The following is a 231,733-nucleotide window of genomic DNA, read 5'->3' on the forward strand; positions in this document are numbered from 1 at the left end:
CCCCGAATTCGTTCCAGGCACCGACATCCCCCTGGTGCATCCCCTGCGAGGGGTGGGGGTCCGGGGGGTGGGGGGGTCGGGACACGGGCGGTGCTGGGGGCGGGGGGCTCTGCTCGTGGTGAGGGCGCCCGGCAGTCAGCAGAAGGGGGCTCGGGGGCGCCGTAACCCGTGAGCTCGGCCCTATCGGTGGAGGGCTGCGCGGATCAGGGGGTGTCTGGGGAGGTTGCTGCTGCCCTCCGCCCCGGGCCGGGTACCCCAACCCACGGGAGACGCTCGGGGCACGGGCGGAAGCGACATCTAGCGGGAACGCGTCCCGTCGCCCGGAAGATCGATATCCATGGCTACCCCTGGGCATCGCCCCAGCCCGGCCCGGGGGCACCGGCAGCGCCAGGGACCCCCCCCGTTGGGGTGAACTGGTGCCCATAGCGAGGTCAGAGGGGTCAGCGTGAAGTGCTCTCGAGCACCGTGCTGGGCCCGTGTCACCCCGGAGTGCCAGGAGCAACGCACGATGCTGTTTGCAACGCGCGCAGCGATGCACGGTACGGTTTGCAGCACACAGAGCGATGCACGCTGCACAGACCCTTCCCCTGCCGTCAGACAGCGCTGCCCTGGCATTGCCCACTTTGTCCCCTCCGGTGTCACAGGGCAGCAAGGGGGTCAAATGCATCAAATGCATCAAACGGGAAACTCGTGCAGAAGGAGCCGCAGCTTTCAGAGCTGTGCGCACCTCTGCACTCCGAGCACAACAACCGCGGGGCTGCGCGGGCATTGCAAAGCCTCCCTTCGTGCACACGTACAGCACACAGGGCACACGCACGATGCACACACACGCACACGCTCCGCAGGGCTGCACGCACGGAACGCAAACAAGGCACGGAACCACAGCTCCCAGCAGGCAGCGCCCGCGGAACAGACCGCCAGCAGAGGGCCCGCCCCCCCCCCCCCGCGACGCTGCCTTTCCATTGGTCAAAGAGCTGCCAATCGTCACGAGGACGGCGTCGGATTGGCCAGCTGGGAGAAGGGGTGGAGGGTGGGCTTCCTGTGGCCGCCTTTGCGCTGACCCCAGCATGGTGAGAGCGGGGTGGGGGGTGCAAGGCCTGGGGGGGGGGGGAGTTGCATGGCTGTCCGGGGGAGGTGCATGAAGGGGAGGGTATGTTCAAAGGTGTGTGAACGGGCTGTCCCGAGGGGGTTACGTTTAGGAGGTTGCATGCTCAGGGTGCTCCGGTGTGGGTGAGTGCCTAGGGGTGTTGCTGGGTTCGTGCTCCGGGGTGCATAGCAGAGCCTGTGCCGGGAGGGTGCACGGCCGGAGGTGTTGCATGGTGGGTGCATGCTCAGGGTGCGTGGCCAAGGCTGTCCCGGGGAGTGCACAAGCAGGGGTTGCACATCCAAGCTGGGTCGAGGGGAGTCCGTGCTCGAGGGGTGCACGGCCAGAGGTGGGCTGCCCTGGGGGGCTGCATCTGGGGGATTGCATGCCCAGTGTGCTCTAAAGTGACTGGTGCATGCCCAGGGCTGTACGCATGCCTGGGTTGTCCCACAGCCCCTTTCCTGCTGGGGGCTCCCCTGGCACAGAGGGGCTCCAGGCAGGGTTGTGGCAATGCAAACCCTGAACCATCCCCGTGCAGGCGGTGATGGGGGTGCAGGTGGTGGTGAGCCTGCTGGCAGCGAGCATCATGCAGAAGTTGGCTCCACACTGCTCTTTCGCTCGCTGGCTGCTCTGCAATGGCAGGTATGCCCCCCCCGGCCCTTCATCCACAGGGTTTGGGGTAAACCCGGCCCTGCTGACTCCTGCTGCTGTGCAGCCTGCACCGCTACAAGCACCCATCAGAAGAGGAGCTCCGTGCCTTGGCAGGGAAGCAGCGCCCCAAGACCAAGCGGGACAGGTCAGGACTGCAGACACCCAGTGGGGGTGGTGGGAGTGATCCCCAGTGTTGGGTTCCCCTTGAGCTGTCTGAGGGTACCAGGGGTCCCTGCTGTCAACGGGCTGAAGTTCAAGAAGGCTGAGTGCCAGTTCTGCACTTGGGTCACAACAACCCCGTGCATCCCTACAAGGCAGAGCGATGGGAGGGAGCGATGCGGATGGGTCAGGTGGGACTTGGCGATCGTAGAGACCTTTTCCAACCTTCCTGATTTTATGATGAGGAGCTCCCAGACAGGGATGCGCAACGCTGGGGGACGCGAGGCGCACTCCAGCTCCGTGCCCAGTTCCCCAAGCCCATCCCTTGCAGGAGGATGAATGGTGTGACAGATGACAAGCCGCTCTCAGTGCCCCGTGACATCGACCTGCACCTGGACACCTCCCCCATCACCACCGTGGATGCTCTCGGTACCTCCCAGCGCCCTTCTCCCCCTGCACCCAGCCCCATTTGGTGACCCACAGTGGTGACATCTCCTCACGGCCCGCAGTGCTGCGCTATTTCCTGGAGTACCAATGGTTCATGGACTTTGCCGTCTACGCCACTGCTGTGTACGTCTTCACCGAGGGCTACAGCTGCGTGGTGGAGCCACAGAGGGAGATGAACCTCGGGGTGCTCTGGTGCCTGCTCACCGTCTTCTTCTCCGTGTATCCTTGTGCCTGCTGCTGCTTTTTTTGCTCCTTTTCCTTTATTATTATTATTTTTTTTTCAATGAAACGCCATTTGGGGTAGAAGATGAAAACTGATGGACTTACAAAGCTTTGCTGCTGAGCTGTGCCCAGCAAGAGCCTTCCCTATGGGCCTAACGGCGTGGATGGTGTGGGGGTCCCACTGGTGTGGGGGTTGTCCCTGCAGCCCCCCATTTCCTTGACAGCCCCCCCTGCCTTCAGAAAGGTCTTCTTCATGGTGATGCGCCATTACTTCCGCTCAGAGGAGGGCGGCGAGCGCTCCGTCTGCCTCACCTTCGCCTTCTTCTTCGTCCTCCTGGCCATGGTGGTCCTGGTGGTCCGCGAGGACTATCTGGAGTTCGGCCTGGAGCCCGGTGGGTGCGGGGAGCCGGGGTGAGGTGGGCGGCTCTGGGCATCCACTGATGGCTGTGTGCTGCCCACAGGGCTGGACAGTGTCAGCAGCAACCTGGAGAGCATCCTGAAGCCGCGGGGGTGGGATTGGACGTGAGTTGATTTCAGGATGGGAAATGGCGGTTTATTTTTGGAGATTGCTTTGAAAACGGTGCTTTGTCCCTCTGTGACCCAAAGGACAGAGGGTCCCCCACAGCTCTGTGGGATTGGGGTCAAGCCGTTTCCCCGCCTTCCCTTGTTTTTCTGCAGGCTGCCCCTCGCCAAGCTGGCCTTCAAGCTGGGGCTGGTGGCCCTCTGCTCCTTCCTCGGTGCCTGCCTGACCTTCCCGGGGCTGCGCCTGGCCCAGACGCATCTCGACGCCCTCCGGATGGCAGCCGACAGACCTCTGGCCCAGTTGGGTGACACTGCGGTGTGGGGAGGGGGCATAGGAGCCGGGACACCCCCGGTTCTGCTGTGGTGGCAGAGAGTGAGGGGGGCCGGGAGAGGGAGGAGGCGGGGACGCGGCTGTGCCTGATGTCTGCGCCGCAGGGTTCTGCTCCATGTGAGTTTCCTGGCTCCGGTACTGGTGGTGGTGATGTGGATCAGGCCCATCTCACGGGACTTCCTGCTGCACGCGCCCATGGGCAAACAGACGGTGCAGATGTGAGTGGAGCACGGGGGGCAACGGCCTTCCTCTGAGGGGAAACTGAGGCACAGGCGCACCTCGTCCCCATTCCTTCCCTGGGAGATTCCGGAGCGTGGGACCCCCCCGGCAACCCCGTCCTCTCCCCCCCACGCAGCCTGTCGGACTCAGCCTACAACACGGCGCGGCTCTGGGCCGTGGTGGGGCTGTGTGGGCTGCGCCTGGCGGCCACCCGTCCCCACCTGCAGGCTTACCTGTGCCTGGCCGAGCGCTGGGTGCAGCAGATGCGGAAGGAAGCGGGACGCATCGCCGCCATGGAAATCCAGCGCAAGGTGCGTGCGGGGGGCCGGGCTGAGGGTTGGCTGTCAGCCACACCGCTGATGGCCGTCTGTGCGCAGATCACGAGGATTTACTGCTACGTGCCCGTGGTCAGCCTGCAGTACCTGGGGCCCATCATCCTCACCCTGCACTGCGCGCTGCTGCTCAAGACGTTGGGTGAGTCACCGCCGGGCTCAGCTGCAGGGCTCAGGGCTGGGGACATGGGGACTGACCCCCCCCCCCCCCCGCCTCTGGCTACCAGCCCCTCTGCCCCACAGGGCACCACTCGTGGGGGCTGTACCCGGAGTCCCCTTCCGTCCCCATGGCGGTGGCCGTGACAGCTTCGCATCCTGGTGGTGAGGATGGAGAGGACGTGCGTGCGGCAGTGGAGCAGATCACGGGCGTGCTGGGCGGCATCCTCACCCCGCTCTTCTTCCGTGGACTCTTTGCCTTCCTCACCTGGTGGGTGGCCGCGTGCCAGGTCGTCACCAGCCTCTTCGGCCTCTACTTCCACCAGCACCTGGCCGTGTCCTGACTGGGGGAGCTGGGAGCCGTGCTGTGTCCCATGCCTGTGGGGTGTTTGTCTTCGTCACCTCACTCCCACCTCGGTTGGTTTCCCTGCTTCCATGTGCCTTTGGGACATGGGGACGCTCCTGCAGCCGGCTCTTGGCAGGATGGGTTTTATGCATGGGGGTGCAGCAGTGCATTGCCTCTTCCCCTTCTGCCACCCATCACCGCTGTGCCTGTCCCCATTGCTCCGGCCCCATGCAGTGACATTAGAGCCAGGTTCCCACAGTGGGGTTTGCTGCTGCCGGCTCCAAACCGTTGCCCAAAGCTCTGCTGCCAGCAGGGATCCCAGCAGGGACTGTCACAGTGCGGTGGGTTTGGGGCAGCGGCCTCATTTCCTGGAACAGACTTTGGGGTTTGCTGTGTGTAGTTTGCCTCCCCTGGCTGAGTGTGTGTGTCTTTATAGGGTCTCTGCTCCTCCCAGCGAGGTCAGAGCTCTTGGGGTGGTCCCCTCTGCTTGGTGTGAAATCCTTTGGCCCAGCAGCTTTGGCTGTTGGCTGTTTTAGAAATAAATAACCCAGAGCTCGTTTGATCATCCCAGTGCTGCTGCTTTGTGTTTTGCTGCCCCGAAGCCCCTCTTGGAAGTGCTCTGGCAGCAAGGGGTCAAGGCTTGTCCTGGGAACACAACCAGGCCAACATGGCTCTGCTCATCCCAGCGGGGTTAGGGGCTGTGGGGTACACAGCCCTCCTGCAGCTCCAATGGGCTCCTGGAGGCAGCAGCACGGTGGGTGCTGGTCCAGCTGCATGTAAAAGGATTAGCAGGTCTGGGCTGCTCAGAGAAAGGAGAGGGGCTCTGATCCTATTTGATAGCCTTGTAATGGTCTTAATTCCCTCTTGCTAAGGGCCGAGATGAGAAAGCAGCTCTCTGCCCTGTGTTTACAGGGCTAATCCAGACAGCCTTCCTCCAGCAGTATCCAAACAGCAGAAAAATAAAGGGGAAATTCCCCTCTTGCAAAGGGATGGGAAAACCTGAGCCCAGAACAACACCCTGGATGAGCAGAAGGCAAAGAGAAATTGAGCTCCAGCAGCACTGTCACCAAGGAGCAGGGAAAGGTGCAAGGAGGGAGATTCCCCTAGGGCCAGGATGCAAAGAGGCTTGTCCCATTAAGAGCCAGCCCAACTGCCTTGATGGCTCATTTATCTAATTTTCCTGAAGCATGTGCAGGAAGCAGCCGGAGGCTGAGCTCAGGGAAGGCTGGCAGCAGGAGGAGGGTTGCTAAGGCCTGGGGTTGTGCTGCAGTCAGACATGCAGACAGTTCCTCCCCAGAGATCTGCCCAGACGTGACCCTCTCAGGCAGGGACAATGACTGATAGACTCGCCAAGAGCAGGAGACAGATCCACCAGCAATGAAACTGGGCCACATCAAATAAAATGAGAGAGCCCCCCATCTTTCTCTCCCTAGAATTATTTCCCTCCTTGTATCTTTGCTTTATTTGGGTGACGGTACAGACTGGGCTCTGCTCCACAAAGGGCTCTCAGCAGAGAGGAGCAGCTGGGACCGAGCAGCTTTGTGCTGCAGAGGCTCTGCTGGCACCAGGATGCCCTGCTGTGACCTGGCGTTGGCCTTACATCGCCCCTATTGCCATGGTGCACACCTACCTCCAGCTGCCAACGAGTTCCTGGAGGTCCTCCTTTGTGCCCCAGGGCAGGGAGGAAAGCAGCAAACCCTGCTCCCATCTCACCTGGGATCCCCTCGCTCCCACCCCAAGTGGGATCCCGTTGCCACCCTTACTGAGCATTGCTGACCCCCAGTTCGTTCTGTGCTCAGCAGCACAAACATGGATGGGGAAGCAAACCCCAAACCCCGATTAAGCAGAGGAGGAGATGCCAACCTTCACTTGCAGGATTGAAGCAGCGGCTGCAGGGAAGGTGGATGTGAGGGCTGTTGTTCAGCTCTGCCTCGGGCTTCCTGCAAGGATTGGTGCACATTTTGCAGCCCGTGGTGCCCAGTTTCCCTGGGGATGAAGCAGGGAGTGCAGAGGACTGCTATACAGGGCTGGATCCACCCCCACTGCCCAGAAAGGAGCAGAGACAGCAAAGCACCACCACCCTACAGCCACACGAGGCCTGAAAGGCAACTGAAAGCACCGAAAACCCCAAGAGCTGAGCAGGACTGAGCAGAGCGGGGGGACCCCAACTTGGGGGAAGCCACCGGGCCATGGCTAAGCCGACAGTGCCACCTGCTGCCACTGCACACCCATCCCCATCCCACTCTGCAGCGCTGGGGATGGGCACCGCTGGGAGAAGAGCCACGATGCTTTGAAGCAGTTGCTGAGCTGCTCTTCCCCATCTTCTGTGGCGTTCAGGTGGGAGCTGCGGGCACAGAGATGTGGCAGAAGCACGAGGAGGACGTGCAGCCCCAGCCCTGACATCACCACATTCAGTCCATCAGTAAATCCACCCAACGTGCCACGCTTCTCTCTTGTGACAATGCGCAAAGTGCAACAGAAAGGGCCCTTCACAGCCTGCAAAGTCAATTACATTTTTTATTAAATATACATCCTCTCTTGGCACAAATCTTAAAATATATAAACATTATATACCAAAGTGTCTTCACTGCAATAAAATAGAATTCCAGATCCAAGAAAAGCAGTCAGAAGTTGACGCACGCACACACACTGATGGTGAGGACACGTCTGGACAAAAGGCAGTTAACAGTGTTTGTGTTAATATATGCATAGACCACACAGGCAGCAAGCAGTGCTGGGACACCCTGCATCCATCACACGGCGTGCAGAGCAGTGGGAAGCACCAGCCCTGCCATAGCAAAGGCTGTCGTGCAGCACAGCTCCAGACCTCCTCCTCTGCACCAGCCCAGGAGAAAAGGGCTGGATAATGCTCATCCTGTGCCTTTCAGTGACTTTATGCCCCTGCTATCCTTGCCTGCAGCATCACCTCTCCCCACACTGCTTGCACAGAGCACAGCACTGCGTGGAGGTGCCCAAAGAGGAGCTGGTGAGCAGCAGCGCCTTGCAATGAGCCAAGGAAAGGCGTGAGGCTGGGCAAGGAACCCAAGAACCTTCCCCAAACCTTCTGCCCCTTTACCTCACGCCTTTCCCTTCCTGCCCCGTGCAGAACTCTCCTTGCCCATGAGCAGGACTGTTTTGGGGATCCCTACCAAAGCTCCAGTTTTGTCACTTTAGATGCATTTCACTGGACCTGATTTTCTCGAAGTGCAAGTGCAGAACTAAAGGTGCAGAAGCAGGAAGAAAAGACGAGGAAAAAAAATAATAAAAGCACGGGTGAACGTTTGGCAGTAATGCATTCGAGAGAAGTAAGATTCATGGCTTGAAAATTAAAGCAAGGAATTGAACGTGGGGTAGTAAATTAGTTTTAAAGAAAAGAAGAACCGGAGGATATTCCTGTTAGGCTTTTCTCTCTCAGAGCTGAAGGAATGGCTCTTGGCTGGCACCTCCCCTTCCCAATGTGTGCCCAGAGCTCCTCAGGCATTCATTCCGGGCAGCACAGAGACCTGGAACGTATCGCAATTCACGCAAAGATTAAGAGAAGGGAAGAGAACACTCCGTTTCTCCTCTCGTACATTCAAACCAAGGAAAAAGAAAGAGCTATTCAAAACAGCCCACAGCAGTGACACAGTTATTCTCTCGCCCAAGAAATAAAAGCACCAAAACAATTACAGACTGAACTCAGATCTCTCTCTGAATAAGCTCTCAGTCTGCAGAACTTGGAGAAATGTGTTTGGCTGACAGCTCACTGAATTAAAATCAGGTGTAGCTGCTAATGAAGGAACAGCTTCCCTCAGCTCAGCACTTCCAAGCCAGGCTGTGCTTCAGGTCTCCATCCTCAGCTCAGCCCTCAGGCACCAGCCAGGCTGTGAGGTGCCACAAACACCCCCCTCCATAGGATTTCCATTCACCAACACTCCAGCTGCACACCCAGCACGGCAGGAGATGCCCTGCCTCACGAGACAAGAACTGCAGCGTCTGCCCCAACCACCTACCACAGTGCAGAGTACAGGAGCCTGCCCGAGCTCAGAAGGCACAGCTCAGCATCCTCTGCTGTCACTACAGAAGTCACCTGTGCAAAGGACTGCGCTCTGAACCAGCAGCCTCCAAGCTGAGCAGAACTCAGTGCAGGTTGTCTATATGGCGGGATATGCAAGCACACACCCACAACAGCCACTGCTTACACTCTTCATTGCTGGTCTGCGCCTCGCTCCTGCTGAGGTGCCCCAGCACCTCCTCACCAGGCCAAGCGAGACCGAAGCAAGAGCAGAAGTAATTGGCTTCTCCATTGGAGAAAAGAAATCAGAGCTCTTGCAAAGGACTGAACGTTTCACCCAGTGAAGAAAACGGCTGATCTTCTTCCATTAGCAAGGGAGTAAAAAGACAGAGAACTCATGGCTATCATCTCTAACGACTCTTACGGCGACACCTAACATTTAGTTACAAGGTGAGATGGTGACTGCAGTCAAGTTTCACAACGGAAATCATTGCTGGTGGGCTCAGAGGCAGAAATCTCTGAGGTTCACACCCTGCCCATCCACAAGCATTACAGTCAGATCGATCCCCGTCTTCTGGCACCAACACACACTAAACTGCAGGAGGCTGCCCGCCACGTCCACCAAATGGAAGCACAAGTGCTCAGTTCCTAGGGAAATATTTGGCATTAGAAGCGAGTTATGCTCCGAAGAACAAGTGCAAAGACAAAAGAAAGGAAAAAGCTATTTCTACCAGTTGTGCAATTACCTCCATTCCCATTAATAAAGCTGTGACACGAGGGTCAAACTACAGTGACTAAAATATATACACCAGAGAAGGACAGCCTTTAGATTATGCCTTATTTTTTCTTTTATATGTTATCTCCCCTCTACATGGGTAGTATCAGCTGGGAAGGGATTTTTCATCTTGGCTTGTGGAATGGGATTCCCAGAGAACTCTAAAGCTCGCTGTGACCTCTTGCACTCCAAATTTAATACAGGAACAGAACATAAGACAAAGCCACCCTCAGATCTCCATTTCTCCGAAGCCTGACTTGAAATAGAAACAATGAAAGGTACTCTATCATTCATTTTCAAATTGCAACTGGAAATGATTGGCACTAGACATAAGTCCTGAGGAGCCCGTTCTCCTGAGGACACGGTCCAGAGGAACTCAAGGACTGAAAGCAAGTGGGGTAAGGTGTGCATTAAGAACACAGCAGGCACCAAAGGACAGCGGCTGTTGGGAAGCAGGGCCACCAGACAAAACCAGCCTTTGGGAGCAGCTCAGCCTGCATCACGTGTGCATCTCTGAGACTTTGTTCCTGCAACGTGCATAAAGCAGCAACAGTAATACTGAAGGACATAACTGCTGAAAATTTAAGTATGTAACAGTTTCTCTTCTTGCCTAGGGCACTACAGCCAAATCCCTTGGAGAACAGCTGCCTTTAAGACCGTGACGACAACGGAAGGCTTCTGACGGCCTGAAAGCACTGCTGCAGTTTGATCCAATCCAGTCTGTGATCCCAGGCACAGCCCCCATCAATGACACTGACAGCAAACATGAGAATCTGATTTACAAAACTGCTCAGAACTTTCCTCCCCTGCTGCCTACAGTCTTTGGTAATCTCAGGGGAACGCTGCACGCGAGGGAGATTTCATGCAACTCAACCCAGAAAGGAAAAACAACATCTGCAAACGGGCAGCTCTTCCAGCCAGAGCTCACACACAGCTTCCAGAAGAAAAGAAGTGACCCGGACCTGTGAAATCCTGCTGCGTCCTGTTTTACAGAACTCGGCGCTCACAGGTCAGAGGAACGTGGAATTCCTGACAGATTAACTGGAATATTGCACTTGGCAGACTGCCTCCAGCAGTGCACAGTAAGAACCGCCTCCCAGGACCGTGCTGACTTCCCACATTCAGGAGTTCATTCCAACAGCACCGAGTCCCCTCTCTCTCTCTCATCCCCGCTCCATCTGCCCACAGAGCAGACGTGGAGCGCAGCAGCACTGTTGTTTGTTTGAGAGGCTCCACTCCCAGCATCAAAGGGCAAAGCAGGAGGATGAGGCAGCTCCTGGAGAGGACGCCGTTCTGCGGAGCGGCGGAAAGGATTTCGTTTAGGGGAGGGTTAGTTGCAGGTTGAGGTTTCAAAACGATGCGGAGGCTCATTAAAAAAAGAAAACCAAACAACAGCACAGAAGGAACAAACAAACAAGAAAGGTAAGCTCTCAGCTGCGGGAGAGCACGTGCAGAGCGAGGGAACGCTAGCATTGCTCTTTCTACACGTGTCGTACTTTTCTCCAGCGAGGGCTGTGGGGATTAAGCTACTACCTTTCAACGTTAGTGCTGTGCTGTAATTTACGGAGAAGGATCTGCGTCAGGTCAAAGGTTGTGAAGCTTATTCCCACTGCAATCGGACCTTTGACCCAATTCATGCTGAGTCCTTTGTACAAACCACGGATTAGTCCCTCTTCTCTTATAATCTCCTGCATGGTGAGAAGGATGGAGCTGTACGTGTGTCCCATCACCCCCGCCGTCTGCATTCGCCTGCGAACCACATCCAGGGGGTAAGATGCCGACTGGCCGATCAAACCTGCACAGGCACCGAACAAAAGCCGCTCCGGAGGGGATGGCTGCGATTTCCCACTGTGATCTGGGAAAGAGAAAGCAGCAGAGTGTGGAAAGCTGCTTGGCACAACCGTGTGACTGAGGTCAAGTGGGCCAAGAGCCAAAGAGAGGACCGAGGGCCAGGGCTCCCGGGATCTAGTTTCCAATTTGGACGTTAGCTGACTTGGGAAGTAACCACATCCCCTCTGCACTCGGGGTTTGCAGGAAGGCAAAAGATGGAAATGGATGCTGCTCTCCTGCAGCTCGCCCTCTTCAAAGTCTGGGGTTGGGGAAAGGGAGGCGCAGGGCACCTTCCACGAGCACAGAACTTCACAACTGGCTTCAAGGCCAGGAAGAGGACTTGCATCACGGAATTCAAACACCTGAAATTGGCCCCAAACCTTCACCATTCCATTCTAAAGCCAAAAAAACCAAAGGATCCATTACCTGCATGCAGTTTCTTCAGTGTCTCATAGGTGAAAAAGCTAAGCCCGGCATACGGAATCACTCCAAGGATGGTTGGTGTAAATCCCCTATACAGTGTTTTCAATCCTTCCTCTCGGGATATTCGGATGAAGACATGAACAATATTGCTGTACCTAGCATGCAGACACAGGAAAACCAAATCTGCGCTAGTTAGTGCCTGCACATCTGGGCAATGTTTCCAATAGAGCTTTCTGAAGGATCAACAATTAATTAATTTGGTTCTGAGCTCATCAGACATCTCAGAAAAGATTTCAGAAACCTATCTGCAAGTGGAGAAGCCAGTCCCCAGCTCTCCTCCAGCCCCACTGCAATATGCTGTCCTGTCTGTTCGGTCTCCCCGAGGCACTTTGCCTGACGGCCTCCCAGCAAGCAGGTTTTTCTGGGAAGGTTTTTGTGCATCCATCTCCTTCCAGACCCAGGACTAAGCAGGGCTCTGGGCATTTCATCAGTGCTCAGACCCACGCAGTAACAACGTTTATTACACCAAAGGCTCCGAGCAAGAAGTGACCCAGAAAATGAGAATAAAACCATCTGACCTTAAAAGAAAGCTCTGTGTTTGTTCGTGGTGGTGGTACTTGCTTTCATTAGGCACTTACATCTCCTTCGGCGTGACAGCCATTCGAGCACGGACCATATCCAAGGGGTAGGTTAACATGGCAGCCGTTGTGCCTGCCAGAGAGCCAGCAATGAATCGAGGAAAGGGTGTCAGCGCTCTAAAGTAAGGTGAGAGAAGAAACCAAACAGATCACCTGGAGATGGTAATGCGGGGTGGCTTTTCAGCAGGACTCTACCAGCTACTGAATCCCTTCCCTGTCTGTACTTCAGAGAGCTGGCTGGGTACGGGTTGGAGCAGCTGTGGTTTGCCACAGCAATTCCAAACTGAGGTCTCAGAGGACACTGAGGACAGCACGCCTGACCTGGGCTGTCTCAGACACTGCGTGCCCAAGAGCAAGAGGCTCGGGCTGCACGCATGTAGGAAGGGCTCAGCTAGCAGCAGAAGGCTGGGCCTTGTTGCTTCTCCTGCAAAGAAACGCTCTTTGCTTTGTCTGCCCACTCTCAGCATAGGGAAGCATTAACTCAACATCTAGGCCACTTCTTGCTCACGCCTCTAGAAAACAGAGTCCACCTCTGTGCAGGACTACAGACCCAGCCCACCGCTCAGCCCCCTCTCAGCACACTGCTCTGCAAAGCCATTGCAGGAGGGGCTGGCACAACCCTGCACCGAGAGCTTTCAGCCCAGCAGGCCTGCAGAAAGCAGAGAATCGTGCTCCCTCCCTGCGACCCACAAAACGCCCCATCCTCCTCCGCAAGGATCAAAGCCACGCTGCATCTTACTTTCCCTGGAAGCCGTAGTAGCTCCCCAGGAGCTGCTTGTACTCCTCGTGTGCACAGAACTGAATGGCAGCGTAAGGGATCACGCGCACCATGGTGGCCGAGTTCCCCCGCCAGAGGCTCCAGAAGCCCTCGTTGAGGTAGGTGTGATAAATCAGCCTGTAGGCTTCCTGCAGGCAACAGAGCAAAGGTCAGACGGGACATCATGATAAGAGGAGTCCAAACAATAGAAGGGGAAAAGGTGGCCCTATAGCTTAACCCCTCCAAAGCCTCCCTGCCCCCTACCCCAGTGAGCCGGTGTCAGCTGTTACAGCCTGGCTCCAAAATGAGACAACTGAAACCTCTTCTCTAGGGAGACTGATTCACATACGTTAGAGCAAAAACAGCAGGAGCTGGGAAAACAGAGCTTTACATCTTTGTTTGCTCTCTGAGGGGAAGGCACAGAGCTGGACTGATGTTTTTTACAGCCCAAATTAATCTTCTTAGTATAAGACAGAAGCATTTGGATTATACATATTAGCACAGCACACACGGAATAGCTGTAATGCACATGCAGGAGAACATCCAGCATGCCACGAGAGGGATCAGCGTCCACATTCACATTTCCTATGCATCCTGAAACAGCTCCGGGGGGAAAGGAGCAACCACAGGAGGAAAAGGGAAAAGCTCAGTCACATCTCCTGCCACATCACAGGTAGGACCTACAGAATGAGGATCGGGTCCCCTGCATGCCTGGCAAGGGGCAAAAACATCAGCAAGGTGCTATCAATACTATTTCCAATCCTTCCCTCTGTGCTCTTTCACTACGAGTGCTGCTCACGAAACCCAGGTAAGCCACAAACAAACAAAAGGTGACATTACTACCATTACTCAAACATTTTGGAGAACAGGAGACAGACACATCACCTCACCTTGGCAGAAAATCTTTTTGAAGACACTAGAAGGAAAAAGCGAGCGTTAGGTCTCAGTACACTTAGATGGATCAAAGAAACCACAGCTGCATTTTAGCTGAGAAATACGAGTAAAAGCAGAAGAATTAATGCAAGAAACAAAAAAATGGTGATTCTCTGTAAGCAACAAAGGCTGCCCCAAGGTGAGCGCTCACCAGCAGCAGAGCAGGAGTTCATTTCTCCATCTGCTGTTGCAAAATCGCTCCATTTGTCACTTCTTAATTTAAAGGGCTAAAAAAAGCAAATCACAACAGCAATTAAAGAGGGGCTGGAGCCAAGCACGGATTTGAGCAGCACATTTGCACACACAGGTTGCAGCCTAATGCCAAACCACCGCCCGGCGCAGCGCTGTTAGCGGAGCTCCACGCTACGATGGTTTCATCCTCACAAAACTCAGACAAACACTCTGCTTCTTTTCTTGCATCCATTCAAATTGACAGCATCTCTTTAAGTATGTAACACGGGAGGCCTGGGGAAGCCAGCTTTATTTGGCAGGCAGCAGCTCTGCTTTGTAACATCCCTGCAGCAGGAAGGAAACCCAGGCGAAAACCCGGACAGCAACGCTAATGAAACGTGGTTCCAATTAAGTCTCTGTTGCAGTTTCTTTCAAACTCCTTTGAGACTTGTAACCTCTCAAGTGTGTCAAACAATCACATGCAAATACATTTTCACTGCGTTGCTCCTTTATGTAATTCAAAGCTTCTTTTTTTTTTGCCTTTTTTTTTTAATAACTGAAACCGCTCCGATAACCGCTCCAAGCTGACTCTGCAATGGAAAAGAAACCTCTTCCCCACGCCCATGGGAATTCAGTCCTCGGATCAAAGGACAGCTTCCCACATTTACATGACCCCCAGATGCTTTCCCTGCTCACAGGAAGGGAACGGGGCCGTGGTGGAAGCCTCCAGCACAGCAAGAGAGCAGGACACCCATTGGATAAGAAATTGGGCAGAACGGGCAGCTTTTAGTTATATCCTCTGCAGCAAGTTTAATGGGCCAAACCAAACAGGCCCCGCACAACACGCAGGGCTGGATGTGTTAATTGTGATTTATACGGACAGCTGATGACTCATCCCAATTCGGCAGCTCCCATCTCACCTCTGATCCTGACATCCCAACCTCAGATGAACCTCAGTGCTCATTCTGCTGGGAAAGCACAGCACGTCCCCAGTGCTCACAGACGCAGCCCAGGCTGAGCTCCCTGCAGCCTCACCTCCCTCATCTATATCCCCGCCACGCCAAGATTGGAAGTCACGTCAAATGAAAGTCAATTTGAAATTAAATCTCGTCCAGGGATTACAGTAAACCTGCCCAATTCATTTAATCTGGGATGTCAACTGGATTTAAAACTCTCGGCCTCACCAAATGTTTATTCTACCAACTGGCTGTGCCCTTCCCATCGGGGCAATGAACACAGCTGGAGGCTCTCATGCTTAAATGGGGGATCTGGGAGGAGCCCATGGTGGGGCTGGACCCTAAACCCCACTCCATGTACAAGCTGCTTCTATTCCAATTAGCTGCGTATCACCATCGGTTACACACTAAGTTGGAGAGTTCCAAAAAGCATTTTGCAGTACAAAGCTAGGTATGCCAGCTTCACTGCATCCTGTAGACACTTTTCATAATCAACCTCAACTCCAGCCACATCCAGCTGGAATAAAACACAACTTATTAGAAAATGGTGCACATGTGAGCAGGCACTGCCTGGCCTCCAGCAAGCAGCTCCGTCACCTCCTCCCGTTTCTACTACCTAACCTCACTCCCTTTCCCTTCACTTTGTTTCTCCAAATTGAAGCACAGAAATCTGAAGTGCTATCACTCATCCCTTCGAATGCAGCTCTTCCACTGCCCAGCTGCTCTGCGCCGTCCCTTATAGCATGGAACTCACAAGCTGCAGCCAACTGTCCCCAGCCAGCAGCGCATGCAGCACACTGCACTGAAACAGCAAAGCTCTTGCTGACTACCACGAGACCTGGACCCAGACCGTCCAGACGAACAGCTGACTGACATCTGCAATAATCCCACCAAAAACCAAACAATAGGTTTTCAGACTCGATGTGCTGTGGCTTTGTGGCACTGTCACTGCTCTGTCACATCCCACCCACTCCTTTCAGGTTGGGGGACATTCTGGCTGGATACGTTTGGAGCTGGTTTGGTTTCTGGTAGCAATAATGTCAGAGTAGCTTGCAAAAGCCAGCAGGACTTACCCTGAAACATGATTTTTGTCCTATCCAGTGGAGCTACTGCAGTTTTGGCAACAGCACCAGCCAGTGCACCGGACATCAGGGAGTTAAGCACTTTCTTCTGCTCCTGGATACCCTGGAACAAAGCACTGCTCAGTGTGACAGTTAATCCTGAAGAGGAGTTGTAATATTTTACCTTTGCTACAGCATTTCCTCCCACCCAGGGACGTGGATGAACCAAACTCAGGTGTGAGCATCCCCTTTATCCTGCAATCTGTCCCATTAGCAAACATAAGCTCCACAATACAGCAACCCAATCACACACTCACATTTCAGTGCAAAATCTCAATGCTGCATCACTCTAAATTGTTTTGTCAGGTTGTTTGCAAGGACTTCTCTGTCCCTTTCAGCCCAATGTAGAAACGTTCCCTACCTGCTAACGTAATAAGAATGCTTTTGATTCTCTTGAGACAGCTAAAAATCAGTGTGGGTGTTTTGGAAATGTGAACATTCCCTTCAAAGCAGGGAATAAAATGTAAATTCCAAGCACAGTAAATTCCTGGCCAAATCACCATGAGCAAAGATTAGATAGGTCTGCAAAACACAAAGTTCCAAGGTTCTCTCTCACGTGTGCTGCATTTCCCCTGCTCAGATTTCTACAGGCCATGTCACTGCTTATGACTGAACCAGGCACAAAGGTGCATTGCTCTCTTGCCCTTGCACCAACACACAAACCCACTTTGTCCCCAGGATCTCAGGAATAAAACACGGCAGGCTTCCTGCTATGATAAATGGAATGGAAGTGTTTCTGTTATTGACATTCCTGCCACAGCTCATATTTATAAAGCAGCTATCTTCTCGTAACACATGGGCAGAAAGCGAGTAAATGACTTGAAATCCAACACCGTGAAGGTTATGGGCTGAGAGACAAGTCAAGTCGAGGCTTAAGAATGTTAACTTCTGATATGCTTTGTGTTTTCGTGGAGGAGTTAACGCCTTTCCCCTCCCAACCAGCACGTTTCCCAGCTAAAACATTAATTTCTTACTACAAAAACAGGCAGAGGGGAAAATGGAAGGGAATCAATCCCTGCTGATCCGGTGCCACGTGCGCAGGCAGCACTGTGAGAACTTCAGACCGAGTTTTGGCTCCGTTCCTCCAGCAAAGTCATTCCACGCGAGCAGAAACCCTGAGCTAAAGCAGAGCAAGGTTCAGCAGCACCTTCCCCTCTGGTTTTCCTAACGGGAGTCCGTGACAGCAGCAGGAGCACTGAGAGCACCGAGAGCAGCCTTCCTGGCTCTGCTCCCAGCTCTGCCAGCTCCCATGTAATAAGACACAACCCTGAACGAGGAGCTCAGCCCTGCCTGCCCGTCAGCCCAAGGGCTGGAGCTGCTCAGCCATCCTCAAAGTGCAGTTACACATCACATGGCTTGGATGTCCCAAATCCCACTGAGATGCTCCTCCTGCAATCACTCAGCTCTTGGTTCACCCCACGGCACACTGCCCCCAAGCTCTGGCTCGTACCTCTGCTGGAAGATGAGCTGATGCAGTTGGCTCCACATCCTGCCCTTTGAAATCCACTTGACCTTCTCTCACACCATTACCCATACCAGTTGCACTTCCAAGTGGGCAGAAGGGCTCCGGCTCCTGAATGGAAAACAAGAACAAAATAAGCGTTAGCATCAATGGTAGCAAATACTCAGGTCATAAAATAGCTGGAAGGGAAGGGAAGGGCCAGCTCCAACCCCAAGCTTCCAGGAGTCCATCCTTGGAGATGAAAGTGTGTGTACGACAGGGATGGGGCAGGGGGAATGCTCTGGTGCTACCTAGAACTGTGTTGCTGACCATATTCATTCTTTTCTCTCCCAAAGAACTCAGATGCAAGGCCCAAAACCAAATGCATGATTTCTAAGGGTGAAGCAATCGACCCTGTTCTGTTCTCTTCCATTGCTTACAGCAAACACTCAGGTTGCCACTCATTTCAATTGCTCTGCATCACTCAGATACTAGAAAAGACGTACAGAAATTTAAAACCCAGTTCTGGAAAATGGAAATAAATATCCCTAGCAGTACATCCCCAAAGGCACTGGGGGTTATTCTAAGGGACAGACAGCTCCAGTGCCCCACACTCAGTGCCACACGGATGACATTACAGCAGCACGCTGAGCACAGCACGTTGCTGGCTGCAGGGCTCCCTTCCTGCACAGCTGCAGTGAAAGATGGCCCTCCGAGCTCAGCACTGCTTCACAGATGAGGTGTAGCTACAAAGATCTGCTCTCTGAGCAACAAGATTGCTCCAACAGCCATTTTTCCACAGCTTCCATTCGAGGAATGTGAGCTTGGGAAACCTGGATTCCCCAGCTGCTCCTCGGCATCCTGCAGCAAGTTTGCTTCATCTCTGCCCCATCCCATACCTGGGAAATCTGAGGCACAACAGCTTGCTTACTGCAAAATGCCACCTTTTATTTCTCCTCCTTTTTAACAACCTCTAGCCATTAAATGCTTGTCAGCACCTTTCAGACTTGCTGATCTGTTGGTTTTTTTTTCTTCCCCTTGCATCGCTCTCATAAATTAGTGCCAGACTTCACTCTCAAAACCCCCTTGGCTGCAGCAGAGATGTTAACACAGAGCCAGAGAAGGCTCAGCCTTGGCTGTATTGGTGCATGACCAATTTGTGGTGATGGAGCTGCATGCAGCCCACACTCACGCTGTCCTTCACACTGACACCATTTGCAGGAGCTCCATGCAGACACCGCATGCTCACAGCTCCTGGGGGTGTCTTCCAAAAGGGGAGCTCAAATAACTGCTCAAATAACTCCACTCTGCAATGAAAGAGAGCCCAAAGCACGACCCCAGCAGCAGCAACGTTGGCACTGGGGAAGTTCTGTTGTGGAGGTCTGGTCCCATCAGACCACGTGCACAGACATCCCCATATGGTGGAGGTGGTTCCTCATGGAGTTGTTCTGACGACTGCAGCCTGCTGATTGTTTCTAATTACTATCTGCCGTTAGCTCCTTCTCGTCTGACGGAGCTGGAACTGCAAAGCAGCGCCCTTCAGCAGAGCAGGGAGAGCTCCTGGGCTGATATTATCCCCAGGAGAAATGTAGGTCACAATATCAGATTGATCTCTACCAAAAATAAACCCACCAAAATAGAACTCGTGCTGAAGAGCTTCGGAATGCAATGTGCAACTGCTTTAAAACAGGACTCTGAAGGATGATTGAGAAAGATGACTGAAAGGAAACCTCTAATCCTAAACTGCTATTATTAAGCTTGGATCTATTTTGGAAGATGCACACATGTGAAGGCGATCTCTGTTTGCTCAACAATCTTGTCTTTGATGCTATTCAGAGCTGTTTTCCCCTCTACTTTCAGTGCCTCGTGCCCTGATCCTACAGCACCTGTCCACATATATGCAAGCCCTACACTTGTGGAGCCTTAAATGCACAAGCAGCATCTATTCCTTGCAGTCCCATTTGCTCCCTGCAAAGCAACGCAGCAGTGCCTTGTTTTGGAGGTGGGTTGGATTCTGACTTCTGGGAGTTACCAAGTTCTGTGTTGTTACAAGTGATGACACACAGCACAGACAGAAAATAAAGCTTTGCTTTTCAGTTTCAGCCCAAGTTTGTAGGGCTCAGCCACCAGGAAGCAGTCATTATCTGGCATGCATACACACACATGTACACAGATGAGCATCAGTCTCTTTATTAAGCAATCCACAGAAACTCAATACAGAGCAGCTGGACATGCTTTCAGCCCTCACTCTCCATCCAGCCCTCTCACATTTATCGCTCACGTTTCCAAAGCCACGGGGAACAAGAAGAAAGAAAGCAAGGCTGCAGCTGAGATTTGCTTTTTGTAACACATTGCTGCGTTATTTCTGCGGCTGTTACACAAACCCTCACTGCAGATCCACAGAGGACCCCTCAGCAGAGCCGCCCCGTCCCCTCGCAGGATCACCAGAAAGGAGAACTGCTGAACAGGAGTTCAAAAGTTAAAGAGGTTTAATGAGTAACACCCGCAGTGCTGTTACAGCAGAGCCCAGGGCCAGCACCCAGCGCAGCAACCAGAGCACGGCGAAGATTCTTCATCGCCAAAGGAAAGGCTCAGAGATTGGTATCCATTCCCATATTTCATAATTAAGCCTTATTTAGAAGTTTGGTTTGACATCAGTCCAGCCCAGAAAAAGGCTGGGGCTGGCACTAATGGCACAGGAGGGAATCCCGCTGCCCACCCCACCGACAGCCCAGTGCTGCCATTCTGCCACACCTGAACAGCCCTGTTTACAGCAAAGCATCTTCACCACCTTCAGCCCCAGACATTGCAGCTTCACATCACAACGCAGCCAGAAAGCAGCAAAGCCTGGCACCCGGCCCAGAGACACATCAGCACCAAAATCCACATTTGTCTGATGCTCCTGATAGACTCCCAACCTGTCAGAAAGCACAACTGCTCCCACATGCCATCCAGCCAGCAGGAATACAGCAAAGCAAGCAGCCACCACCAGCAGCACCCATTGCCAACAGAGCTGCTCTCCAGGATGCGCCCACTGCTCCCCCACTGCCCCGCTATGGGACGCCCAGCTCCCCATAATCAAAGCCCCACTGGGTTCCATGCAGGTGAAGTCACCCGCACACGACTCCATTTGGACCCATCAGCTTCCTTCATTAATTAGCAGCTACCCACTTCCGGACTTTTCTTTTTTCTTTTTCTTTTTTCCTTTATTGCACCATTTACGTCTCCACATCACCAATAAAAGCGTAGAGTTCAAGTAGGGAAAAAAAGAAAGCTCAGAGAGCTCCGGCAAAAACCCTCACCCGCTTTCCTAGGCAGGCTGGAGTGAAGCAGTGCCCCGGGAAGCTGCTGCATTAGGTTCCCTTCAGTTGTTAAACTGAGCAATTGAGGCTGACACAGGCAGAGCTGCACCGCAATCAGCACCGCCTTAAATTCGCCCTTGGAGCAAAAGCATCTCAGAAAAATCACAGGAGGAGGGGGATGAGCTCCGCTGGGCGATCCCCCGAGGTCCCTCATTGCCTTCCAGTTTGATTAAGCCATTAAAAATCAAACCCAGCGATGCCCTGCAGGCTCAGCTCCTGTCAGCCACATTCATCTTCCGGGTGCTTTCAGATCCGATCCCAAAACACGAGCTAGGAGCAGCCCGTTGTGTTTTCCCTTTAAAAGTCTGTACAGAAGCTGTCAGCACAATTTGGAAGACCCGCTGACAACCTAATTAGAAGACTCACTAAATGATGGTACCTGGAATCATTTAGTTTTTTGGGGGGGGGCTTCTTTGCAAAGAACAAAATAAATGCTTCTCCTGCTTCCATCCCCCAGCCACAACTCAGATAAATGGATGGAGGAGAAGGATCCAAACTCTTTGTTGGTTTTCAGTTACCTGCCTGCTCCTGGGAACACCTCAGCTGTGCCTTCCACAGCCAAGAGCTGAAGAACTGTTTGTATCTGCAAGACAACTTTGTCTGAAGGGGAACAAAGCACCTGAAGGGGATGGAATGGCAGAGAGCTGCTGAGTCTGAGTTTGTCACAGACCTCCTCCTTCAGAGGCAGAAAGCAGAAAACAGCAAAACAGGCACTGACAGCCCTGAGGGACGACCCCAGCACGGCCAAAGCCTTCCAGTTCAAGCAGAGATAGGTGGAAACATGAACAACCCCTGGTCAAACAGGAGCGATCTTTGCCCAGAACCATTTCAACAAAACAACCAATCATTATCATCTCCTTGCTAAAATCCCACTGCGAAAAAAAAGAACAAACTCAAAGTCTAAGAAGAAGCCACAGGTGGGGACCATTTCCCACAGTGCTGCTGCAGGCCCTGCTTGCACACAGTGTGAGCACCTGAGAGCTCAGTGCAGTCCTGCAGCCCAGCAGCACCAACCCACCCACAGCACAGACACAGCGAGGAGGAGCAAATCTGATGCCTCTCTGGAGAGCAAAGATCACCAACACTCACCTACGTTGTCAGCTGGAGCAAGCTGCTCACGTTGCAGTTCAGCTTTCCATACAAGAAGTCATCTTCTTTCATAAGACAGCAGGAATATCTCTGTGTCACTCTTGGTGAAAGAACACTGCAGTGGCAACCAGTGGCATCGGCGTAAACCTCAACGCAGCTTCATACCGTTGGGAGCAAAGTCACCAGCAGAAAGTTATTTCTGGTTCCTGAGCTTCTTCCTAAGAGGAAACCTGTCTGACCTGTATCGAACCCATCTGCTCCACCAAGTGAGCACACTCACGGCTGCACTGCTGCTCATCTTACATTCCAGGTGACCTCTGTGCACAAAACACACCCTGGCACACGTTCTGCTGGGACTGCCTGACTCAGTGCACAAACTGCAGCTGCAGGTCAACAAAAAGCAATGGCTGCAGCTCCTGGCTCATCTCACGGTGCTGTCAAGGGCTGAAAGTCCTCTGCCAGGAACTGAAGCAGCCGCTGGGGCCGGAAAGCTCCTGAAATGCAACAGCCTGGACAGACCCCAGCCCCATACACAGCTGCTCTCTTTGAGACAACATTCACAGCTTCCTATGCAATAACCAGGGAAACAAAACCAACTGCTGAGAGCCCATGGCTGTGCTGGAGCGGGAAGATGCTCAGAATGCAGCCCTGGGGTTTGGGACACTCAAATATCCCAATATTTCACCCAGAGGAGGTTGGTGTCCCTGCATCAGCCTGCTGGTACCCCTGCCTGCTCCCACCAACACCTCTCTGCTCCTGAACACACACAGCCTTTTCCAAACAGGAGCCACTTGGAAACCAGAACGTTTTCAGAACACTCCGAACGCATCACAGCACATAAAAAAAAGCATGGTGAAAAAGCACAATGTCCACAAACCATTCTCCAATCAATGACCGGAGCCAAGTGACAGCACGCTCCAAACCCTGTGTGTGCAATTAGCTCAATGAGCCGCCAGCAGGAAGGTGGCAGTCAGCAGCCATCCCGGACCCCTCCGAACGCCCGGCCAGGGGCACCGAGAGGGCAGCAGAGAGAACAGAACGGCACTCAGCAACTCTGCACGAGCACTTGCAGAGCTCACCGTGTGTCTTAAACACAACACGAGACACTTCTTCCATTTGGACGTTGGAAGGTAAAGAGGAAAAGCCAGCCCTGCACTGTAAGTTTGGGCTCAGGCTGGAGAGAGATAAAAGCAGAAGTTGGAAAGAGACCTCCGTGTTTAACGCCCTCCGCGTCCCCCGGGTGTCCGCACAGCGCAGCAACGCACGCTCGCGTCGTCCTCACGTCCAACTTAGGAAACAGAACGAGCACAGTTTGCATCAAAGCGCGCATCGGGAGATTGAGAGCGGCTTTGAGCCGGAGGTGCGGGATGGAACGGAGAGGAGCGGGGGGACCGGAGCGGCACGGGGGGACGGGTGGGGACGGCGAGGGACGAGCGGGCAGGGAACGGCGGGGAGCGCAGGGGAAGGGATGGGGAGGAACGGGTGACGGAGGTGGGCGAGGACAGAGAGCACAGGGACGGAATCGGCGGGGACAGACGGCAACGGCCGAGCAAAGGGACGCGCAGGGTTCAGGGCCGGCCCGCAGCCCGCCGCTCTCCACCGAACCGGGCCGAGCTGCGCCGTCCTTGCGCGGCCCCCCCCGCAGCGCGGCCGAGGGGCGAACGGAGCGCTGACCCCGCGCGAGGCCGCGGCGATGTCACCCGCCTCCGTGAGCGCCCGCCGAGCCCTCGGACCCGACGCGACGCTGACGTTCTCCCGGAGCCGCACCGCACCCAGCGGCCCGCACTCACCGGCTCGGCTCCGCTCCGCTCGGCGCCGCCGCACCGCCGTCGCCTCCCGGCCGCCAGGCCTCCCCCTCCCCCGCAGCGCCTGCGGAGGCGGGTCTTTCGGTGCAGGGCGACCAATCGCAGCCCCGGAGCGAGGGGCGCGGGCGGTGCCGCGCGCGTTGAGTGGCCGAGCGGCGGCAGAGGGGCGGGAGCGGCAGCCAATGAGCGGCGGGAGGGGGCGGGCTGCGTCGGAGCGCCCGGGAGAGGCGGGGTGCGCCAGGCGCTGCGCGGCGATGGAACGCGCAGATCCCGCGCACGATGCGCGCAGGACGCCGCGCAGGGCTGCTGGCACCCCGCGGGCTGTGCGACGGCCCTGAGCCGCGTCCCGCGCGGCGGGTACCGTGCGCAGCCCCCGTGTCGCACATGGCAGCGCGCCGCGTGTCACGCTCGGTTGTAGCGACCTCTGGGGCAGCGCGCGGCGCTCCGTCCGGCTGTCCCCGGGTGCAGCAGCTCATAGACGGCTCATAGACGGCCCATACGCCGCCCACGTGCCCCCGTGGCAGCATGCCACACTCGGCCTGCAGCCATGACCCCGCAGGGCTTTGCCCCACAGCCCTTTCACCCCGATCTGTCCCTTCCCAGTGCCCCAGTTGAGGCTAAAATAGACGGAAAACAAAGACCAGCCTTCCCATTTCTATGGAACCCCACCTGGAGCAGGGCTGGCCGAGATGCTGCTCAGCACCATCAGTCCCAACAAGGGGGAATCAGGACCTCGGGGTCTCCTCTGCAGATCTTCCTCCTGCTCTGCCCCATGGCAGTGGGGCCCCTTCAGCAGAATATCAGGGCTACAGGGGCGGGGAACACACAGACACACCACACTTAGCACAACAGGGAGAAGGGAGAGCCAGGCGGCCTCTCCCACAAACGTGGGGTTAGTTAGCATTCGTGGCCTCTGAAGAACCTGCCTCTGCTGCCTGCTGATAGCGCAGAGCTGCAGCAGGGCTTACTTACAAATTCAGCACTGAGGCATTCCTGCCATCTTTCTTTTCCCACCTCCAAGGTGGCTCTATGAAGAACCAACCACCCTTGCAATTTTTTTAAGTGTTTCGTGGAATCAACACTTCTATGAGAAGTATCACACTACAAAACATTCACATACAGCAGCAGTGCACAGGAAGGTCCTATCAGCAGCCAGCACAGCACAGTGAGTCACAGGAACCACTGGCTGGAGGCACAAAGGCCTTCAGCAGTGACTGGGGAAGCTTTCTGGATGCTTCACCTCTGTAATGCTCCAAAGTCCACGGCTGATTTCAGACCAAGAGGTGCCCAGCCTCTTCGTTACAATTACAGCTCTCAGGATTCTGGAAAGCACTGCTCTGCTAAGAGAGAACCAAAGTGTGGGTTCCCCAGCACAGCTTCCTGCTGTGTGCCATCACTGCCGGATTGTTCCTGCTTTGACATCACCATCCTCACCCCCAGTCCCTGACTTGCTCATCTCACTGGAACAGAACAGAGTTTTTCCTCCTGGAAGCAAATACCAATGTCCTAAAGCATGTTGTTTTAGGCCATACTATTCAGAATCCTCACTTGATTTTGTTAAAATGTTACGTCGGCTGAAAATCCAAAACAAAGAAGCAACACAGAATATGGTCAGCAGTAAAATAAGTTAGTAGAAGAACAGCACAACAGGACAGAACACATTCACGAATTATGGGATTCCTCCTCATCCATCCCATTAGCAGAGCAGGCTGCTGGCTTCCATCAGCACAGGGCAGACAAAACAACCAGAGCAAGTTGCCATAGCACACATCAATATCCTCCTTGGCTCTTACTGCAGAGCACACGGGAACAGCTCTCTCCTGTACACAAGTAACACACATAATGTGGGGGGGAAGCAGATCATCTTCAGGCGCTACATGATTCAAGGAATGATTACTATACAGAGCTGATTTGCAGCCTGTGAATGCACAAAGCCATTCCAGCTGTATCTCCCCCCCAAAAAAACTTCACTGCAGCCTCACAAGCCAGGCATTTGCTTCAGATATTCCAGTCCAGTTGTAACAGCAAATTAATCCATGCCACTTTGTTTCTCCCCTTAGACTTCACGTACATAAGATGCCTTTCAGCTGTGTTGCTCAGGAGATGGATGATTCACTGTGCCAGGCTCCCCTTCTGGCCTGTCCACAGCTCTCTGAGCTCCACTTTGCAGCCCAGGTCTCGCAGTGCAGCTTTGGCCACATCATCGCAGTCCTTGTGCGTCGCACGAGCTTCTGTTATCAGGTCCTCAGCTCCCATCTCTAAGATGGGCTGGGAATAGTCTCGGCTCCGGGAAACCAGGTTGCGGATCAGCATGCAGGCCTGTTTCTGAGAGAGAGGTGAATGGGAGAGATTAGCACCTGGGCAAGCAAATGTGAGATGTTACAGACAGCAACAAACTGCTTTCTAGAAGAATGAAACTCATAGAAAAAGTACAGTTGCTGTTTTACAATGTTTATAAAAGACCACCAGTAAGAAAGTTGCTGATGTTCCAACAGCACTCAGACAACACCAAGTACTTCTAAAATAACACGAAGACATAATGTTTCTTTGACAGTGGACCCGCCTTTTCACTCCCATGTATGCTTTTTCCTGTCATGTTCCTGCAGAAGCTTGAGCTGCTCTTTCACAGTATTTCCTACAGGGTGGCTCTGACAAAGCCTCCCTTTCCCTGCTCTTTTGGGGGGGCAACAGAAGTAATGCCTTCAGTTGAAGCACGGCGTTCTGCAGCCACCTGAATCTCAATTGATGTGGATTTGAAACTCAAACTAAGTTTTGTTCTGATCACATCAGGATGGCAGGTCTAGTTGTACCATTTATATGCAGGACCCCCTATCTCCTAAGCAGCTCAACACTTTGTAGCTGTCACCAATGAAGCAGTGAACACAAACAACACCAATCTTGACTGAGTAATCAAGAGGCAAATACCTGTACAGCCACTTCTCGTGGGTGTGCTTTCATAGCCTGAAGAGCTGCCAGTGCCCCTCCACCTTCCATGATGACGTTACAGTTCTCAGGTTTGCGCAGCGCCAACACGCACAGAGCTGCACAGCCCTGCTCACAGATCTACAAGACAAAGAGCAAGCACTCACTGCCTAGAAATGCTGCTTTGACAAAAGAACATTTCAAAGAGTCCAGAGTTCTCTTTTCCTGCCTGGGGACTTGTTTAATAAATAATACTATTCATAATAGCAGTCTTTAGTTTCTTCCTGAAACATCGTGCTTCTCTGAGATGCAAAGCAAGTTTCATATGGTAATTTACAACAGATTTGACATAACTTCAGTAGGGGCTGACCTGCAGACCTGGAGGTATAAAACACTGTATCTACTCTAATACCAGTCTGATTCATGGATGAGAAAAAAGTACAGCACAGTCGATATGAGCCTTTACATTTACACAGATATATGGCAAAGCATGCACTTACCCACTCCATATCACAGGTATGTTAAAGGTTCAGTGCACTGTTCAGGTTACAAAAGTGCAATCATTCCACATGCATACATAGGGAGCATCTGCTCTCAGCAGAGCTGTTTACCACAAGTCAGAGCAGAGCTGTGGATTGCTATATAAATGACATAATGATATATATATGACATGATATAATGACAAGACCCCTGCATTACACAGCCCAAAGCCCTCTGCTCCCAGCCTCTGTGGGAAACCATCATCAAGCAATTAGCTGCATACCTGAGGGTTGGCAAGGTGATGGCTTATGGCGAGCACAATCAGGTCGGTTCCACCAGCAGTAACTATGGCATCTTTCACATCGTCATTTCCTGCAATGGCTCGGATGGCACTCAGCACCTGCTTCACCACATCCTGCGTTCACCAAGGAAAAGAACAGCTTAGAAAGCAGCAGGAAAAATCTTGCAGTGTTTTGAGTCGCCTACAACATCCCCCAGCAGCTCCACTCAGTTTTAATGCCCAGCTACAAACTCCTCAGCAGTTCAGATGTCAGGTATGCTTTCTTCTGTACAAAGAACTTGCTAGTTTGGCACAGGTTTCCAAAGACATTTATAGAATCAGTCAATCCTCTTGAACCTCTTCTAGTTGAATGGTAGAAAATCAGAAGCTCAGCTTGTCTGGGACCAAGCAGAACTCTGCTTGTAGACTGGGGAGGACAGAAGAAATAACCACAAGCATGGGGCTCAATTACACCATTATTAAATGACAGAGCACATACAGAACAACATTGCACGTGAAGCTTTAAATAGAGGTAAATGGGATCAACACTTGGGTTTCAACACTAAATGGACCCAAAATTATGTGTTAAGACCCACTCAAAGCCAGGATTTGAAAAATCAAATCTGCTGTATTATTTTCAGCCCCCCAAATACATTCTGTATTACTCACTGGATGATCAATGCTGTCAGCCAGGAGAGAGACCATAAAATTTAAGCCCCCAAGGTCCACAATTTCTTGGCAGAATTCATTCCTGACAGAGAGGCGAGAAAGGGTGGCACACAGTTCACTGAGAACACTGCAGTTATGTGTGAACGCTGTGAAGGAGAGATGAAGGAGTATGAGCCAGGAGGCCTGCGAGCAGATTCAAGGAGTTGTGCTTTTCTCCATTTGAAGAGCAAACAAACAAAAAACAACACAGCACCCGAGGAAGCAGCTAATTCCCACTTAGAACAGATTATCACAGATGGCATTTTGCTTGCTCTGTGTCTAGACAGGGAGAGTATCTTTCCTTGGCAGAATGCAGCACCTCAGCAAGGACGTTGTGTCTGTAGTCCTGCACTGGGCTGTGAAGTACTTCCTAGACAGACTGACAGATAGCTCTGTAACTGTCACCCCGGTCCTGCCAATAGCCTCCAGAGCATTCACTGTATTTCTTTCTTGGGGCACACTCCAAAGGAGTTAGACCACTTAAGTACCAAATTTCCAAAATATCGCTGTGGAGCCTGAAGTTACGAAGCACAGTTTTAGGATAAGAAAGCACAGAGGATTCAAAATTAGGACCAACAGTCGCAGGGCGAATTTTACCTTTTGCAGCTTCGATGAGAACTCGTAAGCCATCATTTTCCAACACGATCATCTTGGCGTGATCATGAGCATGGCCAAAGGGCACACGGATGTCATCATCAAACGTCATGATCCTGAGAGCAGACGAGGCCGTTCGGACGACGTCAGCGCTGTCCCCGTGCAGGACGATGGCTCCGGTCAGTAGCGGCAGAACGCCACCCTTCACAAAGTCCTGCCTGTTCTGCTCGTGTTTCAGACAGGCGTGCCGAATGCATCGAATCCCAGCCAGCGTCATTTCAGCATCCTCCTTATATTCTCTCAGAGTTTGTAGCAGCAGATCCTGGCCGGCGGAGTCAAGTAGGTCTGGCTGCCCATCCAAGATGGCAGACAGAGTATTAAAGGCTTTCAGCATTAAATTCCTGTCTCCTGAGGCCAACTGGCAGGCAGAGAATACCACAGGATAGGCACCATTCTGTCCTGCCAGGTAACGGAAAGCCAGCTGTTCTTTGCACTGGTCAGTGAAGACCACCAGCTGCTCAGCCATTTCAGCGAGATCAGAGTCAGCAACACATCTCCCAAGGGAATCTAAAGTCTGAAAAAAGAAAATGAGATTTATTTTTCAATCCGAGGTGTATAGGAGCAAGAGCGGTTTATTTTGGTCATTATTATAAATTAACACATTTGAGTATTTAAATTAATTGGACAAAGCTAAGAAACAGCTGGCTTAAAGAGCAGTGTTTTGTCTGCATAAAACCCATGGAGGAACTCCATACAGAAGGAGAAGTTATGCTTCATGATCCTCAGTCTGTTGCTTCAATGAGCAGTTAACCTCACATCCAGAAGACAGCACAGAGTTGCAGCCTTACCAGCAGAACTTCATGCTTTTGCCCATTTTCAGAGGCCGGCTGCCGCACAGCTTTGATAATATTGCTTAAATCAACACCTAAAAGGAAAAAGAGAAATAAGAAGAACTTTAATTACGGGAGCTTAAGCAAGCAGAGAGCAAAGAGAAGCTGGCTGCAATGCAGATCAGTGCAGAAAACATCAAAGATTTGTCACCAGGAGATCTCACCCTAAATAAACACCAATTAGGAGCAGCAAAAAACCTCCATTTTGTTCATCAAGCCGCGTTCTGCAGTTTGACTAAGAGCCGTTTTTCAGCCATAGCCCCTCCACAAAACCAGGCTTCCGTGCCCCGCTTTACAAAGGCTTCGCCCCCCCGCTGGCCATGCGGTACCTTGGGACTCGAACTGCTGCACCGCCTCCCTCACGGCCTCCTCGGGATCCATCTCGAACTCCGCGATGTTTTCCTGTACGGCCTCATCGAACGTTTCCTGCGCGATGTGTTTGGAGCCCATGGCAGCGCTGGGGGAAAAGCCACAAACGGGTGGTGCCGTTTTTCCTCAATGCAGAAACGCTCGACGCCGAAAACGCGTCGGGCTTTTTAACGGCTAAAGGCAAACGGGCGAAGATTTCCGAGCCTCAACGCTGCGATGCGGGGCGGCCGGCCCCAAAGCTGGCTCAGCCTCTCGCTCTGTCCCCGCAGAAGGCTCGGATCGCGGCTCAGGCTCTGTTCGAGCCCCCAGCCCCCGGCCCCCAGTCCCACCCGGCACCCGCCGCGCCGCTCCCCGCCGCCCGCCTGACAAAGGGCCGCGGGCTGAGCCTGACCCTCTTCGGCCGCCGTATGCAGCCGGTCCCACCTCCAACTCGAGGACGCACGCGTTAAAAAAGTCACGCCAACCTCTGCCGGGCGAAGAAATGTGGAGCGAAAAAGCTCCCGGGTGCTCCGAGTGCGCATGCGCACGCTACCGCCATGCTCCGGCATCGGGTCGAGCGCTCTGCGCAGGCGCACTGAGGGGAGCTAACAGTCGCGCCGCAGCGGGCGCAGGACGCCACGCTCCCGCTCTTTCAAAAGCTTCGTTCCCTCCTGCGCTGCCCGCCCCGGTCCGCACCTTCGTTGTCAGTTCCGCGCCGTCCCTCAGCAGCGCTGCGTTCGCGCTGCGCCTGCGCCGCGCACGCGTGGGAAAGGGGGGCGGGAGCGGGGGCAGCGCGGGGGCCGCTGGGAAATCGCCGTGCGGGGCGGCTGCTGCAGCGCGGCGGGGCGCCGCCTCAGCGAGGGCAGGGCCGGCTGGGGCGGGGCGGGCCAGGCCTCCCGCCGAGCAAGGGGTCGGAGCGCGGGAGGTGCCGCCGTTCCCTCGGGCCGGGCCGCCCGGTGCCGGGTGAGCGGAGCTTTGTGGTGTTTCGCTGCAGGGAAGATGGCCTCGCGGCGGATCACGCGGGAGACGTTCGATGCGGCGGTGCAGGACAAAGTGAAGCGGTACCGCGCGGAGCGGGGCGGGGCGGCGCGAGAGGCGATGCGGCGCTTCAAAGGTAACGGGAGGCGAGGCGGGGAGCTGCGCTGCTGCGCTGCCAAAAACCGCCGCCTTTTGGGGCTGGCGGCTCGGCGCGGCCGCCGATGTTTTAAAACGGAGGGCAAATATCGGGTAAAAAACGAATTTCAGACAAAGGAAATCGTGTGTGAGCCGGGGCTGCTGGGCCGGGCCTTTGCAGCCTCGGAGGCTTTGTGTGGTTTTTGTGGTGAAAGCTGTGGTGAACGGGCGCGAAACGCGTCCTTCTGTCTTCTAAAGCTCCTGTTGGAGAGGTGTGGAAAAATGGCGTGGGTTCCATCTGCAGGAGGCAGGGAGCTTTAAAATGAGATCTCTTCTGCTCGAGACGTCGTATCTTAAGCAAATGACTTAATTTGGTTTTATTTTATTTTATTTTATTTTATTTTTCCTCCGAGCATCTTTTGCCTTCCAAACATAAATACTGGAATGGGGATTCCTGGGTTCTGTACAGGAAATTCCATCATTTCTGCCTTTATTGTTGTCATCCTGGTGGTTGTGTCTGTAGCAGATATTATCTGCTGTTCTGCTGTGGAATTCTGACATCGGGTGTGAGAACAGAATGTGAATATTCTGATCCTTTTACACAGAGAAATCCCTGTGTGAGCATTATGTACATTGAAATCTTCCTGGGTAGGAAGTAGGGAGTGAGAAGGAAGGAAGCTTTATGGCAGAACTTGTGTTTCAGACTTAATAAATTGCTTTGTAATGTCTCTGTAGGCTTTTTTAGTCATTTGGTGCTTTTTGCTGTTATGAATTGTTTAATGCATCCAGGAAAACACATCAGTTTGTTTTTTGTCATTGCAGCTCATTCAAGGCCAGTCCCGAGACCGAGGTATGAAGACAGCTTTCATGATGATGGGAGATACGACGATGCCCAGCACCATTCACACGATGACTGGACTGAGAACCCTAGAGATGAGTATCCAGGACCTTCTTACAGGCCTGCGAGCCCTCTCATAAGGAAAGCTAACTACTACCATGAACAGTTTGGCCACCCGGCGTCTCGTGACCGGGAATACGGGCACCCAGCTGCACGGGACCGGGAGTACGGGCGGCCGGCTTCTCATGGCCGGGAATATGGGCACCCCCTGCCTCGGGAGCGGGAGTACGGGGGCCTGGCTTCTCATGATCAGGACTATGGACATCCTGACTCTTGGGAAGCTACCGGACCACACGAAACTGACTTTAGTTCTACAGATATTTTAGGTGATTTTAGATCACCTGGACTCATGGAAGATGAATATGGCAACATGGAAAGTCAGGAGTATGATGTAGACTTCGGAATTCAATCTGACAGTGAGTTCCGACCCCCGATACGGAGGGGCAGCATTGGCAGGGGAAGAGCCCTGCGAGGGAGGCGAATTACAAGGGGCACTATTAAAGCTAAGCTATTCAAAGGAGACATCAAAACCCCTCTAAAGAAATGGAACACTAAAAAACTGCAGCCAGGCCCTGATCAGAAGCCAACTGTGCAGCCTGATCAAATGGCAGAAACTGCTGACCGACCCAACCAGAGGCCGGTGGCCATCCAGCACCCCAATCAGAAGCTGCCTCCACAGCCTAATCAAAGGCCAGCTATGGCAGCCCCGAGGCCTATTCTCAGGCTCCCGAAGCCTGCACACGTTTTCAGAAATCTCAATTTTGAGCTCGTGGACAAGTCCGACATTTTCTCGACGTTTGGAGTACAAATCATAAAATGGGCTGGATTTCACACAATAAAAAACGATGCGGAATTTTCTCGACTCTTTGGAGCTCTCTTTGAGCTGGAGACAGAAACATGTGCAAAAATGCTTGCTTCGTTCAAATGCTCCTTAAAGCCAGAACACAGAGATTATTGTTTCTTTACTATCAAGAGTTTACAACATGCTGCTTTGAAAACTCCAAAGGTGGACAATGAGTTTTTAAATATGCTGTTGGACAAGGGTGCTGTGAAAACAAAGAACTGCTTCTTTGAAATAATAAAACCTTTTGATAAATATATAATGAGGCTACAAGACCGCCTGCTAAAGGGTGTCACGCCTCTGCTTATGGCCTGCAATGCTTATGAATTAAGCATTAAGACAAACGGTTTTGGTAACCCCAGAGAAATGGCGAGTGCTTTTGAGACCACTGTTTCTCTTTGTCGTAAGTCTTTAGCACTTCTGGGTCAGACCTTTGCATTAGCATCTGTTTTCAGGCAAGAGAAAATACTGGAAGCTGTAGGGCTACAGGAAATGGCTCCAGCACCAACCCTGTTCCCAAACTTTGATGATTCAACACTGTTTGGAAGAGAATACATTGAGAACTTAAAGGCTTGGTTGGAGAAAAGTGGATATCCAATTCAGATGAAAAAAGCTGAAGCAGAGTCCACGGTGCAGCTTAAAAAACCCTCTCCTGACACAAAAGTTAAAAGTGAGTGAATCATTGTAAGATTCTTTGCAGCATGTGATCTCTTTATTTGTCAGTAGTTCGTTGTCTTGTCACTACAGCTTTACTAGTTCACAAATAACAAACTGGGAACTCCACGTAAATCACAGGCAGTGCTGAGGCAGTGAATGCTGCCTGCTTAGCTGTGGCTTTCTGCCCTGTGCCTGCTTGTGCAGGTGAAAGCGTGTCTCCTTCCTCCCCTCTCCCACGTCACCTCTAGGGTTTTCACCTGTGCTCCTCATGACCTCATCTGCCCTCCCCCCCAACTTGTTGCCTTGGGGATGGAGAGGCTGGGGCCGCCTCTGTTGCTGGCTGCGTGATGGGAGAAGTGTTTGCAGAGAGGAGAAGTCAGAGATGTTATGTTATGGCTTTATCAGCTGCAGGCGCGTCCTTAGAGCTGTTGATTGACTGCGTTTTGTTTTTTCCCACAGTCCCACAGCGAGCTGATCGGGAAATGGTAGAAACCATCGAACAGCTCGTGAATAGCATTGTTTCAGGAACCTTGTCTGCCAAAGAGAGAAATGCTCAAAAGAACTGTCCTGAATATTGGTAGGTGTGTTTGAACGCTATGCCCTAATACTGCCTTGCTCTGCTCCACTGAAGGTATTTGGAATATGTTTCATTAAATTCCATATTTCATTCGGTGGATGTAAGATTGAAGCCTATAGTGTATGTTGTTAAGCTGTTTGAAAATGTTTCTGCAGCCTCTTGTCCTCCCTGACATCCCTGGAAATTGTCTTCTTGCCTTTGTTTTAGTAGACCACGTTCTGTTTGCTCTGTCAGTAATGACTGTGCTGATCCAAGTAGGATATGTTCACATCAACTTACATCTACAAGGTGGAAGTAAATAAATGCAGTTAATAGCAGACTTATGGGTGTAGTGTTTTACGTTGGGAAATCAAAGGTGAAGCACTTATTGTTAGTACAACAGTATCTCTGCACATGTGAATTGCAGCATGGCTGATTAATTACTAGCCAAATGATTTATGTCCAAACCATCATTTATTTGCTTGGCCTACTTTATTGCTTTAGAAATGGAGTTGCTTTAGCAGCTGGTGTATAACCCTGGAGAAAAAAGATCAATTACTACTGAGTTTCTGATCTGAGAATTTGAGATGAGTTGTGCTTTTGGCTTAGGCTTTTGTTTTATGTATATGATTTTATTTAGGTTCTTGTCTGATGAAGATAGTCTAGAATACAAATATTACAGACTGAAGTTGTCAGAGGTGCAAAGAAAGACATCGTCAGGAAAGGAAGCAGGTGGGGAGGGCAGAGCGCTGGAAGAATCTGCCACAGAATCAGTCAGGGCCATGTTGTATGCCAGGAAGGTCGCAAGCATTAAGAGAAGGCTGTTCAAAAGGAAAAGGACTGGAGTTACTGCGCAGCGTGGAATTCGAGGAAGGAAGGTGAGGAGAACGACCACAGGGACACAGACTTTGCTGTCAGCTGGTACAGTGCTGAAACAGCAAGACAAGCATCTTCAAGGGTCAGTCCAGTCAGAGCCTTCTGTATCAGAAACCACCACATGTGAGAAGAATTCTTCTCTTGGTCCCTCATCCTCCCAGTGTGGCACCAGTTCAGAGGTCCCTCTGCCATCAGAAGGAAGGGTGGATTCAGAGGATTTACTGGCACCGCCTGAACTTTTCTCATCATTGCCCTGTCAGTTTCCTGATGGTAAGTGACAATTCAAGATTAGATTTTAAATAGCAAATTATGTGGGAAAAGAATTTCGTAGGATGTTCTGCTGGAAATTCTAATGGCATTTGTTGAACTGGAGTAGATGGTTCTGAACTGTATTGTGATCTTCCAGCAATGCAGATTTTGCATGAAGCTGTGGATAATGAGTGATCTGTTTCCTGCAGTGGATGCTAAAACGATGGAGACAGCTGAGAAGCTTGCCAAGTTTGTTGCTCAGGTAGGACCAGAAATTGAGCAGTTCAGCATAGACAACAGTGCGGATAACCCGGACCTTTGGTGAGTAGCCTGGACTTTCATCTGTATCAGAAGCCTAAGTTATCTGCTTGCATCTCAAAATAGTATTCTGTCAAAGTATTTTACATTTTGTTATGTTTTTCTTTAAAATGAGGCTTTGCTCGCTGGTGGCTTAAGTGCTGTAGTGTAAATTAGAGGTGTTTCACTGTTAGTTGTACTTTGCCAACAGCCGTGGAGCCCTGGGATCTCGTCTGTCTCCCTCAGAATCAATTAACCTATTTCTATATGCTCCGTGTGACTGCAGCTTGGAGGAGCTGGAGTCTTTCCTGGGGTTTGCTGCTTCCCTTTTGTGTGATCTGAAGGCAGCTTTTTGCCTTACTTTCACATCTGCACAATGAAGATCATTGCACTGAATTCTTTACAGCACATTCTAGGAGCTGCGCTCTGTAAGAATTAAGGAGAATGATTGCAGTACTTGGCACGTGCAGAGGAATTGTGTGATTCTTCACAAACATACCTGGGATGACCAGAGATTTGTTTGAAGTATCTTGCTTCCAGATAAGAAAATGTTCCTGATAATATTTTCACTGCGATTTTTGTCCAGGTTTCTACAGGATCGAAACAGTTCTGCTTTCAAGTTCTACCGCATGAAGGTCTATGAGTTATGTCCCTCTATTAACTTCAGTGACGTGAAAGAAGCAAATGATGCTGGGGAAGATGCTAAACCTGAAGAGAGAAATGTGGATATCTCAGAGGAGGAGGAAGAGGAAGAAGAAGAAGAGGAGGACAATGAGGAGGAAGCCGAGTTTGAGGAGGATGTTTCCCGACCTTTGGAAGAAATGGAGCAAGCTGAGGAGGGAGAAGATGATGATATCTCAGCAGGTAGAAGTGTGGAAAACCTTGCTGAAGAGATGATTTCCAAAACAGGAGAGGAAATTTCAACAGGTGAAACACAGCTTGCTACATCATCTGATGGTGCTATACCAAATCTGTCAACACAGGCATCAGCTCCTGCCACTGGAACCCTGTTTCCCCGCAAGAGAATCAGCAGCAAGTCTCTGAAAGTTGGTATGATTCCTGCGTCTAAAAGGATATGCCTCATAGAAGAACCAAAAGGTGAGTGTGACTTGGGAGGTATTTTGAACATAGGGGTACAGAATTTGTGTATCATATGTACTTTATTACTGATTGTCAGTGAAAGAATTACATCTCAGCAATAGGAAAATAAATACAGTTTTCACTTGAGCTGACAAAGGCAAAACAGAGTAAATGGTGTAACAGTTTTTGTATTGTGGCGCAATAGCAGAGTTTGCTTTGAGGTTACCTGCATCAAACATCATCCCTCAGGTGATGTTGAGTGTATGGGAATGCTGCCTTCCCTCTGCAGCTTGGAAAAACAGCGTCGTCACTTCTGCAGGTTCAGTTCATCAGTGTGTGGCGGGTTTGGCAGACTGAAATACAGCACTGAGCTCACCTGGAATGTTTGACTGTCTGGGTTGGCCTGTCAGATTCTGTCAGAACAGCCACAGTGGTGGAGGGGGGTCGTGGCAGTCTGAGAATTGAGAGATAAGGAGCTTAAAACTGATCATATGTGCCTTACAGCTGCTCTAACAAATGTCTTCTCTCCGTGTAATGATTGTTACTGGTGAAGGTTGTCGTTTGTGGTATGAAAGTGATATAAAATAACCTCATTTCAGTCCAGAAGTGAAAGATCTGAAGTCCTTAATATATTCATCAGTGGATTGTTGCTGGCAAGATGTGTATGAAACTAAATACTGGAGTGCCCTTAATTCTTTTTTTTTTTTTTTTTTTTTTTTTGCTACTGAGGTGTGAAGTGTCTCCGTTTGGTTTGGTTTCGTTCTGATACTTCTTGATTCTGATCCTAGGCCAGCATACTAAGTTAGAGTCCCAACTGATCGTGTACTTTTGAGTTCTGTATTAAAACGTGGTTTTCTTTACAGCTGATTCTTGTCTTTGATTTGACTTGCAGTTCATGAACCTGTCAGAATTGCTTATGATAGACCTCGTGGCTGCCCTGTTACAAAGAAGAAGAAGGTAAAGAACTCTTCTGGTTTGCATTTCATTCTGGGGATCTGAAAATCAGCTGTGCGTACAGGAGACAGCCTCTGACAACTGAACATTTTATGACTAAAAGACTGTTGAACAGCTGTGTGTTAATCTGTGGGGAAAAAGTCAAGAAATGAGAGCATTGCTGGAAAGTATTATTGAAAAATTGAAAAATAGCAGCAGCTTGTTTGCTGCAGTAATAGGGATTCAGTAGTCAGATCATTCAGTGTTTGCTACTAAAAAACATAACTGCATTTCAAAATATGAAAGTGTACTCTATCACAGTGTAATGAAGCAGTTTCTGAACCTGAAATATATTTGCTGATTTATTTATTGTTATAAACTAGCAAGACACATACTTGCTCTTAGGTAGGTTTTTTCTGTGTGGCTTCAGGGAGTATCTTTGTTTCTCTGCTTTTTTTTTTTTTTCCCCTCTCCACAGAAACCAAAAGATTTAGAATTTTCACACAAGAAACTGACAAACAGAAATGTAGGTTTCCAGATGCTTCAGAAGATGGGCTGGCAAGAAGGACATGGCCTGGGTACACGAGGAAAAGGAATCAGAGAGCCTGTGAAAGTGTATGTAATGGGAACAAACTGCAGAAATCTGGCAGCTGTGGAACAGGCTGGGATCCTAGTAGTAACTATTTCTATCTTAACCCTCCTTGATGTGGCCAATTCCGTGTTTTGTTTCCTTCTTGATGTGGTCTTTGGCCTCAGCAAAGTAGAGCGTGCAGACTTCACGCGTTTTTGTGGCCAGGCTGAGCACAGTCTGGTCTGGAAGTTGGCTGTTCCTTGCTGTGCGCTTTGACATCACTGAAGTCGCAGTGCGAACGCTGCGGTGTGTGGACGCTTTCAAAAGATACCTGGGTTCCCCTATTATTCAGGAGATGGTTTTGTTTGCTATATTTAGTTGTTTGGTTTTTTTTAATACCTGCTATCTTGGGGATCTCCTTGCCAACATGCTAGGTGTGTAAGATATAAATAGACTCTGGGAATATCATGCACAGTACTCCCTAGGTGTAGGCAACAACATCATTTTCACTGTAAATATGTGATTCATTCCATTGCATGCTGAAAGAGGTAAGTGTGCCAGAAGGTAAGTGTGCTTCTTCCTTTAAAATGTGCTTCTGTTTTTGAATCTTCACTTTGTCTTTTAAAGTTGCTGTATCCTGTGTCTATTGCTGAGGAATGGGCATCAACTCCCTGACTGAATAAGGAGGCAGAATCAATTTACTTGTCTCTGAACCCCTATGCCAAGCTTTCTAGTCCGTACATGAAATTTGTGGGTTAATGTTCTCTTCGTGCCTTTGACAGTACTGGTCATTTTAGTTGGTGGCATACTTCCAGTTGTTTGCTTTCTCTTTTTGTGATGGTTCCCTATGGTCCAGTGGCCATTACTGTATTTTTTTCCATTGATCTTTCATCTGCAACAATTGGACAGTGAGAAAGCAGCCGACCTCTCCTCCAGCTCTCTTGTGCTCACAAGTGTCAGAACCTTGGGTTCTTCACCTCAAAACTTGTTGGAACCAAATATATCGTCAGCATTTTCATTTCTATAGCTCCTGGCACAAGTCTTGCTGCACAGCTAATAGTAAGCTATTTAATTGGTTTTGGTCTGATAGTTAACCCCTCATATTCTAAACATTTCTGTCCATCTTTAAGAACCAGTTTTTTAGTATGTGAAAATAGTGTTTTGCCAGTTTGAGTCCATTACTTTATCACCCATAAAGTGATTTAGAGCAGTGAAGGTTTGTTTTTCTTAGAAAAACTTGTTGGTCTTTTCTGTCGAGGTGAGTCCGAGTCATTGATTGTTTTCATGGTGTCCACCTCTCTTTACTTTCCAGTCAAAATCATTCTTTGGAAAATACTTGAAGCTCATCTGGGTGAGAATGAAACCAGTGCAACTTAATGTTTTACTTTCCTGTTGCTTTGTTACAGTGCAGAGTGTTTGGGTTTTTGTTCCCTGTGGTTAAACTGCAGCCTTTGCTCTTGCCTCACCTTTTCAAGCTGCCGACTCCTCTGCTGATGACTTGTTTAAAGTCGGCATGCTGTCTCCTCTTAGCAGAAGGTGATGGATTGGTAATGGTAGGCGCTCCAATTCCAGTGTAGCACTTACACCAAACAACGTGTAGCACTTTTCTGTCTGAAAGTAATAAATTCAGTTACATCGGTTGTCACACAGCAGAACTTGGGGCTCTTTTTTATTGGAGAAGCTTAAGGCTTTTCTTTGAAAGGCTGCTGGGGCAACTCATATTTTTGTTGCTGTAAAAGAATGAATTTCTCAAATGAATTGAGAGGTGACCCCTCAAGGAAATGATGGCTACAAATGTTTTGAATGGAGTTTCGTACCAATCTTAAGTTACTGTTCCCTATCTGGAGAACTTAGTTGGCACAGCTATGTGTCTGCCCAGTTCAAAAGGAAAAACAGAATCCAGGATTTGTAACATGGACTGTGAAGTGGAATTTGCTTGTTGGAGTCTGTGAATATTCTTTTGCAATGCTGAAGTGGACCTGTTACTGCAGAATTTAGATAAGAACCATTTCTCTTGATTCTGCTTAAGGTTCTCAGACTAATTTTAGTACATAGGTCAAAAAGTTTTTCCCACTTCATGTAATGAAATCTTTAATGGGTAACAGTAATATGATGAACGCAGAGGATGAAACTGGCACAGAGGATCATTCCTGTGGCAGAATTTTCACTAATCTTAGCTTTGTAATGCCTGTGTTCTATGCACAAAGCCAGAGGAAGATGTTTTTGTTAACTATTTGTGTCTCCACATTCTTGTGGCTCATCTGCCCCCATCTACCTCCAGTGCAGAATGCTGTTTTATAGTGTTGAGGCCTGTCTGCACCTGTTGGCATGTTTGGGTGAAGAGAAGGAAGTTAGCTCTTATTTCATGTTTTACCTGAAAGGTCAGGAGCTCTGGGTTTGGCTGTGATGTCTGCCATGCAAGGCTTTAGCTTGCTTTGGGTACTAGAAATTTCAAGCAAGCAGCACTATGTTCCCTTGGTAAAAATTTCATCTTTCATCCAGGGTTCTGTGATGTTTCCTCCTTATTCCTCAAAGTCTCTGACTTCTGTCACTTTTGAAGTGTAAGAAACAAGGCAATTTTTGCCATCCTTTCAGCAGCTGATCTCATCTACTCCAAGTAAAGCGGTTAATGTAAGAATTTGATCTGTTAGGTAACTCTGTCTTCACCGTCCCTCAATATCCTCAGAGTGGTTTCTTCCAGTGGGTGTTTGCATGTGTAATGGGAGGTGGGAGTTGTTTTACACTGATGTCAGGTGCTGAGTCTCTGCTCCCCTTCTCCCCTGAGCGAAGCAGAGTTACTTTTTCCTCAGGTTGTGTCTGTTGGAAGGTATTGTTTAGATCTCTTCTGCACGTTGTCAAATGTAACAGAAACAGTGTATTCTAACTATTCATTTTACTCCCTAGGGGTGCTACCTCTGCAGGGGAGGGCTTGGGTGTTGCAGGGGAAGAAAATAAAGAAGATGCATTTGATGTTTTCCGTCAAAGAATGATACAAATGTACAGGCAGAAAAGAGCAAGTAAGTAGGTATGTGCAATGGACAAGTCTGCTTTGTGAATTCCTGCAAACATTAAAATACCAGGTTTTTAAAGTCGTCTTTTACCAAGAAAATATTGTTTCCATGAGTATATCTGGCTTCTTAACGTTTCATGAAAACCCAGACCTACCTTGAGCTGCTGAATTACCCCAAATCTTACTTTCTAGGTGTGGCATAAGAGATTTGCTCGTTAGAAAGAGCACGGATATGCAAAGGCTGCTGCGTGAAAGTCTTCAGCAGAGTGCCAGTGTGAAGAACGCTTTGTTCTGTAGTAGTGGACTGGAACGCTTATGAATTATGATTTTCCAAGATTAAAGTTAGTCTTGTATTTAATTGTGCAAGCTAACAACTTGGATATCATCTCCTGAGGGAGAAACAACTGTTTTTGTTCTTGGAAGTGCCAGTTTTCCTCTGTCTTAGGCCACGTTTGCCTGTTTTGAAGTGAGGCAGCTTACTACCAACGCAAAAAGCAACGTTACCATTGCGACTAGCCTGCTTTGGCTCTGTTCCTTTTGGAAGCTGAGAACCTTCTCAAACTAAAACCTCATTACCAGGCAGTTCAGTTTATGCTTTGCTGCATGTTGTTGATGGGCTCATCTTCTCATCTGCTTTTCGAGTCTGCCTAAAGCAGTTTCCTTTCCTCCACACTCCAGTTTCAAGAAGAATCTGAACCCAGCTGCTTATTTTATATAGGATTCTATACTTGAAGTGTAGGATGAATAAGTAAGTTCATTTGAGTCTGAGAGTGCTGAAATCTTCCTTGGAAACATTGGCTGCTAAGGTTTTCCATTGTAGCAAACAAGCAGTGCATATTTTATATGTACTTTTTGATTTTACACAAGTTTGCAGCTCTTGTTCAACCAATTCTTGAATAATAGCTTTCCTATTCAAGGAAGTTTAAGCCATGACCAGGTGTGATTTGTGTGTTTGCAGAAAATACTGGAGAAGATACTTGGAAATCAATTAATCAAAAGTCATCTGGAAGTGGACCATCAGTTTTGTAAGACCATCAGTTTAGAGAGTAATTTCTGTTTCTATTAAATATTGGCTTTGCAGAAGTTTTCATTGAAAAACCCCATGCAATAAGACAAAAAGCTTGTAATTCTGAGGGACTATTTCAAATGAGAGAGAAGACTGGATTAACCTGCTCTGCTTCAACAAAAAGCAATTCCTAACTTCTTGGTGAAGCAGCTCTGAAGACATGAAAGATTTAGCAGTGTTACCGCAAATAAACATTCAAAGTCTGATCATTCATCTTTTTCAGACAAGCGCATCAACAAGAGCTCTGTGACTGGATTACTGAAAGTGGCAGGATGTCATGCACTTCTTTAACATGCTTCTCCATCTTTACCTTCCTAAAATTAGTTAAAAGTCTTCACTTGAATATTACAGTACCAAAACCTACTTCACTGAAGTTCTCTTTAAAGATTTCATCTTGAGCTGACGCATGTTTTGCTTATTAGGAGCGAGTGCTGTCTTGCTGATGTTCCCATCCTGCATCATGCTTCCTTACAGAGCAAAGAGTTGTGCACTCCACCGTAGTGTAGCAGCACCTCAAGCTCCTAACTGACAAATACACAAGAAAATGTGCTCTTCAGTTACAAACGTGCCTGTGTCTGCTGTTTAAAGAACATTATATACTCTCCATTACAAACCCTGCTGGTTGAAAGAGAGTTTATTTGTTTCCGTTCTGTAGCAACAAACTTTTTCTGGCCTGTAACAACCATCACGAATGCAAGCCTTTTTTCTTTATGGTTTGGGTTTGTGAAACTAAAAGAAACAGCGTCATGTTTTGGTGTAATTTTCTGATCACTGTTTTAGTTGCTTTGAAGCACGCTGATCACTACATAAAACCATAATGGCAGGTGCAGAAAAATACCACGCTGCTAGTTCTGTTTTTCCATGGACATCACATGTCTTCACCTTTACGTTAACAAGGAGCTGAAGCATGAAGACCATAAATACACATAAGTTTATCTGGTTATCACATTTGATTAAAGACATTTGATGGTCTGGAGATTTCTATAGGCTTTACTTTACTTGGAGATGCTTTAAATCCATAAATGTTTTGTACCTACTTTAAAGGACATCAGTCATGGTGTTTGGTGGTGCCTGTTAAGTTCCCAGCTGGGTGTATTCTTCACTGCCTCTCTTCTGTGCCTGGTTAGCAGTTATGTAATCTGAAACGTGAGCCTATGGCTAACTATCAGTCACTGTGTTTTACAGTGACAGTCTGGAACTGATGTTGTTGGCTTCTGAGTTATTTCTCAAAAGGGATCAGTTTTTCCTTTAGTTCCCTTGATGAAGCTGCCAGTTTTTCTGTTCACAGCTTTTTTATTTCCTTGCAAACTTCCAGTTAACCTCCTCTTTAACATTTGCGTTTTGGTAGCGTTCTTATTATGTGTTGCACTACTTGCAGAAAGGCACAAGGCAGTGTCGTTTCACGCTGGATTGGAATCCAGCCTCTCAGCCTAGATCAGCATTCTGCGCTGCTCTGACTTAACCCGAGTTTGGCCGCAGTCCCATTTGGGTGCCTTTGCTAAACGCCTGCTTGCCCAATCTGGGAAAACTCTTGGTATCCAGATTGGAAAAGGGTACCTTCCTTTCTGATTGCAGTTCAATTTAGAGTGCAGTGCTGTCTTGAAACTAAAAGTGAAAATCTTAACCCGCTACTCTGGATGGCTGTAGTTACAGTATGGTCTGTCTTTCTTGTGCCAAACTTTAATTTTGGACAAGACATCAACAGAGCAGTATTGGTGCTGAGATTCCAGTGTTGCTCTCACGTGAGTTACTATTTGCCACTTTTATCTTGTGTTACCAAGAGATGACCTTATGCTCCTTTTGCAAAAGGAATTTCCTTTTATTTTGACCTGCTTTTGCAGGCAGCTCTGATTTGAAAATTTAAATATGTACATATGCAACATTTGTTATGCAGATACATTGCCTTGTTGAAAGTTTACTAGCTTCTTTTCTGTTATTTTAGTTCCAGGCTCTCTTCCATGAAGACTGCAAGCTTCAGTGAACATTTTAACTAACTGCAGTGGTGTGTCTACTGTCTTTTGGTTGGGTTTTTTCTGTTGTTTTTTTTGTTTTGTTTTTTGTTTTTTGCTTGTTTGTTTTGCCATTAATCTTGCAGAGCAATTTGCTAGTTTCTGTTCCATGCAAATTGGCAGTAGCATTTAGCTAGTAACACTAGATGCTTATGTTATTGGGTAACTGACGTTTCCTTTCAGTGTAAGTAAAACTGTTAGCATTGTTAATCTTTTAATATCTGCAATAAATATAGAACTAAACACTATGTGGTTTAAATGTTTTGCTTGTGAGTTTGGCCGTTCGTAAGAGATGTGCATCATTTTTGGCACTAACAAGTGGAATTGAGATTATGCAGTGTTATGTTAATGTAAAGCAGGATTTTAGTGTGTGAGGGAAGGAAGGTCCCTCTGTTTCTGTGCTGCTAAAAGCTTCTGTTGAGAACAGCCACGAAATCATTTCTTAGTTACTTCTTCACGTGGCTTCCAGTGTATTAAACCCATACACAGCAGTGTTAGTCTCCAAATGAAGGCCAGAACCGTTGTGCTCCAGTTAGAATGCCAGTTTTACTTTTTATCTGCAGTCGTTTCCAGTTTTCTTCGTGTTCTGACTTTAAGACAGCAAAACTTTCTGCATATATGTGTGGTTAATTGCCTTTAAATTTGAATTCCTTCTTTAGATGGGATACAAGGAGAAAAAAAACCGCAGCAAACTGAAATTTAACAGTTGTGCAGCCAGGTTCTGTTGAGAGCTGAAGTGCACATATTTATTTGCTAAGGATACAGGCTGAGTCTCCTGTCCCTTGCTTTTACACTGACACCTATGGCAAGATTTACTAGACACGCTCGAGTCCCAGCTCTGCCTTTTTCCTCTGTTTTTCTCCTTTCCCTTTAAACAGTTGTTACACCTGTAAGGACCTGGTTCTAGAAGAAGGGTGTTTGCTCTCATCGGAGAGGAATGAGGAGATCCCTGTTTTGGGGGAGGTGTTTTAACAGAGTGAAGAACTGTAGTTGCTAATACGCCATTTGGAGTAATTGTGTTGAAATCATATGAGGGGGTTTTTTTGTTTGTTTTGTCTCTGAGGCTTTCCTTTGTAACACCAGTTACGTTTTTCCTATTTATTGTTTGTTTTTTGACAACACTCCGTCATCCTTAGCGTGAACGCTTCATCTGTGCCGAGATGTTACTTCTCAGAATCGATGTACGGTACTTTTTTCCTATTCCATTTTGCTTTGAAGTTCATCACGATGTGTCATGCTAAAAAAGAAAAGTCTGGATTCAGAAATTCAAATGTTATTTGTTTGGATTGTTTTCTATGCTACGAACAGGTATATTTTCTAATTAAAAATAAATTCTCCAAAGTCCTGTCGCATCCTTCTTTCTGCATATCTCACAACTGAGCGGCCGATCACAACCGGGCTGTAGATCTGGGCAGTAATGAACTCCTTAGATGAGAACATGCTCAAAGAGCAACAGGGGACTTCTGGGATAAATGGTTTTTGTCAACTCTGTCACATAGGTGACTTGCTGAATCGCAGCAAGCATGGAAAATGTTTGCGTTGTCTGTGGGCAATGAAGTTACTGCTGGTCAAGAAAGTGCTGGCACACTGTGTGTTCTCTGAGCTTCTTGTGCCTCATTCCTGCCATTAGAAGGTTGTGCTCGTTTTCTTGAAGATTGCCTCCTAGCAAGGCTGTGCTCCGAGGGGCAGGTTGGGTTTCGTTGGATAACAACACAATAGAAAAGCAGCAAATGGAATGCAAGGAAATCTTATTTTTAACAGCTGCCCGCTTGGCAGAACTTCCTTACAGCCTGGTTTGTTGTTGGGGTTAACAGTCTGTACAGGTTTGCAAGACCTCCTCTAGAGACAGAGCTGGTGGATAGGAAATCAGAAGTACGAAAAGCCATCTGTAAGGAGAGAGGACTGAGAACCCAAAGCTCTGCCTTTGTTTGATGCCCTGTCAGTCGCTGTGTGTTAAGTACTGGTGGGGTTCTGCACGCTGCTCATCTGCAGTGCTCCCCACACAGAGCAGCCCAGGCTTTATTTCGCTGCTTATCTGTCAGTCACTGAGAAGACACAAATCAGCTTCACGCGTATTTGATTTGTATGTCTTTTCCAAACTCATAGCTTACTCCTGCACATAAGCAGTGCATAAAACTATATCATAGAAATGATAAAGAACAATGAATTGTTCTGTGTGTCATTTGACACAGAAATGAAACGCAACCGCTCCTGCTGACTATCAGTATCTTGGTCCCAACACTGCTCGAGAAACCAGTGTCAGGAAGGGAAAAAGCTTAATTAAGGACAGACGATGATGATTTTCTTCGGATTTCTTCGGGTTTCCACACAGCGCACCTCACGCGGCACCGCCTTCCCGCCCGCAGGCGGGGAGCGTCACGTGAGCGCAGCGCGGGGCGCCAACGGGCGCGGGAGGCTGAGGGAGGGGCCGCCATCTTGGGGTCCGTGGGTTGCGGGGAGCCGGCTTCGGGCGCTGCGGTGCGGGCTGCTGGGCGCGTTCTTAGGGGGCTGTAGGGTGTGGTGGGATGATGTGTGGTTGAGGGGTAGCTGGAGGAGGCTAACGGGGCACGACTGCCCTGCCACACCCTCGGGATGTGGTCCCCGAGGGAAGGGGTTGAAGCTGAATTTGCTGTGGGAACCAGGGTTGGAATTGAGGTTTGTCCACTGCAATAGAGGCGAGATGGGATGGCTGGGAATGCGTGGTGCTTTGAGCAGCCATCCTAGGGGCTGAGATCAATGCTGGTCAGAAGAAATTGGTTCTCAAATGCCACGGTCTGTGCTGCTGGCCCAGAAAATGCCTCAGCCAAGGCGTGGACAGTGTCTGTCCATGGCAGTCACAGCCTGGGTTACAATACAGTGGCAGACATTTATTTAATAGCATTCTCAAGTTTCCAACGTGATTTGTTAACTTCATTTATTTCCTGAAGTTACTTCATTTGGCTTACATCAGTGGTTTCCTCAGGTGTTGCCATTTGCACACAGTTGAACTTGGAAAAAGCACAGATGCTTTACAAAAAGAGGTGTGGAAGCTGGCGTTGTGCTTTCTGTAATTGCAGGTGACTGCTGCCTAGCACTGGTTTTGCTTGGGATTTGCTGGAGCACTTTAAAGGTTTACTGCCAGGATTATCAGGAAATACCTGCTTTGGAGGTCGTCAGCAGGACGTCTTCAAGAACCATGAAGAAATTGTGATTATAACAAGGAGTAAAAGCTGGGAAAAGCGTTTTTCTCGTTGAGTCTCAGGAAATGGGTGGCACTGCTGTTGTCCTTTGTCTTGTTTTGCAATTAATGCAAGAGGTAAAAGCATCTGTTGGGAACTGCATTCCCAGAAAAACAGTAAAATACCAAAGTAAGTGAAAAGGAGTCATTTGATGAGCAGAAACAAACATAAAACAGTACTGGGGGTTCATTTCTTACTAGGGGCAGGAAGGGATGCTATTGACCGTCTCACCCCAGTGTTTTACTTGCATTCGTGTAAATGACTCAGGAATACCCAAATGTAGTGTAATAATGATAGTGTTGTTTATTCTTCCCGTGTTAAATTGGGGAAAGAATATACATATGCTTATCTGAATACTTTGGATTATTTAGAAACTCTTTTGGAAGTACATATAAGCTTTCACATTGCTTGGTTATTATTTATTTTCAACCTGAAATTCTTACTACATAACACTGAGTTCCCAGTGATAATTTGCTTTAAAATAACGTCTGTGTTTCATAGCTCTAAATGCAGCAATGTTTGTGAAAGAAGGCTTGTCCAATGTCTCCGCTCTCCTTGTGGATGAAGAAACTGATAGGCTGTTTGTTGGAGGCAGGGATGTAATATCTGCCCTTGATTTGAATAACGTTTCCAGAGAAACTGCCAGGGTAAGTGAAGGACCTGCCTTTATTTTCAGCCTTTTTTCAAATCAAAGCAAAACTTTGACTGTGGATTTATTTATTTGGATGTAATATGCTGATTTTAACATATATAATTTTACATTTCAAATCCTGAAGCTTTATTGCTAACTCTTATTTTTGAAGCCCCTTTTATACCTCTATCCAGATTGTTTTTTACAGCACCTTGCACTTTACACAGGTATCTAGAAAAGTGCTTATTTACCTCAGTCTATTCAGTGTTAAGTTTCCTTTGATTTTCTTTTTACGCGTAATTTTGAGCTAAGTTTTGCAGCATACCAACTAAGAAGTCCATTCTGTAGGAACACTGGTTTGCTACACAGGAAAGACAACTGGAATGTATTCGTAGAGGCAAGGACAAGGTGGGTGAAACCTTAGTTTCCTCCCCCAGCTTATTAGCTAAAATCAAAATGGCTGCAGTTTGACGTTTCTTTTTAGTAAAGACCTAAAATGAAGTTCATTTAAACCTGTTGGGTTTGCTTGTGTGCTGCTAAGACAAGAAAGTTTTTGCATGCAATCTATCACAGGATTTGAGTGTTCTCTTTTGTTTTGTTTCATTGTTTTAGATAAGGTGCCAAAACTACATCCTCGTCCTGCGTAAGATCAATGATTCCCTCCTGTATGTCTGTGGGACAAACGCCTATCACCCGCTGTGTGACCACATGGTAATTAGATTTGAATGTGGGTTTTACTTGACGGAGCTCAAGTTGTGGCAGATTCTTAAACACCTTTCTAAGAATGTTTCAGTTGAAAATTCGAAACTCTCCTGGTTCTCTCATAAACACGTGAAACACCAAGAAAACGTTTGCCCAGATGCTGTTTCTTTTTGCACGAGATTCACATTTCTTTACTTCTGTGATCGTTTTCCTTTAAGTGCATTTGCCAGTTGTTAATTCATTGCCAATTTGCCAATGTTAATACACTGAAAGGATGTTTTCTTCATCCTATCAAAGTGATTGCTTGCCTTAGGTTATCCAGAGGACAAAGATGCATTTGCAAGGAAGAGCTGAAGAGAGCAGAGGGAAGTGTCCTTTTGAGCCAACTCTGAAATATGCAGCTGTTTTTGTAGGTGTGTTTTCACTGATGTACAGCCTTGAAGACTTTTTGTTATCTTCATTCTGCTTTTGAATATCAACCCATTTGTTCCTTAAGATTTGCCTTTGTATTTTAAAATAAAGTACTTGATGCTTTTAGTTTTCTCCAAACCTTTACAGATGGGGCATTTTACTCAGCTACTTCAAATAATTTCTTGGGAACAGAACCTATAATACTTCGCAGCATGCAAAATCCTGTAAGAACAGAATTTAAAACGTCTTGGCTAAATGGTAAGAAGCTTTATGCATACTTCAGGCTCAAGAGAGCATCTGTTGGTGTGTGAACCATCTCTAGAATGTAACAGTGTGTTATGTTGGGTTGGCAGTGGCCTGAAATGGGAATTCAAAGCACTGTGCCTGAGATCTGCAGTGATGAGGCAAGCCTCTGCCTCTCTCCATTTAAAACGCAATTCCTTCTTTTAATTTTTCATATTCGTAAATACTTTTCAGCTCTTAACTTTAATTAGACTTACTGTTAAATCAATATCTGCTGTTTGTGAGTTTTCTTAGTGCTAACTTAAATTGCTTTTTGTATTTATGCATTTCAGAACCAAGCTTTGTTGGCATGGAAATAGTACCTGAAAGTGAGTTTAGTCCAGATGGAGATGATGATAAAATTTATGTGTTCTTCACTGAAACAGCTGTTGAGTTTGAATTCTATGACAAGATTCTGGTGTCGAGAATTGCCCGAATCTGCAAAGTTAGTGTTTGAAATATAAAGATTTTGTTTACAGTATTTCAGATGAAGTTTTGTAGTTGAGCGTTTAATGTTGGTTTAGCCAAACAAAATTTGGTATGTTTTACTCCTGAATTTTCTCCCTCTTTTCTTTCATGCTAGAACAGAGCCAGCTGCTCAGCTTGCATTTGACATTTAAACCTTTTTTCTAGGCCTTAGAACTGAGATTTGTATTGAAAGGACAGCTATATTTTTTTTACTACAGCAATATTATCAGATGATAATCTACATTTTATATGTTCCACAGTGTTGATGGTGTTCTTTTATTTAGGGTGACCTTGGTGGGAAGCGCTTACTGCAGAGAAGATGGACTTCGTTTTTAAAAGCCCGACTTTCCTGCTCCATTCCAGAACTCGACTTCCATTTCAATATCATTCAGGACATCTTTTTCCTTAGGAGAGAGAAGTGGCAGGACAGCATCTTTTACGGAATTTTTTCCCAGCAGTGGTGAGATAGAAGGCTTCGTGTGCTGCTGAGCGTGTGATGAGCTGAATAAGGGCTCTGCTTCAGTTTTAACGGCCTGGGCCTCGTGGTGTTCACTCAGAACAAGGAGCTCTCAGCTGCTTACTCTGCTGTTTAATTGGCCCGTGTTTGTTTTTCTTACAGCACGATCAGACTGAGCAAACACTGTCACCTTCTGAAACAATATGGGATTGGTTCCAAGACCATCAACTGAGCACTAATCCAAAGCTGTTACTAAGTCAGATCTCGAGAGTTATGTTTTCTCCACTCAGATAGTGGAGTAATTATGTTCAAAATTGCATAATTAATTACACAAAGCCCTGGGTTCTGGTGTCTGCTGCAGTGCAGGAAATACCTGACATTTCAGGGTGCAGAGTTATTCTAATGTTCCAAAAGCAGCATTTGTCATGGCCTGCTTGTATGTGTGATGTTCTGTGAAAACAAGGCCAGAACTCCAGACTGCTTTCATGTTCTACGATTTGCTGACTTTTTCTTACTGCTCTGAGTAAGACAGAGTGTCTCCAACTTTGCCTGTCAAAAAATACCAAAGTAGCCATGAGTAACTTGCATGGTTTGTCAAAGCATGAGGATGCTCAGAATGCAGTTCATCAGCACTGCATGGCTTAACCTGCTGCCACCTGTTCACCTGTTAGCTTATTCCTGCTGGCAGGTTCTGTTCTCTGTCACAGCATTTATTCCTTTGGGTGTGGTAAAGAGACACAGAATTTGTCTAAAAGGTGCTCGTTTTGTTACCTATTCCAATTTATTGGAGGGTGGTTATATGATTTTTAACAGAAACCTATTTAATACAGTATTTTGTGAATGTCTTTGTTTTATTCCTTCCGGGAATCATGAAAACTGCAACATAGAAATAGGTATTTTTTTACTTTCACATGTGTGCATTGTGGAGACTGGGTTACTTTACTTCTTTCTATATACGTTTGTTCTTTCAATCTGGTTATTTTGTAGTGTTTCTTCCCATAGAAAACCTGCTTTTATTTTGCAGGAGTTCTGTTTCTTTCTTCTCAGGGGCAGGTTGGATGTATCAGCTGTGTGTGCGTACAGCATGGCAGGCATTCAGGAAGCCTTCTCCAAAGGAAGCTACAGGGGCCCCATAGCTGTGGAGCATTCCCACGTTAGATGGATGGCCTTTAGAGGAGAGGTGCCAGTTCCACGTCCTGGTGCTGTAAATACAATTTTCCTTGTTCTAATTAAACAATAGTTGCTCTCATCTTTTTTTTTTGGTAGCAAAGCATGAATGCCTGTTTTACCAATATAAATGCTGTGTTTCTGATCAGCAGAGAGCTGCTCGCTCTGTCACAGGCCTCTCTCAGGACAGCTGCCCTGCAGTTCTGTTCTGCAGGAGCTGTGGGGTTATTGACTGGTTTGTTTGAGGAAATCATGACTGTTCATGCTTGGAGCTAAATGGAAATACCAGGATTTAGAAGAAAATTCAGTGTTTTTCACATACCTTGCTGAGATGTAAAAGCAATTGTAATCAGTTGTAACATGTTTTGTTTCCAGTGTATTGATAATTTTGCCCGGAATCTGGGGTATAATACATCTTCTGACCTGCCTGACAAAGTCCTGCAGTTTGCTAGAGATCACCCTCTGATGGATGGCGCTGTAAATCCGGTCGGTGGTAGGCCAGCACTGCTGAAGAGGAGCTCAAACTACACCAGGATTGTGGTAGACAGAGTTACTGGCCTGGATAAGCAGACCTACGATGTTATGTTTCTAGGAACAGGTGAGGGTTTTAATTTTAGAAGATATTATTCATCTTTCTGTATTTTGTGACAGATTTTCTTTTGCGCTTCAAAAAAATAACAGAATTCATTAGCTTTGTTTGAAGTTTTGCATTCAGGAGCTGTCTTGCTGGTTGAATATTTTCATACCAGTTAGATTAAATGGTTTTGGCTTGTTGGACATTAAAAGGTTCTCTTTAGAAACTTTCCATATCAAAGGAGACTTCACAGAACGATATTTGCAAATTCAGGGATTGTTTGAGGTCTTTTTTCTCTGGGGGGGAAAAAAAATGATTATTAAAAGAAAAAATAAACATTGCTTTGAAGAATTTCATAAATTCCTTATGCCCAGGAATGTCTGCTCCATCTCACCTAATTTGAATGTGAATTATCAGGCTAAAATGTTATGCAATGTTTAAACAAGTCCATAGATAAAAATGCATTTATTTTTATGTAGATGATGGATATTTGCATAAAGCTCTCAATTGCGATGGAGAAATGTTCATTGTGGAAGAGCTGCAGCTGTTTCTGTCCCCTGAGCCTGTGCAGTTCCTGCAGCTGTCTGCTAAAAAGGTAGAGCTGCTGTCCCTGTGTATGGGAAGTGATTGCTGTAATGACTTGCCTCAGGCCTGGCTCTTCTCTACTGTTCTTCTGACCTTAGGTAGCCTGTAAATACCTCACAATTCTGTTTCCATCACATATTAGCTAATAACAGAAACAGAATACATGTTTTTATCTATAGAAAAAGAGCATGTTAGTGTAAGAATGTTATTTATTGCAAGCCTTATGGTCATTAAGAGAAATAGGGAAGGAACTCTGTTGTTTTACATGTTACACAGAGCTGTCTTTTCTCATTTATATCAGCATCCATTCCTTCAAGGATTTTAGTTTACTGTGTTTTTTTTAACAAGTACTAGGAAATAATCACATTAGAAAATAGCAATCTAAAATCTCATTCACCATGATGAAACGAAACCTCCTCCTGTGTTTCTAGGGGATGCTCTATGTGGGGTCCCTGTCTGCAGTGCTGCAGCTTCCAGTTTCGGGCTGCCAGCGCTACAAGCACTGCTTGGATTGCGTCCTGGCCAGGGACCCGTACTGCGCCTGGTCTCAGGCTGCCCGTGCGTGTGTTCTGCTGCCACATCAGCCTGCTGATACACAGTAAGTCACAGAATCACAGAACTGTGGGGGTTGGAAGGGACCTCCAGAGATCATCGAGTCCAACCCCCCTGCCAAAGCAGGTTCCCTACACCAGGTCGCACAGGTAGGCATCCAGGCAGGTCATCCAGGTCTGCCAGATTGCTTTATAACTGCGCTCCTACTGCCTGCAACACAAAACTGGGGTGGTTCCTAGAAATGGTGGAACATCTCTCTGGTTGTTACAGTTTTGTTGATGTTTTTGTTTTCCCAGGAATTTAATTCAAAATGTGAAATATGGGGATGCTTCCGGCTGCCTTAGTGCAGGTATGTGAGCTTTTATTTGAAAAATGAGTCTTCTAGCATCATGCAACCGAAATGTTTGTTCAGCATGTGGTCACTGGGATCCTTACACTATAGAAAACCACAGAATTACAATCATACTCATTGTTACTCTTCATGAATAATAAAGATAGGGAAAAAACCCCACAATTATTACTACCTAATGATCTTAACCCTTTCAGTCAGGCTGAAACTCAGGAAGCAGGGGTGTGTGTGTGTGTGTGTGTGTGTGTTGTGTGTGTGTGTTCGTTTCCCTCCCACGTGCACTGCAGAAATCACATGATGCATTAGCTGTCCTATTAAATCTGTCACTGCTTTTAGGATGCTGTTCTGCAGGCAGATCACAAAAGCTATTCAAAAGTACGCTTAAAAAGAAGATGATTTGTTATCAGCCATTGAAAATACTTATTTTTAGTGAAATTGGTATTCTTTTAAATGTGGAATTTCACGTGTGTGTGTTGTTATTCATTGACTTTGCAATGAGTTGCAAGGTGCATGGCTTCTGTCAGTGTCACAAAATCTCTCTCTTACCTCCCCTTATGTCTTTTTAAAGTCTGTTGTCTGTAGTCTTGTCTGTTTGAGAGTACACCACAAATGACACTGGGGCACTCATTGGGCCAATTGAGAAACTTTAAAATACCTAATATGAACATTTCACAGATCTACACGGACAGATCCGTGAAGCTGTGTTATTAACAAATAGAAGAACTGAGACATACAAAGATTGATCTGTTTATGTGTGCCCACATTTGAAGGTGAGCCAAAAGCAGATTAAAACTTGTGGTCCTGTATCTTTTGGTTACACCTCAGCAGGAGTAAGGCCAGCAGAGGCACCCTGCCCCTGTGTTGGACCTCTTAGTCATGGGATTTCTTTGTCTTTGCTTATGTGTCCATTACCTGTTTTCAGACTGGCAGGTTCAGTGATGTGTTCTGAGCGTGCATCTGCTTTTGTACGTTCAGCTAAATCTTCGGTGTTCTTACTTAATACATTATCTTCATAATTGCAGAGAATGATGTGAGAAAACACCTCTTTACTCTTGGAAACAATGTTCATCTTAAATGTGTTCCTCTTTCAAATCTGGCAAGAGTAGTGTGGAAGTTCAACGGGAGCCGAATTCGGGATAAGGACTCTAAATACCTCCTGTATGATGGAGGCATAGCAATACTTAATGCGACAGCGGCTGAGACTGGATTCTATGATTGCCTCTCAGTAGAGACATCCAGAGCAAAGGAATTCTTTATCACTGTGGCCCGTTATGCCCTTTATGCACAGCAGAGTACAGAGAAGGCAAATGTTAATGCTGCAACAGATGGCAATAACGAAGGAGAAGCTGTGGGATTTCAGTCCTCAGTATCAACTTATTTACTGAAAGACGCACCAAAACAGAAATTTGTGGGCAGCCAAAAGGAGAATCTTGTTTTAAAACTCCTGGGTGCAGGTTTTGCTCTTCTTTTCTTTTTCTTGTTCATTTGGAATTTCTACAAGGGCCATATATCTCTGCCTTGGAGGATCGGAGAGACCAGCTCCAAAGACACCAGTGCAGACTTGGAAAATCCAGAACTGACCACAGAAAGATCAGGGGCTGTAAGAGAGAGCTCAGCAGTACAAGCAGACGTGCCTTGTCTTAATGAATAAATGCTTGTGAGTTTTCCTCAAGGAGTGCAGCGCAGTGCAGTGTGTGCAGCTCGTGGAGCTGCTTGCTTCAGATGAGGTTTCCTGCTAAGGAATGTGGAATGTCAATTTGGGTAGGAGTCAGAAGCTCAGAACTGAAGGTGACAAGCAGCATTGCGCGTCGCACAGTCGTGTTAGCAGCTGGTACTTTTAAAAGCAAAATGCCTTTTTGACACATTAGAACCATAAGAAAAAAATTTTTTTTTTAATCAAAAATTGACACTGATCCACTTTTTTGTATTGTTGGAGTCGCCCAATTACAGAAGTTAATACTTCAGAAGCTAATAATACTTAGCATTTAGTGCCTTTCACCTTCAGACTTTGTGTTTAATCTACGAATAGCAACTAATTAAGTCTCCCAATGTCCCGAGAGGTTGCTACTAGCCTCATTTTTCATCAGGTTAGATTACTTGTCACTGACCATAGTATTGGTGTCAGATCCAATGCTTTGTTAGAAGTCCCTGAGTTGTCTTCACATCTTTCTCTATTTTCCTCTCTTTTCTCTTTATTTAACTGTTTTTAAAACTTCCCATACATTTATTTTTCTAATGTGCTTTTAGTGATACTGTGATGCATCTTTTTTGTGCAGAAGAGTCGTGAACTGACGTAAATACTGGCTAAATTGTTGGGGATTTATTGCTGAGGTTTGGTCAGAACTCCAGCTGTGCAGCTCCTTTTGTTAAAGGAGCTGAAAGTTGAATTGCAAGTTGCATTGAAAAGTTGAGCACTTTTTTTCTGAAAGTCTTTTTCATTTTTTCAAATAAAAGTTCTCTTACATTTTCTTGTTTGGAAAATAACACGGATTCTCTGCCTTTGGATTCCTGAAGAGAAGGCTGTGCTGCCTCACTCAGAGCGTGGACAAGAACTCTGAAATGGACATCTGAAAATTAAAGACTGTTCTGCTGGTGAGCTGTGCTGCCTGTCAGTAACTACCAGCGCAGAGCAGAAACTGGATCTGAGGGGCTCTGAAGTGTCTCAGAGTTTGAAAGGGAAGCGACTTCCTTGCAGGGTTCTGTTACCAGTATTCCTTCTCCCTGCCTGCATTTTATGGCAATTAACGATGCAGATGGGACGTGATGTGTGATAATGTAGGAAGTGATCGAAATTTCCATGCTTCCCTCTGGGAACTCAGTCGTTGCCCTCAGTGGAAGGAGATGCAGATGGAATACAGAACCCCATTTCAGAAAATCCTCACAAGGCTACCAGCGTTTGGTTTTAGTTCAATTCCTGCTGATCTAATTACCCCAATTTAAACGTGTAAAATAATTAGCTTCAAGGAGTTGCAGATAAGTTGCCGTTAACAGGTCGATATGAAAGATACTGTGCCCTACTTTCATTAGTATCCTCAGTGCACTTCTAGTCCTTGTGTCGTTGGTTCCCATGTTGCGCATAGGAAGGGCAGAGAACAGGAAGCAGGAGCATTGCTGGTGCTCAGTACTGCCGGGGCAGAGCTGGAGCTGCTGGTTCCATTGCCAGCTCAAAGCATCTGCAGCTGCTCCAACTCACGTCCTGCCCTCACCCATCTGAGCACAGCAGAGCACTGGGCAAACATTCCTTCCCCACAGCCCCCAGCACAGCTCAGCTCTCCTGGTTCCAGCAGTCTGTGCTCGTAGCTGCTGCCATCGTTTCAAGCAGAGCTCGGACTTCATCTGATGTTATGCTTAAAATTTTTGGCAGCAAACTGTAGCCCCAAATGTGAGCAATAGCAAAGACACGGGAGACAAAGAATTACTCCTGCCTCAGTAAGCCTCCCTTTTAAATGCCTTAGGGAAAAGAGTGGAGTTGAAATGCTGAAAGCAGAGCATGAAGTGTTGATATCGCTCATGTTTGTGCCGTTAATATTGAGTTACAGCACTGCTCCCACCTTTTATTGCAAAATTACTCGTACAAAGCTTACTACTTTGGTGCAAGTTCTAAAATGGTTAATGCATGGAGAAATTAATGCGCAGAACTGCATGGGATTAACAAAATCTCTCTTGGGAACATTTCCCATTAAAGTGCCCTGATAAGTAAAGAGCATAAATGAGGTGGGGATGATCCAGCAGCGTCACTCAGCAGCGCTGTCTGCTTATGAGAGGCTTTGTTAGAATAGTGGGATGTTTTAAGGTGATGCAGGCATTTGTGGGAGCTGAGCAGTGGTGTTCAGTGAGGATCTGAGTGGAATGCTGGAGGAAATGCAGGAATGCTGTTGTGCCAAAGCCACACTTCAGGTTCATTACTGGACCTGCTCTAAAAACCTGTAAAACTGCGTGTGTGCTCATGCACTCATCCACGGCCTCACAGTTACTTTACTTAAGAGTTACTTTACTTACACAGTTAATTTACTTAAAGCTGAGAATAACTGCAGGCAGTAGAACCGATTCACCCTGCCCACTGCAGTTGATACCACTCCACTCTGATCTCTGTCACAAGTGACAAAATACGCAGTGCTCACAAGCAGGCCTCCATCCTGTTTGTCTTACATGTGGGAACGCCGGGCTGGGTGCACTTTGGGCCCTGCCTACAGAACAGCTGCTGTGTGCAGAATCTCTACTCTGAGCTGTTGGATAGAGGCTACAAAAGAGCAGGTGTGAAATATCCATTCCTGGATGGGCCTTCTGCTGCTTTCAGCAGGCCGGATCGCTGCTGTGTCTGCCCTTGTGGTTGGAAATGCTGCTTTTCCCCAGGCTGACCTGTTCAGCTCCTGCTCCCAGCCCTCAGGCCGTGCTGTACCTGTGCTGGCTCAACTGGAAAGCACTTGTTCAAAGTTTATTTCTGCCGGGGAGCTTTTATGGCTGCGTTAGAGTCACGCTGTATGCTTTTCTTTGATGAATGGATTGCAGCACTTTGATTCTTTCAAAATGGAGCAGTTCATTCGCATGGCTTTGCTGTGAGCCCTCTGCCGTTGTTCAGTGAGCTGGGCACCTCTCTGCCCCTGGGTACCTCAGCCGAGGGCTGTGTCGGCTCCTTGGGCTGCAGCAGCACTCTGGCATTGCCTGCTCTCTACCGAGGCTCCTTCCCCAAGCCTGCCCAGCATCCCTTCTTCCAGGGGTGTTCCACTATTTCCTGAGAGTATTCGTGCCATGTGTTAACTTTCTGCTTGTATGAACTGCATCACGAAAGACAGAACAAGGAGCGACCTGTATGTGATAGAATATATCTAGACTAAGATTGCAGGGGATTTTTGTTTGCTTTTTGGTTGTTTTTTTTTTTTTGGGGGGGGGGGGGAGGTTGGGGGCAGAGGGGGCTGTTGTTGTTTTTCTTTTCCCTGTGGGTAGCCAGAGCCCCTTCAGTAACCGTGATCCAGCAGCGTTCGGCCTGTGGTGCCCAGCTGTGCCCCTGGGCTGTGCCCGGCTGTGGCACTCAGCTGTGCCCGCTGTGCCCGCGTTGCTCGGCAGCGCCCAGCTCTGCTCGCTGTGCCCGGCAGGTGGTGCCGCCGAGCCGGCGCCGGCCCCTGGAATAAAGTCGAGAGAAGGAGCGGAGAAATGTGACCGAGATGGGGCAGTTGGTGAAGGGAGGAAGCGAATAGCAGAGAGAAAGAAAGAAAAAAAAAAAAAACCGAAAAACTACAACACGGGAGAGAACAAAGAAATCGCGATCCTGGAGGACGAGCGGCAGCGGTGGCTGGGCTTTTGGGCTGCGGGGAGAAACTTGCGGGGCTGCCGGAGCAGCAGCGAGCAGACGGCTTTGTCTGAAAGCGCTTGCAAAAGCACCACCTAATCCTGCTGCTCCCCTCCCATGCTGAAGGGAAGGAGGGAGCCCGGGAGCCAGAACGCAGGGGGAGCTGCTGGGGAGCGCAGCGGCCGGGGCAGCGGCCGACATCCCCGCGGAGCGCCCGGGGCCGCCGCTGGGTTTGGGCTCCCGCAGGTCGGGGGGCTCCGGGCCGCCCCTGCCCTCGCTGCTCCGCGCGGCCGGCGGTTGCCGGGCGTTGGAAACCGACCGCAAAGCTAGCAGATTTCAAAGTGAAATTCCGGAGGAAATTTAAAGAGCATCCGGATCCGGAGAGAGACAGAGAAAGAAAGAGGAAGGGAGAAATAAATCACAACGTGGAGAGAATCTAAGGCAGCTGAAGAAAGGACGGGAGAGAAAAGAAGCTGACGCCCAGGCAGAGATGGGGTGAGACTGGCACTTTATTATTCTTGAATTGCATTTATTATTCATGGCAGCTGAGCTATTTTTAACGTAACTGCAAAAGAAATGGTTTTATATTGCTTTTTTTTTTTTTTTCCCCACACACCATGAGCTTTAAAGTTTAGACTTAGCTTTTCATTTTTTGTTATTAAAAAGTACATAATTGCAAGTCTCTGCAACTTCTATAGATGAACTCATGTGTAAGGGAAGCCTCTAGTGATACATTTGTTGTACAAAACCCAAAGTGTGAGCCTGGGTGGCTCTGGGCTGTGTTCACAAACTTTTCCAGAAGTTGGGAGTGAAGAGATTTTATTCAGCTGTGGTCACTTTGGCGCTCAGGAAAATGGATCCTGTTTGCATTTCTGAGTGGGTACACAGCTGATTGAAAACCTCTGCTCCAGTGTTCTGTAATGAAATAATGCTGTGTGGATGTGGCAGTGGGTTTTGGCATGGAAACAGGAGCTTAGCCTGGTATTTAATTTATGCCCTATTTATAAATCTCAGTCATGTAAGTTGAAGGACCTGACACACTGTTGGGAGTTTCTTGTGTATTAAACTCTTCGTGGCTGTTTGAAAGCGTACTGGATCCGTCTGATCAACCCCCTCCACTTGTGTGGGTTTGGCATTACAAGACAAATAAGTGAGATTCTTAGAGGCTTGTTTTCCCCTTGCTGATATTCCTCATAGACTGTGTAGATAAAACAGTCAAGCAGGCAGACACACCTTCAAGACACAGAACAGGTAGAGGCGAGGAATCAGAAGTGACAGCAGTGTGAAGCAGGCATAGAGCCTTTGAAGTTGGCAGGGTATGTGCTAATCCAGGTTAAAGTGGCCTTGTTTTCCTGTAACTTTTCCTGTGATGCACAAAGTTACGGTAAAACTTCTGGAAGTGCCAGGAAGGGCGTAGCAGACAGGCAGCTTGTGACAGCACAGTGTATTTCCCAGAGGTGGGAATGAACCCTGCTTGGAACAGCCACGGTTAACAGCAGTCGTTGTGACTTCAGACCACCAGCTCCCAGGGAAGAAGCTCTGAGCTCAGTCTGCTTGGATCTCCCTGTGTAACTGTAGCAGTGTACTAACAAAACTAAGCCAGAGATGACATTTCCACCCAAAACTCCGTATTTCCACTTATCTCCTGAGTAAAAAGGTCTTCTTACTTGTACGTTGATCACATGGGGATATTAAGTAGCTTTCAGCAGCAGTTCGATTCCTCTCAATACAAAAGATTAAAAGTGTACCACCTTCAAATGACGTTCTGGCTTGTTCTGTTGGCTTTAGTTAACTTATTTTTGAAGCAGGGATTCTGAGCTTTGTTCCTCCATATTTAATGTTTTTGGTAACATCACATTCTGGTTTCCACAGACAAACTGTCCTTGGACTCTTGTATTAACACATCAGCACTTCCTCTCTGAAGAATATAGTTGTAACTAACACTTGATTGAGAGGGAAGTGAATGTAGTCGGATCCAGCTGAGACTTCAATAGGCACTTACATTTCTCTGACTGCTAACTGCATAGAAGACAGAAGCACAAGTAGGTAAACTTCTAATCGGATCAGTGTAGTTTTCCCATTTGTCCCATTTATCAAAGAATTCACCTGCTCATGTGTAGTGCCACTGCACTGTGAGCAGCAGCTAGAGCTGCCCCTTGTGCTGGTTGTGCTCCTGGAGCTCTTGTGAGTATGGGTTGAAAATGGCAGCAGACCTCAAGGAGCTGAGGGAAAGCAGACGTGTGCCTGTCAGATGGGTCCTGTGGCTTGCAGTCAAGAAGCAGAGGTAGAATCCATTTTGGAGTTCATGTCTGTGTCCATTTCTTTGGTTCTCCTTATTACTGAACGTGTTTTTTTCTGGAATGTATGAAGAACTGTTCAGTTTCAGTCTAGCTCTGCTGCTTTCTAACTGTATTTGCTCTACAGACTTCCAGCAGTGCATCAAAAGAAAGAACTGCTGATGCTCAGTAGCAAAATAGTTGTCTGAGGAAAGTGAATGTGTAGGTTGTGTTACAGACACCCAGCTGCAGTGTTCAGCAACCAAGATGCTCTGTAAATAGAGACTGGTTTCTGAGAGAGGGTAAAGAAAATAACAAGGATAAGGATACGTATGCCTTTAAACGCCCTTGATCCCTGTTCTCTCTGCCTGACCTTGCGTGCTTGCTGCTGTTCCCAACAGGAGCATATTCAGCCAGGATTCCTTTGCTGCCCTTTATCTGCAGGCAGGCCAGGAGGCAGCTGCTTTTCATTCCTGTGCTAAACCCTGCTGGGTAATCTCTTGGGAGTTGGGGGAGGCCACAGGGAAAGCAGCCCACAGGCAGCTTCCAGCTAACGCTGCCGGAGCTTCACTGCTCAGCCTTCCCTGTGTGGCTGCCAGTAGAGAAGTCTGGTCTCTGCTGGTCCCACCTGGACTCCAGCAGCATCTAAGCATTTCGCCCAAGGTGACCTGATGCAGCAGTGGATGAAAGCAAGGCTGTAGCTAAGAGGGCCTGAAAACCTGCCTGGTGGTTGGAGCAAAGGGCTGTGAGCGAGCCTTCCCAAACTTTGTTACTACAGCTGTTCAGTGTCTACTGATCACGTCCTGCAGGCCAGTACCCAAATCCTAGCAGGCAGTATCCATGCACGCCCTGTGCACCCATTTGTGAGGAAGCAATAGCTTCCATAGGCTGTGGAGGTAGTGAGACCCAGTCCCTGACTTGGGAAAAGTTAGATTTTCAGAAAACAGGCAATGAGGAAGAAATGAGGTTTGATTCTGCAGTCCTGTGAGTCCACACTTCCTCAGAAAGCACTGACATGCAGTCGTCAGCTATTCAGGCTGCTGAGGGAAGATAAAAGGAAACAAAGATAGACAGCAGTGGAGAAGGAAACTGGTTCTCACATCCTCTCTATGCTCCAGTTCTGCCTTTTGAAATACCGTGTCCTGGTGGGCTGAAATGCATTCCCCCCCAGCCCCTCCCTCAAATTACCCAGCACCACACTGCACAGTGGGCTTTTTACATGAGAGTGCTGGCTCTGATCAGCAGGAGGCAGAGCCCTGACGCAGCCAGCACGGCCTCCCAGCTGACTCAGCGTGGTGCTGGGCCTGGCGCCAGAGCTGAGCCACGTATCTTTGGTGCTCACATGCTCTCACGTACCCCCATCTGCTCTGCACAAGCTGGACCCGTCCAGGAAAGTTGTCCTTGGAGAGAAAGAACTTTAGGAAAGATAGCAGTGAGAACTGCAAAGTTCCCACCACAGCAGCTGGGAAATCCTTACCCGATGCTGTCCATGGACCTTTATCGGATGACTTCTTTTCTGGGGACTTACATGGCTGTGCATTGAGCCCAGCCGCAGGGCACAGTGCAAAAATATGTTCCTAGGTCTCTGTGCTCCTGAAGGTGTCCCTCTGCTATCACACCCCAGAGCCGCTCCCTGCCCTTGTACCTGTGCACTGTTGTGCCCATCGTTCACAGAAACCAACGATTCTGCTGGTACTTTGTGGTTCCTCATATGGCATTTTTGTCTTGGTTTTTAGATGAAGGGGGGCTACGGACTGCCTGGATGCAGAGCAAGATATTTAAAATTATCACCTTCTCTGCATCCAAATGCAGAGACTTCTTTGTCTGACAAGTAAATGAATGTCCCTGCAAAGAGAAGCTGCAATGAGAGAGAGGGGGAACAGCACGTGAACCTGTAGAGGTGCCCTTGGCTGAACCCCATCCAGGAACACCAAGGCAAATGCAGTTAATGAGGACCAAGCTCAGCCTCCTCGGCACATCCCAGCTGCTGCTTTAAAGCAGCATCTGTTCGGGGAATGGTGACTCTAAAAGCTTTCCTTTCCAAAGCACATATAACAAGATTTCTTTCTGGTCATGCAGCAAAGGGGGCAGGTGGGCAGGAGGTAGTAAGTAATTTGGTTTACTAAATAGGCGTGTTTCGGGTGGGTAGACAGGATTGTGAGGCCAGAATTGCTAAGGAGAAAAAAATAAAAGATTCTCAGTAGGAAAAATCCCCCAGATTGCACAGGAAGAACGGAGAAAAACAAGGACACAAAGCATCAGCCAAATGCAGTGGTGCAGGCAGAAACACTTCCCCACGCCCTGTGTAGAAGCTACTGAGCAAAGACGTTGCTGGGTGCCATAAAAGATCTGAAGCAAAGAGTGTTTAAAGAAAAAAAAATAATAAAAGGGTTTATTCTTCTCCCTCTTTTCCTTTCAAAGAGGTCTGGCAGGAAGGCTGTATTTTAGCAGTTGCCCTTAGGGTTGGGAACCCACTGAGGAGAGCGAGCCTGTAACTGTCAAATGGGTTTTTCCTAAAGAGGTGGTATTTGCACTGGAAATACTCCCCAAAAGTAAATGCAGCAAAGCATCATTTCTCTGAGAAGACCGTGCTGTGTGAAGAACCCAACAGGCAGCTGAAAATGAGAAGACAGCACACAATGAAACACAGAAGCTGCCACAGTGCCTGAAATTCAGGCTCAGAGATAAATGTCTTGCTGAACGTTTCTTCCAAAGCCTGGCTGTCCCATCCTGCAACACAAACTATTCCTTAGAATGGAGGATGTTGCTTCATAGCATTTTACACTGGGTGTTGTGGCTGGAGGTGGCAGTGGGAACGTGCTCTGTTCCCAGCTCTGTCTATGCCTTCTGTGGTCTAAATGGAAAAATCACTTCGCTTTTTGATTTCTATTTGGTTATTAGATCCATCTGCTGGATTGGGAGTATTTATCTAGTGAGGATTAGAGAAAATGCTTTGTAAAATCCTTCCATTAAAGACATGTCAAGCAAAGGAATTGGTGGTGATTCCCCGCTGCAGGTGTAGATGTGTGTTGAGAGCTCTGTGTGATGGTCTGTGTGGTAGAGCTGGACAGACAAGCTCCCTGCTGTCAGGAGCTCTGCTTCAGCTTGGATGCTGTGCTGTGCTGTGGTGCCTGGGGAGGTGCTGCTCCACGTGGCACATGCACTGCAGTGCTCCCGGGGAACAGAGCTGGTGCCAGCCCCTGGTGCTGCCCCTGAACAGCTGTAGCTGCAGGCCCGTTTGGAGGGGCCTCCCTGGGAGGTGGCTTAAATCCTTTTCTGTTGCAGGGAAGATTCTCTGGCGCATTCTGTCTGCAGAAGCACTGGATTTCTTCAGAACATCTTACATAGGAGCAGGCTTGCAGGCCTATAAAGAGCCTGTATCCAGCCAGGACACTCGAGGACAGTCCGTAAATCTACTGACATATGTGTTCAGATTACACAGAATTGGAGAGCAGCACTGGTTTTAATCTCATCCAGGTTTTGGTACTTTTTCTGCTCAGCATACCCCACAGGTGAAACATGGCACTAGTGCAAGGGAGTGAACTGATGCCATCTGTACCTCTTTGACACATGCCATTGCTTGCAGGGTATTCTCCTCCAGGCTCTTGGCAGCTTAGTGATGTGTCCCAACATGGTGAGGCCCCTTGCTCAGTGCTGGCCAACTCAGTTCCTTTGGCTCTCTCAGTCCTTGCAACTCTACTGGGGCCATAAAATAAGAGGACAAACAATGATCTGCTCATTGCGATGGTGAAATAAGCAGCTATTCATTAAGAAATCAATTTGGACATTGTAGTAATGAGAATAGTATAAGAATCAAGGTAGAAATGAGACCAGCATGCATTTTTTGTATGCCGTCTTAATGACCACTGGGTCGAACTCCATTCGGTGAGCAAATCAGCTATGATTGATCCATCCCTTCTGCTCCCATGTCATCCCCAGACACCCAGTGACCTTCTTCCAGCTTCTCTAAGGAGAATCAACAAAAGGAGGTAGCTGAGTTTGTGCTCAGACAACATCCTGGAGCCAGGTGCTTTGGTGTTACAAAGAACAGCTGGATCAGTTGTTACAGGGACTCCTAGCCGGGAGCAGGAAAAGAAGAGGCAGCATTTAGGGATGTGTGGTGAACCTAGTTTAGACACTTAAAAGGGGAAAGAGAACTGTAGTGGGAAAAAGAACACGGCAGTTTGAATCCTAGGCACTTTCAGGACTATTTTTAAATGCTTTGTAGTGTTTTTGGAGACAAGGGGCCAGCAGCTTGGCCAGAAGCAAGCTGATCACAGGTGGGTGTTCTTCAGACAGTACCTCGCTCGTGCATCTCAGATACAGCTTTCAGCACCTGTGCTTTTCCAGCTCTGAACCTCCAGCAGGGATGCCAGTGCCCTGCAGTATTCCTTGCGCCCCCTCCTTGCAAACCCACTCAGCTGTGCCGAGCTGTGCCAAACCCTGCTGTGGTTCTGCTGAGAAACTTCAGAGAGGGTAAGGTAGAGCCATTCTCCCTGGTGCCTTGTTAGATGCGTACCCTCGATCTGCAGGCTGCACAGGCTCTGTTGTCAGGACCTTCCCACAGCTGCTCACCTCCCCTATTCCCACACCAGTGTAGTCTCAATTCCTTGCTTTTTATTCCCCTCTTGCAGTTACTGCTGCCTGCTATTTCTCTTGTGCTTCACCATTTAGACCCTAGGAGAGCTTTTGTTGTGTAATGTCTGCTTTAACCTTGTCAAACAAGTATGTGAGTTCTGAAAGGAAGGCTTCCACACTTCCATTGCATCCTGTGCAATACATTATTTTACTACCTAGATATATTCTGTATCATTTTGCTGGATTTACAAAACCGTCTTTTTTTCCCCCTCCACAAGAAAGGAGTGTGAACATCTCAGTGCTGTTCCCAAGCAGAGCACAAAGCTCTCCTCGATCATTACCTACAGAGCTTCAGGAACTGCTTCCTAGAAAGCATTGTTCACATGCCAGGCTGCTGCTGTACTCAGGTGGTTATGAGGAGGCAATAACATGCTGGTCTCATAATGCTATCTTAAAAATCCATTATGAGGGACTTGCAAATTGGCAGCAATTGTTCCTGTTTACGGTAAGCAAAGGGGAGATGTGAAACAGAATTTTGGGAGATTCTGCATATTTTAATTCTCTCAGAGGGAGATGGGTGCTGGAGTTCCCTCCTTGGCACCAAGTAGGCAGGTGAAGTCATAGACGTGCCCTGCTGCTGCTGCTGGCAGTTTGCTTTCTGTTGGAAGCAAAGCACATCTGGTGTATCTCTCAGCTTGCTGGTGAAGTCTGTGCGACTTTCACATTTGTAACTGAAAGGGAAAGACCTGTCAGAGACAGCATGAAGTCTTGTTGCTCTGGGGAAGACCATAAGGCAGGAACAAACATATGAGAAGTGTTGAGACAGCAGTGATCACAGAATGGCATGAAAGCAGAGCTCCCTTCCCACTGACACCAACAGTGGTGCAAATTTCAGCATACCTGGCGCACAGCTCCTTGTACCTGAGAGCAGGGAACGGGCATGCATGCCTCATCTGTGTTCTGGGTAAGCAAGCAGCCAAGTCAGCCTCGTGCAAGTGGAAAAAACGTAAGCAAACCACTGTGAAGGTTCTGATATTCTGATAGACATTCCAGTGGCATTTTATTTTCCGTTCCTGGTGTTAAGAGGGAAAGTAATACCCAGGTGCTACTACAGCACTGTTGCTGCAATCAGAGAAGGAAAATCTCCAGGAGGGTCTGGGAGCTCAGTCAGGGCACGTGGCAGGGGCCATCAGATCCATTGCTTGGTCTGAAACCCGCTGCAGTCAGCAGGATGGTTTCCATTGATTCCAGGAGCAGACGTTGCTGCTGAGCACAGGAATAACTGCTGTGCGTGTGAGGGGTGATCTCTGAGCAGGGCTTTCCATCATGGTGTCACTGCAGCCAGTGTCACGTGTGCATGACTGGAAACATTAGAGCCTTCCAGGCTCCTTCATGGCCCACTCCCAACAGCTGGCTCGTGCTGCCAGAGGGATTTGCTCCAGTTACACAGCTCACCCAATTATCTCCCATGACAGGGAAAGAAAACTTGCTCAGTGATGAGAGATCGTTACAAATTACAAGCACTGTGAGTTTGGGACAAACGAACCCCCTGAGTGCTGCCTGGTTGAACACTGTCTGTGTTCTGTGTGATAAATAACAGCTGACTTTTTCCATCGCTAGGAAATGAATCACTGTGGAGGCAAAACCAAAAAGGAGTCTCAATCCAGCTAGGAGACCTGAGAAGGAAGCTGCTGGAGGAGAGACGTATACTAACTCCACTGGCCTGTGGCCTGTCTTACACTTACTAACAAATGTCAACAACTAGGTAATGTCCTTCCTTTGTTCTTTCTGACACTGGCCCAGGACTTGGGGGCTAAGGCACAGAAATGTTCATTTTCCCCAGCTCTGTAAATTCTGTGTCTTGAAGGATAAGTCATGATCCATGTAAATTATAGTAACTGTTAGTGCAGCCCAGAGAATTTGAGTCTCATTTGAAAAAAAAGCTGTGGCTGAATTAAACCAGACAGAGGGAATGTACAGAAATATCTGGTTCAGACCCTTGCACAGGCTTCTTCTGAATAAGAGAGCTGAGTCAGGACTGTAACCAGTGGACAAAGCTGGAAAAAGGGAGGTCAAAGGGAGAATTTTATTTCCTTCCTAAGTTTTGTCGATGCATTCAGAAAGCACCAGGTACAGTCATCATCTTGTTCTCTTCATTGCAGCTGTGAGAACTTAAAATAGGCTGGAAATAAATTTCTGGATTTCGGGGACTTGCATGCCACAGGATTGTGGCTATGCTTTGTTTGCAGCTGTTTTATCCAGGCAAGAAGTCATGGGATACATCCAACCACATCAGGCTTCACTGAATTGAAGTGTGGAAATGGCCAGTGCCTTGGGTTTTAAACAAAGTAAAATGGAGACTGCAAGCCCTGATGCACCTGGTCTGTTGTGTCATGGAAACATTTCTTCCTGTCTCTTGAAATGCTCAGATTACATCCTGATGCCTGAGATTCAGTTCCTTAGTTCAGCTTAGATATTACTGGTTACAGAATCCAGGCACTACTTGCTTTCGTGCAGCAGCTGCACATTGTGTGGTGAAGTGCTTCCTTTAATTCATTCTTAAGTGACTTGCTTTTAATCCTGCAGCATGACCTCTCACTGCAGGATGTGCTTCCCAAGCATGAGTCAAGGGAGGAAGAGCTGTGCTGAGGGGAAGGCACTTGTGTTCACAGCCCAAACCCATCCTCCATCTATTCATCCATCCGCTTTCCCAGAGCTCCAGGTCAGAGATATCTTGTGAAGGGCAAGCAGCACAGCAGCCAGAGAATCATAGAGCAGGTGAAGTCACCATGAACTGTTTGCTCATGTGCCAAGGGATAGTGAAAGAAAACTTCAAATCTGGCTAAAAATAATATAACCACTAATTATTAGCTTAACTTTGCCACACCAGCTGTGTTGTGTGGGACCATCTGGTAGACAGAACACGAGATTGTGATGTCCTGTTTGTGTTTCTACCTGCAAGCTGAATGCTGATCCCTGGGTGAATGTGTGAGTAAGGCTTGCTAACCTTGGGGTGCTGTTGCTGCTATGACGAGGCTGTGGTCTTTAGAAATGTGTGAAGACAACGGAGCAGGACAGAGAAGATCTAGAGGAAGGTAAAAACTTCTGCCTATAGTTAAACACCCTTGGTAGCTTTGTTACTATGTCCATATGAGCTACTGTGCTTAGCTCCCACTGTCACATATCTCTAGATTGGAGGCAAATAGCAGAAGTGCCACTGGTGATGCATAACGCAATGCAAGTGCCAGAAAGTCAGTCCACTTCCCCCATTGCTCAGCTTCCCTTCTGCCCTTACAGCTCTGTTCATTTCTGTTGCAGGGAGCAGCCAATCTTCAGCACCAGAGCCCATGTTTTCCAAATTGACCCTGCTACCAAAAGAAACTGGATCCCCGCCAGCAAACACGCCTTGACTGTCTCCTATTTTTACGATGCCACGCGCAACGTGTACCGGATCATCAGTGTGGGGGGCACCAAGGTAGGGAGCATTTGCTGACAGCATCACAGCTGGAAAGCAAGTTTGTCTCCAACTGATGTCTGTTCTGGATGCTTTGTGTCACGTTGATTAGTTTCCAGCATGGGGCACTCTGGTGTCTTTACTACAAGGAATAGAAGATAAAGCACTGCCTCCATGCTTGAATGTACTCAGTATGGATGCTAGGCTCTGTGCTAATGAGAAGTGTGCTTTCTTCTCTCTCGCTCCTTGGCTCTTTCCTCTCTGAGCATGCAAAAGAGATCTTTTTAAGAGCCTTGATCCTGTGCTGAAACTGACCCATGTAGACAGAAGGAACAAACAGAGGTGCTGCAGTCTGTTCAGTCGCTACCCCCAAGACAAGGTTAATTCTCCCTAAACTGCTCTTGATAGAGATTTTTCTGACTTGTTTCTGAAGACCTCCAGTGGCAGAGATTCTTGCAATCTTCTCAAGCAGTTCATTGTGTTGCTACTCTAACCAACAGTGTTCTGTAATAGCTTGTGCTAAGTGCAGTTTCAGCCTTTTACTTCTTGTTTTTTTAATTCCTACTTGCCATGAAAGTGAAGAACATCAGAAAGTTGTTCAGTCCCCAGAGGCATTCTGCATCTTTTCTTTTCTTCTGGCAGTGGAGGCCCAATAAAGATTGTAACATTCAGGCTTTCTTATTTATTTTTTTCTTACAGTAGACAAAAAGATTCACACCTGTTTGTGTTTCACAGCTAGACTAGAAAGACTTTTGGTCCCCAGAATCCTGAATAGCTGTTTCATTAAAAGAGAGTTTCTACCCTGAGTTCCAAGAGCGCTCAGTGATTGTGGTGATCCCATACAAACCCTGGGGCAGCAGAACGGAGTTCTCTCTAACTCATTTTTGCCTCTCTCCACAGGCAATCATCAACAGCACCATCACCCCCAACATGACCTTCACAAAGACATCCCAGAAATTTGGACAGTGGGCAGATAGCCGAGCCAACACAGTATATGGACTGGGTTTTGCTTCAGAGCAGCACCTCTCCCAGGTAATGTGGCAGATGCTGGTAGAGACCTGATCCCAGTAAGAAAAATGTCCCTGAAACCCAGAAGGAGAGATCAGACTCAGGAGGAAAAAGAAACATTGGGGTCCTGATGTAGTGCTGTTCCCAGTGTGCTAAAACCTAATTCAAGATGCAAAGATATGAGGAAATGGTTTAAAGTAATCCTTGTAGAGCTTCTTGATTGTTACAAAATGAATTTGGACTTAGGGCTCCATGAGTATTTAGCTGCTCTCACAGTTCTGAGTGCTGGAATCATGGGCAGGTAGGGGCTATTTCCTCACTTTTATTATTTATTGAAGTAGAAAGCACATAAAATGAAATAACGAAGGGAGGAGTGACCCAGACATTGATTCTAATTTGTTCTACATTTCAGTTTAGCAGCAGAGTGACTTTTCTGCTTCCTTCCAGTTCGCAGAGAAGTTCCAGGAGGTGAAAGAAGCAGCACGTTTGGCAAGGGAGAAGTCCCAGGATAAAACAGAACTGACCAATCCTGCCCTGAGCATCACATCTCACCAGGTAATGCTTGGGGATGTGCAGGGATAAAGCTTACTGCAGAGCAGCGGCAGGGAAGATGGTCACTGTGCTGATCTTCTCTAGTAACTTTTGCTTCTGTCTTTTCTGCCCGCAAGCTTTCTTGATAGACACTGAGGTTGGAGGTTCTCTTTCTGATGACACCTGTGACCCTGATGTCACTCTGCTGAAGCACATGAAGTGGATAAAATGATTTCTGCTTAAGCGGAGTTCTTGGAAGGTTTACACTCCTCCCTCTTTGCCAGTTCAACGTTTGTCTTGATAAAACCATGCTGGAGGAGGTCTTGGGTTTTCTATCAGTGGTGATGGTAGTGGTTTTTGGCTTTATTTTCTTTAGAGTTACTGGCTCTCTGTGGACTCAGTGTGACAGTAATAGACAAGCAGCATGCAAGAATGCATGCTGCCTGGCTGAAGAAGATAGGAGAAAAGATAGGTGGCATTTCCAGCCATTTTTGTTCCCTTGCTGGGGCTGCAGAGGAGTTCCTCTCTCAAGTGTCTCTGGTAGCTGATGGTCTCAGAAAGACAAAGTGATTTCTTAGCACTGGTGACTGGGGAGTCCCTGCTATATTTCTTCCATTTCTGCTCTGCTTCCACTGTAGAAGAGAAGGAGCTGTGCTATCCCTGCAGAAATCACTACCTTCCACCTTGGGGAAATCTTCACTAAGAGATGCAAGCATGACAACCAGTCATTCAATTTCATTTTTCCCCAGACCAGAAAGCTGAAGCCCGTCACTTATCATTCTCACATTTGTCACACTTGCAATTGCTGCCTGTCCCTGTATAACTAAATCAATTCCAGCAGCAGGAGCGTGGAGAGGAGAGGATAAGCTGTGGAGATGTCTACGCATCTTTTTCTCACGTTGCAGCAGGTTGGCATTGATGGTGAAGTTGCCCTCCCAAGTAGTGCTCTCCAGGGGTGGCTATGCCACTGAGCTCCTGGCAGAAGGAGAGGAGCTGTGGGATGGAGGATGCTGCGTTCTCTGGGTTGAATACAGATGGAATGGCAGCAGGAGGAGGAGGGAGTGTGAACAGTACCTTGGCCTGCAGGGAAAAGAGGGGGAGGTAGAGGCAGTGGCTCTCAAGAGACTGGAAATGTCATGTGGAATGGAAAAATGGGCAAAACCCACCTGGATTTTGGCTCCCACTGTCTTAGTCCCATCTTAATATGTGGCACATGAGTAAGAGTTGAATAGAGCATTCGTAGCAGAACCAAGACAGATTCATGGTCAGCTGCAACTATGAGAGCTTCCCTGGCTGGGAGGCAAGCAGAGAGTGGAGAAACACTCTGCTGTTCTGTTTATATCAGGCTGAGTGCAACAGATGTCACAATAGGATGTGTCCATTTCCCATGCACAGCTACAGCAGAAGGTATGAGGTGATCAGAAGGTGATCTGGCACACATCTTGGAAGTGGCCTTAAGGCTCAGTTCATTCTTCGTACTTGACTCAGCAGTGCTAAAATGGCCTCAGTGTAAGCCCATGCTCACCCTTCCCATTCAGCATGCCTCATCTCACCACGGGAGAGCTCACACATAGGTATGCATGACCCCTGCCTGCAGCCATCTGGCAGCCAGCACTCAGCACATGCAGCGTTTGCTGCCGTGTGGGCATGCAGGCCTTGTCCTGCTTCCCCCAGCCTGTACACACATCATCTCCTACTACTGGTTTGCAGTCCCTGCGTTAATGCAGCTTCAAACATGAGCTTCATCCTTCAATAATTGATCGTTTTTCTGTTTGCAAGTGAGCAGAGAGCAGGCCTGTCTCCTGACATTAAATCAGGGTTCTCTGATTTTCTGCATTTGCACTAGCTAATTTAGGCTTCAGACTTAAGAGGAAATCCCAGGACAGCAGTTCTCTCCCATCCCCTAGTACCTTTTAGGTCAATCCCCATCTTGTTTTAGCATCTCCATCACAGAGTAACTGTGGGTACTGCGAGTAGCAAAACATTGTGGAGCATCTTCAACTGCTACCAGTTTCAGCTGAACTCACAGGAGCAACAGACCAGAACAAAAACTTCTGCACCTTGCCTGCCTCCGTTTCTCCACCTACAAAAAGAGCTTTGTGGGGCAAGATGAGGCAGGGTTGTATTTTGCAGGTCTTGCTTCTCGATTGCCCTCTGGAAGGCTTCTTGAAGCTGGTGTTCAATACATCTTGTGGCCCAGTCTGGCTCTATTTTTAGATGTCAGATGACTCTGAAGACAGGTGGCTGTCCTTATCACAGGCTTTTAAGGGCTACCTATCAACTCCAGTGGGCTCACCAGCCACCTGGTCTCGCAGCCCTCAACTAAGAATCCCAAAGTCTCATTACTCAGAGTCTTTTTATAGTTTGCCACGTCTGTGCCAAGTTTCTTTCCTGCTATGAAGGGAGACCATGAAGACAGGGTCTTCTGGAGAGAAGGATATAAAGGTTGCTTTGGATTTTGCATGTTCGTCGCTGCTCTGCTGTCAGTTTCCCTCAGGCTGGGAGCATGAATCCATCTCTTCTAGCTCTGATTTGCACAGGAACAGGGAGGTATTAGAGAAAGGGGTGTACTTTAGGAGTATGAGTCTTTTCTTCCACGCTTTGAAAAGTGAGTGACAGTAGCAGAGCTTCCCTCCCTTGAGCCCCACAGTTCCAGTGGTACATGGTGTCTTAATTCAGTGTACTGAAACGAGCTGCAACTGAACGCAGGTGGCATAGCTAGGTCTGTGTTCAGAGTGCATTAAGCCTTTGAACTGCTCTGAGAACCAGCAAGAAAGTCGTGTTAAGAATTCAGTAAAACCCTGAAACAGCCAGCTTGAGCAACTTGGCACATTGGGCACAGCCATGGGACTCAAATTACAGGCTGTAACATCACTGGCATTTGTCAAGGGAAAACTGAGGGCCAGAGAATCCAGTACCTCAAGTCAGGAGGGAGGAAGAGCTGTGTGGGCAAGCTGTGAGCCCACCTGTTCAGGGTGTCTGTGCACTGGGATCACTGCCCCAACATAGCATGGAGGCAGGGAAAGGGAAGACGTGAGAGCAGAGCATCTACTGGAAGAGCTGAGCAGGACAGATACCAGCTCCCCTGTCCAAGAGAAAGCCCTGTGTCTGTATGTTTCTGAAGTCATAATTACACCATGATTGATTCTGCTGAGCTATACGTGAGGGTCTTTGCCATGACTTGCCATGTAAATGTTGTGCACAGCACTATAGGAGCTGACATTGAAAGCTGGGGTCTCGCACACAAACACAGGAAATGAGAGCCAGCCCTGTGAACCCAGGTTGTGAATGAGTCTGCAGGAATCCGGTGGGCACAGTTTTTCTTTGCTGCCCTATGATAACCACCTCTTCCTCATCCCTCAGGTACTTCCCAGCCCCATCATCAGCTCAAATGGACCAGGAGAAGATAAACTATTCAGGAGCCAAAGTGCTGATGTTGAGATAAGCACAGAGAAGGAGCGTCTGAAGAAGATGCTTTCAGAAGGGTGAGGCTGCTATGAGTTCCTGGCTTCTAAATTCTCTGTTCTGGCAGGATTTGGAGCATGTTCTGTTCTCCTAGTGCTCATAGAGCTCCTAAGTAACCATGTGATCTCAGCTCAAACTGACAAGATTTGATGGGGGTCAAACTGCTGACCCCATAATACTTGTTTAGTTAGCCAAAGAATGCTCTAAGTTTGCTGTTGCCCAAACCTTCCACTGTAACAATTTCCTTTCTCCCCAGGTGAAAGTTTTTTTTTCAGTTCAGGGGTGAAATCTGTTATTCCTGCAGGATGGGAAGGAGAAGGCTTTGAGTCTGCAGCAGGGATGAGTTCACACCACTTATCTACAAATCAGTAGTTTGTGATACCAGAAGATGTTCACACTTTTCCAGCTGGCCTAAGGCTGCATTTGTGTTAATTCCCCTGATGATTCCAGCAAAGTCCCTGCTGCTTCTGCTCTTTGTTCAAAAGACTCTGGGCTGGATTCAACCCTGCGGCTCCTGCTGAGCTCCCAGCTGAACACTTAGAATATTTTTAAATTAAAAGCAAGTGTCCTTTGCTGCCTTCTCCCGAGTTGGGTGGTAGAGTTTTACTCAAAGCAAACTCAGATCCAACAGGGATTTAAAACTGGATTCACAATCCTACATTGCCAACCCCCCCCGACCATTAATGTCACTGTGTGGTTTCTGCAGTTTCAAGAAAACACACGTGACCTTGAAGTTGAATATTATCAGAGGATAAAGGAAAGAAAGCAGATTCAAGGATTGGAGGATACATTTAAATTTGAGAAGTGAGACAAAAAGCAAATAAAAAGCTGTGCAGGGTAGAGAGCTGCCCAGCATCTCCAGGAGCATGATTTCAGTGCACATTTGCAATATGAGGGAACGAAACCTTCTGTGATAATAAGACTCTCATGCTGTCCTGCATGCTTCCCTATTCTTTTACACAGCTCCGTGAGTGAGGTCCAGTGGGAAGCTGAATTCTTTAGCCTTCAGGACAACAACAGCAAACTTGTGGCTGCTCTCCATGAAGCCAATGCCAGTGTGGACCAGTGGAAGAAGCAGCTGGCTGCGTATCAAGAGGAGACGGAAACACTGCGGCAGCGGGTGAGCAGAGAAGGGCCCTTGTAGGACAGGTCAGAGGAAACCCTATTCCAGAGCCAGATGGTGCCCTTGACCCCGTTCTCCCATCAGTTTTCATGGGTGTCGAATTCAGGATGCTGTGTGAGTCTGGCAGGGAAGATGTGTCAAGGAATAAGGTCACGCAACCAGGGGCCTCTCACAAGAGCTCCTTTATTCTGCAGAGCAAGCTGGGAGTGTGCTGAGTCCTTGTAGATAAAGGGAGGAAACCAGAACACTAAGTTAGAATACTGGCTTCCCTTCATATTTCTCCAAGGTAGTTCCTAGCTGCCAGCTCTGCTGAGTAAGGCCTGTTTTCCTCCAGAGCTGCGCATCAGGACAGCCTTTTGGCTGCTGGCACGAAGGATGAACATTGCTCTATCTGCTATAATTAGCTGGAATCTAAGCTGTAACATCATGAAACGGGGGTTGCACAGTACAAACAAGCACTTGTTCAGTTGGAATAATAGCATCTTTTGACCTATGTAATGTCAGAGAGGTCGCAGATCAACTGAGGAGGCCTGTGTGCAACTGGGCAGAGGAGTGACAGTCACATGGCTGGGTTTCTTGGAAGAGAGGAACTGCAGTGTATTCAAGAAAGCATGTTAGGACAGTTGGAATTGCTCTGGAAAAGGACTCTGGAGCCCTGGAGAAGGAAGCATAAAAGCATTTCACTTCTAGTGCATTCAAAAGACAGCAGGGTTTTATAGCAATTAACAGCTGTTCCCACTTGATGGCTGTTGTGTGGCCAGTCTGTGCAGTAAACAACCATCCCTCAGGATTCACTGTGCCTATTCCTAACTCTCAGCAGAGGAGTCAGACAGTAAAAGAGTTGTTCAGAGCAAATTTTCTCTTCTGCAACAGGAGCCTGCCTTAAGTATAACTGAGATCTTGGCTGTGCCTACACATATGTGCATTTTTCAGGGCTGGCTGGCATGAGCTTCCATTTCCTTGCCATCGCTCTGTGAATTCTCAGCTGTTTGGTGGCTGTTCTCATAGCCAGGAGACAGGAGTTAGGCTTTCATGAGTGAGGGGCAGCCAGTGGGGACTTTGTAGAATCACAGAATAAACAAACTCATTGGAACATCCAGACAGTTGTCTCCAAACCAGGACGTTGTGGGACCAGAGCTGGTTGATTCTGGCTGTAACTATGTGAGCCTCACAGCTCGTGGCCACGGTTACATGAATCCTAGTGCAGGCTGCCCTTGTTTGTGGGAGTGTTTGGATTCAAGTGTGTCCATGTGAGAGTACTCAGTGCTGGAGCTGCACTTGCAAAGCTCAGCACAGGCCCTTTGAGAGCTCAGCCCTCATCAGCAGCTGCTGCAGACTTTCTGACTAGCCTTTAAAAATGAATCTTGTCATGAATAATTTAAGCCACTGGGCTGAATTTTTTGGGAATGGGAAGCACATTTGGACAAACCCTTCCTGCTGGCTCTGCTGTGACTGAACTGCAATAACTCCCTTGCCCACAGCAGTATCAATCTGGGGCTGTAAATGGTGCTGGATCTGGCCATTGCTATGAACTATGAGCTCGTGTGCTTGATGTCAGCCAGTCAGAATTTACTGTAAGTGCAAGACTGAAGGAGAAAGCAGAGATGGAGACTCTAAACAGGATTTTGCTGCAGTGTGTGTTTGTGTATGATCTATGCAGAGCAGAAGAAGGGACATTTTTTTCCAGTAGCCACAGGATTTGAGCTGTTACCCTGTTGCAAGCTCAGTTGTGTTTGCAAGAGATCCAGAACATGAGAGAAAATGCCTGTTAGTAATAAGATGTGGGGACATTCCTGTGTCTCTAAGCATAACTCCCTTCCTTCTGTGTAGGTAGCAGAACTGGAGTCACAGGGGGCTCATGACTCCTCCAGTGAGAACAACAAGGAAGAGCTGAGCCAAACCCTGGAAGAACTGGAACTGCTGATCAAGGCTAAAGATGAGGTAATATCCCCATGAAGCAGAGATCTGAATTCTGCTGAATCTGGGTGGCCTGTCAATCACCAACACCCTGTCTGTTATTCATAGCTTCTCTGAGATCAGATACCTCATGCTGTTGCACATGATGCTATGCAAGCCAGGAGCCTTCATAAGCCAGCACAGGACAGGGGCTTAGAGAGGGGCAATAGGTGCAATGAAATGGAAATTTGAAAAAGAGCATTAAGGAAGCCAAACTTTTGAGCTGCGTATGGTTATATGATCTTTGCAGCAGGGGAAAGAGCTTTTGTTGAGATCTGTGGTGGGAGCTGGCCCTCCTGGGACAAAGGTGGATCTGGTGTGATGCTCTTCCCCCTTGTGTTTTAGGAGATTCAGATGCTGAAAAGCCAAAAATGCGGCCGATGGGAAGCAGAGGGCGAGCGTGAGGAGACACTACAGAAGCTCCAGGTAATGATGGCAGGTCTGGGACACCTCTGCACTTGGAGGAGAGAGACCATTTTTCCTTTGAGCTTAAGAGTAAATGTCAGCGCTGCCAAACTGAACGCTGCCTCTTGGTGATGGGGACTGGTCCTTGTCTCTGCCTTCCTCCACCCAATTTGTGTCCCTCAGAGATTAGACAGGATGCCATCAGCGGGCAGTGGCAAACCCAACCTGCACATACTCTCCTCTACCCCTTGCTGTAGACCTGGCGTGGGACACAAGTGGGATGGTAGCATCCTGTGACCTGGCCATCTCTCTGAAGTCTTGCTCAGCCTGCTGGATGGCCAGCAATGGCTGAGGGAAAAGAGCTATGGCTCAATCTGGCTGGCAGGAGGGATGCAAGCTGCTCTGCACCTCAGGGCAGGGACACAGATGGAAGCACGATCTGTGCAGTCTCTGGGGGCACTGCCTGCGTTTGCTTATCTGAGTAATTGAAGAAGGAGGGGATCTGTCACAGGGCTCAGTCCTGTACCCAGACACTGCTTTTCATGCCAGGATAGTATTTCTAAATATCAAATGCCATCAGTCTTGAAGATCAGTTTGTGAGAAATCCACATCACTCACACCAGTTCAAACCTCATGCAGATGGCTGGGTCAGGGGACACACGTTCATATGGATTTGCATGCTGGCATGCTGTGGCTTAATGTAGGCAGGGCCCCTGTGAGAGAGCTGATGCGGACCTGCGATGTCTGGGTGTGGGCAGCTTTGTGCTGGGGTGCTGATGGAACTGTTTGGTGGAGATAAGTGTGGAGATCTGTGAGCAGCACCTATCGGTGCTGGGGCAGCCACCTCACTGCAGCTGTGTCCTTTGGCAGGAGCTGGAGGCACGCAATGCAGAGCTGGAGCGCCGCCTTCACCTGGCCGAGCAGACACTGGCAGAGACCCTGTCTGAGAGGGAGAAGATCCAGAATGAGGTCACCAAGGTGGCAGAGATAATGGACGTGAAGATTTTTGAGCTCAGTGAGATCCGGCAAGGACTGGCTAAGCTGGTGGAGAGCAACTGAGCAGCAGCAAGCTCAGAGGAGACACCTCCGGAGGAGGGGAGCCTGACCTGGGACTGGTTGCTGACAGCAAATTTGATCACAGAACAGCCTTGAGGTCTGTTTGGGCAGGATATGCCAACATACCAGCAGCTGCCTGGACAGTGTGGTGACCAGCTGCAGCCACTTACTGCCCACTGAACAACGAGCTGGAGAGCAGAGAGGCCCTGAGCTCCTGTATCCTCCACAGGAAGCATCAACAAGTCACAGCCAGGCCTCTCTGGACCCTGTCCTGGCTGTGGCACAGTCCAGAGACAGCAGCTGTCCCTCTGCTGCCTTCCCAGCCTCCCTGCTGCCACAGTGTCTCCATTTTTACAGTTTTCTAGGGGAAGGGGCTGAGCAGCCTTTGCATTTTTTTCAGTAGTTTTTTAGGGAACCACTTGCCTTTTGCGAAATAAGCTGCTTATTTCCCAACTTAGGGAGGGAAAAGAAGTATCAGCACTTTGAGGACATCACTAGCTCCTTTTCCAGCCTAACTACATGGTGTCTTTCTAACAGGATGCAACAACACTGGTTGCTGTCAGGAGCTTTCAGAGGTAGCAGAGTCCCCAGTGCAGAGCAGGGTACTTGTCTGTCCAAGTGCTGTTCAGTTCCAGCCTCCAGAGGAAAAAGAACTGCAGAAAAAGCTCTTATTAGTTGAACGCAGTGGGATTTAATGAATTCTTAAAACTTCTTTAAGCTGAGAGCAAAGGCCTGGTTGGGAAAGGAGCATTTGAGAAATGGGACGTGCCCGAGGGGATGGCCAACCAACTGCTAGATTGGCATCTCTCCTGGCCTCTGAGGGCTGTAGTTAATTGAAATTAAATGGAGCAAATCACAGTTGCTCTTGTTTGGGTTTTTTTTCCCCTCTCTTTTATATAGGGAAACAGTCCACAGAGATGTCCTGCTCTGTGTCAGATGAGCAGTGTTCCTTTTGAAGGGTACAGGTCCCAGCTTGCCATGCTTATCCAGATTCAATGAGAACAGGAGGCATTTGGAGCATGCTGGGACCAGTGCCCTGCAGGGCCTGTGGGAAGTCTGTGGGTTACAGTAGATGTTGTGTAGTTGTAAGAATCGAGCAAGGCCTGAGGGAGACACTGCAGAAACCTGGAAAGTCGTGTCTCCCTCATGGTGTCCTGTGAGTCCCCGTAGTTACTTAGGAGCATGCATAGCCCTGTGCTGAATGACAAAGCAGTGTCTGTGTAGAAGTAGATAGTAACCTTACAGGAGTGCTGATTTGGACTTTGTGGTTGTTTTTTGCCCTCTTTGCTGCTATAGATTAGGCAAAGACAGCAGTAATCCTGGGAATGTTTCCCAGGTCTGCAGAAACTGTAATTACTTAGCAAGCACCGGCTGCCATGCAATGCCTTCTCTGCATCCAGACAATCCTGGGCAGACCAGCATCAAGGCAGTGCAGTTCCTCAGGGCCTCCCTCTCCTTTCACTCACCTGGTGACCAAGAGAGGAACCCACATCTTCTGCCTGCAAGTTGGGACAGGACTAGGTCTGGCACCTTGGGAATCTGCTGGAGTGGAGAATTGCTGGTGACTCTGTGCTGGATTGTGTCTAGGCAGAGCCCATCCCTTGCACGGGGGTGATGAGGAAACACTGAAATTTCCAGACCTGTGTAGCCAGGGAGGGGCATTTCTGTTTGGAGGTTTTCAGGTTAGTTTTCTTCTTGTTGTTGTTTTTTTTCTCTCTCTCTCTTTTTTTTTTCTTTTTTTTTTTTAATTATTATTCTGTTGTTTTTGTTGCTATTAGTTTCTATTTTATTTTGTTTTGCATGAGGTGTTCTCACAGCTGCATAGGGGTGGAGCTATTGTAGTAATATTTGTTTCAGGGTATTTAAGAAGGGAAGAAAGTAAGCAGGCTGGCAAAGCTTTCTGGGGACTTGTGTACACAACCCATGCCAGTGTTCACATTTTATCCCAGCAGGAGCAGCCTTCTTTGAAATAGAGATCAGCTCCAAGAAAGGTGTGTTTCGTCTGCATCTGTTACTGTAATGCGGGGTGATGGAGGTGGGGCTTGGAGTATGAAAGAAAAAGTAAGCAAAAGTTTACATTCTGGTTGTCTCTGCTCTCTCACACTTCTTTTCCATGGCTGTGACCCACAAGGTAGAGCTGAATACAGATTCTTGCATTTGGCTGGTGACCATTTCATAGTTCTGCCTGTGCTCTGCATCTGTGGCTCCGTTGTCCTGCTCATTGATCAGGGCTGACCTGGCCAGCACCACACCTGGGTGAGTCAGCTCTGCTCAGGGAGGCTGCTCCCAAGAGCCAAGGGGGAGGACAGAGAGTCAAGCTGCTGCATGACTGAGTGGGAGAGAGGCAGATGCAGCTGCAGCACGGTGCTTCAGAGAGTACCTGCTGTCTGCTGCTTTCCCCCAGGACCTGCCTTGACCAGGGTCAGGCAGCAGTGCAGGGTGAGAACTGGCTCTTAGGTTATTAAGTCTCTTCTAGTCCTATACGTATTTCATGCCCTCAAGCTGAAGGCTGCCATACTCAGTGCTGTCTGCCTCTTGAAACTTGGAGCTGCCCAGCTGCCAGCTCCATGACAGGATGCAGGACGTGCATCCCTGCACACAGCATACCTTGAGGCCAGCAGTACTCTGCATGCATTTGCTGTGCCCTGCTTTTTCTTGTAGTCACATTCTCTGTGCTTCCTTGCACTTCCATTGTCAAGAACCAGGAACAGAGGTCATTTTACTTTAGACACTTCCCCACGGGTACTAGATGCAATTCTCTTCCTTGCCAGAATAATCTGAATAGTGGCTTTTTTATGAGATCTGTCCTGTGCTCAGCATTTGTTAAAAGTCTTTTACAGAGGCATTGCAGGGCAGTGTGATGGATGGTTCTGGGAGGCACTTTCCTTTGCAGTCTTCCCTCTTCTAAACTAATGAAAACCCATTCATCACCATCTATTTCCACAAATGCCCTAAATCTGCAGTTAGCGATGAGGCAGGTCTACTGGAGATAAAATAGCAGCAAAGCACTAATTCTATCTGCCCCATTCTAATGAGTGTTTAAAAAGGAGTCCCATAGTGTTCCAGAACAACAGCCCTCTAACGTGTCCCCACCGTGCCCTTTCCAGCCCTCATTCGTTCCCCATTTATGCTTCTCTTGCTTCAAAAGAAGAGAATCTTGTGTTACAAAAGCCAGTTTTGAATGGCAAGACTGCAGTTTGTTTGCTTCTGTCTCACAGTAACAATTACTGTCAGGAACTAAATAACAGTTGCTTCCTTGCTGGAGGAAAAATGCTACTGATTGCAGGTACCTTGAGAGACCTAATTCTTTTAGCAAATGAGGTTCTTAATTATTTATGGAAAACCTAGGCAGAACATTAATGAAGAGAACATGGGGAAAATGGTTCACATGAGACGAAGATGCAAACAAAAAATGTTGCAGCCATACTCTTCTGGCACAAGGTTCTGAGGAGTACAGCAGTGAGTCTGATCTGCTCTGAATGTGGACCTGAGACAAGGCCCTTCTGGCCAGCTCTGCAAGAGGAAATGGAGCTTTGCTATTACAGGACGTGCCAATAATAGAGCCTCAGAAAAAGGATGTCTAATGCAAACTCCATCTGACAGATGCAGGCCTCCCAGGCTGAATGGGAGTGCAAGTTCAGTGCAGGGCAAGAGCAGGCCTGGCAGTCAGGATGCCAGACCACCACCAGCTCTCTCTGCAACCTCCCTTGTCTTTCCAGGCTTTCATTCCTCCTCCATAAAGTAAGTCCTTCCCACAGGGCTGTTGGACCTCAATTACTGGCATCTACAAGGTGCCTGAAAAGCCAAGGGAAGGAAAGGCCAGCGCAGGGTGGGCTGGTTAATACCTAAGTCTGGGAGTGATTATGAAGGAGGTAAGATCGTTCCAAAATAATGCCATACAGCCCCCTTGATGATGTGTGATGTGGCTTTAGGTAATCTCATAGCAAAGCTCTTAACATACTGACTTCCATACCTGTATTTTTCTAAGAGCACACTGAAGCAAATTCTTGCTGGAGGGGAAGCAGCTGGGCACTCTGCTTAAATTGCCAAAGGATCAGACATGGGGGAGTTGGTGATCAAATAGCACCAAAATAGGTGAGCTAACCCTTTTGAGCTCCCTGCATCTGGGCTGGGATACAGAAATCAGATGGTCTGTTACTTGGAGGGGAGGTTATTTTTAGTTCAGAGATTCTCTGTTTACACTTGACAGCACAGGCAAGCATCCTCTGCGAGTGCAGCCCCCACCCCTGCCACATGCAGGCACTGGAAGACAATTTGTGTGCACCAGAGAAGGCACGGCAATTAAATGTGTGTTTTGGAAGATGTCCATGAGCACATAATAAAGCCCCAAACTCTAGTGAGCTTCACAGTCTCCTTTCCCAGAGTAATTTATAATTATTATCGTTATTAGATTGTGGTGTGTAAAGGCAGTCTCTGCTCCAAGGGAAAAGAACATGAGCTACAGCACTAATCATCTCTGCCTCCTCCATCAGCTTCCCACCACCCTACCAAGAAAGCAGCAGCTGGAGTCATTCTGGAAATGAGATACTTACAGTAAGAACAACACTCCAGACAATAGATGTGTCAGCTCTAGCAACAGGTAATCTAAAGGAGCAACATTTTCACATTTCAGTCAGTTCACAACTGATTCAGTGCTCACAGCCTCTCAGCTCCCCAGCTAAGCACAAGCCTGGGGAGTGAGAATCAAAGAAACCAAATTCAATTTCCTCAGATGCTGCTGTCAACTTCAGCTGTAGGGAGTTACTGGGTGGAAGGGAATGGGAGGCTGGTATCAGTTCTGTCCCCGGGGTGTGGAGCGAACGGCTCTGCAGCACTGACTGTTCCTAGAGCCACTTTTCTTATAGGTCATATCCCATTTATTATGGGATTTGCATGGGCTGCCACAAATGTGAATTTTCACCCCTTTCTGAAGTACCCCACCTTGCAGATTTATTTTTTTTGTAATACCTGTGTGCCCCAGAATGAGCAGAGCAGTCCCTCTGCCTCACTACTCTCTTTATGCTGTTACAGGCATATTTTTCCCAAGTGCTGGTAGAACAGCAAGTGAGAGAGGATGCTGTCTTAGGCTCTGCCTTATGTTTCCAGCAGTAGCAAGCTAACAGGGTTTCAAATCCTGTCAGACAACAGACAGAAAAAGGCACATGTGAGAAAAGTAATTTCCCTGTAGCTTTACTGGTTGGAGATACTAAAGTCCTGACCTTGTTATGGGCAGATGAAAACACTGTTTGAGTCTACAAATTGTTGGCATTGATGCCACCTCTCATGTGGTCTATTATGTCTAAAAGCAGTACAGCTTATGATGTTTGGGCCTGGGAGTGCAAGAGTGACACTGGGAAGTTCAGTGTCCTACAACAGGAATCTGTGCTTACCCTCAGTAGGTAGTAAGGGAGGGTTTGGAATTTCAGTGAAGAAACTGCAAAGGTCTGTCTAGCAGAAGAGCCCTAGAATGGAAAGGGTGCCAAAACTGTGATGGAGTGTTGCAGGGATACAGGATCAGACCTGCCCTGCAACTAAAGGGAAAATGCCAAGGCTTGATGCACTGACCCAGGATAATCCTGCTGGCAGCGCCAGGCAGCTGGGGCCTGCCTGCTGCACGAGCAAAGGCTCAGGCACAGGGCAGCCCTGCTCCCTCACTGTCTCCGTGTTTTCTTAAACTAAATCTTTAATATCCAGCTACCCAGCCAAGAGGCCTTGTGCTGTGTTTCCCTCTGAACAAGGATCGGAGCCAGCAGCGTGTCCAGAGCACAGAAGCTGCCATCTACTGGCTAACCTGGCAGGGCTCCCCCGGGAGAAGGCTGTTTCTCGTAGGAAAGCTTGTTAAGCAGCTTTTTTAAAGGCTTTTAAAACAGCTGAGCTTGTGTTCACAAAGAACATCCAAAGGTAAAGCAGCAGCTGACGGCGTACGCTGAACCAGCGAGAGGTCAGGACAGCTCAGAGAACCCACGTGAAAATGCAGGTGCATTAAATGCTCATGGAGATGGTGCACCAAGTGCAGCCCCTAAAAGGCATGAGGTGATTCAGCCCAGTGCAAGGGCAGCATGTCCTGCCTGAAGGAGAATCAGTAGTGCTGGGCAGAGCCTTGCAGCATCAGGCTAATGCTGCCTCTGGGTGGCATATATCTTCTATCAGAAAGAGGGCAGGTTTCTGGCCAGAGGGAAGTGTGTTGGCTGGCAGCTGGAAATGGCTGCACCTGCAGCCAGCAGCAGCAAAGCTGAAATAAATTCCAATGCAGCTCTGCTGTCTCAGCAGAGATAAATCTGAAGCTCAGCCCAAAGTCTCTTTAATTACAGTCTTTCCTTTGCCACAGAAGTCCAGAGCTTTCCTGCTCAATGCAGTATCTGTATGTGAAAGAAATGCCAGCTCCTGAAGGTGACTGCTGCATCCCTACACCTGTCTCCACATCCACATTTCCTTGTTTGGCAAAACTGCCATTGTGGAGCATCTACCAAATACTGTGCATCTGACTTTGGGAGGATCCCTGCCTTGCTGTTTAAAGGAGATGGCATTTCCCATCTCCCTGCAAAACTTCTGGGAAGCACTCCTCACATACATCCTCCCCAAGGGAGGCAGATATTCCAGGAGCAGAGAAATACTTCCTAAACCACTCACAAAACAGCCATTGTTGGCTATGGACCCATCAGCACATAGGCTGCACAGAACTGTCAGAACAAAGTAGGAGCTGGAGGTGTACGTGCTTTTTACACCTGGGCAAGACAGGAGGGGAAGGCAGGATGGCACAGGAGCAGGACTGTCCCACTGCACACACCTGGCACGGCCCACACCCCACTGCCACGTTCAGCAGCCAAACGTGATCTGGGTGAGAGAAGGCAGAATCTGAGATGCTGAATCGAAAAGGGTTTCCATAGCAACTCAGCCAGGGAAACCCTCCCCGAGTTGGGGAGCTGTACACCACAGCTGTGCTGAGACACAGCCTTTCCACGGCCAATTCTTGCACAGCACTTGCAGGGAAGTGTAGCAAGTGCCTGCTTGGGGGAACAGGCGAGGGGATCTGTCTACAAAGGAGGGCAGAATTACAGCCAAGAAACAATCTAGCCTGTTAAGAGAACCAGGTCATTACATATAAGACCCCGCTCCCAAGAGGGGGATCCCAAAGGCTTATGATGATGATTGGAAACCTCAGAACAAAATGTCCTGGGAGGGCAGTAATGATAGCACATGCAGGAATGTCGCTGTCACCCAATGTCCTTTAGCCCTGGGCAGACGTAAATTACAGTCTGGGAATTTAAGGCTTCTTTCTACATCCCAGTTGACATAGCAATCTCTTTTTCTACTTGGCCACTCCCAAGATTGACTGCAGCAAGAACATCTAGGCAGCTACAGAGAGTTCTTACTGCCAGCACATCTTACCTTCACAGAGAAGGCTGCTCAAGAAAGACAAGAGATATATTAAAAGGAATTTTGAATAAAGCTTTAAGACAAGAGCCTTGATCAAACTCCACATGTCACATTCTGCTGGAAGGAGATGAACAGAGAAACCCCCCACCAGGCTGAAGCAAAGAGACTTCAGATAGGTTAAGAAGGGTTTGCAAGAGGAGGAGGGGAGCAACTGACACTCAAAAGCAGTATCACCACCCTCTCCAGGAAGGCAAGAGCAGCCTGTCCCAGAGAGGATGTCTCTTTAATCTGCAGCTAATAGGCTTGCTCCACAAATTAGCATGCACGAGGCTGTAGCAGCATTTAGTATTCAGAAAGCATCAGTCTGATACAAACCTATTTGCTGCTGCTACTGCAGCAGCTGCCAGGAGTGACAGTGAGCTGTGATACAAGGCAGACTGTTGAGTGCTTTTTCCTTCCTGGAGGGCACCCAAGGGGACAAAGCCAGTAATGCAGTTCAGGCATCTCCTAACTCGAGTACCACACCCATCTCATCCCACACCAGCCACAAGGCACACAGGTGGATGCATACCTCTCAAGTCTCAGTCAATGCTGTGCTCCTGCATGCAATGAATGCACCACGGGGCTCTGCTGTGCGTGGCTGTGGGGGTTTTCTTCAAGGAAATTCCAGATTTCCTCTGCAAGACCTCACTGTGTGCAGCCTACATTCAAGTCAGGTAAAAGCACCCTAGGGGTCTGTGTGCTTCCAGAAAAGGAGCTGGGCTCAGATTGCACAAAGGGACTGAAGAATTGAACACCTACAAGAAGCTCAGTACTCATCCAGCCTGTTGAAGTAAGACTGATTTTTATCTCCAAACCATTTATCACAAAAGGTAGTGCTTCCCTCTTGTAAGCTCCCACAACAATACTTGCACGTGTTGAAGGTCAGCTGTCCAGTTGCTTGTTGCAGAACTATTTATTTGGATGCTGACCAGAGAAATTATTTTTGTAAGCCAGAGGATAGAAATTACAGTTCTTCAGTCTCAAATTAGAGGAAGTTCTGAACATTAAAGAAGGCACTAAGGGTGAAACCTGAGCAGAGCTTTGAACTGATCATCTGCAGAAACAGGAGTCCTGGAAGCCCAGGTCACTGAGGGAGCTGCAGCTCTGCTATCCCCATGGAGCAGACAATCAGAGGCAAGAGTGCCACTTCAACATAAAGCAGAATTATGACGAGGTTTCCCCAGGACCAGCCACACAATACAACCTCTCCATGTGTTCTAGGAATTTTCCTCTCAGAAAAACCTGGACTATGGTACACACACAGGCTGAGCTCATCCTGTCAATTTATTTTTAGACTCTGGCTCAGGGGAGAATCTGTTGATATAAACAACTGTGAGTGGCAAGCACCAGCCCACGAAAGAGAAATTAAACTGACTGAATGAAGGGGAACAGAGAGAGGATCTTTATTTCCCTTTGTATCATCAGGAATTCTGGTCTGGCCTCTCCTTTACCAGAGGAAGGAAACATACTCTTGAAAAGACTTTCTTTCAGGAGATTGACTGAGCTTGTCAGGAAAGGCCCAAGCCAGCAGCACTACACAGAGAGGAAAAGTAATGGGGACAGTTCATCAGTGTCCCTTCTCCCCTCATCCACCTTCCCCACACTCTCCAACACTGGTTTCAGGTCAAAGTGTCCACATAAAAATTCTTGGATCCCACTATTCCCAAAGCAGCAGCAACACCAGGGCAGTCCGAGCCAACCAGCAGAGCTCCCACACTTCCTCCATCAGTGGGAGGCCAAGGATGTTATTTCTCTTCCTTAGCCTGCAGTTTGTTCCGCCGCTCCATTTTCTTCTGTAGTTTCCTCTTCACCTGCAGTTGCTTTTTTTCCTGCAGTGTCTGCTGGACCTTCTCACGGAATTTATTGTTTTTCTTCTTGATCTTGGCCAGCTCTGCCTTCCTTTTTTCCTCCAGATCTGGATCCTGCAACGGCAAATGCCAGGACACTTAGTGATATGCACAGGACAGTGCAGTTCCTTGCCTTTGCTAGATGCCCACTCTGCTTTCAAACCCACGGCTGAGACGGTTGCTGAAGTCAGACACTGTTCCAACACATTTTTCAATACCAGTTGTCCTTTAAGGTAAACTTCACCACCCCAAAGAGGAGGGGAGAGGCAGATGCATCACAGCAGTGAGGCAGGAACTGTCATTTCTTTTCCATGTCACGAGCATTATACCAGCTACCGATCAAAACTGTTTACGTAGCAGCAACTCTCACCTTTCCTTCAAGGATCATTTGTTTCCGCTTATTTATTTCCTTCTTCTCGTCAAAATCCATGTACTCCAGTTCCTGTCAAAGAAAAAATACAGCAGAGCAATCAGTATCCAAGCACTGAGTTGACACAGAGAAAAGCAGTCCTGCTTCACTCAGCAGAATCTCAGCAGCGTGGCACATTTGGTAGCTTGCAGTCCTTCCCCCGGCTACCAGCCTCCAGCCCCAGCACTCAGCAGCACTAACTGCTCCAAGTGTGCAGTAATAGAACTTAGGGAAGCTAACTGAAACAAAACCCCCACTATGGCAAATATTGAAGTGCTTCCACTAGAAGAAGGAACAAAAACTCGGGATTATGTGCTTAAAAGAAAACTGCATATACACAACCTGGTATTAGTCACCAGCAAATCTCTTGGCTGCCTAAGATTTCCTGTCCTCTGAACAAAGGAGCTTCATGTTTGCACACTTACTATTTCACACTCCCTCCTTGTAACATTCACATGGTTAAGGATGTCAAGCACCAGTTTCTCTTCCACAGAAAACTCCTGCAGCTTCAGTTCTAAATTAGGATGAGACATTTACACACATGGCTGGTTATGAAATCCAGAGGCAGGTTCTCAACTAATAAGTAACCTACATAGTTCCACTGACTACGAGTAGACTTGTTGTCATAAGTTATGATCACTGTCACTTCTGCAGGCCCACAGCAAAGGATTACATCCTCCCTTCTGCAATTCCTGTAGTAAAATATGTTGCCTTTATTGGGCCTATTTCCTTTAACAAAGGATGAAGTCTGTGCTCTTTTGATTCACCTCAGCATAGACAGCAGCGAGGAAGTAAGAAAAAAAGCTGTCTGCTTTAATAAAAAAGCTACAAAATATGTTTGACAGACAGTTTCTCCTCCACTAGAAACAGCAAGAACAAAACTGATGGAGGTTCAACAACTCCTATTCCTTTCTGATCTTTGGCTGCATGGGAAAGAGAAACCATTTTTATGCTGCTGTTCTGAACCACACATCCTGGTAGATAAAATCCAGGCTGCAAGTACCACAGACACAAAAACAATTCTACACCTTAGCAGTATTAATGTTCCCCACTTACTGATCTCCTCCTCGATAGCGTGCACAAGATGGATGTCATACTGTGTCACCATTGTAATGGAGATCCCGTTCCGACCTGCATGATGAAAACGCAGTGACACACGAATCCTGACAAGCAGAGGGAAAGGAGGCCTAAACCATGCCAAATTCCATCCATCTCCATGAGTCAACCTAGCACATTGTGGTGACAGGATGCTCTTTATTTGCTCTGAGAAAGCAGTCAAGTATTGGTGCAGATCAGACACAAGATCAGCTATCCTTGCAATCTGAAGGCACGATGCTGAGCCAGCAATCTGAGCAGACTTGGCATTGACTGAGAAGACTGTACTGCAGCTGCTGTGAAGGTTTCTCACACTCATTTGGGGCACTGAGGTCCCAGTTTTAGCCAAGTGCAGCACTGCTGCAAGGGGTGCAGTTTGCCCCACTCACCTGCACGGGCTGTCCGGCCAACCCGGTGAATGTAGATTTTTGGCAGGCCTGGAGTGTTGTGGTTGATGACAACTTGTACAGTAGGAATGTCCAAGCCTCTGCAATGCAGGGAGAGAGAACAGAAGCTGATAAACTTAAATATAAAATCTAAGTTCTTGATCTTTGCTTTGTCCAAGAGCCTAATATTCTCATAAACAGAGTGTTTATTAATAAGCTGCAGCTATTCTAGGACAAATTCTCATATCATGCAACTCTCCAACAATCACAGAATGGGAGGACCTACCATACATGTCACCTGATATTCTCTCCTGGACCAAGAGAACAAACTAAGCTCTGTAGAAATTACTCTCCTGCAAGAATATGCACACCTGAGGCAGTACAACAAGACAGGATCATAACTACATTGCCTAAAACAGGCTCCAAAACACAGCTTAGACATATTCTGTAATGGTAAATGAACAATCCTGTCCTACCTCCACGGGCAGAGTTTAAAGCTCTCCTGTTAAACTCACCCTAATCTCTACAGTAATTCTGATGCTTTAAAAGCAGGGTCAAGGCCTTTGCAACAGAGACTGCAGTTTCCTCTTACCTGGCAGCAACATCTGTAGCAATAAGAATCTTAAAGATGCTGGATTTGAACTTTGCTAAAGCTGCAAATCGTTGCCGCTGGAAAAGGAGAATCCTGGATCAGGGATGTTGTGACCCACAGCAGCTGACCCAGAGAGCTGTTTGGCTCAGGGATCCAGCTAGAAGCACCCACCTCCCACACTTGTCCCATCACTCACCTGTTTCATCATGGAATGCAGAGCTACAGAAGGAAAACTGAACTTTCTAAGCATCATATTCAGGATTTGACATTCCCTTGAAAGGAAAAAAAACACAATTTAAAAAATCAAAATACACCAGGCAAACAGAAAGCTGACCGATCAAGACAGAGCTGGGATTCCTCTGGAAGCCCTCACAGTACAGCTACCACAGTGTGCTTAGTTACTGAAGCACCGTGACAGAGCAGGGAATGGGACACCCACACCTCACTCGCTCAACCCTGAGAGGGTGACTGGATTCCCACTTGCACCCAGGGGAACGTCACCAGCACCACGTCTCAGTCCCCAGCAATGTGAGCAACCTGAAGGAAAGAATAGCACAGGACAGCAGACTCTTCCCCACCATTTTCCAGCATCCATCAGCAAAAGGAAAGGTGGCTGCAGGGAAGTAAAAGTAGCTTGACCTTCCAGCGTGCTACATTTCTGAGTGGCCCTGCAGTCCCAGGCTGCTCAAAAAAAGGTGCTCTTCTACCAAATTGCAGTACAGATTGAGAAAGCAAACATCAGCACAGCTTAAGAGCAGTACAGTAGGAATTTGGAATCTGAATTAGAATCACAAAAGCACCTCTACAGTAAAAGCCATCACTAGGAAAAATTCCACTTACTTGCAGGTTTTGGTAAAAATAATAATAGACCAGTCTTCATGCTCATCCTGGAAGGTCTGGATTAAATGGACAAGGTATGCATCCTTAACTGCTTCGGGTACAAGCAAGTAACGCTGGTCCAGTTCATCTACTGTCCGCACCCTGTTGGGAAGGGACAATAAAGCACTAAAATCCACAGCTCTGGCAAGAGAAAATGGAACGCAAGAGATGTAAGAGAGTAAGGAGAGAACAGAGAAAAAGCAGGATCCCATGTGTGGCAGAGCAGAGACGCACGTACTCGGATGCAGCCTCCCAGAAGAAAGGTCTGTTCATGGCCAGGCTCTTCAGCTCATTCAGCGTATCGGTCAGCGTGGCGCTGAACAGCAGCGTCTGCCTGCGTGCTGGAACAGCCTCCAGAATCACCTCCAGGTCTGCCGTGAAGTCAGCACAGCCCTGCTCCAACAACCGGTCAGCTTCATCCAACACCTCGACACAGCCACAAATAGATGAGATCATCTGCAAGTGTTCTTACAAAACCAAAAGCCTTAAAAAGCGGGGAAGGATATTTTAAAAGAGTGAAAAATCTGCCCTACCAAGAATTTGAGCTTTTTAAGGCTGAAAGTGTTGGAACTGCGAAGATGATCTGCCAGCCTGCCAGGCGTCGCGATGACAACGTGGGGTTTGCGGGAGAGCTCCAGGGCCTGTGCCACCATGTCTGCAGTGAGAAACACGCAGCCGTGTTACAGGAGATTGAACCCTATAAGCATACAGTGTGTGTGGCTGGAAAACATCGCTCTGACTTCCACCAGCCTCAAAGAGGAACACCGTGGACACAGCAGCACGGAGAAGCACGCTGGCCATTCTGCTCATCCCCAGCCTGCCCATGTTGGTGTCTCAGTGCCACTCACCCAGGCCGCCCACCACCACGCAGTCCTTCAGGCCCAGCGGCTTCCCCAGCACACGGAACTGCTCGGCGATCTGGTAGGCCAGCTCCCTGCAAGGAGGATAGGGCTAAGCGGGGGAAGTGGGGACACCGGACGTCAGGCAGGGGACTCCGGGGCTGCTCCGTACCTGGTGGGCGTTAGCACCAGGCAGAAAATGCCATAGGGATCTTCGGAGAGCACCTGCAACACCGGCAGCACGAAAGCTGCCGTCTTCCCACTACCCGTCTTGGCGCAGCCGAGGCAGTCACGGCCTAAGTGGGAGCGGGGTTAGGGTGAAGAACGCGAACGACGGGAACGACGCGGAACGGCGGGGGACCAAGGGACCGCACTCACCCTGCAATATTGGCGGGATGCAGGAGGCCTGCACGGGCGTAGGCCGGCTCAGCCCCATCTGCCGCGCCTGCTCCACCAGCCACGGAGCCAATCCCAGCTCCCGGAACGCAGCCATGCCGCTGCTCACTCAACCCCAGTGACTTCCGGCCGCTTTCGCGCTCTCATTGGCTGCCTCCTGCTGGCCCCGTCCAGCCCGCCTTGTCCGGCAGCTGCTTCCGGCGCCGTGGTGACATCACATCCTCCTCGCGTGGCTATTGGCTGCGGCTGATATCTCCATGGAGACGGCGGCTCCCGGCAGCCCTCGGGGCTCAGCCGCTTCCGGAGACGTGTCTGGAACGGGGAAATGGCGGCCGGGGCGGGCGCGGGTCCCGCCGGGCAGGGCGGCGAGGCGGATGAGCTTTTTGACGTGAAGAACAGCTTCTATATCGGGGCTTACCAGGCCGCCATCAACGAGGCGCAGAGGATCAAGGTAGGGGCGGCTCGGAGGGGGCCCAGGATGTGCCTCGGCCCGGGGTTGGTGCCTCTCTGTTGGGCTGCCCCCTCTCAGCCGCACCGGGTGCTGGCGGCGCGGACTCCCCGAGCGCCCTTCGGCCTCGCCCCTCACGGCTCGGGCTGTTTTCGAAAGGGAGATTTCGTGTGTGTCCTGGCTGCCTCCTGTTGGGTTTTGATGGACGGGTGTTGAGTTCTTGTTTCTTGTCCTCTTTTCAGCCGTCCAGCCCTGAGAAGGAAGCGGAGAGGGACGTTTTCTTGTTCAGAGCCTACATTGCCCAGGTGAGTCTGCAGAGGCTGGGTTTGCAGCAGAATAATCTGACTGCGGGGCTGCAGTTGGGCAGGCTGTGAATCTGAGCGCAGTTACACAACTGGGTGATAATTCTAGGTTTTCTTTCTTTAATAGAGAAAATATGGTGTGGTACTGGATGAAATTAAAGCCAATGCCAGTCCTGAGCTCCAAGCAGTGCGGATGTTTGCAGAATATCTTTCAAATGAGAGTCAAAGGTAAACCTGATAATAAGCTGGAAATCAAACTTTGTCTGACAGGGAACATGTTTCTATGTGGGGAGTTTGTAGAAGTGTGGTTTTTATTACGTGTGGCTGCAGTTTTGCCACAGAAAGGTAGATTTTCTGATGGCAAGGTATTTTAAACATCTCTGTATTCTCACCCACGCTGTTACAGAGATGCGATTGTTGCTGATTTGGACAAAAAAATGGCAAAAAGTGTTGATGTGGCCAATACCACTTTCTTGCTGATGGCTGCTTCGATCTATTTCCATGACAAAAATCCTGATGCAGCTCTACGTACTCTACATCAAGGGGAGAGTTTGGAATGGTAAGTGTAACTTGATCTGGCATCTCTGAGGAGTGTGTTAGCAAAGTCTCTTACCTAGGGAGAGTGGTAATAGAAATGTCCAAGGTTTGGCTTGTCTCAGACGAGCCTTGAAACCATTGAGAGACTGTTTAGAGGTTTGCCTTTGAAGTTGTGAGTGATACGGTGCACAGCCTACGATATCGAATCTATTGCTCCCTTGTGAAACTTAAGAATCTGGTTCATTGATCTGTGTGTATTCAGAATTGCTGAAGTGAGTACTATGGCTGTACAGCAGGAGAGCAACTGGAAGCATGCTGCCCTGCTCTGAGCCCTGCTGTGAGCACTGCCAGCTTTGTTGGCTGCCTCGTGCCTTGGCCCTGGCACGGTAGTGCATCCCTGTTACACAGCAGGCTCCTAACAAAGCACAAGCAATGATAAAACATGCCATCACTAGAGTTGATTTGCTTTTGTTGCAGCATGGCGATGATGATCCAGATTCTTCTAAAGCTTGACAGACTTGATCTGGCTCGGTGAGTAAGTTTGTCTGTGTCTGTTGTTTCTGAATAGTGAGCATAAAGTGCTTTGAATCTCTGGGCCTGGGTTTCTTCCTTCCCTTACAGAAGTAAAACAGGGAGCTCTTTCACAGCTTGTCTTGGTAAAACATGAGGAGGTAATTATGCCTCGTGAGCAGTTTGATCTGGCTGTTTTGCTATGGAGGTGAAAGAGCTTGACAAAGAAAACTACAGCTTTCTGTTTGTGTCTTAGGGAACTGTGAGACAGTTGTGTTCCTTTTATGCAACTCCCACTTTTGCATCTGCAGCAAGGAGCTTAAGAAGATGCAGGAGCAAGATGAAGATGCGACCCTCACTCAGCTGGCTACTGCCTGGGTGAACCTGGCTATAGTGAGTATCCCTGGTCTACAGCATCTGAGAAACAGCACTCAGACAAGACTCTGTGCCTTCTTTGTGATCCCTGTTTTCACATCATGCTTTCAGAAAAGCATGCAGGTTTTTTTTTCTGTTGTTGTTGTTTCAAAGCAAATCCCACGTGTAACAGGACAGTGCTACCTAAACTCAGTGTAATAAAATGCTCTTAATCTGCCCTCCCATTCAAGGAAATCTGTCTCTGCAGAGATAGAAATCGGCCTTTTGCCCAGTTACCAAATCTCATTAAACCTTTTGGTGCCTGCAACTGGTTGGCAAGAAACTGTATTGTAATCAAGAGTTTCAAACAGTCAGCCAACAACATACGGCTGGTAGCCTGGATGTCAGGTGTTTGAAACCAAACAGTCTCCTGAAATTCAGTAAATTCCGAGGTATGCATGCAGTAACCTGTCACAGTGCTATTAAGAGTGTTTTAGTGTTCATTTTGTCTTGTTATTAAATTCTTGTACATCTCTGTGCCCCTACAAAAGCATGAGGCTGAGTTTTCTTTCAGATCCCATTTTTCCCTAGGGAAACTCTCACCCTCTGGTCAGTGCAAGCTGCTGCATCTAGAAGCTCTCTGAAGCTGGGACATTTTGAAAAGCCAGGTGCCTGTACCTGGGTTTAATTATGAAATCTCATTTCATGATCTTTTATTACGTTATGATGTTCTTCCAGACGTGAAATCAGTGCTCTGAAGTGGTTCTTTTGAAATGTTTTTTTTTCTCTTTGAATGAGAACCTTGATCTTTTGATCATTTAAGTGCTTCTTAGTATTGAATGCTTTTGTGTTTCTTTCATCTGTAGTCTTACAGTGATCTCCCATGTGAGAGGAGATCACGTGAATGACGGCAGCTCATTTCATTTTATAACCCTTCACATGAACTTCGTGGCCCCTTTCTTCAACCACAGAAAGAACACACAGCCTTCTTGACAATGCACAGTGAAACTGCATGCCTGTGTCCTTTTGCAGGGCGGTGAGAAGTTGCAAGATGCCTATTACATCTTCCAAGAGATGGCAGACAAATGCTCCTCCACTCTGCTCCTGCTTAACGGGCAGGCAGCCTGCTACATGGCTCAGGGCAAGTGGGATGACGCAGAGGGAGCGCTGCAGGAGGCACTGGACAAGGTACCTGCTGGTTTCAGGCAGATTAGCCTGAATCTGAATATCTCTTACACACAGCAGATAGAACAGCAAGGAGCTTCACCACTGTGCTTTGTGAAAATGTTCCTCAGAGTGGTTTGCTGTTAATAACTGCCTTTTCTTCTACTTTGCCTGTTCAGTAAAGTGAGCTGTGGGCTTGTCAGTTCGCTGCCAGTTGTTACCCTTGGCCGTGGTAGGGGTAAGTCACCAAGAAGTGACTTTTTGTTTCCAGGACAGCAGCCATCCTGAGACCTTGATCAACTTCGTTGTCCTGTCACAGCACCTGGGCAAACCACCAGAGGTGAGGCTTATTTTATGGTACTCGAGAAGCAGCTCAGCCTGGGGACAGGCTTTGTGCTCCTGCTGTGGGTGAGAACTTCAGCAACCCTGTGTTCTCATCGGGATTAGAGTTAACAAAACAAAATAGTTGTGGAGTTCTGGGGCATGGGGGAAATTCAGTATTCAATAAAGTCTGGGAATGCAGCTGTTGTAGGCAGTGGTTTGTGCTTAGAGGAGAGCCTGGGTGGAGAAAGAAATCTCCAAGTTCTGAGCTTGGTTTTCTCTGTTTGTTGAATCTGCTATGGAAGGTCTTACTGCTTTCAAATAGGGCTGCTAATTTTCAAAGTGCTGAAGAACTCAGCTCTTTGCTCATTGAGAACAAAGTCATAGAAGTATTGTTTTAAACTTTCTGGCTTTTCTTCGTGTTCTTCCAGTATTTAAATTTCCCTTTTTCCTCCCATCAGGTTACAAACCGTTACTTGTCACAGCTGAAGGATGCACATAAGAATCATCCGTTCATAAAGGAGTATCAGGCAAAGGTACTGGTTATTTTCCAACATGAAACTGAGTTTGTAATGACTTACACCAGCAAGATGGGGCGGGGGGAAGGCTTGCTGTGAGCATGACTACAGTTCTAAACAGGCAGATCCATTTCTTCAGCATCTCACCACTGCCAGCAAATTTTCTGGCCCTTGTGAGATGTTGGGAAATACCCAACGTCCAGGTTGAGTGTATTTGTGCCAAGTATATGAACCAAACGTAACTGAATGTGGGGTACATCTGGAAAGAAATGCTTTGAGGTCCATCTGACCAAGATTACAAACTTGTTTGTTAGCGTGGGACGCTGTGCTTAAATGGGGGAAATCTTCTGGATGAGAAAGAATTCAGGGGACGGGCAGAGGGAGCTAATGGAGAAAGGAGAAAGAAACAAATGGAAATGATTGAGAGCAGACCCAGGCAGTTTGCTTTTTAGAGTTCATTTTGCCTTGGTGAATTGCTGCAGGGTTTGAAATGTGTTCGTTTTGTTTCTGATTTGAAGGAGAATGACTTTGAGCGACTCGCCATGCAGTATGCCCCCAGCGCCTGAGGAGGAACGGGGCAGCAGATCTGCTCTGTGGTACCTGGAAAGCAGGGTTGGTTCCTCAGAACCCTTCTGGTAACATGGAAAAATGCCCTTTGCAAGTGGGTCTGGCTTAACTCAGCGTGGCAGGGTCTGCAATCCAGGAAACCGTTGCTGAGTTTGTATATAATGTGTAGCTGCTCTAACCTGGGAGCCAAAAAGCCTCTTCTGGCTTCTGGGGTTTTCAACTCTGTTTAAAACACAGCGCGAATCAAGTTTGCAACACTGTACCTTAAACATTCCTAATAAAGCCTTTTCTGGCTCTGTGTGCCCCTTAATTTACACCCTGAGACTCAAGTAATTCCGTTGTGGGACTGAGCCCTGTTGTGCTGAGGGTGGAATGAATCCCTATGGGGAGAGCCTGAAGGCTGACTTCAAGTCTCAGATTTCAGTGCAGGGTGAATCCCAAGTTACGGCTGTTCTTTCGGTTTGGTGGTGGCTCCTTTTAGGTTAACATCCTCCAGAAGAAGGATGCACAGCTGTAGGGGTTACTGCTGGTGAGAGGGAAAGCTTCCCCAGAATAGAAATAATCCAATCGTAACAGGCTCAGCCCTGATCTTAAGTTGATAAATGCAACGTCTCGTGTCCTGCAGCCAGGAAAGCATTAGGTTTTTCTTTAACAAAGTGCATCCTGCAGTACTGGGGAAGTGTTTGTCCCCAGCCTTTCCTGAGAACGTGGTGGTTGGTGCACCTGACACGTAATGGACATGAGGAACAGAGCACTGTGTGGTTTTATGCCTTGGACTCCTGTCAGCATTTCAGCTGCCTTTTGTGTCGAGATACGAGGAGCAGATGTCCGTCCGGAACCCTCAGCGGGGCCTCCTGAGCTGCAATGTTTGATTTATCTTCTGAATTATCTTTTGGAAAACGTTTTCGGGAGAGGGAGAAGAGGGGGTTTATGCTACGCTGCAAACGGTCTGACTGGCGTTTCCTTTGTGCCCACCTCGCAGCCATTGCTCTGAAAGAGCTCATTGTCTCTTGCCTTGGCTTGTTTAGCAAGCAGCTCTTTTCAGTGAGGGGTTTTTCGTGGTCCAGTCTTGAATGAATGTTTCCTTTGTGGAGCTGTCTGAGCGAGATGTGAAAGGGGCTTGTGTGCTCAGGGCAGCCATTGCCCACTTGATGGGCCATGATAAATTGACTTAAAAATGTAAACAATAAAAGCAAGTGGCGGAGAAGGAGCCAAACCTGTCAGTGTGAGAATAGGGGAACGTGTTGTTCAGACCTGTGAGAGGAATGAGTTTGTGTTTTCTCTTTGCTGCCTGGGACCAATTAGAGAAGTTGCAAAGAACTTGAAGGCAGAATGAGACGGCGGTGGGACTTTCAGATGGCTTAAAACTCCTATTTCTTCAACTTACAATTCCACAGATGGGTTTTCTCTTTATGAGTGATCATCTGTCTGTCTCTGCTAACAGGGAGCCTTACTGCTGCACTTGAGGTTGTCATTGAGGTGCATTGGGCACCAATTGCTGCTCTGTGGCTGATGCACAGCACAGCTGTGCTGCTCCAATGCATTGCTCTGAGGTTCCTGCGCTGCCTCAGCAAGGAGAGAATTTGTGCCAGCATTTCAGGAGAACCTTCGTCTTAAACCTTGCAGAGCAAACGTTTGAGCTGTGGATGGCGATCGATTTGACTGCTGTTAATTGTGAGCTCCTTGTTGATGAGATTTCTGCTGTATGAACAGCAGTGTGTGCTGGAACGCAGGCTGCCCAACTCGGGAGGAGGTGCTCGGTAAGGGCTGGCATAAGGGCTGGCCCCGAGGCAGGGTTTGCATTTCTCCAGGTGCATCTCCTTACCCCACAGCCTTTTGATCTGTGGCCGAACTTCGGCACCTGTTGTAACCGTGACGGGGTGGTGGGAACGAACGAGGAGAGGAGAAAGAGGACAAATTCCTGCTGTGCGAGGCTTTTGCGAGACCGGTGGAACAGAGGGAAGCGCGGAGAATCGTTTACAGAATAATAATGAGTGGACGTGAGGATGTCGAACGCGGAGGGCTCTGCAGGGTGGCGTCGCCGGGCTGCTGACGGCATCCCGCAGGGCACAGCTGCTCCCGCCGCCCCGTCACGAGGTGCCATCTGAAATCCCGGTGTTTTTGCCGGAGGGTCTCGCCGTGCCCGCTGTCGGGGCCCATCGTTGGAGAGAGCGATCGCGTCGCTTTCCGCGTTAGAAATTCCAGCGTAGCTTCATTCGGCCCGCTGCCAGGCCCCCGATGAGCCGCCGCTCATTAGCAGGCACCGGCCGGAGCGCGGAGGCTCCTCCCGTGGGCGGCTCCAGGGCCCGGTAACGGCGGGGGCCGGGGGGGGGCCGGGCCGACCCGCTCTGCGCGGAGCCTGCGCGGTGCCGCCGGGCACGGCGGGGCGATGGGCGAGCGACGCTGAGCGCCATGCGGGGCTCCGAGCCCATGCCCGGCTACGGGCAGCTGCTGCGGCGCGGATACGGCAGCCTGGCGGCGGCCGCGCGGGGCTGCGCGGACTGCGGCTGGGAGCTGTCGAGGAGGACGTGGGCCGAGAACGCGCACCTGCGCTGGGGAGAAGTGCTGCTGTGCGGGCTGTGCGCGCTGGGTTGGACCGTGCTGCGCCGCGCCGCCGCCCGCCGCGTCTTTCGGGTCAGTACCGCGGGATGCGGGAGGGCTCCGGTCCTCCTTTCCCGGGCTGCGGCTCGTTCCGACGCCCTGCCCTGAGGTTAAACCCCGCGGGTTGCGCGGCTGAGCGCCTCTCCCGCTGCGGTCGAATCCTCCTTGCGCAGAGCGGCCGCTCCTCGCCCCGCAGGGCTCCATCCCGAGCTTGTCGCGCAGAGAAGCGTGCTGTTCTTCTAGGGAGCTCGGGTGGTTTGTGTGGGAAGAATCCGTCCCCCGGGGCCGCGTGCCGTGAGGGGGCATTGCGGTCCCGCCCCGGGCAGCATCCTGCAGGGCAGAGCGTCGCCGGAGGGCCGGGGGTCCCGTTGCACGGGAGAGCTCTATCTACGCTATGTAACGGGGTCGGGTAGGGGGCCGGGGATTATTTCTTGCAGGTGCTCAAAGGATCAGGCCACGTTTCTCAGCATCAGCTGCGGTTTGTGTGAAAAATGTCCTTCCCCGCTTTCCTTCCCTGGCGCGGCGGTGGGGTTGGCTGCGTGCTGCAGTGCTGGGCTGACCTTCAGAGCTGGGGATGCAGGGTGCTTGCATGCAGCTTGCTCAGCCCCCGGGTGGGTTTGCTGACCATCATCCCCGTTAGTGCGGTGCTTTGTGAGGAGCAGAATGAACAGGACTTCCCTGAGAATGAAGAACAGTCCCGTTTAATTTTATTTTGTTCTTTATTTTTTGCTGTGGAAAGCATCCATAATGAATTGAGCCCTACTGCTTCCTTTCTGATGCTGTCCCAGCAGTAGCAATTTCTTCTTCTCTGCCTTCCCGGAGAGGTGCTGTGTGCTCTGCAGTGCCATTCCTGCAGCCTTGAGAGGATTGCAACAGCGGAACTAACGCAGGCGTTGCGTGTTGGGTCAGGTGGGAGTCCTCAGCTCTCAGCTGTTTTCTCATCTCCCGGGAGCACAGCAGCACAGCCTGGAGCAGTGATGGGAGCGCAGGGCTCCTTGTGCCTGCGTGGGCCAGGCCGCGTGCCCTGGGGAAATCATTTCCTTCAGAAACTGTTTCAGAGATTGCAGAGAGCTACCTTGCATCCTGCAATTAGGCCATCAGGACTTACGTTGCTGAGGCCTCCAAAGCAGCTCTGCTTTTGCTTTTCAGAGTTGCTTTTGCTTATCCAGTGGAGCTGGAGCCTGACCTTGTGCAAAGTTCCAGTCCAAGGCCTCTGGAGCCATTGGAAGCTGATGGTTAGGCAAGGTGTCAGTGATAATGGGCTGGCTTTTTGTGCAGGGCTGTTTCCCCTCATTCCCTGCAGCCCCGTCTGCCTGGGGCTGCTGCTGGGATGCACCCAGTGCCTGGGAGCTCTGGGCTGGAGGTGATGATAGGTCTGCTGTAACAAACGGGGTGTGTTCCCTTCGTGCTCCAGTTTCTCCTCGTAAAAGGCCCAGCTTTACAGAGCGAGCAGTAATCAGAGTGTGAAAAAAGCTCTTGGAGCTGTGCAGTCCTCTGCGTGCCCTCGGAGGACACTTGGCAGTGTGCACCAATGCTGAGGTATTGTTCCCAGGGAGAAGTGGGTCATGTTTGCAATTGCAGAGGAGCAAGGAGGGTTCATCAGAGCCAGTTCTTGTGGCTACGCCTGCGTTTGCTGCAGGGGTGAGCGGGTGTGAGATAGCATCAGTTTCCTCCCAGCGGAGAGGTGGAGGGGTGGCAGCAGTGAGAGACAACTGTGTGTGCATTTACTTCCAATTGAAGAACTTGAAGCATTTCTCTATTTGTTCTGCTGGACTTAGTATGGGAAAAGCTGGGGACTGTGGCTGTCCTCACCAGCCTTTGGCAGGTTTTATGAGACAGGTTTGTATTGCGTGCCTCCTGCGTGGGCAGCGGGGCATCCAGCAAGAAGCTTCCTCACTTGGAGAAAAGTCAGTGAGAAAGTAAAACCCTCTTGCTTAACACTGGGAGGAAACTTGTCCCACGTTCAGGACTGCCTCCCAGTGCAGACTCAGAGCATCCTTCCTCCTTTTGAATGCCTTCACGTTCCCTGCAAGAACTGAAATACAGTTATGAAAATGAATGCACTCTGTGTCCGGAGAATGCTACTTTCCTGCGTGCTGCTTATAAATAATAGATCTTGCAGCTTGAATTGTAACTCTGTGTCTGCAGAGGAAGTGACTCTTACCGTGAGACCTTGAAGCCTGAACCACGCCGTGCATCTCACTTTGCTCTGGCCGCTCCTCTGTGAGACGAGTGCCTTAAAGCCTTGCAGCTCTTCCTGTGCTATTTGCATTGCCCCACTTTTCTCAGTGGGAGCAGCAGGGCAGCGGTTTTGTTTCTCACCACAGCAGCATTTAACCTTTGTCACGAAACATCTGACCGTCGGATTGAAGAAGCAGTGGAGTCTGTGTGTGTGTGATGGGAGGGGGTTGGTTAGGGTTTGAGAGCGTGTGCTTCTCACCCATTGAAACTGCTGGGTCTGTGTGTTAGAGGTGGTTTTCCCATCATCCTTCAAGCAAAGATAATTTTTGCCCGTCGTCTCTTTTTCACAGGATCCTTGCTTGGTGTGAAAATGGAAAAGAGTTGTTTTGGTGTAGGAAAGATCCCAAGTAGCTGAGCAAATGTGGATTAGCAGACAGGGAGAGTCCCCGACGGCTGGTGTGTGGAGTGGCTGCAGGCACTCTGAGAGTTGGGTTAAAGAGCAGCAACCTGAGCATCCCTGTGTGAGCTGAGCATCCGCAGGGCAGCTGACAGCCAAGTGCATTCTGTTCTGAATGAAAGCTCCAGTTCTGCCTCTGAATCTGATGGCTGTCAGGTCCCCCCTGCTGCCTTTTCTCTGCAGTGGGTGAATGTTTTCTGTTTTAGGCCCACTAGTCAGCTTGCTGCCTTGGTGGCATAATTTGTAGGACGTTGCAGTGTCTTCTGCAAGGAGAAGTATTTTGCACATTGGAAAATGGCTCTGAAAACAGAGTTTCTAGAGGAGTGCTACCGTATCGTCTCAGCACTGATGTGGAAGCTGGAAAGCAATGCTCCCTATTCTCCCTCTCAGTGATTTATGTAACTTCTCTCCATTTTACAGTATTGTCAAGGCTTGGTTTTTTTCCAAACCCCAGAACAGGGCATGTGAATTGAAGGGAACGATTGCTGTCCCCAAACCCACCGCCCAGAGCAGCCCTTGCTGCTGGCTCTTCCTCACCCACCTCCCCGGCTCATCCCACTGCGCTCTGCTCAGCATTTGAAGCACAAACTGTGGCAGCTCGAGGGGGGAACCACAACAATGGGCCTTTTCTTCACTCTGGGAGCGAAGCCGCAGGTCTCCGAGCGGAGGCTGCCCTCCCCGTGCTGCTGTGTCAGCACTCAGGCATGAGAAGGTTATTCAGCCCCCGCAGCACCCTGTTGGCAGCTGTGTTGGGTCTCCAGAGAGTGTCTGCTATTGCTTTTCTCTCCGTGGGGGAAATTTGACTGCTTGCAGAGGAACCGAGGAAGAAATAATGTCTTTTGGCTTGCTGCAATTGTCACAGTGCGTTTCATCACATTTATCTGGGAAGTGTTGTCCAGAGCCCAGCTTCCCTGTGCCTTTGCTGAGAAACCGAGGTGCTGAGAGGCTGTAACAAGCTGTGATTCATAACCTGTCGCTGCAAACCTGCCAGGTTGCTGGGAGGACTCCTGCCCTGCTGCTGTAGCTGCCCGCAGATTTGAGGGGATGCTCTGCTTTTCTCCAGTGCCCCAGGCTGCAGGAGGGGTGTGAGTGTGTTTGGTTTTTTCTCTGAGTATGTATTTTTTGACACTTCTCTGGAGCTGTGGGCAGCAGCAGTTTCCATTTGGTTTTTCTTTCCCTCCAGCTCCAAGCTGCTCTCACAGTGCTCTCAACCGCTGCTGTGCTCTTTCCCAGTCCCCAGGTTGTGCCAGGCAGTGCGGGGGAGCTGGCGCAGCCCTCCCACCCTGTTTCCCATTAATTTTACAAGTGAATCAGAAGGTTCTTGTGAAGGTTTGTGTGGGAGTATCGTGGAGGAGGTAGGAAGAGCCGGTCGTCCTTTAAGAGCAGCCCCATTACATCACTTGCCAAGAGCTTTGGGCTCTTTCAGCCGGAGCCAGATCCACTGCTCCAGCAGCAGCACCCGTTGCCCTTAGCAACAGGCATCTCCATGCTGTTGCCATGGGGACGACAGCTGGGTAGCAGGAGGGCATCTCCTGCCTTGCGCATCTCCTACCTCACACGTCTCCTGCCCTGAGGACAGGTTTGCCAGGTTTGCTGCACTGTTACAACCTCTGCCAAGGGCCCAAGCCTCCAGAAACGGCTGGTCCAGCAGGATGTGCTATGAGTGATAGCCCTTGTTGTCAGCTCTGCCTGCCTGGAATAGAAATGTAGTTGCCCTCACCCTTTTCAGGTGGGGAACTGAGGTGCAGAGATGCAGCTGAGTGACTTGGCTGGTGACTGACAGCACTGCTGCAACGGGGTCGTGGGGTTGAGCCCTATGTCCTAAATCCAGTCCCTAATGAAGAGCACAGGAGTGGCAAAGGTCTGCCTTGGCAAAGTGTTGAGCTGCCCCCGCAGCTGAGCTGCTTCTCTGCTCCACTTTATGGAGATACAAATAATTCATGCTTTCTGGGCTCGGGACTTTCTGTCTCTGCATTATTCATTCACCCTTCAAGCTTCCTTCTCTTTTTCCTGCCGTGGCTCCTGTTGGAAGAAGCTTTGGCAGCAGTGTGTTCTCAGCCACGCTGTGAATGCAGGATGCACGGGGAGGCCGGCGCTGCCCCTCTTTGGCTGCAGGGGCTGTGGGCAGCTTGGCAGAGCATTTGGGGCTGCTGCTTCCAGGTCGGAATTTCCCATCGCTGCTCTAAGCTCAGAACAAAGCACTTTTAGACCGAGAGTGGAGTCCTTTGAAAGCCTGACACAGAGAGGGGCTAAAAGCCAGGCGGGCCTCTGCCTGGGGACAGCTGGAGCCTTAATATAGCCTTTGAGCATCAAGGAGCCAGGCGCGGGCTGCAGAAAGTGCTGACCTGGGGCAGGGTATGGTTACTTTGCAAGCGTTTTGTTTTCATCTCTGGCTTATCTCTCCCAGTGGAGCTCCCCCACCCGGGGCCTCGGGGTGTGTTATCTGTTTCAGGAGAGGCAATTCCTGCTGGACGCTGAGTGATGCTCTGCTGCAGCCGGGTGGAGGCTGCTGGGACTGGTAGGGCCCTGTCGGTCTCATGATTAGAAGCAGAGATGGTGTCTGGTGTTGCTCAGCTGCCACTGAGGGAAAACATCAGCGCTGAGAGCCATGGCTGAGCTGAGGGCGCTCGCTCATCCTGCGGAGCACTCATGATCTGAGCCGGAGCAGCTCATGCTATCCTTCATTTCCAGGGGAGCTGAGCTGTTTAATGCTGGAGCTTTGCTTTCATTGTGATTTCTGAGCAGCCCCCGGCCCCTCGCTCTCTTGCTGTTGCGAAGTGTGAGTATCAAAAATCAGGTGCACTACTCATCATCCTCAGCATCGTGGGGAACTTGAAGTGAGAAAGTTTCATTCTTAATAGAATGAGTGATCCACTGAGCTGCTCGTCCCCTCCTTCATCACTTTGGTCATATTTGGGGAGGCTTTGTCTCCTGTCTCTGAGTCCTGACCAGCAGGAAGGGTGCTGCAAACCACAGGAGTGAAAAACAAGCCCAGCTATGGGTGAGCCTGGGGTGAGGGAGCAGGAGGAGCAGCTCTTACACACACATTACATGCAGAGTTGCTCCCTCCGGTGCTGGCTGTGCAGGAGGATGCTGTGCCCCGCTGCTTGGAAAGCAGCAGCAGCTGTGTTCAGGACTCAGCAGAACCATCACTTCCTCCCTTGAAAGGTTCTTTTCTGAGACCTGGCAGCACTGCAAAGTCCAAATGCATAGGGTGGTATTGTTAGAGCTTCCTCTTCTGGATTTCCTTATGCAGATGGGACTTGATTTTATTACAGTTGTATTGATTCTGTTCTGCAAAAGCAAGCTGTGGTCAGCCCTGCTCCTGGAGCCAGGGTGATGGAGTGATGCCCAGACCCTGGGATGCGTGCTGTAGATTTCCTCCTTCTCTGCAAGGCTCTGCTTTTGCAGCTTTCCAATGTGGCCAAGGCAGAGTGGATGAATCTCCAACTTTGTGTTTTTCCCCACTTTAGGCTCTTTCTCAGGCCTCGTAGCTCAAGCTGTAAAGAAAGCCAAAATAATGAGACTCACGTCCTTGGTTTTGTCCTCTCTGGCAGTGCCTGCAGAGTGCGGTGTTGGAGTCCCTTAGGGATTCTGTGAGCTCTGTGCTGGGCTCCTCGGGGTCTCCTTGCCCTGTGGTGACGCTTCTCCCTTCTCCTTACAGCCCTTTGGTGAGTGGTGCAAGCTGCAGCCAAAAGATGCTGCCAAGATGCCTGAGAGTGCCTGGAAGCTGCTTTTCTACACAATATCCTGGTCCTATGGCTGCTACCTGCTGTTCTTCACTGACTACCCCTTCTTCTACGACCCACCGTCCGTTTTTTATGGTACAGTAAGAGTCAGGGAGAAGGGGGTGTGCAGTAGGATGTTCAGGTTCATAGGAAACCTGAGTTGAATGAGGGAACTGAAGTTGGTGGGAGAGAAATTCTCAGACCAAGCCTCCACATTAACTTTTCTGTGATGATTTTAGTGCAGAACAGGCCGCCTCTATTACTTTGTTACAGAGAGGGTGTCACCTAGTGGCTGTTGCAGACAGCAGGGTCTGGGTTTTGGCTACGGAGCAAAGAGGGGTTGAGGAGTTAGAGAAGGAGGGAAGTAAATCAGGGCTTCTGCCCTACGTCCCTGAGTGGGAATGGGTCTGATGCCAGAGGAGGAGTCTGGGAGCCAGGATGCCTGGGTCCTCTTCCAGAATTCACCTCGTTTTCATCTGGGAAGTCCTGAGTGGAAGTTGAGCACAGCAAAGTGCTGACAGGCGCCCAGGGCAGCTCTGTTGCTGTTGGCTCCTGGCTGTTTGCGCTCCTCTGTGATGTTGATGAGGGCTCTGGGTTCACCCTGGGTGTCTTTCTCCCATTTTAGACTGGAAGAAGGGCATGGATGTGCCCACGGACATCGCTATCGCCTACCTGTTGCAGTGCAGCTTCTATGGGCACTCCATCTATGCCACTGCCTACATGGACACGTGGCGCAAGGACTCCGTTGTCATGCTGCTCCACCACGTGGTTGCTCTGACCCTTATAGCCTTCTCCTACGCTTTCAGGTGAGGGCCTTGGCTGTCGTGCTGTCCCCCTGTGCTGTACCTGTGCCAGCCTTGGGCAGCGTGCAGCAAAGGCTGTGGCTTTTCTGTGCTCCCATGCATCTCCTGTGTACTGGGGGACTCACCCAGGGCCGGCGCAGATTCTTCCCACCTCTAACCCTGCACTCCCACAGCAATCCCAGTGCTCACAAACCGTTGCATAGTGCAGACCTGCCCTGCAGCCTGCTGCCACGCTGTGCCTTCCCAGGCCTCATTCTGTGCTGTTCACAGAGCCCAGCTGCTTATGGTGCGGGGGGCGATGTGTGCTGTGTGCTGACGCAGACCCGGTGGTCCACATCTCCCTCCCTCCCTGTTTCCCTTTCCTGTAGGTACCACAACGTGGGCATCCTCGTGCTCTTCCTGCATGATATTAATGACGTGCAGCTGGAATTCACTAAGCTCAATGTCTACTTCAAGCACCGGGGGGGTGTCTACCATCGGCTCAACGACATCATCTCCAACATTGGCTGCCTCACCTTCAGTGTCAGCTGGTGAGTTTGTCTGCCTACCCAGCCCTGATCCCACTTCCAGCTATCCTTGCCAGCTTTTGCAGTCACCCTGGTGCCCCGGGGTACAGCCTGCTGGGTGTGTGTGCATGGGAACGAGTTGTTTCTATAAACTATTTGGGAAGAGGTTCCTGCAGAGCCTGACCCCATGCTGGGCTTGGAATCCTTCTGTAGTCACTTTGCCGTCTGTCACCACAGAAGTGCCTGTGAAATTTTGCTTGCAGCATGACAAATGACCCCAGGGGAGGAGGAGCTGTTCCCATTTTCCCACTCATTTGGTTTTAGCATTAATAAACAATTTTTGTGGGTTGTTTTTTTTCTTCTTCTTCTTCTTCTCTTTTATTTTTATTTTTTGAAGAAGAAACAAATGGGATGTGGGCCTCAGATCCCAGCCCTGCTGCTCCTCCTGGGGAAAGGCAGGAGAGAAAGATGAAGAGCAGAGATAAATTACTCACAGGTTGTCACTCCTGGTGCATCCCTTTGTCTCCTTCCTCCCTCTCTGCAGGCTTCTCTGAAAAGGAGAGGTGGCAACAGGAACGATTGATATGAGGGGGAAGGAGAACAAGGAAGGTTTTGAGTGATAAACAAGGGATGCACAGAACTAAGAAAACCTTTCAGCTGTACTCCTCTGCTGTGCCCCCATCCAGCTGAGAAAATCTGCACTGTAGAATTGCCTCTACTCTGAGAAAGCCACTGCTCAGCCTGGTGCTGGTGCTCAGCCTGTGGCAATAGTACCCTCCCTGATGTACCTGCGTGTGTGAAGTCTTAGAACCAGGCCTTTAAACCCAAATCAGATGCCAGGGGCTGGGACTGCCAGCTGCAAGAGGAGTTGACAAGGGAGGCTGTGCTGGAGGAAGCTGCTCTGGGAATCCCTGGGGGCCATTAATCCCACCCTGCTCCCTCTGCTCTGGCAGGTTTTGGTTCCGTCTCTACTGGTTTCCCCTCAAGGTGCTCTACGCCACTTGCTACTCCAGCCTCCAGTCGGTTCCTAATATCCCCTTCTATTTCTTCTTCAATGCTCTGCTCCTTGTCCTCACTCTGATGAACATCTACTGGTTTCTGGTGAGTAGGGGAAGCTCAGCCACCCCTGCGCTGCCTCTCCTGCCTCAGCTGCCGCTGTGCAATGCTTGCTGCCTGCCTCTCCAGGGTGGCTGTGGGAGCTGCAGGCATGGGGGAAGCGTGGGGTTTGAGAGGGGAGGGAGGAGGGCAGCGCCCAGAGGGCTTCTTGGTGCTGGAATGGAGAATGTCTCAGCCCGGGGATCCAGGGGAAGGGATTGTAGCAGACTGTCATTGCCCCGGGGGCTCCTTCACACTGGAGCAGGTGGGAATGTGACACAGGGACACAGGCACAAAAGCCATGGCATCTCCTGAAGTTCTGGGGGAGGGGTGAGGCTGAACGCTGGGCTGGGCCGGGTGGCAGCTGCATCCATTGTCTGGGGGTGATGAAATCAGTCAAAATGGCATTTGTAGGAGCTTTGGCCACCCCTATGGGAGCTGCTGGAGGGGCTGAAGGCAGCAGAGGAACGCCCCATGCAGCAGATGGGATGGAGCGGGCTGGGTGGAACAGCTTTGGGCCTGGGGTTGTGGCTGATGGTGCCTTTCCCCCTGCAGTACATCGTCCTGTTTGTGGCCAAGGTGCTGATGGGGCAGGTGCACGAGGTGAATGACGTGCGCGAGTACGATGTGGAGGACAGCAAGAAAACCACAGTGGGCAAGAAGAAAGAGAGTGGGCTCCAGCTGCCCAATGCTCTGAAAGAAGGGTGCGTGGGCAGGGGTGGGGACATGGGCAGCACCTCTGGGTTGGGAGAAGGGAAGATGCCGTGGAGCAGCATTCAAAGCATCCACCGCTGGGCTGGAAAAGAGAAGGATGTCTTGATGCAGAGTGTAAAAAATAGCTGCAGGGATCGGGAAGAACTTTGTGTCTCCACATCCCAGCACTGCAGTGTGTCTGTCCACCTTTGTCCCACGAATCCTCACCTTTCCCTTCCCCTCCTCACCAGCAGAACTGGCTCTGTGTGTGACATTGCTCCCCCTGAACAGCATCTGCTGTTTGTGTGGAGCACAAAGTCAGGTGAGCTACTGGATCCTGTAAAGCAGGTCTGACTGATGGGACCAGCCTCAAAACGCCTGCATGAGCCTGTTATGGCAGATCAGCAGTGATGTGTGAGAGTAAGGGAGGGAGAGTCAGTGCAGAGGCCCAAGCTCATTGTCTGCTGTGCTCTCATTCACAGGATGCACCTGAAGAACGGACTTGTGAAAGACAAGCGGTTATAAGAGTGTGGCTGCTGCAGCCTGGCTGGATCTGGGGACTGAGCCAGGACCCTACGCTCAATCCCAGCAAATGAAAGGCACAAGAAGAGCTTAATCCCCAACGCCCCTTCATCCCCTGCCTGGAGCCGGGGAAGAGATGCCACTGATGGAACAGGCCCCTGCCAGGCCTTGCCTGTGACCAGGCTTCACCTGATGCTGTGTACTTTCTGTAGCCTGTACGTGCTGGTTCAGTTGAGAGGCAGTGGCTTTGCTGGTCCAGGTAGGATTTGGAGCTGGCTTTAGGTCCCCTGGTGCTTCCTCTTTCACTCCATCCATCCCTCAGCTATTCTCAGTCTCTTTGTGATTTCTCCTGTTGTTTGCATTGGCCCCTCCCCACCACTCTGCCTCAGCAGCACTGAAGGGTTCTCTGATGCAGTGTCAGGTGGGGAGGGGAACGTCCTCTCCCCCATTGGCACTGCAGTATCAGGCATAGGGAACCCAAAGCCAGCTCTGCTCCTGGAGCCAGCAGGCAGCAGAGAGGTGAAGCAGTGCACTTCTGGGCCTTGCTGACCTGGAGGGGTCTCTAACTCGGAGATGTCTGTGCTTCTCTGGAGGCTGCAGCATGCAGCACAGTTCTCTCGTGCAGGTCTTCCTGGAAACGCAGCCCTAGAGCATTATTCTGGCCCAGAATGAGGGCCAGGACATCTTGTTCGCTTAAAAAGCCCATGTAAGAGATTTCTGCAGACTCTTGCCCAGCAACGTCTGCTTGCTTGAGTGAAGAGCAGTCAATCTCTGCTGCCTGTGCTGATTTTCCAGGCAGCGTTGACCCGAGCCTGGTGGGGTCTGGGGTCTGGGGCTGACCCAGCACAGAGCTCCCCCGGCCGGAATCAGTAGGCAGTGGTAGGATACTGGATGCATCCGCTCCAGGCATCAGAGGTTGACTAATTATTATTTTTTTTAATTTTATTTTTTACTGTTTGATCTCTTTATGTTGATTTGACTCACTGCTGCCACGTGAGCCTCAGGGAAACTGAAAGCAAAATGTGACTTTGGCTTGATGGAAACTGCCAAGCTGTGGCAGGATGCGTCACCTTGTAATTTCCTAGCAGAGTTTCAGAGGGCTCTATCTGCGTGCTTTAGTTTCTTGGCTTTTGAACTGGATTTGCAGGAAGGAGGAAACGAAGGAAGCTGAATCTCAGTGTGTTGGAGTTGCAGCATTTGGTGTGTGTGTGCCTGAGCGGGGGGACCCTGTGTGGGAAGTGGGTGCTGGTTGCTGTCTGTGCACCTGGGCTGGGGGAGGATGGTGGGAGCTGAAGGGCAGAGCTTGAAGATGCGCTGTGCTGGAAGTTAACAGCGTTTGGAGAGAAGTGTTAAACACTGTGATTGAGGAGCTGATTGGGGAGGAGGCGGTGAGAGAAAGCCCGGACTGAGCAGCGTCTCCCCAGTCTGGGTGGAGTGGCCACCAGATCTGCCCTTCTCCAGGGCACGGGGAGCAGCTCGGCGTGCTGGCAGCATTGCTGCTGCGTGGAACTTCTTGTTGGACCTCAATGGGGTGGAGATGCAGAAGGGGAGGGAGCTCTGAGCTGCTTTCCTGCCACAGCCTCAAAGGGTTAAAAGGCCCCGGGGAGCCGGGGGGGACCGTTCACACCCTCTGCCCAATCCTGGGAATCCCTGTGTGCTAATTGAGCACTAACGAGATCAAAGGCTCCCATCAGGCAATCATCACCCCCTGGCCCTGTCTTCAGTGCAGCTGGCAGTGGGTCCTGTGCACAGCGCTGCTCTTTGTCTGCGGTCAGGAAAGCGGAGTGATGTGGCCTCTCCCTGTGCGTGCCAGCTTTGGAGCTGGCCTCGCCTGGGCTCTCCTTACTGTGAGTCTGGGGATGGATTTAAGTTTACAGGAAAGTTTGCTGTTAAAATCCCTGGGTCTGAGCGTGAAGCCCAGCCCCAAAATCCCCATTCCGGTGCCATCTGTTCTCTGGCGGATCTTCCAGAAGAGGAAGAGCTCTCCTGCAACAAACAGAGACCCGGTGGATGGTTGTAGAGTGGAAGAGTTTAACGTCCCTGGGGACATCATCCGTGTCTTCGCTGACCAAGGTACAGAAATGCTGCCGTTTGAGTCCTGCCTTTTGAAAGCCTCTCTGTGGTCTGGGCTGGGAATGGCTGGGGGAGGACAGGGCAGCAGCCAGAAGTGGTTTCTGAGACCAGTCTTGCCTGTGTATGGTCTGATCTGTGAGCGTGTTGTAGGTAATGATGTTAGAGTTCAGGCTCCCTGCTTCGGGTGGAGGCAGATGCTCAGCAATCCTGCTGGGTCCTGTCCCCATTCTCCTTTTGGTCCTCCTGCCTCGGGCTGCTCTGAGCCATTCCTTTACGTGGCAGCTGCTTTGTCAATGCCATCCGCATCTCAAGGCGCGATTGGGTTCTGTTGAGCTCAGATTTCCAGTGGAAATCTAGGGCTGGCTTTCACAGGCAGCTCGTCACTTCAGTCTGCTGAAGTCTGCTGCTATCCGCCCTCCTTTCCTTCCATCCTCTAACAACGCTTCTGCCCCGGGGGCGATACTGACAGTTTGCTGCAGGCTGTGCTGTGGGGCTGATGGCCCCATCCCACGGCACTGTCATCTTGATCCAGCAGCTGTGGATGTGTAGAGCTGCCTGTCTCTGCTCTGCCCGTATTCCTCTTCGTGTGCAGCCAGGAGCTTGATCGACTACTGGGAGGCTGATCCTGCTCGCCATAAGGGGGTTCAGACACCACCACCTCTATTTCTTCTTCTCCATCAGGCCACTTCATTCACAGCACACAGCCCCATCCGCTGCTGTGTCTGCAGAAGCGTCTGTACTTTAACCTCTCTGTGCTGGAGGAGGGTGAGCGTCTGACGATGGCTCAGCTGGAGCTCAAGTTCAGCCACAACTCGTACCACAGCCCCGGCCAGGGGCAGGGCTTCGAGCTGCGGCTGTACCGCAGCTGCCAGGTGCCACTGAGGGGGACGCCGTCCCTGGAGCGAGGCCGCAAGTTGCTGGTGGAGCAGTCCTTCGCCCGCCTGCACAAGTCTCTGCTCTTCAACCTGAGCGATGTGGCAAAGGACTGGACAACTCACAGCAGGAACCTGGGCTTGATCCTGGAGATCGCGGTGAGCGGAGACGGAGCCTCAGCCACGCTGAGCGCAGGGCCACAGGGCCTCTGTGCCGGCATCGACTCGTTCCTGGATGCCTCTCTCCTGGTGGTGACCCTCAGCCAGCAGTGCGGGGCATCCAGGAGGAGGAGGAGCGCTTACAACGTCCCCGTCACACCGAGCAACCTCTGCAAGCCCCGGCGCCTTTACATCAGCTTCAGTGACGTCGGCTGGGAGAACTGGATCATCGCCCCGCAGGGCTACTTGGCCAACTACTGCCTGGGCGAGTGCCCCTTCCCCCTGACAGCTGAGCTCAACAGCACCAACCACGCCATCCTGCAGACCATGGTGCACTCACTGGACCCGGAGGGGACACCCCAGCCCTGCTGCGTCCCCGTCAGGCTGTCCCCCATCTCCATCCTCTACTATGACAACAGTGACAACGTGGTGCTGAGGCACTACGAGGACATGGTGGTGGATGAGTGTGGCTGCAGATAGAGGAGTGGTTGTGGGTATGCGCCGTGGGGGACACGGAATGATTGATGGAATAAATCCAAGTGTGATAAATGCCCTCTGTGCTGGTGCTTAGGGAGTTTCCTACTGGGACAAGGAGGTCAGAGCTCCCCTCTGTGCTGCCTTCCTCATGTGCAGGCAGAGAGGAGGTCTGCGTGACGGGATGGTGACAGGGCTGGTTTAGTGGCCGTGCTGTGCTGGGTGCCCTGAGGTGCTCTGTCAGAGCCTGCAGGTGGTGACGGGGTTATGATCAGGTCTGACCCTGGGTGCTGCTCAGCCATCCACTGCGGGTGGCAGAGACACCAGGCTGGGAATCCTGGCCTCCTCCTGTGCCTGGCAGAGCAGCTGCTGCTGGGCTTTGTTGTTTTCAGCTTTCTGCAGCTTAGGCGATGCAAAACGAAATGACAAATTTGAAGTGATGCTGGCAGGTTCAGCTGCAGCAGCTCTGGTCCAACTGCAGGAAGAGGTATGGTGTCGTGACACGAGCTGTGTCGCGACTGAATCCCTTCCCCGGGGCAGTGGAGGCCGTGGGGCAGCGGTGCTTCTGCTTCACACCTGAGCTGTATGTTGGTGTACTTGGAGCCGAGTTCCCTCTAGCACTGCTTTTTGTTCAGCCCCCATTCACCTGTTGTGGAGGGTTTGTCTGCATCAGCCCCTGCGGAGCAGCACCGCAGGGGAGGCGCTGTGGCTGAGGAAGGACAGCAGGGGCACACAGTGCCATGTGTGCAGCAGTCGGTGGCGTTTTGACCCCCCCAGCTCCCTCTGCTGCAGCACAGCGCCAGTTCAGCTCGCTGAGCGAAGCAGTGAGTGCAGGCAGCAGCAGCTTTGCACAGCAGTATTACAACCCTCGTAATGCAGGCACCACGTTAATAATGCGCATACGCTTTTGGGGGTTATTTGTGATTTATTTGGCTTTTAGGTTTTTTTAGTTTTTTTTTTTTTTTTTTTGAGGATTTGTGGACAGATCTGCAGCTCTTGGCTGTGCTCCTCAGTCCATTGCAGCAGTTGCTCTCGCAGTGTTTAATGCCATGGCAGTGCTGCGTGCTGCTCCTCCAGCAGAGGCTTTCCTGGCACCGCTGCAGCTTTGCTGTTTTTTGGGGGTGGGGGGAGCAGACAAGGAATCTGAGTTAACTTGAATTACTTTTTTTGCAATATGAGCCTGACAGCACAGCCTGGACTGTTTTTACTTTTTCTTTGTACCTGTGTTGTGTTGTCTCAAGATCTGATGAAGTATTGCTGAGTGCAGCTCCAAGGAAGCACTGAGGGTTTAAACCACTGCCGGAGCTGCAGAGGAGCATCTTCCTGCAGCACTGCCCTGCTGCCACTCCTGAACCAGGCTGAGTAGTTGGAGAGCAGCCCTTACCTGTAGCACTCACCTTCAGCTTCCCCCCAGCCAGCAGTAACCCCTAACATAGCGCAGAGAAAGCAGCATCCACCACTGAAGGCTTTAAGAGCTTTGAGTGGGCCGTAACCCAGCAGGAGCCGTTTTCCTTCTCTCCCCATTAAAACAGGAGGGATTTACAACCCCCTCCTTTCCTTTTGGTGGCTGGAGCAGACTGAGGGATGCAGAGCTGTTGCTGGAGCCAGGCTGAGCACAGCTGAGCACCCACCCAGGATCTGCATTTGCTTCCCCCCCGTCCGCTCTGCTCACCCCCCACTTTTGTACCAGTCCATGTTTAAAGGAAGTAATAAACTTGAAGTTTCTACAATCATACTAAGTTTTAATGAATGGTTTCCTCATTGAAAGGTAGGGGGCCACCGTGAATGCAAGAGCTGTTTATTAATATTTTATTGATGACAAACAGGTTTAAAACAAACTGAGACAAAATCAAAAGAGTAACAGCGTGCTAGCACTGATGTCTGGATTTATAAAACTCAGAGTAACTGCTACAAAGGAAAAAAAACAGCAGAAGCAGAGGCAGGCATTCCCATCAGTGAAATAAAGGGGGGAGGGCGGAGGAGGGGGTTACATTACTCAATGGATTGCATTGCACAGAGGGTTACAGCTTCAACCTATCTGAAAAGTCTATGCAGCTACGCAGCCTACAGAAGGAAAAAAAAAAAAAATTAAAAAAGCCCTTCGGCAATGTTAATAAATAAAACAGTCCATCTCACAAGGAAGGAAGGTGGCCTGTGTCTCCATTCTTTCGCATTGTAGAAGTCTAAACGCTGGAGGCTTTTTATGAGCAAAGAATGGTTTTCGTTTCTGGAAAATTGGAGTTTATTTTGCAGTTCTTGAACCACGTTCACTGCAGGACTGAACACAAATGCTGAACACCTGTTCCATTCTATGTGCACGCTACTCACGTTTGTGGGTATGCTACACCAGGTCTGTGCTGGGGAAGAGACACTCCTGAAAACTACAGCAAATACAGGTGATGAAAGCGGGTCAACACTCTACAGAAAGGACAGTGATGAAAGGGCTTTCCCCCCAGATACAAAAAGTGGGTTTTACATCGCTTAAGTACATTCATATGAGAGGTATTTCAAGTTCCCCCCCCAAAAAAGACTAGAAACACTTGGAGCCCTTTGATAGAACGCTAACTTAATTCCAACCTTACAAACCCCGAGGTCAGAATCGCTCTGCTCGTCTCTGCCTGGTTGGGAGGCTGAGGTTGGCAGTTTGGGATCCGATCCAACCGGGTCTGCAGGAGCTGTGATTCTCTGCGCCGTTTCTAAAAAGGTTTAGACACCAATAAAATGCTCCCAGTGTTCCCATATGACTTATTTAAGATATGGGTACAACTCAGAAATTGGATGGCTTCTCTTATGTGCTGTTCTCAGTTCTGACTTCCAGCTATTTCTTCAGCCAGCACCGATGGCACAGCTGGGTGCACTGCCTGACAAAGCAGCTCCGGGTTTGTTCTGCAACACCTGAACCTCGGCTATCTGCGTTCATCACCGAAGAAGCCACACAAAAGCCTACCCCGTTATCTCTAATTGTACCCATCTATCAGAGGCCACCTTCCAACAACTGCCTGCTTTGCCCATTTCTCCAACCTGCTTCGGTAACATTGTAGTCTTTACTTCAAAACCAATATAATCCCCAGTTTCCACTACTTCTTCCCCCCAGCTGAGGGAGCAGTAAAGCAGGCCTGTTAGCATCCTTTCCTCCAGGGCCGAAGGGCACAGGAACCCATCCCCTTTCAAGCGCAAAGTTCATCTTACAGAAAGAAAGGCTTGTTTTTCACAGAGTAGAGTCCAGACAGTAGCCAATTAAAGCATACAGAAAACACTTCGAAACCCTCCTCCTGCTCGAGCGCGCAGGCTCCTTCCATCTAACTGCTATCCGATGTAGGAAGAAGAGGCTGATTGCTGCAACTGTAAATCACACTGAAAGTTCTCAAGGTTGGTGCTCTAATTTAGTTTTGTTTTACACTTTTTGTGAGCTTCTCAGAACAAGGATCTCCCAGGTCCACCACTAAGAATTCAGAGACAAACTTCTAAAAATTCAGTGCTCCTTTGAAAGAATCTCTTTAAAACCACCTTGTCACGAAAGACCCATTCAGAATGCGGGCGGCACGATGACACTAGGATTTCAGAGCCAGCGCTGGACAACAAAACCTCCATCTCAGAGTTGAGCATCAGCTACGTTCCGCTGGATTTCTGCTTGGCCTGCTGTCAACTTAGGAACTCTCTCTCAGATACTCTGCTTCTAAAATGTAAACAGTTACTGCTAAAATATAGTACCCCTTGAGAACAACTCTGAGATGAGGGTTTTCCTCTCCCCATCTGCTCTGAAAAGTAATGCCCTGCTCGCAAAGAGAAGTATGGAATGAAGTGAAACCTGCTTAAGGCCCTTCTCTCGAGCTTCTTGGACTGGGGGAGCAGGGACTCAGCTGACCACTCATTGCAGGGTGAGTTGCCTTCCCCGTGAGGCGCCAGCCAGTCCGTCGTTGCTCTCTCTCCTCTCCGGTCAGTCTCCTTGTCTCAGTGAGCTAGCAGTGGGCACTCTCGCGCGCTCTCCTTTCTCTCTCTCTCTCTCTCCTCTCCGTTGGTTGGTTTCTTTCTCCTGTTGCTCTCACACAGTGGTGCTTCAGTTTTAGCAGTGGAAAACAGGTATCCATTTTATTTTATTTTTTTTATTACCCAGAATAAAATGCTGATGAACTAAGCTCCACACAAGCTTAGCTCTTCTTCCTCAACCTGAAAGCGAGAAAGCAGAATAAGAGTTGCATGACAGCCATCAGGAAACGGTTCTCAAGAGCTCCTATGAGGCAGGAGGGCAGAGGGGCGAGCGCAGAGCTTACACTCTAATACTGTGACAGTCCCGTCACTCCGCCATGTTGATACGCGCGTTCCCCCTGGTAGGTGGAGTCCTGTGACAGCGCCACGTCAATCTGAGACTTGAACTCATCACCAAGGTAACTGTCCTGGAAACGAGAGCGCGTGTCAAGCAGCACCGAGCTCCATGGGACCTCACAGAGCAGCCAACGTTAAAGAAAAAGCGACTTTTGGGTTTTAAAGTTCAGCCCCGTTCTGCTGCAGAGTTGCTATAAAGCTTCCAGCAGCACAAGGCAGCTGGAAGGGCAGCGGCTGAACGTCAGGGCTCAGGGTGAAGTTGGTATGCAGCTCTGAGTTCTTTTGCTCAAATATACTTTTGAAGCCCACCAAGTAGAAGGTAAGAAATGCTGCGGCCAAATTAACTGAAAATGGTTTAGTTTCTACTTTCCTCAACTCTAAGAAACAGAGATGTGCACACAAACAGAACACTGACATAAAACCCAGGAAAAAGGGCAGACCCACCGTGCATCACTGCTTACCTGTGATAATTCTGGTTGGGAGAGCCCAGGCTGACTCATCTGAGATGGCTGACTCATGGAGATATACCCCTGAGTCAGTGGACCCTGGGAGAAGGGCTGGGACACCACGTCTTGGCTCGCCTGGCTATTGGGAAGGTTTGATTGACTCGTTCCAGGAATCCCAAAACGATTTTTCTGGCGCCCACCACGACCGGTCTTCCCTTTGGGTGCCCCACGTCCTGGAAAAGCATTTATCCAAACCAACAGTGAGAAGCTTTACAAGCGTGTGAGAATCAGATGCTTCTACAAAGACTTGACGACTCGCTTCAGGCAACGCTTCTCATTGTGCTCAGTGCAGTAGGTGCAAAGAAATACAAGTTCACTCTCATCAGCACCGAAAGCATTATCCCACATCAGACCCACGCCGTGCCTTTGGCACTGTGCCCCCCTGGCCCCATACCTGCAGCCGGGCCGTTGGCCTGCCCAAAGTACCCTGGTGGGGGCATTGGGGGCATCACGAGGTTGAAGGGGATGGGAATGTTCATAGCAGTGACGTGGCTGGGGCCTGCACTGATCATCCCGATCTGGTCGTGGGTTTGGAAGTACATGTTGGATGGGCGCCCTGGGGAGGGGGAAGTCACAGTTATTTCAAGCATCCCAAATATCCTGAAATTCACAGTCCTGCTTTTAACAGTAACGGGAGGACTTTAAGGAGGAAAAATAATACAAACAAAGGACAAGTCATCACTGCCACGAACCTGTGAGATTCGTAGCTCCCCATTTATCCCACACTCCCAAGTCTCAAAGAGACACAATACAGTCGCCCCATCCCATCACTCTTCTACAGTGCCATTCACCATTCCTACAACACTGACAGCCCCCCTCACTCCTTATCTGCTCTTCAGACCAGGGAATAACAGAGGTTACTGCAACGTCAGGGGCAGCAAAATCCTTCCTCAAGAATTCCAACACCACGACCATTTTCAGTTTTTAACCCTCACGTTTTTCTGTATTTAAACATTTAAACATTTGCAGTTTGTAAGACATCCAACCCCAGGGACTAAGTGAAGAAATGGTGAATGGTGTTAATGCTGACAGCTTCTTTACCTTGACTGCTCCGGTCATAGACGGATCCTGGAATAATAGCTTCACGTGCATCATACATGGCAGTGGTCATGAAGCGGGCGCCCTGAAAGCATGGGAGGAGTTGGACAAAGCTTTAGCATCGAGCTGCACACTGTCACCGACTGCAAGGTAGGTAAAAACTCAGCAAAACCTCACAGATACTGTTTCTAATGTGAGAAAAACATCCAGCCATCATCTCAACCACATGCTGACAACTCTCAACAGAAGTGCATGTAAAAGCCTTAAGGAACGCTTGTATAACGAACTTACACAAAGTAATTGCACCATGTTTCATGCATCTCAGAAGTCACCCCATGTAAAATTCTGCAGTGCATAAAGATAAACTGCTTCACTTAGAAACTGCAGTTTACTTTGCCACAGCCCATTTACTGGGCAACACAGGTGTGTGAGGGCATGGGGGTGTCTGTTTATTCCATCCACTTATGGCTGTCAATGCTCAGTTACCTGCCACAGACATCTGAGAAACAGGAAAGGCCAACTTACTGGGTTGATGGTGTTGACAAGTTTTCGGGGCTTGCTGAATTGCATGAGGCTCTCCCGGAGGTTATTCAGTGGTCCTTCCACCAGAACCTTCTGCTCCTTGTAGTAATTCAGCAGGTGATTCCAAAGTGGTTGTTTAGACAGAGCTTTCGGGTTCCCAACAATAATTACCCCATACCTATGGAAGAACAAACAGCGAAACCAAGATCAGCTTACAGAACAGGACAAAGAACTCCAGAGAAGCCTGTGACAGGAGGTATAGGAGACCCTGACCCAACTGTTCCTGTATACAAAGGATTTCTGTACACTTGGAAGCTTGTGATTCCTGAGGGACTGGCTACAGCAATCTCCTGCCTTCTCCAGGCTTGTCAAACACGTCACCATGCTCACCAGCCACGTTACATTGTTTTAGAACTGAGCAGATACCAAGGGAAGCCAACCAGCGCACTGCTGACTTCTCAGTAGCTTCCCTTCTTAGCAACCAAACTCATTCTAAGAAAAGGAAAACTGTAACAACGGCTGCTGAGACAGAAAGGAGCGAGTGAAGGGCAGACTACTTCTGTCCTGCAGACAAAGGGGACGAGCATGCTGGACTCTACACTCTCCCAGTACAAAACAGGAATGCTGATTTAAGACTGCTCTTGTAAAGTTGAATCATTTCCATACTCCCTTCAAGGCTCCCTTAAACAGGCAGAGGAACAGGCTTACCACCCTCAGAACACAGCCCTTAGTGGCTCGCCTCTAAAACAGAAGATCTGTCCAATTTTACCTTACCTTGCTCTTGTAAGAGCCACATTAAGACGCCTGGGGTCATTCAGAAATCCTATCCCTTGGTGTTCATTGGCCCTCACACAAGACAGGATAATAAAGTCCTTCTCTCGTCCTTGGAAGGCATCCACGCTTGCAATTTCTACTTCCTAACACAGAGGAGAACACGTAAATCATGGAAGCACGTAAGGGCTGTACTACCAACAGGTTTACAAGACTACTGGCTGCACACTAACAGTTCCATCATTTGGGAAAGCTGCTGTTTTTTGTCATGCCAGATGATCTGATAATTCCACTGCCCACTAAAGAGCTTTCCTAAGGGAGAATGGAGAGTCTCAGTTTAAGACAAAGAATTTTATGTTCATGTCCTTTATGGTGCTTGCATTTCCCCCCTACAACTGGCACCTGCTTCAGACAGCAGCCCTTCTCCAAGTGCACTGCCAGAACGAATTTGGCTATCCCAAAACCTCACAGCAATACAGCTGCAGATCAGTACTGCTGCTCCCAGCCACTGAGAAGCCTGAATCAGAGGGACAGATCATTCCTGGCAGGAGCAGAAGTATTTCCACCAATTTTTGCTTCAATGAAAACACTGCCCAATTATTTCAATTATTGCAAAAGAGACTGCATTAAACACCTAAGCAGCTTGTCTGTAGTGTAGCAACATGTTGTAGTGTGTGGTGGAGGAGGTCCACTCAGAGGACACACTCCTAAGGAAACAAATGGCTGAACATTAGAATTTATGGTGTTCAACTTCCTGTGTGTCTCCCAGCTTGAGACATTTTTCCACAGCTGAAGCACTGCTGACCTTTCCCTTCTGTGCCTCAATGAGCCTCAGAGGATGGACTCATCCAAGCTCTCCTTTCAACAGAACCTCACTGGGCTTTCTCCATTATTTGGCAAACTGCTCTCCTCAAACTTAGTGGCATTTGCTAACTCCTGCATTACCTTCCCTTGAACTATTTTACCTAAGGTCAATTAAAATGCTCAGAAGTTACTGAAGAATAAACAAATTTGGTCTGAGAAGCCAGAACAAAAACAAAAGCATTTGAGTTTCACAGTGTCTCAGCTTCTCAGCTTCTTTCTACCGTCAAAGGTTCTCTTGTTTGTGCAATGACTCCATACCTGGTAAAGTTTTGTATGCAAGGAACCACTGAACTGCATGTACTGCACCAGATAGGATCGCTGGCCTTCATAAGGAGTAATAATGCCAATCTGATCAGGTTTGGCACCAGCTTTCAGAAGCTTTGTAGTTATCTTCTCCACGTTGGCAGCTTCCGTTCTAGAAAAAAAAGATTCATTTATTTAATTACAGCATTAGGTCTAAACATTTTCAGTGAATGGGGATAGAAAACCTCAACACGTGTGCTGTGCCTTCTTTCACAAAGGCTCCTTCAGGAGACCATTTTTACACCACAGCTCTCTGCCACTCAAATTAGTTCAGCTTAAGCTCTGCAAGAACATTCCCTGCTATCACTTCTCGCTACAAACAGATGCTCTCAGCCAAAAGTTAACACCTCAGAAGAGGTCACAACAACACACACTGATCCTGGAATCTACATCCGCCTTTTCAGTGCTGCACAACTAAACTTCCTGGAGAAGCAGAATTCAGGACGGCCATCACTCTTCTGAAATGCAGTTCTCAGAGTTAAATGTATGCTTGTACTTTGAGTGAGACTAGGAGAAGTGTCCCAGCCTGCTGTACAAACAGATCCTTCAGTTCTTTTATCTTGAAGTTTTAAATATAGAACGTTTTTGAACGCCATTGCTCTGTGAGCCAACACTTGTGCCATTTGTTTGTGCACAGTCTGCCTTGCTGCATTCAGCACTCCTGCACACGCAGTTCAAGCAGCAGACAGGTTAAAAATATCACAGCAGATACATTTTGTAAGCTGGTCTGGTTCTTCCTTCCAGGCACGCAAACAAATGCATGTAAAGCAAAGGAGCAGTGTTAGAAGCTCATTCACTGGAAAAGTTTGGATGTGCAGAACAAAGGGATAGGAAAAAAAATGAAATTCCCAGCTCTCCGCTGCTCTCTTGCTACCTTCTCCTCTTTCAACATCCACCCATTAGGACTTCGTTTCAGGAGCTACTGGAATTCAAGCTTTGAAATGGGCCTCAACCAGCACTTCCTGGGTGCAAAACGCAGTCAGTTTGCTTCTGTTTTGAATTCATGCCTTTTATATGAGGCACTTAATTGTCCCACATTCATACTGTCAGTATTTCTATGTAAATCTCAGTATTGATTTTTACCTGTTCAAGTAAGAGGTGCCTGAGCTGGCGATTTCTTCCTGTCCTTGTGTAACATAGAAAAACATTGGCTTGTCTGGCTGTGGCCACTGGAAATCAAACCCTTTCTTCACACGGTCAGCTGAAGAGCACAAAAGTAATGAAGTTAATACTGCTTTACTAGAAAATCACTTTCACAGCAATGCCTCAAAGAGCCAAAGCCATCAGGGTGGCGGCAGTTCCCTTGCTAATTGAATAAAAAAAAAAACTCATCTGAATTAAAAAATTTTTCCTTCAATCCTTAATGAACTGAAGAGAAAGGAATTTGCAGGAAATGCCATTCTTACTCACCTGCAGTGACACCATTCTGGAGCGAACCCTCATAGAAGATGTTGGATGGGAAAGCACTCAGGGCCGGGTGCATGCGGTACTGCACCTGCAGGCGGATGGGGCGAATCCCCAGCACCACCAGCCTCTCAAACAGGGACTGAGACAGGCCTGCCTTGGCAGCTTTCTTACACATCACAACAGGCCCCAGCTGGCAGTGGTCACCTACAAGAATAAGCTGTGGAAAAGAAAAATTCATTGCTGATGACAGTGCAGGTACCCAAGTCTGGATTTTCTGCCCAAACTCCTGCTTCATCTATTTATAAATCAGACTTTAAAGGGAATCCAGCGGCTCCTACCTGCTTTGCTCCCAGCACAACTGGCACCATGCACTCTGGCTCAGTGGCCTGGGTGCTTTCATCGATCAGAATGGAGCGGAACTGCATTTTTGCAAGCCTTGGATCACCAGCTCCCACACACGTGCAACAGATCACATCTGCATTCTGAGACAGAAACACAACCCAAATCAATCAAGTGGGACAAGAGAACACTTTCATACAGAAGGCCACTGAATACCATCCCAGGAATCTCGCCCTAAGTTAAACTGTGTTCTGATAGCTGCCAACAAATTGCAGCTAAGTGGGAGAAGGCAGTAACTGGACTGCTGTATCTGGTGGAACTTTACCATGAGCAATTCACGCTCTGCTGTTCGTTTCAGCGCACGGTAGCGTTTCTCATCGGCAGATGACAGTTCTCCAGTTTCATCTTTAAGTTGTTGCAGCTTCTGAAGCTCTGGCATGCTGCAAAAATGGAATTTCGCATTATAATCTAATTAACAACAGCTCCAGCTCACAGTGAAGCTCTTTACATATTGCCACAGAAACAAGAAAACGTATTTGCAAAATAAAAAATGACTTTTGTACAGAGCAAAATATATACCATCACTGCCAGAGCTGTTAAAACAACTGCATCCATCACAACACCCAAGGTTTGGGTTTTTTGGGGTGTCTTTCCCTCTCCCCCTCCTTACCTATCCATGTTTCTGATCTGGTTATGCAGCGCCAAGAAGGACACAGGTGAGTCAATTGCCTCACGGCTTTTAGCACACAGCCGAACCACTTTCAGACCAGTCTGATGGATCTTCTCTGTCAACTGATCTACAGCAATGTTACTTGGAGCACACACTAACACAGGCCTTGGGGGAAAAAAAGGCAAAAAAGTCTCAGTGAACTGTAAGCTTCTTCCTGCAACAGAGTGTTAACACACATGCTCCCTAAAAATAAGCTACCGATGAGTATCTTCTGACTTAAGCTCAGATCTTCACAGAACACATTTCTAGAAAGTCTTTCCAGTTCAAGGATACAGACTGCTTAAGTGCTTAAATGTGAGCTGATTCTCTGGACCAATCATGAGGTAACCTCACGCATAAAGATTCAGAGAAGTTCTTACCCATTGCCCTGTCTAGCCAGATGATAGACAATGGTAGCTGATGTCACTGTTTTTCCAGTACCAGGGGGACCCTGGATAAGGCTCAGAGGACGCTGCAGGACGGTCTTCACAGCATAAACCTGTGGAAGTATTTTAATGCTATTCAGTATTCCTTGCACAGGAAATTACAAGGTCGTTCAACCTTCAATCATAAATCCTCCATCGTATTCTTTGCATGTAGAAAGAAGGAACATGAGGGTACCTGAGAATGGTTGAGATCAGGAAGTCCTTGTGCTGTAAAGCGCTTTGGCAACTGGCATTTAATAATTACATCTTCCACCTCGTGGCCCAACAGTTTGTGATAGATGTATCCTGACACCGAAGTCTCATCCACAGCAAATGTTTTTAAAGCACTCTGCATTCTGAAATGAGCAAAGGACAAAAAATAGAACCGAATCAGGATTACCTCAGATGAAATTATGCACAAGAGTAGAAGTTAATCAGCCATCAGACAAATTAAAGCGTATCTTTTGGAAAAAAGACAATGCAAAGATCTGACAACAGAATTAAGAGACCAAACATTAGACTTCCAGAACACGGATCTTTGTTTCCCCAGTGTGCATCCTACAAACTGTAACCACAAGCCTGCAGTGGAACTGGGCTCTGACAGTTTGCAGTGGAAGTTTTAGGTGCAAGATGTGAATAAAAGCTGTACTCAGTACCTCTATTTCAGGACAACAAACTCCTATCTCACAACATGCACTGCAGACACATCTCAAGCCCACAGACCCCACAGCTGATCCAGCTTCCTTGAAACTTCAGTTTGTCAAAGTGATTCAAAGTTGAGGAGATAAATAAAAACGCAGAGCGCTTCATGACTGCATTAACAAACAGAACCTCAGACGTTTTTCTTCTTACATCCCAAATGCTACTAAGCTTGAGGTTCATTTTTCACCTTGGATCCACAGGTTACATGAATGTACTGCCAAAGTCCCTGAACGTGCTTTCAAAGTGAGAAACACTGACAGCCTGGAATTCAACTGAACGTCACCACCTCTAACAACACTTAGAGCTGCTGCTCTGAGAAGCAGGCACCACGTTCATGACCTTGATGCATTCAGCACACTCCCTCTGATTGCTGGTATAATGAAGCAATACATCATCTCTCGTTCAAAAACCCCACTGAAGTTAGAAGGAAAAATACACACCTACTGAACCCATTATCTGCTGAGTTTAAGTGCTTTCTCAGTACCTGTCAAATGAAGTAGACTTCCACACAAAATCCACTTGGAAGTTATGAGTAACCTCCACGGGGGCTCCAACGCTGCTCCTCAGCTCGATGGCAATCTCATCACCATAATCTGTAGAACCTCGTTAAGTAGTAATCTGCAGCAAACATCTGAATTGTATTTTTCCCGATTTCCATTTATTCAGTAGGCGCCCGCTAATCACAATGGTTTCAAAATTACTTATGTACACAATTTAGGAGTTCCTCAGAGATAATTTAACCTTAAGGCTCATTAAGTAAAGGATACTATCAGGAACTTTGATAACATGGCCGATTCCTTTCCACAGAGGGGCCAGGTCTCCTTTGTACCTCAAGCAGATCTCATCTCCTTGCATAAGACGCATATCTACAAAGGAGAGAGAAAATAATCTCAGAACATCCACAGCAACAAAAACCTACAGGACTATCTCATACCCCAGGCCACTGCAGTTCTTTAAATGCTGATGTTATTCACCAGGTGCAAAAAAACAGACAAAACATGCAGCTGAGCTGTCATTACCTGAATCAGTCTTTGGCAGAGTGAAATAAGCAATTCTTTTCTTATTCAAGCCCAGGTCCCATCTGACTGTGATGTTATCTTGGGTCTAACAGTAAAGAAAGAGCACATATTATGTTCTTAAAGAGCTGCTTATCAACTACCACAATCCTCATGGTCCTAAACTTCAAAACAGTGGAGAAACACAAAACTTGCTGTTCCTCTGTCACCAAACTTCTGTGTTCATCACTATGGGCTGTACTCACACCACCTGCAGAAGTTCACTCTGTTTCAAAGACAATGTATTTAGTTAATGAGAAATGTGTTGGCATCACCACCTGTGTCAGTTCTGTAAAAACTCTTCAGTGTCCCCAACATGTTACAAGCTTGACTGGGAAGTGACTGGTGCAAAGGTGAGTGAATGTTATGAGGAAAAGAACGTAACAGAAGGTGGTCAAGAAGCAGTTCTGACAAAGAATACAATTCCAGGAGAGACAAACTTTGAATTCAGAAGAGATGGAAGACCTTAAGTGATGTTTCAAAGTTTTCCCTGTGATCGCACATTAATATTACTGTTAATTACTGTCATGTCTTCATTACAGTAATATTACATTTATTTCATTTTAGTTTTTCCTTCCATTCTACTAAGTGAGAGAACTGGTCAGAATCCCCCTCTAACAGGCATTTTTCAAGCAGATTACCTGAGACTCCTTAAGCTTCTTGTCATAGTCTGCCTCAAGCTTGACTAGAGGACCAAATATATTTTGGTATTGATAAGCATCTTCATATCTAAGCAGGACGTGCTGTGGCTCTTCATCAACACCAGGCTTTTCTAAGTCCTCAAGGGTTGCAGATGGATTTTCCTAAGATTTAACACACAAGAGTGCTGTTTCAAAGTTTTAGGCACAAACAAGTGATAATAAACTGCTAAAACCATGCTGAAGTGTTATGTCATGCTCACCTACATGCAGCCAAGTTTGTTCTGCATTAACAGGTACAGAAAAAGCTCTGAAAAAGCAGTGACTGACTACAGACTGACTGACAGAACCTGAAGATGAAGCTTTCCTATTTTAACACGTGATTTCTCTAGTCAATTCCCAGTTGTGTTGCTTGTCAAAAGGGAAAGGTTTGAACTTCATGTATATTAGGCTCTGTTTCCTGCCTTACACTGCTGCTAAAACAGCCTTGTCCCTCCTTTTAAGACACAAAACCAGCACTGAGTGAAACATCATTGGTATTTGAAAAGTGGGAAATACCTTCCAGAGTTCTTCCAGTTTGTTGATCTGCTGAGCTGTAATCTGACGTGCTCTCAGCTGCTCCTGCTCAGATGGAATCTTTACCAGCCACGAGAGGAAACAGCGATCTTGGATAAGAGGCTGCCACTGTGAACTGTCCCAGTTAATATCCTTTAAACTGCTCTGACTTGCACATGGCTGCCTGCACAACCAAAATGTTGAGACAAATTATTAGACGACTGTAAGGGAATCTACCAAAGCATAAGAACATGTTTAACACATTCTTCAAACACGCCTGGTTAAAAGAAGAAAGCCAACACCAGTGGCCTGCTGAGCCAATTCATCAGTTCCTGCACTTGGTACTTCAACACTGCAAAGGCAAGGTATCCTAAACATTAGTTCTCCTGTATTTCTAGAACTGAAAAAAGCTCAGCATCTCAAACACTAAATGTGACACAGCGATAAAAGGAGACCAGAGTGTAAAACATTCAGGTACCAAGTGAAAGCCGAGGGTTGCCATTTAGAAATCCAGTTGTGCAACACTTAAACACTGCAATAAATTCTCTCACCTGCACAGCAAAACAACCACAGAGTCTGCCTTAGCTGGAATAAAGCCAAGGAGAAACACGTTACGACATCCGCAGTTGTAACATTCCAGGACAGTCTCTCCTAGAGGCCCATCTTTATGGAGAGTCACCTCCTTGCACTTCGCTCTCACCAGATGGTTGACAATGTGGCTGAAACCAGAGAGGATCCGTATTTATAAGCAGTCAATATGAAAATCAGATTTAGTCCTAACTTTATGTAACACAGCAATTCAGTCATTATTAAGAGATAAACAAAAACCTATTCATACTCTGGCAGACTTTAATAATCCCCTGCTCTTTTCATCCAGGCCAAGATGACTGCTAAGAGTTTCAGTGTTTCTCCAATGCACGAATACTTCAAAGTGAATGTGAAAGAAGGGGCAGCGTACAAGAAATTTATTGCTGTTTGGAAGCAGCTTCCTGAAGCTCCGCAGAGCACAGCATCTGTTACACTGTTCTGCAAGAGCACAGGGGGAAGAAGCAGTGAGCTCAAGCCCAAAAGCCGTTCAAGTTGTGCTGAGGTGGAGCTGTAAAAGCTCATAACAGGAAAATCTAGAGGTTGGAGGCTCACATTCAAGTCACGAGAATTCGACATCGTGGAAAATGTAAGTCACACCCATTATGCATTTCAAAACAAACACTACAGCAAGTTTGCCCATCTCATTTCCATCATTTAATCATTTACCTGCCAGATGTATTTCCACGCCCATTACAGAACCACTTTTTGCTGGTGTTGCAGTAAACCACACAGGCAGGGTCATGGATACCACAGTAACTGGAATTAAAATGAGATGAGGAAGTCATTGGGAAATTATTTATAGGACAATGCAAAAACAAGATCTGAATTACCCAGAAGTGTACAAAACAAGGGGAAGTAAAAATCAGGAATCATGAGAGTGGCTGGAAGTACCAAACACACGAGTTAAACTTCTGGTTTGAGGCAAGCTCTTTAACTATTTCCACCATTACCATTTCTAGGAAGGCTCAACTCTGCAGCCCTTAGAAGAGAGGCCCAGGAGCTCAGCAGAGCAGCACTGTCAGCGCACACAGGAGCTCAGCAGAGGGCACTCATTGCCTGCCAGCAGGCAGCTGCCTCCAGGGAAGCTGCTTTCAAAATTCCAACCATCCTCTGAGCACTCCATGCCCCCACCTTCTGGAAGCAACCAGCCTTATGCAGAGATCAGGTCTCACCTGCAAGCATGCACAGGAAGATCCTTTGTATAGTAAGTATCTTCTTCATCTTCTTCAAAGTTCAGCTCTGCCAGAAGCTGGCTGGTTTTAGCGACGTTATCATCCACTGCTCCGTTCTGCAGAATGCCATCAGGTCCATTAACCTGCAGTACAAGGTCAGTGCTCAGGTCATACTACCAAAACACGCTCAGAACAAAGCCAAGAGTGGGAATCCCTACTTTGCTGTGTAAAAACTTGTCTTGAATTCAGGAAGTTCTCAGAAGAACAGAAAACTGATGAGTTGGAAATACAGCCCATATCTATCAAAAAACATCATATATACATTGTATATAATTGATACTTGCTTCATCAGCTCCTACTTTACAGGAATACTGTAGTGTCAATTCACACAACTAAATTACTTTTCTTCAGATTATGTTTTGTCTATCCACCAAACCAATCCTCCTCCTCAGAGACTCCAGAAGCACAACTTCACAACACGAAGACAACAGGAAGCAGGGGACCAAGACCTACTCCAATGCACACCTAAGGAAAAGCCAGAGCCAGAAATAACAGAAGCTGGTTCTCAGCAGACTGCCCAGCTCCCCAAGCAGCATCACTTGTGCAAGGCGTACCACCTGTACTGCATGCAACCAAACACATACCTGTGTAATGCACCAGGTGTGACACCCACTACTGCATTACCCAAACATTGCTTTAGCCACCACACTATTTCCTTCAAAACAAAGAGGCTTCTTTAAGTTACCCAGGAAACACACAAACTCCATTCAAACTAACACAGCCCAAGCTCTCAGAGCAGTGCCTTTCACAGGCTGCCTGGCTAAGGCAGCACACACACAGCAGGTGCTCCCTCTTTGCACTGACTTTGCTACCTGCCAGAACCACAAAGTTCTGCGTCAGCACATTTGACACATCAAGTCCTGGTCCTGTTAAAAATAACTCCATTTTGGCAATACTTAGCACAGTGCTTTTACCACCAGGAAGGAGCACCAACAGGTGTGAATGTCACAAATCAGACTTCAGCATGACTCAAGCAGCCATTGTCCCTTGGGACTCCTTGGCTTCCAGCTCCATTCAGCCACAGCAACCACAGCTCTGCAGACCAACCATCACAGGGGGAGCTGCAGCAGCTCAACATTTAATAGCATCTTCAGAGCTGTTCTAATGCAAACATCAACTTTAAATACAGTGATATTAAAGAAAATACGAACATAGCTTATTAATTGATCTTAGAATAGGTGGAGACTAATGGAACAAGTTAACCCAAACTTCTTAGAAGTGTGGAGAGGACACAGACAGACAGCAGGTGCTGTCAGCCTGCTCTGAAGAGGCCTCACATGCCATTACTGACGTTAGCTGACAAGCATTATCAGCTATTGGAAGGTAATTGGAAGCTTGCATATAACTCGGGGCTGTCGAGCAAGCAGCCAGTGCAATTGCAGAGCCCTTTTTTTTTTTTTTGAGGCAGGAGCAGAAGGAATGGCAGCACACACAGATCTCTCGTCCTACACCAGCACAGCACTCGGGCCCGCAGTGATGTCAGCACGACGGCACCCATCTGTCAGCAGCAGGACCCGGCAGCCGGGCCGTGCCTCAGCAGGCACACAGGAAGGAAGTGGCCCAACTATTGTTCTCAACTCGCTGCCATGTCAGCCTGCGTGCGTGTTATTAAAATCTGGCAGCACCAGCTGTTGTGTAAGATTTGGGGGGGGGATTCTCTATTTTAAATGTGTCGACTGAAACTTCTGGCACAGCAAGTTTAGCAGCCACGCCAAGCAACCTGCACGGCTCTGAGAGCTGCTGGTTCCTCCCCGGCTCCTCGCAGGTCTCCACGGTCCTGCTGCACACAGCAGCAGTGCTTGGGGGAGCCGAGCCGCACTCCAGCACGGGAGCTGACCCAATTAACACCGCAGCAAGCAGTGACCGTGCGGAGCCCCAGCTGGGTGACAGCAGCTTCCTCGCCATGCTTCTGGCTGATGTGCCCACCCACACAGCAGCTCATCAACAGGCAACAGCCATCAGCACAGCTGCACTTTAAAGCAGTATGTGTCAGGCTGCAGCAAGAGAAACGACGACAGCTAGGCAAGGATTCTGCTGGGATCTTGCTACCAGAGAGCATTCAGCTGTGGCACTGCACCCCAGCACTGTGCAGCACACACGGCACGGCCAGGCACACCGCCCTGGCACAGGGAAGTTTTTCTCACGCTTTAGAAAAACACACACTTGTGGATTTGCACAACTATTTGTCGTTGGTACAGACTCCACTGACACCGTGTGACACTCGCGGCACCGTAAAATCTGTTGTGCTTATTTGATCTCCCTTTCAGAACGAGGGAAGGTGCATCGCTGAGAGCATTCAGCCTCAGGGCAGCACAGAGCTGTTTCACAACGGGGCTCCGAGCAACGTTTGCTAACACCGAGGCTGCAGGAAACCCCAAGCCAGCAGCAGGGCTCGCCATGCCCACACTCAGGGCACCACCAAACGGGCTCCCAGCACCAGGCACAGAGAAACATGCTGCCTCCTCCCACCAGAACTGAGTCCTGGCCCGAGGGAGCAGGGAAACGCTGTGGATATGATCAGAATTTAATCTTAATACAAATCAAGTATGCTAATTAGTTTGTCTAATCATCAGAAAACTGGATTTCCACTGTTTACAGAAAACAGGAGGCGTTGCTCCTGCATTGCTTAACCTCTGCCTGCCTTTTGTCACTCAGACACTAATCCGTGGTAACAGCATCCTCTTAAACTGTTAGTTAAGTATATGCTGAGAAACAAAGCTTTCAGAGCAAGGCTCAAAGAATGCTTTCTAAAGAAACGAGGGGCTCTGCACTGCCCAACTCACCTTATTTCAATCCACAGGGCACTAAAAAGGTATCAGAAAACGGAACAGGAGTAAAAATAATATCCCTTCCATGTTTATCAGGATGAAATAATATTTATTCCAACTTTGTTCACAATCACAGTCAAAATTTAAACTAGGCAAAAACGTATGCAGCCTGGGAGATTTAGATTTGCCCCTGCCTAAAGGCATTAACGAGCTCACATTATCTACCCAAGGAGGCAGAACCTCCCTGAGAATCCTTCAGACGGCCCCTTTCTGATCTCAGCGCTGATGAGAACACTGAAAGGCAGAGCTCCAAACTGAGCACAGGCGCTGGGTTTCGCTGAGCTCCGACATCACCGTGCTCCCAAATCCTCACTGGAACAACAGCCTCCCCTACCCCAAATTTACACAGCATGGGGACAACTGCAAAACCCTGCACTGAAATAAAAGCACTCAGCCATTACAAACATCCTCTGCTTCCTGCCTGCCAGGACGGATGCTTACAGACACGCTCATACCTGGATGTGCTCTCCAGATTTTCCTTTTTCCCTTCTTACTTCAAAGGCTTTTCAAACATGTTTAGACAAAAAGCAAAACGAATCCTCTTCCCTTGCCTTCTGCACTCTCAGACTCATTCTGGGGCGGTTTTTCTTCTTCTATCCAAACTCTTTACTGAGAGTTCTAGAATGATCACAACCATCAGAGCTTTAAAAACTACGATTTTACTCCAAACACCTTTTTAATCAATTAACACACGCACTAACTACAAACACAAAAACTACTTAGCAACAATTCAAACAGGAAAAAGGCTTGTTTTGCCCAACAGAACTCAAGAGCTACAAGTAAACACAAAATAAAGCAAACAGCCCACAAGAGCTCAGCTCTAAATCCATATTATGAACACTGACTGGAGAGAGTCCCAGCACAGCCCTGGGCCTGGGCCCAGCACTGAGGCAGCACAATTCCACCTGCCCTGCACACCTGAGGCTGCCATTCACTCACTGCTTTAAGTTTACTCATTTCCGTGTCACTTACAGACCCCAACAGATCAGTCTTGGAAAATAAAGTTAAAAAAAACCAAACGAATCCCCTCTGACTGCTTTTGGTGCAGGATGAAGAGCTGTTATCTACAGCATTTCAATTCCTCCAGCGTTCTGAAACGCAGACAATCTACAAACATTTAATTGTTAACACCAGAACTACTTAACAATTTATAGCGATATAATGGAACTTAATACACTCCAAGATGTACAAGAGCAGCCCAACTTTTAAAAAAGCACAAAACAGCCTCTCAGGTGCGGCTTTCGGGCTTCTTTCCTCCTGCTATAGACAGTCAAGAAGCAGCACAAGGACAAGCAGCGTTTCCTTTTATAACACTTCTTAGTTTCTGGCTGCACAGCCAAGTTCCCTCTTTTCTTTCACTTCTGCGAAGTGTTAAAGCGGAATCGCGGCCCTCATCGGGCGGCGTTAAGAATTCTCCGATTTCTCAGCCTCGAGGACCTCCGCACACCAACCGCAGGCACTACGGGCTGTCACTGCCCTACAGCCCCAAACAAAGCCGCCCGGCAACCCCGCAAAGAGAAAGAGGCCCTCTCAGAAAAGAGCTGCTTTCTGTCAGAAAGAAATCCAGCTCCACTTTCAGAGCGCTCAACTCCTCGCAACCAAAGAGGCCGCGGAGGCGCGTTCGTTTCAACAAGAAAACAAACCGAAATCCTTCCACCCCGGCAGCGCTCCTCGCTCCGTATCGCGACTATCGGGACAGCACGGCGATATCGCGACTATCGCGACAGCCCCGCTCCCGCAGGCCCCGCCGCCCTGGCCCAGCGCTTCCCCTCTCGCCCCGCTCCCGCCCGCCCCTTCCGCGCTCCCCCCGGTGGCGGCGCCGCCTCACCCCGCCCCCCCCCCGGCACCCCGCGGCGCGGCCTCACCTGGGCCTCGATGGGGCCTGCAGGGCCCTGCCCCGCTCCCGGAGCGCCTTGGGCCTGGCCGGGCCCCGCCTGCCCGGCTCCAGGCGGGGTTTGGGTCTGGCTGGGGAGGGTGAAGTCGGTGAACTCGAACTCGGAGCCCTGCGTGTCGGCGCCGAGCAGCTCGGCCTCCTCCGTGTCCAGGAAGGTGAGGGTCTGCGAGCTGGGGCCGTACGCTTCCACACTCATGGCGGCGGCGGCGGAGAAGAGAAGCGGCGTTCCCCCCGCCTCGGCCGGGCCGCGCCTCACGGAGCCCGGGCGCCGAGCTACGCTAGCGGCGGGATCCGCCGCGCACACCAGGCCGCGCCCCCGAGAACCGACCGCCGATGAGACCCCCGCTGCCCCGCTCGGGCGGCCCCGAACGCGGCCGGACCGACGGCGGAAGGAGCCGGAGCCGGGGAACGGAACCGAGAGCCCCGAGACGCCGCGAGAGGAACCGTCCGGCCGCCGCGCGCCAGGCCAGCAGCGGTGACGCGGAGCGCACGGCGGACGCCAGCACGGCCCGTGCGCGTGGGCGGGTGACGCAGCACGCACACCTGGGAGGGCACGGCGGGAGGGGGCGGGGCTGCGCGCGGAAGGCGCGAAGGAGCGCGCGGCGCGAACCGCCTGAAGAGCGGAGGGGGGGGAGAACGGGGGACGCGTTGGGGGCGCTGTCCGTTCGCGCCTAAAGGAGGGGTTAAACGCCCCCCTCCCCAACAGGGCTCTCTCGCAAGGGGGGCGGAGCCTGATCGCTGACTGACTGCTGCCACAGCCAATGAGCCCTCGAGCTGAGGAGGAAGGGCGGGCTGTGGCGGCAGAAGGGCCAGTGGCGGCGCGGTGGAGGGCCGGGGGTGTTTGTGAGGGGAGCGGGGCTGTGTGGAGCCCTTCTTGCCCTTACTGGTGCTTCTGCAGTCTGCCCGCCTCTGTGGAAGTGCGGTGTCTGTGGTGATGGAGGCATTGCCGGGGCCTGCAGCGTTCTGAGGCGGGTGATAAGAAGGCTCTGGTGTCACAGTAATGCCAGCTGTAACACCCATCAAAGCTGCACTGCCCGGTGTGACTGGTAATGGAGTGCTGAACTGTCATAAGGGGAGCTGGGTGGCCTGTGGAGGTTCTGTGTGTTGTGTGGGGGTGGGCATTCAGTCTGTAATAAAGCTGGTTTGGAGGTTGGCAGCCCTCATCTCAGTATGCTTCAATCATCACCAAACTCATCTCTTTTGAGGTAACTCCCAGGCGCTGTGAGAAGCACTGGCAGGAAAAGCTGGTGCTGGTTCTGTTTTCCCCACTGAAGCCTTCAGCCATAACATGCACATGAATATTGGCTTTTTAAGTAACTTCAATTTTATTCTTGCTTTTGGTGTAGGGTAAAGCTTGGAACAGAAACATCTGCTGCATTTGCAGTTTTTAAGCTGAAAAGGTTTAAATGAAGATTGGAAAGGATCTCAATGCACCGAGAACAGGAGGGGGAAATGAAGATGGAGAGAGAATACAGGAGTCACTGCATCTACTCATGGTTTGTGTTTGTGTTGAGCTTTAAGCTATGAAGGGGCAGACTTACCAGTAGGTTATCGTAGATGTAGCTTAATTCATTAAAGTAGGCTAATTAAGCAAAAAAAAAGATAGAATGGAAATTTGGTTGTGAGGTTATGACTGCTGCGTTAGCTGCAGTTTAACGTGGTGACATCAAGGTAAGTCAGCATACACTCATATGTAATTTCATACATTATGTTGAGACTTTTGATTCCTCAAGTTGAATCACAGCTACATTAAACCCACTTGTAGTCTGACTGGAAAGCGTCCACAGGTGAATTGATACTTCCTTAAAACCATCTGGAAATTGTTTGTTTTGTAAGTCAGAGGGAAGCATAACTGCAAAAAAAACAGGAAGGAAATGAGATCTATTTTGAAGATTGCATTTATAAAACCAGGTAGGTTGTTTTGTATGGACACATATTTATGAATAAATAGACCGCTCTTGCAACGTTTGTCCAGTTTACAGAATCATCAGAAGGTTTGGAAAGCAAAGCTTTGATGTGCTACCGTATTTTTTTTCCCTCCCCCTACGTAAGACAGAAAATAAGAATGCTTTTAAAGAGAAAGAAAACTCCTTGAAGACTGCAGACCTCGTTGTCCCTGTGCTAACAGAAGGTTATTTTGGCTTCTGCTGCGCTGAGGGGAGGATCGTGCTGCTGTCTGAGGTGCTGAAGGCAGAGGGCTGCCAGGGGGTCCTGGAGATCCCCATGTACCTACGGTGTGCCTGGTGCTCCTGCTACACAAGTCAAAACTACACCCACTGTGATTTGAGTGTGGGAAGACTGTAGTTCATGTGGATGTGTTTGATGAGGGGTTTAAGTGGCAATCAGTTGTGGCCATTGGGCTCTTGGTTAAAATAGGGAGACTGTAATCAGTCTTTACACCAGCACAGAGGTGTGGCTTGCAAGAAAGATACATGTGAATTTTGTGACATTAATGCTTAATGGTAGGCCACTGCATTCTGGAAATTCTTTGAAAGACTTTGGTATATTTGAAGATGAGCACGTGTGCAGTCTACACTGCAATGCTTCCTGGATGATATTCTATTTGTGTAAGCATCATTTTGTGAAAGTTTTGCCTTTAAATCTGGGCTAATGCAAAGAGGTGCCACTTGGACTCGTTGGTCTTTATTGTTGTGCATCCAATATGAAATTCAAAAGGGTAACACTCTAAAAACAGGAGCACGTTGTCTGAGAATGATGGTGCTTCACCATTTTTATGGATGATTAGAGTCTAGAATTCACAGGACATGCTTAGCCATAAGAAGCTGTTCAAGAGAACTAATGTGGGTGAATTCAGTTTGTTAGAAAGATTCTTTCTGCTTGCTTGCATGAGATTGGAAGTTTAAGGTGGTTATCTTGAAGAGGTGATAATAAAGGTTCCTGATGATGTAAGCGTAAAACGGAAGCATGCAGCAGTTTACCTGTTGATAGAAATAATGCATTCGTGACTCAAAATAGTTGGCTGTGCCTGAAAATTCTCCTTGAGATTAATTTCCATTCCACCACATGCTATCGCTGGGATTTGATAACATCCTCCATCCAGGACTGCACAAGAGAAGTCTGAAATCAAGCTGTGATGAAAAGGAACGAACTGATTGGTCTCTGCAAGCTCCGAGCCATGGAGATAGAGTTAGAAAGTGTCATGATGACGTGAAGGGTTGAAAGCCAATCGAATGGAGCGTGAGGGATCTGCCAAACTGCTATTTCAGATGGCAGAGCCGGCTAAAGAAGCCGTGTATTTTTATCCTGGGAGACAACAGTTCAGATTAGGGGAAAATAAACATGAAGTTGAAATCAGATTTTCTTGGCACGGCACTTCAGGAGTGCTTGCACATTAACGTGTGATGATATTGTCTCTATAATAAGTACCGTGGTTGTGCAATATGTTAACATGTTATAAAATGAGAAATACAACCCATTAATTTATTATGCCTATTTAATCACTTTATCTTCGTACCTGCTCTGTTATTTCCACACATCTGCTTTTTAACATCATTTTCTGTTTAATGTTCAGTAACTTGCATTGTTTTAAAGGTTCTTAATTTTCTGTCTGCTTTTTCCTTTTGCTTTCCTCTTTTCTAGGTCTTCAGATGAAAATCCCGTGCAGTTTTACTTAGGTTATCAATCTTTTGCTTTTTAAAAATGCACCAGAAACGCAGCAGCAAAGCACAGATCCTTGAAGGCTATGAATTCGCCGTTCCATTGCAGATGTTACAGTTCTGCTCGGCTGCCACAAGAGGGACGTAGAAGGAAAGCTAAGATAACCGGGGAGAAAAAAACAAACCGAAAGAACAGCTTCATGCAGGTTCTTAGCAACATACGTTTTGCTTTTGTTTAGAAGGATCTTGTGGGATCATAACATTTCTATAGTTTCCTCCACCCCTAATAATCTTTAAAAGCTTTATAGACCTTAGAAAATGTGTTAATAAGCATTAATGGCTAAAATGGATCTTTTCCCAGAACTCCACAATCTTTCCTCAGCGTTTTCCTGCTGGAATGTCTGTAGCAGTGCTGGGACAGGGTGTGGTTGGGCTGGCTGTGTTTCTGTTCCATCTCTAGCTATTGGACAACAAATACTGCAGCGTTTAATAGGCATATGGGCAAGAAGGTTATGGAGCTATTTTTGTTTACTTCTATTTAATTTTCACAAATTAATGGGTGATGATGCACATGTCCTAAGATCAGAGCTCATATAAATGCCTTCACGAAACAAGAGGACCATAAAAACCTTTTAAGCAAATACTGAAGGATTTATTGGACTATTGTGGCATTAAAAAGCACAGTCTTGCACGCAGTAGATTGAAAGTAATGCACATGTATATTTTAGGATCTGCATCGTATTAATGCCTGATGTCAGTAAAGCTTTACTTCAGCCATTGTGAGGCAGAGGCATAGCTAGCTGGGCATGTGGCTTCATCTGAGCAGTAATACAGGAAGAAAGGGCTGTTCTGAATAAAATTATAGCAATTTTATGAACTTTAGTCCTTAATGCTTAAATTTGTATAACAAGTATTTTAACATCACATTAGAAGATCTCTGTCAAGTGATACTAGATTGAAGTCTTCTTTAAAAAGCCCTTTAATCCATAAAAACGCTTTCACAAGCTGAAAGCACATCAGAGAAGTATTATTGTGTGAATGTAAAAATTTCTCTAAGGTGCCAGGAATCTGAGTGCACCACTAAATGCAACCCAGCTTTGATTTCAAGACTGCAAATAACGTGGTATTGAAAACTCACAGAAAAGGGCTTTCGCTCGCTGCCAGTGGAATCTGGATGCTTTTATCCTCTAGCAAAGTGTAATGTTTCTGTTTCGACCGATTTGTTTGCAGCTTCAGCTGCACTGTGGCTGTGAAAAAGTGTTCCTGAAGCAAACTGGATGAGTACTTTAAAGCAGTGGAGGAAAAGGAGGAGAAGATCTTGACATTTCTTCAGTGATCTCGGATGGAGAAGATACTTAGATATTAAGGTGATGAATGACACGTGAAGATAATAGCAGTGTATGAAACTAGCTATAAACTGTGCTACAAACCAGTTTTCCTTCCCTGTCTAAGCTAAGTGGGTAGTAAAAAGCTAATAAACCATGGAAATGTAATTTGATGTTGAAGCACTACTTAAAAAGCCTTTAGCTCAGTAGAAAATTGGAAATCCTTCCCCCCAAAATGTAGTCAAATGCCTTTTACCTCTTGTTCCTTGTAAATAGCTGAAGTGTGTGGTCATCCTAAACAATGCCACGTTAGCACTGGATCTGACTTCGGTGAATGTATGGAGGGGAAAAACCTTTTTAAAAACAGAGCTGCTGGGGTTTTTATTGCAGTTTTTGCTTGCAAAAGTACTGGGTGAAATGAGCCACTTCTGTATAACTGGCCGCAGATGTCAGATTGCTCACAAAAAAGCACGGTTTTTAAAATCCAAGGAAAATAGCTGGAAATAGTGGATATATTCCTGAAGATATTTGGGAGTTGCTTGTGAAGTTTGCCTTTTGGAGGAGTTCTGGAAGAAGCAGACTCGTTAGAAATATTCTGTTTCTGAAAGGGCATCGTCTTCTCTTGAAATGGGATTTCTTCAAACCAGATGTTGTTGTATCTCAGCTGAAAAACAAATTTTGAATCTCCTGGTTAACTACAAAGAGAGTACATGTTTCTTTGTTTTAATGTCTGGCAGTTATCCTGGGCAGACGGAGGAGCAGTGAGGTTATTTTGGTATAATGTAAAATCCAGTTCTTCACAAGGAGTTTTGATGTGTTTGAATGGTGTGGGCTGGTGTCTCCCTCTGTTTCAGTGGAGACAACAGAAGAGTGGTGCTTTTTCAGGTTACCCACAGTGTCTTGTTTAAGGTATAAATACCTTGATTTTAGCAGTGTGATTTCTGATGTGATAACAGCTTGCTTTCTTCACAAAGCATTGCTGCTTTACAAACCTTTTTTTATTTTTCTTCCTTTTTTTAACTTTCAGGGAAGGGAACTTGCAAGGAGTTAAATGTGACGCTGTTTTTTGTAAAGAATATATTTAAGAGAACAAATAATTTGAAGAAGTCTGGGTTTTTTTTTTCTTTTGTGTCCTAAACTGCTATTTTTCCTTCTCTACTTCTTTAAATGAATAACTTACTTGCATTCTCTATATGTAAAGTAAATCCTTCCAAGCTAAACCTTCTTCCTGCTGTGGGAAAAGTCTGTTAATTTGGCACTTGTCTTAAAAATGAAATAACGTAAGTAATCCAATAATTAGGTGCGTTGCCCTTTGGGCTTTGTTGTGTGTCTGAACTGCTCTGAAGCTGTACGTGTAAGAACACGTGTTTAGCCACATAATGTGGCTGCATGATTTAATATGAGTGGTTCAGATTCCTGTTGGCCTAAACACCTGCATCCAGAGTGGTTCTTGTCATGAAATAACAGCCGTTTCGTTTTCTGCTCTCCAGCTCCCAAGGATTAACACGTTTTCGTGGACACCTCAGTTCTTTTTGATGTGAAATGCAGATTTTGAGACCAAGACCTTATCTTTCCACTGCCAATACTGAAGCTCCAGGAATCAGCAAGAATAAAACTTTCATACAGCTGTAGCAGCTATAGGTAGGACATGCAGTACAAACAGCTTCTTTCTTGCTTGCCTGAAAAAGAAAAAAAATTCTAGAATTGAGGGAAACCAAATATATTAGGTGTTGCAGTAGTTTTCCTGTGATGGAAGCCCTTCCATTGAAAATCTTGTATTTCTGATGTTTTGGGGTGAGTACAGGGCAGAAAGAGGTTGGGTGCTGAACCAGACTGGTTTTGGGATGGAGAAGCTTGCTTAAAGTGGAAAGAATGTTTTCCTTGCAGCATCTAGTGGATTTGAGGAGGAACCAAGCCAGTACTGAGCACAGGTCATGAATGGTTACAGTGTAGCTGTGTAATGCCTTCCCAGAACTCATGAGTTCCTTGGAAATGTACCCAGGCTGCTGGTGGCATTCTGTCAAACAGTGTATGAAAAGATCCCGAGGCCGCAGGGTCCCAGGTTTTAACAGTACTGAGAGTGAATGATTTCATTTATTATGCCATCTGCTTCCTAAATGCAGCGGGCTTAAGTGGATTTGCTTCTATTTGCTCAAAAAAGAGTTTCCAAGTGTCAGATTGATGATATGGAGTGTTTCCTATAGCTCCTTTGCATGCCCATGCTGGTTTTGCCTTTTTCGGTGCAGTTTCATAGCCTGCTCCTCAGCTGCTAAGCCAGGGCAGAGGAAAAGCCATTTTCCCACCCCAGGCTGCTGCTGGTTCCTGGGACTTCCTCACGCTGGCTGATTTAAGACCCACCAGCATGCCTTGGGAGCATCCACACCCTGATGGCAGCACCGTGGGGCTTTCTCTGGACCAAATCCAACCTGCCCTCTGCTAGGTTTCCAACAGTGCTTCCAAATGGCTAACCTTTGCTTTTGGCTCTGCTCTGCCTCCTGCGTGAAGGGCAGCCAGTGTGACAATGAATGAATGGAAAGGTTCTGGAAGTGCTATGAAAAGAGGAGTCCTTCCCCCCTGCTCCCTCTGGTGTCATGCAGACTAGCAGTTATCAAGCAGTGCCATCTGAGATTCATGATGAAGAGGCTAAAATGGAAATGGAATTTGCTTGAATTCCTGGACCCTGAGCAGGGTTCATGGCAACCCTTTGAACCCATTACGGAGTCTGGAAACTGTGAACTGGGTCTGTTTTTACTAAAAATGAATTACCAGACTTAATTTATGGTCAAACAGAAGTTTTCACATTGTTTTTCAGTTTTGGTCCAGAAAATCCAAGAGTCCTATGTCATGTGGAAGAAACCCAGAGCACAGAAACATTGCACGCAGTTGTTAGCAAATGTTATTAAGAGAAATGAAATGCTATGCCTTTATTTCAGCTATCGTATGAAGATTGAGCAAAGGTGCTCTGGGAAGCCTGCTGGCAAGTAAGTGGCATTCCAATCTCAGACAAGATACGAACATATTAGGCCACTTTCTTGGCTGCAGGTTATTATATGACTTTACTGGAAGAAATTATTGCAGAAAGGATCTGAAAATCTGCAAAGCAGTAATTCTAAGCAGCACTTTGGTAATGATGTCATTTAAACAAAAAGTAATATGAAGCACTGGGCAGTGACCTTCTTTGGATCAAGAGCAACACAAGGCCGCTAGCCAAAATGCAGGAGAAGCTGCACGGTGTAATGAAAGTGTTGTGGAAAGTCCAAAGCATGTAAGGTCAAGGTCAAGTACAAAAAGAGCGTATTGGGATGACCCTAGGAGTGGCAGAATAAACAGTGCAGTATTTTCTACTGCGAAGGTGTAGAAGGAGGTGGAGTGGAGGAAGCCATTTGTAATTCTAGTCATGTACTGTGGACGTTTACGATCGGTCTGTAAGTGTTCGAGTAAGAAACCAAATCATGGGCTAGCTGGAGCATTGGAAGACTGAATGATTGCTGTGATATCACACTGATCTTAAACTATTTGTTCTTTTGGAACTTAAGTCCAGTTCTAACTTGCATCTGCCTCTTCTCTACTGAGGAGGCAGAAAAGCTGAAATGAAACAAGGGACATTATTCTTGATGGATATGAGGAAACATCAGAAATACCTTGTAAAAACTGTGTTATTGTAGATTTTTTCGTAATGGAATGACCCAGTATGGAAGCACAAGTGTCTGTACTGAAGGATCAAACTAAGGTATGGAGATTAACCCTTTCTGTTATGTCTGTGTAGCTTTAACTCAGTTCATCTATGAATGGCTGGAGGCCTGATCAGCTTTGGAGGCTCCACATGCCTCACCCTCCTTCCCCTCTCTCTATCACTCATTCTGTGTTCCGCTAGAGGCCACCACAAACCTCATCTGAAAAAAAAAAACAGAAAGGGAGGGGGCACCTGCAGGAATAAATGGCAACAGTTCTTATTTTATAGCGAGGTTTAGGAGTGCAACTCAGATCTTCTTAGAACAGTTTCTCTTCCCGCTGTGTTAGGAGTAACTCCCAGATGTGACTTGAAGCCAGCAAATGATCTCAGGCAGTGAGATCAGATTTTGCTGAGTCTACAGGGTTAGGCATGTTCATTGCTCTCCTTCCAGAAGGTCTCCTATCCAAACCATGCATTGACATTTGATTTCCTTGGGAACGTTGGCCTTCACAGTAGCCTTTACAGCATTTGTGTATAGAAACCCACAGTTACAACGTTGTCTCTTGCCTTGCCAGTGGAGAATTGCTTTTGTGATGGCTATTTATTCACCTGAGGCGTGGGGTTCCTGGAATTGTGTGTGCTTTCCTGGAAGAAGTGTTGAACAGTGTAATGGTTTGTGCAGAAAGCATTCAAAGACTGAAGCAAGGAGAGACAAGGCAGCTGGACTTCAGGGAGGGCTCTCAGATTCCACTCCATGATAGGTATTTCTCTGGCCATCACTGTCTCAGGAACTCAGAGTCGCTTACACCCAAAGTGTTTTGGCTTGAATAAAGGTTAATGGGAGAAACTGAGTGCTGTGCTGGCCAAAAGCAATTGGCCTTTATTGAGGGAAGCATTGCAAAAATACAGGGGATCGAACTTCTGGTTTCCATGTGGAATTAGAATTAGTGAAATCTTGTGACTATGGCAATTAGATGCCATCTGTGTCCTTGCAGTCTTTGGAAGGAGAAAGTTTAAATGAAGCAAGGACTTAACTCTGAATCTTTACCCACATCTCGATACTGAAAAATATTGTGAAAAAGATTGATTTTACTTTTGTGGCTGTTTTTCAGATTTGGGTGGGGTCAGCAAAGGGAATTGCCAGAAATCTCCAGAGCCAGTTCATTCCTGTGAGATTTCTGGTCTGATATTTTCTTGAAAACTCGAGAGGTTTGGATTACTCTCCAGACTTCATCTTTCTGGAGAGCTTCCCACTGCTTTTTAAGCCTGTGTACACGAATGCCATTTTTCCATTTCTCTAGGGGAGAAAATAAACCATAGTCTGAATGATGCTGAATTTTCCTCTGAGTTTATAAATGATGTACAAAGGAGCAGAAATTTCAAAAAAAGCCAGTAATCTGTAATGTCTCAAAGCTTATGAAAGTAAATTGGGCACGAAAAGAGATCTGTGGTGAGGTGGGCTGATGCTGTAGCATAGCAGGGAAGGCGCGTGTTTACCAGCCGGTTCCCTCCACAATCAGTGACAGTGATGAAACCATAAATGTTCACAAACTGTTCACTTTGAGCTAATGGGCTTCTTGAATTGATCCTCTTGACTTACACCTGCTAATAACTTCCTAGGTAGCCTGGACAAGGAGCTCCTTTCAGCACTGAGAAAGCTGCTGTTTGGATCGTGTTCTTAAATCATACCTGGGTGCTTTCGGGCCTGAGTGGGGAGATACTTCTGCATGAGAGCAGCTGAGTATTTAACAGTTATCTAACCAAATGCAGATGAGGGCTCAGCTGCCTGGATCTGCGCTATTATTTGTGTTTGAAAATCCACCTTCATGTTGTATGAGATCTCTTTTGAGGGAGACAAAGTGATCCTGCTCCTGAGGACGATACCTGTCCTCCCCCACCCCCGGAGCGTGGGCCTGGTGAGCATCTTTGTCTATTCATACATATGGCAGCTGCAATTATCTTTGACAGAAAGCCTGTGGAATGCCTCAGGCAAGCACTGGAAGTGGGGACAGCAGTGTGGAGAATGTTCTGCCTTGTGATGCGACGGGCTCTGTCTAGAAGGCGCTGGGTTTGTCAGCCTCTGCTTATCCTTGAGGATTCTTTTGTGGTCAAGGTTTTGGGTGCAATGAGGGCACAAAAGGCAGTTTTCAGGAAGACGATTCATTTGTGTTTGTTCAAAATCTAACCCAGTTATTTACAGCAGTTGAAGTGAGGTATAAGCAAAAAAGATTGAAAGACAATGTTCTGCTTTACCACCATCATAGAACTGTACTTTTTTTTTTTTTAATTAAAGCTCTGCTATAATGATAACCATGTATATTTTTTCACATTAAAGATTCTCACTTTTCTACATGGATAAAGAAGCCCTTGCAGATACAGCCTTGACAGTCTGCTGGTTCTTCTTGTCTCTCTATTCTTTGTGCCCTTCATGGCTCTGACATTCATCTTGATTCCTTGACAACTGAAGAAAGCATTTACACCTGGAGACTTTTCACTGTAATTCATAAAGGCTACTTTTCCACGCTGCTCTTGTGTAAGGAAAGGTCAGATTTCTGTGTGCAAGTATTAAACTATTCATACTAAAACTGAACTTAAGTGTAGCCTCCTGAGACAAGGAGTGTTACATTTCGTGATCAACTTCTTTCTTCCCTTTCTCTGAACCATCCCGTATTTTGAAGAATTGAGTTTGGAGGAAGCAATGCTCAGGCTTCTGACCTGGTGCCTTCAGCATCCCTATAGTCAGTGAAGATGAAAGGGTGATTCAGTTAATCCTTTGTGACTACTCTTCCTCTGTGTACAATATGACTTAATTTCCACAGCTGAAAAAGTTTATATTTCTTGCAAGAGCTGATTGCAGTTTTTATTTTTTTGCAGGGTGCCATAACAGTGGTCTTTTAATTGCTGGTGTCCTGAAAAGACCTGATTGCTTGGTACTGCTTCTGCTTATTTCCAGCTGTTAAATCACACTGGATATCATCCTTCTGGTTTTTGGTGTTATTTGTGTGTGTGGAGGGAGGTTTGTTCTTGGTTGTTTTTTTTTTTAATGTAAACAGTGGAGCTAATTGCTATGGAGAGGATATATGAAAATAAGCAAATGAGAAGAAAAAATGGCCCCTGTTACAGACAGTGAAAGTGGAAGTGTCAAGAGAGCTATCATTAATCTTAAATCAACACTTAGTAAAAAGCTACAACTTCTTACTGCCTGTATCCAGAAGGCTTGGACAGGTCTGCTTAATATAACTTCTGGCATGGAAATGTTTTTGATGTTCCCCTGAGGTGTCCACAGAAAGGACAGCTTTGTGGTCTGCAGCTAGTAGGTCCAGCGTGTTGGAAAAGGTAACTTACCACTTCATACTTCTGAGGCAGAATAAACTGTGAAGTTGAAATTTTCTCTGTGGATCTTTGGGATGAGACCACAGAAAGCACAGCTCTGTCTCCTGTGAACGGATGCTAACCATTCCTTGGCTCTCTCTCTGACAAGCGTGGTTTTCTCTGGAGTCCCAAGCCAAATGTTTCTCTTTTTTTTTTCCCTGCCGTTCTGCACTCTGTTATATATTTGGCTGTGCTCTCTGTCCCAAAGGTGTCTATGTTCTGGTGGTATGAGGTATGAATAAGTTGTCAAGTTCTTTGGGATCTTCCCTGATGAAAGGCACGATGGAAACTTGATCTTTTTTTGAAGCTACATGGCACAGCACTAACGGCGTGTGCCAGCTTGTGGCTAGCGGGCAGTGATCTGAGGACAGCAAATTCCCATCTATGTGATGTCTGTGTATATGATACAGAAATAGCATTATTCATACACAGTATGTGCATTTATGTGTAGCTACTGAACCAAGCACGTGTAGACAGCTCTAGCATCGTATCAAGGTGGAGTTCCAGGGCCCCTCATGTTAAGTATTCGGCCTGCAAAGGGGTCGATGCCAGACATTATGAAACTTTGGTAGGGTGATCAAAAGCAAGTCATTGCTCCTGAGGACAGGTCTCCAGGCTATTAAAAAGTCTACGTGCTGTCTGCCCACCTACATGTGTGATCTCAGAGCCCTGAGCACTTCCAGTCCCCTCAGTAATGAGACAATTCCTGTTTGTACTGTTGCTGAAGACCCCTGGATTACACAGTAGGAAGATTTGACCAGGGAGATGGATTATATACATCATTTAGGGGAAAGGAAAAACCAGCCTGCTTACAAGAGCTTTTGTTTTTAAGGTTTGCCATCCCTGAGAGTTTTTGGAAGTGACTGAGTGCATACTGAGCAACGAGTGAAAGCAATCAGGAAAGCTGTGTTATTGTCATTATGACTCTGGGAGGTGTCTTTTAGTAGCAAAAACCAAAAAGGGAGACCACGGCCAAAACAGTTTTACTGCAAGAACTGCATGCTCCAAGCATTAATGATACTCCCAACAATAATTTCCAGCAAGACATGATGGCTTAACCATCGCATCAGTTTGCATCTCCTTTGGTCAAAACAGCCTTCAGTCTTCTTTTTCTTTTTTTTTTTTTTTCCAGTACAATTCAGTTAATTATTCCCAGTTCCCTCAATGAGTCTGAGCTCCCACTGGCTCTTGGAGCAATAGTAGCTTATTGTTGCAAATGAGCTTAATCCAGTGTTAGAAGTCTTTATTGTCTATAATAGAAAATGGCATGAATAGTAAAGGAAAAAATGTGAGATGTTTCCTGTAAGGTTTTAACAACCCTCCTGGGTGCATGATTACAACATGTGCTGGGGAATAGTTTTGAGCAGGGTGGCGGTGAGGAGAAGGAGCTCTGGCAGCAATTTACACCCCCATCTGTAAGCCTCGTTACAGCAAGCTGCTTGAGAAGGGGAAGGTGGGACACAGCTCTTCTCAGTCTGGATGTGCCACTGCTTTTCAGTCCTTCGCCCTTCTGATTTGTCAGTTTGTCTCTGGCAGGCTTAAATGAGAGGCTTAACGAAGCCGAATGAGGGCTGATATGGAATTTGTGGGCTTACGAAATCACTTTGCTTGGCCTCCTGCCCTCAGTTTTGTAGAGTTTCAGTTCCAGGTGTTTCGTTCTTTTCAGACAGATCTATGATGACACCACATCTGATGTATTTTGGAAAGGGATTATCAGTGTGAGACCCAGGAGTGGAGAATATCTGATGGTGCTATGGTCTGTCTACAGATGACAATGGAGAACAATGCTCAGGGTGGTTCTGTATTCAAGATCCTGTATTTCAGCCTTTCTTCACATAGACCTCAGACCTACCTTATAGATTTTTCACCAGTCCTGTCACTGGCCTTGTCTCCTACTGTTTCTGATGAGTCCTCAGATGGAGCTGCTAGTAAGTTATGCAGCAGTCTTCCTCAGAAGAATATTGTGGCAATGAAGACTGAAGCATTTGTTGTGTTGGCTGTTTAAGAGCAAAAATAGTGGAAAACCCCAAGTCAGGTCATGCTGGTTCTGTCACTGGTGTTGAGGGCTGAGTTAAGGCTGAAACAAAGAGTTGGAATGTGTTTTCAGCTCATCTGCCTTTTATGTGGGAGTCGTCCCACAAATGTTGGAAGTAATCTCTGCAGCTTTTTTTCATAAACCATTTTCAGCTATTTCTATACCCTGTCTTAAAGTTGTCGGTGTTTTCTCACATTCTAAAACTCTTAAGAAATTGGTCAGGGAAAAACTGGTGTCCCATTAGAAGTCAGATTTTCAGATGCAGAAAGGGTAAAAGAAAGCAAATTCCTAATAGTGTTGCAGGAATAAGCAGCAAAGCTGACCCTTCTGAGCTCTAATCTTCAAGGATGGCCTCATTTTCTGTACTCTGATGCAGTGACCTCCTCTCAGGGGACTTCCCTGTCACAGGGTTCCAATTGATTTGATGCTGCAGCTGTGGCCACTGTTATGTCATTCTGCTTAAAGCCACAGTAGATTGCGTAACTGTTTCTAGTTCATCTAAATGACTTCACTGATATTACTCAAATTCCATTAGTAGAGTAGAAAACGAGGAGAATTAATGATAAAGTTAACATAGTGCACCATGGAGCCATGTCCATTTATTATATTTTTGCAGGCTTGGTTCTCTGTCATTGCAGTTTGCCATTGATTAATTGAAAGGAACATTAAAAGTACTTATAAAAGGTCTTCAGTCAACTTCAGTATCTTGCTTCCCTTAGAGATTTGAAGTTAAGAGACATAAACCAGATTTCAGCAAGCTGTAACTCTTCAAACCAGTCACAGAGCACGACCTTGAATGGATTATTGCATCTTGCACTGAATGAAGCATGTGGAGAGGAGGTGAGGCTGTTATTCTGTATTGACTGATGGAGTTTTCTTACAATATTTGCTTCACTGTACATTTTGATGTACAAATAGTGAATCTGCCTTTCCTAAAGCACTGGTGTTGTTATTTGCATTACTTAGTTCCGACCTAAACTTTGTTACCTTGGGGCCACAAATAGTTCTAAACATAAATCAATTAAGAATCCTGTTTGTTGAGATTGTGTTTTAGCAACAGATGAAATGTTTGTACATAACCAAGCTGTAAAATCATGTTTTGCAGATTTCTGAAGATAGAAGTTTGTTTTGACTGGAAACACTCAGCAGAAAGGTAGGACAGGACTAATGATTCTGCTCACTGCTGGGCATGACCTTCACTGTCCAGTCCTTTCCACAATATCCATCTCTAGAATTTGCAAATGTTCATCCATGGCATTCAGAATGAGGAGATGCTGAGAAGTTCCAATGTATTGGGCTTATTACTGATCTGCACGTGAGTGAAATGGAAGTGAGCGTTGAGTGCATGTGTCAGCTTGGTTCAACTCCATTTGTTGTCTCATAGTCCACCAGAACAGAGAATGCATCTTCCATGACATTGACAGTTTTACTTGTGGTGGCATTTAATAAAAATTATGACTGACTATGATTTAGTTCAGACTTCAAGCCTCACAGTTGACAGTCTGCAATGACTGTGACCAGTTTTTATCTCCACCTTTTACAGTGGATGTATGAAAGCTGGAAACCTAGCTTTAATGCGTGAGCATTACCAGGCTCATGTAAAACTACTGAATTGAAATGCATGTCTTCTCATATATAATGCTTTAAAGAAGGTACTGATCTGCTCTGTGTGCACACTAAGAAAAACAGTGGGCCTAAAGAGCATCCCTTGGAAACATTTTCTAGCAGTGGGAATATAAAGCATTGGAAGGCTTCCTGAGCTGGTTGTGGAGCTTCTATCACTGGAGGCTTTTAAGAACAAGGCAGAGAAATCTGACTCAAGAATGCCATAGATACTACTGATCCCCTTTGGGAGAGAAGGTGGAAAATATTTTAAAATCCTTACTGGTTATCTTCTAGAATGATTTTGTTTCTTATGGCCATAAATATATAAGAATAACTGTAAAACACTTAGCATACTACTTTGGAGACTGGAGGTGTTTTTCACTTATTTTTAGAACTTGACCTTAAGACTGAAAAATAACTTTTTCCTTCTGACTTTTGTTCTTTGCCTGGCAAACTTTAGTTAAAAACACAGAGATGGAAAATATTTAAACTTTTAACTAGCAGGAGCTTTTCTTCTTGTTGTTTGTTTGTGTGCTAGCTCATTTGTGATGTCAACTCCAGTCAGGGGAAAAAGGTGTAACTAACTTGGCACTGCACAGAGTGCAAAAATAGTTATGCCAAAGCCCACATAAACACTATCTACTGCTCAGTGTTATTGATTTATTTTTATCAGTAATACTTAAAAAAAACCATGCTATTGACAAACCTGGAAGATGTTTCCCCATCAGATAATAATAATAAGTTCAAGTACATCATCCACTCTTCAACTTGCCCTTTTACACAGGAGCAGGTACCCAGAATGAATCACGTCATGACTGAACGCTTTCTGACCTACTGTTGTGTGTTGAAGCAGCATTACAGCAATGATTTATGGGATTTCTGGCCCTTAGATCCGAATATAGAAAGATGAAGAATGAGTCCAAGGAAAATAAGGGTAGGAATGACCTCATTTTGTGGAGACACCAAGTCTTGGTCAACTTCAGAAAGCTGTGAAGAAATGAGCTGCGTTTTTCTCTGTGCAGTTATTTTATCACCATCAATGAAAAGGTCCCAGAATCTGTTGCAGAATAAAGAGAAGTGACTTCAGGTTTCTAGAACATAAAGATACACTGATGGCTGCCTGCATATGCAGAAGACATCATTTATAATTAGCACAGTGTAAATATAATAGGCCTTGGTTCAGTTCATTTGGAGTAAGTGATCAGTAAGCACTATTTTGTCAGCATCCTGTCCCACACCAGTTGTTGCTGAGGAAAACTGATGTCATTTCTGAGCAGTGAATATTCCTGACATCACTGAGTTTGAGGACTTGCAGCTTCTAAATACCAGCAGTTTCTGTCTTGTGCTGTCACGTATCAGCAGACATGTAGAGGTAACATGCTTCATGTGTTCAGTTTGATCTCCAGCCTCCACTAATAAATTAATTATAAGTGACTTTTGGAAGGGAAAACAGATGGTGATGAGCTTGCAGATTGTCCATGTCACCTAAGTTCTCCTTTGCCTCCCTATGAAGCGAGCCAGCGTCTCTGCTGGTAGCCTGTAATGTTTTAAATCCTTTGTCTTGCAGCTTGTCCATACAATGTATTTGAAAGAGTGAGGTTCTCTGCTTACCACTCATCCTTCAGGGTGACTTGAAGAGTTTGGGAGCTTTCTTCTTTTTCTGCCAATTATTTGAATTTCCAAAGGAAATAGTCTAACTTCTCTGCATTCTTGAGTTAGTTTGAATGCTGAATAATGGGCATAACTTAAGAACTTGTGAATTTTAGACAAAACGTGATCACCAGTTTATAGTATTGCAACAGGGTTTGTGATTCTGAGCAGCTGAAAGTGTTCAGCAAAAGGCTGAGCTCTGTGCAGGAGAATCATGTCTCCTCTTGACACATTGCTCTTTCTGGACGCAAGCACTGCTCCCTTGTTGGCTGGGGGTCACGCTGTTTTACAAGCTAGCTTCACATGGCCTCAAAAATGGTTGTTTCTAGGCAGCCCATGCCTCTGCTGAAAAAATGGTTTCCTTCTTTTGGCCTCTGAAGGCTTAGAAACATAGAAGTATCCAGTTATTTAGATAATGGGCTTTCAAGCAACATCTTTATTAGGTGTCTGAGTTTAAGGCTTTTTGAATGTAGGTTTATTTGGTTCTATGTCTTGATACCATCAGGTAATGCTCCATTTGGATAGCAGAGAATGTATTCGTATTTTATGTGCCTTGTATTAAATGGTTCCTTTTTTTCCCCCACTTGCCACAAGAAATAAACCTCCATGGTCGATTTGATCTTTGGATTCACAACCAGAAGTCACTTGCTGTGCATAACATGAGGTGACATGTTCCAGACAAGAAGAATCATGGAAATGCCACCTAGGTAAGGTAGGCAAACTAACTTAACGTTTAGTATAAATTTACTTGGTGAGAAAATGTAAAATCTGTCTGCTGCAGCACTCCTGTAATATAAAAGTAACACTTGTCTGCACACTGTGCTGAACATGCGTGCTCAGCAGTGCCTGCAGGACTGCACGGTTACCTTCAAGAATTGTGCATAGCCACAGGGATGGGAACTTTTTCCTGAATATGGGAGGTCTGAGGCCAAAATGAGGACAGAAGCCTTCTGTCAATTCTGTCAATATCCAAATATTCTGCTTCTATAACACTTTAAAGACTGAATTACTGTTTTCTGGGGCTTTCCTGTCTGTGGTGTCCCGAAGGATTTGGGATGATCAGCACACTAATAGATTTCATAATCAGACAGTGAGAATGTGTGATCAAGAATTTCACTGCTCCACAGACTCACCTTTTTGACAGGCCATGGTTTAACTTGCAGTTTCCTTCATGCAATAGCTTTAAGATTTTGGGGGGGGCGAATTTTCTTTGGCTGCCCTGGACGGATTTCTCCATCTGCTCTGTGTCCTCTGGTGCAAAGTGCTGGATTTAGACTGACTGAGGGGAAACTGCTGGACTGAGGCTCATTCTTTCACAGACAAGAAGCAGCACAGTCTCCCTTCCTTTCATGCTGTCACCTCTGCACTGCATCCTTTTAGACAAGCCTGGGTAGGGGGGGAATGAAAATGTCAGCCTCTAAGGACCGGTCCATTCGCCAGATCCCTTACTGAAAATGGTGCGATAGCCCCTCTTTGGAACTGGAAGATGACTCAGTAATTCTACCCCAAGTGTGAGTGGTAGAGCTGCCTTGGGGCGTTCTGAGAGCCCTTTCTGAAACTCCACTGGGGTCCAGATGTCTCATAGCTTTTGTGATCTTGTGAGTAGTTTTAGAAGGAAAATCTGTGAGGTTTAGGGATATGAATCATCCGTCTATCCTGTGTCCATGAAGAAGAAATAAAAACCTTGGTCCAAAAAAAATCCATTTAATTCTGGAATTTTCTGACCTATTTTGGTGCAAGCCGATCTAAAAAAAAAAATCAAACTACTCTCCTGATGAGTTTCTCATATTGTTTACTTTTGTAACATTCTCTGTGGACTAGCAGCCAGAAATGACGTCCACCCGTCGTCCAGCATCAGAGAATAAGAACTTCAGAGGAAGGAATGCAACTTCATAAATAGGAAACCACAGATACTAATGGGGAGCAGAGGCAAACCTGCAGGTTAAAAAGTAGTTGCAAGAGAAGCTCATACATCCACACTGCGTGGAGATTCAAAGATGATTTCAGCTCTAGCCTTTGTTTTTCTCCTCTGCCTCTCCTGTCCTTTTTCATCATGTCAGCAGAGAAGAGCAGGTAAGAAATTCTGATTTTTCTCTATATTTTCTGGACTCTGTTTTCTAGGCTGCTCTCAATATTCTGTTTTGCAGCAGGGGATGAGCAAGAAGATAACTTTTCAGCTACATCTGCTGAAGCCTGAAAGCTGTGCTTAGGGATTTTGTAGTCCTGCATGAAACTTGAAGCCGAACTCTGTAAATGTTCAGTCTTAGATTTTCCTCCCTTTGCTGCCTAATTAGTGATGTATTTTTAAGAAAAGCATTTATCTTGGGGCAAATGGCAACGTTGTGTTCTGTAATGACCTACAAGAGACAATTTATATTAATCTGTGTTGCATGTGATTAAGAAAAAAGCTCACGCAGGATGTTCTGTAGCAGGAGCCTTGGATATTCTCTCTGCTTGTGCATCTAGAGCTTAGAGTAGTCCTAATTTCTAGGAACTTAGCCATGCTTACTTCAGCTTAATTCATTACAGAAGTTCCACTTCTCTCAACAGCCTGTTAGGGGACGTTCAGCATCAAGAACTGTACCAAGAGAATCAAATGCATGCTGGTGGAAAGAGAATGAGCCCATAGAGAAAGGTGCATCGTAACAGAAATGTCTGCAAGTGTATAGATTTAGTTTGGGAATTGCTCCTGAGTGGCTGACTCATTATTATGAATTTGAAACTTAAAACACATTAAAAAAAAGCCTAATTTTGAGATATATCTTGCTATTAGGAATGGAAAATTCTTCCATAACAAAAATAACAAAGCTGCCTGAAGTCTTGATATAGAGCTTATTCAAAACTCCTTTTTGAAGTTCAAACCATGTGCAAGCTCCTTGTTTTCAGTAAAATAAGGAATGTCATTTTCATTCACTCTATCTTAGAATTTGCAGTGCTTTCTATTTAGTTCCCAAACCAAAAAGTACTGGAGAAGGTACAAATATTCCTCAAGTCCTCTTGGTTCTGTGCGGGGAAACCCACGAGGCTTTCAGGCTCATGTATCACCTGAGTTGTGCTCAGCAGCAGGGCTGTCACTCTGCCTCTGGTGCTGGCACAGTCTTCATGCCTGGAAGAAGCAGACCCCAACTGCAGCTACTTTTCCCCTGCTTGTTTGCCTCGTGTTTGGTAGAAGACACTGCTATTCCTGTCTTCATAAAGATTTGCTTGCACTGTAGGGAAGGTGTGACATCTGTTAGTAGATTCATTAATCTAGGAAAGCTTTGAGAAACAAGGCTGTACTTTCTCATGGCAGTCAGGAGAATGCTGGAGTTGAACTTTCTGTCCAGTTGTTTTTAAATATTCATATTTTCATATGTATTTTTAGAAACAGTAAGCAACTTCCATTCATTCTTTCAGAGCTAAGATGAAGAGCGTGGACTGGATGTTTAGCATGCCTCAGTAGATGAGGCAAGTCTACAATCTATTATCTGAGAAGGAAAACTCACACATGGGTGCAGATGTACCTTTTGTGTCCCAAAGCCACTGCAGAGCAATCTGAAACTACCCAAAATGAACCCAGCTTTGTGCAGCAAGAAGTCTGAGCCTCCAGAACAGGCAATGTAACAGCTGAGGTGCTAGTTTTCCACATTCGGTGCTTGGCAGCACATTTGGGATAGACTCAGCAAAGAGCTTTGATTTACCTGTGCCCTTCAGAGTAACTTTCACAGCACTGAATTATTAATTTGCTTCTTTTGGCAGCAAAGGCTTCCAATGTGTGAACTGCTCAGACGACGCCAGATTAACAGCTACCACAACTTGGCTGCCAGGACAATTTGTTTGCTGAGAGGTAGCTGTTACCTGAGTGACAAGCTTGGCTGATTATCACCACCAAGAGCAAATCCTTGCTTGTGTGCAAGTCTTTATTACTTCCAAGCAAGCCTCCAGTTAGGAACTGGGAGAAACTGGTGTCGAGGGTTCTGTGTCTTTAATATTAAATATAAGTTCACGATATCGGTTGATTTGCACTGCTAACAGCTCTTCTGTGTTTTTCCCAACCATTGTGTCTTGGTAGGAATTGAAGTTGGGCCTGAAATGCTGGAAGAGATGAGAGAAACTAACCGTGTGTTAATGGAAGTTCGAGACTTGTTGAAACAGCAGGTAAGTGAGGAAGGGATCTGATCCTGGTTTGGTGCTCAAGATCAGTCACTGAATCTTCTGCCTTCAGTGCTGAGTTCTGGGACGGGGAGGCCCTGTTGGGTGACAGAATTATTGCTCTGAACAACAGGGTCAAGAGGTGGTCTCACAATTAGTTCTGTTGTTCTGAGAAAAAGTAGATTCATCTGATTCTGCTGCTTGGAACTCTGTCTGCTGACAGGCAGTGTATGCAGAGAATGAGCTCTTAAAAAAAAAAAAAAAAGAGACACAGTAGAAGTGTATTTGACTGGAAAAACAAGTCAGTTTTTCCTTGGTTTTGTGGGCACTTGAAATCAGTACTGTCCAAAGTTGGAAGGTGGAAGAGACCTTTCAGCTGTCCGTTAGGGTCCTGGAAAGGAAAATTATATGGAGTCTAAACAAGCCCTGTATTCACTTTCCTCTTGTTGTTTTAATCCTAAGCCTTTCTGGCTCTGGTATTTTCTTAGGGAATTTGGAACTTCTTGGGTGCTTAGATCCTTTCCCCTTTTTACGAGGAGATGGTGGTTTGTCTGCTCAACTCTTTTAGGTATAGAAAAAGGTTCCGTTCTCCCTTTATCCATTCTGGGAGCTGAGGGCAGCAGCTTTGGCCTGCCAGCTAATTGGAATGGCAGACAGGCCTGTGTGCCAGTGCAAACTGGGCGGCCTGTAATCTGCAAAAACATCTGTTGCATTGAGTTACTCTCAAATTTCAGGCTTCTGCATAAATACCCAGTGTTTACTAGGAATCAGGTCAGACATGGTTCCTGGCAGCCTGGAGCAATGATTTCCAGTGTTCCCTTCCAGCTTAGTGCTTACACTCCATATAGATTTTCTATTTGTTCTTTCTCTCACTCTTGCCACCTACTTTTTTTTTTTTAATCCATGGGCTTTTTTTAATGGCACTTTCAAGCAAACTCTTCCTGAGAAGACAAACTGACACGTGTCACTGGGAAGCCAGGAGGAGGCACTTCGTAACGTCTTAATTTGTGCAAAGATTTTCTAAAACTCACTTTTTCTTGATTCATCATCTAGAGATGCTGGCAGTCAGGACAGCAAAAGACGTAATAATGAAAGCCCAGGTCTCATCTCCTGAGCCAAAGGCTGAAGAGTTCTCAGCACAAAGGAACCTCTGATATTCATGAGCAGCTCCCCCACATCTCCCCTCTGCATTCTGTCACCCACTCTAATGGGACACATTCTGGGGATCTGGGTTAGCCATACCTCTGCATTAACTGTTCAAAATACCCTGACCACGTTGGAGGAAAGAGAGAATCGAACATAGAATGAAATCTTGCTGCCAGTGGAAGCTGGCAGAGAGACACGACCAGATGATTTTATCCAAGTACAAAGTGAAACGTCTTTAATAGTGGAAACACGAAGTCCATAGGGCATGTAGGGGTGGTCACACACTGTGCCTGAGCATTGGCTGTCAAAAGCCAATAAGGCTTTTTCAGGAAAGAAGCCTGCTAAGGTTTCTGTCTAAGATGCTACAGTCGTGAACATTTTAGCTTATTTTTGCCTGTCCCAAATTCCAACAGCATCTTTTCACTGCCAATGCGACAGATAATCTCTTTGTTGAAGAAAGCTTGAAGGAATAGGAGGCTAGAGGAGAACAGAGGAAGTCTGGAATAAGGAGCCCTTGTGAATAGGTTCAAAATGTCTCTATACCAAAAAATGGTATAAATGAGGTCAGAGGCGACCTGTGTTTTATAAAAGTGGCACACAGGAGATCCTTTCCCTGACTTTGTCTATACAGTGTCTGAGCTGCAGATCACAGAGTCACAGAATCACTAAGGTTGGGAAAGACCTCCAAGATCACCCAGTCCAACTGTCTACCTACCACCAATATTTCCCCATTAAAACGTGTCCCTCATTACCACATCTTGAACACTTCCAGGGATGGTGACTCAACCAATTCCTTGGGAAGCCCATTCCAGAGCCTGACCACTCTTTTGGAGAAGAAATTTTTCCTAACATCCAACATGAATCTCCCCTGGCACAACTTGAGGCCATTCCCTCTAATCCTAAATGATGCACACCTCTCTAGAACTGTTAATTCAGATTTTCTAGAGAAGACACAAGTGAAGTAGATTCCTTTCTGTCCATGGCACTTCTTTGTGTGTTTTGAGTGTTTCCGGCATCTGTAATAGGACAGTTTTATCTAGCTAGCCTGTAGGAATACTCCAGTAGGGAGAACAAGCCACCTCAGCTTCCACAATGTCTACAGCATAGACTTAGGGGTAAGAATTAATTTGTTTGTAAGTAGCTGTGCACTCTCAGACACCCTGTTTTCTGACAGTGGGACCATTAGCTTGCGTGGCAGCAAAACTCAGCCTTTGGCCAAGTGGTGATTCTTGTTTTCTTCCAGATTAAGGAGATAACATTCCTGAAGAACACAGTCATGGAGTGTGATGCCTGTGGTGAGTTACTGAGTTGAGCCCTATATTCAGCTGTTTCCTCCATGTGCTTCATACCTTTGTGTCCAAACAAGTAGTAAAACGCCATATGTGACCACCTGCCCTAAGGAATTGGCTTGTTTCACAGCCACCCGAGTGTCAGAGAGTAATTCTTGGTGTGAGTGATGCTTTTTTTCCCCCATGGCATTCTGCACACATGGAGCAGCGTTGCGTGCTGATCTCACGGTTCAGTGGCAATTGCAGTTATTACCCCTTTGCTGAGCATGGAGTGCAGAAGCAGCATGAAAAATCTCATATCTTTCCAGCAAATCTTCTGCGTTTGCTCACGTCCACCGTTTCTAAAATAAACTTTATTAACGGTTCTGTGACATGCAGTGCTGTGCTTCTCAGGGTAGCTGTGTTCAGAAAGCTGCCCGACCCCATTTCTTATAGCCCAGCCCATGGCCTGTGTTAGGATTGCCTGGGAATGCACACCGGCTGTCCTGCGGGACACAGCTGGCTACTCTTGAGCTGAGCATGGAAGAGAACATCACCCCCAGGAGGCACTGCTCTGCTACTCGTTCCATCTGATGTTGTCACCTTCCAAGCAAAAAGGGTGTTCACAGAGGATTCAGGAAACAGGGTCATAAATTCTCCCATGTACATCTTGCCCTCTGCTCCTCGCTAAATGGTTTTTCTGGACTGGAACTTGCTTCCAATCGATCTGACTTGCAGAAAGCACGGTTCGTGGAGATGCTCTGTTATTTGCCAGTACATTTGAAGGGCGGAGCAAGAACTGTTTCTCCATTTGGAGAGATTGTGCTTTTGCTGGAAAAGAGATTAGCCAAAGCTTCTGGGACCTGTAGTGCAGAAATGTATTCATCCACACCAATTGTTTTAGTAACTCACTCATAAAGCTGTCTTGAACTTTCTCTCTGTTACCTGATCTCTGACTTCCCCACTCGGTTTGTGCTGTTTGTGTGTTCTTCCCTATACTTCTTGTGGTAGAATTGGAGCTGCTTTTCACCGTGCATTGAATGATGTGGCTCACAGCAGTTATATGTGCTTCTCTTATTGTTTCTCAGAAAGAGCAGCATTAAGAGAGAAAGCCTCTGTTTTAGTGAAGATTTTATTGGTGCTAATATAGAGTGTTGGGTTTTCTGTTTGTTTGTTTCAGATTTTTAAAACCAGGCAATTAGGCCAGAGAAAGCAGAAGGAAGAAGTCCCCTAGGGCAGTGCATGTGGGAGATCAGTGACAACTCTAGCTTCTAGAAAGTTTATTCACAGTCCTGAGTTAGTCTTCAGTGAAGTTTTGGCTTCCAGCCCTCTGCAGCACTTCCCAGACTTCAGCCTGTGCTGTGTGGGTTGTGCTTCAGCCAGGTGTCTGGGTCTGTGCTTCCAGTGGGATGTAGATGCAGAGGAACCGGGGAGAGAACTGTTCTCTGTGGAACTCCAAAAGCAAAGGCATTACACGAAAAGGAGGGCAGCACAACAGGAGTTTTGGAATAGGAGGGAAGACTTCTGGATTAATTCATTTATTTTGGTCTGCTCTGACTCAGAGATCAGTCCAGCTGCTGCTTCTGGCTTCCTTTTTCTCTGTTTGCAAAGCAGAGCTGCAGCTGCTTAACTCTTAAAAAGCTACAAGGAAACGTCCTGTGGATGAGACACACTGAAATCTCCTGAGACAACAGGACCAGCTTTGGATAGGGTCTGGCAAAGATAACGCCTTCCTTCATCTTGCTTTTGTCCCCTAGGCATACACACTGAAGCGACAGGCCCTCTCATCACTGTGACACAGTTTAACAGATGTGTCCCAAACCCCTGCTTCCCTGGAGTGCCCTGCACTGAGACCAGCACTGGCTTCCGCTGCGGACCCTGTCCCCCAGGTTACTCAGGGAATGGGTCCCAGTGCACAGATATCAATGAGGTAAGAAACAAGGAGGATGGGCTGGCAGTCACAAAGTGGCCTCGCTGTTCTTGAAGTGCTGCGAGTTCATCTTGTGGCTGCAGAGGAAAGCCTTGCAATTCCCCTAGGAGCTGCAGTTCAGCAGAAACATCATTTCAGTGGAACAAAGTCTGTTCCTCACCCTGCCTCAGTCTGTGTCCATGTTGATTTTATATCCAGTACAGCAAAGCATTTATTTCTAAAGAAGACAGGCTCCAATAAAATAAATCTTTTGGTTGCAGAAAGGTGATTTTGGAATACTAAAAAAATCCCCTTTGGCCTTAAAATCTTTTGAGCTAGTGGCTGATGAGTTGTTAGAGATAAGATTTATTATGTGTGGAGCAGAATCAAATGCTATCCAAATACTCCTTTATACAGTAAATCTTAGCACACCACATGTAATGCTTCATTTCTGCCTTGAAATTAAACCTTGCTAGGCAGATATTGTTTCACTTTTTTCTTCTTTTACATTCAGTGTGGTATTTAATCATGTTTATTTTGTCTGTATTCAAAGCTTTACTCAGTCATTCATTTTCTGTCTCCAAAAGATTCCTTAGTTCTGTGGTTCCCAAATCGTAGTCTCATTCTCCACTGTTAGTCCATCTTACAAAGCCATACCACCTCTGTGGCATTTATAGCAGTTTAAAAACCTGCTGAAGCTAAGAAGGTTCACAGGACATTTTGAGGCTGATGATAATCTGTTAGCCACCAAAATGTGGAAAGTGCTGTATCAATGGAAAGCATCTGCTAGCACAGAGCATAAGAATTCAGTGAAAATAATAACGTGTTGGAGGAATAAAGCAGGCAGCAATATCAGCTTTGGAAGCATAATTGCTTCCCAGAGTAGTAAACAAACAACTGTTGTTGTTTTTCAAAGGCAGTTTAAGAAATTACCCAGTTCACTGGATTCAGAGACTGCCAGGAAGAAGAGTGTGAAGCGAAGCCAGCACTTTGCCTGGGCAATTGATGTCACCTACAAAGAATTAGTCTTGAGATTTTATTTGTTTTACTTGTCTGCACATACTGAGAAATGAACAACTGAGGCTGGGAAGCTGCATTTTCCACTTGTAAGGAAAGCCAGCAACTTCTATGCATTTTTGTTTCGTTCTTAGAAAATAAAAGCACAATAGCTGGATCTTACCCAGCAAGGCCGGCTTTGGGAACTGCCTTCACAACTGGCCCTGAGCGAGCCTGCCTCACAGTTCTGTACGACTTCCTTCTTGTTTACAGTGCAGTGCAAACCCCTGCTTCCCAAAGGTCCAGTGCATTAACACTGCTCCTGGCTTCCGCTGTGATCCTTGCCCTCCTGGCTTCACTGGGCAAACGGTCGAAGGAGTTGGACTAGCTTATGCCAGGGCCAACAAACAGGTAAGGCACAGAAACTCCTCCTTCAGAAACCATCCACTCTTTCCCCTCTGTTATGTAATTAATTCAAGGGTCCTGGAGCCCTCAGAGAAATTGGAGGGAACTACAAGGTAGCTGTGTCATACTGGTGGTAAGGTTGATGCAGTGACAGGGAAGAGTTGCCAAGGCCATCGGAGCACATCAGCAGCAAAGCACCCCGCTCTTAGATCCCAGTGCTGCCGAATTGATGCTGGTCAGAATGCCACGTCTGTGACAGGTGTGAGGCTGTGAATCCAGCCTGAGGAATCCCCCATGTTTTGAGGGATTTGATGCAGCTGGTGGGTACCCAGCTCCTTGTATGGACAGATCCTGTCAGATTAAAACTCAAACAACAAAGGAAAGCTAACACCTAGTCCTACCATGTATATAAGAACATACTGACAAAAGCAAGAACGGCTTGTAGCTTGTGTTATTTAGAGAGCTGCTAGCTGGACACAGGACACGGTCTTTGACCTTCTTGCTCCACTTACTCTCTTCTATCCTTTTACAGTGAGCAGATATGCTGACAGCTCAGCTCAGAGCTAAGCTATTTCATCAGGCTAAAATCTCTGGTGACCCCTTAGAGGTTGGACACCTTGCTTGGGGTCAGGAATGTTTCTGGGACTTGGCTCAATCTTGTCTCAAGGAAAACTCTGAGCTCTCAGTGCCAGTAAGGCGTGCTGGGAGCTTTGTTTCTGCAATCATCCTGCAATCTGACCATCATACCTGTTGAAGAGTGAATTTAATGTCTATTTTGTTCTTCCTGGGTAGGTTTGCACTGACATCAATGAATGTGAGACAGGTGCTGCCAGAAATTGCGTCCCGAATTCTATCTGTATCAACACACGGGTAAGTACTACTGAAAAGCCTTACAGAAATCCCCCTTCCCTGGGTTCTGGGGCCTCTGTTACTGTGGCAATCCAGCACCTGAGGAGAGGTTACAGGAGAAGTTTGCCCAGACTCACAGTTAATTCCCTATTACTTTTTCCTGCAGGGATCCTACAAGTGCGGAGCTTGTAAACCTGGCTTTGTTGGGGATCAAATCACCGGCTGCAAGAGCCAGACAGGGAGACTCTGCCCTAACGGCGAAGTCAGCCCGTGCCACGAGAAAGCACAGTGCATCGTGGAGCGGGACGGCTCCATCTCCTGCGCGGTAAGGCCGAGCCTCCCTGCCTTGCGATCCGCTCGCTGCCGTTTCTCCTGCGCTGTGCTCGCTCTCCCGGGTCTGCCACTGCCCTCTCCTGGAGAGCATTGCCTTGTCGGCTCCCAGTGCTCCCTGCTGACACCTGGGCTGTGGCGATCTCTCTGGGTGACCTCAGGGGTGTGCGCTGCTCCCGACACCTCAGATTCTCTGTGCTGTTAGTTTGGGTTTGTTTGCTGTTTTTATTTTGTTTTTGTTTTGAATTGTTTTAAGCGCTATAAATCTTAAGTCTTGGAGCATTACTCGCAGCTGAAAAAGCACACAAACCATTCCATCTCCTGATCCAAAGTTCTGCTGATGCATCTGTCCGTATGATCTTAGAAACAAACAGAGAAGTTGTATTTGAATTACTTGAAAACGCCATTTTCAGCTGAAGTGTGTCTTTCAGGCGACATTTCACCTGTAGCATTGTGTATCTGGCTTTGCAGTGTGTTCTGCTGGTTCTCATGCAAAGCCTTCAGTTGTGGAAGCATTACCCCTACCAGGGGACTCACCAGCAGCCTCGCTTCATTTATCTGCTCTCTTCCAGTGCCTTGTGGGGTGGGCAGGGAATGGCTACATCTGTGGGAAGGATACAGACATTGATGGAGTCCCTGATGAAAAGCTGCGCTGCTCTGACAAGAAGTGCCGCAAGGTGAGGTGCAGTTCTCACACATTTAGTTAGAAACAGTCCATCATGGGAGCGCTGAGCCAGAAGTGGCTGATTCCTATTTGAGGGCAGGCCTCACCCTGCCTTTGATGCTGTTGAAATCCTGCTCAGCGTGCAGAACTCAGAAAGGTTCCATGGCATGCACAGCTTGGCTGCCTGCCCTGCCGCTTCATCCTTCCTTTCCTTTCAGGATAACTGCATGACTGTCCCCAACTCTGGCCAGGAGGATGCAGACAGGGACGGAATTGGAGATGCCTGTGACGATGATGCTGATGGAGATGGGATATTAAATGCCGAGGTTTGAATTCTACAGCTTATTCTGTCATACCCAAATACACTGAGAGAGGTCCTGCAGAGCAAATTGCCTGCAGCTTTAATGTGAACACAGAGAGCCCTCAGCAAATCCCCCTCTCCTGCAGGACAACTGCGTGTACACCCGCAATGCAGACCAGCGCAATGCAGACAAGGATAACTTTGGGGATGCCTGTGACAACTGTCGCCAAGTGAAGAACGATGACCAACGGGACATTGATGGCGATGGGAAAGGAGATGAGTGTGACGATGACATAGATGGAGATGGTAAGAGCAGCTGCAGCTGTACCGATATCAGAACAAGACAGCTGGTCAGCATGAAGCTGTAGATCCTCGTAACAGGTACCAGCACTCAGAGGCTTAGAGAACTTCTATCTGCTGGCATGAAGGACGCTTCTGTTTTTAAAATGTCCAGATGAGCAGTCAAGCCAGTATCCTTCAGAGTTCAGTTCTCGTAAGGATAAAGTTCTGTCTTCAGGATGATGCTAACAATTTTTCATAGCACTTTTATTGTATGCAGTTAAAGCCAAACTTGTTTCAGGCTTCAGAAAGATGAACGACACAAACTGATGTCAGCCTGGACAAGGACAGTACTTTGTGCTATGATTTCAACTTGTGAAGAAGTGTAGGGCTATCCAAGTTGTTAGAAGCTGCTGCCTCAGTGCAGTGTGTGTCAGGGCTGCGTTCTGGGAGAAAAAACACCACCACTGGCTGCCTTCGGGAGCAGTCTGTGAGCTAGTGATGCTGTATTTGCACAAAGCCTGCTTTCAAAAGCCAAAAATCACAATGGCTGCTGGCCTGAAACATACATATTTATTTACAGATTATTTCCAGTGCATCTAGTGCTGTTTGGGTCTCGCTACTTCCTGCCAAGTAGCTCCCAGCTGGCATGATCTGCTGGTGTAGTAGGTAGATGCAGGGAAGTGGGAAGTGAAGTCATGCAGCTTACCAATTAGGTCGTTCCTTTCCTGTCTCAGGCCTTCAAAAGACACCGTCTGAATCTTCCATGTCAAATAGCCAAGGTTAACTTGGACTTGTTCTTTAATTATGTAGACGTCTAGTTTAGAGAAAAGAGAATCTGTCATAGTTTAGGGAACCGCAGACGGCTTCATCATCACCCTCCTGGCCGCTCATTCCTGCACAGCTCCAGGTTGGAGTTGCATTCCTCAGTTCTTCAGCTCTTCCTCAGGATGCAGTTAGGGACATTTCCTCTCAGGTTCCTGTATGGACAGCAGCATGTTTAGTGTCTGTGAGGATGCAGTCTGCAGTACATTTTAAGGTCAGCTGCTGCTGCTGTTGGCCTTCCTCCATCGAGTCCAAACCGTTGCCTGATTGCACAGATCCAGCCGCCCTCGACATTTGTCACCTCTTACATCCCAGAGAGATCTTGCTGCATGTACTGGAATATTGGCTTGATGGATTCTCTGCATGTTTTACAGGAATCAAAAATCCAACAGACAACTGTAGAAGAGTTCCTAACCCTGATCAAAAAGACACTGATGGTGATGGAGTAGGAGATATGTGCGACAGCTGCCCGACACTCAGTAACCCAGACCAGGTAAGGAAGCACTTCCACTTTTGCAGTGTTACAGCTTTCTCTCACTCCAGACAGTGCTCACACCATCTGCCTGAAGTAGGTTTGGAAAGACAGACACTCAGATTCATCAGGACAAGGTGTAGGAACTCTCCCACTGTTGTGAGCTCCGTTTCTAATCTGAACAACAATGCCAACACCTCTCTTCTTTCTCCTTTAAAGCCCAATTCTCCCACTGACCCATGTTTAAATGATTCTCGCTTTATTTCCCCAGAAAGATACTGATCATGATCTCGTGGGAGATGTCTGTGACACCAACCAGGACAGGTGAGATCTTACAGCAAATATTGTACTTGAGTTGTATGGAATTTTGGGGACACAGGCATGGAAGGCATGCATCAATAAACACAACAAGTCAGCTTGGCCTTAATTTGTGTCTTTTTATTCAAACAAGGGAGGTGGAATTTCCTTCTAACTTCAGAAAACTTGCTCCTGGAAGTACCAAGCCCAAGGCCTGGCAGCTGTGAGCTTGCTGACAGCTGCTTGCTTTTCATTAGCTGCCCCCACAAATTTGTTCATGGACTACAGCTGGAATATTTCTGATCTATTTGTTTGTGCAACTAATAGCTCAAGACATTAAAAGGCCAAATCACCAACTGCCCCTGTTCCTGTAGAGGATCCCAGCTGCTAGAAAGGGCATGCAAGCTTCTGGGGGAAAACAAAGTAAGTGGAAGCTCTTTAGCTGTATAATGCATTTTCTTCCCCAGCGATGGCGATGGCCACCAAGACACAAGAGATAACTGCCCCTCAGTGCCTAACAGCTCCCAGGTGGACACAGACAATGACGGACTAGGAGATGAATGTGATGATGATGATGACAATGATGGGATTCCAGATGAGAAGCCTCCAGGCCCTGACAACTGTCGGCTTGTCCCTAACCCTGGCCAAGAAGATTCGGATGGTAAGGGAAACGTAATCACATCAGCTGCAGGGTTCTCCTTTCCTAGAGGCTGATATGTAGGAGCTTGACCTTCAGGAAGTAAGACCTCCCCAGTACTGACTGCAGACAGTTCTACATCATGTTCAAATCGCCAATAACACTGACATCAGAATGATAGTTGGGAAAAGTTCTCTTCCAGAAGTACCTACGGTGTGAGGTGCTGCTCCTCTTCACAGCTTTCCTACAAGCAGGAGGTGGTGTCAGGGTTTCTTCCATGCTGACAAAAAGGAGGAGCGCAGCCACGCTCTGAAATCTCTTATCCTTGTATAGACATGTCTTCCTTCAGCTGTGCCAGCCAAAAGCTAGCTGAGTAAAACTTAGGTGCAAAGGGTAGGGGAAATTGAAAGCTTGCTTATTCTGTTGTCTCTCAGGTGATGGTGTGGGAAATCTTTGTGAAGAGGACTTTGACAGAGACATGGTGATTGACAGAATTGATGTGTGCCCAGAGAACGCAGAAGTGACGCTAACTGACTTCAGGGCTTTCCAGACAGTCGTGCTGGACCCTGAGGGTGATGCACAGATTGACCCCAACTGGATTGTCCTTAACCAGGTAGGACACTGCTCCAGAACTGGGCAGCAGGTGTGGTGGTAGCAAGCCTGTACAAAATTGGATGCAGTTTTCATTAAAAGCATGCAGGCCTGATGCCTCTGTTCAGTAATGCCCTGGTTGTAGATAGAGGCTTACCTCTGGGTGTAGATAGAGGTGTACCTCTGTGCTCATTTAACAAGAGGGTTGGAGACGCTAATTAGACAACCTTCATCTTTCACAGGGCATGGAAATTGTCCAAACCATGAACAGCGATCCTGGCTTGGCTGTAGGTGAGGCACTTATTTTTGTCCTATTAAAGAATTATTGTGCACTTCACAGCACAGCTTTTAAAACTATTTCAGATGGTGCATAATGATCCCATGTATCCTGGAAAATATTGTTTGCAGTAAGCAGAGTCTCCAGATTTAGCTTAGTAAAGTCTACCACCCCCATCTGAATCTGGGGAGAAACGGGTCGATGTTTTACCTCAGAACGCAGAGATTTTGCTTTCCTACCAACTGCAGGTTACACAGCATTCAATGGAGTGGACTTTGAGGGCACATTCCACGTCAACACTGCCACAGATGACGATTATGCTGGCTTCATATTTGGCTACCAGGACAGTTCCAGCTTCTACGTGGTCATGTGGAAGCAGATGGAGCAGACATACTGGCAGGCAAACCCCTTCCGAGCAGTCGCAGAACCTGGTATTCAGCTGAAGGTAAAGAAAGCACTGAAAAAGAAGTCAGCAGTGGATTTTGGTCTTTCTTAGCTGTGCTTTGATGCACGCCGTGGGGCAGCAGCTGTGGGCAGCTCTTTATCCACATTCCACCACTCTTCTCCACGTTAGGCAGTGAAGTCCAAAACAGGCCCAGGTGAGTATCTGCGCAACTCCCTCTGGCACACTGGGGACACCACAGACCAAGTCAAGCTGCTGTGGAAGGACCCCCGCAACTCCGGCTGGAAGGACAAGACGTCGTACCGCTGGTTCCTGCAACACCGGCCTCAGGTTGGATACATCAGGTGAGGGGTTCCCAGCCTCCTTTGCATGGCTGAGCAGAAGTTGGGCACGGAAAGCAAGCATCTCCAGTGCAGTTCTGTGGTAAAGAGGAGGCAGAGACTGGGGAACCATTTCTGTGAGCGCCTCAATCTCGTCTCCATGTCCCACACGCCTGTTCTCTCTAGAGCTCGCTTCTATGAAGGCCCCGAGGTCGTAGCAGACACTGGAGTTGTCCTTGACACAACTATGCGAGGAGGACGCCTGGGAGTCTTCTGCTTCTCCCAAGAGAACATTATTTGGTCAAACCTGCGCTACCGCTGCAACGGTGAGTTGGTGTGAAGGTCAAACAAGAAGTTGTTGCCATTTTGCTTGAACAAGTCAGTTTATGGTTGGAGTAGGGAATATCAAGCAGTAGCCTAATTCTGCTTTTCATTTCTACTCCTAATCTGTATTTACTTTTATCTCCTTAGATACCATTCCAGAAGACTATGAAACATTTAAGGTTCAGCAAGACTAACCTGACTTTAAAATGTCCAACAAAATCTGCTTATAAAAAAGTGCTCAGCTGCCCCACTGTTGCCTCTGGTATACTGTATAAAGAACTGTAAGTCATATACCACTGCACTCTGCACAGCACCAAGTGTCACTGCACTATCTGGCATGTTTCCTACAACAGCAACTTTCCTGTAAATGCTACCAAATCCTCTTGGAACAGCAGAAGCACAGACGTCAAGTGTGCCTCGAAGCCTGTGCTGCTGTTCTCTGCACTACGTGGAGAAAGATGTGCTGAGAAGCTACTGCAGTAGCTGAATTGTTTGACTAAGATTAGCGTGGATGATTCCCTGGACTTTTTTCCCCACTCCAAGGCTCTCAAATGTAAATGTTGTCTTTTTCGAGACCTACCAAAGCAAACCCAGCACAAGTCTGAAAGGGTCACAGAAAGCCAAGTCCAATGTCCAAGTTGCTCACAAAGTATTAAAAAAAAAAAAAAAGCACTTTAGGGAGAGTATCTTTGTTCTGGAATGTTGGATAATAAATACTCTAATAGACTTCTCCTTGCTCACGTGCACGTTGCTTTTTTCCTCTTCTGAAACTTTTCCATTACTGATACGTAAGAAAGAAACCCTCAAAAGCTGAATGCGAGAGGATGGCTGGAGAGCCTCAGCTGAATTAATGGTTCTGTTAGCAATATGAATACACAGGGAGAGTTTTGTCAGTCAAGAAGCTTCCTCTAGCTAGACCATCCCACCTCGTTCTTGCAGATAAGCAGCAGCTGATTTCAGAATGATAAGCAGAGGCCTTACACTCAGTTTGTGTTACGACACCGTGCCAGAACTCCAAGGAGCAGCCGAGGACGAGGGAAAACTGAAGCCATCCCTACTAAGAGGGGCTCACATGGGCTGGGTGCAGCAGAGGCTCACAAAGGGCTTCTGCAGTTGGTAAGCTGGAAAGTCTGAAGTCCTGCAGTTCTGAGATCTCAATCTCGTCCAGCTCAACAGTTACCAAGCAGCATTAAAAAACAAAGGCCCCGTTTTGCTAGATGATTCATGCAAGCAGCTCACACCAGTTATAGTGAAACTTATGGGTTCATCAGAAAGGCAGCTCCTGCTGAACACTTCACTGCAGTTTTGTAAGCTAGAATGAGGCTGCATGGCAAACACTGCTCCTGGTTACCATCCAGTGCAGCTTCTGTGACATGGTACCAAACGAGCAAGGTGTGAGCAGAGCTTTCCTCCTGCAAAGCTCGTGGCTAAAAGCACGTCTCACCAAGCCCAGGTCTGCGCAGCACAGCGGAGTTGAGTTCACACTCAGGAGGCAGCAGCACGAGCAGAGATGTGCAGGAAGAACCCACTGGTGTAACTGGCCCTAAAGGCTGCTGGCTGATCGCAGCGCTTGCAGGACATCTCCATCCACCATTGCAAGGTTGTCACAAAGACACACACTGAGTTTTCCTTCTTCCACAGGCAGCCATGCAAATGAGCCAGCCCAAATTACAGCCAGCCCCAATTATACACAGCAGCTCTCAGTGCTCCAGGAATGCTCCGTAGCTTCTAAGAAACCACTTCCAGCACGGCGTGGCCACAGGTGGTGCACAGATTTGTTTTCCATAGCTGTCAGAAGCCAACCAACCCAAATGTTTCGCTGTTTGTTTGTAAACACCAACAGACCGACAGTGGAAACCTTCAGACCAAAAAGCAAACAAGGAACACAACAAGAAAAAGCAAAGCAGCCAGAGACAAAAACATTTCAACTTTTATTACATTTCATTTACAAATAATGCAAAGATACAAAGACAAAAGCCTTCACACAAAAAAGAAAAGGTTGAAAAGAATGTACATTTAGTTGAGCTGCTTTTTCACATCATTTCTCAGATTGCAAACACTTAAAGCCAACTTCAGTTTTCCACTTTACCTATAGAAAAAACACAATAAATAAAACTTTTATGTCGCAGGGACAATTTTTCCAGCGTTCCTGTGCCACCAACACTGTAGCTGAATATAGGATTGCATATATCAGTGAAATAATCCACAAATTAGTTTAATAGAAAAAGTTAACTTGTAAAGAACAGTATATTATACTGTCTCTGAAAATGCATAAATCTGACGTTTTTTTCCCAAGCTCAACGAACGACATAAAGTTGTTTTTAGCTGCCAGTCTGTGAGAGAAGCTGCCAAAAGCAGCTGTATTTAATTTGATTAAAATCCAACCTCCCCTCCTAAGCACTGTCACATTGAACTTCCACTTCTTCTACGAGGAATCCCTCCACAGATGGGGGCTCTGTTCAGGTAACAAGAAAAAGCTGCTAGAAGTCCTAATTCCTCCCAAAAGAAAACCTCAGTATCTACTGCCTTATTAGTTAATAGCTGGCTGGAATACAATATTTCAATTGCTACGCTGTATAATGCTGAGCAGAGATCAGTGGATGTGCGACACTGAGATGGTCTGAAGGACGCCCAGGATCAGTGAGTGATGCAGTGCTGCTGAAGCAAGCCCTGCCCCCAGCGTCCAGCCTCACCACGCAACTTCATGCTCATCAGTTCCACCTGCTCATCTTCCCTGCGTTTCATGTCTGCTGGATCCCCAGGCTGAGCCATGTTAACCCTTTCCTGCCAGACAGAGCCTTGGAGCATCGCATGTAAGCGAAGGTGTTTGCTAACTGCTGCTTTTCTGCCTTGACCGAGAGCCGGAGCAGACGGTGCCGCCTTCAACGCTCGCCCTCTGCACAGCAGAGCTCAGCTCCGTTTCTGGACGCTGACGTCCCGTTCTTGAAGGGAACACTGACTCTCCATCACTACGGCTGCAGAACGCAGTTCTCAAACTGGATTTATGAACTGGATTTTAGAACCTTCTGCCCCTTTTTTTTTTCTAAACCACGGCATAAAAACTGTGTGCTGACCGATGCGCAGGACGTGCAAAGGAGCCGTTTGGCCGCACAGACACTGCAGCTCAGAAGGCAGAACGAGATCAGCACTGTGAGCAGAGCCTATCAGAGCCAGCAGCACATCTGCTTTGTGCTGGACCCACAGATGTGGCGCACCCAGAACCTGCCCCCCTTGCAAAGGTTCGGTCGGTGCTATTCCCAATACAAACCCCTTTGCACGAGCTGAAGCCTCATCCCAGACCTCCCCTCACCAAGTGTCAGTGGTGACAATTTAAGCTTCTATTGCACATTCAGCTGCAGGATGGACCGACCTGCACAGGTCTCCGATGGAGCAGGGGGAGATCTGTGCCCGCTCTGCAGCCCTCAATTGCCACGCAGAGCTGCGTGCTGCATCTGCTCCATCCGCCCGCGTTTGTTTGTTGAAGGCTATTCTAAAGCGGGCCAGGAGATGAAACCTGGATCATATTGGTTTAATTGTCCCCCCCCAAAGCCTCCTGGGGTTACGTAAACGTGGAGAAGAGGAGCACAGTGCCGCAGGTCAGCGCTCTGCTCTCCAGCACACAAACACCCCTGGTCCCCATCGCTGCGAGGCCACCTCGCTCTCATTTGCCACAGTCAAACTAAGAAAGACACCACAAAACGGGATCCAACGTGTGTTAACAACCCAATGACTTCAACAGAAAAAAAGCCACGCCGACACGAACGTGTCTGCTAAGCCACAGCTGGGGGAGGGCCGGGCGCATCTGCTTCTTTTGAATTTGCTCATTACAGGGGGGTGGGTGGCACGGACAGACAGACAGCGTTCCTCCAAACAGCATCCGGACGAGCTCAAAAACACAACAAAGCAGCGAAACGCAGCACAGCTCCAGTCTATGGTGGGAGGTGACCTGGCTGCCACTCCTCAGCAGCTCAGCGCTGCTCAGTCCCAACCATCGGCTCAAAGCAAAGGAAAATTCATCAGGACCAACACAGCACAGACAGAACCCAGCGCCCGCCCCGACCCTGGCAGGCAGCAGCAGAATCTCTTCAAAGCAGCCAACAATTGGTGACAGCTGAGATATCAACACGTTCACACTGAAACAAGCCCTACAACGTGTGCCCTGCTTCAGTGACGGAGCACGAGAAGGGAAAGCGATGGCAGAACAAAAGCGGTCTGTGCCAGCACAGTGCCACAGCATCACTCATCAAAACCCATCAAACCCATCGGCTCTGTTGGAACACAGCAGCAGCCACGAAGGGGAAACAGCATCTGTCTGCACAGTTACATCATAAAAGAAAAAAAGGGGAGATTGAGGAATTTGTATGAGCTGAAGGCAGGAAAATTAAGGAGTAAAACAGTCAAACCTATCATCTCCACTGCCATCCTATCATCTGCTGTAAGAGCCGTCTGAGGTGCTGTCACTGCTGTGTCTCACTTGTGTGACAGCGACGGCAGAAATGCCATCAGAAGAAGAGCAGTGAGGAAAACACCTCAGATCCCACAGAGATCTGTCCCTGCAGCCCTGCTGGCCGCAGCCGCAGCCCAGCACCGAGGGCTCCCTGCGGACAGGGGGACGCTTGGCAGCAGAACAGAGCTCTGCTCACATCTGTCAGACCTTTCCTCCAAGGCAGAGGCAGAATATGAGAACAAAACGTTGGCTGCTGAATGAACCAAACGGTGCTTTTTGCCAAATCGCTCCGCTTCCTCAGCTGGCACCAGGCTCCTTCCCAGCAGTGCTCACAGCTGCGCCCCCACTGCAGACCAGCGCTGCTCCAGAGCCCTTTGCTACGGCTGAACCCGGAATGCGGTGACCGGGAAGGCTGAAATTCAGAGAGAAGTTCAGAGCTGCCCAACAAATCACCCAGGAAATGGCAGAGGGAGCAACAGCCCGACAGCGAACACAACGCGCCGGGCCAAGGCGATGCGCTGCCCCTGGAACCTGAGGACGGGAGGACGCACAGCCGCCGTCCACAAGCAGCTGCAGGGGGAAGCAGACGGCTGCTCCGCTCCTGACTTCTGGTCTCATTACCTTCACCTGCAGAAATCCACAGCGCTCACAGACTCTTCCCATCCCTAAAGCAGAGAACCTGCAACAAGCAAAGAGCGAAGCCATCGCCACCAGCAATGGGAGAAGAGGAGGGAGAGGCTGCGCTGCTCCCAGGAGAACGCGGGTAAGAGCTCAGCCCAGGCTCCCTGCAGCCACTTCCCACACCTTCCCTTCTGCACCGACTCCCCAGCACTGCTCTGCTACGCGCTGCCCCTCTGACAGCACGGCTCCACCTCCCAAAGAAACCAGGCGGTGCATTTACCCCTTCAGGCCTTTATTTTGATAAAATCGGTCAAGCCCACATAAGGCAACAGACACCACAGTTCAAACCGCCCCCCTCCCCCGGCGGAAAATAAAATAAATAACACAAATGAAGAGAGTACGTAATGTAGTGTTTCGTTCTGCAGTATAGAAATTCCACACAATGATTCCGTTTAAAAAGGTAAAAATGATTTATAGTACACAGTAATCATGTCATCGTGGTGCCCGCATAGAAAACCGACATGCAATCCATGCCTACACTGCGCAGTATAAATAAGATGCAACTAGAAATACAAAGGACAGGAACACTACAAATCAGCGTTAGGGTTTTTTTTCCCCATTTGGGTTTTTTTTTTCGTTGGTGTTTTTCTGTTTTTTAAAAAGAACACAGACGGAACAGACGCTACCTGCGCTCTCACACTGCCATCACAGTGACGGGGGCTCTGCTGCCCACAGGAATGCATGCTGTGCTCCCGGCCGGGCTCTGCTCTCTGCACAGGGGGGCATCGGCCCCGGAGCCCCTTTGAAGGGCGCACGCAGCTGGGCTGAGCAGAGCAGAACTCAGAGGGCGGCTCGCTCTCGGTTGGTCCGCAAACACTTTTGCCGAGCGCTTCTCAGGAACGCTTCCTCAGAAACCCTTTTGTTTGTTTGTTTCGTAAAGGTAACAAAATACACAAAGGGTCGAAATCCTCCTTCGGTCAACTGACAGCCTCTGTCTGGAAACTTTTCTCCCCCCTCCTCTTTCAAAGAAGAAAAATGGGACCCGCAGGGGTTTTTCTGTACAGAAGGGTTTGCGGCTGAGCGCGGGCGAAGTGCTGCTGCCATGCAAAGCCGGAGCGTGGGGTGGGACGGGGCTGCGCTGCCACACGGCGCAGGGAGCTGAGCTGAGCCCGAGGAGCCACCGCAGGGCCAGCAGGGCCAGCAGGGCCAGCAGGGCCCCCGCCTGCAGGAGCAGCACAAACCTGGATTTCTTTTGAAGGTCACAGTGTTCCATACACTGAAAGTTCGTTCCTATGGATCCCCCGTTCATTGGCAAACGCAACGGCCCACCTGGGGAGCTCTCTCCACATATTGATATAAAGCACGCTGCGCAGTGGGGCTGGGTTCATTCAGCAGGGACGTTCAGATGGGAACTCTGACCCCACACAGCTTTGGGGTTATTTAACTGAACAAGGTCTAAATGATAGCGGCAGCTTCTTGCTGCACGGCTTCTCCTCCCACTCTGACATCCGAGGGCAGCAGCTCCCAGCACTCCCACATTTGAGCTGAGATCAGAGCTCACAGCTCGTGAACCACAACCACCAACCAGCGCGGCTCCCCTCCGCGTTTCCACCCCCCAGCTCCAGGGCTGCTCTCACGCACGCAGTGGCAACGCAGATCAGGAGGGGTGGCAGCCCCTCAGCACAGCGCTCAGTGCTGGGACCTCATCCTCCCCTCCTGCAAGGAAGGAACAAATCCTGCACCTCTCAGCCACGTGGTCCCGAATTTGGACAGTTGCATCCAGATGTGATTTTTGTTGTTGTTGTTTTAAATTAAGGCCATTTTAAATGTCTACTTACAAGTCTAATAAACAAGATCTCTTATATACACGTGTAGTTTAAAAAAAAAAAACCTCAGAAGGTAGCATTTAGCAACAGCTCCCTGTGAAAGTCTCCAGTTAGGAATCTCATCTCCATTCGGAAGTGACTGCTTTTAAAAAAATAGATCACAAACGAGAACCAACATGCAAATGTCTAAGAGTCATTGGAACGAGAGAGCGACACGGACAGGAATCCCACCGAGGAAGGACAGAACTGCAAGGGACACACGGACGGCGAGGAGCAGCTCCCATCTCCCCCCACACCGCACCCCTGCGGCCGCCCCGAAGCAAAGGGCTCCGCAGCAGCGATTTGATGGCACTCCTCCCAGTCGGGGCCGCCCTTTGGTTTACTCACATTGAAAAAAGCATCAGCGACCCGAAATGCGGGCGCTGGGAGTTGCGGCGCAGGGCGCGCGTCCCGACAGCCGCTGCTGACAATGGGGGGGATCTTCCAGTTGCAGACGGACGCGGGGAAGCGATGGAAAGAAAAACATGTTTAGTGCAAATGGTCCAAACGAACGGCACCGAGGCGAGCAAACGGCCCGGCACACAGATCCCAGCGGCGGCTCCGCGCTGCAGCGTTTGCACGAATGTCAGGACGGCGTCCCGCCGATTTCTGGAAGCACACAGAAATGTGTATAACTCATTAGGAGCGGGGCAGCCCCCGAGCAGCTCCAAACCCCAACAGGAGCAGGGAGAAGCGCTGCAGGGCTCTGCTCAAAGCCGGCAGCAGCTGGCAATGGACGAAACGCAAAGCTCTGAGTGCACGCAGAGCAGGCCTGGGCTGGGCAGTGCCAGCAAGGAACACGGCTCGTCTGGGAATGGCAACTACAAGGGCTCCTTAATTGAGGTGCTTTAATTTAACGTGAGCCATCCGCCCCGCCTGTGTGGAGCTGCCCCTCGCTGCCTCATTCACCACAGAATGGTTGCTTTGTTAATGACACCCAAATAATGCCAGCTCCTAACCTTGCTGAGGAGGGGCAGGCGCTGAGAGCCCAGCACGGCGCCTCCTTCGCTGTCGCACCAACAGCGCCATAACAGCGCCAGCAGCGATGCTCCCAAAGAACCTTTCAACACATCCTTCCAACCAGGCAGAGCCCTGGAGTGCAGACAGAACCTCTGCAGCTCACCAGCTGCACAGCAGCATGGCCAGCGAGCAGCAAAGGACGCTGTAATGCAGCGCCCAGCCGCACCGCAGCAACGAGGACCAACAGGAGTCACCTGCTGTGGTCACCAGGAGCCCAAGGCGCTGCTGGGCGCCGCGCTGCCCGGCTGTGGGGGGGCTGAGCAGATTCACCCCACGCTGAAAGGAGCCCCTGCACCCCAACTGCTCTGCTCCAGCACGGCGGAGGGAACCCTCACCCTCAGCTCCCTGCTGCTCAAGGTCCGTTTAGAATTCCAGTTAGTTAAAAATACCTATATATATAATATATATAATATATTTCTGGAATAAAAACACAAAAAGATGTACAAGTATTACATAGAGTGCTTCAGTTGGCGGTATGTAGTTCAGCTACTTTGCTAATATCCAAATACTTAAATTAAAAAAAAAAAAAATAAATCATAAATAACGGTAACAGAATAAGTAATGGATAAGAATAAAAAATAAAACCCAGTTGTGGTGATTTCAGCCGGGCACTGCTGGAGAAACGCCCCTCTGCTGCCCAGGAGCCCCTCACTGAGCAAAGCCAGACCTCTGCTCTGCGCCTGCCCTCCTGCCTGCCTCCAGCTGCTTCAAAACGCCCCGATCCTCCCTCCGTGCTCATCAAGTAATGAATTATAGTACTTTCTCGTGTGCTCAGAAATGCCATATATATGTATACATATATATAAATATATATATTACATATATATATCTCTTTTTAAATTTTTTTTTAAGAAAAAAGCTTTGAAAATAGTGTTTACAGTCGCCGGCTGCCAAGGCCGCGGGGCGGCTCCTCCGCGCGCAGTTTGCTCAGGGCAGGGAGGCAGAAGGACGCGAGGAGCCTGCAGACAAACATCGACCAAGGAAGAAGCGCTCGCCCTACGAAGCAGCTGGCACAAAGCAGAGCCACAGCGCGGGAGCTCCCTGCCCCCCCAGAGATTCGCTTCCCGACGCGTGGGGGACGAGGGGGCGCCGCCGGGTGCCTCCCCCCGCTCCGACCACAGCCAGAATTTGGTTCGGCAGAGAGAATCAATTTTCCCTTGGCTGCGGACCCCCCTCGCCTGCCCGGAGCCCCCTTCTAGTGCAAAGGTAAACTGACAACGCCGGAGCTTTGGTGGGGGAGGGGAGGCTCTGGAGAGGAGAAGGCTGAGGAAACTCCTTGCTCGTTAATGGCGATGAGTGGACAAGGGGCGAAATACGGCGCGACAGGGAGCGGGGGTCTGCAGCGCTGCAAGCTCAGAACAACAAGCTTTACTCATTGAACACGGTGCGCAGGACGGAGCTCCGGCTCTCGGCAGCCCCGGCTCTGCCACGACTGACCCACGGCCTCTGCTCCGGCTGATCCAGGAACGACCCCCGCTGCCGAGCTCCCGGCGCCCCACGTCACAGCCGGTCCATCCGGAACGTGTCCTCTGTGGCGGGGTCGGTGAGGACCATGTCCGGGTCGTTGAGCATGTGCAGTCCATCCAGGGTTAAAGGGTCAATTTTGAGTTCATCCAAAGGAAACTGGGAATCGGCGTCGAAGCTGACGTCGCCCACTCCTGCCAAAGAGCTGGTCAGTTCTTTCGATAAGCTGGGAGGAGATTCTCCTGTCACTGCGGGGAAGAGGGACAGAAAGGCAGCGGCGTTGGCCTCATGTATCCTCCAGGCACGACATTAAGACACAGCAAAAAAAAACAACTACAGAGCCAGCCTGGTGTAATTCCTGAATCATTTACTGAGCTGGAGCTCACACAAATCTGTCCTCGTTTCCAGCCGGATGAACTACAGATCTGTCAGAGCACCTCGATGACACAACACAAAGCAAAACTCATCGAAGTGCATCTGGGGCTACAAAGGGACAACGCTCGGGGCTCCGCTCTCCTTTGCTTTAGGAACAATTAGCTCAGTTTGCATTATTCTCATCAGTATGAGCCCCCGGCTGAAGGATGGATTCAACTCCAGCTTTTTCAGTGACCTATGCAGAAACTGCTTCCAAATGTCCAACTGTGACCAGATTCTCCACCGTATGGAACACTGAAATAATCCCTGCCGGCGAGTTCGGGCAGAGGAAGGAGCTCAGCTCTCGTGGATGCGTGAGCCAGCAGCGGGGCGCTGCGCCGACGGCAGGGACGGAGCAGGAGCCCCACAGCCGGGAACTCAGCGCCGACACGAGCTGAAACCGAGCCCCGAAGAGCAGCGACACCCAGCTCCTGCCCAGCTCTCCCCAGCCAAGGCAGCACCGCGCAGCCGGGCTCTGCGAAGCGCGGGGTTTGCTCACCTGTCAGGATGATGTTGGGGATGTTCCCGTGGCTGGAGTAGCTGAGCTGCGGCGAGTCCTGCAGGCTGCCGTGGCTGCCGGTGAGGCCCATCATTGCTGCCTGGGAGTAGTTAAGCGTGGAGCAGGGGCTGTACAGGCTGTTGGAACTAATGGCGTTTTCTATCATGTTAAACTGTTCGAGCTGAAGACCAAGGCACAAAGGAATCGTTACTTCCAACCATCGGGAAAGGCAGCAGAAATAACTTACAGAGCTCAAGGATGGGAAGGGGTGTGAAGAAAGGCAGGCAAACAAATTCATCTTTAGGTTTGTTGGTCAAAATATTGGTGCAGCTTCACTTAACTCTCCAGAACACTTCACTGCCAAATTGGGAACGTGGGGAAATGCCAAAATAAAGGCGGCGCTTTCGTGACTGTAAGAGGTAGCTTTAAAACAAAGCAGGAAGGAAGAAGAAACAAAACCAATTCATGCTACCGCCTGGGGCCTCTGCCTGCCCAGCACTGCCTCAGAGGCATTTTACCTGGAAGGCATTTTACCTGGAAGGCATTTTACCTGCTGCCAGAGCCTTGTCATTATTCCTAATCCAATCAACTCGGCAGAACACATTTAGAAACATCTGCTATGTTGGCTCAGAGGGAGGAATGGGGACGGAGAAGTTGGGATGGGGGGAAGACAAAAGATCCCTACGTGTTGCAAAGGGAAAATAAGAAAGTAAAATTAAAAGGACAGAGCGTGATCTTACACAGAATAACCAGTAGCTGAATTATATTTATTTTAAGCTGAAAGCGGCCGAGACAGCTGAAAGTCGGAGATGAATTTGCTCACCTGATGGGATAGGGCATTAGCCTGCCTAGCTGTCATCTGCTGATCATAATAGGAGTCACCAAATACACTCCCCAGAATGGAAGAATGCTGAAAACAAAACAGAGTCTTTATGGTGCAAAGGTCTCAGACAGAGGAACCCACGGCGTGCGAGCGGCCCGAGCCCACGGCCGGCGCCTCCCGCTGGGCGCCGCTCAGCGCTCCCTGCAGAGCCAGCTGCGCCACGCAGCCCTGCGAGGGCACAAAGACACGACCAGGGACCCAACAAACTGCCTGGAGGACACACGACACGAAGCTGCTGAGGGACGAATGCAGACGAGCGCGTCGGGCCGCACGAGGAACACGGATCACCGCGACTGCGTGTGAAGGACAGCCTGCGTGCAATGGCGGCCAGCCCCGCAGCACCGCGCCGATCTCCGGCACGGCGCAGCCCTGCAGCCCTGCAGCTCCCTGCCGCAGCCCAGCTGCACTCTGTGCTGCAGCTGCAGATCAGAAGAGCCGCGGCGAAGCACGACCGGCAGCTCTGTGCAAACAGCCGGGCTGAGCTGCACCCCCTGCTGACTCTGCCAGTCCCTCCAGCAAGATGGAGCGACCAGAGCCGCGGGTCAGCGCTCCAACGCTGCTCAGCACTGCCCTGGAGCTGCCACGAAGCAACGACTCCTGATCCACAACCACCACCAGCCCACGTGGGGACGGGGCTCCGTAAAACTGATCTGTGTGGAGACTCTGCTTAAGCCCCGGGGGGGAAAGACAACAGAACATTTCACGTGGCGTTTTCCAGATGCTTTAGCTATGTATCTAGGCTCCGAATCTTCTCCCTATGAGCACTGGCAGCATGTGATGCTAAGCTACAGCACCAGAGAGGCAATTCAGCTGCAGCAGCATAGGGAGAAGCGCTGAGCACAGCTCAGGGTGCTGGGATGAGGGACGTGTCCCCAACAGCACACAGAACATCCCACATCTCACGCTGCGTCCTCCTCCACCCGCAGCACATCTCAGCTTACCTGCAGGCTGCACGTAAGGAGGGCGAGTTTGGTACAAAACTCCTCACGAGAGGAGAAAAGCAGGAAAGCAGCACTATAATATTCCTTTCAAAGCTAACAAAAGCCATCCTGCCTTCAGGCAGTACCCTTGGCTGTCCCACGAGAGTGTGGCCTCAGGGAAGGAGCGAGAGCTGCCAGATTGCTGTGGCAGGAGATCACAGCAGGATTTCTCCGGAGGAAACGCTCAAACCAAATGGAGCCACTCTTCCTACACAGCCTGAGCCCTGAATGCGGACAGAAATAAAGTCCCAACTCACTGCATTCACTTATGATCTGTCACAGCTACGACTGCAGAACTACAATGGGATCTTTGTGACTCAATGCCCTCCTCAGAAAGAGGTGAAAATGGGAAACTGCTGCTCCTGGGAGCGTCCTCCTGTCCTCCCATGTGTCCCACTGCAGCAGCAGGGTGGAATCCAACTGCAGAGTAACAGGCACACGGCGCCTGGTGGCAGAAAGCGAAGCCCTCCTGCAGAAGCTGCACTTGCTAATTAAACATGCTCTGCTTCATTACCACACTGGTAAGTTGCCTGCTGCCCAGCTATCCTCAGATCAGCACTTCTGTGCTACTCCAACTCAGCCCCGTCCAGCTGACCATCCGTAACCCTGCAGCACAGCAGGACAGGCCCCAGCCCCAGCGCTGCAGGGCTCTGCGAAGCCTGATGGAGATTTCTGTCTGTTCTGACGGAGAACTGCACTCAGGACACCGCTGCTCAGTGTGAACCAGAGCTGCTCTGGATTACAGCTGTGCTTCCAGCACTGATCCGAGCGCTCCGAGGAGGACGGAGGTCTGGGTATTTTCCTGCCACCTCCGCCATCTCTTTGGTGCGGAGCTTTAAGCAGGGCGCAACCTCAGACCTTCGCATCCTGCTAAGCGCTGCTCCCATCCCCAAAGCACTGGGAAACACCAAGAGCAACCAACAGGGAACAAACCCGCTTGTGCCAGCCTACATCCAGGCCTGCTAACCAAACTCACAGGCCCACGCTGCTTCTCAGCCCTGAAGCACGCCACTTGTTGCATTTGTAAGCACTGCAACTCCCAAAGGAAATCAACTGGAAATGTCATTACGTCAACACTGCGGAGTCCCGGCATAATTTACTGACAACTCTGTGAAGAACATCTTGCTAACACCATGTCCTACAGAAACGCTAGATGAGGTCTGTTTTGTCAACAGTTCATCTTCTTGGGTTAATGATGTGGTGACTGCAAGGAGAAAAAGAAAACAAAACCACAAACCCCTGGCTTAAATTATTAGCCTAAAAATACATACCGTGTATGCAGCATTCAGCCATTCCACTAAAAAATAAAGCAGATTTCTATCTAATTGGAATCGTACGCCAGGTGTTAGAGGAGGAAAGCACGAGCCACTGCCAGTGAAAAGCCATGCACACACAAAGCTGAGAACTACAAGCAGAGCTTTTCAATTTGTGTTGGAACAGGAAGACCTCCAGGTAACAAGCAGACAGCTAAAACACGAGAGCAAATCGATCAAGAGATGTGGAAAGATGAAAAGCAACTTCTGGTGAATGAACCATACGTGGCATGGCACTAACACTGCAGTGGGAAGCTGCAGGATGAGTTAACCTGGAAGTAATGGGAGAAAAAGGAGCGAGTGCTGTCCTGGCTGCACCTCCTTGACTGCACGCTCGTTAGCCAGAGGCAGACAGCTCCACAGCGGGCAGTTCTGCTGCTGGAACCAACCTGCTGCTACTGCTCTGCAGATCCCACTACCTGGGAGCTGCCCCCATAATCACTACCTGCGTTGTTTGCTTTGTTCCTGAGCTGTTTTCTCTTCCCTCAGTGACAACAGGCTTCCCCCAAGGGCTACGAGCCTGTGGACAAAACCAAGAGCCACTGAGAAGTCAAAGGGGAAAGAAAAATCACATAATCAAAACTTCCTGGGCTGCACAAGTGCCCTCCAGAGCTGGGAACACGCAGCAAGGCTGCCTGCAGCTCTGCTCCTCGTGCCAGCCAGCAAAGTCAAGCTCGCTTGCTTCCTTTGAGGTGCAACAGAACTGCCAGAAAAAAAAAAGTTAACAAGCAATTAAGCAAGGGTTAGGGAAAATGCAGACAGCCCTGACACCCTGCTCTGTGCCGAGCTGACCACTGACCCTCCTGTGGCTGAAGGCAAGGAGAAGGGCAGCTTCTGCTTCAGAATCAGGAAGGGGCAGCACTTACTTAGACAGAATCCTCCTTACAGCCTGAAGCATTAAATCCTGAAGCAGAAAATGGATTTTCTGCCCCTGTTGTGATGCTCTGTAAGAATTCTGCTCGCCTTGTTCCCGCAGGTGGGATTTGGGAACGGAGCAGCCCCACAATCTACTCACAAGCACCCCCTCTCCCTGCCACCCTCACCTGCAGCTCCTACACAACACTGCTCATGGGGGGATCTTCCTGCAGCTGCTGTCTGCCCCAAAGCAGTAACTGAGCGTTGCGGTGCCCCAGTAAGCAGCTTGGGTCAATGAAAAGGCAATTCACCAGCTATAGAAAAACTCTGGAACGGAATGAAACCGCACACGAGATGAGACATCAGTAATGCATGAGGCACACACACTCACAGTGAGACAACTATGGGTCAGTAATGGAGAGACTCAACTAAAACAGACACAAGAAGCAAGGCCTGTGGAAGCACAGAGTCCCTTACTTGAGGGGAGCTGCCAGGAGAGAAGCCTTGATTGGAGACAGGAGAGGTGGGAGACTGGTTGGCTGGGGAGCCAGCATTACTGCGGTACTGCTGGAGTGAAGCCTACAGAACAACACAGAATTAGAGACCATGGGCTTGATGGAAGGCTGGAAAATTAGCAACTTTTGGTGAACGCAGCTTGAGGAAGCTGGGAGAAACCGTCCTCTTCAGCACTTGTCAGCTCTACACGGAGGCAAGATTGCTGTGAGTAATGCCACAGGAGGGAGAGCGAAGGGATGAGCGCGGCACAGACCCTGCGCACGGTGCTGCTGCAGGGCAGCCCAACTCTTCAAATACTTTTTCTTTGTTCAGTTTCCAGCTAAACTCAATTTTGAAAAGTCTGGTAGATAGCAATCTGGGGAAAAGCAGTCTCAAAATCTCAGCATAACTTCATTTATTCTCTGTTGCGTTCGCCATACACGCACATTCTCACCTCGTGTTTACAACACACTCAGAGTCGGTCTCACATTACTCTGCCCTGTCTGAAATAGCCTGGCTGTGTCACCAAGATGGAAGCACATGTCTGACCACAAGGACTGAAATCCTCCTCGAAGCTGCTCTGAGCCCAGGACATGCAACACATGTCGTCTGAGAATTCCCACTGCATTCTGTGGGCTCACATCAGTGACTGACACTGTTCCTGACAAAGTCTTTGCAGAGCTTTGCCTTTTTGGTTTTTTGTCACAGAGAATCCCCGACCTGAACAAATTACAGCTCTCCGAAGCACCTGAATAGAACACAGACAGCAAGAACAGCTCTTTGCACAGCACCCTACAAGTTAAGGTGATAAAGAAGTTAAGGATGAGGAAAGCAACACAGAAAGCAGAGAATGGAAATCAGAATCACCTGTCCTGGTAGCCATGTGGGCATTAGAACACTGGGACAGTTTGAGTGCATTGGAATCCTTCCCACCACTGCTTTGTCCTTTCCCTTTAACCCTGGCATGAAAGCAGCTCCTTCCAAGAAGCATTTACCAGCACAGACTGTCAACTTTCCTCCACAAAGCAACCCACAACCTGTGCTCCACCACCACAGACTGAGCTCCTCCTGTTACCCAGCGGCTGCCAGGAGGGTCACACAACCAGACCTGGCAGAGCAGGGCAGTGGCCAGAGCACAGCTGTCCCCACTTTTTAGGAGTGCAGGTTAGCAGCTTCTGTACCAAAGCCCCACGTGTCCATCGTGCTTTGGCTGTGCACTCATTTAACAGCCTGACAGCCTATCCTTGCAGGACATGCTATAGAATCATAAAATGGCCTGGGTTGAAAAGGAGCACAGCGCTCCCCCAGTTCCAACCCCCTGCTGTGTGCAGGTCGCCAACCAGCAGCCCAGGCTGCCCAGAGCCACATCCAGCCTGGGCCTGAATGCCTGCAGGGATGGGGCATCCACAGCCTCCTTGGGCAGCCTGTGCCAGTGAAGCACTACAAGCACTGATATCCACAGTTTGAGCTGGTCTCACCAAACAGAGCTGCAGGGAACACCATGTTAGGAAAATACAGCCACTGAGCACACGCTCTAAAGCCAACTGCTGTCTACAAAGCACCTGAAGGTGCATTAAATTGAAGCACTCTGAATGCATTCAGACTGCACGGCACCACGTTTTCGGGACAGAAGTGCCACATTTCCAGCCCTGCCCCAGCTTACCGAGTTGATGTCTATTCCCATGGACGGCTGGCTCTGGCTCTGGCTGCCCGGAGGAGACTGCGGGATGGTGGAAGGTACTGTGACGGAGAGCGGGGGCAGCTGAGTTCCTCGCTGTAAACCAGAAGTCTGCATTAACGGAGTGTTCTGAGGCAGGCTGCTCACCACCTGGGGCTGCTGCTGCTGCTGGGAAGTCGTCTGGGTAAAAAACGGGTACGGGGGAAGCTGCTGCTCCAGAGACAACGCATCCATCGCCACGGCCTTCAAAAGAAGAATCAGAGTCACCCGGGCTGCCTGGGAACTCCCTCTAATTGTCGGACGCTCCGTCTCCAGGCGCTCCTACCTGAGTGATGGGTGACAGAGGGGAAAGTGTAGGAGACATCTGCTGCGACTGCGGCCGCCTCGAGTCCGCGCTCAGCGACAGTGGGCTGACGTTGGGCTGCCGGTGCTGCTGGGACGGAGCTGGAGGTGTCATCCCTGCCAGGAAGGGACAAAGCAGCTCAGAGGGCAGCGGGGCAACGGCACACAGGGACAGGGGCTCCCTCTGCTGTGAAACGCATGGCGCAGATCGACAGCACCTCGACACAAAGCTGGCTGGTGTGCAATGCATTCTGTCAGGCTAAAGAGCATCGGGAAGAGAGGAAGACCCCCGAGGTTTATCCCAGACCTCAGCCGGTCACAGTCGGTCAGTACTGGGCAGACAGCAACTTGAAATTGCAATGGGCAGAGCACCTCCGGAGCACTGCTCTGCAGAAACACTTGGAGCCATTCTCACAGGGAACTCAGGAGCAGCACCTTCTGCTCCATTTGTAGGAGCTCCAGCTTCAGGAAGAAGATAACGGATATGCAGTGAGACCAATCAGAGGGCACTTGTGATATAAAGAAACCCAAACGCCTATTTAATGGAAAGTGCAGAAGTCAAACTGGTTACACAGGATGTACACCATTTTTGATGGCACACCAGCACACAGGGAGGCAGGAAATATCCCTCACGCTCTACAGAACCTTACAGGGGCTATGGGCACACAACTCACGTAGTGCAGTTTTACTCCAATCCCAGACAAAACCTGCAAGTTTTGAAACCTCTCTATTTTCAGCCTCACCCAAGAGGAACCGAGGCACCCTGTAAAGCAATTCCAGGACAATCTAGCTAGTGAGCTTTTCTTTCAGAGCTGCCAGAAAGGAGGAATTCACAAAAACCTGAGAGCTCCTCGGCACTTGGCAGCTGCTCAAGGCTTCCAGGCAGGCTGCCAGAAAGCCAGGAAGCCCAGGCTGCCAAGGAGCCAGCAGGCAAACCGGCTCCCAGCGAGCTCCCAAGGCTGCCTGGCTGCCCGCGCGATGTTTGCAGAAATCAGCACTGCCTCACGGGCCGTGTGAGCAACTGACAAACGCACAAATGTGCAGCCTGAGCTGCTGGCAGCTCCTCACAACCCGACAGGTGCTCCTCCCCACCTTTTCCTGGGGCTGCCACAGGCCTGTCTGCACAGCACACAGCTCCTGCCACAGACCCAAAGGCATTTACGTTTTGAGCTGAAGATCTACAAGATAAGGAGAGGAAGGATTGAGAAAATGGGTTTTAAAAAGCTCCACAGTGAGTATATCGTTGTTTAAACTATGGGACGGGGTCCAATGAGAAGCAGAAGAACCACCAGTGAGTGCACCCTGCTAATCTGCAGTATCTTCCGTAGATCAGGAAATGTTTTCAAAGCAATTCCACACCAACCCGTTTGGTTTCATCCCATTTACTTTGCTAATTGCGGGTAGTGAAAAAGGAAAAGAAAAAAAACCAAACCAAACAAAAACCTCAGCAGCCCCATCTGGCCTCGCTCGGCAGAAGAAGTTTGTCCCCTCCATGCACACTGCCTGCCTTCATGCACACTTGCTGAGCTCTGCGTGAGCGACAGCTCATCTCCGGAGTGCAGTGCAGCCTGTTTGGAGAGCAGAAAGCTCACTGAACAGCACTGTGCTCCTCATTTGTGCTTAAACCTAACAGCTGAGCCATAGCACCACATCAACCCGATTAGAATTCTTTCCTTTCTCCAGTATAAGAGCAGGTTTATAAGCAGGGAAGTAAATCCTGCCTAACACAGGAAATACACATCTGCTATTTTTGGACAAAGCACTTTTTTCCTGTTCTAGGAGTCAAGTGACTGCAGCCAGCACCAGCAATACAGCAGGTAACACAATGCACAGCTATCCTCAGGCAGAACCCAGTGAAACGATGAAACAAACAGCAAGCAGCACTTCAGGCCGTTTGCTTCAGTTAACAACTCCTGAAATTATCTGCTACTTCTTAAAAACCAAACTTCAGAACTGCCAAAGCCCAAAAGCCCCAGCAAACACTGCTCAGCCCCACTGTGCTGAACTGCTGGGAGGTGCTGGGATGGATGCGGTGCTGCTCCCCACAGCCCTCCCCTGTTGTACCCTGACGAGCTGGGATACTTTCAAGAATCAGGCAATCAAATGCACAAAAACCAAAAACCTTGTAAGGCTCTGTGCTGCTGTGACTGCTCAGAAGATAAAATTTGCTTCAGGGGAAGTGAGGAAATGTTCTCTCTTCAAAAGAATCCTCACGGTGGAAAAAAATAACATCCTCAAGGAATGAAAACCAAAGGTCTACTTTAGGTACTTCCATAATGCAAACGGTGTGGGGATTAAGCACAATTAATTACAAGAGGGGGGCGCCCTGAATGCTGCTGTTTGTCCTGTACCAGTCCACCAGCAGTGCAGAACCACCCAGCAGTGCAGAACCACCCAGCAGTGCAGCTTCAGGCCACGAGGCAGAGGTGGGAGGCAGGAGAGGCGCAGCAGCGCAGAGCCAGACCTTACCCTGAGTGGCAGTGCTGATGCCCAGGTGAGTCAGGTTGGCAGCAAGGTTCCCAGTGCTGTTGGAGCTGCTCAGGGCAGGGAAGGTGGATTCCTCGGGGTCTAACGGCGTGGGGAGGGGGGAAGGGAAATGGATGTTTGTCAGGTCCGGCAGGGAGCCGCCCGTGTTATGCGTAGCAGGAATCAGGGTTGTAGTGTTGTCCTGGTCAGCTGATGGAAAGATGCTAAAAAAGGGAGAGAGGAAACAAAGCCACCGCTCAGTCGAAATTTCAGCCTGGGCAGATCTGTACAAAATGAGTTGCAAAAAGGGAGATGCACATACAGAAACATTAACTGGTCTACCGAAACTACAAGCTGAGACATGGCAGCCAAGGGGACACCAGCAGTAGCTTTGGCTTACTTTACATCTGTTCCACATTTAAACAGCCAAAGGCTGTCGCAGAAAACTCAAACGTTCAAGGTACAACATTCTTTCCTAAAGATCTCGGTGCTCTCTAAAACGAATTGCTCAAAACTTACTTGATTCCTGGAACTTCACATGATTTAGGTCTTGATGACCCAGTCTAAAATAGAAGGAAGACATTTTTATAGGCAAAGATATTGCTAGGAATTAATGCTTATGACACAGTTTACTCAGAAAATCTTATTTAATTCATTTCTAAAGAAGAGCTGTTCTCCTGCACACCAGTTCTGTGAAGGTCTCAGAAAAGACCTGCCATCTTTTTGCTTTACCGGCCCAGCAAGGCTCAGATTTCAGTAAGAGTTTCTCCTAATATAATCAAAATGCATACAAAGAGCCTTTCTGATCTAATGGATTGTGATTTGCTGCTAAACATAGAACGTAATTCTAATCTCTGCAAGCAGTTTGCCTTGACTGGCAATATTTAGAGCATTAGTTTACCTAAATACGTTTAGGAAATGAAAGCTCTGTACTTTGAAATAGGAGATTCCTACCTTTTTAGTGTCCCATCCTTGCTTAGAGAGGGCTTTGTCTGCCTCAGAGGTGGCTTCCTCCATGCCAGGGACAGTCAGCAGCAGAACTAAAGCAAAGGGGAAACAAAGGGCAGCTTCTCAGAAATCAGTTTTCAGCTCAGCAGCATCACTGCTCCACAGAACCCCGCGAGCTCCTCTCACTCAGCAGAAGCACAGCGCTGCTCAGCACCACAATCACAGCAGACACGAGGCACACAAGGCTCAGCAGCGCCTTAAAGTGCTTGCCTCCAAGTTCACCCCCTTGCAAGTAAATGGAAAAAGGTGCCCTGAGAGCTGGTTCTTCTCTCCCTCTTGCATCTTGCACAAGTGACAGACATCTGTTACATCTAATGGGTGGCCAAGAGGACAAGCCCTGAAGGGCAAAACCCAAACCACATCCCCTGGGATAGAGAAGCACTACGAAGCTGTTCCTTCCCCACGTTCCAAGCACATTTGATCAAAGGAAACAGCAAGGTGGCAAAACACAGCAAAAGAAAGTCCACTAAGAGAGATGTAACAGCAGCCCTTCAAACTGATGACGAGGAGAGTTCCATGTTTAAACCCAAATTTATGCAATACCATCCGAGATGATTTCTATTCCATGTTTTACGGCTCCAGAAGCATCTCTGGAGGAGCTGCAGTACAGTGCACACACACCTGAGCTTTGTGCATCACCCACCTCTGCTGTTTCAGGAGTATATTTCTCTCAGCTGATTTAGGAGCATTAATGTATTTCGTGCACTGACAGCAGAAGCAAAGGCCAGCAGAGGGCACCAAAATGGTGAGTGCCTGAGGGCTGTGCTGCTCCTTGGTTGTAGAGGTACCATCAGAGAGCCATTGGGAAGCAGTGCCTCTCACAGCACGCTCACAGATTCGAAACCTTGCCACTCTGTGACAGAGTTCCTTCATTCCCCCCATGGCACCATGCTTACATAAGAGGGAAACACTGCCTGCCACCCCAAGGAAGGAGGGCTCCAGGACAACAGCCCAGGTGATCTGGTGCTGCTTCTGACAGTCAGTGTGCTCTGCTCTGTAGAGCAGCCAATGCATCCTGCTGAGCAACTGCACGTGAAGAATTACACTCAAACCCTCGAGGCTTTTATGATGGATTTGCAGCTCTTCACATCAGATTACTTTGCCAGAAAAAAAAAGTTCAGCAGCCTTTAATATTTCAATGCATGATCAATTTCCAGAATTTCATTTCTCATAGTAGTATTTAATGAAGTCAACTGTGAGAAACTCCTCTGAAGTCATCAGTGTAACACTGACAAATCAGGACCCATATCCTACTGACCTCTTTTCTGCTGCATGTCCTGCGACCCTCCTGAAAAAGATTCCTGTTGCGCTGGAGTCATCGTGCTCTGGTGCAAGGCAGAGTCTGAATTTGTCCTGAGGGGAAGGCAGAAAAAAGGAAAAATTGATCATCAGTTCCTCTAAGTGAATAAAGCTCCATCTCACATAAACGCAGCCAACTCAGGGAAATCTTGTTCAAAAACAAAATCTATTTTCGGTAAATACCAGACGTCATTTCTTTGTGAAGCAATCAATTTACAGAAATAATTAGTTCAAGGTTGAGAAGTAATTGTTCCAATAACGGGATTGAGAGGGATACAGGAAAAGCCGTTTGCCACAGCTAGAACATAATTTGATAAGCTTTGTTGAGGTGGAGCACGATCAAATAACTCGGCTCCAGCCCAAAGCTTCTTACACATCCTCTGGTTACGCCAAACTTTAAAGGAAAGCCTTCCTTCAACACCTTTAAAAAGATCACAGCACCTCACACCTCAGTCTTAAAGGCCGCTCATCTCAGTGAATAACGACAGGAAAAAAGAAATGGGGCTCCACACCCCGCCAGTGACGGCAGCGGAGGGCTGTGAGGCCGTGCTGCACATCAGAGCTCTGCAAACCCCACAGCCCTGCGCTCTGCTGCGTACCAACCTTCTCCAGCTCGTGTCGGACGGAGGTGACAGATACACAGTGCCGTACGGACAGCTGTCCACGTGAGGAGGCAGTTAAGGGCAAGAACGCCTGGGTATGAAATCCACTCCTAAGGAGGAGCTCCAATTCCCCTGCCGAAGCACTAAGCTCACAGGAGACATGCCCAGCAGACCCCTATGGGGGACATACGGACTTTAAGAACGCTGCAAACAGAAATACTATTTTGCTCGTTGGAATATTTAAGCAATGGGACAATCGTCTCCCTTTCCCCCTTCTGAGCATCTAATGAGAAAGCAGCAGCCCTCCCGTCCTGCTTACCCCCCCCGGCCCCATCGAACCAGTGTGACCATGGCAAATTTGAAGCCAGTGAGCAATAAAAAGCCAATTCATCTTCACGACCAGCAATAAGAAACAGCGCCGAGATGTTCAACGGGTGAATCAGCCGGTCATAAAAGGCACACTGAGCTGCAGAGCATTATTCTGGTTTGGATCTGCTCGGCTTTGAAGGGAAACTCGGCTTCACAAGAACCGCTTTGTGTTTCCCATCAAAGGAGCTCAGTCCCTTCCAGCTCCGTGAGCGCCGAGGAACGGCTGCAGGGCACTCAGGAGTTTGCAGAGCAGATCACGGCTCAGGAAAGCAGGTGGCAGCAACTGCATGGAGATGGGGAGCAACTCTGCTGACAGGTGAGGAGAGGAGGAAGAAGGGAACTCCAACAGCTCCAACAGGTGATCCCGGTGGGAAGGGAGGCTCTCCCTGCCCGGCTCACAGAGCAAAGGATATTTGCCTGCCGTGTTTGTCCACTGACAGCGGGCGGCGGTGCGGCGATCCCAGCCGGTTCCGGTCCCGATAAACTCGATCCACCAAACCGTGGTGCCGAGTTGTTCTGCTCGTGTCCAGCCCGGATGACTGAAAAGGAGTCTGAGAGAGATGAGCGGGGTCATAAGCAGAAAAACACACACACGAGCCATCTGCCAGGAGTTCATGTATGTCGTGCTAGAGGTTCTACCATTTTAAGCAATAAAACCCAGGAAAGATATGGATAAATGTAGGCACCTAGGTTTTTTTCTCCACTTTCACTATAGCCGTGGGAAGCAATTACCAGGGCCATCTCCCAGAGATCAGAGGTGAGCAGAGGCAGACTGTGGGCTCTGCCCTCGCATCCATCAGCGCTGCTCTCCAACCTTTGCATCTCTACAGCAGCCGAAGTGGCAGCGACAGCAGCTGCCTGCTGCTGCGTGCATTCCTGGGTGCAGCATGCAGCATGCATCCAGAAGGAACATGCTGACATCCAGAGCTGGAAGAACACGGGCAGGAGAAGATGCAGGACGAGGATGCGCAGAGATCCTAACACTCTCAAGCCTTCCTCTCACCTCTCCTTTCTGCATGATGATTTTAAGGGGACACTGACAACATTAAGGAAAAAAAGACAAAAAAAAAAAAAAAAAAAAAAAGCAGTTTCCTTCCTCCTCTGTCTGGAAAAAGCTCCTGCGCTCGGCATCTCAGGAGAGGCTTTTATTTCATTCGGGTTGCACAGTGAACAGAGCTGGATGGATTCCCTCTCAATCTTATCAGCGCCTCCGTCCCACAGAGCGCCTGCTTGTCAGCAGCCCATCCCAGGACTGAGGTGCCCCAGGGAGGGCAGGGAAGATGAATTCCCACGCTGAGCTGACAGCTCTCACTTCAAAAGCCCTCTGCAGTCTGTGTGTGCAGGGCGGGGGGAAGGCAGCACCGACCTCTGCTCCCACCCCACCAGCAACAGACGCAGCTCTGGGGCCGCACAGCCCTCCCCTCCCTGCCAGTGCCATCAGCTTTGCTGAGTCCAACACCGCCTGCCTGGAAATCCAAAACTTCCTCCTCCATGCAGGTACTGCACAAACTCGCTGCCCTGCCTGCTGAGCCGTGCAGCCCCCTGCCTTCCACGCTCACCTTATTTCACTTCAAAGCACCCAGCTGAGGTTGCTGAGATCTAAAAAGAAATTTGTTTTGTGTTTGTTTTGAACTGTTTTGTTTGCAGTAACTCCTTCAAGCGCCATCCTACTATTTTTAACTCTTTTCTTTTCATCAGCAACCACTTTGCTCCCCTCTGGACATACCCAGCCTGTATCAGTGTCCATGGATGCAGTGTCCATGCTGTGTCCTGCCCAAGCAGAACATCCCCTCAGTCAGTCAGCATCAGCAGAGCACAGTGCCCTGTAACACAGTCCTGACTGCAGAGCACAGATCTGCTGCAGCTCCTTAACAAGCACGACATCCTTGCACCAATACTCAGAAATCTCAAGGCAGAGCATCTCAATTTCAAGTCATTGCTTCAGTCTGCTGAAGGTGCTAAGCAGTGCTCCAGTTCTAACTGGCGCCATGCAGAACTGACCCCTTGAAGGCTGAGAAGCCTGCAGGTCAGCGCAAGGCCAACAGGAGAAGCACTTCCCAGCACCAGTGATCTCAAATGCAAAGTGAACCAAAAGAGAAGCCGGCCTGCAGCACACAAACTGCACTGCCAGACTCACCTGCACCTTCAAAGGAAGCCAGCACGCACTGGCACACAAAGCTGCACGCAAGGCAGCTTTTCCTCAAGTTTTATGACACCACTCACACATAAAAGTACAACAAAAATCTCATCTGAGTGCAGCCTTGGCACAAGGAAGCAAGGAGTGTCCCTGCCACACCTGGTGAGGAACTTCGGGGCGATGCTGCTCTCTGGCTTTGCAGGCACAAAAATCCCAAGTCAATCCCTAACTTGCTTGAGAAAAATGGGAAAGATGACAAAAAATAGATCCTTGGGAAAGGTACACCTGGAACTGCTTCTCTTCCCTCAAATGTACTCCACGGTTTGAGATCAGAACCACAACTCTGCAAAACATGAGGAAAAAGCCCAAATACAGACAGGAAGGAAAAAGCTCAGAGCTCTACAGCAACAGTGTCCCTTTAAGATTTACTGAGGCATCGACTGAAGAAATCAAAAGCAGTGAGGTGGAAGAGGGGGAAGCGAGGAGCAGCCCCCAGCACCCGCCCTGGGCGACAAGCAGCACGTGGGGATCATTCTGCCCTTCCCAACGGAGTTCAACATGCAGGCTGAGTGCACATGCTCAGAGATTGCTTAAATCAGGCCAAGACAGTGCCAAGGAACCACCGTCTGCACCAAATGAATCCCCCATAAATCATAAGGAATCACATGACAGACCACAGCGAGTCCAGAGAGGCTGCAACAGGAATCGTTATGCATGTTCCAAACCGGGATGCATGGCAACACCCGTATTTATGTGACAGACCAGAACTCCTTCCCAGCCGGTGAATCAAATAAATACTGTGCATACCAGGAAAAGTGTAACGTGTGCTCAAATACGTATCTACCTGGGCAAACAGAACACCAGTGCTAAATACGTATCTGCACAAACCTAAATACTTGTTTACCAAAGAGACGGGAACTGCTCCAAAGGTTTCTGCCAGAGCTCCGTTGTGCTGCAATGCAAAGAACCAAGATGCTCAGACACCGCTGTGCTGTGCAGCAGCTGCCCCTGCCCCACACACTGCACAGGGATCCCTGCAAATTTCATGGCACCTCAGCTTAAAACTGAAAAGTCTGGGAAGCGCTCAGCGGTGATCAAACAACGCCATGCTGCTCGCCTAACAGTGCCCAATTTTATTGATGCAAAAATCACATTAAAAACCCGGAGTTTAAATCTGTTTCTGCATCCTCCTCTCTCATCACTCACAAACGCCCGAATGCTTCCTTAGGAGAACTCTGCTAGCTTCAGAATGGAATGACCCAATGTAACAGCTGTCCCACAACAGCCAGCAAGGACAACTATGCTCAAACTCTGCTGAAAGGAACCTACAACCCTGAGCCTCCTCAGCACGATGCTGACCAAACCTGGGGGCCTTAAGGCCAGATGCCTGTGAGCAACACCGCAGACTGCAGGGTTTGCCACCTTAGGAGCTGCACTCCCTGCAGGCCACTACATGGAAGTGGCTGCTTGCCTCTCCTCTTGTATGAGATTTAAGCTCTTAAGAGCATCCCTGAGTTCAGCTGCCCACAAGGACTTCAGAAAAGCAATGACTTCTCATTAAGCCAGCCTTCATCAGAAAACCACAACCTACCACATTTATTTCTCACCGCATCCTGGCAAGGTAAAAAGTGCTACTGCTCAAACAAGGTGAACTAATGCACACGTTTTGGTTACCTGGAGCACCCTAAGCCAACCAAAACAGAAATCAGGAGTCCCAGAAGTCCCAGTGTCTAATCCTATGCACTGCACACCTTCTAACATACACAGCACAACTTTGTACAAACCCTGAGCTCCTGCTCCCAGTGTCACAGCAGCAGCTGCTCCACCCCTCTGCTCACTGCCAGCCCAGAGCGATCTGGCAGTTCTGAAATCTGTTTTGCCCCATTCTCCCTCTTCCTCCCCCTAAAATCCCACACGTTGTTCCCATGCAACATGCTCGCTGCCCTGGGCTGCATTCCTCAGCACTTCCTTCTATCAACCCTTGCCACATCACCTCCCATTATCCCCTTCTGTTTCAAGTCTGCTGCACCTCTGCAGATCTCACTGTGAATTTGGTACCACACAACAACAGAAAAAGTCACCACTGACTGCTGCTGAAACTGCATTGTGCCTCCCTGCTCTTGACACAAACACAACACAACCAAGGACAGCAGAACAAACATCACCAGATCCATCCACTCATCCCATACACAACCATCCTCCATCCAAAAAATAATAAAAAAAAAAAAGCAACAATCTTTACAGCATTGCTGCATGTTGGGGCCACGGTGCTGTGCTCTGAACCAGCAGCTACTGACAAAGCTCATAACATAGACCAGAAGCACCCCAATGAAACTCACCTGGAAGGGCAGATCCATGGCACTGTTTCCAATCTGATTCACATTTGGCAGGGACCCACCGTAGTACTGGCCACGACTCTGTCCTAGTTGCAAATATTGGGTTTTCTGCAGCTGTAACTAAAAGAAAACAAGGAGGAAAGTGTAAGGGTAACACCGTTGCTTTTCAGCTGTTTTAATTAATTCAATTCTTCCCCGTCTCACTGATCACCACCTGCAGCAGTGTGGACACCACTCCTCTGCCACACAGCGCCTTTGTGACAGCACCCAGGCCCTGCTGTGCACTCAGCAATCGCATTCCATTTCCCACAAAGAACATGGAAGCACACGGTCCTTCTGTCACCTGCTGCACTGCAAAGCAGGAGTGAAGGACCTGTATCAGTCTAACACCAAACCCAATCAGCAGGGCACACGCACAGCCGACGTGTGAGGCAGTCAGATCAGTGTGTGCTTTAACCAAACACACTCGGTAGCAATCTAGGCAACGGAGATGCTTGCTTCCCACCACCAGGCAAGTGTTCTTGCTGTCTGCCCCAGGACAGGGCAGTGACACAGGTTTTCGAGACAAAAAGAGACAGAAAAATGAAACCACCAAAGCTCTGTTTTACAGCAATGCAGCTCAGCTTGCAGCCATGTGAACACAGCACTCCCACCCCCGGGATGCACCTTCCAAGGCGAGGAGCTGCAGCTCAGCACTGTGCCTCCATAGGGTGCCTCTCCTCCCAGCCCAGAGCAGCACGGATTTTATCAGCTGTGTTGTTCCTCACTGGCTGTCAGCTGGCTGCTTCTGCACTCTGAGATGCAAGAACATTCCTTGATGGGTAGCAAAGAATTGTTTAAAGCCTGAACGTTCAGCTCTTGGACTAGGTGCAGCGTGGTTGCCAAGGCACCGTAGTGTGTACATCAACAAATCTGGTTTAGTTCCACTCAAAGAGGTCTTACAGCCTTTGCCTCTCAATGCCAGAATTTTGAAGAGCAAAGTTTGGAAAAGTACTAGAAAACAAAGGGCATCACCCAAACTGGATGTTTATATGCGTGCTTTGTTTCTTTACCCTTTCTTAAAGCAAAGGAAACGGCACTACAGCTTCACCATTCTGCCTCTGAGGCGGAGCAGAGATGTTTCCAGCAAGGTGAGGCAGAGCCACGCTGCTCGTGTTGGCAGTGAGGTCAAAGCAGAGCCCTGTGCTCAGCAGTGCTGGTGGGAGTGGGGCTGAGCAGAGCTGCTGGCGACGTACGGCTCAGGGAGGAGCCAAAGGACCCGTGCTGATGGTGTGCCAGCACTTCTGGGTCCAAACAGAACACCTGAATCAGACAGCTCAGAGATCCCAGCCACAAAGCACCACCCGGACCCCCCCACCCCACGCTTCCATCCCCTGGCACACCGTTACAACACAGGCACACAGCAGAGCAGAGGAGCACCACGCTGTTCCAGCCTCTGGCGCAGAGCTGCGATGCGCAGCGTTGGGACGAGCTGTGCTTTTTGCCTGCTCTGTCCATATGGTTTTGTTGCTACAAAAAGGCTCGCTTGGGATTGGTGCCAAACGTGAAGTAAGTGCTTCAACAGGTGCTGGTCTCTCCTAAGGAGCCTCATAAAGGCATGCTGGGCTGGGGGGTTGCTTCACATCCCCAGCAGGTACGCAGCACAACGTAACGGGGAGGTCACCACCATTTGTCTTCCAACTACATTTAAACATGGAAATGAGGAAACACGGGAGATGAAGAATTACAGCAGACCTCAGAATCGACCTGGTTATGCAGCTCCATGTGCCATTCACCAGTGCTCCCTTCAATAAACACTTTGGAGCTCCGTGCCAAAACTCTACTGCTACCCTGTAACACTGCAGGCTCTGTTTTTGCTTCTTCAGTGCTCACCTCCTGCATTCATCCCCTGAGCCACAAGAACTCAGCGAGCTGCACTGCAGCATTGCCATCCCTGTGCTCCATGCCCAAGGTAAGAGCTGCTGGCAGCAGAACAGCACCAGCTCTGGCCTGAAGCAGCTGGAGAGCAAAGCAAAAAGCCATCCTTGGTCACAGCACCTCATTTCTGCTTAGCATGGCTGCTCCAGAGGAACGCCTCCCGTCGGACAGACCCTGACCAGAGCTCTCATTTCCCTCTGCCAGCATTTCTCTTCCTGTACTTTGAAAGGTTTTAAGCCAGAAACCAATTTGGAGCTATTTTGTCACCAAAACATTTCCGTGCACGCAGTTTTTTAGCATAGCTGTACGCATTCCCTAAATAAAAGCACGCCGGTTCACCCCTGGCTCCATAGATTTGTAGTTCTATTACAGCCAACACGTAATCCCTGCAGCTGGGGTTGCCACCTGCATGGCAGCATCTTGGCAGCCAAGAGGGAAGGGACAGCTTGCTTTCCATGCAGCAAGCAGGAACCTGCAAGCAACGTTAGCAGCGCTCTTCCAGAAATGGGCTGCTATGGGAATGCATTGATACAAAATACCTCAGTGCTTCCAATGAGGCTGGGCTGCAGTTTGCTGTGCATGCAGCTGTGTGTGCACAGAGCCTTCAGTTACACAGGGAGAAGAACAAAAAGGAGGGAAACACAACCCCAACAGCACATCCAGTTTTCCTACCGCCTTTCTAAGCGTCCAAAAATACGCAGATGGGAATCAAAGGGAGCATTTATTGCAATGCAGCACATCACCTTCTCGAAATCCCTTCCCCTTGAAAAATATAAACAAAATTCGGGGCACACGGCAAAGCTGAGCGCAGAACTCAGCTGTCACCAAGGGCAGATCTGACCCTAGAACGCAGAGAAGCAAACGTCCTGCAAAATGCCCCTTTTCATACACAGGTTTGACTCCCATAAGGGCAATAAAAGGGTGGGGTGTCCTTTCGACCAAAAAAATAACGCTATCTGCTGAGTACAGGAAGTCAGATCTCACGATAACTGCTCTGCTGCTGGTTTGCAGTTTCCATTCGAAACTTTCTTACCAATTTCAGCTTCCCACTTTAAAGGTGTTCTCTGCATCTGCCAAAGCCAATAAGCAGAAAACAAGTGCTGGTGCAACTTACAAATGCGTGTCTGAATTGGAAATTAAGTTACGTTTAAAGGATTAACTCAAAGCTTTAATGACCATCTTAAGGGTAAACTGTGCTGCTCCAACCTGCACAAGGCTTCTCAGCCCGCTGCTCCCAGGGCTGCAGGAAGGAGATCAGGGCCTTTCCAAGGCACAGCGAGAAACTTCCTCCTGCCCTGCAAGACAGCAGAAGGGAGAGACTCCAGAACTCCCAATCTGGCTTCTTTCTCCAGCATGAAATCCAACATGAAGTTAAACAAACCCTCCAGACAAGTCAGCACCGCGGTGGAATCCCAGTGGAAGTATTTTCTTCAAAGGGAGATTTCTTGCCATTCACAATCCTCATGTTGATAAGAAAAGCAAACAGTCTTAAAAAGAAAGATCAGTTAACGTCCACTCAATGACTCGCAGTTACTGCATTTGGACTTGGTGGGAATACAGCCATTAGAAATCACCCAATTAGCCATGCAGCCACCACATGAAGTTCTTTATGTCTGTCTCTGCGTTGCTGGAACTGCCCAGCAGTTCCCTGAGTGCTGCGGCCCCCAGCAGGGCTCAGCTCCTCCCTCACGTTCACCATTTTCTGCTGATGTTCTGTATTTGTACCATGAACTGAATTCTTGAAACGTTTGCTGTTTGATTTCTGAAGTTCACACACATTGGGATCATGGATTCATAGGATGGCCTGGGTCGCAAAGGAGCACGATGCTCACCTGGTTCCAACCCCCTGCTCTGTGCAGGTCACCAACCAGCAGCCCAGGCTGCCCAGAGCCACATCCAGCCTGGCCCTGAATGCCTGCAGGGATGGGGATCCACAGCCTCCTTGGGGATAACAGCTCATCTATTAAAGCTGCCCCTTCAGGAAAGTCGTCTAGAATTTACTTAATCAAATAAGGATTCAACAATCCATAGGAGAGAAGCCTGCTATGCTGAGGAAGGGAAAACTCTTGGCCGTGTCTCATTAACTGCATCCAAAACCAGAGCACACCTAAGCAGGGGACTTTGTTCTGTTACTCCTGAATAATCAACCATTGGCGGCAGCCACGAAAAGCAAACCTGCACTGATGGAAAAAGCACGGCCAGCTTCCTCACCGCCCCTCCTGGCTGATGGAGACAGGATTCACAGATGAGTTTGTTAACGAAGAAGAGAATCCCTCGCAATTCTTTCTCCTCTGGGCTGTCACAATCAGGAAGAAGCTGCAGCGAGCCAGCTTTTGAAAGCAACTTATTTCCTGCAGTTTCAAGTACCGATCCAACAGCAGCAGAGGATCCAAACGCACAGCTGTTCCTCCCAGGAAGACTGGTAAAGGAAATGAAGTCTGAAGTGCAGAGGAAAGGTATAATCCGCAGTGATAGCAGCTGCTCTGTCTGGGCCACTTGGGACTTAAAATATTCCATCATTATAACACAACATTTTGCAACGGGTTTTTTGAGTTTTAGTGTGTTTTTCTTGTCATGAAAGCAAAGATTTTAACACTGGCTGGGAACAGACAAGTGCGGACAAGCGGAGAGAAAGTTTCCCTTGTTGCTGCTGCCAATCTCCTTTGGCCTCCCGGCGCCGTTACCGTCCTGGTGCAACAGACACTGCGGAGAAGAGCACTACCAAGCCAAAACAGGAAGCCAAACGTCTACTACAAACTAACTGAAAATCACCACGAGAAAATCCAGACGTGTGCTATGAACCGGATCTGAACCCAGGCTTCTAGAACTGCTACATCATTGTTTACTCCTCCATCACTCTAACTGTCACTTAAGTCGCTTGCAAGGATTTGTTCCATTATCATACTGACGTTTTGGGACACCAACAACGCAAACAGCCCTGCAGGCCAGCCCAAACGTAGCCAATGATACAAATTCAAGCAAAAGATATTTGCTGGTTTTTTGTTTGTTTTTCTTTAAGAACCGAGATCTGTTGCAATGCACTGGAATTCAGCAGCCACAGGAGCACAAGAGCTGCATCTCAGCCACACCGCAGGGCTCCACAACAAACCCTGCAGAGCAGAGCAGCCTCAGCACCGCGCTGCCTTTCGGACGGCTGTGCTTCACCAACACACATCCAAGGACTGATGGTTTTCTGGTTTTCCTTTCATAGAGGCTTTAGAAATTAACAACGGGATGTGACATTCGAGCACCAGAACCAAAGGGATTCACAGCACGGGAGGGGAGGCAGAACTCTGCCCCTCCACCTCACAGAGCCCCCAGAAGTGCTCCCCATAAATCAAACTGGAAAGCAGAAGCGGATTTCTGCACGAATGAAAGCATCTAGTCAGAGGATAGGGTCAGCAAGCTGGCTAACTTCTGATTTTAAGTACCTGATTAAGCTGAAAGATTTCCTGGTACACAAGGCTGCAATTCCAGCTGCTTACAGTAAGCACGAGCTCTCTTCCACAGGAGCACCAGCATGGGTTCCTTCTGTCTGCAGATAAACCTCTGCACACTCAGGCTGTACTGAATGATTCCGTGCTTTGGAAAGGAGAAAGGAGATGAGAAGTTCTTACTCCTCCTGTCTGTAACAACGTGAGCCGCTCGGGGACCACCTGAAGTCATTTCACCTTTGCAGTCATTGCACCTACAGAGCCAAGAGCTGCAGGTAGGACTGTGTGCCCTGGGCACAGCGTGGTGCTGCTGGGGGCTCTCCCTCAAACCCAACTCGGGCACAGAGCCGCACTGCAGAGCACAGAGTGGGAGAAGGCAGTGCTGCACAGAGCAGAGCCCACGCAGCCCCACGGTGCACAGCATCACTACTGCACACCAACCTGAAACAAACTTCTCCCAACTGGTAACCCTAGCTAAAAGCATTATAATCCAGTTAAATAAATTTCATTCATAAGAGATGAAATATATACTGATCAGCAAAGCTTAAGCAGGGATCGCTTGAGCCCCTGCCAACGAGCAATCGCTGCACTTTTAGCACTCCAAGAGAGCCAATTATTACTCATGAGTTCATGATGTTTTCTTCACCTTCCTGTTGAAGAGATTATTTAAGACCTCAAATCACTTAACTGGATTGTTTTGTCCTGTTATGAGTCATCTACAAATTCCAAGGCACCATTAGATTCTCCTTCACGGGCTGAAACCAACTCCCCAGATTGCCTCAGCTCTACAGCTTGGAGGAAACGGGGCTATAAAAATTACACCCATCCCCAGACCCCCATCCCCAGGTGTCTTCTAGAGTTCGTGTGAAAGCGAAAAGATCTCACCTCCTCGTATACAATTACTATTTATAAACCACCCCGAGTCCACATCGCGCTCCAGGCCAAAAACCCTTCTTCCTGTAAACCCAAAGAGACCAAAACGGAACGCTTCACTGCTGCAGGAAGAAAGAAGAGCTGGGGGGAGGGAGGAAGGCAGCATTCAGCACCGAACTTCTGTTTTTATTTGCCATTTCTGTGTTTTGTGCCAGCAGAACTTTCTTACACATCAGCTGCACGTAGCTGCCTCCATCAAATGAGTCAGTATGCAGCACTGGGAGTCCTGGGGGCTGTGGGCAAAGAACCCCCAGCAGCAAACCTTGCAGCATCTGAGTAATGATAACAATTAAATTTAGCACGCGGGCTGTCACTCCGTGTTTAAGAAACACTCTGCTATTGCTGGGGAACAAAGGTTTACTGTTTGAGACTTCACAGTCACAACCGAGTCGCAAGGAAAAACAGGATACAGCACAACTCACGCCTTAAAATAGTGGCTGTTCCTCAGAGTTCTGCTCTATCACCGGGCAGGGAGCCAAGCCGAGCTACAATATGAACCAAACCTGATTTGCACTGCTTTTAAAAACAAAACCAGATCCCATGGCAGCTCCGAAAGCACCGCCCTTCTGTTCTGAAAGGCTTTCAGCAGGAGAAAGGCATGCGTGCGGCCCAGAGCTGCGCACAACGCTTCGGAGGGGAGCTCCACGTGAATCCATTGACTGCCTGATAGAAAACCCCTGGCTTTTAGGATATATTTACGTCCACTCGAGGTCTGACTGTTGTCCCGGCGGTCGTTACTTCCTAGCAGTGTGCTTTAAAGAAAGCACTGCTCAGAGCAGAGCACCACAGGCACCCGCTGCTCGATGGGCACGACCCCAGAGTAGGAATGTCCACTACACCAAAATCACCCCTAAGCCATAACCCCCTCCTGCTATTGAAATACCTCAGGAAGACGAAATAAAAGCGGAGATGCCCTCATTAAGCAAGATAAAAATAGCTTTTCTGCTCCGTTTTTTATTTTTAGCAAAAGGCTGACAATTCAGTTACGTAACCCTACACGACGTGTGAGTGCCGGACCAGCAGGGCGTGCTGCCACTCGGAAGGGGAGCAGCTCCCAGGAGCACAGCCAGCTCCCAGCACAGTGCTGTGCAGAGCTGTGCCACCACGGCCTCAGCAGGTGCACAGTGAACTCCTCCATCGGCAGAACAGCGGGCTGCGCAGCGCTGCTACCTGCACCGATCCCTTGTGCTGCTCCCGCTGCATGCAGCAGCAAGCCTTCACACTGCAGCTTCTCGAGACGAAGCTCCGGACCACTGTCAGAGCATTGCAATCACCTGGCGTTACAGGCAGTGTTCTCTGAACGCAAAACACCCCAACAAAGCAAGGACTTCGCTGCAGAAGTGAAAAACCGAACGGCAACGAGAAGTCAGTGAGACATGAGAAAGTGAGCAGGGTGGAAATGTGCACAGAATGAGCGCTGCCTTCCTCTCCCTCGGGGAAAAATGGCACGAGTTGAGGGGAGCGGAGCCTCGTGGAGCTGGGAGCGAAGGACTGCAGGAGGGTGATGGCTGGGTGCACAGATGGACAAGGCAGAGCCCAGCAGCACCACGCAGCCACCAGCAGCTGCTGAACGCCGCCATGAACACGACCTGTGCATGCCTGCGAGGAAAGGAAACGGGTGAGAAGTCAACGGGTCCAAAACTCATCGTCTTCTCCTTTCCCACTCATTTTGCCTTTTAATCCAGGGGACTCAGAGATGGCAGGAAGGCTCTGCACTGCTTCACCTACGGGATGCTGCTCGGCCATAACGCATCCCAAGAGCAGCACAGCACGATGACAGGCAATCAGAGCTGCAGCAGCATCACCTCCCTGCACAGACATGCACTGCGGAAACCAACTCCAATTGCTTCTCTTTGAAACTCTGACTGTTCAAGCAAAATCATTTCAACATGAAAATCGTGGAGTGTCAACATAAATCCACCAGAACAGCACCATACAAAATAATGGAGCAGCCCAGCAGAGCTCTCAGAGATTTTCCCAGTTTTCAAAAAGAAACAAGCAGCAGAACTAACAGTGGGGGAGCAGAGCACACATCTTGAGGAAAGGCACCTGGAATGCAGCACTGGGATCAGCAGCACCAACGTGTGGTGTCAGAACACCTTCCTTCTCCTTTCCTTTGGGATTTAAGGCCCAGTTTTTGAGGGTGGGTGCTGTTATGTGATAGCAAAGGACTGTTGTGGCACAAGGGGAATGTTCAGTTCCGAGGAAATCACGTGCAGAACAGGACTACTACCTGTTTTTACTACTCCATCACAGTGTTATGAAGCAGCAATGAGATCACAACAGCTCCGCTGCTCTGCAGAGCACCAAAGGAGAGCTCGACAGAAATCTGACCCCCAGATATCACTTACATGGCACTAATCATCCTATGCAAATCATTTAAAGCGAATCGAAGCAACATTTTAAACTTTAACTCCCACGCACTATCAGATACGCAAATCTTAGCTAATGAGTTAATAAATACTTACAGCTTGGCTGCCACCTCGAGTTTACACGAAAGCCTTTGGGACTGAAAGTCTGCATGGGAACGCACGTAGTTTGGAAACAAAGGGCAGCAGCACGAAGGCCACAACGCTGCCACAAAATGCACACGGCTGCAAGCTGACACTCACTACCAAAATCCACCTCAGCCCTGCCAGCAGCCAGACAGCCCAACTCCAAAGGAACGGCTCCACCAGCACATCCACAGTGACACGGGGAGAAACGCCAGCCATCACAACCAGAAAGGCTGTTTTAAAGAAGGCAGCTTGTTTCCTTCAGCTGCAGCAGTTTCCTCCAGGCTGGGAAGTGGCCCACAGTACTGAGAGAGCAGCACACCAGGCAGAGTATTGACGGAATGCACCATTAGGGGCTGATCGATGCTTTCATGGAAATTGACAAAATTCAGCCCAAGAAAACACTCCTCAGCAATTAGAGACAAAGAAGAGAAAACCAAGACAAATATTACGCCTTTAAGCCATCTTGCTTCAATCCCCATTGACCACACAATGCCCACTTCTTGCCCAATTAGCATCTCGTTTCTGCTACCACAGAGCGGCCAGAAGTGCCGGGTAATTTCCCGAATTAATGTCAGCACATTATTCAGATTAATCAAGAATCAGCTCCTTATGCTGACTGACAGTTGTCCACAGCAGGTTTGGAGCTCCGCCGTTTGCAGCTGCAACTCAAATCATCACCACCCCGCAGCGCAACCTGTAAACAAGAGGCCAAAAAGAAATGGGTGCCCACACCTGAGAGCTGCCAGGATCTGAGCTCCGAGCACAGCTCAGCTCTGGGCCAACAGCTCTGCAATCCACCCGAGGGAAAAACCCAACAGAGAGGGGAAGGGCTGACAGCTCCCAACTCTGCTCTGACAAAATGAGTAACTTCTAGAAATGCAAATTACTGCAAATATTCCCTGCTGCTGAAGCAACTCTGAAACGCAGCGCAGTGAGCAGTTCCACATGTTCATCCACTGAACTGCACACAACACACTGAGATGCACCAGGAGCACGATTCCAGTCAGTGTGCTGGGGATGCTGGATGCTTACAGCACCAGGCGATGCTGTGTGCAGGAGTGGATGCGCTCTGAGAGCAGCAGCACGCGGCCACAACGCACCTTAGTGATGGAAGCATGAAAAAAGCCGCTGTCTTCTTAGAAAAACAACACAAGAAAAACCCGAGTGGGCTCCCAGCAGAAAGGCTGCCCTGCTGAGTGCAGCACGGCTATCAGCAGCTGTTTACCTTGGGCAGCTCAGGGCAAGGAAGGAGGCAGAGCAGGGAACAGAGATCCTTTGTGCCCCCGCGGAGCTCATCTGCACATCTGCACCGATTCGGCCCTGCCTTCAGGCTCTCACACTCCCGGCAGTGTGTGCTATTGCAGCCCAGCACAGCTCGGTTCAGATCAGCAGGTTGCCCTGCTCCAGCTGCCCATGGCACTTCTGAGCCCTGCAGCTGGCATAACGGAGCACAGCACTGGGCAGAGCCACAGCCAGAGCAACACGGCTGCACAAGGGGAGCTCCCTGTTGCCTGGAACACAGCACTCAGGGCTGACAGCACCCAGCCTCTGCTCGAGGGCTGAGTTCTGGTTCTGTTGTGCTTCTTCCACATCTCTCAGTCACAGCAAAGCACCATCTCGCACTTGGAATTTCTTCTGTACCAAATTAGTTAATAAAAGATATCGGGAACCACTACAACACTGTCACCACCATCAGTGCTTACCATTTTTTAAAGCAGAGATCAGCAGTGCTGATTGGAGTAGGCTTTTAAACACTGCTTTGCATGCTGCCTACATGTGATGGACAGCTGCGATGCACAAAGACCTTCTGATCTCTCCTAGAGCTCCTGCCTCTGCTTCAGCGCCAAGAAATCAAATGTGGTGCCATTGAGGAACAGTGGCTATCAGGAGAGCTCCTCTTCTGAGCAGAGAGGTTTGCAGCAGCTCACAGATGCTTTCCACACACTGCTGTGTGATGGAGAGGCTGCAGGCAGTGCTGGAATTGTGCAGCTCGTTTCCAAACATCATTGTTCACCTGCTTTCCTTTCCTGCCCGCTTTCCCTGCAGCAGCAGCAGCCCACTTCCCTGCTGTGCGTGGGGCCAGGAGGTTCTGGGGGCTTCTCTTTAACGCTGCAAAATCCATGAGAATTCAAACACAGCCCCAGCCAGAATCCCACAGAACAAAGTACCTCCCACAGTATAGGTGATAAACGAATAAATAAGTGGCCTTGGAAACTCGAGAGCATTTCTAGCTGAAGAGGAACTGCCTTCAAAATGCAAGTGACAAGCTTTAAAAACTTAAATGCTTTAATGTAGGGCTCTTGAGATGAGATTTGAAGAGCTCAGCACTCTGTGTCACCCTGCACAGCACCGTTAACTGCACCTTCAGAAGGCAGCAGCAGCTTTGTGTGCAGGAGCACCATCAGCATCCCTGTGCTGTGTTACAGCAGGAATCGAGAGCAGGCCCTGGTAAACAGCTCAGAAATCAGCACAGTCCTGAAATTTCATGCTTTGCATTAAAAAAAAAAAAAAAAAAAGGGAACAAAATCATAAGCAGAACACAGGAGTCACACAGAGCGAACTCCCCCTCTTCTCACCCACTTAGTTACTATGGGACTCGCTGAAATCTCTGGATTATAAACATGAAGGTCCCACTCACAAGACAATTAAGCAGATCCAGTGCTTCTATCAGCCACCCACCTGCGAGGCTCTCTGCAAGCTCTGTGGCTGCAGAAAAGCTGGAATTGCACTGGGCAGCTGAAAGACAGCAATTTGTAGCTCCTGAGCACAGCATGAGTATTATGCATATATACACACATATTTACCATCTGAACGGCGAGGGCAACAGAGAAGAAAAGCAGTAAATATCACATTCTGTCTTGTCTTGGACAAGAAAGAAGCACAGCAACACACAAATCTCAGATGGACTCAACAGTTAAATGGATGGTGGGCTCCCAAGTGAGAAAGCAAGCCCAGAAACAGCACGGCTATGCACAAGAAATGGTGGAACAGTAGGTTTGTGCCTCTGCTGCGACCAGTAACTAACAATAAAGGAGACAAGAGAGTAAACACTGCAAAAAGACAATTACTAATAATGCAAAAGCAACAGAAATTTTGGGCTGCTTCCACACACTGAGTAACGCGTTTTCAAATGACAGCACAGCGCTGCCTGCCAAATGAAAATGAGAGCAAACAGCAAAGTTGTGCTTAACCCCTTTTTGCTTTTATACTGCATTTTAAACACAGATGAAATCATGGAATTCAGAAAAAGTCTACAAAGGAGACATTTTACTCAGCTGTTCGGTCAGCGTTTCCATCACTTCAGTACCCAGAATCCTCAGACAACTCATTCATCTTGGGCCCTTTTCTCAGCACCGGGTTCTCGAAAACGAGAAGGGTTTGCATTTGCAAATCCTGGATTAGAAGCACTCAGATGTGGGAGAAACCAGCTTAGCATTCTGACTTACGGACATCCTCATCCTGCAGGAGGCAAACGCCAAACCTGAGGGCGAAGGGAAGAACCGCTGCGGGCTTCAAGAACTGCAGCAGCAGCCAAGCAACGGCCATCGAAAGGCAAAACCCACAGGAGATGGAGCTGCACCAGACGTTCAAGGCACAGAGAACTCCACGACTGCAAACAGCTCCAAACTGCCCTCGCTGCTTTCCCAGCATAACTCCAGCACGGCATCCTGCACGACGCACCAGCAGACGCGCAGTGCAGCCCCGGCCTCGCACCTCTGCAGCCACATGCCTTTGTTTTCCCTCTGAGCAGCGGCACCAAGTGAAAACAAATATTTACCCTGCCCTGACACCCAGCACTGAAAGGAGAGGTTTTACTGCACATCCAACTGCACGTTCTCTCGCTCGGCCGCAAACAAGCTCGTAAATGTTCCTTCAGCAGTTGGAAGAGAAACGAAAACGTTGACACAAGCAGGTGAGACCAGAAGAGCTGTGATACCCGCGGATCTCAACCAGCAAACGCATCTGACGTTTGGCAAAGGCACTTCACTGCGCCGCTCTTTTCCAACCACGGGCTTTGCAGAGGCAGAGCCACGGAGGATCACAAAGCACAGCAATTCGCATCCAGAGGGAGCAGAATCAGAGCCACACGGCCCAGCAGCTCCCGCTGAGCATCCGCAGGTCTGTGTGCCCGGGGTTCTGTGAGAGGAGACCCCCCAGCTCCGGGTTCACCTCAGAAGGAAAACACCCTTTGGAGCGGGGCCTGTCACAGCGTGAGGGATGCAGACCCTGCTCAGCCCCTCCCGACGCCCTGTGGGGCTCCCCCTGCCCCTCCCCACGTCCCTCCTGAAACCCGAGGACCCCCCCCAAACACACATACACACACAGAGCGAACCCCGCTCTGAGGGGCACAGGGACTCGAACCCGCGGTGCTATGGTTCCGCCCGGCGGTGGGGGCGGCGCGCTGCCCCCCGCCCCGAACTGAGAACATCGCCCTCCCCCACCGCCAGGGGGCGCTGTTCGCCGCCCCGCCCGCGCTGCTGCCCCCGGGGCCGGGGGGCGCCGCCGCCGCCCTTCCTCCTCCTCATCCTCCTCCTCTCCCTCCTCCTTCTCCTCCCCCTCCCGCCCCCCCACCACACCCGCTGCCACCACCGGGGGCGCGCGTCGGGCAGCGGCGGGGGGGCCGCGTGCGATTTGCGGCGCTGCCTCACCCGATGGGCGCGGGTCAGGCTCAAGTCCTTCATGACCTCCTCGAAGGCCGCCGTCTCCTCCGCCTGCTTCTGGTTGTGCAGCGCGATCTTCTCGCTGAATTTCCGCGGGTTGTTCGAGGCCGCCATCTTCCCCCGTCCGCATCCCCCTCCCCGCGCCGGAGGGGGCGAGGCGCATGCGCCGGGCGGGCCGGGCGGGCGGGCGGAGGGCCTCAAGGCGCATGCGCGGCGGCGGGAGGGGGCGGCGAGGAGGCGGAGGGACGCATGCGCGGAGGCGGCGGCGGCGAGAGCGGGAGGCGGTGTCTGGAGCCGCGCGTGCGCAGTAGAGGGGCTTCCCTCGACGGCGGGGTGAGGAGGGGGCGCGCGGTGCGCATGCGCGCTGAGGCGTTCGGCTGTCGCTCGCTGCTGGCCGCCCTCAGCGTCGTGAGGAGATCGCGCCGTTTCGTTTTAGGGAGCGGCTCCCGTTGAGCCGCAATGGAGTTAAGGAAGAATAAGTTCTAAAAAACCATGCACGTTTGAAGCAAAAACAAATAAACAAGAAAATCTGTCTTATGTTTCTGTCTAGTTACGGAGAAGACGGTTGGCCCGCTGTTTCTCCCTTCAGAAAATGGAGGCTGAGGTCTCCCCTCACAGCACTGCGGGGTGGAAGCGAGGAGCCCGTGGGCCGGCACCCAGCTGCCATCGGGGATGGCAGCCACATTAGGATTCCTTAGCAGGTCCTGTACGAAAGAGCTGCTCCCACTCTGCCATCGCTGCCTCCTGGTGCAGGATAGGATGAACAAAGCAGTGGCCGGAACCTGCGCTGAGCACCGGGCAGAGGTGATGCTGCTGGCTCTGTGTGGGTGCTGGTCTGTGGGGCTCCGGTCTGTGGGGCTCTGATCTGTGGGGCTCTGGTCTGTGAGGCTCTGATTTGTGTGGCGCTGGTCTGTGGGGCTCCAGTCTGTGGGCCCACAGGTGAAGCAGCTGCTGCAGCCACCCTACTCCAACCTGCACAGAACTGAACCGTCCTCCCTTGTGGGCGCTGATGATTCCCCCAGCGTCGCCTTTTGCTTCTCGGTGGGCCCGAGTGCAGCAGCAGCAGGCTGATGTCCTCCTGGAGGTGTGGATGAGCTGACATGCAGCCCTGCTGGCTGCAGGTTTCCAAACACCGGCTGAGGCCGCTGAGCCATTGATTCCAGCTGTGTTAACATCGGATTGGTGCAAAGCACTGCGATACGTGAGCCGCACCATTAGGCAGTAATAAATCCTGACAGCGCTGCTTCCTCACACCCACATGCTGCCCTTCACGCTTTCTTTTTTATGAAGCAACGGAGATAACAGCAGGTGCTCCCCTGCTCTGGAGCATCACCTCAGCCCTGAGCGGCGCTTCCTCCTGTAACCCAATCCTGTAAGGGTTGGGAGATCAGAGCAAAGAAATCAGACGCTGCTCTCACTTCCACTATCGATCACCTCCGCGGCCCCGTCTCAGTCGGTTTATCAGCCACTGATAAGCACTTCCTGCCCACGTAAAAAGAGACTGTAATTATCCACCACTGCAAGGCTGCAGGAGATGGATGGATGAAACTCAGCTCAGCAACCGTCAGGTGAGCGTTAGCAATAAAGTCATGTCGTACTCTAGATTCTAGTTGCCAGCTTGCACTCAAAGTTTATCATGTGAGAAGAGCTTTGTGGAGAAGGGAGCTGGGGCTTAGAAGACCATCCAGGCCATTTCCTTGCAGGATCAGCCATGTCATTCCTGACAGATGTTAGCCTAACCTGTTCCTGTATTTCTGACCAGGCATAAACAGCCAGCACTCATTTTCAGACAAATACCCTCTAGCTGTGTACATGAACAGCACATGACCTGCAAAAAATTGGTCTGTCACACTAAAAGCATAGAAACCTCAAGATTTAACACTAAGATACCCATTATCCACATTGTTTTTGCTTGAGAAGTGAGATAACGATAAGTAATCTGTTAAATTGCACTGGATTTAATACTATAGGTGGTAATAACAAGTATCTACAGACCCAGCTGTCACTCTGCCTTTTGCGGTGCCAAAAGATTAAGTGCCTCAGATGAAACTTGATAAATTTTTCCCTCTTGGATCTCACAAGATTGAAGAGAGTGAAATCTCCCCTCTGACGGCTCTCCAGCTCTGGGTTTGTGGGGAAGGAACACAGATGGCCAGGCGGGGAGGGAGGGGGGTCGACTTCCTCTCTTTGGAAGACTCCCTTCTCTTATTGTTTTGCCTGTGCAGCTTTATCAGATTGAATTCCATTGTGCAATCTGGGCCCTGCTTCTGATCTTAATGTCTCTGATTTTAAAACAGTTTGCGTAACTAACTTCTCTTTAATACAACACTTGTGTTTGCTGAGCTGCTTCTGGAATTTCTCACCCACTCACAGCTCCTCATTTTGGGGTGTGGGTGGATCTGAATGGCTGCTAAGTGCATGACCTAGCAGACAATGTAAATCTTGACTGCATTAAGACATTGGCAAGGAGACATTTAAGATTGGTGCCAGGTTTCCTTCTTCCTCCACTGAAGGAGATATGCCATGTCTTTGACAAAATGATGAGCTCATACCATAAGTATTATTTATGTCTCCCGCCGTCTTCACCTTGAGCACATATGGGGCCATGTGAGAACAACTTGATCTCACTAGAAAGCTGCGATGGGTTCCCCTGAGACAGCAGTTCTATCTCTCCCAGCCTTCCAGACGTGTTATGAAAAAGTTTCTTGTAAATGAGAATCAGAGCTTCGCTCCGAAGCAAACAAAGAGTCATTGGAGGACTGGGGTGTTGTGCTCACATCTGCTTTTGTTGCAAACAACTCCTTACTGAGCAAGCTGCAGCTTCTTAAAGCAGATGCAGCCGAGAGCGAGCGGGTTGCGGGGGGGAGGCTTTGTTTACTTATCACTTGTTTGGTATCCTCTGGATCCTTCGGAATTGCGCTGGCAGATGAGATCCAGCTACTTCCCTATTCTCCCTTAGAGGCTCCAGAGGAAGGTGTGAGGTTGAACAGCTTACACAACAGCACAGCAGTGTGAGCTGTGCCTTGATCCACAAGTAAGCTGGCCGTTTTTTTTTACCCTTTTGCTTACAGACACAGATTTTGATCTCTCGCGCTTCCTACTTAATGTTCCCGCTGACTGACGTTCCCATTGCCCCCAAAGAATATCCTGTGAACCCCACAGAGTCCGTCGTTTCAGTGTTATTTTGAACTAAGCTCCAACTTGTGCTGTCAGAGGGCAAACACTTTCTTGTTTCATCCAGCATTTCTCCTGTTTTTCTTTAATGTAAGAGATCCTCGCTTCCAGAGGGCAGCACCTAAATCAGCACCTCTGCACCACGCATCAGATCCGATGAGCAGCCCAAGCAAACCAAACTGGGGTCACATGCAATGCTTGGCTCTGCTCTCCTGCAAGAAGTTTGGGGAGATCCCTGCTCTGAGCACCAGCTTTCCCTGACGATGCCACCACCATCCTTCCAGCTTTAGTTTCTTCACCGTTCCCTGTAAATTCTAAAATTACAGAAAGAAAGCAAACACTGGCTGCTGAAAGATATTATTCTCATTTCTACAAGGCTTATCTTCTGGTGCTCTGTAATACCTTGGCAACCCCACAGAGGATTCTGGTCCGGTTATTTTTCCCAGAATCGAGGCCTGGCTTCGTGCCACGCTGAAGCAAGAAGTATTCCCATGATGCTAAGGTGACACAAGCTGATAAAGCAGCAGCCACTTTTCGTCCTTCCCAAGATAACCCTTGAATAGGAGGCAAAGCTTTCGATGCAGGCACGCTCACAGTCAGCACTCAAAGGTGAGGCACCCTTAAGATTTGTGCACGTTGCTGAAACAAACAGGAAACTGGGAAATACTTTTTAACCACTGAGAGATCACAGCATTGCAAATCAGGGGCAGATCTCCCTGCTGCTACCTTTAAGCAGAAATACGCTACAGCAAAAATATCAAACTGTTAACCATTTGTTTCAGTCGTGGCTAATAGGCTTCACATAGTTAACTCCCTGCCTACAACCCTGCTGGTAAAACCAGCCCCTGCTATTTGCAGGCCTTAGCACATATGTTTACCTGTAAGTTAAAGGCTCATCTTGTGCTTTTTTTCGCTGAAGATATTAAAAAGGGTGAGGGAAAACCTGTTTGCAGATACTGATGATGTTTGCATGAAAACTCGACGACCAGTGAGACAAACACCCCAATCCAGGCACCTCTTAGTTACAATCGTTTCAGTAGAGCAGGAGTGCCACACAAAGTCCATTGCTCAGCAGGTGAGGAAGCAGCCCCACAGTCCCATTTTGCTGGCTCCTGTGACTGATTTCACTCTCTTTGCCCTACACAAGAGCAGCACAGACTGCTCCGTGAGGACTGCTTTCCCGGGACAGCAGAGCAGTGCGCTGTGAGGCCGAAGCTTTTCTCCTGTGATGCAGCATTTCTAAGAAGTTCCTTTCTCCTCTCGGATGGGAGCAGCGAGTCGTTCACTGCAACTCTAATTGCTGCTCTGCAAAATCCCCAAAAGGAATGTAACAACTTGTTTCTCACTGTGAAAATGGCAGGATCTCCACTGCAAGCTTTAAGCCTTCGGCTGAATACCTGCCGAACATCTGGCCTGGGATCAAGGCTTGCTGCCCTGCTACAGTGGGTGGACACACTGCTAGATTAATACTACCAACAGGGCGGATGGAGTCCTTTCCTTCCTCCTCTTACCCCCAGTAAGAACAGCAGCTGCAGCCTGAAAGAACACACCAGTCTGTCAGAAAGACTCAGATACCACAAGAAAAAGCCTCGAGCACAGCATGGCCCCATAGAAAGCAGAGAAGGGCTGCAGCAAGCAGCATGGGACACGTGCCCCAGAATGCACAGCTCAAGAGTGAGCGAATATGTGTGCATGGGGGGCATCTGTGGACACTAAACCTGAACCTTTTCTACCTGGTATATGCTTTGGTTTTCTTCCTAAGAAACAGCAAGCACGTATGTTTGGCACAAACATGTGAGATCCCCAAAGCGTGCAAAATTAAGGCCCAGACATGCTACCTGCACCACCGGGCAAATGTCTCTTTTCCAAACCTCGGCAAAATCCATACGTTCCTTCTAAATCCAGTTGTGAGCCGCTGTCCTGGAGGCAGTAATACTGAGTGCAGGTACTGATAGTGCCAAGCAGTAAATCTGCACCCATGGGGAGCACGCAGTTCAACCGGAGCCCACGGCGAGGGGAAAATAACCAGCAACCAAAGGAAAAAGGAAGCACCTCGAGCAAACAATTGCAAACCTTGCAGGGAGACACAGATTAGAAGTCTGATTAGAACCACCAGATAACCACATGTAAAACTGGGCTTTTAGTGCATTTTCAAAGCGTTGTGACCGGAAGACATAGATCAAAAATGTTACATCCATCTGCAGGGATGGATTCTGCTCTAGGCTCTCCAGTGTTAATGCACTGCAACTCCAGTGACTTCAAAGGGATTGCTGCAGATATAAAGCAGGGTAGCCAGAAGCACTGGCTGGTAGCCTGCATAAACAAGCAAAAAAGATTTTCATTTTTTAAGAAGCCATAAAAAATAGTTGGAGCTAATTATGTGACAGGGGGCTGGGTGTGAAATAGCAACTGCAGAGCCTCAGGGATCAAGACAAGAACCTTTGATTTGCTCTCTTCAGCTTATAAAGTCCTCTGAATACTTCTGCTCTAACAGCTTTTCTTCTTTCCACTGCAAGCTGCACGCATTACTCTGATGCTGCTCTCTGGAGGCCCCCACCGTTGCTCTGTACGAAATCTCAATCCTTTGTCTTACAATCTGAGGCTGATTTCAGGTTGCAGAGCTAAACCAGCAGCTGTCTCCAAGCAGAAAGCCCATTTCGTGTTCACCTGATGGAGCAGCAGCGTTAGAGCAGCTGAAACCACGACCACCCCGTGAGCAAAGCTTCAAACTCCCCTCCAGAACTCCCTGAAGTTGAAATATTAACCTGGAAAGCACTGAACGCGTGTTTCTGAAGCTCAGTTATGAGCTTGGAACGAGAAACAAAAGTTCTGCAGCCTGTGGGCTGACACTGTGCCTACTCAGTATTAAAATGCAGAGCAGAATCTAAGCTGTCTCTGCAGAAAAATAACTTCAGGGGAGAAATATCTGTGTTACGTATGCGCTCCCAGGTGAAATGCAGGAGAAGCGAGCCCTCCTAGGAAGGCACGGCTAGCAGCTCTGCTCCTCACCCTCCTGACATGCCGACACACCCAGGCTAGACAGTGAATTTATTCAGCCACATCCATTTCTCCCGGTCCTTAAGTCACAAGTGGTGAAATCTCATTCATTTATGCAAGCAACTCGAAGATTTATTGTAAATAAAAGTTCTGCGCATTACACAACTGGCTCAAAATCATAATTAGAGTTGCACTGGGAAACATGTTTTATTTATTCTGACAGTAGTCTGGCTTCAATAATCATAGTATGATAAATGCTCCTGAAGTTTGCAGAGTTTCAGCAACTCCAGAGCTTATCACAGACGTGGAAGTGAAAACATCTGAATAGGTTTGATGTGGCTTACAAGAGGTCCTGAGCAGTTCTGTTGCATAGCATCATTTTACATCAGCAACAGGCTACCAAGCGCTGGTGGGAGTGTCCTCCTTCACTGTAAATCAAAGAAATGAGATGTTCTGCTGCCTCTAAACTTCCGAGACCTCCTCCCAAAAGCTGGGCCACGTCTGCACGAATTAGTGAGGTTCTGTGTGGGGAGAAATGACAGTGGATTGCCGAGCCGGCAGACCCTCTGGAAAAGGGTCAGTGACACCATTAATAGGATGCAGACATTCCCCAGCTCTAGCTGTTCTGCACCCTGCCAAGAGTTCTAGTGCTTTCTTCCTTTATAGTTTTAAGCACAATTTCAGGCCCATAAAACATCAGAGAAGACAGAAGCTCTTATCCCAGCCCCGACAGCAGCCCTGACGGCACACGCACCGCGAATACCTGAGCTAACGATGCTGTGCTCTCGCTGGTCTCCATCTGTTCAAAGGTATTTTCAAACATACCAAATCAGGTTTTACCCCGACAGCATTTACTGCAGCTCTGAGACTAATAAATGGCTCTGAGTGCAATCAAACATTTAGCTGGCTTTGTTCATTCTTGAAGAAGAGCGGAGCCCTGCCTCCTTGCTCCTCAGGCAGAGCATCCTCAGCTGCACTTGCTCCAGTCCATCCGCACAGCCAGATCACTTCAGCGTTCACCAAGAGCCCGATCCAGCCATCAGATTCATTCAGCGCAGAGAATCGAAGCAGTTTATTCTCAGGATACCACACAGGGTATGCATGGAGCAGCCCAGAGCCACAGCTTTGCACTTCACAGGAGTCAAACAAACTCCATCAGTACAGATCATACCGCTGTCACAAATACTTTAGCCAGCCTGTGCTAAATTCAGAGCAGCTGGAGTCCAAAAAAATAATTGTTTATATCGCTATCAAAAGAACGTCCTGGTAACCAGGAGAGGTGGAACCCTGCAGCACAGTGCTGCAAGTCCCAGCGAGAGGACGTGCAAACCGTTCTCAGCGCCTGCTCTGCAGTGCCCACAGATGGGAGCGGTGGTACCAGGAGAGCTGGCTGCACTGCACACCACAGAAGCAGAGCTTGCCCACTTGACTTCAGCATTCTGAACACCAACAAGCACTTTCCATCCATTTATTATTGGCAAACCAGCAGATAGACAGAAACAAACCAAACTGTGCATCATTTTAACTGAAATTTCAAATGCAGAAATGAGCTGAGGTCTGAGCACTCAAAAGTGCTTCCGTCGTCAGAAATATCCTTAAGTGAATCTGAGGTACGGAGTTCATGCTTTGCACAGCCCTGACGAGTGATTCATCCGCCACACAGACATCAGACGTTGTCTCTAAGGGTTACAGCACGGCATTTATTTAACCAGCAGAACGCAACAGTTTCTCTGAAAAGAAGGCTACCTCCATCAAAACCCAACTTCCACAGGTACAAAACAAAGCCCTTGAAACAGAATGCCTGGTAAAGGAAGAAACTTCATTTCTCAGTCAAAATTAATTAGAAAAAAAAATGGCTTGGAGGAAAGGACAGTTCAAGAAATAACAGTATTCTGTGCAGCAGACACAGATTTCACAAAAATGACAGAGCCATCTTGAAACCAATCTCTTAATTTAAAACACCCACCAGCAACAAAGGCCATTCTGCCTGGACTTCCATCTCATCACGAAACCCAGGCTCCTCTTTACAAGTCAAGGGAGAAAACCCTCCAGCAGGTGAATGAGCAGCACCCACCTCCCTGTGCAGAACGGGCTGGGTGATGCGTGCAGGCAGCGGGTCCTGCACAGCCCCTGGGTGCTCCCTGCTTCAGCCTGTATTGGGTCAGCCCAGATAACAGCTGCCGAGCTCTTATTGCCAGTGAAGCCAAACAAATTTTTGGCAGCTATAAAAAATCGTGCTCGTTTCTGTGTGATCAAGTTATCAACATGGCTTCAGTGCTGTGAACCAAGGATGCCCCAGTTAAGGGAGAATTTCTGGACAAGAATATCATGCTGATGTCCGGAGGGGGTGAGGAGGGGATCTGGAATTGCAGTGTAATCCAAACAGGGAAGAACCAACAGAGGCCAGAGGTGTGCAGGGGTAAGCATTCCCCTTGTAGGAGGGGAAAAACAAAGCAAATCACCTCTGAAAAGCAAGGATCTGCTTTCACAGCCCAAGCACCTGAGCTCTTCCAGCTCCCGCTGTCTCTTTATTGCTTCTGGAGGTCAGTGTGTTATACAGGTTTTGGTTTTTTTTCCTTTGCTAAAAAACAACAAATCGACACACAATGATTTTTGGAGCTAGTAGTAAAAATCACACCTGAACTCTTTGAAACATACCACAGTACTTAGTTACTCCTGAGCTGTCAATGTTTGCAATGTGTAATATTGTTAAAAATATGGAAAGTTGGCAGAATGCATTCCCACCCCCCCTCCCCACACACACACTTTTCAGATAAAGAAAAAAAGAGAAAAGCTTTTTCCAGCTGTAACATCTGCTAAGTCTAACTAGCTGACAAGTGCTTCTGACGAAGCACGCTTGCCAGAACACTACGTAAGAGAAGAGGAGGGACTTCACAGAGGAGGGAACGCAAGCTATTTTTCTCCTTCCCTCACCCAGAAAATGCACGATACCATTTGCAAACAAGGAAAACGACACGCCATCCCAACGACATGCAACACGAGGCGACCCCACGGCCTGCACAGCAGCTCAGTTATCTCTGGGTGGTGATCTGTGGCAGTATCACAGGAGCACATGCTATCCCAGCAAAAGACTCTGGAAAATGCAGGTCCCTTTCCCATTCATCAGTTTCTGTGTTATACACCTGCACAATGCTCGTGACGTTGTTCAGATGCCAGTTGTACCCCCCTACGATGTAAATCTTTTTTTCTAGCAAACAACAGCCGGCTTCCGACTGACCTGCGCGCATGGGGCTCACTGTTGTCCATTGGTCTGTTTCAGGCACGTAATATTCCACGGCCAAAACATCGAAACAACGGTCAACGTGGTCCATGCGGCCTCCCAGAGCGTAAATCCTATTATTTGCACTGACCATGGCATGCAGGACTCTGGGTTCGTTCATCGGGGTTTTAAACTCCCACTGATCCGCGGCCGGGTCGTAGCAGTGCAGGGCCTTTTTATCTTCCACCGAAATCCCATACCCACCCGATATGTACAGCTTGTCCCCCACCGTGGCCCCGGCGTGCCCCCACGTCCTGCGCTTCAGGGAGCACACGTAAGTCCACTCGTTGTCTTTGGGGCAATACTTCTCCACAGAAGCCAAGCTCCCCGAGCGGTTCCTCCCGCCCGTGGCGTACACCATGCCGTGCAGGACGTTCAGCTGGAACTGGATCCTGCTCTCCTGCATGGCCTGGATTCGCAGCCACTGGTTGAGGTGAGGATCGTAACGGTAGCAAATATCAACCGCTCCTTCGCCGCTCCGGTACTGCAGGTGTTGCCCCCCTACGATGTAGACAAAGTTGTCCAGCACGGCCACGCAGGAATGGCTGCTGCCCACCTCCATCTCCGTCAGCTCCTTGAACTGGCGCCCGCCGGCGTCAGGCAGGCAGAACACCTTGCAGCTGACGGTGCGGTCGTTGTCGGTGTAAGGAGTGCCGCCGAAGGTGACGAGGGACAGGACGTCGGAGCGGATGGTGGTGCGGGGGGACTGCATCTCGTGCTGCCGGAAAGGCAGGATCTGGTAATTGAAGGCCTCCAGCAAGTACTGCCGGCACAGGACGTCCTCCACCATGATGTCAAAGGTCTGCACGTTGTCCACCAGCTCGGAGGACTTCATGAGCGGGAAGCGGATGTGGCAGAGCACCTGGCTGGCGCTGGCACGGCGCGTGGGGTCGTACTGCAGCCAGCGGACGGCGGCGCGGAACAGGTCGATCTCGCTGCAGCTTTGCAGCTTATTGCTCTGCAGGAAGAAAACGAGGCGCTCCAGAGGCAGGTGGAGGAAATCCTCCTCCTCGGAGATCTGCAGGAAATGCCTGAAGGTGAATGCATCGACGGATTCCTTTAAGGAGGCGAGGCTAAAGGTGGTGGCCATCTGCCCGATATTGAGACACGTTTCTACGCTCATGGCAGATTTCAGGAATTCCTCGCAGAGCTCCACGACAGGCACCATCTGGAGGAAGACGGCAGCTCCCAGAACGTCCTGAATGCAGTCAAGATCCAGAGTCACTTCAGCACTGTACGCAAAGTCTATGATGTGTTTCAGTCCCTTTGCAGATACACCTTTCAGTTCGATCACATCTTGGCTGGCTTCTCTCATCCCGCCTGTGAACATCGCCCTGGAGGTCAAGAACACAAACAAAAATTTCCCCCTCTTTAATAGCGCGTCAATGATGTAATACTTCTCATTTTTTTTAAACATACTGAACCTCTTAGGAAGGATGGGGGGGGGGGGAATAAATCAAGGCTAAATCTCTAAAAGCCAGGAGAAAAAAGAAAAAAAAGAGCATGCAATTACTGATATACAGCTTGCATAAACAACGCACTGAGAAGTCACATTCAGCTATCACAGTTGGGTTTGTCAGTGCTGCTTCACCGGCACTGGATGCAGGAATGGTTCTTAGGACAAAGTGCCAGGAAGTGGTCAGAGCCATCAGAGCAGGGAGCGTTGTGTGCTGGACCAAAGGATCCTTGATATTCAGCAGCCAAAAGCAACAGTGGGATCTGCAGCAGCACAGGCTGGCATCCGTAACTCTAATTTCCTGATTTTCAACTATGCAGGATTTGTGAGCGTAAAGAAGAAAATACTTTGGGGAGACATCCATGCTCAGAAGTCAGCGAGCCCCTGAGCTGGCCTGAGAGGGGCCTTCAGGCAACGCCATCGCACCGGAGGTGAGTTAGCCAAGGGCTTCAACGCTGCCATTGCAAATAGAATTTACACAAGGCTTTGGTCATTACAACAGAACCTCCTCTCCAAGGCTCCTTCCCAATGCCTTATGAAAATAGGAGTTGCGACCACTTCAGAAAACGTCTGTTATGTTGCAGTACGACAGCAGGGGGCTGGAAGGCAATTAAAAAAGAAAAAAACACAACGATTTTCTTACAGCACAGCTGCAAGCACATCAGTTGACCAGGCCAGGCTGAGATTAGGCCCTCGATCACCTCCTTGGGAGGCTTCTAAATTCCACAGGAAGCGCATACCACGCCGAGCACTGCGCAGGCATCTCATAAACTGCTGCTCTGAAGCAGGGCTGCGTTTCCCAGGCACGGGGCCTGCAGGCGTGATGGGGACATAAGTGCACATTGTTTTTTATAGGTTTACATTACGTTTCAGCAGTTTTTGTTACATATTGGTGGCTGGGGGGCAAAGGTTTGCGCTGTGTGTAGCATTCAAGAAGCAGCAGCAGAGCGATTCTGCGGAAGGCAAAGTCAAACCAGGTTGCTGAAGAACGGTGACACGCGGTTTCACCGCCCAGCATCGTTGTACAAACATCACAGCAAGCCTACAAAGGCTGTCACACCAAAGACCGTTCAAACTGCCTGCACATTTTAGGCCAGTTTTTCACCATTGATAACCTCCTTTTTCATGTCTGAGAGGTGAATTCACTGTGAAGGCACACTGTCAGAGCTGCAACGACTTTATGATGCAAATTACTCAGAGCAAATGCTGAACAGACCTTCTTCCTCTTTAGCATCAACACAGGAATAGAGAAATACCTTGGGAACGCTATCAAAAGACAGGAGTTCCAAGTTTCCTGTCCAAACCAGGCTAGAAGAACTGCTGCCGTCCAGCACAACCCTACAGAAAGCTGAACGACCTAAATAAGGAAATATCTGCACATGAAATCAGTTTTCTGTAACCGAGTGACCAGGAACGCTGTTCGCAATTATTTGTCCATACAGCAGATGAGAGCACTCTGCTAAAATCCCCCTGCAGATCCCATGTCACCAAACAGCATGCTGCCTGATCCCCTGCCCCAGAGGAGATGCAGGCATGTGTGTGTGCTCATGCATTAGCTGTACAGAGCTGGCTGTGCATAAGCAAAGGAAAGCATCGCCGTTGCCATGATGAAGACAAACCACCAAATAAAATGCCATTCCTTGAGAAAGTGTTATGGTTTTAAAACGCTGATGGTATAAATGCTTCAATTTCACTCTTTTCCCTCCCCTCTTCTGCATAAAGTGCATTTTCAAAAGCTAGATTATTCTGCCATTGTTCCCCAGGACAACCTTACTTAATGCCACAGACCTTATAGCAAGAAACCCGCTCAGCAATTACATTTCAACAGGGAAAACACACTAACAGTGGCACTGCATACAGCATTTATGAATACAAATAGTGCTATTAGCATTTGGTGGAAGATCAGCTCCATCATTAATTGCATGCCGGTTAGGGAGAGCGATAAGCTCGGAAGGTTTATGTTACCGAGGGGAGTCAGAAGGGAGAGAGAAGGGAACAGCCTGGAAAATGTGAGGGTCCTTAAGAAGGACACCATTGGAGCAGCTGAAGAACTGGGACATTCGAGGCCTACGTGCCGTGCTCCTGGTCACCTGCTCAGGTCAGGAAGGAACCTGCGTGTCAAGGGGCTGCTGAATGGGGAGAGAACCCCGTGCCACAGAACTGTCAGACAAGACTTCAGTGGAGGCAAGATGGATGAACTCCATTTTTCACTTTAGACTGAACTCCCTGCTCTGCAATTGGTTCACCGTGCCTTAATTTGGCAAAGGAAGCTCATCTCCATGCTTTGGCTTTCTACAGACACAGAGAGGGACAGCCGTTCCCTATGGGCTGGGGAACACACGCACAAAACGCCTCATCCTCCTCGGGGTGGCTTCAAGACCTGCCCTTGAGATGGGTCTCAGCCCAGACTCAACCCAGAACAACCTCATCAGAACGCAGAGGGACAGACCCCACACCTCCACACGCCTCCAGGGAATCCCACTGACACGTGTGGTGCAAACCATACCTCAAAGGGCTGCGGGGGGGTGATGTTGGGGCACGGTGGGGAGGTCGGGGTAGGAGAGGATGGGGAAACAGAAACCCAGGGGAGAGGTAACAGTGCCTGCTTCCCTATCAGATTCTCACCTGAAATAGTCACTGCAGGCAGCCAAGACAACTTTATGAACCTGAAACACTTCATTATTTATAGTGAGGATGACATCAAGCAGCTGAGCCTGAGCTCGGAGCGAGGCCAGTCCCTGCAGTAGAGTGGTGCTGTGGCCAGGAGCAGAGAACGTGCATTTCAGGGTGCTGTTCTTGTCAGCCATGCTAAAAACAGAACAAGAGAGACAGGCTGGTTTTAAATTAAAACAATATGTGGTATACCTACAAAGCATGCTGGGGGAGATACTGTAACACAAAGCAGTTTGAAAGCAAATTCCCAGCTCGACAGCCACACAGACCATCATGACATCAGTACCTCGGTTGTATTCCCTTATCCCAGCACAAAAGACACATCCAAAACGTTCACTTGCACTCGTGTGTTACTGACAACCTGTCACGCCGCAGCACACGTGGGCTTTGGGACCAGCCAAACATCAGCAAGAAGGGCCAACATCTCCATGAACAGAGGTGTCCACGCACTGCTGCTACCCCAGAGTCCACCCTGACCTCGACTTCAACCACGAGACTGACTCACAGTTGCTTATTCTTCTCACCACCTAACCTAAGTGCAGCTGTTAGATATTCTGTACCGTCCAAGGACGGCCCTGCTCGCCCTGTTTGATCCTTTCCTTATGCCTGACCCTCCTGAGAAGAGCAGAATATTGCACAGCACCGGCTGCTCTAACTAACGTCAACTGTTTGAACTGCACTGTAAACAATCCCCTCCCAGTGTAAATATTTCCTTGGTTTTCCCAATGCCTCTCACACATGTTCCTCAGTGCGTGGAGCATCGCTCCTACATTCACTTGGCCTCGAATGCACTTGTCGGTGAGAACGCTGCATTTGGAGGTGAACAGCAGCAGCAACTCTGCACGAGTGGGAAGGACACTGCGACACTCTGTGCTGCTCTGAAGGTAACCCCAGTTGTGCTGCAGGTTTCCTGAGCCAACCAGGGCAGTGTGTCCCACAGCTGTGCGCTGCGCTCACACCAACTGAAGGAGAAATCTGAGGCTCACTCGCAAACTTCATCCAACTCTGAACTAGTTTTCTGGATCAACATCCCATGTTCTCTGAATTCTTCTGGGAAGAAAACACATAAGAACCAGTCAGTATTCAGGATGGATCTTAGCTTTTCAGAAGCCACCTGCTATTGGGGCTTTATGTTTTCAAGGGATGTTTTAGGGAAGCGTGACATGAAAAAAGATCACAAATAGATGACAATGAATCTGGAAAACAGCATTTCGTGTCCACAAATCCACACCATCTGCTAACAACCAACCCGGAGAGTTCACCACCACCACCACAGCAGGAGCCACACACAGAGGCCCAAACAAGTAGGTGAGGTCAGAGGAGCGTGTGGGAGATGGGATAACAAGATGGGGCTGTAAACAACCCTCAGACGATAAGGAACAATAGACAGGACTTGCAACTTGCCTCACTTATCAGACTGCAATTTCCTGCAAGCTTTAGAGAACAGGCAGGCCAGGGGACATCTGTCACATCCATCAGAGCCCTGGGGAGCCAACGCAGCTCCGCAGTGCTTTGGGATGCTGTGGGATGCAGCGATGCATTTTTGCAGTCTGCTTCAAAACTGCGCCCCAAAATCCATGCGGGTTCTTACTGGGATGGCTGACAGCACTCGGCTGTGCTTCCCCTGAAATCCCTCCCTCCGAGTCAGAGCACAGAGAACTCCGTCCAGCTACAACATCCTTCCCCTAATAGAAAGGATTAGCAGAAAGGCAGTTGCTGACAAGACCCTTATCCATGACTTCGAGAGCCAAGAAACATCTCTGCACTCCCACTCCTCCCGTGGCGGAGGAAAAAAGCGATTGGAGGGAGCGACTACGTGAATATTCATCGTGTCAAACTCATTTGACTCCTCTCTTCAGAGCAATCCCCCGGGGCAGAGAGGAGGAAACATCACAGTGAGGAAACGGCCTTGTCCTGCACGCTGCCCTCCCCAGGCCAGCTCTCACTGCCCCGACTGCACAGGTAAAGCACACCTGAGGGATGGCAGCCCCACAGCTCACTGCAGCCTCCTTCAGCTCCATCTCCTGCAGGATTCTTCCCATGGCAATTTTCTTCACTGGCTCCTTTTCCTGGTGCTGGCGTAAGGACTTACCCACAGACGACTGCTGTACCCACAGAATGGCACAGCCCTCCCCGTGGGGGTGCCTCTCCAAACAGCACCTGAACAGACAGCCCTCCCTTTGCTTTTTTCTCAACTAACTTCCACAGCCACTGCTAATAACCAGAGAATAAACTTAGAGAAGATATTTCTGGGCTACAAGAAAAGAGTTTGTATGTGCTGCAGTTCATTTCACCAGTAATTGTGAGCAGCAACCCCAGGAGAGCTCCCCATATGGGTCCTTTCTCCCTGTTACACAGCAGTGACACAATCTTCCAGGTAAAAGAGGCAAAACAAACCAAAACCCAACAGTAAGAGAAGCACTGCTAATGTCCAGCTTCATTCATTCTGAAAGAGACATTTCAGAAGAAACTCATGTGAGCTGGAAGCAAGATAAACCTGAAAAACCATGAGGAATCAGTAGGAAACTTCACAAACAAAAAAGAAGAAAAAGAGGGAGAAGAAAACAGCAGCAGAGTTTGCAGCACGGGTGGCAGGAAGGAGCCTGCAGCAGAAGCTGCCACCCCCCAGGCACAGCCCCATCACCACCCAGCTCAGCTCCGCTTGCTGGAGGTGGAGAGCAAAGCAGCAGTGGGATGCCAGAGTGAAACCAGCACAAAAGGAGGCCTTGAACATTTGAAAGTGCCTTTGTGAGGCTGCCTCTATCCAAAGCACAGTATATGAATATGCCGTGCATTTGTTGCTTAACACTTTGTTACAGAAGAAGCAGCCTTGCAGACAAACTTGAGCGGAGCTGCATCTCCTTCCCAGCAGTTCAGAACATCCTTTGAGATAAAAGCCATTCATCAAGCACGATAAAGTGGTTATTCTGCTCCTTCCCCCTGCCCTTATGGGTGCAGGCAGGGCTCTCAAGCTTCTGGAATTTTCCTCATTTCTCCATCTTTGCTCTCAAGAAGACGGCAGAGCTTTGCAGGGCTCCTGTGCCCACAGTGTGCTGCAGTGGGGCCGAGCAGTGCCACAGCAACACGGCTGCGCCCCGCTGCAATCCTGCTCTGAAAGATGTAAGAAGGAAGAGTGTCAGCCACGGCACATCCCATCCCATGGGCTGCACGGCTGTCTGACAACAGTGACACGATGGGGGTCTTTAACATGAATACATCGATACAAAGGCGACTTCACCAGGACAGAAACCCCACTTTCCGTATGGGAAGAGCTGAAGAGGCATCTTCACATGAGTACCACTGCATCCACGGCACAAATGGAGGCGATACAGGTTGGTTTCGTAGCTGGATTTCAATGCAGACACTGAGAAGACGGACTACTTGCCTTGGGCAGCCCTCTCCAAGACCACTGACATCACTGACACCTGGTTGTCAAGAAGGGACTGCCAGGGACAAGTAATGGGATAGAGGATTTGTCTCCAAGCCACTGTTCTGAAGCCAGATTGCTTTCAATCCTCTTCAGTCACTGCAGGACAGAGCTCAGCACAGATCCGTGACCACAGCTTGGGGACAACCGACACCAACCCGCGTGCATGGGGAGAAGGTGAAAGCGAGGGCTAAGGGAGCTGCTGCAGGCAGACAGCAGGCAGGGAAGGCAAACAAGCCCAGAATTTTTCCCCTTGCTGCTGCCCTTATTGCAGCACCATGGCTGTGTGCTCCTTCTCACCCCAAGCGCGCTGCCCACATCCTAACTGTCATGTTCCCAAGCAAGGACTGCTTGATGACAGACCCAAAACAGATACAGTGAGGAAGCACCAGAACACAGGGCTGGATGCTCACGAGACCTCAAAGCCGATGGGCTGGGACATTTGAGGGCCTCCAAGAACAGGCAGGAACTGCCAGCCCTGATGGCGACGTTCCGCCCGCCGCACCGACCTCGGCCTCACCCGTGCTCTGCTCTCAGGACAGCTGGCCCTGCTCTGCCTCCCCTGTTCTGCACAGCACCGGCCGTAATCCAAGATGCATTTCAAGCTAATGAATCATTTCACTTTTTTTTTTTTTTTTTTTGAACCAAATCTGTACTGATGATTAAAAACATCAAAGCGAGAATTAAAGGCTTACGAAGCATGAGTTCATATTTCAGCGTGTTTGTAACTCCTGCACAAGTACAAACAGAGGGAGCCACACCAGGAAACACTTCAGCCGTGGAATCAAAGAGAAAAAATTCTTTTGCTACACAAGTGCCTGGCCTTTTGCTACTCTTCCTTCATCACATGGTCCTCCATGGAAGGAGGGATGGTTGTGGTGCTAGCATCGCCCTGCATCCCTGCTCAGCATCCCTGCTCAGCATCCCTGCTCATATCCACCCACGTTTTCCTGCTCTCTGGGCAGGTGGTGCTCGGTAATGTTTCATACAGGAGGAACTCAAGGGGCTTGGCAAGATTTCCAAGCAGGGCAACCTTCCAGCCTCTACAGTAAACACGAGCTCTGAAGGCAGGACCCCGCGGGGCATGGCTGGGGTACAAAAGAGGACAGAGGAAAAGCAGCAGCTTGTGTGTGTTCACATAAAGTACGCGGTGCCACATAAACAAAGGGCTTGGGATTGCAAAACAGCCGGCCAGGCACCTTCTGAGCACTCCAGCCTGCAACAGCTTTTATGGCGAGAGCAACAGAACCACCACAAAGCTGCAGTGACTTTATTTAGCACGTACAGTGTGAATATTGAGGGCTCTGCTCAAGAATAAGTTTGAAAGGCAGCATTATAGATACTTCAATAACGCAAATCATTTAATGCCCTCAGTTTCACGCCTAAGTGAAAAACACATTCAGGTTCTGATTTTTAAACTACAATTAAGACACATAAAATCAAAACAAAAGTCAAACTCCCTCAGATAAGTCACCGGTAGCCATGGTTACTGCAATATCTCAGATCCTAAGGCTCCCTATCACATGCCCCAATGCTGAAGAGGAGCTTTTGGCACCCTGCACTCCCCCCCCAGTGCCACAGCCGCCCCGTGGGTGCAAGCAGAGCTGCACTGTAGGGATTCCTGCCCTTGGAGCCCCCCGGCAGCACAGCACTGCCACAGAACCCCCAGGAACTGCACCTGCCATTGAGACCTTAGCAAATGCAACAGCAATTAGCACGGCAGCTAATTAAATGTTAACGCACTGAGTGAAGGCAATGGTTCCGTCATCTTTAGAAAGACACGTGAGCAAAATCTCTTTGCTCCCTTTTCCACCTCCTCCCCTGAATTCCTCCTATTTCCCTCCTCTGCCTCCACTCATTTTCCCTCCTGACACCCTCTTGTTCATCAAAAGCAGTAAATGCAAGTGGAAAGCCTGAGACCAACATCTCTGTTCAGAAGTGACACGCCATGTGGGGTGCTCAGATGAAGATCATCGATGAGTTCGAGCTTTAGAAGGATTTCATGCTTTGTAGGGAAAAATGGTCTTCTGCAAAATGTCTCAAAGCGAACAGTGAGAATTCAGCAGCGGTTTGAAAAACCTTTTGTCTTTTAAACTTCCAGTCTCAAAGTTACAGTTAATGTCTGGAGAAGGGAGAACCATACAGAGTCACTACTGTCAGTTCTGCATCTGTCCTCCCCATCCACTTACTGCTTGTACTTCAGCATCCTCCAGCCCACCTGTCCCAAAGCTGGAGCCAAGGAAACCCCCAGGACCCAACTGCAAGGCAGAGGTCTTTTCAACTTCTTTGTCTTAATATTACTGTTATTTTTGTATCAGGAGAAGTTTGAACATGTCTGCATCTCCTTCTTGTTTGCTTTCCGACTGAGTGCAGGCAGAACCCAGCGCACACACACAGATATTCTGCCTAGACTTCCATCGTAGGTTGTCTGCAAGCCAAAGGAGGTGGGATTTGGGTTTCTGCTACAAGCGCTAATGAAACTGGATGTCTGTCAAAAGCTGGCTGGTGAAATGGTGCATTGGAGCATGGAACAAAAAAGTGGAGGGCGAGACATCCGAACACATTAAACTCTGTGCCACCTCGTGGAGTTTCAACGTGAGGGGATGGTCGGTACAGGCTGCACCCGGACAAATGGTGAGAAAAAGAAAAGAAAAAAGAACAAGATTCTTCAAAATGCTTCTGCATCAGAGCCAGGCTCATCTCTGTGCCACCACCAGCAGTGCCACCACCACCAACCTGTGCTTTCACAGTGCCTGAAGGTGCCATCCCCAAACCTTACAGCAATCGGATTCCTGTCGGCCCCAAAGCCGATCCCACTGAGCCTGGAGCAAACTGAGCCCATACAAAAGTCACTCAGAGCACATAAATCTCTGTGGCAGCCATGGGCAGCAGTGCAGCCAGCTGCCCCCTCCTGCTCCCAGCTCCAGGACCACCAGAAGCACAGCAGATCTCACACTGCACACACTGTGACCATATTCCCACGCTGCATGGCTCCCAACGCACTGTGATGCTGTTTGAAGGCAGCGCTGCCAGCAGCCGGTTCTCCCACCACGTGCCCTTACAGTCAAACCCTGGCTTGAAAAGAAAGCAAGCGAGACCAAATCAGAGGTACCAGAAGCCCAGACCTCTGCAGCACATCCCTGTCCTCGTTCAGCCCCCAGAGCTGCAACGGGTGCCTCCTGCACCCCCACCCACCGCCCCTGCAGCGCCGGCAGCAGTTGACCAAAGGCTGGGAGGCACGCAGTGGTGCTGGGATGCACAGCACAGCCATCAGGACCACCCCAAAGGGACACGGCTGGGCTGCTGCCTTCACCGTGGTCAGCAAGGTGGGATCCCTTTTTTGCATTCAGAGAGGGAGTGGTGGAACTCAGCTGCTCTGAGGCACTGCCTGCGCCGGCCGAAAATCCAGCAGGTCCCGTCCCAGCCTCCCAGCTCATCACAAGGCAGCAGTGCCTGGGTCACCCTTCAGTCAGGGATGGCCCATTTCAGCCCCTCTTGCAATTCAGAGCAGAAAGGGACCCCTCCAGCCCACACAACCACACTGATCCCTTTGCTCCACGTGAGAAACTGAGGACAACTTCAAAACCCGACCATGAGCTCCTCGGAGCAGCGCTCGCCTCAGCCCATTTCTGCAGCACCCTACAGCATTTTTCAGGCAGCGCTGCAATAGAGGTGACAGCAGTGCAGTCACAGAGTGGTGCTGGAGCAGGCAGGGAGCAGCAGAGCCACGCTGCCGTGACCCACAGCACGCTGCTCCTCCTCACTCCACTCCTCCACCCTCCAGCCGACCGCCCCGAGCAGCCAGGGATCTCAAGCAAAAGCAATGCGAAGCGATGGAACAGCAGGCAGGGCAAGAAACCCCCACCATGGCTTTGAAGCAAGCTGGAGAAAGCACTTCTTGCAGCAGATGCAAACAGCTGCCCCAGCACTTGGCACCGTAACACCAATTCCAGTTCAGTTCCATGAGCAGATCTCACCACCACGGCCGCCTGCAGCTGCTTCCCTCCTTACCTGCACCTCCCACGTACCTGCAGACAGGTGTGGGCCCATCCCAAACATCCACACACCTTCCCGGGCAGCTTGGCTCCATGCACACCTCACACCACAACAACGCAACCCAGGGCAGCCACAAGTGCAGAACAGCCCTTCCCCAATTTTCCTCATCTGCACTGATTCCTCTGCATGTCCAGAATTCATCTTCCATACAAATAAGGAACTGGAAGAGACACCGCAGCCTTCGCCTCACGGTGTGAGACACTTCTCTACAGAGCCACCAATACTGAGCAAGAGTAAAACCTGTACAGAATCACTGGGTTTTTCTTCTGGTCTAAATAAAGCCCCCAGCTCAAAAGTCTCCCAACACTGAACAAGAAAGCAGCAGTGATTTTTTACAGCGATTCAATCAGAGTGTAAACATTTCCACGTCTACCAGATCTAACAACTACATCTGCTTTTCAGTTGCCACGTGGCAGAATACAGGACGCACAAACCACACAAAACTTCGCATGGTTGCAAAAGGAAAGAATGTCCAAGCAAAGACCGAAGCCGTGCGAGGTTACAGCAGCACGGAGGTGAGGCCGACTCAGCCCCTGCTGCGATCCTCCTTCACCTGATCACCTCGCCCTGCCCTGCTGTCCTGCTGTCCCTCTGGGAGCAGTGGGGTTAGGGGAGCTCAGGCTGCCTTCCTCTCGATGTGAACACGCATGTACTCACAGATAAGAGGGACTTGCAGGTCCCCCATCCATCCGTTCTGGTTTTGACAGGTGGGATCGCTTTCGACAGCGTGTAACAGCATTAGGGAGGGCTTTGAGGAGTGTTTGTACAGCCCGGCTGCCCTCCTTTCCTCATGGGATCAACCCAGGCTGGAGAGACACAGCCCTCCCCAGCAGCACATCTGGGCACCCCAATTAACTCCTGCTTGAAGGCCTACGTGATGGCATCCATCCATGCACCCGAAAGATGTTTTCCCTGTACCTCCGTGTGACCTCACTTGGTGCTCTGTGAGCAACGCTGCACAGTTCACACATCTCACTGCCTTCCCTGACTCAGGGCACAACGGCCGCAGAGTTTCTGCTGCTGGTTCTGCTCACCAAACCCAAAATGCATCCCTGTGAGCAGCACTGAGCACAGCTTCACCAGCAGGGTAACACTGCAGCTCCTTCCGTGCAAGGCAAAACACGAAACCAGCTGTAGCTCAGGAAACTATTAACAGGGAAAGGAGGAAAAAAAAAAAAAACAAAGTTTATTTCAAAAGGGAAGATTTGGGCTGTTTGCTTTTATTTATAAGAAGAAATCTAACCACGTGCTGTTAAAACAACAAAGCAATATGCAAGAAGAATGCTGCAGAGGACACAAACGTGCTGTGAGTGCTTCTCCCGCATGCACACGTCCCAGACAAACCGGGTGCAGAGCAGTGGCTGCGCTTCACACCATCACAGCCCCAAAGCTCCTGCCATGCTCAGAGCACGGGGCTGAGGGGCTCCCAGCACCCTCGTCCTGCCCTGGGCAGCGCATGGCACGTTGCCCTCCTGAGCCACGCGGTCGCAATTCCAAAGATGGAAATTCTGCCCGTGCTGTTTGGGTGACGGCACCAGTGAAATGGCATGTGCAAGGAACGGCGAGGCAGGGCTTCATCCTCTGCCTCAGAGAGCAAATATTCAGTAAGTGAAAAAGGTCAGGGGCAGAAGGAGCTGTCGAGGAGGCACTTTTGGGTCGGACGGGGCCCTGAGATTCTCCTCTTATTGCACGGAGGCCGTGCTGTGTTTCCAGTGTCCCCCGCAGGCTTCTCCCCATATCTTCCAATAAATCCATCACTTCAAATGTGACGCTGACATCCAGCGAGGAGCGGCTCTCACTCTCACGTTTCACCCGGCTTTTAGTTTTAAATTATCCACAAAAACAAACCTACGGACACACAGAGCGCCGCGGGGCCGCTGCCCCATCGCGGGGCGGTTCATCCCAGCCCGAAACAAACCGCTGCCACCCCGCAGCGCCTCGGGGCAGCGACCCGCGGACAGACGGACGGCGCGGCCTTCTGAGCGCTGCCGGCTCCGTGCTGAAGGAACCGCAGAGCACAGCGCGATGCGTCCGTGCTGCGGGGAGAGCGCACCGCACCGCATCGCCCGGCTGTGCCGCTCGGGGCCGCGTGGCTGCACCGCAGGCCGGGCCGAACTGAGCGCCAGCACCGCGCTGACGGAACCGCGGAGCTCCCGCAGCGCTCGGAGCGACGAACGCCGACCGGAGCGGCCCGGCCGCGGAGGCGGAAAACGAAGGGAGAACGAAGCGCGGCGCGGCCGGAGCCGAGCGGCCCGCCGTACAGCGCGAGCCCCGCCCGCCCCGCGCCCACCCGAGCCGCTCCCCGCTCCC

General features: G+C 48.8%; 14 protein-coding genes across 39 annotated transcripts; 8 read left to right on the forward strand and 6 right to left on the reverse strand.

Moving 5' to 3' along the window:
- Window positions 1-563: 563 nt before the first annotated feature.
- On the forward strand, window positions 564-5,034 carry TMEM161A (transmembrane protein 161A). The gene is given in 14 exon segments (XM_042835671.1): window positions 564-814; window positions 816-933; window positions 936-1,070; window positions 1,623-1,726; window positions 1,800-1,880; window positions 2,226-2,323; window positions 2,404-2,560; window positions 2,804-2,955; window positions 3,025-3,085; window positions 3,242-3,385; window positions 3,521-3,634; window positions 3,772-3,946; window positions 4,013-4,109; window positions 4,211-5,034. Coding segments are annotated over 14 exon segments (1,944 nt in total). The 3' UTR covers window positions 4,468-5,034.
- Window positions 5,035-6,968: 1,934 nt separating this feature from the next.
- Window positions 6,969-23,784, reverse strand: SLC25A42 (solute carrier family 25 member 42). Of its 4 annotated transcripts, none has more exons than XM_042835674.1 (8): window positions 23,750-23,784; window positions 17,518-17,640; window positions 16,020-16,122; window positions 13,777-13,802; window positions 12,869-13,035; window positions 12,130-12,246; window positions 11,495-11,646; window positions 6,969-11,093 (listed from the first exon to the last, which is right to left on the reverse strand). In XM_042835674.1, exons 2-8 carry the CDS (start codon window positions 17,599-17,601, stop codon window positions 10,768-10,770), a joined length of 975 nt encoding a protein of 324 aa, XP_042691608.1. In that variant the 5' UTR covers window positions 17,602-17,640; window positions 23,750-23,784; the 3' UTR covers window positions 6,969-10,767. The 4 variants fall into 4 exon arrangements, with proteins under 4 accessions (XP_042691608.1, XP_042691606.1, XP_042691607.1 ...); XM_042835672.1 differs by having other exon boundaries at window positions 16,020-16,131; XM_042835673.1 differs by lacking the exon at window positions 23,750-23,784 and adding an exon at window positions 21,960-23,325 and having other exon boundaries at window positions 16,020-16,131.
- Window positions 23,785-25,370: 1,586 nt separating this feature from the next.
- On the reverse strand, window positions 25,371-30,752 carry ARMC6 (armadillo repeat containing 6). Of its 2 annotated transcripts, none has more exons than XM_042835678.1 (8): window positions 30,683-30,752; window positions 29,968-30,095; window positions 29,597-29,673; window positions 28,752-29,322; window positions 28,116-28,261; window positions 27,450-27,581; window positions 26,690-26,827; window positions 25,371-26,089 (listed from the first exon to the last, which is right to left on the reverse strand). In XM_042835678.1, the coding sequence occupies exons 2-8, from the start codon at window positions 30,086-30,088 to the stop codon at window positions 25,877-25,879; spliced, it is 1,398 nt and encodes a 465-aa protein (XP_042691612.1). In that variant the 5' UTR covers window positions 30,089-30,095; window positions 30,683-30,752; the 3' UTR covers window positions 25,371-25,876. The 2 variants fall into 2 exon arrangements, with proteins under 2 accessions (XP_042691612.1, XP_042691611.1); XM_042835677.1 differs by lacking the exon at window positions 30,683-30,752 and adding an exon at window positions 30,472-30,490.
- Window positions 30,753-30,959: 207 nt separating this feature from the next.
- On the forward strand, window positions 30,960-45,483 carry SUGP2 (SURP and G-patch domain containing 2). 8 transcript variants are annotated; one of them, XM_042835700.1, is made up of 10 exons: window positions 30,961-31,100; window positions 31,922-33,508; window positions 33,955-34,072; window positions 34,692-35,197; window positions 35,386-35,497; window positions 36,060-36,571; window positions 37,446-37,510; window positions 37,965-38,101; window positions 40,962-41,074; window positions 42,026-45,483. In XM_042835700.1, exons 1-10 carry the CDS (start codon window positions 30,986-30,988, stop codon window positions 42,094-42,096), a joined length of 3,336 nt encoding a protein of 1,111 aa, XP_042691634.1. In that variant the 5' UTR covers window positions 30,961-30,985; the 3' UTR covers window positions 42,097-45,483. The 8 variants fall into 8 exon arrangements, with proteins under 8 accessions (XP_042691633.1, XP_042691634.1, XP_042691635.1 ...); XM_042835701.1 differs by having other exon boundaries at window positions 44,076-45,483; XM_042835702.1 differs by having other exon boundaries at window positions 30,962-31,100; window positions 40,962-41,082; window positions 41,260-45,483.
- A 2,384-nt stretch (window positions 45,484-47,867) lies between these two features.
- Window positions 47,868-55,997, forward strand: LOC122169508 (semaphorin-4D-like). Its single transcript, XM_042835744.1, has 11 exons — window positions 47,868-48,399; window positions 48,604-49,106; window positions 49,252-49,362; window positions 49,680-49,831; window positions 50,139-50,314; window positions 51,359-51,515; window positions 51,854-52,076; window positions 52,532-52,647; window positions 53,069-53,235; window positions 53,486-53,538; window positions 54,561-55,997. The coding sequence occupies exons 2-11, from the start codon at window positions 49,025-49,027 to the stop codon at window positions 55,187-55,189; spliced, it is 1,866 nt and encodes a 621-aa protein (XP_042691678.1). The 5' UTR covers window positions 47,868-48,399; window positions 48,604-49,024; the 3' UTR covers window positions 55,190-55,997.
- A 3,106-nt stretch (window positions 55,998-59,103) lies between these two features.
- HOMER3 (homer scaffold protein 3) lies at window positions 59,104-83,038 on the forward strand. 3 transcript variants are annotated; one of them, XM_042835720.1, is made up of 10 exons: window positions 59,104-59,320; window positions 67,300-67,444; window positions 68,998-69,154; window positions 70,034-70,165; window positions 70,589-70,696; window positions 74,036-74,157; window positions 75,101-75,257; window positions 77,091-77,201; window positions 77,562-77,642; window positions 78,492-83,038. In XM_042835720.1, exons 2-10 carry the CDS (start codon window positions 67,431-67,433, stop codon window positions 78,678-78,680), a joined length of 1,071 nt encoding a protein of 356 aa, XP_042691654.1. In that variant the 5' UTR covers window positions 59,104-59,320; window positions 67,300-67,430; the 3' UTR covers window positions 78,681-83,038. The 3 variants fall into 3 exon arrangements, with proteins under 3 accessions (XP_042691654.1, XP_042691655.1, XP_042691653.1); XM_042835721.1 differs by lacking the exon at window positions 67,300-67,444 and having other exon boundaries at window positions 59,105-59,320; XM_042835719.1 differs by lacking the exons at window positions 59,104-59,320; window positions 67,300-67,444 and adding an exon at window positions 67,456-68,774.
- A 4,437-nt stretch (window positions 83,039-87,475) lies between these two features.
- Window positions 87,476-92,654, reverse strand: DDX49 (DEAD-box helicase 49). Its single transcript, XM_042835731.1, has 13 exons — window positions 92,522-92,654; window positions 92,316-92,439; window positions 92,153-92,238; window positions 91,838-91,959; window positions 91,543-91,730; window positions 91,266-91,406; window positions 90,622-90,697; window positions 90,426-90,502; window positions 89,837-89,934; window positions 89,409-89,483; window positions 88,778-88,866; window positions 88,314-88,385; window positions 87,476-88,018 (listed from the first exon to the last, which is right to left on the reverse strand). The coding sequence occupies exons 1-13, from the start codon at window positions 92,634-92,636 to the stop codon at window positions 87,842-87,844; spliced, it is 1,440 nt and encodes a 479-aa protein (XP_042691665.1). The 5' UTR covers window positions 92,637-92,654; the 3' UTR covers window positions 87,476-87,841.
- A 172-nt stretch (window positions 92,655-92,826) lies between these two features.
- On the forward strand, window positions 92,827-97,574 carry COPE (COPI coat complex subunit epsilon). The gene is made up of 10 exons (XM_042835679.1): window positions 92,827-92,990; window positions 93,230-93,292; window positions 93,417-93,517; window positions 93,696-93,848; window positions 94,304-94,357; window positions 94,648-94,729; window positions 95,723-95,878; window positions 96,126-96,194; window positions 96,637-96,711; window positions 97,212-97,574. Exons 1-10 carry the CDS (start codon window positions 92,865-92,867, stop codon window positions 97,257-97,259), a joined length of 927 nt encoding a protein of 308 aa, XP_042691613.1. The 5' UTR covers window positions 92,827-92,864; the 3' UTR covers window positions 97,260-97,574.
- Window positions 97,575-99,672: 2,098 nt separating this feature from the next.
- Window positions 99,673-109,894, forward strand: CERS1 (ceramide synthase 1). The gene is made up of 7 exons (XM_042835653.1): window positions 99,673-99,894; window positions 106,164-106,323; window positions 106,853-107,033; window positions 107,399-107,560; window positions 108,490-108,637; window positions 109,187-109,335; window positions 109,807-109,894. The coding sequence occupies exons 1-7, from the start codon at window positions 99,673-99,675 to the stop codon at window positions 109,847-109,849; spliced, it is 1,065 nt and encodes a 354-aa protein (XP_042691587.1). The 3' UTR covers window positions 109,850-109,894.
- Window positions 109,895-111,617: 1,723 nt separating this feature from the next.
- GDF1 (growth differentiation factor 1) lies at window positions 111,618-115,159 on the forward strand. Its single transcript, XM_042835652.1, has 2 exons — window positions 111,618-111,919; window positions 112,601-115,159. Exons 1-2 carry the CDS (start codon window positions 111,634-111,636, stop codon window positions 113,428-113,430), a joined length of 1,116 nt encoding a protein of 371 aa, XP_042691586.1. The 5' UTR covers window positions 111,618-111,633; the 3' UTR covers window positions 113,431-115,159.
- A 47-nt stretch (window positions 115,160-115,206) lies between these two features.
- Window positions 115,207-134,347, reverse strand: UPF1 (UPF1 RNA helicase and ATPase). Of its 2 annotated transcripts, none has more exons than XM_042835640.1 (24): window positions 134,095-134,347; window positions 129,342-129,484; window positions 128,836-128,925; window positions 128,133-128,300; window positions 127,585-127,765; window positions 127,030-127,191; window positions 126,353-126,437; window positions 126,101-126,199; window positions 125,818-125,926; window positions 124,828-124,987; window positions 124,587-124,705; window positions 124,168-124,332; window positions 123,823-123,937; window positions 123,497-123,640; window positions 123,162-123,375; window positions 122,835-122,952; window positions 121,707-121,863; window positions 120,588-120,730; window positions 119,817-119,991; window positions 119,295-119,376; window positions 118,648-118,809; window positions 118,209-118,426; window positions 117,696-117,818; window positions 115,207-117,591 (listed from the first exon to the last, which is right to left on the reverse strand). In XM_042835640.1, the coding sequence occupies exons 1-23, from the start codon at window positions 134,317-134,319 to the stop codon at window positions 117,699-117,701; spliced, it is 3,354 nt and encodes a 1,117-aa protein (XP_042691574.1). In that variant the 5' UTR covers window positions 134,320-134,347; the 3' UTR covers window positions 115,207-117,591; window positions 117,696-117,698. The 2 variants fall into 2 exon arrangements, with proteins under 2 accessions (XP_042691574.1, XP_042691573.1); XM_042835639.1 differs by having other exon boundaries at window positions 125,818-125,935.
- LOC122169452 (cartilage oligomeric matrix protein) lies at window positions 134,260-168,561 on the forward strand. Of its 10 annotated transcripts, none has more exons than XM_042835646.1 (26): window positions 134,260-134,278; window positions 135,470-135,619; window positions 137,724-137,946; window positions 138,971-139,107; window positions 140,556-140,706; window positions 148,865-148,985; window positions 149,251-152,112; window positions 153,222-153,473; window positions 155,452-155,537; window positions 157,921-157,972; window positions 159,703-159,875; window positions 161,124-161,261; window positions 162,048-162,125; window positions 162,271-162,429; window positions 163,007-163,111; window positions 163,317-163,424; window positions 163,546-163,705; window positions 164,878-164,996; window positions 165,247-165,299; window positions 165,740-165,933; window positions 166,344-166,522; window positions 166,743-166,791; window positions 167,026-167,222; window positions 167,352-167,524; window positions 167,687-167,826; window positions 167,972-168,561. In XM_042835646.1, exons 8-26 carry the CDS (start codon window positions 153,398-153,400, stop codon window positions 168,016-168,018), a joined length of 2,286 nt encoding a protein of 761 aa, XP_042691580.1. In that variant the 5' UTR covers window positions 134,260-134,278; window positions 135,470-135,619; window positions 137,724-137,946; window positions 138,971-139,107; window positions 140,556-140,706; window positions 148,865-148,985; window positions 149,251-152,112; window positions 153,222-153,397; the 3' UTR covers window positions 168,019-168,561. The 10 variants fall into 10 exon arrangements, with proteins under 10 accessions (XP_042691580.1, XP_042691577.1, XP_042691584.1 ...); XM_042835643.1 differs by lacking the exon at window positions 134,260-134,278 and adding an exon at window positions 145,613-145,668 and having other exon boundaries at window positions 134,989-135,619; XM_042835650.1 differs by lacking the exon at window positions 134,260-134,278 and having other exon boundaries at window positions 134,989-135,619; window positions 149,251-149,298; window positions 151,995-152,112.
- Window positions 168,562-169,736: 1,175 nt separating this feature from the next.
- CRTC1 (CREB regulated transcription coactivator 1) lies at window positions 169,737-208,512 on the reverse strand. 3 transcript variants are annotated; one of them, XM_042835633.1, is made up of 15 exons: window positions 208,349-208,512; window positions 194,921-195,037; window positions 193,486-193,533; window positions 190,858-190,995; window positions 190,077-190,138; window positions 189,433-189,527; window positions 188,121-188,206; window positions 187,686-187,729; window positions 187,170-187,390; window positions 184,684-184,817; window positions 184,344-184,601; window positions 182,663-182,764; window positions 178,978-179,064; window positions 178,155-178,335; window positions 169,737-177,489 (listed from the first exon to the last, which is right to left on the reverse strand). In XM_042835633.1, the coding sequence occupies exons 1-15, from the start codon at window positions 208,472-208,474 to the stop codon at window positions 177,278-177,280; spliced, it is 1,911 nt and encodes a 636-aa protein (XP_042691567.1). In that variant the 5' UTR covers window positions 208,475-208,512; the 3' UTR covers window positions 169,737-177,277. The 3 variants fall into 3 exon arrangements, with proteins under 3 accessions (XP_042691567.1, XP_042691569.1, XP_042691570.1); XM_042835635.1 differs by lacking the exon at window positions 193,486-193,533; XM_042835636.1 differs by lacking the exon at window positions 182,663-182,764.
- An 8,778-nt stretch (window positions 208,513-217,290) lies between these two features.
- Window positions 217,291-222,391, reverse strand: KLHL26 (kelch like family member 26). Its single transcript, XM_042835722.1, has 2 exons — window positions 221,893-222,391; window positions 217,291-219,145 (listed from the first exon to the last, which is right to left on the reverse strand). Exons 1-2 carry the CDS (start codon window positions 222,213-222,215, stop codon window positions 217,564-217,566), a joined length of 1,905 nt encoding a protein of 634 aa, XP_042691656.1. The 5' UTR covers window positions 222,216-222,391; the 3' UTR covers window positions 217,291-217,563.
- Window positions 222,392-231,733: the final 9,342 nt, after the last annotated feature.

Source organism: Centrocercus urophasianus, unplaced genomic scaffold, assembly GCF_019232065.1.
Source record: "Centrocercus urophasianus isolate 14NV4802_14NV808 unplaced genomic scaffold, USGS_Curo_1.0 seq_54, whole genome shotgun sequence".
Classification (NCBI taxonomy): Eukaryota; Metazoa; Chordata; class Aves; order Galliformes; family Phasianidae; genus Centrocercus; species Centrocercus urophasianus.

Bases quoted from the DNA above. Each gene is read 5' to 3' on its own strand.
- LOC122169508 (XM_042835744.1), top strand. From the start codon at position 49,025: ATGCATTTGCAAGGAAGAGCTGAAGAGAGCAGAGGGAAGTGTCCTTTT. The intron at 49,363-49,679 runs GTAAGAAGCTTT...TATGCATTTCAG, and splicing joins TAAAACGTCTTGGCTAAATG to AACCAAGCTTTGTTGGCATG. The intron at 53,539-54,560 runs GTATGTGAGCTT...TCATAATTGCAG, and splicing joins TTCCGGCTGCCTTAGTGCAG to AGAATGATGTGAGAAAACAC.
- CERS1 (XM_042835653.1), top strand. From the start codon at position 99,673: ATGCGGGGCTCCGAGCCCATGCCCGGCTACGGGCAGCTGCTGCGGCGC. The intron at 107,034-107,398 runs GTGAGGGCCTTG...CCTTTCCTGTAG, and splicing joins GCCTTCTCCTACGCTTTCAG to GTACCACAACGTGGGCATCC. The intron at 108,638-109,186 runs GTGAGTAGGGGA...TTCCCCCTGCAG, and splicing joins TGAACATCTACTGGTTTCTG to TACATCGTCCTGTTTGTGGC.
- UPF1 (XM_042835639.1), bottom strand. From the start codon at position 134,319: ATGAGTGTGGAAGCGTACGGCCCCAGCTCGCAGACCCTCACCTTCCTG. The intron at 127,766-128,132 runs GTGAGAGAATTT...TTGGTTGTGCAG, and splicing joins GTGGTTGTTTTGCTGTGCAG to GCAGCCATGTGCAAGTCAGA. The intron at 119,992-120,587 runs GTAAGGTAAAAT...GTTCTTCCATAG, and splicing joins GTGGCTCTTACAAGAGCAAG to GTATGGGGTAATTATTGTTG.
- HOMER3 (XM_042835719.1), top strand. From the start codon at position 68,707: ATGACGAGGCTGTGGTCTTTAGAAATGTGTGAAGACAACGGAGCAGGA. The intron at 68,775-68,997 runs GTAAAAACTTCT...TTTCTGTTGCAG, and splicing joins CAGAGAAGATCTAGAGGAAG to GGAGCAGCCAATCTTCAGCA. The intron at 74,158-75,100 runs GTGAGGCTGCTA...TCTTTTACACAG, and splicing joins AAGAAGATGCTTTCAGAAGG to CTCCGTGAGTGAGGTCCAGT.
- SUGP2 (XM_042835699.1), top strand. From the start codon at position 30,986: ATGGCCTCGCGGCGGATCACGCGGGAGACGTTCGATGCGGCGGTGCAG. The intron at 31,101-31,921 runs GTAACGGGAGGC...TTGTCATTGCAG, and splicing joins GGCGATGCGGCGCTTCAAAG to CTCATTCAAGGCCAGTCCCG. The intron at 34,073-34,691 runs GTAGGTGTGTTT...GATTTTATTTAG, and splicing joins AAGAACTGTCCTGAATATTG to GTTCTTGTCTGATGAAGATA.
- ARMC6 (XM_042835678.1), bottom strand. From the start codon at position 30,088: ATGGGCTCCAAACACATCGCGCAGGAAACGTTCGATGAGGCCGTACAG. The intron at 27,582-28,115 runs GTGAGTAATACA...TGGTGAACGCAG, and splicing joins CTGACAGCATTGATCATCCA to GATGTGGTGAAGCAGGTGCT. The intron at 26,828-27,449 runs GTATGCAGCTAA...TTTGTCTTGTAG, and splicing joins ATCACCTTGCCAACCCTCAG to ATCTGTGAGCAGGGCTGTGC.
- COPE (XM_042835679.1), top strand. From the start codon at position 92,865: ATGGCGGCCGGGGCGGGCGCGGGTCCCGCCGGGCAGGGCGGCGAGGCG. The intron at 93,849-94,303 runs GTAAGTGTAACT...CTTTTGTTGCAG, and splicing joins CAAGGGGAGAGTTTGGAATG to CATGGCGATGATGATCCAGA. The intron at 95,879-96,125 runs GTACCTGCTGGT...TTTTGTTTCCAG, and splicing joins TGCAGGAGGCACTGGACAAG to GACAGCAGCCATCCTGAGAC.
- DDX49 (XM_042835731.1), bottom strand. From the start codon at position 92,636: ATGGCTGCGTTCCGGGAGCTGGGATTGGCTCCGTGGCTGGTGGAGCAG. The intron at 92,440-92,521 runs GTGAGTGCGGTC...GCTCCCACTTAG, and splicing joins CATCCCGCCAATATTGCAGG to GCCGTGACTGCCTCGGCTGC. The intron at 91,407-91,542 runs GTACGTGCGTCT...CCTTCCCAACAG, and splicing joins TTCTGGGAGGCTGCATCCGA to GGTGCGGACAGTAGATGAAC.
- GDF1 (XM_042835652.1), top strand. From the start codon at position 111,634: ATGTGGCCTCTCCCTGTGCGTGCCAGCTTTGGAGCTGGCCTCGCCTGG. The intron at 111,920-112,600 runs GTACAGAAATGC...CTTCTCCATCAG, and splicing joins CCGTGTCTTCGCTGACCAAG to GCCACTTCATTCACAGCACA.
- KLHL26 (XM_042835722.1), bottom strand. From the start codon at position 222,215: ATGATGGTCTGTGTGGCTGTCGAGCTGGGAATTTGCTTTCAAACTGCT. The intron at 219,146-221,892 runs GTGAGAATCTGA...CTTGACCTCCAG, and splicing joins GCCTGCAGTGACTATTTCAG to GGCGATGTTCACAGGCGGGA.
- CRTC1 (XM_042835633.1), bottom strand. From the start codon at position 208,474: ATGGCGGCCTCGAACAACCCGCGGAAATTCAGCGAGAAGATCGCGCTG. The intron at 190,996-193,485 runs GTAAACAAGTAT...CATCTCTCTCAG, and splicing joins GAGCAGTTCCCGTCTCTTTG to ACTCCTTTTCAGTCATCCGG. The intron at 177,490-178,154 runs GTGAGCAAACCC...TCTTCCCCGCAG, and splicing joins CCCCAACATCATCCTGACAG to TGACAGGAGAATCTCCTCCC.
- LOC122169452 (XM_042835646.1), top strand. From the start codon at position 153,398: ATGATTTCAGCTCTAGCCTTTGTTTTTCTCCTCTGCCTCTCCTGTCCT. The intron at 157,973-159,702 runs GTGAGTTACTGA...TTTGTCCCCTAG, and splicing joins CATGGAGTGTGATGCCTGTG to GCATACACACTGAAGCGACA. The intron at 165,934-166,343 runs GTAAGGGAAACG...GTTGTCTCTCAG, and splicing joins TGGCCAAGAAGATTCGGATG to GTGATGGTGTGGGAAATCTT.
- SLC25A42 (XM_042835672.1), bottom strand. From the start codon at position 17,601: ATGGGTAATGGTGTGAGAGAAGGTCAAGTGGATTTCAAAGGGCAGGAT. The intron at 13,803-16,019 runs GTAAGTCCTGCT...TTTTCCTTCTAG, and splicing joins GACAAAAATCATGTTTCAGG to TGTCTTCAAAAAGATTTTCT. The intron at 11,647-12,129 runs GTAAGTGCCTAA...TCTGCATGCTAG, and splicing joins GCTGTCACGCCGAAGGAGAT to GTACAGCAATATTGTTCATG.